Here is a 282,962-nt window from a genome sequence, read left to right on the forward strand (position 1 = left end):
AAATCTATAGTGGAGTTGCTAACAAGAAGACAGTGAGTGCTCCTGAGTGGGCTAAGTTACAGTTTTTTCTTAAATCTGCTTGAAAATCTATGGCAAGACTTGATCATTGCTGACAGAGCATGAAGAATTTTGAGAAGAATAATGGGAATAATGGGAAAATATTGCACAATCAGGGGTGCAAAGCTCTTAAAGAGTAACCCAAGAAGACTCACAGCTGTAATCACTGCCAAATGTGTATTGACATTGACTCAGGGGGTTGAATACTAATCTAATCAAGGTATAGCAGTGTTTTATTTTTCATATTATTATTTCTTCAAAATACACATTTTCTTCCACTTTGACAGAGCATTTTCTGTAGATCAATGACAGAAAATAACAATTAAATTCATTTAAATCCCACTTTGTAACGCAACAAAATAGGAAAAATCCAAGGGGGTGAATACTTATAATACCTACTGTAATTTTGAGATATTTTAATCCCTTTGCACGGCATTCAATTTGAGCCCTCCTCAAATTGCTTTGGAATTGAATTACAAAATCCTTGAAGTTCCGGTTTTAATGCATGACATGGCACCGCCGGCAAAATAACATTTGATTGATTCGTTTTTTTATCCTCACAGGAGTGAATTGGAAAAGCTGCTTTAATTCCAATGCATCCTAATTTGAGGGATTTAGTCTGCTTAACTTAATTGAAGACAGAAATAATCATATAAAACCAATTTCAAAAGCACATGGTAAAAAAAAAAAAAAAGTAATTTATAATCCAAGTAGATATTATCGACTGCAGATATGATGAATGATTCATCTCTTGATCATCTGGCAATGAAAACAACGTAGTATCAATTTCACTGTTGATCCCTATTGTAACAACCCTGACCTTGGAGAAACATATTACCACTGCCAAGCAAGTGGTACAAAAGATTTACATATAAACAGGATGGTACAATTTTTATTGGTCACATACACGTGTTTAGCAGATTTTATTGCGGGTGTAGCGAAATGCTTTTGTTTCAAGCTCTAACAGTGCAGTAGTATCTAACAGTAATATCTAACAATACACACATCTAAAGTAAGGGAATGGAATTAGGAATATATAAATATTTGGGAGAGCAATGTCAGAGCGGCATAGACTAGGATACAGTACAAAAGGATAGAATACAGTATATACATATAGTTGAAGTTGTACGGGTACATACACTTAGGTTGTAATCATTAAAACTTGTTTTTTAACCACTCCACAAATTTCTTGTTAACAAACTATAGTTTGGCAAGTCGGTTAGGACGTCTACTTTGTGCATGACACAAGTGATTTTTCCAGAAATTGTTTACAGACATTATTTCACTTATAATTCAATGTATCACAATTCCAGTGGGTCAGAAGTTTACATACACTAAGTTGACTGTGCCTTTAAACAGCTTGGAAAATTCCAGAAAATGATGTCATGGCTTTAGAAGCTTCTGATAGGCTAATTGACATAATTTGAGTCAATTGGAGGTGTACCTGTGGATGTTTTCCAAGGCCTACCTTCAAACTCAGTGCCTCTTTGCTTGACATCATGGGAAAATCAAAAGAAATCAGCCAAGAACCCAGAAACAAAATTGTAGACCTCCACAAGTCTGATTCCTCCTTGGGAGCAATTTCCAAACGCCTGACGGTACCACATTCATCTGTACAAACAATAGTACGCAAGTATAAACACCATGGGACCACGCAGCCGTCATACCGCTCAGGAAGGAGACGCATTCTGTCTCCTAGAGATGAACGTACTTTGGTGCGAGAAGTGTAAATAAAATCCCAGAACAACAGCAAAGGACCTTGTGAAGATGCTGGAGGAAACAGGTGCAAACGTATCTATATCCACAGTAAAACGCTCAGCAAGGAAGAAGCCACTGCTCCAAAAACATCATAAAAAAGCCAGACTACGGTTTGCAACTGCACATGGGGACAAAGATCATACTTTTTGGAGAAATGTCCACTGGTCTGATGAAACAAAAATAGAACTGTTTGGCCATAATGACCATTGTTATGTTTGGAGGAAAAAGGGGGAGGCTTGCAAGCCGAAGAACACCATCCCAACCGTGAAGCACGAGGGTGGCAGCATCATGTTGTGGGGGTGCTTCGCTGCAGGAGGGACTGGTGCACTTCACAAAATAGATGGCATCATGAGGTAGGAAAATTATGTGGATATATTGAAGCAGCATCTCCAGACATCAGTCAGGAAGTTAAACTTGGTCGCAAATGGGTCTTCCAAATGGACAATGACCCCAAAGCATACTTCCAAAGTTGTGGCAAAATGGCTTAAGGACAACAAAGTCAAGGTATTGGAGTGGCCATCACAAAGCCCTGACCTCAACCCTATAGAATATTTCTGGTGTGTGCGTGCAAGGAGGCCTACAAACCTGACTCAGTTACACCAGCTCTGTCAGGATGAATGGGACAAAATTCACCCAACTTATTAAGGGAAGCTTGTGGGAGGCTACCTGAAACATTTGACCCAAGTTAAACAATTTAAAGACAATGCTGCCAAATACTAATTGAGTGTATGTAAACTTCCCACTGGGAATGTGATGAAAGAAATAAGCTGAAATAAATCACTCTACTATTATTCTGACATTTCACATTCTTAAAATTAAGTGGTGATCCTAACTGACATAAGACAGGGATTTTTTAATCGGATTAGATGTCAGGAATTGTGAAAAACTGAGTTTAAATGTAGTTGGCTATGGTATATATAAACTTCCAACTTCAAGTGTATGAGACAAGTAATGCAAAATATTTAAACATTATTAAAGTGACTAGTGTCCCATTAAAGTGGCCAGTGATTCCAAGTCTATGTATATAGGGCAGCAGCCTGTCTGTGCTAGTGATGGCTATTTAACAGTATTTAACAGTCTGATGGTCTTGAGATAAACAGCTTCTTTCAGTCTTTCGGTCCCAGCTTTGATGCATCTGTACTGACCTCGCCTTCTGGATGATAGTGGGGTGAACAGGCAGTGGCTCAGGTGGTTGTTGTCCTTGATTATCTTTTTGGCTTTCCTGTGACATCGGGGGCTGTATGTGTCCTGGAGTACAGGTAGTTTTCCGCCGGTGATGGGTCGGGCAGACCGGACCACCCTCTGCAGAGCCCTGAGGTTGCGGGCGGTGCAGTTGCTGTACCAAGCGGTGATACAGCCTGACAGGATGATCTCAATTGTGCATCTGTAAAAGTTTGAGGGTTTTAGGTGCCAAGCTAACTTTTTTCAGCCTCCTGAGGTTGATGAGGCGCTGTTGCACCTTCTTGACAACACTTTCTGGGTGGGTGGACCATTTCAGTTTGCCAGTGATGTGTACGCTGAGGAACTTGAAGCTTTCCACCATCTCCACTGCGGTCCCATAGATGTGGATAGGAGAGTGCTCCCTCTGCTGTTTCCTGTTTCCTGAAGTGCACGATCAGCTCCTTTGTTTTGTTGACGTTGGGTGAGATGTTATTTTAATGGCACCACACTCCCATGGCCCTCACCTCCTCCCTGCAGGCTGTCTCGTCATTGTTGGTAATCAGGCCTACTACTGTTGTTTCATCTGCAAACTTGATGATTGAGTTGGAGGCGTGCGTGGCCATGCAGTCATGGGCAAACAAGGGAGTACAGGACAGGCTGAGCACACATCCTTGTGGGGGACAAGTGTTGAGGATCAGCAAAGCGGAGGTGTTTTTTCCTGCCTTCAACACCTGGGAGGCCCGTCAGGAATTCCAGGACCCAGTTGGACAGGGAAGGTTCAGACCCAGGGCCTCAAGCTTAGTGATGAGCTTGGAGGGTACTATGGTGTTGAATGCTGAGCTATATTCAATTCACAGCATTATAACATAGGTATTCCTCTTGTCCAGATGGGATAGTGAAGTGTGCATTGTGGTGGCAATTGCATGGTCTGCGGATCTATTGGGGCGGTAAGCAAATTGAAGTGGGTCTAGGGTGTCAGGTAAGGTAGAGGTGATATGATCCTTTACTAGTCTCTCAAAGCACTTCATGATGACAGAAGTGAGTGCTACGGGTCGATAGTCATTTAGTTCAGTTACCTTTGGTGGACATCTTGAAGCATGTGGCGACAGTAAACTGAGATCAGGAGAGATTGAATATGTCCGTAAACACTCCAGCTAGCTGGTCTGGGATAACACGCTTAAGTGTCTTACTCACGTCAGCCACGGAGAAGGAGAGTCCACAGTCCTCGCACTGTGTTATCCTCAGAACAGGCGAAAGTGTTTAGCTTGTCCAGAAGCAAGACGTCGTTGTCCGCGACGTGGCTGGTTTACCCTTTGTTGTCAATGATTGGCTGTAGACCCTGCCACATACGTCTCGTGTCTGAGCCATTAAATTGCGATTCCACTTTGTCTCTATACTGACGTTTTACTTGTTTGATTGCCTAACGGAGGGAATAACTACACTGTTTGTATTCGGCTATATTCCCAGTCACCTTGCCATGGTTAAATGCGATGGTTCGCCCATTCAGTTTTGCGCAATGCTGCCATCTATCCAAGGATTCTGATTAGGGTAGGTTTTAATAGTCACAGTGGGTACAACGTCTCCTATACACTTCCTGATAAACTCAATCACCGTATCAGTATAGTCGTCGATATTATTCTTGGAGGCTAACCGGAACGTATCCCAGTCGGCGTTATCGAAACAATTTTGAAGCGTGGATTCCGATTGGTCAGACCAGTGTTGAATAGTCCTGAGCACAGGTACTTCCTGTTTGAGTTTCTGCCTATAGGAAGGGAGGAGCAAAATGGAGTCGTGATCAGATTTGCCAAAAGGAGGGTGGGGGAGGGCCTTGTAGGCATCCCGGAAGTTGGAGTAGCAGTGGTTTTTAGCAGCACGTGTACTACAGTCAATGCGTTGATAGAACTTCGGCAGCCTTTTTCTCAAATTTGCTTTGTTAAAATCCCCAACTACAGTAAATGCGGCCTCAGGATATGTGGTTTCCAGTTTGCATAAAGTACAGTGAAGTTCTTTGCGAGCCGTCGCGGTATCGGCTTGAGGGGGATATGCACAGCTCTGACTATAATTGAAGAGAGTTCTCTTGGGAGATAATACGATCGGCATTTGATTGTGAGGTATTCTAGGTTGGGTGAACATACAGGAGTTCCTGTATTTTATCACAATAACACCATCAGTCGTTAATCAAGAAACATGAACACACGCCCTTATTCTTCCCAGAGAGATATTTATTCTTGTCTGCGCGATGAACTGAGAACCCAACTGGCTGGACGGACTCAGACCGTATATCCCGAGAGAGGCATGTTTTCGTGAGACAGAGTATGTTACAATCCCTGATGTCTCTCTGGAAAGACATCCCCACCCTGAGCTCGTCAACTTTATTATCCAGAGACTGAACATTAGCGAGTAATATACTCTGAAGCGGTGGGTGGTCTGCTAAGTGGGACTAGAAGACCACTCTGAGGACCTCTCCTCCGCCGTCTCTGTTTTGGATCGGCCTCTGGGATCAGTTAAATTTCCCTGGGGGGTACGAACAAAGGATCCGATTCGCGAAAGTCATATTCCTGGTCGTAATGCTGGTAGTGCTGGTGAGTTACCGCCACTCTGATATCCAATAGTTCTTCCCGGCTGTATGTAGCAACACAAAAAAACATTTCTGGGCTAATAATGTAAAAAAGAACACATAAAAAAACGAAATACTGCAAAGTTTCCTAAGAGCTAGAGGCACTTCAGTCCTCTGTCTGTACCATTTCTTAACACCTCAAATGGGAAATACATTGATGAGAAGAAACTTTTTCCATAACACAGAGTGGCTAAACTCTGGTGTACAAACACCTGGCGTGCCCTGGAGATGCTGTCAGATGACAGACTGAGGTCCCCCAGCCACATCATAATTCACACAAGCATAAACAACCTGAGGGCCAAGCAGGAAAGGGTGGCCACAGCACTCAATAGAGTGATTGAAAAAGCTTCTCAAACTCACGTGTAGTCATCTCCTCCCTGCTACCACAAAAATACATTCACCCTGCCACTATAGTCAGTGAATGCAAGCATTTCCCTAGACTGTGCCTCAAAATGTCTACCTGGCCCACCACCCCAACCTGGACTTGAACCGCCTCTACGACCAGGTCCACCTGTACAAGGCAATAGTCCCCACCTTTGAGAGGACCCTGAAGGACATCGATCAGCACCTCACACAGGAGCAACAGAGCAACGGACACCCCACCCAGACCAGCGAGACACCCTCCCAGAACTACGAGACCCCCTCCCGGAGGACCTGCACAAAGAGGATCCAGACCAAGATGACCGACAACAAAACCACAGTTCCATAAGCCACATACCCAACCCAAGCAGTTGACACCCCCACCCCCAACAATCCCTAGCCACACCCTATAGAGGCCCCCCTCAGATCAGGCCTATGCCCCTTCTGCCCCCACATGCACCCCATCCCTGCAGCAAGAACCTTAACATGACAGCCACACACATGCCTAGGTCGTGAGCAGTGAAACAGGCCCAACCCCCACTAATACACCAGCCCAAGCACCATCCTGCAACCTAAGAGGCATGTACCAGATGCTTAGCATGCTCTGCTCACACCTAATGGTCCAAGCCTAAACCACACAAATAACAACACTGGAAACTATGAAACACAATGCTTGAGCCCTACCCTCTTCAGCATTTATATAAATGAATTGGAGAGGGCTCTAGAACAGTCTGAAGCACCCGGCCTCACCCAACTAGACTCTGAAGTCAAATGTTTACTGTTTGCAGATGATAGATAAACTCAGCAAAAAAAGAAACATCCTCGCACTGTCAACTGCGTTTATTTTCAGCAAACTTAACACGTGTAAATATTTGTATGAACATAATATTCAACAACTGAGACATAAACTGAACAAGTTCCACAGACATGTAACTAACAGAAATGGAATGTGTCCCTGAACAAAGGGGGGTTCAAATCAAAAGTAACAGTCAGTATCTGGTGTGGCCAACAGCTGCATTAAGTACTGCAGTGCATCTCCTCCTCATGGACTGCACCAGATTTGCCAGTTCTTGCTGTGAGATGTTACCCCACTCTTCCACCAAGGCACCTGCAAGTTCCCGGACATTTCTGGGGGGAATGGCCCTAGCCCTCACCCTCCGATCCAACAGGTCCGAAACGTGCTCAATGGGATTGAGATCTGGGCTCTTTGCTGGCCATGGCAGAACACTGACATTCCAATCTTGCAGGACATCACGCACAGAACGAGCAGTATGGCTGGTGGCATTGCCATGCTGGAGGGTCATGTCAGGATGAGACTGCAGGAAGGGTACCACATGAGGGAGTAGGATGTCTTCTCTGTAACGCACAGAGTTGAGATTGCCTGCAATGACAACAAGCTCAGTCCGATGATGCTGTGACACACCGCCCCAGACCATGACGGACCCTCCACCTCCAAATCGATCCCGCTCCAGAGTACAGGCCTTGGTGTAACGCTTATTCCTTCGACAATAAATGCGAATCCGACCATCACCCCTGGTGAGACAAAACCGCAACTTGTCAGTGAAGAGCACTTTTTGCCAGTCCTGTCTGGTCCAGTGATGGTGGGTTTGTGCCCATAGGCAACGTTTTTGGTGAGGACCTGCCTTACAACAGGCCTACAAGCCCTCAGTCCAGCCTCTCTCAGCCTATTGCGGACAGTCTGAGCACTGATGGAGGGATTGTGCGTTCCTGGTTTTAACTCGGGCAGTTGATGTTGCAATTCTGTACCTGTCCCGCAGGTGTGATGTTCAGATGTACCGATCAGGTGTCAAACCTGTCTCCCTGTAGCACTGTCTTAGGCGCCTCACATTGCAATTTATTGCCCTGGCCACATCTGCAGTCCTCATGCCTCCTTGTCGCAAGGCACTGGGCATCTTTCTTTTGGAGTTTTTCAGAGTCAGCAGAAAGGCCTCTTTAGTGTCCTAAGTTTTCATAACTTGTGACCTTAATTACCTAACGTCTGTAAGCTGTTAGTGTCTTAACAACCATTCCATAGATGCATGTTCATTAATTGTTTATGGTTCATTGAACAAGCATAGGAAACAGTATTTAAACCCTTTACAATGAAGATCTGTGAAGTCATTTGGAATTTTACGAATTATCTTTGAAAGACAGGGTCCTGAAAAAGAGACGTGTCTTTTTTTGCTAAGTTTAGATAGATATATTACATTACCAAAAGTATGTGGACACCTGCTCCTCTCATTCCAAATTCATGGGCATTAATATGGAGTTGGTACCCCCTTTGCTGCCACAACAGCCTCCACTCTTCTGGGAAAACTTTCCAATAGATGTTGAAAAATTGGTTCGGGGACTTGCTTCCATTCAGCCGCAAGAGCATTAGTGAGGTCGGGCACTGATGTTGGGCGATTAGGCTGGCACGCAGTCTGCGTTCTAATTCATCCCAAAGGGGTTCGATGGGGTTGAAGTCAGGGCTCTGTGCAGGCCCGGTCAAATTCTTCCACATCAAACTGTTTCCACAAAGTTGGAAGTACAGAATCGTTTGGAATGTCAAGGGGCCTTGGCCGAACCATGTAAAACAGCCCCAGACCATTATTCCTCATCCACCAAGCTTTACAGTTGGCACTATGCATTCGGGCAGGTAGCGGTCTCCTGGCATCCACCAAACCCAGATTAGTCCGTTGGAATGTCAGATTGTGAAGCGCGATTCATCACTCCAGATAAAGCGTTTCCCCTGCTCCAGAGTAAAATGGCGGCGAGCTTTACACCATTCCAGCCGACACTTTGCATTGCGCATGGTGATCTTAGGCTTGTGTGCGGCTGCTCGACCATGGAAACCCATTTCATGAAACTCCCAATGAACAGTTATTGTGCTGACCGTTGCTTCCAGAGGCAGTTTGGAACTTGGAGTGTTGCAACCGAGGACAGGCCATTTTTACTCGCTATGCACTTCAACACTCCACGGTCCCCTTCTGTGAGCCTACCACTTCGTGGCTGAGCCGTTTCCACTTCACAATAACAGCACTTACAGTTGACCGGGGAATTTTAGCAGGGCAGAAATGGTTGGAAAGGTGGCATCCTATGACGGTGCTATGTTAAAAATCACTGAGCACTTCAGTATGGCCATTCTACTGCCAATGTTAACTATGGAGATTGCATGGCTGTGTTCTCGATTTATACACCTGTCAGCAACGGGTGTGGCTGAAATAGCAGAATCCACTCATTTGAAGGGGTGTCCACATACTTTTGTATATATTAATGGTGTGATTGGTATGATGGTTTCCTCCTTTTTTTGATGGGACTGCAGTCCAGTCGGGCGCATGTAGTATAGAATAGATAGATATATCTAGGATCAGCTTGCCCTCCATTGGTGCATTTTTTGTTGCTAACCCCGCCCACTTGACATGTCACATGATCTAGCCTAGCTTTACTTTGCGGTTCAGTATTTGCAAACAAACATTAGCCCGTTTGGTAAAATACATAGCACAATTTTGTTATTTTCCTACAGGTTCTTTAGCGATTAGTCCCACCTGGCTAAGGTGCAATTTCGTCGTGGGGACAAGGCGACAGACGGCCTCAACCCAAACGGAGGGTAAGTGGCTAGCAAGCTACCATTAGTTGGCTAGTGAGCTAGTTAGCTGGCTAACTGTTATTAGCTAGCTAGGCTAACATTAGTCTCATTCAGTTTAATTCTAGCTATCCTATCTAGCTAGATAATAAACTAGCTATGACTATAGTCATCTTTGTAGCTACCCTAACTAACGCTAGCTATTAACCGGATAGCTAGCTATTGTATATGTAGTAAGCAAATTGTGAGTGTGTAACGTTAGCGAACTCAAATTTCAAGGAATGGCTAGGTGAAGAGCTGAAATTAGCTAGTTATGATACTAATAGCTGGCTAACTGTAAATCTTCTTCTTTAGTCGTGTTAAACCTCTTCGACCATTTCGAAGACCAGCACCATACCCCGTGAGAGAAGACAGGATGAACGACCACAAATACTCTGAGTGGTAGTTAACATTAAGTTACAGCTTGCAAGTTATCAAAATTGTTAGATAGTTATCAATATAGCTAACGTTAGCTAGACAGTCTGCCAACATCCCGTGGTTGACTGTTAATAAATGTTAATGGCAGGTTGGAGGAATGATGGTGAGGTGACGCACCGAAACATGAATGCAAAGGTTTTGTATTATTACACCATAATCTGATAGATGCAGTACTTGGGGTGTTATGCTGTCTGCTCCATTTTTAAGAATAAAGTAGACACACCTGTGTGTAGGAAGGGGTGAAAAACCCCTTGGCCTAGTAAGGTCTTTGTTTACTGTAACATTTTTACTTTGAGAACGGAGCTTGACATGTTGGTGTGTCACTGATACAGAAGGCAGGCCTATACTACACAACACGGATATAAATGCAACATGTAAAGTGTTTATCCCATGTTTCATGAGCTGGAAAAAAAGCTTATTTCACTCAGTTTTGCACGCATTTGTTTACACACTTGTTAGTGAGCATTTTTCCTTTGCCAAGATAATCCATTCACCTGACAGTTGTGGCATATCAAGAAGCTGATTAAACAGCATGATCATTACACAGATCTACCTTGTGTTGGGGACAAAAGGCCACTCAAAAATATGCACTTTTGTCACACAAAACAATACCACCGATTTCTCTTGTTTTGAGGGAGTGTGCAATTTGTATGCTGACTGCAGGTATGTCCTCCAGAGCTTTTGCCAGATAATTGAATGTTAATTTCTCTACCATAAGCCGCCTGCAACGTAATTTTAGAGAAATTGGCAGTACGTCAAACCGGGCTCACAACCGCAGACCATGTGTAACCATACCAGCCCAGAACCTCCACATCCATCTTCACCTGCGGGATCGTCTGAGACCAGCCACCCGAAAAGCTGATGAAACTGTGGGTTTGCACAACCGAAGAAGTTCTGCACAAACTGTCAGAAGGAAGCTCATCTGCGTCCTTGTCATCTTCGCCAGGGTCTTGACCTGACTAAAGTTTGGTGTCGTAACCAACTTCAGTGAGCAAATGCTCACCTTTGATGAATGCTGGAGAACTGTGCTCTTCATGTTTGAATCCCGGTTTCAACTGTACCGGGCATATGGCAGACTGCATGTATGGTGTTGTGTGGGTGAGCTGTTTTCAGATATCAACAGACCGCAGGGACAGCAAGCACAATGCATGTTGCAAGGATCTGTAAACAATTCCTGGAAGCTGAAAATGTCGTAGTTATTCCATGGCCTGCATACTGCATACCATACATGTTGCCCATTGAGCATGTTTCAGTATGATTGCTCTGGATTGACGTGTACAACAGCATGTTCCAGTTCCTGTCAATATCCAGCAACTTTGCACAGCCATTGAAGGGGAGTGGGACAACTTTCCACAGGCCACAAACAACAGCCTGATCAACTCTTTGCAAAGGAGATGTCGTGCTGCGTGATGCAAATGGTCACACCAGATACTGACTGGTTTTCTCATACACGGCCAACTTTTTTTTAAGGTATCTGTGACCAACAGATGCATATCTGTATTCCCAGTCTTGTGAAATCCATAGATTAGGGCCGAATGAATTTCTTTATATTGACTGATTTCCTTATGAACTGTAACTCAGTAAAATCTTAGAAATTGTTGCATGTTTTATATTTTTTTGTGTGTGTAGTATGGTGCATATGTCTTTGCCATTGTGAGGTGGCAGAACGGAGTATTCTGGTTGGGGTGTGGTGTTTAGCATAGCCTGAAGGTAGGGGGGGGCAGTTCCTCTTGGTGCTCCTTAGGCAAGCACCATGGTCTTGTAGTGGTTGCGAGCTTCGACTGGAAACCAGTGGAGTGTGCGGAGGAGCGGGTGACACAACAGAGTTTAGGAAGGTTGAACACAAGGTTCTGGATAAGTTTCAGGGGTTTGATGGCACTAGTGGGGAGCCCAGCCAACAGTGAGTTGCAGTAGTCCAGATGAGAGATGACAAAGGCCTGGAGTAGGACCTGCGCAGCTTCCTGTGTGAGGTGGTGTCGTACGAGGAGCTGGAGCGAGTCACTGCTTTGATGTTTGCAGAGAGCGACAGGGTGTTTGTCCAGGGTCATGCCAAGGTTATTTGCACTCTGGGAGGAGGCCACTGGAGTTGCCAACTGTGATGGAGAGGTCTTGTTGCGGGCAGGCCTTCGCCGGGAGGAAGAGCAGCTCCGTTTTGTTGAGCTTAAGGTGGTGGGCCGAAGTCCAAGCTAAGATATCTGCCAGGCACGCAGGTGCGTTTCGACACCTGGTTGTCAGGGGGGGATAATTGGTTTTATGGTCCATATAGCAATGATTGATAGAAGAGGCTGTGTGAGGATGACAGCTGAGTAGGGTTAGGGTTAAGAAGATGGTTCTGAGAGGGATAGCGAGGGACTGCTCTCTGAAGGGACACTGTCATAGGGGTTGATGTTGGTCTCTTGAGGGGCATTTTGAAGTAAGAAGGGGTGCAGCCAGTGGTCAGGGATGAGAAATGGAAGACTGTCTCCAGAAATGATCGGGATGATGGGTTGGGGTCGATCGGGCAGGTTGTCGGGTGGCTGGACCGTACTAGTCTCAGGATTTCATCTAGATAGAGAGGGGAGAAAGAGGTCAATGTGTGTTGTAGTTTTGTGTGAGTGGGACCAGTGGACTCTAGGCTGAGTGAATGAGGAGCAGATGTCGTCAACCTTTTTTTCCCAAAGTAGTTGACCAAGTCATCCCCAAAGGTTCGGAGTGGAGGATTGAGGGAGGAAGGTGGGAATTTCTTGGGGTTCGAGGCAGAAGCTTGTAATAGAAAGTGGCTTTAGCAAAGTATACAGAAAAGAATGTAGAGAGGAGGGAGTGAAAGGATGATAGGTCTTCTGGAAGTTTAGTTTTCCTTAATTTTCGCTCTGCTGTCCGCAGTCCTTTTCTGTAAGCTTGCAATGAGTCACTCACCCACTGGGCACACACTGGTTGATCAATGTTGGTTCCACGTCATTATTAACAATTTTGGCGCTTAGGGCACCAGGTATTCCCAGGCGGTCTCCCATCCCAGTACTAACCAGGACCGACTCTGAACAGGTGTGTTCAGGGTGGTATGGCCACCAGCTTATTTTTTTTAACTAAGTTTTCTCCCCGAATTAGACCCCTTGGCTCATCTCTGCGGCGGCTCGAAGGTCGAGTCATGCCTCCTCTGAAACATGACCTGCCTGGCTGCCTACTTATCACATTGGTAAGTCTGACATCCGTGTTAAGCGAGCAATGTGTCGGAGGAAACACTGTTCGACTGATGACCGTTATAAGCTTGCAGGCGCCCGGCCCTGCCACAAGGTGTCTCTAGAGCACAATGAGCCAAGGAATGCCCCACCGGCCAAACCCTCCCCTACCCCGGACGGCGCTGGGACAATTCTGTGCCCTCCTATGGGACTCCCGGTCACATCCAGTTGTGACACAGCCTGTGATCGAACCCCAGGTTGTGGTGGCACCTCAGCACTTCATTGCAGTGCTTTTGACCTCTGCGCCATCCAGGACCTTTGTCATTGAAATGACTTGATTCAATGTTGAATTGCTGTCTGTGCCCAGTGGGCAGCCAGAAAGGGGAGGGGACAGTGAGTCATAGGATGCAGAGTAGGAGGGGGGCAGAGCAATGATTCAGATGGTACATGACCATCACTTCATGCATGAATGTGTTACTCTTTCAGTAATGAGTTAGACCAACAGCATGACTACTCTGGTAACAACGTGGACTATGAAGGATATCAACAAAATGGTACGCTCACATTTCTCTTATGTGGACTATCAATGAAATGTGTTTATTTGCCAAGAACTGGTTTAGAAAATGTCTTCTCTCACCCCTCAGCTTCTCTCAAGGTTTTACAATCCAGCTGACAACCGTAGTGCCCTCTACCGGCGGTTCTACAAGCTACTTCACAAGGCACCTGCTGGCTGTGTGGTCCTGTCTGTGAGCAACCAGAGCATGCGAGTACCTCACCTTCAAGCAAATAGGGAATAGCCATGGGTATTTATGCTTTTGCAAATTTTCTTTGCCCTTGTTGTAAATGGAGGCCGGTGTTTTGTTGTTTCTCCAGGAGTGAGGATGAAGATTTCAGCAATTGTGGTGATTGTGTGTGTGTGAAGAGGAATGAAAAGACCCCTACTCCTGTTGGATCACTTTTGTGGGAGTTTAACAGTAATAGTCAAGAATACCTACAATGCCTTCAGAAAGTATTCATACCCCTTGACTTATTCCACATTTTGTTGTTACAGCTTCTATTCAAAATGTATTAAACATTTTCCTCATCAATCTACCCACAATACCCCAGAATGACAAAGTGAAAACATGTTTTTAAAATTGTTGGTTATTTATTGAGAATGAAAAACTGATATATAATTTACATAAATATTCACAGCCCTGTGTCAATACATGTTAGAATCGCCTTTTGCATTTACACCTGTGATTCTGTCTGGGTACGTCTAAGAGCTTTGAACACCTGAATTGTACAATATTTGCTCACTATTCTTTTCAAAATTCTTGAAGATTTTGGTGGTTGATGAATGCTAGACAACCATTTTAATGTCTTGCCATAGATTTTCTAGCATAGATTTTCTAGCATATTTTAAGTCAACTGTAACTAGGCCACTCAGGAACATTCACTATCTTCGGTGTAGATTTGACCTTGTGTTTTAGGTTATTGTTCTGCTGAAAGGGGAATTAATCTCCCAGTGTCTGGTGGAAAGCAGACTGAACCAGGTTTTCTTCTTGGATTTTACCTGTGCTTAGCTCCATTTCTATTCTGAAAAACTCCCGAGTCCTTAACGATTACAAGCATACCCATAACATGATTCAGCCACCACAATGCTAGAAAATATGGAGGGGTACTCAGTAATGTGTTGTGTTGGATTTGCCCCAAACATAACACTTTCTATTCACGTCAAAAGTTAATTGCTTTGCCACATTTTTTGCAGTATTACGTTAGTGCCTTATTGCACACACAATGCGTGTTTTAGAATATTTGTATTCTGGTCTGGCTTCCTCCTTCTCACTTTGTCAACTATTTTGCTGTCGCCCTTAACTCACCTGATTACTTAATCAAGGGCTATGTATAATTAGTTGAAATATACATGGAACGCCCGGGGATTCCCGAGGAAAGGTTTGGAGAATCACTGATCTGAATGGTTAAAAGTGCCACCACTCACTTACACGCTACCCATGTCTTTCTCTCCAGGTTGGCTGGAAAATGTAAGATCTATTTTTAGGAACAGCCTCCCTGTTTTCCTCACAATCGCTGATAAATGAGAATCTTCTCATGCATACATTTCATCTCTCTTCCTAAAAAAAAAAATATAGAAGACGATACAAATCTAAATTGCACCCATTTAAACCTGAGACTGACTAACGCTATCGTTAGGGATTGTTCGATTTCCCATAATATGCCAGCTTGATGTTTTGTTGAAGATGCATATTTCGTTGATTTCTTGACATGCCCATCAGTAACGTTAATTCAGACATTCACCACAGACACTCTACAGAACAAATTGATGGCAACATAAGAGTTATGAAAACTAAAAATCTCTTGGAGTAAAAACATGTCAACTCATGCAATGCATGTTCTACTTTTCTGTTCTACTTGTTCTTATTGCACTCTGGGGGAAAAAAATATTTTCTTTCATCCTCTTCCTGTTCAATCTCAAGGTCTGACAAGCGAATATTGTTCCCGTTTGCCGAGCCGATGTAGCGTTGAAATGCATGTCTATTCAACTAGACAAACCTGGGATATTTCATGGAATGGGATGAATGAGTTGTACTTTAAACTCACAAAACTGAATTGAATGGAGACTGAAGATCCATTGACCTATGGCAGTTTTTGTTTTCCTCGCAGACACTGAGATTATTTTCGTACATAAATTTGAACTTTCTCTCCATTAAAAAAAGACCATACGAATCCATACGGCTTCCATTGAAGATACCATACAAATGTAAACTGCTTCCATTAAAGATCTGTTAAGTCTCTGTAGAGCTTATACACTCAAAACAATCTGCATTTTCAAATAGAAGTTCTGGTAACCTTTTATTGTAACGTTAGGTTTTAATGTTGTACAGTAAGTAGCCTGCTTTAGCAATGCTTTGGTAGCTACTTACACGTGTAAATAGTAGTAACAGGACAGAATTCGCTGTCATTCTTAAATGCAAACATATAATCAATTCCATGCTGAAAAGTTTGACACTCACAAATATAAGAATGTTAGTTGAATATAGCCTACCAAAAAATGCCCAGCCTAAACCCTATCTACTGATGTTTTTTATTTTCCTCAGTGTGCTACGAAGTTGTATGTTCTCTCAATGTTAAATACTGTAAACCCGAATGTCCTATTCAATGACATCTTTACACTGTTAACTCATCTTGGTACTTGTGGACAAAAAATGTATGCATACTGTATTTTGAAATAGTCACCCCTGCCAAAAAGCATTGCTGAGCAGGAAAGACCTACATACTGACTCTGGTGCCTAAAGTTTTGTGGAGAAATTGAATATGTGCAATGTTAATCAACAATAGTCTGTGTTAATGAAGCAGAGGTTTAAGTTTTATTAGTCGCATGGTGTACACTGTCCAATGAAATGTATACGTGCAGGTTCCTTCTGGACAATGCAACAACAATAAGAAAAGATAAGAATACGATCATAAAGTAAATGGCTCAGTAAAATAGATTAAACATTCATCCCAAGTATTGCTATGATATGTGCCTGTTGTGGGCTTCAAGAGACCTCACTGTCCCACCCTCAACATATTCTATATTACTCACAGTAGACAAGTGGTTTGAATGACAATTGTAACTGGTCAGTATATGATGTTCGTGCTCTTTCAACACTGTGGTAAGATGTTTAAGAACACACAAACGATTAGCATATTTACAATAAATGCACATCAGCAAATAACGAACTCACAGCTTTATTGAATCAACCTATCACATCCATTTTTACAATATTAGGCCTATGGTTAAATCAAGCTATCCTGCTCTTCACTGGTCACTTAACTACAACTTGATAAGAGTTACGATTCAGTTTAGGTGTGAAAAGTTTAGTTGTCTTCGTGTGGTTGTTGACTCCAGGCCTGGACATGCTGCAGAGCTGCTCCTCGCGTCATGTCTGTGTACCCTTCGGTCTGCTTTCAAAGGGATTACCCCAAACCGATAGGTCACTGTTTGCAGGACCGCGGCCACCGTGGAAATGATTTACCTGCAGGTGGAGTCGGGCCTGAGCCGGGCCCTACAAGATCTCGGCTCCGACGGTTCCCCCTTATGTAATTCTCGTCGAATAAGACCAATGTAGCTCTGTCCTCGTGCACAGTAATCATATTTTCAGAATCCCGCAAGTAAGTCCCCACAGTCACCTGCCCCCTTTTAACAAAGCAATTACAATGCATCTATAAAATAACAATAATACCCCAAACCAAACATTCCTGATAATGACCGTAAATAGAGAAAATTTGAGGGCAAAGAACATGACATGTTTCCATGGCGATTTAGTTCCGTTCTGTGGTTGTCCTCAGAACTCAGTGGTTCACAGTTATGGCCGCCTCATCAAAGGCTCTCACATTATACTTCCATAAATAGCTTTATTCACCAAAATATGAATTTAGGTTTGAAATCATTCACACACATATGCAGTCACATTAGACGGGTATAAATCACTTGATATAAATCCCCAGGAAATGTCAAACTAACAAAGAGGGTGACAATGACCATTCTTAAATTGTATTTGGCTTATACAATTATAAATAGCTTCTTAGAGGTGTACTATACAGCTTAGAAATATCTGAAATAGCTCTAGGTTTACCTTTTCTAATAAAACATTTTTTAGTGCAGGGACGTGAGGTCATATTCAATTGTTGAACGAGAATCATCCGTGAAAAAGGAAGATCCTGTTTTGTATACACTGAATGTGGCCAAAACATCCACTTACCAGTTGACAAGTAACTTTACAGCTTCAAACAAGGTTCCAAAAAATTCTCATTTGTATCATGTCCCTTTCATTTAGTGGTGCCATTTTACTATAACATATCATATACAGTGCATTTGGAAAAGTATTCAGACCCAATTACTTTTTCCACATTTTACAGCCTTATTCTAAAATGGATTTAATACACCCCCCCCCCCCCCACATCTACACACCATACCCCATAATGAAAAAGTGAAGAAATGCTATGCGACTTAAACTTGAACTCTGGTATCGTGTTTCCATTGATCATCCTTGATGTTTCTACAAATGTCTATATAAGGTCCCACAGTTGAAAGTGCATGTCAGAGCAAAAACCAAGCCATGAGTTCAAAGGAATTGTCCGTAGCGCTCCGAGACAGAATTGTGTCGATGCACAGATCTGGGGATGGGTACAAAAGCATTTCTGCAACATTCAAATCCAATTTTATTGGTCACGTGTGCCAAATCCAACAGGTGTAGACCTTACAGTGAAATGCTTACTTACACGCCCTTAACCAACAATGCAGTTAAGAAAATACCTACAGTTCTCTCTTTTTTAAGTAAGAGATAAGAAAAACAAAAAATTGAAGGTCCCCAAGAACACAGTGGCTTCCATCATTCATAAATGGAAGAAGTTTGGAACCACCAAGACTCTTCCTAGAGTTGGTTGCCCGGCCAAACTGAGCAATCGGGGGAGAAGGGCCTTGGTCAGGGAGGTTGTCCTTCTGGAAGGTTCTACCATCTCCACAGAGGAACTCTAGAGCTCTGTCAGAGTGACCATCAGGTTCTTGGTCACCTCCCTGATGAAAGACCTTCTTCCCTGATTGCTCAGTTTGGCCGGACGGCCAACCCTAGGAAGAGTCTCGGTGGTTCCAAACTTCTTCCATTTAAGAATGATGGAGGCCACTGTGTTCTTGGGGGCCTTCAATGCTGCAGATACCCTTCCCCAGATCTGTGCCTCGACACAATCCTGTCTCGAAGCTCTACGGACAATTCATTTGACCTCATTGCTTGGTTTTTGCTCTGACATGCACTCAACTGTGGGACCTTATATAGACAGGTGTGTGCCTATCCAAATAATTTCCAATCAATTGAATTTACCACAGGTGGACTCCAAGCAAGTTGTAGAAACATCTCAAGGGTGATCAATGGAAACAGGATGCAGCTGAGCTCAAATTCAAGTCTCCTAGCAAAGGGCCTGAATACTCATGTAAAATAAAGTATTTCTGTTATTTTTTATACTTCAGCAAAAATGTCTAAACCTGTTTTCACTTTGTTGTTATGGGGTATTGTGTGTACATTGAAGGGGGGGGGGGGGATGCAACACAATGTGGAATAAGTCAAGGGGTCTGAATGCACTGTATAAACTGAAGCTCTTTTATGAAAACTGGGCTATATAATCATGAACAACAGCCTATATGGAGGAATTTCTTAAATTCTACATTATGAACAAATACTTTTTAAAAGTAGTTTAAGACCTTCAATGAAGTTATACTAATTATTCTCTTAAAATATTTGGAATTTGTTTTGCTATCCACTACATCCGTACCTGCTTTAAAAATATGCCATTGTTAAAGGCCTAGCTAGAGCATCATATTTTATGTATATCCTAAAACTCACAAATAATCATCAAAGATGCCCTTATTTCATCTACCTAAAACAAAGATATCCTTTAAACAATATTTCAAATAATATATCTGTACATTGAAATAACAAAATAATGTATAGCATTTCAGTGGATTTTCATTTAGTGATATCTGCAGGTACATATGATTTAACATGGCAATTCTGACAATTTGCTTTGCAATTTTCAATTTCTGTCGAGTTTGTCACAATTGCGCTGATGGGGAAGTTTGACATGGGTTGATTTGAACCATATGTCATAAAGGTGCAGTGATTGGTTAAAATTGTGGGCCCTCTTTTTGTAATGAGGTTCTGACACTTATGCGGTAGCCTAATATTTTGGTGATTTTACTGTTTTATGAGATAATAGTGCGGTGATCGGTCAAATTTGCATGCCCTCACGTAATATGCGGGGAGTTCTAAGTAAATGTAGGACATTTTTTAAATATTTTTTGTCGATTTATTATAGAGTACAAAATCTGTTTTGAACACGTGCTTTGCACAGACACACATCACATCATTCCCAATCTACTGCAAATCTTCCAATAAATTGCATTAAGCTTTCAGTGAAAACAAACAACAGGTAATCACTATTGTCATGCATTGAATTTTCACTTGACCCCAAAATTAAACCCCATATAAAGAGAAACCGGAAGAAGTGGAACATAACAGAGCGCATGATTCACTTGTATAATATTTTTTACTTTGACCTTCAAACCCCTCTTCTTCTAGTCCATCGCAACATGCCCAAGGACCATGCCATGGACTTTGTGATGGCGGAGAATGGCGGTGGGCTTGGGAAGCGGATGCAGCAGAAGGACCCTGCAGAAACGGGGGGGGCGCGCGGGCGGTCGAGCTTGTTGATGACTACCTAGAAAGGGAGAAGGTGGAGAAGCATGCTGTGCCCTCTGACACCCGCCAGCTGCTCTTCTTCCTGGCCGATGGAGTCCACCTGTACCCTGAGGAGCTGAGCACCATTGCAGAGTATCTCCACAACCGCCAGGACCATCTGCAAGGTACAGCCACACAACCATAGTGTACATATGCACAGTACAGTCTTTTTTTATTTAGGACAGCGAATGATACACTACATGACCCAAAGTATGTGGAAACTTGCTCATCGAACATCTCATTCCAAATTCATTGGCATTAATATGGAGTTGGTGCCTCCTTTGCTGCTATAGCATCCTTCACTCTTCTAGTAAGGCTTTCCAATAACTGTTGGAACATTGCTGCGGGGACTTGAGTCCATTCAGCCACGAGCATTAGTGAGGTCTGGCTCGCAGTTGGCGTTCCAATTCATCCCAAGGTGTTCGATGGGGTAGAGGTCAGTTTCTGTGCAGGCCAGTCAAGTTCTAACACACCGATCTCTAAAAAACATTTCTGTATGGACCTCGCTTTGTGCACGGGGGAATTGTCATGATGAAACAGGAAAGGGCCTTGCCAAACTATTGCTACAAAGTTGGAAGCACAGAATCATCTAGAATTTCATTGTATGCTGTAGCATTAATATTTCCTTTCAGTGGAACTAAGGAGCCTGACCCCAAAACAGCCCCAGACCATTATTCCTCCTCTACCAAACTTTACAGTTGGCACTATGCATTCGGACAGGTAGTGTTCTCCTGGAATCCTCCAAACTCAGATTTGTCTGTCGGACTGCCAGATGGTGAAGCGTGATTCATCACTCCAGAGAACACGTTTCACCTGCACCATAGTCCAATGGCGGAGAGCTTTACACCACTCCAGCCGACACTTGGCATTGTGCATGGTGATCTTAAGCTTGTGTGTGGCTGCTCGGCCATGGAAACACATTTCATAACGCTCCAGGCGAACAGTTCCTGTGCTGACGTGCTTCCAGAGGCAGTTTGGAACTGATAAGTGAGTGTTTCAACCGAGGACAGACTGTTTTTACGCGCTACGTGCTTCAGCACTCAGGATTCCCGTTCTGTGAGCTTGTGTGGTCTACCACTTCGCGGCTGAGCCATTGTTGCTCCTAGACGTTTCCACTTCCCAATAACAGCACTTACAGTTGACCGGAGCAGCTCTAGCAGGGCAGAAATTTGATGAACTGACTTGTTGGAAAGGTGGCATCCTATGACGGTGCCACTTTGAAAGTCACTGAGCTCTTTAGCATGGCCATTCTACTGCCAATGTTTGTCTATGGAGATTGCATGGCTGTGTGCTTGACTTTATACACCTGTCAGCATCGGGTGTGGCTGAAATAGCTGAATCCACTAATTTGAAGGGGTGTCCACATTACTTTTTGTAAATATAGTGTATATCTTTATTTGCAAATACTTAATGTGATTATTGCTTGTCTCTAACTACACCATGCATTGTCATTATGTAGTGGAGATGTTGTATTCTTAGACTATCCTAGAAAAGTGACAATGCTGAGTTATAGTAACTGTATTTTTAGGATATCATACTCTCCTATATTGGGTTTTTCTGTTTTGGTCTCTTTCTCTCAGCCACGTCCACTGAGACATCTGATGGCCCCCTTCCTGAGAGAACGAAGATGTTGCCTCCTGGTTTAGGGAAACCCTCACCGCTGCTACCCACCCCCTCAGGCCCTCGTGGCAGAGAGACACCTCCTGGGATGAGAGAGCACTCTGCTACCCCCCTCATGACTTCTCCAGGTAAATAACTGTTCTAAAACTAGAAATGTTCTACAGGACAAATGGGCATTAGATTGCAAATGTCTAAAATCAGACTCATGAGTCACTTGTTATGGCTATGATTGTATATGTACATGTCGACAGTCTCTGATCTGTATCCTATCTAGGCCCATACCCCAAGACCAAGCCCCCACCACTGCTGTCCATGCACCAGGGTCAAGGGCCCCCTCATGGTCCCCCACCCCCTCGCTCCCCCCTTTCTACACACGGCCTCCACGGCCCATTACATCGAGGACCCCCCACTACCACGGCCCCCGAGGAGCCCCACCCTCACTGAAGAGCCTTCATATGGGACCCCAGCCTGGGCTGCTCAACTGTCCAGGTTAGTCACATGCTTTACTGTTTCATGCCCGTCACGCGTCATCTTAGGTTAGCTTCACTTCCATTCAAATGAAATGTAAGCGTCTTAAAGAGGAAACGCACCAGAGGGATTTAGAAGTTGGTGGCCGTCCTATCGCCTCAGACCACAGAACACTGGCCGTCCTATCGACTCAGACCACAGAAAACTGGCCGTCCTATCGCCTCAGACCACAGAAGACTGGCCGTCCTATCGCCTCGGACCACAGAACACTGGCCGTCCTATCGCCACGGACCACAGAACACTGGCCGTCCTATCGCCTCAGACCACAGAACACTGGCCGTCCTATCGCCACAGACCACAGAACACTGGCCGTCCTATCGCCTCAGACCACAGAACACTGGCCGTCCTATCGCCTCGGACCACAGAACACTGGCCGTCCTACCGCCTCGGACCACAGAACACTGGCCGTCCTATCGCCACGGACCACAGAACACTGGCCGTCCTATCGCCTCAGACCACAGAACACTGGCCGTCCTATCGCCACGGACCACAGAAAACTGACCGCCATGTTCTTTTCATTTCTTGATTTTTCTTTCTGCATGTTGAATTGTCACTGTTCTTCAACACCCAGCAGGTAATTGACTGCACGGCGTATGTCTTCCCTCTTTGTGTCAGCAACACACAATACAAAACTGCAACGTTGATGTAACATGTCAATGTCCACAAATGTTATCCAACCATGTTCCTCTCTCCTGTCTGATCAGGTGGTGTCCCTAACACACCCAGGCGCTGAGAGAACATCATCTCTAGAACACCATGGACAGACGGCAGAAAGCATCAGGACTCATTGTCATACTGACCTGAGGAGTGGGATCTCCTTCAGCTCAGTGCCCTCTGCTGCCCCCTCAGGAACCCACACTAGCACTCCTCATCCAGAGCAATGAGTTGATAGAGGATCCATAGTTCAGCAAGCTGAAATTGAATATTGTCAGTTGCCTTTGACTATTTGGGAGTTCACAGCTCAATTTTTATGAGTGTGAGTTGACCCACTACTATGTTCAGGAGCCAGTCAGAACAAATGATCAGATTTTAAGTTTTTATATTTGTCTGTTTTTGTCTTTCTTTTAACTGGAAATTGTCTGTAAAATGTACATAACACAATAAAGGCTAAACAAGCCAAAATATGTACACTAATTTCCTCATAAAAGCAAGCATCTTCATGCATCAATCTTCTCTCATAACTTTGGCTGCTGTCTCCCTCAGTCAGAATGGCCTGTCTTTCCATCCCAGATTTGCCCTATGCTTAGGAGGATATGATGCCAGTATGCTAGCGATTCAAGATAATCATGATATCCCGTGAATGTGTTAAATATGAAGGTGCTCTGAACATTGTAACATCCTGAGGCATTAACTAACCTAGTTCTCACAAAATACATTTTTATAATGTAAGTATTTGGTAATACTGGAATGAGCTGTTCTGAACAACAGTTTTTATTTCTGCTTCTTAGGCTCTGTATTGAAAATCAAAGTTTATTGTCCATGTTCACAGATTTGCAGACGCAGCGAAATGCTTGTAACGGGCATTTTATTAGAAGAAAACAAATTCCATTTGAACTTTTTCAGTAGGTCTGAGAAATGAATGTACTTTTTGAGAACGTTCATGTTAATTCCTTTTCTTGTATCATTTCCCATGATCAAATAATATTTTCACCACATTATACACAGTGTTTGGGACAGTATAGACAGTGTTGCTAAGCATTAGCTGGTTTCGGTTCTCTATTAGAAAACCTCAATATGACATGCCCATCCAAATGAAGAAGTTATTGTGGAGATGTTCCATAACCTCCAACCCAAACTCAGCACAAAAAGATATATCCTCTCACTGTCAACTGCATTTATTTTCAGCATACTTAACGTGTAAATATTTGTCTGAACATAAGATTCAACAACAGACATAGACTGAACAACTTCCACAGTCATAACAGAAATTGAATAATGTGTCCCTGAACAAAAGGGGGGGGTCAAAATCTAAAGTAATAGTGCTGGACTGCACCAGATGAGCCAGTTCTTGCTGTCATATGTTACCCCACTCTTCCACCAAGCACCTGCAAGTTCCCAGACATTTCTGGGCAGAATGGCCCTAGCCCTCCCCTCTGATCCGACAGGTCCCAGACGTGCTCAATGGGATTGAAATCCGGGCTCTTTGCTGGCCATGGCAGAACACTGACATTCCTGTCTTGCAGGAAATCACACAGAATGAGCAATAAGGCTGGTGGCATTGTCATACTGGAGGGTCATGTCAGGATGAGCCTGCAGGAAGGTTACCACATGAGGGAGGAGGATGTCTTCCCTGTAACACACAGCATTGAGATTGCCTGCAATGACAACAAGCTCAGTCCGATGATGCTGTGAGACACTGCCCCAGACCATGACGGACCCTTCACCTCCAAATCGATCTCGCTCCAGAGTACAGGCCTCTGTGTAACGCTCATTCCGTCGACAATAAACGTGAATCCGACCATCACCCCTGGTGAGACAAAACCGTGACTCGTCAGTGAAGAACACTTTTTGCCAGTCCTGTCTGGTCCAGCGACGGTGGGTTTGTGCCCATAGGCGATGTTGTTGCCAGTGATGTCTGGTGAGGACCTGCCTTACAAGCCTTCAGTCCAGCCTCTATCAGCCTATTGCGGACAGTCTGAGCACCGATGGAGGGATTGTGCATTCCTGGTATAACTCGAGCAGTTGTTGTTGCCATCCTGTACCTGTCCCGCAGGTGTGATGTTCGGATGTACCGATCCTGTGCAGGTATTGTTATACGTGGTCTGCCACTGCGAGGACGATCGGCTGTCCATCCTGTCTCCCTGTAGCGCTGTCTTAGACGTCTCACAGTACGGACATTGCAATTTATTGCCCTGGCCACAGCTGCAGTTCTCATGCCTCCTTGCAGCATGCCTAAGGCACGTTCATGCAGATGAGTAGGGACCCTGGGCATCTTTCTTTTGGTGTTTTTCAGAGTCAGTAGAAAGGCCTCTTTAGTGTCCTAAGTTTTCATAACTGTGACCTTAATTGCCTACCGTCTGTAAGCTGTTAGTGTCTTAACAACCGTTCCACAGATGCATGTTCATTAATTGTTTATGGTTCATTGAACAAGCATGGGAAACTGTGTTTAAACCCTTTACAATGAAGAGCTGTGAAGTTATTTCGATTTTTACAAATTAACTTTGAAAGACATGGTCCTGAAAAAGGGACATTTCTTTTTTTGCTGAGTTTGTCAAACATGGATGAGATCAAATGTATCTTTTCCAACCTTAGGCAGTGGTACGTTGTAAAATCAATCAATTTTTTTTTATCACTAGATGGTGCTATAGAGCCATTCAACTTTTATTTTTGAAACCACTGCATCACCAATATCAAATGTTTAGTCTTCTCTGAAATGAAAAGGCTAAAATCTGTTATATCAGAAGTCCCAGTTGAAATGTTTTCATTTCTGTTTTGCCACAGGCCTGTAATATTTTTCATTATTTGCTTTCTTAGTAATTTCTTGTTCTGTATTAGTTGAAGTGGAAGAAGCACTGAACTCATAATTGAGATTACAGGGAAACAATCTTGTTACTTGAAAATGCTCTGCAACAGATAAAGGTGCCAGACTTTTTGAGAATGAAATCAACTTCTCTTCAATTCTATTTTCATCCATTTCATGTTGTGCACCATGGCAACTGTATTATGTTTTGATTCTGTGGCATCAAAAAGTATATTAATATGTACCCAGTCTGAACACCATTGAGGCTTACATGAGGACATAGGAAATAAATATTGTTTCCCAATATAACAGTAATGATGGCTCTATTCAAAGTTTGAATCCAATAACTTTACTTTCAGAAAATTTCTATCAGTGCTGAGAAACAATGCTATTGTTGGCTGAGATACAGACTATATGTATTTCCAGTATACTGTCGGTTGTACATTGCTGAAGAACAAGTTGGGGGGAAAAATCTACTACTGTTTGTTCTCATTTGGCTGTGTGTATTGCAGGATGCACACGGTCATGGTTGGATTAGAGTTAGTGTCTGTTGGTGGTAGGGTGTGATTGTGCTGTGAGTTTAGGAGTTAGTCGTGTGATCGTGGCACACAGAGTCCGTGTGACTGTATGAGTGGGTGGACATGTGTGGCCAGACATGTTCACCAGTTGTTTGTCTCCAATTCCTGATCACAGGCCCTCGGCTGCAGCTGTGAAGAATCCATCGACTCTCAAAGTATTAGCGAAATGTTTATGCTTCATTTCACCAGCTGAGAAATGTTGATTGGAGCTTTGTGGGAGAAGGGAAAAACAAGCTATGAAGCAGAGGAATGGCTAGACTGAAAGATGGATAATCAGATTGAAGAATCAACTGCTTAAATACAAAAAAAATTGCGCACATACCTCCAACTTTTAACCCATGTTTTTGCACATGTAAGCCTACATACAGGAAGCAATCATGTTGAGAACAGATTTTTTTTTGTTGCACAGGAGGGCCCTCCCCTGAAGCCTACATATACTTTACTTTCCACTCCTGAGTTCACAATTGGATATCAATCAAAATGTATCACTATGACTATTCCTGGCACCGTTGTGTCAGAATTCACAGGATCTGATCTGCAGTTGGCTCTTAATGGGACGTGTTTCTTCGTTACCTTTACCCCACATTGGGCCTGTGTGTGCTGCTGTGAATGAGATCTTCATTAGGATCCTCCAGCCCCCCCGCCATTGCCACGGAAGAGTGCCAGGTAGGCACTCTAACAGCCAAACATGTTGATAATTAGACCCCTGTTATTGGAAGGTGTTATCACAACCATTAACATTATAATGTGTGGGTATCTATAAGGGGTGGGGTTGATTGATTTGGGGTAGGTAGCTTTGTTTTGTCGAGATTGATGCCCCTTTCTCATTTAAATGTCATGGAGGGTCAATCAGAAAGCCTCTATATTATGACTGAGCACATGTCTCTGGTACATTTTGATCATGTGTACTGTATGACATGTATTATTGAGGGGAAATGTGCACTGTAGTCTGCATGTATTTGTGTCTCGTGGTATGAAGTGTGTGCATGGGATAAGAGTGAAGTCACCCACTCTTTGACTCTCTCTCTCACACAAACACACAGTACAGAGAGATGAGAGGCTGTGTATTTTGTTTCCATCCATTCTACAAGACACATTTCCTTTTTTCCCCTCTGCCTTTTTGGCAAAATTATGCTTCTCTTTCTCTTTTTTTCCCTTCAGTTTTCCTCCCCAAAGTTGGTTGGCTCGACTGTGCCGCCATTCCTCAGTTCCTCAACATCAGCGACAGATCCGGCAAAGCCCCTGTGCACAAAAGGCTTTAATTGGGTTAAGTTTGTCCGCCACAGATAACATTTCTCTTTCTGTTGAGAATAAAACAAATTGCTGGCACTAATGGCACTGTTTAATGTAGCTCTTATTATTATGGATGAAGGAAATTAGGAAGAGACTCCCTACAGAGAGCTGATGTCGTGGGAGTGAGTGCATTGTTGCAGCTCACCAGAAAATATTTTTGCTGGAGTGCCGTCATCCTTGCCTTTGCCTCCACTTCCCCCTTTCACTGCCAAAAACACACACAACACACTTTTTAAACCCAGTATGGGACGAAATCCCATTGAATGTGCATTCACACAAAAGTCATGAATTCAGTGGCATATTCTAAGTGGGAGAAAATATTAGGAAAAAGTTCTAACTTAACAAACGGAAAACATAATAGATAGTACAGTGGGGTCCGAAATGATTGAAACCCTTGATAAACATGATCAATAATATATACTGAGCTATATTCTACGCAAAAACAAATGGGAAAATATTATTTTATACTAATACAATTGATAAGTGGAAGATTTCTTTTTCCTAAAAGAAGTATGGGTAAAAATCATTGACACCCCTATAGATTCTTATAAATATAGTAGTCTGTTATTGGTAATGGTGCTAACCTCTCACCATTACCAATAACAGGGGAGGTTAGCATGTTTTGGAGCTATGATCTGTGTAATATTCTCTATCGTCATTATTCACGATTAATTTAGGATGATCTGTAATCATGGTAGCATCCACATTAATGTAGAAGTGTTTAGAAACCTATTCTATTCTTATTTACAATCAAATGTACTCCCAAATGACCCAATACATTATTATTCATTTCTATTGGGCCAAAATAACCTGAAACACAACCAAAACAAACTGAAAATGCATCCAACAAGTTTGTATAGTCACAAGCGTAGTCATTGCATGCTGGGAATATGGGACCAAATACTAAACTTGTGACTACTTTATGTCTAAGAATCTTTATGGGTGTCAATAGTTTTGATCCCTACCTTTTTGAGAAATAGTATTACTTGTTAAACAAAATCTATTTCTCTGACCAATTGTATTAGTAGAAAATAATATATTTTCCCCATTCTTTGAGCATACAATATTGCTGTGTATTTGATTAATTTATTTTATACAGTCATTATTGCTCATCTTTATCAAGGGTGTCAATTTCAGACCCCTCTGTGCCCATAGGCGATGTTGTTGCCAGTGATGTCTGGTGAGGACCTGCCTTACAAGCCTTCAGTCCAGCCTCTATCAGCCTATTGCGGACAGTCTGAGCACCGATGGAGGGATTGTGCATTCCTGGTATAACTCGAGCAGTTGTTGTTGCCATCCTGTACCTGTCCCGCAGGTGTGATGTTCGGATGTACCGATCCTGTGCAGGTATTGTTATACGTGGTCTGCCACTGCGAGGACGATCGGCTGTCCATCCTGTCTCCCTGTAGCGCTGTCTTAGACGTCTCACAGTACGGACATTGCAATTTATTGCCCTGGCCACAGCTGCAGTTCTCATGCCTCCTTGCAGCATGCCTAAGGCACGTTCATGCAGATGAGTAGGGACCCTGGGCATCTTTCTTTTGGTGTTTTTCAGAGTCAGTAGAAAGGCCTCTTTAGTGTCCTAAGTTTTCATAACTGTGACCTTAATTGCCTACCGTCTGTAAGCTGTTAGTGTCTTAACAACCGTTCCACAGATGCATGTTCATTAATTGTTTATGGTTCATTGAACAAGCATGGGAAACTGTGTTTAAACCCTTTACAATGAAGAGCTGTGAAGTTATTTCGATTTTTACAAATTAACTTTGAAAGACATGGTCCTGAAAAAGGGACATTTCTTTTTTTGCTGAGTTTGTCAAACATGGATGAGATCAAATGTATCTTTTCCAACCTTAGGCAGTGGTACGTTGTAAAATCAATCAATTTTTTTTTATCACTAGATGGTGCTATAGAGCCATTCAACTTTTATTTTTGAAACCACTGCATCACCAATATCAAATGTTTAGTCTTCTCTGAAATGAAAAGGCTAAAATCTGTTATATCAGAAGTCCCAGTTGAAATGTTTTCATTTCTGTTTTGCCACAGGCCTGTAATATTTTTCATTATTTGCTTTCTTAGTAATTTCTTGTTCTGTATTAGTTGAAGTGGAAGAAGCACTGAACTCATAATTGAGATTACAGGGAAACAATCTTGTTACTTGAAAATGCTCTGCAACAGATAAAGGTGCCAGACTTTTTGAGAATGAAATCAACTTCTCTTCAATTCTATTTTCATCCATTTCATGTTGTGCACCATGGCAACTGTATTATGTTTTGATTCTGTGGCATCAAAAAGTATATTAATATGTACCCAGTCTGAACACCATTGAGGCTTACATGAGGACATAGGAAATAAATATTGTTTCCCAATATAACAGTAATGATGGCTCTATTCAAAGTTTGAATCCAATAACTTTACTTTCAGAAAATTTCTATCAGTGCTGAGAAACAATGCTATTGTTGGCTGAGATACAGACTATATGTATTTCCAGTATACTGTCGGTTGTACATTGCTGAAGAACAAGTTGGGGGGAAAAATCTACTACTGTTTGTTCTCATTTGGCTGTGTGTATTGCAGGATGCACACGGTCATGGTTGGATTAGAGTTAGTGTCTGTTGGTGGTAGGGTGTGATTGTGCTGTGAGTTTAGGAGTTAGTCGTGTGATCGTGGCACACAGAGTCCGTGTGACTGTATGAGTGGGTGGACATGTGTGGCCAGACATGTTCACCAGTTGTTTGTCTCCAATTCCTGATCACAGGCCCTCGGCTGCAGCTGTGAAGAATCCATCGACTCTCAAAGTATTAGCGAAATGTTTATGCTTCATTTCACCAGCTGAGAAATGTTGATTGGAGCTTTGTGGGAGAAGGGAAAAACAAGCTATGAAGCAGAGGAATGGCTAGACTGAAAGATGGATAATCAGATTGAAGAATCAACTGCTTAAATACAAAAAAAATTGCGCACATACCTCCAACTTTTAACCCATGTTTTTGCACATGTAAGCCTACATACAGGAAGCAATCATGTTGAGAACAGATTTTTTTTTGTTGCACAGGAGGGCCCTCCCCTGAAGCCTACATATACTTTACTTTCCACTCCTGAGTTCACAATTGGATATCAATCAAAATGTATCACTATGACTATTCCTGGCACCGTTGTGTCAGAATTCACAGGATCTGATCTGCAGTTGGCTCTTAATGGGACGTGTTTCTTCGTTACCTTTACCCCACATTGGGCCTGTGTGTGCTGCTGTGAATGAGATCTTCATTAGGATCCTCCAGCCCCCCCGCCATTGCCACGGAAGAGTGCCAGGTAGGCACTCTAACAGCCAAACATGTTGATAATTAGACCCCTGTTATTGGAAGGTGTTATCACAACCATTAACATTATAATGTGTGGGTATCTATAAGGGGTGGGGTTGATTGATTTGGGGTAGGTAGCTTTGTTTTGTCGAGATTGATGCCCCTTTCTCATTTAAATGTCATGGAGGGTCAATCAGAAAGCCTCTATATTATGACTGAGCACATGTCTCTGGTACATTTTGATCATGTGTACTGTATGACATGTATTATTGAGGGGAAATGTGCACTGTAGTCTGCATGTATTTGTGTCTCGTGGTATGAAGTGTGTGCATGGGATAAGAGTGAAGTCACCCACTCTTTGACTCTCTCTCTCACACAAACACACAGTACAGAGAGATGAGAGGCTGTGTATTTTGTTTCCATCCATTCTACAAGACACATTTCCTTTTTTCCCCTCTGCCTTTTTGGCAAAATTATGCTTCTCTTTCTCTTTTTTTCCCTTCAGTTTTCCTCCCCAAAGTTGGTTGGCTCGACTGTGCCGCCATTCCTCAGTTCCTCAACATCAGCGACAGATCCGGCAAAGCCCCTGTGCACAAAAGGCTTTAATTGGGTTAAGTTTGTCCGCCACAGATAACATTTCTCTTTCTGTTGAGAATAAAACAAATTGCTGGCACTAATGGCACTGTTTAATGTAGCTCTTATTATTATGGATGAAGGAAATTAGGAAGAGACTCCCTACAGAGAGCTGATGTCGTGGGAGTGAGTGCATTGTTGCAGCTCACCAGAAAATATTTTTGCTGGAGTGCCGTCATCCTTGCCTTTGCCTCCACTTCCCCCTTTCACTGCCAAAAACACACACAACACACTTTTTAAACCCAGTATGGGACGAAATCCCATTGAATGTGCATTCACACAAAAGTCATGAATTCAGTGGCATATTCTAAGTGGGAGAAAATATTAGGAAAAAGTTCTAACTTAACAAACGGAAAACATAATAGATAGTACAGTGGGGTCCGAAATGATTGAAACCCTTGATAAACATGATCAATAATATATACTGAGCTATATTCTACGCAAAAACAAATGGGAAAATATTATTTTATACTAATACAATTGATAAGTGGAAGATTTCTTTTTCCTAAAAGAAGTATGGGTAAAAATCATTGACACCCCTATAGATTCTTATAAATATAGTAGTCTGTTATTGGTAATGGTGCTAACCTCTCACCATTACCAATAACAGGGGAGGTTAGCATGTTTTGGAGCTATGATCTGTGTAATATTCTCTATCGTCATTATTCACGATTAATTTAGGATGATCTGTAATCATGGTAGCATCCACATTAATGTAGAAGTGTTTAGAAACCTATTCTATTCTTATTTACAATCAAATGTACTCCCAAATGACCCAATACATTATTATTCATTTCTATTGGGCCAAAATAACCTGAAACACAACCAAAACAAACTGAAAATGCATCCAACAAGTTTGTATAGTCACAAGCGTAGTCATTGCATGCTGGGAATATGGGACCAAATACTAAACTTGTGACTACTTTATGTCTAAGAATCTTTATGGGTGTCAATAGTTTTGATCCCTACCTTTTTGAGAAATAGTATTACTTGTTAAACAAAATCTATTTCTCTGACCAATTGTATTAGTAGAAAATAATATATTTTCCCCATTCTTTGAGCATACAATATTGCTGTGTATTTGATTAATTTATTTTATACAGTCATTATTGCTCATCTTTATCAAGGGTGTCAATTTCAGACCCCTCTGTACATGGATACATGAATATCCCAACAAGCAGCACCCTCCTCCTCCTCCTCCAATCTCCCTTCATCATCATCATTATTGTTCTCTGGTCCATGGAGGCCTGTTCCTGTGAAGAGCATCTGAAATCACTGTGCTGCCAAACCCCAAACTGTGGTGGGGAACCTGAGCAACAGCAGAACAAAGAATTCCTCCATGCACATTTGGCTGGAGTTTAACACAGTCAGAGGAAATGGATTCATCTTAAGTGACAAAAGAATATACAGTTAAATATTGGTCAAATGTGTATTTTCCCATGCATAGTTATTTAAAAAAGATACTAGAGGCAAAATGATTCCTCTGCTCTCACCTTATTGCTCACTATCCACACACAGACACCACGCTTAAGAGACAAAAAGAGTGTGGCTTTGCAGTATTTAAATCAGTTATGTCTAATTATTTCCTTTAAAAATAGCTTATCTAGGGCAAAACCAATGAGATGTAACATTGTCTGTGGAAGTGGGGGGGGGGGGGGCTGAGCTGGCAAGAGTTCGGCTGAACAGAACAGAGAGAATCCGCTGTAGGCAACATAAATATAACATGAACTCTCCAGGCTTGTGACAGTACAGTGAGGGAGTGTTTAACAGGGCTTTCTGAGGCTAGTCCTACTACACCAAGAATATACATGTATTTAAGGTGGAGAGGCAATGGGAGAGGGACAGACAGGAAACGGACTGTTGTTTCCATCAACTGTGTTGTTTGTGTGACAGGTGTATTGGTGTGCTCCTTCACATCCTTGTCAGTTTCCATGTGTCATCATTAACTGTGTTACCAATAATCAAACAGCATTTCAAATCAAGCAATAACACAGTGATGTCTACATTGTAATGTGAGTCAATAAAATGTGCATTGCAGTCACATTTCACATGCTGATCTAAATCAATTTAGGCCTACATGAACTATGTAGACATCCCCAAATCAAATATGTTAAACTGGTTTTCTAACACAAAATCCAGTTAAACAGAACAGTATTATTATTCAACTATACTACATGTCCCTTCTCCTAATACTTCCACAGCCCTTTTAGATTTGCCTAATGATTCTACTGGCCCAGTGTGGGGAATCAAAATGGCAAGCAGGATATTCATATGTCTCTGCGTTGTTACTGCTAGACCAGAGATTGTCTTAATTAATATCAGCCACATGTCTTTTTGCCTTATTCAAAGCTGGTTGATGCTCTATAAAACCAAATCCGAACAATGACAGAGGGTGTAATCGTGTGCTATGTGATTCAACAATACTACTTTTAGAAACCATTCATCTCTCGGCTGTCCTTGACCCTTAAGGAGCTTGTAATGTGGGCTATTTTCCTCCTTTGTATTTATCGGAGAATAAGGGACCACTGCGGAGAGATTTTACCCTTGTGTGCCAGCGGCCTCTCTCTGGGACGCCACAAGCGCTTTAAAAGCGGTCTCCAGGCGCGCGCTCATTTCAGGGGGAGTTCAGACGAGACAAGAGGGGCCCCCACCTCAACGGGGGTCAATTTTAAAGGCCGCTCCGTCTCACGACGGGGGCGAGGCTCAATCTGCAGGACACCCCGCAGGTCAAGACAGGGAGGGAGCCCACCAAATTATCCATGACAACGTTCGGGCAGCTCCAGCTTGGTCAAAGAGCACACTGTGCAGGAGAGAAAATAACAAAGCACCATGTGATTTTAAATATTTTTGTGGCTCATATTGGCAACATGTCCCTTTTCTGTAGGGGACAAACACACGAATTGCAGTCCTAGTCTGAACTGTTAGGGCTCAGCAGTTTGCCCCAACACATAACTCCTGACATTAGGAGTTCCGTTGGTGTTGAAAACATATGGCCCTCTAATAGGTCCTGTCCGAGGGTTAAGCTTACCACAAGTGAGGGCCCAGACCCCTTTGATAAAACAACATAAATACACTGCTAGGCCGATTATTTCAAATACATAAAACATGTGAATAATTACATGACAGGGATTTATATTTGTAATCGGTGCATTTAGAAAGCCACCACGCACAATATAGGCCCATATAAAAAATACAATCCAGTCAGACTAATTTATGATAAAATATAAACAATTAGGCCTATGTATGTAAAAAAAAAAATATCAGGTTGCATTTCACGACCACCGACTTTTAGAAAAATAATTTAAACATAATTGGCAATCGTCACCCCTAGTGAGAAAGTAGCGCACGACTAACCAATTTAAGATGGAAAGGACTAAAACCGAATCCGGTCCGTATTTTTCACGCGCTGTGCAGAGTTCTTTGATGCTCCGTGTTTTGGCCCCGATCCGTGCTCCAAGTTGAGCTGTAGTTTCCATGGCTGACCATGGTTTGGTGCTGTTGGCTCTCTCTGTCTGTTCAACCCAGGCTGTGCATAGCTCCCTGCGGGATCAGAGCGCTCCCCCGCCGGGACCCTACTCTCACATCCTCCTGCTGGGACACGGCTACATTTCCAGCCAAGCCTGGCTTTATTATGTGTGTCTGCGCTGCAGCCCCGCCAGCAGTCGGATCGGGAGGCGGAGGGAAGACCAGAGTCAGGACAAAGAAAAAGGTAGAGAGAGGCTAAATACTACAAACATTTGACTGATTTCAGGATTTAAAAACACAAATCCCCAAGGGGTGAAAATGCTGGGTAAGGTTGCATTACCCCATGCCACCTTCTGAAAAATAACGGACGAAGGGAGGTTCGGTGTTCGCAAGATTAGGGTGAAAAAGAGACTTATTCCGAGAACTGCACCAACAAACCCTCAAGACGAAGAGGAAACGGAGACAACGTAACGCTTGATTTAACGGAATTCTATAATTGTATAGTCAATGTCATCGTATTTTGATGTATTGGCACCTTTCTAACGGCCCGATCAGGTGTTACCGCATGGCTGTCATTTTGGCGTTGGCTGCCTCTTGAAACTTGGACTCTACCGATTAAGTCGCCTATAGCTAAGGTGTTTATGAACGTAAAGGAGCCAAAGATACTGTCGTCACGGACTCCGAAAGAAAGACGCGTTATTCCGTTAATTCTACAGGTTGAGTCCAGCCGAAGAAGTTACATTGCTGGAGTATCCGGGCGCAGATCCTCTCCACAGCTCCAAATTGTATAGACTACTCACCTCCCCTTTAACTGGACTATAGGATACTATCAGACTTAAGTTGCCGCATTGCAACAGGCAAAGAAGTGAAAAACACGCCAGCTGAAGTATTAATCTATATGACTGTTTTCGCAAAACATTAGAGATCGATACGAGAAGAAAATAATTTCACAATCCAGAGATGTCTAGACGAAAACAGGCCAAACCGCGCTCCGTAAAAGGTAAGTTGTTTTAATGGGGACAAACTCTCGCATGACCAATAAGATTTCATGACTACCTTTTGGCCTTGGCTACTATGTAATTCAACAATTAAATATCCTCACTGTGTTTAATTTATATATATATATATCAAACAAAAGCCTAAGCAATTTAGAGGGAGAAATAATAGATAGGCCTAATTTATCCGGTCCAACACAGCCAACTTTTTGTAGTGTTGCAATAGTGACTCAGGTCTTCCCTGGTCAGTTGATTACTTAATTGATTTAACATTGTGACCACATTTGTTACTTGACTAGACTGCAATGTGTTTGTTTCATTCGCTACTGTTCACCTGTATCGTGGAGATGTGTGTATTGATGGTCACCCCTGCTGTGTATGACGCGCATTAAGCCCGTGCATTCCCACATCTTGCATATGTTGTTTTTCCATCGCCATGATTAAACTATAGGCATATTGGTTTGTTTTACTTGCTAGACCGTTTTCTTGGTAACCTGTATTTTCTAGTCAAATTCAATTGGACCGCATCCGTGAACTGAGAGCGAGATGATACTGAGCCATTACAGTGAAGTGGACGGGCAAGGGGCATTTGGCTCGTTTTGCCTCTGTGGAAACCAGATGGGCAATGGGGTGGCCATGTGGTCCCGAATTATTACCCCTCCCCCAATTTGTCTTTTTGTTCTAATTGGTGGCAACAACGTGCAATGGTTTATTTAGGTTGAAAGGTTATAAAGCCTACATTGTTTTCATGATTTATTTCTTGTTTTGTTAGTTGTGCTCTCTGTACATGCAGTGGATGGTTCATCAAGACTAATGGCAAATTGAAAATGGGTTGATGACCACAGGGGTTGGTATGTTTCTGAGTCAACAGAGATTGGTGTCATGACCTCTCGGGATACCTTTGGTGTCTACTAAAATATACACTGGTTCAAAGCAAGACATTTTAAAATGATCACATATAAGCTGAATATGAGAAAGGGTTCACTTGATTATTTCAACAATTACTAATATCGCTGAACTAACTACAAGGCAAATACAGGTAACTCCCAAAATAAAGGAAACACTTGAGTAAATCAGGGATACAAAGTATATTGAAGGCAGGTGCTTCCACACAGGTGTGGTTCCTGACTCAATTAAGCAATTAACATCCCATCATGCTTAGGGTCATGTATAAAAATGCCCAGTTTCCCGTTATTTCAGCTTCTATGGTTAGAATTAAAGATGTCAAGAGGGGTCTCAAAGGAGCATTGTGTGTGTGTGTGTGTGTGTGTGTGTGTGTGTGTGTGTGTGTGTGTCAATCAATCACCATATCTCAACACAAGTGAAAACTTATGGGAGAATCTGAAGTGGTGGCTGAGACAGCGTTTTCCACCACATCAATAAAACACAAAATGATGGAATTTCTCGTGGAAGAATGGTGTCGCATCCCTCCAACAAAGTTCCAGACACTGGTAGAATCTATGCCAAGCCGCATTGAAGCTGTTCTGGCAGCTCGTGGTGGCACAATGCCCTATTAAGATGCTGTTTCCTTTATTTTGACAGTTACCTGAACCATGTACTACATGTCATGTGAAAACAAATCCCAATTTCTCTGCTTAAAGCAAGCTAGTCTTTGTACTGTTTTGTATCCTGAGTGTGTGTGTGTTTGGCTGTGGCAGCTTGTGGCTTTGAATAAACAAAGCTTGTGCTTAGTCAGTGATGCACAGCAGCCAGAGGCCAGATCTATGTGTAACTAAGATGTGTTCTGTTGCTATCTCCCCACAACACCTTTCCCACTAACTGGCATATTCTCAAATTATGAGTGAGTGTCAGTGGTACAGGGCATGCACCAGGGATTATTTGTGTTTTTCCTGTGTCCTCTTGTCTCTCACCTGCTCACTCAACTCCTAAGAGTGCCTGTCAATGCCAATGCTCAAATCAAATATTATTGTTCACATACACATATTTAGCAGATGTTATTGCGGGTGTAGCGAAATGCTTGTGTTCCTAGCTCCAACAGTGCAGTAATATCGAACAGTGCAGTAGTATCTAACAATTCACCATAATACACACATTTAAACATAAAAGAATGGAATTAAGAAATATATAAATATTAGATTGAGCAATGTCAGAGTGGCATTGAATAAAATACAATAGAATAGAATACAGTATATACCGGCTATGATGAAAAAGGATTTGAGGAAACCACCAATCCTTGTTATCATCAGTAGGTTGTGGTGGAGGGATTTACTATCCTAATTGTAGATGGCTAATTGAGGTTGCATTAATAGCTATGATTGGCTGTTTTACTAAATGGGGAGGGGGGAGAGGGGAGCGAGTGGTTCTTATCAAAATATTATTTCTCCCGATTAATCCCTTTTTAATGTGTGTCTTTGCGTAGAGTGCCTGGCCGGGGTATTTCTGTTTCATATCTCCCCCGTCCCCATGAGTATTTCATGCATTATGTAGTGATGATTATTACTTAATTACACATTAATAAATCCTCTTCATTTACAGGACATTAAGCGGGAATGAGTGCACATGACATCCAGGGAGCGAGAGAGCACTTATTTATTTTCCACAGTGTTGTTTAGTCAATCAAATCAAATAGGACCTTTAACCTGGGATGGGGGGGAGAAGGAGCCGTTGGAACAAGGCTTGTTCTAGGGCTCCACCTCCCCTCTGCTTTCCCCCCTCTTTCCACGCAAATTCCACCAGTAGTACTGTTTACACCAGCTTCCCCTATCAATTCAACATTTTTCTAAGTTGCAGTAAAATCTTCAAACATCTTAATCTATTTCTTTAGCTCCACCTGGCTGAGATTGTAGTGTTTCTCTTCTCTAGATTCTGTAGTGTAGATGTTCATTTTGTGCGTCCGTTTTATGTTGACATAATAGAGTTCTTGATTGAGAGACGATTTAACTGCACAAATAACACAATCTACATTATGGTTAGATTATTCAGTTGCTCGTACACCTTTGTAGTAACACTGTAATTACATAAGTAGTAACATTGTATTAACATGTGAGATAGCACTTCAGTAATTGCATAGCAATAGCAAGAGTTGAGCGTTTTTTTGTTATACAAGAAGAAAAGGGATTGTTCTTTATTACATATTTTGTTATAATACAAACTATGCAATTTCCAAAGCAATTGAGCACCCTGTAACAATAATGCTGGTACTCAATTAATTATAGTGTTAATTATATACAGGCAAGCATCTCATTGAAAGTGTTAATGCTGCATATTGTTATGGATTGATGTGGATTTGTTTTTCAGGAAGTGTGTGTGTGTGAAGCATATCCCTGGCATCCCTCTACCCCTCTCTCTGCCTTCCTAAAACCATCTATTTTAACATTAAATGGCATTGTTATTGTCATCTAGGCTTTTGGTAGCACAGCCAAAGTTTCATTGGTCAACAGGCTGTTATAAAACAGTGAAGTGAGATACCACAGGGCAGATTGAGTGATGAGAGCCTGCTCCCCTGTCTTTATTCTCGTTTGTGTGTGTGTGTGTGCGTGCATGCGTGCGCGTAAGAGGGAAAAGCGAGAAAGTCCGGTTTGTCTCTTCCACATTATATACAGACAGTGATATTACACTTTTATGTGCCTTTTGTGTTTACTAGCAGCAGGCAGGCATGAAATGTCTTTTAGCAATAGTTTTTTTTTCAATCTGTGAGTATAGAAGACTGTTGCCCTGTATTAATGGTAGGTGAACCACAAAATAGATTTTTCCAAGCCTTTGTAAAATGTTCATTGACTACACAGCAGGGAGAGTGATTTTTGTCCTGTATTTTGATATGACCAAACAAGTAATTGGTCATTGTTCAGCCACAGCGGTCGACTATTTTTATATAGAGCTTATTGGTTGGCACAATATCATATGGATTTTGCACATTTTTCAAGATGGGAAAGGGGGGGCTTTTTTAAAGGTACAGTGCTCTTCAGTTACATGAGTCATTGAAATAGGAAATGGAATAAACTGCTTATAGTGGGCTGATACTTACAATAAACCTTGCTCTAGAATCAGTCGGTTATTTTAAAGATATTGTCAGGGATGGATCTGATTCTTCCTTCCTTCAAAATAAAATGTTATTGGTCACAGGTGCTGAATACATCAGGTGTAGACTTTACAGTGAAATGCTGAACACATCAGGTGTAGAGTGAATGTGCAGGGGTATGAGTTAGTTGAGGTAATACAGTATGTTCATGTGGGTCGGGGTAATAGTGACTCGGCAATCAGGACGTATAATAAACAGTGTAGCAGCAGCGTATGTAGAGTGTGAGTGTTGTATTAGTGTGTGGGTGGAGTCTAGTGAGTGTTGTATTAGTGTGTGGGTGGAGTCTAGTGAGTGTTGTATTAGTGTGTGGGTGGAGTCTAGTGAGTGTTGTATTAGTGTGTGGGTGGAGTCTAGTGAGTGTTGTATTAGTGTGTGGGTGGAGTCTAGTGAGTGTTGTATTAGTGTGTGGGTGGAGTCTAGTGAGTGTTGTATTAGTGTGTGGGTGGAGTCTAGTGAGTGTGCATATAGGCAGTGCAATGGACTCAAAACAATTAAGACAAATGATAAAAAAGAGATTCAAAGTAAATTGTCCGGGTAGCCATTTTTATTAACTGTTCAGCACTCTTATGGTTTGGGGGTAGAAGCTGTTCAGGTGCCTTTTGGTCAGACTTGGCCCACAGTAGCAGAGTGAACAGTCTATGACTTGGGTGGCAGTAGTCAATGACAATATTTAGTAGGGCCTTCCTCTGACACCGCCTGATATAGAGGTTCTGGAGGGCAGGGAGTTCGACCCCAGTGATGTACTGGGCCGTATGCACTATCCTCTGAAGTGCCGTGCGGTAGGATGCCAAGCAGTTGCCAACCCAAGTGGTGATGCAGCCAGTCAAGATGCTCTACAGGAAGGAACTTCCTTCCTGTAGTGCAGAGTAGTCTTACTCTACAGCGGTCCCTACTGGTGTGGAGATGTGTGTGCCCAGGCAGGGTGAGCTCCCTTGCGGCCAGTGTGTCTGCCATTGACAACTCCTTATCAGCAGCCTGCCTGCTAGTGTGTATGGAAGGATCTGTCTTAATGGAAGAGCTCAGTCGTAGGCTGTGCCATTGTACCGGCTTAGCACCAGGGTTTATCAGTGCTCTAGACTTACTGGGCCGTAACCACGGTCCGCTCAGGTCCCTCTCCGCTCCGCGCTTCCTTTCTAAAGAGCCAACGACGCCGGGGTGACTTTTGCTATTAATTATGTTTGTGGGGTTGGTTCCCTCTCCACTGCTCCCCCTGAAACCCCCCCCCCACCCCACCCCTCCGGCCTGCCAACCATAGCTCCCCCACCAGTACCTCCCTGTGGAGTCTGTCCTCTCCTAGGTCCCTCACTCCCAAACTCTGTGCTGCTGCATTGGGCGGATTAAAATGTGTTGGAACAATGCTTTCAGAAAGCTTCGTTCCTAATCTGCTCCTTCCTGTGCAAATGATGTGTACAGGACCGTAGCCTCAGAACGGCCAATAGTCTCTCTACCCTACGAGCCAAGTGTGGGAGTAGATGTAGGATTTGTTATTTTGTTTCACTGTCGTGTGCTGTTCTTTTTTAAAACATTTTTAGAACAGTCAAATATTGTGCAATGTTAACCTGAGGGCGTGTGGAATGGCCCACCTGTTGTTTGATGTTGAACCAGGCTGATCTGTGGCAGACACCCAGAGTTAACCAGCCTAAACGCCTGAGCAAGGTGCAGGCTCCGTAAATGGGATATGTCAAGCGCAGCTCTTTGTGAGCCTGTGAGTGGTTTAGTGAGTGTGTTAATGGGTTTTGTGTGTACATGTCAGTGCAGTATCTCCAGTGTGGGCAGAGGGCTGTGACCCAGCTCTGCTTTGACCTCGGAGAGAGAAGGCCAGAACCATGAACCTTCTGGAGGATAGCTACAAGAGCCAGATCAGCACTAGCAGAACACTGCTGTTTGTCTGGTCCAACAGCGTAGGCAGAGATCTTCATGTTCATTTCCCCCTTTATTTCTTCCTGTTTAGTTTCCTCCTACTTTCAACCCTTCCCGTCTTTGTCACCTCTCTTCCTCCTGCTCTCCTCTCATCTCCTCTGTCTCCTTGGCCCGCCATGATGTCCGTGAGGCTGTGTTCATGCTCCTTTCTCTAGGCAGCTGCTCCTCGATCCCACAGTTTCTCCGTAGACTGTACATTAAACATAAGCAGAGGGGGCAATTAAGCACCTTCGCCACACCTGGCTGATGCATATATTTATTGAGAAGCTACTCGCTTGGAAGGCTCCTCGTCCCAGCTCTGATGATTAAAGGGTGGTTGTTGGGGAGGGGAGTGGAGAGGAGAGGGCCTGATGCTGAAGTCATTAATGAAGAGCTTTGGTCCTGTGTTGACCCCTGCTGACCCCTGCAGCCTGCCTTGTGTATTACGTGTTTTACTTTTCTATTATTTCTCTTTTCTTTCTCTCTGCGTTTTTGGAAAGGACCCGTAAGTACGCATTTCACTGTTAGTCGACACCTGTTGTTTACCAAGCATGTAACGAATGAATTGGATTCGATTTTTACCTCTTGCCAGGAGTTGCTAGGCCTCCTGCTGGCCAGGCCCTAGATAATGGATCCTGCTTGGGTCCTGGGCTCCTTCCAGGGCTAGTATGGGTCTCAGAGCTGCAGGGGGAGGCAACTGGAACAGTCCTGGGTGGGAGATGGGAGACTTACTGTGCCCACGCACCAGGAAAAATCCTCCAATAGCTTCCTTCTGCTCAACCTATTGATTCCACTGCGCCTAGAAACTTTCCTCTGAAATACGTGTGGAGTTAAAAACCGAGAGAAATTACTCCAAAGGATTGAGTGCCCTGGGCTGTGTGTATACATTTGCTGTGTTGGGTTATTAAATAGCTCTTTGAATCACAAAACATCAAGTACATTCAGGAAGAAGATGAAGAAACACAGAACTCCCACTTCATCCTAGTGTGAAGTGGTAATTACGTATATTATTATATTTTAGTCATGATTAGCAAAGTATTTTACATGAATGAATGACATTTATATTCGTGTCAAATCGTCAGTTGGCAACCCATCCTTTTACGGGATTAATTAACCCATAAACAAACATTACAATAATGTGATAATTCAGTTTTTCCGGTGTTCTGTGCAGTGCACAGACTAAAAAAGAAATCAATGCATAATAGTAAATAAGGTTATCCAAGCAATTATTATAACCCCAGAGCAGTAAAAATAATACAAAATACAGATAAATAAATGCTGAAAAATTTGTATGAAAATGTTAAAATATTTTTGAAATAGAAGCATATCATATCCTATTTTTTTGGTCCAATATTTGTCTTGGTCTTGTTGCTTGGGCTTTTAAGACTACGCTACATGTTTGATTCTATCAGTATGACCATGCTGCACCATGCCACAGACTTGATTGTATAACCTGAATAAAGTCATGGTTAAAAGTATGGCTAGGAATTGCCAGAGGCCTCACGATATGATATTATCATGATATTTAGGTGTGGGAATTATATTCTCACGATTCTATATGTATTGTGATTCGATACTATGATTTTATTGCAATTCGATGTTCCAAACATATTGCTCTCCATATGTCTGCTGCAAGACATTAGCAAACAAATTTTGATCCGTCATGGAAATATAAGTGTTGAAAACAAATTGTCTCCCTGTTAGAAGTTGGAAGATGGAGAACAAGCTATGAATGTAAAATACTGGAGTGTTAGTGCGGCTAGCGCAAAATAATATTGCGATATTGTTAAAACGATACGTAATATCGTCAGAAAATATCCCCATCTTTCAACTGTGCCTAGTCTTACGAGCTTCAATAGGATACTAAGGAGATTTGTGTTTTGAGAAAAGCGCTGCTCTGTGTTTTGCAGTATAGAGCCTTGATACAGCTTGCAATGTCATCTTCAAATTGATTTAAGCTGTGAAGCAGCCTCTCTCTATCCCAGGGCTAGACACTTGCATAAACCTCGCATCATACATTAGTATTTAGCTCAGACAGAATTAGCCCTTATTGTAGCCTTCCTTAATGCTGGCCTCACAACCTCGGAGAATGGCTAGTCCTTGATTATGAAGTCACTTGTGTTTGTCAGATTTATTTTAATTCAATTCCTCTGTCAAATGGCGAGCACCCCCTACAGAGGCCAAAATGATTTGCCTTGCAAAGAGCAGGGTGAGGAGGGGGGAAGACACTATTAAAGTCGCTCTCGATTTCAGCGCAAAAAGGACATTTACAAAGCATGCACACATTTGACATGTTTTCATTTGCTGTTAGTCTTGCCCGTGGTGCATTTTTACATCACACACACATTGTTGGATGGTGAGCTACTTACAGATGGTGTTCCCATGAGAGAGAGGGTGAAAAGGCCTCTCCCTTTCCATGTCTCCCCCCTTTCTCACACTTGTTGTAATTTTCCTATTGAAGTTCAAATGAAACGATCTAAATCAGGGAAGTTTTGTGTGTATGTTTTTGGTTTTACTATCCATGTGGGGACAAGAAGTCCTCACAGGGAAAATTCTGACATGTGGAGACCTTTTGTTGGTCCCCACAAGGAAAAAGCCTATTTTAGGTGTTAGGGTTAGAATTGTAGTCCATGTGAATTGATACGTTGATGGCCAGAAACAGAATCCATATGTTGAGATGTGTGAAGATGAGAAGGAAGGCCTCTGCTCCCAGTCACAGCTCTGTATTGTTCTACCTCCAATGCCACGAGGGACTGGAAGCCACTGGAGAATAGAGGTGGGTGTGGGAACGAGGTGCAGATGTGTGAGAGAGATAAGAGATGTGTTTGTCTTTATGAAGTAGTCTTTCCAGGGGGACGTTTAGCTTGTAGTCTAATGAGGATTGTGCCGACCCACCAGCCAAACATCAAGAAGAGTAGTCTAGCTGTCCAACATTGTCTGTCCACTGAAACCATCTGTCTGTGAGTGCCACTCTAAGGGCAACAGTCTGAGTAGACCGTTTGAGGCTTTTGAGTGTGTGTGAAGGAAGGAGTTGAAAGAGAAGAAGTCTTAAAAAATATATAAAATCAGTATTTTTTTTTTCATTTTCCTTTCCCCTAATAAATCCTTTATGTCACCATCAAACAGGGGCTGAGAGACAGCGTGAGAGTCTGCAGAAAGAGAATAGGAGTGCGGGTGAGAGGATATTGCTGTGTTCTGTGGGGCTCCTGTGTTGGTCGATGGATCTCTGCTTTAAAAATGTAGAGTCTAGCCCTGGTCCAGCCGTGTTGATGTGCAGTCCAGGGACCATCCTCTCCTCTTCCCCGAACATACATTGGGAGGGCAGAGGAGGCTGGATTAGAGTGGTGCCCTGCATCACCATGTCCATGGTAATGCCCTGCTCAGCTTCTACAGTGAAGATCTAGTTGGAAGCTATCAGGGGTTTCCATAGTGACGCATCTTCACCTCAACTTCATCTGTAAAATGTTCCCTTTCTCAGCACGGTCCGTATGGCTATAGTAGGACTCACGGTGTCCAGACATTAAAACGGAATTCAACTGTAGGAAAAAAACGAAAAACATTGAATTTAGTAGAAAATGCATTCATTTGCCCAAGATTATTGTAAGACCTGAACAAAATGCATCAGTGATTTGTATTTTCCTCCAGCTTTCTGAAGTTTGCCCCTGTACAGTGGGGCAAAAAAGTATTTAGTCAACCACCAATTGTGCAAGTTCTCCTACCTAAAAAGATGAGAGAGGCCTGTAATTTTCATCATAGGTACACTTCAACTGCCAGGTAGGCATAGGTAACGAGTGGAGGACAGAGGAGCCTCTTAAAGAAGAAGTTATAGGTCTGTGAGAGCCAGAAATCTTGCGTGTTTGTAGGTGACCAAATACTTATTTTCCACCATAATTTGCAAATAAATTCATTAAAAATCCTACAATGTGATTTTCTGGATTTTTTTTCTAATTTTGTCTGTCATAGTTGAAGTGTACCTATGATGAAAATTACAGGTCTCGCTCATCTTTTTAAGTGGGAGAACTTGCACAATTGGTGGCTGACTAAATACTCTTTTGCCCCACTGTATGTGTGTGCACGTTTGTCTACCACTTAGCGATGATGCTGATGTCATGACAACTGTCTTCTGGTAGATGGAAAGGTTACCAAAAACCTTCTCAATTAAATGTTAACTACAAAGTAGCCTATGCCTACCTGGCAGAATGATTTCATGATTATTTGCACCTATCCAGTGGCCATTTGTTTTGCAAACTCTGCAGTATATTGCTAATATACTATACTGCGCACTATACAACTGCGCAGTATAGTGCGCAGTTGACAAAGAAAACAGACTTGATAAGGCTCTACTAAAGTTAGTGGCAGTGGTTGAGGAGACTTGACTGGTGACTAGTAAAAGTTGAATGTGTTAGTGTTTGGGATAAGAGGAACCCTCTCCTGCCGCACCAAGCAGGCAGGCGGCAGGCTGTGTGAGGCTGTGGGTCTCAGAAGGAGCGTGACTGCAGAGTTAATCTCTCCTCCAGTGATTTGAGAGCCACAAAGCTCCTCCAGAAAAGGGGCCTGCTGTAATGCCTAATCAAGTCTGTATCAAACTAAATAATGCCTTAGTGTGAAATTGGAATCTCAAGTCAAAAAGCACTCCCCAGACTGTACTACAGGGTAAGGCAATTAAGGGTCCCCATTCTGCCTCTCTCTCCCAAGCTGCCCCGGGTGCTCTCTGAGTCTGATGCCATTGTCATTGTGTGTGTCTGGATCGGTGAATATGTGTGTACCTCCCTAAGGCTGTGTTTACACAGGCAGCCCAATTCTGATATTTTGCACATTTAATAAACAGCAGAGCTGATCTGATTGGTCAAAATACCAATAGGTGTAAAAAGATCAGAATTGGGCTGCCTGTGTAAATGCAGTATGTGTGTCTCCCTGTGTGGCTCTGTTTCCCCTGTACATGTGAATATGTCTGTCTGCATGTGTATGTCTCTCCCTGTCTCTGTGCATGTCTATATGAGCGGGTCTCGATCTGTACATGTGGCTGTGAGTTGGGTACAGTGGTGGTGTAGCTCTGTGCAGCACTTCTATTCCTGGAGGGTCTCCTGAGGGCCTCTAATCCAGAGAGGCTTTCCTCCTCCTCCTAGGTCACCAGTCAAATGCTAGCTTTTTGGGGTGGGGTGGAGGGACAGAAGTCTGTCTCTTTCTCTGTCCCCCCCCCCCCCACATGTTCCTGTTGTGAACCTGTGTCACACTCAATGACCGCGGGAGGCAGCCCTTGTGATTTAATCATGTCTGCTTTTCTCCTCACAAATGTTCCTATTCCTCTTTTCTATCCCCTGTTCCCTCCCGCCCTCCTACATTCTTTCTCTTCCTCTCTCTGGTGTTTTATGTACAAGCTGGAGGTATATTGAAATAATTTCCCTCTCTGCTCTGACAGTTGAGAAGGATGAAAAACCACATTGGAGATCTGAGAGGCCCTTTAATCTTCCACTGTGTTGTCTGCTCTCTAACATAGTGGAGACAGGTGTGTGTGTGTGTGTGTATATATACATATAAAGCTGAGTGTTTCTCTTGGTGTTGAGAAGGGTGGATTTGTTGTCGGCTGATGAGCTCTTGGCGCTGTTTCTGAAGCTGAGTGTGTGGATTCCTTAGCTCCCTGAGACAAAGGTAGAACAGGCAGGCTCAGGCAGGCACAGACGGTGCAGAATCAAAAGGAATGGGTTGACACAGCACCCAGGGCTTTCTTCAGGAAATGCCTGCTGACGACAAGAGTGAGAAACACAGCACAGTCAGGAGTATGACATGTGTACAAAGGGGAGGAGGTGTGTGTGATAAAACCACAGCTTTGTGAAGACACGGGACCTATCCTGTGAGTGTAAACATAATTGGCCTGTCTTCCATGCGCCCCTTTTCTCCCTTCCACTGAGTCACCAGTGTCCCAGCTCTTACTTGACCCTGATTTACGACCCTATTTGAACAGGACTTCTTCCGTGCGTGTGTGTGTCTGTTTGATCCAGGCTAAAGAGAGTGATCAGAGCCTTCCACACCTGACGCCCCTCAACTTTGCTGCTCTGGTGTTGGTTGCAGACCAGCCAGGTGGATCCTGTTGTGGTGTGGAACTCTGCTTTGTGCTGGAATGTAATACGCCAGTCAGGCATTCTGCTCCTCCATTGACTTGCTCCACCAGATAAAGGCCTTTTCTTTTTGGTTGTGTCTGGGGTTGGTTCTGCCAGTGCTCCTCTTGTTGTAGAGCTGGGGCTAAGGCTGAGTCTTGGCGTGGGTGCTGCTGCTTGGATGCTCCAGGCAAGAGAAAGAGAGAGTGAGTGATCAAGCCAGGGAGACGGTGTGCGCTTCACAGAGCTCTGCTTGGCTCAGACTAGCCAAGTTCTCCCCAGGGCATCAGCCAAGAGCTGCCTGAGAAGACCGAACCTGAAAACCCACGACCACTGCTAGTCATCCACCCACACTCCTATCCTCCATCCTCTGCTCTTCCACTCCTATCCTCCCTTCTCTGCTCTTCCACTCCTATCCTCCCTTCTCTGCTCTTCCACTCCTATCCTCCCTTCTCTGCTCTTCCACTCCTATCCTCCCTTCTCTGCTCTTCCACTCCTATCCTCCCTTCTCTGCTCTTCCACTCCTATCCTCCCTCCTCTGCTCTTCCACTCCCATCCTCCCTCCTCTGCTCTTCCACTCCCATCCTCCCTCCTCTGCTCTTCCACTCCCATCCTCCATCCTCTGCTCTTCCACTCCTATCCTCCCTTCTCTGCTCTTCCACTCCCATCCTCCCTCCTCTGCTCTTCCACTCCCATCCTCCCTCCTCTGCTCTGCTCTTCCACTCCCATCCTCCCTTCCTCTCTCTCTCCAGCTCTCTCCATTCTCGCTTGTCCTCTAGTTCTCCAGCCTCTAAACTCATGCTCCTGTAGAGGCGGGGGTTGTTTGGTTACGGGAGGGGGCTAGTGGGGGGGGGGGGGGCTGGACGGCTCGGCAGGATTTTGGAGCAGCAATGCCCTCAGTGAGGGAGGCAGAGCTGTGGGCCCCGTCAAGCTTTGTGTTTTTTTTCTCTTTGCCATCTAAGCTCTCTGCTGTGTTCCCCCTTTACCCATTTGTGCTTTTCTGGCCAGTGGTGGTGGTTTGTGTTTTTAAGGCTGTTTTGTGCGGCAGAGCGGTTTCAGTGCTGATAAAAGTATTTGGTTAATCAGCTTCTGTCGCTGTCCCATGGTGGTGGCTTGGAGGACAGACCATTGAAGTTAGAGTTCCCCGGGGGATGGCTTGGGCTGCAGATTGGCATCACGCTTGGCCAGTGGTAGGGCGGCGGCGACCAGAGGAACACTGCAGCCAGCCAATGGGTGAGCCCCCCAGGATCCGAGGAGGTGGGGACAGGGGTGGGGTTTGGATGGGAGGGTTGGATCTATGTGCCTGTGTCCTGTCCAGCAGGAAATTCCAGGCCCCTGCCCTCCTGGGCCTGTAGACAGTGTGTGATTGGCCAGAGTGACCCAGTGCAGTGATAAGAGCCCCTGCAGGCCCCTCTCAGCCCCCTCTGTTCACACTTCCTCTGTGAACACAGCTAGCGCAGAGGAGCACCCTGGGAATTGCCATCCCTGCCATTGTGCCCACGTTGTCGTTTGATTATGGTTTGGTCGGGAATGGCAGGGCAGACAATGGGGCCCTGCATGCGTTGTGGTGAAGCTTTAGCTGCAGTGGGGGTGAAGAGAGGGGGGATAGAGATGCAGATTGACTGCAGCACTCAGCTCTACACTTCCATCACTTTGATGAATGACTTATAGCTGTGTAGATATTCGTTTTTAATGGCTTGTTTTCTCAGTTATGACTACATTGTTGTTGTCTTGCTGTTAATGGTGAGTTGGTTTAGTCCTCCCCTGTGTTAGTCCCAACGTGCCAGTCAGTGTGTCTAGCTGCAGATGGCCCTGGTTGCTGGCCTTCTAGTCAGGACTATAATGATGTTCAGCTCTCTTCACTGGCAGAGGAATCCTCTTGTATTCCAGTCGCGTGTCTTTGTGTGTTTGCGCACGATGTAGTGAGCCGCAAGAGTCGGTCTAGCACCAAGCCCTAATCCCCAACTGTGTTCGTATGTATGAATGTATATGAGAGGATGAGACAGATCGAGTGGATGAGTCTCTCTTGAGTGAATGCGTGTGTAGGAAAATGAGAGAGAGAGAGAGAGAGTGTGTCAGATCATGTGAGCAGGACTGTGTGTGCGAGGAGATGGGTGTCGTCAGTAGTATTGCTTGCTCCCTAGGGGGGGTTTGGTCCACCACATGCAGACTGCACTGTGCGTGTCCCCATCATTCTCCCAGCTATTAAAATCCATTAAGCCATGCAGAACAAGCCAGGCCTTTATCTTTTATTAATTATCTTGAAACCCAAGACTCTTTGTCTTTCCCTCTGCTGTGTCTATATAAAAGCCATTGGCTGTAGCTGAGAGGTGTGTCTGTGTAAAAGCCATTGGCTGTAGCTGAGAGGTGTGTCTGTATAAAAGCCATTGGCTGTAGCTGAGAGGTGTGTCTGTATAAAAGCCATTGGCTGTAGCTGAGAGGTGTGTCTGTGTAAATCCATTGGCTGCACCTGTAGCTTGGAGGTGTGTCTGTGTAAAAGCCATTGGCTGCACCTGTAGCTGAGAGGTGTGTCTGTGTGGTCGTAGAGGACCATTTGGTTTGAAAAGACACAAGTGCACCATCAGTAAAAAGGACAATAATCAGCCATTCTAAATAGTCAGGCAGCCCATAGATGTTACTGTTCAGTCGGTCTGGGGTTTGTTCAGGATGCATGCTATCAGTGTGACCCTGTGCAGTATGTGAGTTGGAGAGAAGTGAGCACCTAAAGGCTTCTAAAAGAGAACAGCTCCTGTTGTACAAGGCTAATAGAACTAGGAAGTAGAGCACAGCTCCTGTTGTACAAGGCTAATAGAACTAGGAAGTAGACCACAGCTCCTGTTGTACAAGGCTAATAGAACTAGGAAGTAGAGCACAGCTCCTGTTATACAAGGCTAATAGAACTAGGAAGTAGACCACAGCTCCTGTTGTAAAAGGCTAATAGAACTAGGAAGTAGACCACAGCTCCTGTTGTACAAGGCTAATAGAACTAGGAAGTAGAGCACAGCACCTGTTGTACAAGGCTAATAGAACTAGGAAGTAGAGCACAGCTCCTGTTGTACAAGGCTAATAGAACTAGGAAGTAGAGCACAGCTCCTGTTATACAAGGCTAATAGAACTAGGAAGTAGACCACAGCTCCTGTTGTAAAAGGCTAATAGAACTAGGAAGTAGAGCACAGCTCCTGTTGTACAAGGCTAATACAACTAGGAAGTAGAGCACAGCTCCTGTTATACAAGGCTAATAGAACTAGGAAGTAGACCACAGCTCCTGTTGTAAAAGGCTAATAGAACTAGGAAGTAGACCACAGCTCCTGTTGTACAAGGCTAATAGAACTAGGAAGTAGAGCACAGCTCCTGTTGCACAAGGCTAATAGAACTAGGAAGTAGAGCACAGCTCCTGTTGTACAAGGCTAATAGAACTAGGAAGTAGAGCACAGCTCCTGTTGTACAAGGCTAATAGAACTAGGAAGTAGAGCACAGCTCCTGTTGTACAAGGCTAATAGAACTAGGAAGTAGAGCACAGCTCCTGTTGTACAAGGCTAATAGAACTAGGAAGTAGAGCACAGCTCCTGTTGTACAAGGCTAATAGAACTAGGAAGTAGACCACAGCTCCTGTTGTACAAGGCTAATAGAACTAGGAAGTAGAGCACAGCTCCTGTTATACAAGGCTAATAGAACTAGGAAGTAGACCACAGCTCCTGTTGTAAAAGGCTAATAGAACTAGGAAGTAGACCACAGCTCCTGTTGTACAAGGCTAATAGAACTAGGAAGTAGAGCACAGCTCCTGTTGTACAAGGCTAATAGAACTAGGAAGTAGAGCACAGCTCCTGTTATACAAGGCTAATAGAACTAGGAAGTAGACCACAGCTCCTGTTGTAAAAGGCTAATAGAACTAGGAAGTAGAGCACAGCTCCTGTTGTACAAGGCTAATAGAACTAGGAAGTAGAGCACAGCTCCTGTTGTACAAGGCTAATACAACTAGGAAGTAGAGAACAGCTCCTGTTGTACAAGGCTAATAGAACTAGGAAGTAGCGCGCAGCTCCTGTTGTACAAGGCTAATAGAACTAGGAAGTAGAGAACAGCTCCTGTTGTACAAGGCTAATAGAACTAGGAAGTAGCGCGCAGCTCCTGTTGTACAAGGCTAATAGAACTAGGAAGTAGCGCGCAGCTCCTGTTGTACAAGGCTAATAGAACTAGGAAGTAGCGCGCAGCTCCTGTTGTACAAGGCTAATAGAACTAGGAAGTAGCGCGCAGCTCCTGTTGTACAAGGCTAATAGAACTAGGAAGTAGCGCGCAGCTCCTGTTGTACAAGGCTAATAGAACTAGGAAGTAGCGCGCAGCTCCTGTTGTACAAGGCTAATAGAACTAGGAAGTAGCGCGCAGCTCCTGTTGTACAAGGCTAATAGAACTAGGAAGTAGAGCACAGCTCCTGTTGTACAAGGCTAATAGAACTAGGAAGTAGCGCGCAGCTCCTGTTGTACAAGGCTAATAGAACTAGGAAGTAGCGCACAGCTCCTGTTGTACAAGGCTAATAGAACTAGGAAGTAGAGCACAGCTCCTGTTGTACAAGGCTAATAGAACTAGGAAGTAGCGCGCAGCTCCTGATGTACAAGGCTAATAGAACTAGGAAGTAGCGCACAGCTCCTGTTGTACAAGGCTAATAGAACTAGGAAGTAGAGCACAGCTCCTGTTGTACAAGGCTAATAGAACTAGGAAGTAGCGCGCAGCTCCTGTTGTACAAGGCTAATAGAACTAGGAAGTAGAGCGCAGCTCCTGTTGTACAAGGCTAATAGAACTAGGAAGTAGCGCGCAGCTCCTGTTGTACAAGGCTAATAGAACTAGGAAGTAGCGCGCAGCTCCTGTTGTAAAAGGCTAATAGAACTAGGAAGTAGCGCGCAGCTCCTGTTGTACAAGGCTAATAGAACTAGGAAGTAGAGCACAGCTCCTGTTGTACAAGGCTAATAGAACTAGGAAGTAGCGCGCAGCTCCTGTTGTACAAGGCTAATAGAACTAGGAAGTAGCGCGCAGCTCCTGTTGTACAAGGCTAATAGAACTAGGAAGTAGCGCGCTGGAGTTTTGTAATGATTTCACCTTTTTCATGTTTATATAAGGATGAGATGAGGGATGTATTTTCTTCTCTCTGTCTGTTTTATAAACGTATAGAGACTTTAAACTGTGTAAAGAGATCATCTTATGTGCGGAGATCAAACCATAATTCAGTTACGATGTGTGTGTGTTCCGTGTACATGAGGCCTGATTGTGTGTCTAGCTGCGGACTGCGCCATTGCTGCTTGATGCAATGCAGTGTAGTGGGTGTTGTGGTAAGGGGGTATGGGAGGGTGATGCAGTGTAGTGGGTGTTGTGTAAGGGGGTATGGGAGGGTAATGTAGTGGGTGTTGTGGTAAGGGGGTATGGGAGGGTGATGCAGTGTAGTGGGTGTTGTGTAAGGGGGTATGGGAGGGTAATGTTGTGATAAGGGAGTATGGGAGGGTGATTCAGTGTAGTGGGTGTTGTGGTAAGGGGGTATGGGAGGGTGATGCAGTGTAGTGGGTGTTGTGGTAAGGGGGTATGGGAGGGTGATGCAGTGTAGTGGGTGTTGTGGTAAGGGGGTATGGGAGGGTGACGTAGTGGGTGTGTGGTAAGGGGGTATGGGAGGGTGACGTAGTGGGTGTGTGGTAAGGGGGTATGGGAGGGTGACGTAGTGGGTGTGTGGTAAGGGGGTATGGGAGGGTGATGCAGTGTAGTGGGTGTTGTGTAAGGGGGTATGGGAGGGTGATGTAGTGGGTGTTGTGGTAAGGGAGTATGGGAGGGTGATTCAGTGTAGTGGGTGTTGTGGTAAGGGGGTATGGGAGGGTGACGTAGTGGGTGTGTGGTAAGGGGTATGGGAGGGTGATGCAGTGTAGTGGGTGTTGTGGTAAGGGCGTATGGGAGGGTGATGTAGTGGGTGTTGTGGTAAAGGGGTATGGTAGGGTGCAGGGCTGAGGCGGTGAACCTGTAACAAACTGCTGCTGCCTGCCGAGTAGGCTCCCAGGGTGTAGGGCTGCAGTTTTGTTCTTAAAGAAATGCATACACACACACAGTAGTACACATACACACACACTAGTACACATACATACATACACACACAGGCCTGTACACTCACACACGCTATCGGATGCATTTAAACATTCATACAATCCCACGTGCTCTGTACAACACACACACACACACACACACTCATGGACCTGCAAATAGGGGGCTGCTAATGGCTTCCAGTGGGAGATAGGGAGAGCAAGGTTTTATCCCTTAAGTGTAGAAGACTTAATCAGACAGAATGGCCGGGGGCCAGCAGCAGGACTGTGCAGCCCGCCCCTCCTGGCCAGGGGAGCGGCTCCACACACATTACGTATTCTGTGTCTACCTCTCCTGCAGACGGCTGCAGTGGAGCTGGGCCCAGGTGAGACTGCTCTCTGGTTAGGTCTGCAGAGCTCTCTCACTCACACACACTCCTTTACATGTCCTTCTGTTAGTGTTCATTATCCAATCTGCATAAAGTAGCAGCCTTTCGTCTCTCTGTCCTTTCTTTCTCTGTGTCTAGCACTAGCCCTGTGTTCTACAGTGTATTAACAGAAGGTCTAGCCCTGTGTTCTACTGTGTATTAACAGAAGGTCTAGCCCTGTGTTCTACTGTGTATTAACAGAAGGTCTAGCCCTGTGTTCTACTGTGTATTAACAGAAGGTCTAGCCCTGTGTTCTACAGTGTATTAACAGAAGGTCTAGCCCTGTGTTCTACAGTGTATTAACAGAAGGTCTAGCCCTGTGTTCTACAGTGTATTAACAGAAGGTCTAGCCCTGTGTTCTACAGTGTATTAACAGAAGGTCTAGCCCTGTGTTCTACTGTGTATTAACAGAAGGTCTAGCCCTGTGTTCTACTGTGTATTAACAGAAGGTCTAGCCCTGTGTTCTACTGTGTATTAACAGAAGGTCTAGCCCTGTGTTCTACTGTGTATTAACAGAAGGTCTAGCCCTGTGTTCTACTGTGTATTAACAGAAGGTCTAGCCCTGTGTTCTACTGTGTATTAACAGAAGGTCTAGCCCTGTGTTCTACAGTGTATTAACAGAAGGTCTAGCCCTGTGTTCTACAGTGTATTAACAGAAGGTCTAGCCCTGTGTTCTACAGTGTATTAACAGAAGGTCTAGCCCTGTGTTCTACAGTGTATTAACAGAAGGTCTAGCCCTGTGTTCTACAGTGTATTAACAGAAGGTCTAGCCCTGCGTTCTACAGTGTATTAACAGAAGGTCTAGCCCTGCGTTCTACAGTGTATTAACAGAAGGTCTAGCCCTGCGTTCTACAGTGTATTAACAGAAGGTCTAGCCCTGCGTTCTACATTGTATTAACAGAAGGTCTAGCCCTGCGTTCTACAGTGTATTAACAGAAGGTCTAGCCCTGCGTTCTACAGTGTATTAACAGAAGGTCTTGCCCAGTGCTTCCCAAACTCTGTCCTCGGACCCCAAGGGCTGCACGTTTTTGGTTTTTGCCCTAGAACTACTACACAGCCGATTCAACTAACCAACTAGTCATCAAGCTTTGATCATTTGAATCAGCTGTGTAGTGTTAGGGTAAAAAAAAAAACATGCACCCCTTTGGGTCTGAGGACAGAGTTTGGGAAATGCTGGACATGGCTGCAGACTCAGGCTGGCTTTACTGCCTGTACCTGAGCAGTCTCTTTGTCAATGCAAGGCCCTCCCTGGGGTAGACCGGAGCACAGTTGTTTGGGTGTGTTTGGGGTTGAATGAAGAGGCTGAGTGAGGTAGGCTCTTTGTCTGATCGGGGGTCTGGGTGTGTGCTCCGAGGTCCCCCGCACCTTGTTTGCGTTCTGTGGAGGAGCACACGCACCATTCCTTGGATAAATAAAAGGGCTCATTTAGAAAGGGCGCGTTTGGAACACAGCGCTGTTCTCCCATCCCCCTTATGGGCACAGGGGCTTTTTGTCGGGTAAATTCACGCTCGCTGTTTGTGAGGTCCTCGAGAGTGGTCTCGTTTGATCTCTACCCTCGTGCCATTCGCTGCTACGCTGATTGCTGTGTTTCCGACAGCAACGCTACCCCAGCTACATTTGCTGGTGTGTCATGATGTTACAGCTTAACAGGGCCCAGAAATGCAAATATCAGCATGCGCTCCCACCGCCAGAGCAGCAATTAACAGAGGAATTTCAATAATATAGAAATAAATTGTGTCAAGGATTGGGTGGGTGTGTTTGTGTGTGTGTGTTTTGGAGCTTTGTTTTTTCAATCTCTTGAATAATAGTTTAAAGAGGGAGGGAGTAGGAGAGGAGCCTGCCCCTGTGATGCTGCTAGATACAGTGTGCTTCCTCTGGGAGCTAGGAGTTGTTAACCCTTCTCTACCTGGCTCAGATACTCTGGTTAACATGCAGGTATTTAGTTAACCCTTCTCTACCTGGCTCAGATACTCTGGTTAACATGCAGGTATTTAGTTAACCCTTCTCTACCTGGCTCAGGTGCTCTCAGTATCATGCTGACAGGTGTTAAGAGATGGTAGGGGACTGTTATAGTGGAACGGTCAGGGAAGAACACCAATACTGAGTACACCCAGTCTGTAACTTAGGTTCTGATTTGCGGAAATGGTCCCAGTTGGTGAAAGAGGGGCTGAACCACACCTCAGTAGTGTGTGGACTGGGAGGGGAGGATGGCAAACGGGGATCCCATTCTGGTTGTTGAGTTCTAGGTACCGGTTTTCCGTTTCTCTCACAGCCCCGGTGTGTGTTTTGGCGAAGGCTGGTCAGTGTAAGTAGGAAACAGAGGGTATCCAAGGTAACTTACTGAAACATGTTGGATTCATTAGACCCCCCCCCCCCCCCCCCGTTCCTCTCACAGGGATGTTTTACTGTAGGTTAATGATGATGTCACAGAGCTTCTGAGGGAATTTAAAAACAGGGGAGGGACCTACTGTATATAAAGTAGTACTCTGCATATACTTCCCCTACCTTACATTCTCTCTCTGCTACATACTCCCACTCTCTCTGCCTCTGTTTAGCAGTCTCCCCCTCCACTACTCTCCCACTCTCTCTACCTCCCGCTGGCTTCAGGGTTCACATGAACAGTGCTCTGTACACATGGGACGCAGGCAGGGGGAGGACATCTGGAAATAAATAAATATATCCTCTCTGCTAATGAAGACGAGCAATTCCCCACGGTCACGCTTTTATTAGAATGGTGTTTTTATCTCTTTCTAATGATCGTTATCTTTATCTCCCGCATTCTCTCTCTCTCTGTCTGTTTCTCTTGCTTTGTTTGGCTGCCTGGTGATCGTGGTGTGAGGTCTGTCTCTATCCTTCTCTGGCTGTATGTTTCTGGTCATGTGGGCTAGGTCTCGCCCGCAGGACCAATCTCTCCGGGAAACATCTGTATCCCGTCCTGTGTCCACATCTCAAGGGCCAAGGGCCAAGCCCCAAACCCCGGTCCGTCAGCACTGGCATTCCCCTCCTTTTCCCCGTCCCTTACCTTGCCTCTCCATAGCAACAAGAAGGTGTCTGGTTCAGTGTATAGTGTGAGCATCTGCATTGCCTCTGAACTCTATCCCAATGATTGCCTTCTGCATTCTTAAATGTAGTGGAATGGAATCTATGGAATCTAAACGAAGGTTAGAAAACATAATCTAGCAACATTTGGAGATAAATCATTCCAGGAAAGCCCAGACCAATCAATAGGTGTCTGTAATCTCCCCAATCTCTAAATGAGTTTTTTTTTAAAGCCGGTAATGATCCTGTCTGCTTCCATCAGAGATGGACGTTTTTTCTGAATTTACACCCAGTGCACTATAGCTCTGTGTGGGATGCTGGGGCCTGGTAGTGTCCCGAGCTTCACTTGTTTTAGCTGGGGAGCTGTGTGTACAGTTGTGTGTGGATGGGGTTGCTGTGTGCTGTTGCCTGCAGGTAGCTGAGTGCAGTATTACTGGGTAGTTGTGTTTGTAGAAAGAACCATCTCACCACCTCTACCCTGCTCTGCTCTCCTCTCTGCCTGACTACACTTTAATATTCCCCCTCTAATGAAGCGCTCAATGGAGGATGAGTAGAGCTCTGATTGGGTGTAATTTAGTGCTTTACCTCCTCTGCTGGGAAAGCGGTGTCTTTTAGGAATGAACAGGTCCACTGCAGGCTAGACTATTTAAAGAAGATCAACTGACTGTAGACTTTGACCGCCGTTTGTATTGGATCTAGCCTGTGTTATGCCACAGTGGGGTTTAGACTGTGTCCTCGTTCCTGAGAAAATGCCTCATTGGGCGTGACAAATTAGATTTTTTTCCCCCCCAAATAGTATAATTCCTGTATATGACAGTCCAAATAGTGCCTTGAATCCCTCCCTGAGCACCTGATGTATGAGCCATAGGCTGCAGACAATACCTGGTGTTCAGTAAATGTCCTCTAGGAGGATCTAAGAGCAGTCTGGGCCCGTAACTACTACAGTCCTAATGGGACCTTGGTCCAGATCCAGCCCATAGTTTCCCCCAAACACGCCTGAAGAGTGATCTCTCCTCAGAAACACCCAGAGAGAAGTAACTCTGAGTCTTCTGTACTATGGGAATACTCTATGAATGGTGAAAAGGTACTACTGAGAGACACTGCTCAAGCTGAAGCTCTGCCATTTGGCAGCTCAGACTCTCTCTCGACAGTCCTGGCTAGCTCAGGGAAGAGAAAGAGGAATAGTGAGAGATGGAGAGAGATGTTATGGTGCAGGACCAGAGTTGACCCTAGTCTTCCAGGGGCTTGGGAGCCTGCTGGGTTTTTAGCTCTAGGCCATCAGCAACAAGGCCAGTCCTCTTGGAGTCTGGCCGACACACTGGTCCCAACTCTGGATATCTGGATCGCACTCATGAAATGAACATGGGATGGTTGAAGAATGGAAAACAGGGTCTGTTGCCCTTGGCTTTGTTGGGGAATATGAAATAGTGTTTCTGGTCTGGTGAGGAGGCCACTCTGACCACCCTGCTGAGTTCTGCCTGGACAAACCAAGAGCATGAGGGGAAAATGGACTGGCCACTGCTTGGTCCAATCTGCACACTCAGACCATGAAGAGGAGTGTGTTATTTTTTCTGGAATGGGTCTGTTAGTATTTTGGTGTGGAATAAGCTTTTTATTTTTCCTCAACTTTATTTCAACTTAGGTGGGGAATTCACACATTAACAAAAAAACTCCATCTCTACGTACTAGCTCTGGGACTTTTTTACCACCACCTCTCGCTAATAAAGAAAACAGTTTTGACAGTTTGTTTTCGTGGCTTCTACTAGACTGTTGTTGGCCCATACCCTGGGCCATGGGGTTGAGGGGAAGGAGGGGGGGGGGGGGGGGGGGGGGGGGGGGGGGGGGGGGGGGGGGGGTCCTCATTGTGTCCTGACTACTGCCATTTCCTGTTTGTGTGCCAGCGGTGCTTCCTTCCTCTGCAGTGCCCAGGAAAACCTTCAACACACCTTCCTGTTCTGATCTGGTTTCTGTTGTTACATATCTCACACCTCTGAAATTAGGACATCAAAACAAGGAGAACACATTCCCAGTCACTCAGGGTAGACAGACAGACAGACAGACAGACAGACAGACAGGGGACCTTTGATGTTTTCTCCCATCCAACCACCCAGCTAAGGAATGATTGAACACTTGTTTTGAGGTCTACCTTTTGTTTTTACGGCATTGTCATGTAGATTAAGAGGAACCAACAAAATGCTGTAGTCCTAAAGATACTGTATGTATTTCTAAGCATCCCTCTCTTTTGTCTTTCTCTCCTCCTTCTCTCTCTCTCCCTCCTCCTTCTCTCTCTCTCTCCTCTCTCTCTCTCCTCCTTCTCTCTCTCTCCTCCTTCTCTCTCTCTCCTCCTTCTCTCTCTCTCCTCCTTCTCTCTCTCTCCTCCTTCTCTCTCTCTCCTCCTTCTCTCTCTCACCTCCTCTCTCTCTCTCTCCTCCTTCTCTCTCTCTCTCTCTCTCTCTCCTCCTTCTCTCTCTCACCTCCTCTCTCTCTCTCTCCTCCTTCTCTCTCTCTCTCTCTCTCCTCCTTCTCTCCTTCTCTCTCTCCTTCTCTCTCTCCTCCTCTCTCTCTCTCCTCCTGTCTCTCCTCCTTCTCTCTCTCTCTCACCTCCTTCTCTCTCTCTCTCTCTCCCCATCTCTCTAGCGGTAGAAGAAGGCGAGTCGTCGGAGTTTGCAGGGAACTGGGATTCATCGTCTGTCCAAACAGGTATCCTCTTTGTTATTCGGAAGTGTGCAGCCTGCCAGGCAGCTGTCAGATCTGCGACACAGATTAGATTCTATATGTCACATTCCAGGTCCACCGCCAGACTACCCACTGAATCAGAATCTTTAATATCAATTCCACATGGCCCAGAATGTTCTGCTCTGAGGGAGAGGGGGATGAGAGAGGGAGATATGGCATGAGGGAGAGAGCTTTTCACAGGACGCTAATGTCCAGGCCTGCATGTGAGAGCAGACAGGACTCTGGGGCTCCAGCAGTCTCACATCCTGTTTGAGGTTTTGGTGGTAAAGTAGCTGCACTGAATCAACTCCCCTGTCCTCCCTCCCTCCCAGCCTGCTTTATCCAGCTATTCACATAGGGCCTATAGCACAGCAGTGGGATGGGTTCCTGATGGGCCCAAATAGCATCATGGTGATTGCAATCAAGATCATTTGTTAAGGATTCCATTTGATTAATGCATGGCACCCACTTCAATGTTCTTTACATGCAGTGCAGACCCACAGTCACAGTCATGGAGTCATTGGTATGGCTGTACCTGGAGATGATGCAGCAGATAAATGGACCCATTTTTAAAGAACACGGTATGAGGATGGTGACTGACTGATTATGGTGACATGTTGGCCTCTAGTCTTTGAGTCAGCCCAACATTATGAAGGAGAATATTTATTCAGTTATTTTACAGCAGTGAGAGATAAGAGAGCTGAATGTTCTTTATCTAAACGGTGCTCTCTCTCTGCCCTCCGTCTCTCCCTCCCTCACTCTGTCGGTTCTTCTGGGAGGGGGAATTGGAAAGTGAGGCCCTGAGGGTGTGATGAGGCAGGGGCTTCTGGTGGGGGGGTTGGGGGGTGCTGACTGAGGTCCTGGGTGGCTGGAAAGTGCTTTATGTGTGAGATACAGCAGGAAGTGGAGTCCCAGTGCTCTCACTAGCTCTGCTCTCTTCCTCCCTGCTGTTTCTCTTCACCTCTTCCCCACACACACACAGACAATCTCGCTCTATCATTCTCTCTCTTGTGTTTGTTTGTGCTCCTGTGTTCAGGCTCAGGGGGGCTGCCCGCCATTTCTTATTTAAAAATCTAAAAAACCTTCCTTCCCTTTATTCCCTGGGAGATGATGTCGACAAGGACACTGGCAGGCTTTTGCTGGTATTAAATTCAAATATTTTTCCTTCCCTTCTCTGGAAAATGTGTGTCGAGTTTGGAAAGAGCAGCGGGGGGGGGGGGGGGGGGGGGGGGGGGGGGGGGCCCCCCTGAGGGCCCCTTTGGTCTGTCCCACAGGAGGTGCCTGCCTACCCCCTCCTCTCCACATCCCACCCTCCACCCCAGCCTCCTTGAGACAGAAAAACAACACATCCCTCCCTGGCCCAGAGGGGGAGAAACGGAAAAGAGAAAAGACAGAAAATGAGCCAGGTCTGACACTGTAGACCAAGAGAGGGAGAGGGTGGAAAGAATGGAGAGGACGAGTGAGATTGAGTGAGGGGGGGGGGGGAGTTTTTGGATAGTAGTCCAGACGTTTGTCATTTCTGTGGAAGGAGGAGGAGGGGCCGTCAGTGGTGATGTTTTAATAAGTGCCACTAGAGCTGTGGAGTTCAGCCTTGTTTTGCTGGCTTCCTGTTGGAAAGACCCCACTGCTTCACTGTCTGATAGAGATCACCAGGGTTAAGCACACAACACATGCTCAAATCAAATTGTATTTGTCACATACTTCATAAACAACAGGTGTGGACAATGAAATGCTTACAGGCCCTTCGCAACAATGCAGAGAGAAAAACATGGAGAAATAATAGAAAAGTAATACCAGGTAATAATAAAAACACAATGAGTAGTGATAACTTGGCTATATACACGCTATGCTACAGGCAGAATGTTTGCGAGGTGACGGTTTCTCCATGACCTCTTACATACACAATCAATGCAGACACACACACTGCACCCTGTCCGTGTGGACTGTGATTCATGGTGGAAAAAGTAGTCTCATATCCCTGAGCAAAGGGCCGATAAGGGGCTGTAATGGAGCCGAATTAGATTATTTCATTCATTTCCTCCCACAGCCATTGGCTGGCCGTTGCATCAGCGACACCAATGAGAAGGGCCTTTTCCCCCCCGGCCCTGCCATTACACCATTGGGCTGTGGGTGTTGTCTGTGACCTCACTACTGAACAATATGGTGTTCTCGCTATAGCAACAGTATGGTGTTCTCGCTATAGCAACAGTATGGTGTTCTCGCTATAGCAACAGTACGGTGTTCTCGCTATAGCAACAGTACGGTGTTCTCGCTATAGCAACAGTACGGTGTTCTCGCTATAGCAACAGTATGGTGTTCTCGCTATAGGAACAGTATGGTGTTCTCGCTATAGGAACAGTATGGTGTTCTCGCTATAGCAACAGTACGGTGTTCTCGATATAGCAACAGTATGGTGTTCTCGCTATAGGAACAGTATGGTGTTCTCGCTATAGGAACAGAACGGTGTTCTCGCTATAGGAACAGTATGGTGTTCTCGCTATAGGAAGAGTATGGTGTTCTCGCTATAGGAAGAGTATGGTGTTCTCGCTATAAGAACAGAATGGTGTTCTCGCTATAGGAACAGAATGGTGTTCTCGCTATAGGAACAGAATGGTGTTCTTGCTATAGGAACAGTATGGTGTTCCCGCTATAGGAAGAGTATGGTGTTCTCGCTATAAGAACAGAATGGTGTTCTCGCTATTAGAAAAGAATGGTGTTCTCGCTATAGGAACAGAATGGTCTTCTCGCTATTGGAAGAGAATGGTGTTCTCGCTATAGGAAGAGAATGGTGTTCTCGCTATTGGAAGAGAATGGTGTTCTCGCTATTGGAAGAGAATGGTGTTCTCGCTATAGGAAGAGAATGGTGTTCTCGCTATAGGAAGAGAATGGTGTTCTCGCTATTGGAAGAGAATGGTGTTCTCGCTATTGGAAGAGAATGGTGTTCTCGCTATAGGAAGAGAATGGTGTAAGGACAGTGCAGCAGACAGAGATGCTAAGCTAACATTACAGGCACCAAAGGCATAAGCATCACAACACATTTTTAGAAGAAGAAAGTTTCTAGAAAGTCTTTTGTTATTGAAAACATATCAGACTTCCAATCCAACAATCAGGGATTCAATTAGTTTAAAAAACCACGTGTGCTGTAATTTGGAGGATGCTTCCACAATAGTTTGACGGTTTTGTGCGTTGTTTGTGTGTTATGTCTGTGTATTTGTTGGGTTACAGTGTGTGTGTTGTTTTGATTCCAGGATGTCCCTTTAACAGTGTGTGTTGGATCACTCCACTGTCTCCACTCACTGCAAAGTGAGATGTCAGTCAGTCTCGTGGCTGTGCACGCTTTCAGTCCCCTCCGGGCTCCAACCTGAGTGTGCGCCAGCCGTCCGGGGGAAAGAATGTACTGGTTTTATTTTTCCCCTTGAAAGGAGGAGAGGAGGGAGGAGAAAGAGGAGGAGGAGGAGAAGAAGATATTACAAGGGGCAGACTGAGACACAGGAGGACGGCCCTCCTTTCTGTCCTCGCTAACTAATGTATGGACATCTTGATGATGTAGACCAGAGGACACTTTGAAAAAGAGGACACGTGTCTCTCTCTCTCTCCTTCTCTCATTTGTCTCCCTCTTCCTTTTTTCTCTCACCATCTCCCTATATAAACCTCTGGAGGTCCATAATATATTTTTTAATTTCCCCAAGGCAACGACAGGAAAACAGTTTTAATGTGCGAGGAGGAGGTGTGTGCTAGCGTGTGTGTGTGAAGCCACGGGCTGGAACAGGTGATGGCATTGGTGAGCAGCTGTCAGGCTGTTTGTGTGTGATTTAATTCGCTCCCTTCCATGACACTCCTTTTGGTTTTCATCAGCCTCTCTGGGTGGAGGGGCTGGTGTTGGGTGCTGCGCTCCCCTGCCTCCCTGCCTCTCTGGGGGGGTAGAGACACACTGAGCCTGGTACACAGTGCTTCTGCTGGCTCCCTGGGGGGAGCACCGTATTTTGGAGAGAAATTTTTTTGGCAGAGGACAGGGGAGCTGTGGAGAGAGGCCTGCTTTAAATAGGTCCCCCTGTTTACTGGGAGAAGGAGAGGGCTCCCCAGAGAGACGGGGGGGGGGGGGGGGGGGGCTGCGTCCGGCTGCACCTGCTCAGCCTGTGTCTGTGTCTGTATCCCAGACCCCAGTCCTTTTGTTAGTACCCATACTGGACGCACCTGACAGCCTAGAGGCCAGTTCAGGAGGTTCACAGATTCATACAACATTGTACAAATGGTAAATAACCTTTTCTCACACTGTAAACCCAGTGAAACTCCCATGGTGATTAGTGGTGGCTATTTTAAGGGCACAAAGTGTTAAATCTTTTCCTGAACAGTGAGAGCCACATGCCTTGGTCACTCAGAATATTCCACACATGTTTTTTTCACTCCCATAAATTGTTTTGACCTTCTTTTTGAAACATTTACCAGGCATAGTGAATACAATGGTACAGTTGAAGTCGGAAGTGTACATAGACTTCAGCCAAGAAGCCAAAAATGTAGACCTCCACGTGTCTTGTTCATCCTTGGGAGCAATTTCCAAACGCCTGAATGTACCACGCTCATCTGTCAAAACAATAGCACCCAAGTATAAACACCATGAGACCACGCAGCCGTCATACCGCCCAGGAAGGAGATTAGTTCTCCTAGAGATGAACGTACTTTGGTGCGAGAAGTGTAAATCAATCCCAGAACAACAGCAAAGGACCTTGTGAAGATGCTGGAGGAAACAGGTGCGCAAGTATCTATATCCACAGTAAAACGCTCAGCAAGGAAGAAGCCACTGCTCCAAAACGATCATAAAAAAGCCAGACTACGGTTTGCAACTGCACATGGGGACAAAGATCATACTTTTTGGAGAAATGTCCTCTGGTCTGAAGAAACAAAAATAGAACTGTTTGGCCATAATGACCATCGTTATGTTTGGTTGGAAAAAGGGGGAGGCTTGCAAGCCGAAGAACACTATCCCAACGGTGAAGCACGGGGGGGCAGCATCATGTTGTGGGGGTGCTTTGCTGCAGCAGGGACTGGTGCACTTCACAAAATAGATGGCATCATGAGGTAGGAAAAGGATGTGGATATATTGAAACAACATCTCAAGACATCAGTCAGGAAGTTAAATCTTGGTTGCAAATTGGTCTTCCAGATGGGCATTGACCCCAAGCATACTTCCAAAGTTGTGGCAAAATGGCTTAAGGACAACAAAGTCAAGGTATTGGAGTGGCCATCACAAAGCCCTGACCTCAATCCTATAGAAAATGTGTGGGCAGAACTGAAAAAGCATGTGTGAGCAAGGAGGCCTACAAACCTGACTCCGTTACACCAGCTCTGTCAGGAGGAATGGGTCAAAATTCATCTAACTTATTGTGGGAAGCTTGTGGAAGGCTACCCTAAACGTTTGACCCAAGTTAAACAATTTCAAGGCAAGGCTACCAAATACTAATTGAGTGTATGTAAACTTCGGACCCACTGGGAATGTGAGGAAAGAAATAAAAGCTGAAATAAATAATTCTCTCTACTATTATTCTGACATTTCATATTCTTAAAATAAAGTGGTGATCCTAACTGACCTAAAACAGGGAATTTTCACAAGGATTAAATGTCAGGAATTGTGAAAAACTGAGTTTAAATGTATTTGGCTAAGGTGTACGTAAACTTCTGACTTCAACTGCATGTACCTCACCAGGCCTGTTTTTCTTACTGTCTATGTGCTGTACCTGACTCGGTGAAGTGGAGCATTCCTTCTGAATCCCCTCTCTAACATACTCCGCTAGAGCTATTTGCAGTCCATCCATGTTTTACTTCACTTGGCTGCCGCTGGTTGGTCCGCTGGTAGGTTTGAATGTTTGTGTGCTGTGGAGAGTTGAAAGGCAGCCTTGTACTCTTGTTGTTTTTTATAAAAACACTGGTTTTGTGGAACTTGGAGCTCGTATTTTTCTAACTCCCAGGCAGGCTGGATCTTGATGGCGGTGGAGTGGTGTACCGGGCCATGTTTGGGCGACCCAGGGCCAGGAGTCCTGCAGATTTACGCCTCTCTTAGCACAAGTGTGTCCCAAACAGGCCTCCGTCCTGGCTCACAGCACTGCTCCAACACCTAGTCCTGACTCTGTGCTCCATCCGCTCATACAGTTTATTTCTCTCTCTCTCTCTCCCTCTCACTCACTCACTCTCTCTGAGGACTCCAATAAAGTGTCTGTATTCTGGTTGCGGTATGCCTGTATTCTCCCTCTGTGTACAGTACGATCAAGTCTCACTTCCGTTGCGTGCCCACTGTATGAGTAATAGGAAACTGCTCTGCCTCCAGAGGTCAGGACATTGGGACTGGAACTAGCCAGGGGGATCGTAACGAGCTTCACTTTAAATGTCAAAACTCAAAAGGCACTTAAATGTAGGTTTTGGTTCTGAGCATTTTGAGTGGAGGGGAGGGAGCATCTCTGAACATTCCCAGACATTTGACTAGTATTTCAGTTCAGCTGGTGTTTATTCCAAGTCAAATATTATTTGACAAGCTGATTATAAGAGGTGAGAGTAGATCTCTCTACCTCCGTGTACATCTAAGATGGGGATCGCTGTACTCTGATGGTGCAGTGAGGGAGGGAGAAAGGGAGACTCTCTGTCTTTGCTGTTGCCTTTGTCTTGTCTCCCCCGTCGCATGCCTGGCGGTGTCCATTAAGCCCACATCGCCCAGCTCCTAATTATTTCCACATCTCACGTTGGAGCTTTGCACCGTTAAAACAGGAGGGGAAAAAACATATCAACCTAACGAGCGGTAATTAGCGGGTCCCAGCAAGGCGGGCCTCTCCTCGGCAACACCACTGCTCTGTGGATTCTGTTAATTCACTTCTCTTCATCTAATTACCCCACACAAACATGTCTGTTTGCCTTTCCTCTGAGAGGGAGCAAGAGCGGGAGAGGGGCATTATCTACAAACATTAGACACCCTCCTCCCTCTCATAAACACACACACACAATCTATGAGGCTTAATCAGCAGATATGAAACGTCTGACCTCATGAGGAAATAATTAGTTTAATAAAATCTGAAAGTACACTTGCCAACGAGCGAATGGTTACTCTTAGCATACTGTATCTCCATAGCATTAAAGCGAATTGAAATAAAAACAATGACTGATTATTACAGTATATTGTAAGAGTATTACTTTGAGCCAACCTGCTGGTATGCAGTGATTCCTTTCCCCTCTACAACCAGGAAGCACCAGTCCAGTTGAAGATGTTACGGGTTAAGATGGAAGGGTTAAGATGACCATCCTATCATTACTGTAGAACCATGTTCTCACCCTGTTAACTCCACTGGTCTCTTCTTCTTCCCCCTCTTCTCTTTCTGACCATTACCCCATCATCTGTCCCAGGTGATTTTTGGGGGGTAGGATATATGGAGATTTGTACATTTTCTCAGCACAAAATAAGTATGTGAATAGTCTGCCAAATTGTATAATAATTTTGCACGCCCAATTTTTCAGTTTTTGATTTGTTAAAAAAGTTTGAAATTTCCGATAAATGTCGTTCCACTTCATGATTGTGTCCCACTTGTTGTTGAATCTTCACAAAAAAATACAGTTTATCTCTTTATGTTTGAAGCCTGAAATGTGGCAAAAGGTCGCAAAGTTCAAGGGTGGCCGAATACTTTCGCAAGGCACTGTATGTGCTTGTGTAAATGTGTGTATGAGTGTTTTTGTTTTTTGTGTGTTTTTGCCTCTTGGCGTGGTGACGGTCTGTGACTCAGAGATAATGGCTCTCCGCAGAGTGGGGGACAGGAGCTCCAGCTGGCACAGGGAGACATGACGTGTGCTGCTGGGATTACCACTGCACGCCATGCAGACCCTGCCTATGTCCCCAACACTCCTCCACCCCTGGAAGCCCTAGGCCCTCATTAAGTGTCCCTACTCTGGATGGGATACCGGGGAGGGGGGCAGCCAGGAGTAGACTATTAAATGAGGGATAAAACAAACATATGAAAGCAAAAGTAGAGGAGGAGAGGGGGGTATAGGATAATGTAACGGGGTCAGTTAAAACTGCCTTTGTGAGGGTACAATTTGGGTAGGTATTGTTGTTTTATGCAGACAGTGGTCAGGAGCATTGAGTTGAAACGGCACGTATTTTAAGATGAAACGCATCAATCATTATCTCTACAACTATCTTGTCAGAATCCCTGCTGGCAACTGCCATGCCTGCCTAACAGAGAAAGGTGTTTGACCTACGACCTTATTAACCTCACACAGGCATGTCATTTGTGTTTGTTACATGATATCTAGGAACATTATCGTTTACTATTTGCAGAGGAAAACTGGCCACTAGCAGGGCTGTCATTGCATTAACCATTGACAGAGCACTGTGCATGTTTAGCTCTCCAACCTAGCAGACAGGTAGGCAGAAAGCAGGCTGTCTGGATGAGAAATATGGTCTCTCAGAATATATCTGGGGGCATAAAGAGGCCTTGTTCATCTGAATGGCCATTTAGAAATCATTAGTCTCCTTGGACACCACTTCCAACATAAGCCCTCATTTCATTTTGGTTTCCTCCCCTCAAATTGAATTATGTTTGAAAACACTCTGCGCGTCTCAAACGACTCTGCAGAGCCTTATTAGTAATGACCTCAGCACACATTACGGCACATCTAGGTGTGTGTGCGTCTGGTTGGGTAATATTGTAGTGTGTTTTGTCTTTGCCTGTGAGGGCGGTGTTGCTGTGTGAATGATAACATTCAACTATAGGACTTTATCTTCGATATGGTGCCAGTGTTAGACTTTACAACTGTGCAGTAGTGTTTAGCTGTAAACACTCCTAACCATTGTGAGTCCTATTACAGTGGTGTGGTCTACACCAGGTAGAGAAGCCAGACAACTTTTTTTACGTTGACTAGTATCCGTCACCTCTCCCGAAAAACGATTCTCCGCCAATCAGGACCATTATCCTCTCATCTCCTCCTTCCAGATAAATAGTGTGCTCTGTGTTCATCAGGGCCACTGCTGGAGCTGCAGTGGGTACAGCTGGGGTGCGCACCACCACCGTATCAATCTTCCCCAGTAGCAGGCACATCCAGGGAGGCCTAATGACGGAGGCAGCAGCACTGTGTAGAAGGCCTCTAAATGAAGTGTGCTCCGGACCCCCCCCCTGAGACCCCCTCCTCCATCAGAGATTTGAAAGGCTTACTGGAGGAGAGGGGGCTGCTGTAGAGTGGGGGTGGTGGGGGGCTGAGGAGGGGTTGCTGGATGGCATGGGGCGCCCCCCCCCCCCCCCCCCCCCCCCCACACACACACACCAAACACCCTCCCAACCGTGCCAGGCACTCTCATCCTCTCCTCTTCCTCCTGCCGGGCCCCATCCATCTCCCTGAGCCCTGTGGAGAAGAGGGAAGGAGAGATGGGGGGGGGGAAGAGGAGGAGGAGAGGTGGAGAGGGGAAGAGCAAGGTCCCATCTGGCTCCTCCCTTGTTGTCATGGTAGCCGGTTGTGCTGGCATGTACTGGAGTTGGCAGGACCCATACCTCTGGCGTGAGGGCACCTGGGGGAATGACGGTGTGTGTGTGTACACATGCATGTATTAATGTTAGTTTGATTGTGCATTCATGTGTGTGCATGTGTTTGACTGCTAATATGCATTTCCTCTGTCATGGATGAAACATTGTTTAAGGCGCATATCAATGAATATGTGGGTATGTTCATGTCTAGATGTGGAAAGGTGCCTGTGTCTTTGTGACTGCAGTGTAGGACTGTGTCCGTGTAGCATCAGTTAGGGGCCACTCTCCTCCCTGTCCAGACGGCGCTCTCACCACTGGACAGATGGCCATAACCCTCCCTCCCACTCCTTTCGCCCCTAAATGCTCCATTCATCCCTCCATCCATTCATCCCACCATCCACCCTCCGCATCTCTCCCCGAGAGGACGAGTGTGGAATTAGAGCACCTCCACACACAGTCTCTATCTCGCTGATCCAGCCCAGACACTCTCTCTCTCTCCCTACCTAAGTTGTGCTGTGGGGCTGGGGTCATGGGCCAGAGCCCATTACCAGCAGCAGAATGGCGGGCGGGCAGAGCGCTGGGCACTGCCAAATCAAAGCTTTGGAGTGCAGGAATGGCCTCCTCCTGCTCTCCTCTGATTGCACAAGTCCACCATGATTAGACAGGATGTGGAGCCTTAGGGAGCCAGCCAGCAAAACCACCCCCACTCCCTCTCCATCTCTCATTCCCTTTACCACCCTCCTCTTCTGCACTGACATTCCCCATCTCTCTTTCTTTCTCTCTGTCCCTTTCCCTCCCTCCCTCCCTTCCTTCCTTCCTTCCTCCCTCCCTCCCTCCCTCCCTCCCTCCTCAGTCTCCAGTCCTTTTGGAACAGAGCGTTTAATGTGATAATAAGGTGTGAAAATGGAGCCACAATGGTGGAGGGAGGATTGTGGAGGCCGATTTTTCCACTGGTCCTCCTCTCTGCATGCCATGAGTGGCAGCGTGGGCACACAGGCTGGCATGAGTCGTCTCCCTCCAGAGCCCTGAGTCCTTATACACCCTCTAATGCCACCTCACATAGACTCTCCATTAGAGAGCACACACAGGGCATGTGACCAGGGACATCTTTAGTATGAGATGGACTTGAAATAGTGCTTGTCCCTTTCAATTGCTGGTACAAATGGACTCAATCAAAAAATGATCTATTACCTCTGACCAATCTCCAGTAGATCAGTAGTTCCGGCTGTATGAGTCACATGCTGGTACTCAGTTTCCCTCTCTCTGTGTTTTTGTCCCAGATGTCCCTGCTGCGTTGGACCGCGAGGCGGCAAGGAAGGAGCGGCGTGCAGCCCTAGAGGATGGGGACCACAGTGTCACCAGCCATGACGACCGCATTGGGGATGATGACCTGGACGATGAGTCCATCTTCACCTGCGACAATTGCCAGCAGGACTTTGAGTGTCTGGCGAAGCTGACTGACCACCGCACCAACCACTGCCCCGCAGGTAAGACATCATACACACACTGAGATTAATACACTACACTGCAGGTAAGATAAACACAGGGTGGGCTACATCCACAAACAGTTATTTTGGGGCCAGGGGACTCGGGTCGTTACCACCTTTCAGTTCAATCAATCCAATACCTTGAGTAGTATTTAAAGCTACATTATGTAACGTTTTGGGTGACCTGACCAAATTCACATAGAAATGTGACTTATAGATCTGTCATTCACATAGAAATCAAGTCTAAGAAGAAAGGTAGATCTGTTCTATGTGCTCTATTCTTCCCATTCTTACATTTTGTTTTTGCGTCTTTTACTTTCGGTTTTGTACACCAGCTTCAATCCGCTGAAAATACAAACATTTTTGTTATGGAAAATATATTTCACAGCGGTTTAAATGGTACAATGATTCTCCACACTATACTTGGTTGTTTTGTCACAAACTGAAATTGGGCGAATTACAGTACCAGTCAAAGGTTTTGACACACCTACTCATTTAAGGGTAGGTGTTCTACATTGTAGAATAATAGTGAAGACATAAACTATGAAATAACACATATGGAATCATGTAGTAACCAAAAAAGTGTTTCACAAATCACAATATATTTTAGATTCTTCAAAGTAGCCACCCTTTGCTTTGATGACAGCTTTGCACACTCTTGGCATTCTCTCAACCAGCTTCACCTGGAATGCTTTTCCTACAGTCTTGAAGGAGTTCCCACATGCTGAGCACTTCTTGGCTGCTTTTCCTTCAGTCTGCGGTCCAACTCATCCCAAACCATCTCAATTGGGTTGAGGTCAGGTGATTGTGGAGGCCAGGTCATCTGATGCAGCACTCCATCACTCTCTTTCTTGGTAAAATTGCACTTGCACAGCCTGGAGGTGTGTTGGGTCATTGTCCTGTTGAAAAACAAATTATAGTCCCACTAAGCGCAAAACAGATGGGATGGTGTATTGCTGCGTTAGCCATGCTGGTTGTGTGCCTTGAATTCTAAATAAATCAGACAGTGTCACCAGCAATGCACCTCCACACCATCACACCACCTCCTCCATGCTTCACGGTGGGAACCACACATGCGGAGATCATCCGTTCACCTACTCTGCTCCCCAAAAAGACATGGCGGTTGGAACCAGAAATCTCAAATTTGGACTCATCAGACCAAAGGACAGATTTTCACCAGTCTAATGTCCATTGCTTGTGTGTCTTGGCCCATGCATGTCTCTTCTTCTTATTGGTGTCCTTTAGTAGTGGTTTATTTGCAGCAATTCAACCATGAATGCCTGATCCACACAGTCTCCTTTGAACAGTTGATGCTGAGATGTGTCTGTTACTTGAACTCTGTGAAACATTTATTTGGGCTGCAATTTCTAAGGCTGGTAACTCTAATGAACTTATCCTCTGCAGCAGAGGTAACTCTGGGTCTTACTTTCCTGTGGCGGTCCTCATGAGAGCCAGTTTCATCATAGCGCTGATGGTTTTTGTGACTGCGCTTGAAGACATTTTCAAAGTTCTTGACATTTTCCAGATTGCCTGACTTTCATGTCAGTCATAATGGACTGTTGCTTCTCTTTGCTTATTTGAGCTGTTCTTGCCATAATATGGACTTGGTCTTTTACCAAATAAGGCTATCTTCTGTATACCACCCCTACCTTGTCACATCACAACTGATTGGCTCAAATGCATTAAGAAGGAAAAAAACATTCCACAAATTAACTTTTAACAAGGTACACCTGTTAATTGAAATGCATTCCAGGTGACTACCTCATGAAGCTGGTTGAGAGAATGCAAGAGTGTGCAAAGCTGTCATCAAGGCGAAGGGTGGCTACTTTGAAGAACCTCAAATATGAAATCTATTTTGATTTGTTTAACACTTTTTTAAATTTTATTTTTTTGTGGTGTCTTCACTATTATTCTACAATGTATAAAACAAATGATTATTTTGGTTATTACATGGTTCCATATGTGTTATTTCATAGTTTTGATGTCTTCACTATTATTCTACAATGTAGAAAATAGTAAAAATGAAGAGAAACCCTTGAATGAGTAGGTGTGTCCAAACTTTTGACTGGTACTGTGTAAGAATTGTAATAACCAGGAAATGGCAGATAAATGTCTTCATAGTGCATCTTTAAATGGTAGCATATCAAATAATGTTTTCCCCATAGTCATTATAGTGTTGAATTGTAGCAAATGTGTACAGTAAATGCTGGGCGGACCCCATCACGGGTAGCTAAAGGTCTGCAGTTTTCAGAATAAGGAGGTGTGTGAATATGTGCACATTGCCATGATAGACTGGATGGAATCGGGCCCTGTGTCCTTATGTGACTGTCTGACTGGGCTTGCTTTGGTATGTATATCCAGTGTTGTACCTTTTGACCCATCTCAGTTTAATTCCATTCAGACCTTGGTGTACTGGTGTAGATTAAACAAGTGAGCTATGTGAGCGCATTTACATTTGATATTTCACTTCAAGCCTTAGACACATGATTGGTTCTGACTGGCTAGGGCCCCCCCCACTCTCCGGGCTCCTATTGCTGTTGGCTGTAGTCATACGCCACTAACACCAGTGTTGTTTAGTGTTCCTAAGGGACAGACTTGTTTTAAAGCTAACACAGGTCACACAATAGGAGTTATTAGGAGCGTTGGAATTAATGGAAGGCTCCAGGGCCCCCTGCAGGAGCATCTGGTTCCAGATTAATCAAGGCTCCTTAATGACCGCAAAAACGATCGACAGAGCCACTCAAGCTCCTAACATAACAGCCCGTAGCGCGATTTTGTGTGTGTGTTTGATAGGGGAGGGGGAGTCACGTTGGGGACTATGGGGGGGGGGGGGGCTTAGTGTGAGTTCAGACAGGGAGAGGGAGCATGGCCTGAGCTCACACAGGGTAGGTGTATGACTGAGTGACCCAGGGGTTGGTTGGACATTAGATACTTAACGTTTACGTATTGTGTTGCGTACACCCTAATGCTGAATGACACTGGATGACCCAGAACTGAGACGTGTCTCACACTGATGTTCCTCTTTTGGCGACTCCCTCCCTTCCTCCGCCTGTCAGAGTGAAGGCTGGGAGATGTGATTTCAGCTCAGAGTCAAGGGAGAACTACATGTTGCTGAGTGAAGAGAGAGTGAAAGAAAAGAAAGAAGGAAAGAAATGAAATAAAACATACGGTCCCCAGGGTGTGAGTGGTGGAGATTGCAGAATAATCCCAGGCTTCGACTGGTGGCTGGTATTCCCCCTGGACCTCAGCTTTAATATTATTATTGAAAAGAACGGTAAATTAAAAAACATTCACTGACGAATCCTTTTAAGTTCTCTGTGGCACCCCTGGGATTCTGCTTTGTGCTGCCTCCGTCCCTCTATCTGTTGGGGATAAACACACGCCACCACTCTGTGTGTGTGTGTGTGTGCTTACACATGCTTACTTGATTAGCGATTCACAGAATCGGAGGCCATCTTGGTATGGGTGGTAGTCAGAACTTGGAGGCCATCATGGTATCGGTGGTAGTCAGAGCTGGGAGGCCATCTTGGTATCGGTGGTAGTCAGAACTGGGAGGCCATCTTTGTATCGGTGGTAGTCAGAGCTGGGAGGCCATCTTTGTATCGGTGGTAGTCAGAACTGGGAGGCCATCTTTGTATCGGTGGTAGTCAGAACTGGGAGGCCATCTTTGTATCGGTGGTAGTCAGAACTGGGAGGCCATCTTGGTATCGGTGGTAGTCAGAGCTGGGAGGCCATCTTGGTATCGGTGGTAGTCAGAACTGGGAGGCCATCTTTGTATCGGTGGTAGTCAGAGCTGGGAGGCCATCTTGGTATCGGTGGTAGTCAGAGCTGGGAGGCCATCTTGGTATCGGTGGTAGTCAGAGCTGGGAGGCCATCTTGTGGGGATGGCAGTAGACTAGATGATGGGTCCCAGGTGTTTAGACAAGTGGCAGGTAATTCAGCCACTCGGCAGCAGGTTCATAAAGTGGCTCCATTAATTTCCTATTACTCTGAGTACATGTGAGTCTGGGAGGCCATACTGTCTGCAGGGGGACTGAGCACAGGCATAATGATCTGGGAGGCCATACTGTCTGCAGGGGGACTGAGCACAGGCATAATGATCTGGGGGGCCATACTGTCTGCAGGGGGACTGAGCACAGGCATAATGATCTGGGAGGCCATACTGTCTGCAGGGGGACTGAGCACAGGCATAATGATCTGGGAGGCCATACTGTCTGCAGGGGGACTGAGCACAGGCATAATGATCTGGGAGGCCATACTGTCTGCAGGGGGACTGAGCACAGGCATAATGATCTGGGAGGCCATACTGTCTGCAGGGGGACTGAGCACAGGCATAATGATCTGGGAGGCCATGCTATCTGCAGGGGGACTGAGCACAGGCATAATGATCTGGGAGGCCATACTGTCTGCAGGGGGACTGAGCACAGGCATAATGATCTGGGAGGCCATACTGTCTGCAGGGGGACTGAGCACAGGCATAATGATCTGGGAGGCCATACTGTCTGCAGGGGGACTGAGCACAGGCATAATGATCTGGGAGGCCATACTGTCTGCAGGGGGACTGAGCACAGGCATAGTGATCTGGGAGGCCATACTGTCTGCAGGGGGACTGAGCACAGGCATAATGATCTGGGAGGCCATACTGTCTGCAGGGGGACTGAGCACAGGCATAATGATCTGGGAGGCCATACTGTCTGCAGGGGGACTGAGCACAGGCATAATGATCTGGGAGACCATACTGTCTGCAGGGGGACTGAGCACAGGCATAATGATCTGGGAGGCCATGCTATCTGCAGGGGGACTGAGCACAGGCATAATGATCTGGGGGGCCATACTGTCTGCAGGGGGACTGAGCACAGGCATAATGATCTGGGAGGCCATGCTATCTGCAGGGGGACTGAGCACAGGCATAATGATCTGGGGGGCCATACTGTCTGCAGGGGGACTGAGCACAGGCATAATGATCTGGGAGGCCATGCTGTCTGCAGGGGGACTGAGCACAGGCATAATGATCTGGGAGGCCATACTGTCTGCAGGGGGACTGAGCACAGGCATAATGATCTGGGGGGCCATACTGTCTGCAGGGGGACTGAGCACAGGCATAATGATCTGGGAGGCCATACTGTCTGCAGGGGGACTGAGCACAGGCATAATGATCTGGGAGGCCATACTGTCTGCAGGGGGACTGAGCACAGGCATAATGATCTGGGAGGCCATACTGTCTGCAGGGGGACTGAGCACAGGCATAATGCCATGGGGTAATTTCATTCCACGGCTGACATAAGCCAGTGTGACCGGTGAATTTCACCTGAAATCCTGTAATATCCCCCTGCGTGCTGCATGCTGGTCTCTCTCACTCCATGGCCCACACAGACCTGCTCTGCCTGGGCGTATCCGAGAGAAGCAGTAACTCTAGACAGTGTCTGTGTATCGGGGCAGTGCAGCTGTGTTGGTAGGGGCCTGGTGGACCAGAGCTTTGTTTGGGAAGCCTGTTGAGCTGAAGGGCTGCTCTGCTCCCTCCACCGCCTCACCCAAAACCCCTTTTCAACACGTGGTTTCTCTGCCTGCCCCCTCCACCCTCTGAGCCCTAATGGGGTAATAGTCTCCCCTGATCTGACCCCCGTCTCTTTCTCGTGCGCGCTCTCTCATCTTTTTCTGCTAATAAGAGTCCCAACAGGCCACATTAGATTTTATGTTTTAGTTTTCCTCCCTGAAATATTTTTATGACCAATAGGCCACCCAGTGTACAGAAGCCCTGTGATCAGCCAGACTATGAGCTGCTCTTAGCATACTATGGCTGCCAATCCAGTCTAGTCGAGTCCAGTCTAGTCTAGTTTAGTCTAGTCTAGTTTAGTCCAGGGCTGGGCCTTTATAGAGAAACTCACTGCAATACATCCTTCCTCCTGCTGCTGTTGACTCTGCTGGAGAGGCCATGTTTGTGTTAGTTGTGTGGAAGCGGCGTGTTTGTGTTAGCTGTGTGGAAGCGGAGTGTTTGTGTTAGCTGTGTGGAAGCGGAGTGTTTGTGTTAGCTGTGTGGAAGCGGAGTGTTTGTGTTAGCTGTGTGGAAGCGGCGTGTTTGTGTTAGCTGTGTGGAAGCGGCGTGTTTGTGTTAGCTGTGTGGAAGCGCCGTGTTTGTGTTAGCTGTGTGGAAGCGCCGTGTTTGTGTTTGTGTTAGCTGTGTGGAAGCGGCGTGTTTGTGTTAGCTGTGTGGAAGCGGAGTGTTTGTGTTAGCTGTGTGGAAGCGGAGTGTTTGTGTTAGCTGTGTGGAAGCGGAGTGTTTGTGTTAGCTGTGTGGAAGCGCCGTGTTTGTGTTTGTGTTAGCTGTGTGGAAGCGGCGTGTTTGTGTTAGCTGTGTGGAAGCGGCGTGTTTGTGTTAGCTGTGTGGAAGCGGAGTGTTTGTGTTAGCTGTGTGGAAGCGGAGTGTTTGTGTTAGCTGTGTGGAAGCGGAGTGTTTGTGTTAGCTGTGTGGAAGCGGAGTGTTTGTGTTAGCTGTGTGGAAGCGGAGTGTTTGTGTTAGCTGTGTGGAAGCGGAGTGTTTGTGTTAGCTGTGTGGAAGCGGAGTGTTTGTGTTAGCTGTGTGGAAGCGGAGTGTTTGTGTTAGCTGTGTGGAAGCGGCGTGTTTGTTAGAGGATGTCTATTTCCTTGACATAGGCCTGTGGTGTGTTTTTTCTATTTAGTTTAGTTTGTTTTTTGTGTGTATGTCTGTGTTTCTGTGGAACATGAATGGTGTGTTAGGCCTTATGCATGGTTGTGTGTGTGTGTGTGTGTGTGCGTGTCAGAGAGACCGATACTAGAGGTTGATCTGTGCATGCGTGCCGTTGTGTGGGAAGAGTCTGTGGAGAGTCTCAACAGGATAAGAAATCTGTAGCACTGGCTCCCCGAGGAGAGCTTGGAAAAAACCTAGAGATCAAATGGAGAACATTCGTTGCTCCGCTCTGCTGCCCTGCGACCGGTCAAGGTTGGGCTCTGGCTGTGAGAACCCCTCCATCTGCATCCCCCCTCTCCCCCGCAGCGCTGCACAGATGACCCCCGACACTGCCCGCCTCCCCACGGCCTGGCAGGGCTGGAGCTGAGTGCCGGGGGGTGGCATAGGAGGTGTGGGCCCCGGGGTTAAGACACCACAGGCACCATCACAGAACCAGTGGGCCAGCCTGAGCGAATGGGACCATTCAGACCCCCCCCCCCCCCCCCCCCCTCCTCAAGACAGAACGGGCTGGTCCTCCACTCCATTCTGTGGGGGGCCCTGTGTTTATGCTGCAATCCTCTGTTTAGTTTGGCTGGTTTATATATAGCAGACTGCCCCCCATCTCATACACACACACCTCTGCTCTTCAACCAATGTGGCATAGCAGCGGGAAAGTGGGGGGCAGAGAGTTAGCACATTGACACACACACACAAACACACACACACACACACACATAGAAGTGTCCAGGGTATCTATGCAGTGAAGGAGGATAATACGGCAAGATACTGAGAGAGGGAGAGTTTTGAAGTAGGCAGTGACGGGTCTGCTGGTGCTGAACAGTGGAGCTCTGTGGGTGGGTGAGAGAGCTGTCAGTCAGGAGAGGGGGGTGGTGCTTCAGCCTGTCAGATACAAATAGGAGGTGAGCACTAGTTAACCCGCCTTCAGGAGACTGAAAAGAGCTGTTAGGAGCGCGGGGGAGAGAGAGAGAGTGTGTATGTGTGAGAGAGTGGGATTACAGACTCGGCAGTTAGAAAGCACTGTATTACTCACACCCTCACCTCAGAGCGAGGGAGGAAGAGAGAGGGAGCGAGAGAGAAGGGAGTGGGAGAATTTCAGCATCCTTCAAACAACACGGCAGTTGATGTATAGCTAGTTTCCTCTTACAGATACACATCTGGTCTCATACATACTAATGCAAACATGCATACATTCTAAGACGCATGGCTATTGCAAGTGCTAGCATATTGGTGTTTACTTGTGTGTGTTCATGCAGGACATGAAGCACAGGCTGTGTGTGTTTGGTAGAGGAAAAGGGTGTTGGGACATTTAGGTCGAGCTCCGGCATGCCCCGTATGCCCTCTGTCTGCCTGGCACAGTCACCCATGAGACAAGGAGACTGGAATCTGACTCTGACTGCTGCTCCATTTCACTCTCTCCCTTCTTTTTTTTCTCTCTCTCTAGCTCTCCCTCTAAGATCATATACTTTCTCCTCCTCAATCTCTCTCTATCTCTGGGTGCAGCTGTGCTCTCTTTCCTCAGCAGGTGGGCATGGTGTTAGAGCCCCGAGCCTGCCTGCCAGGGAATCTGTCTAGAAAGAGAGGAGGAGGGAGAAAGGAGAGGGTAATGTCTGTTTAAGGCGGGGGTCCCTGGGTGATTGGATGTCTCTAGGGTGCCCCGTGCCCCCCTCGCCCCAGGTTCCCAACGCCATGAATACATTTCCATTCTCCTTCCTGCCTGTCGTCATGGTGGCAGCTGGATCAGACACGAGGACAGGGCTCTTATTAAAGCCACAGATCACTTTCCTCAACCGAGAGGGAGGGAGAAAGACAAGGAGAATGAGAGTGGTTGAGGGAGATGGAGAGAAAAAGAAGGCGAGGGTGGTTGAGGGAGATGGAGAGAAAAAGAAGGCGAGGGTGGTTGAGAGAAATGGAGAGAAAGAGAAGGTGAGGGTGGTTGAGGGAGATGGAGAGAAGGCGAGGGTGGTTGAGGGAGATGGAGAGAAAGAGAAGGCAAGGGTGGTTGAGGGAGATGGAGAGAAAGAGAAGGCGAGGGTGGTTGAGGGAGATGGAGAGAAGGCGAGGGTGGTTGAGGGAGATGGAGAGAAAGAGAAGGCGAGGGTGGTTGAGGGAGGGAGAGTAGTAGTGAGAGACTAGTGAGAAGAGGTTGGGATAAGAGAGGCCTGCAACCTGAGGCAAAATCACCAGACAGCTCCTTTCTTTGTGTGTGTGTGCACCATATGGTACTGTTTGTGTGGTTTTGTCTGTTTCTGTCTGTTAAGTAAAAGCTATTTTGATTTGAGTGTGTTTGACAGAGTAAACACATTGGACTGTGGGTATATCACATCTTATTGGTGTTAGCTGGGTTTTGCTGCTTTCTCTATATCTCTCCCTCCGTTTCCTTCTTTCTCCCTCCCGCTCTCCTTCCCTCCCTCACTCTGTTTGGAGCCTAAGGGTGGCCTGAAGATTCCTCCACTAAGCCCTTGGCACAGATACAAATGCAGTCACAGCTGGTTGTAAACTCAGGTTTTCCAGGGAGAGCAAGAGCCCTGCCTCTATAGGAGAGGAGGATTGAGAGGAGGGAAGGGGGGCACAGCATGCAGAGAGCGGAAGAAGTGGGGGTGAGGCGGAGGAGGGTTGTTGTTCATCACAGGGTTCATTTTTACAAAGTTCTCTCTCTCTCTCTCTCTCTCTCTCTCTCTCTCTCTCTCTCCCTCTTCCTCCCTCCATTTATTCCCCTCCCTCGTTCTGTCTTTCTATTCCTCTTCTATCGTTCCGTCCCTCTCCCTCTCTTTCTCTCTCTTGCTCTCTCTCTCTCTCTCTCTCTCTCTTCCAGCCTACTTTCCTCTCCCTGTTATAAAATGGATGGTACCAGTTTTGGGCGCTGAGAGCCTCTGGCAGAGTGCGGTGCTCTGTCTCTGAAAAGACTCGGCTTGTGCATGCACCTAAACAGCAATCTGTCAACATGTCAGCAACACATGTTTTGTAAAAAAAATAGGAAAAGAAGCTTCCAGAGGGAGTAATGGCTCCCACCAGAGCCCCGAAAATGCTTTGAATTCAGCAGATTTCTATTGCAGGGGGACTCCCCTGGGGTGTTTTTTTTACAATGCCTGCATTTCATACATTTGAGCCAAAGACCCCTGGGGGCGTCCTTTCATAATGCCTGAAAATGTAGGGTTATATTGTGTGCAGTTCCCCATGGGGCCTTTATTAATACCTGAATTCTGAGGGACTGGAAATTACATAGGGGCTCTGCGGGGGCCCGCGCTCGCACCAGGAAGGGAGAAAAACTCTGTGGGGACATTTTCTCTTCCCTTTCCTTCTCTTCTCCTCTTCATTTTTTTTGTACTTCATGCAAGAGTGAAAAAGGAGAATTTGCCGAAGGACACAAAAAGTGTGTGTGTGTGTTGGACGCTAGCCTTCTTGTATTCAGCTTGTTTGCTTGAAGGCAAAAAATCGTACGATTAAAAATGTAACTTCCCCCTCTATTCTTGTGTTCAGCTCGCAGTCTGAAGAGCACATAGTAAATATTTGTGCTGTCTGTGTGTGCCCAGGAAAAAAGCCTAAATCTAGTGGAATATCCACACTGGTTTTTTTCAGGGTCTTAGGAAGAGGGGGGGAAAGAGGACTGCATGCGTTTCCATACATTCATTTATATTCCCGTGCTACAGGATTTTGGTGTAAATTTCTCAGATATTTACATATCAAATGCTGTCTGAAAACACTTTTCAGGACATTTAAAAACAGCCATGTTTTGCCATCAACAAACATACATATTTTGAAACTTTAGACGTTATTTTAAATACATTTTCTTTGTACATTGAAGAGTTACTGCTTTCAATACATGTAAATATATATATACTGCCGTTCAAAAGTTTGGGGTCAATTAAAAATGTCCTTGTTTTTGAAAGAAAAGCTCAATTTTTTGTCCATTTAAAGTAACATCAACTTGATCAGAAATACAGTGTAGACATTGTTAATGTTGTAAGTGACTATTGTAGCTGGAAACGACTGATTTTTAATGGAATATCTACATAGGCGCACAGAGGCCCATTATCAGCAACCATCACTCCTGGGTTCCAATGGCATGTTGTGTTAGCTAATCGAAGTTTATCATTTAAAAGGCTAATTGATCATTAGAAAACCTTTTTTACAATTATGCTAGCAGAGCTGAAAACTGTTGTGCTTATTAAATAAGCAATACAACTGGCCTTCTTTAGACTAGTTGAGTATCTGGAGCATCAGCATGTGTGGGTTTTCAGGCCAGAAACAAAGTACTTTCTTCTGAAACTCGTCAGTCTATTCTTATTCTGAGAAATTAAGGCTATTCCATGTGAGAAATTGCCAAAATCTGAAGATCTTGTACAACACCGTGTACTGCACCCTTTACAGAACAGAGCAAACTGGCCCTAACCAGAATAGAAAGAGGAGTGGGAGGCCCCAGTGCACAACTGCACAAGAGGACAAGTACATTAGTGTCTAGTTTGAGAAACGGATGCCTCACAAATTCTTAACTGACAGCTTCATTAGTACCCGCAAAACACCAGTCACAATGTCAACAGTGAAGATGCGACTCCGGGATGTTGGCCTTCTATGCAGAGTTGCAAAGAAAAAGCCATATCTCAGACTGGCCAATAAAAATAAAAGACTAAGGTGGGAAAAATAACACAGACAATGGACAGAGGAAGTTTGGAAATAAGTGTTATGGACAGACAAATCTACGTTTGAGGTGTTCGGATCACAAAGAAGAGCATTCATGAGATGCAGAAAAAATGAAAAGATGCTGGAGGAGTGCTTGACCCCATCTGTCAAGCATGGTGGAGGTAATGTGATGGTCTGGGGGTGCTTTGGGGGGTGTAAAGTGGGACATTTGTACAGGGTAAAAAGGATCTTGAAGGAAGGCCATCACTCCATTTTGGAATGCCATGCCACACCCTGTGGACAGCGCTTAATTGGAGCCAATTTACTCCTACAACAGGACAATGACCCAAAGCACAGCTCCAACCTACGCAATAACTATTTAGGGAAGAAGCAGTCAGCTGGTATTCTGTCTATAATGGAGTGGCCAGCACAGCTCCCGGATCTCAACCCTATTGAGCTGTTGTGGGAGCAGCTTGACCGTAAGAAGTGCCCATCAAGCCAATCCAACTTGTGAAAGGTGCTTCAGGAAGCATGGGATGAAATCTCTTCAGATTACCTCAACAAATTAGCCGGCTGGCTAAAACTGGCACTTTTACTGAAACGTTGATTCATGTGCACTGTCCCTGTAAAAATAAAATAAACTCAAACTCAAATTGACAACTAGAATGCCAAAGGTCTGCAAGGCTGTAATTGCTGCAAATGGAGGTTTGAAGGACACAATTATTATTTCAATAAAAAAATCATTATTTATAACCATGTCACCGTCTTGGCTATATTTCCTATTCATTTCATGTATGTTTTCATGGAAAACAAGAGCATTTCTAAGTGACCCCAAACATTTGAACATTAGTGTATATTGGCACAAAAACAAGGTTTTCTTCAAACAGCGATGACATGCCGCTTCTAAAAATCTGAATGTACATAACATTGTTATTGACTATGTGCTGAGACCAATGTCTTATGTTTGAGTTCAGTGTCGTTCTATTCCTTATTGACATGGTGGTTCAATGTTCAGACTAAGGGACCAGATGATTGAGTTTGTCAGTAATTTCCTGTAGGCTGTCAAAGTAACAGCAAACTATTTCAGGAAGGGAATGGGTGTCTACTTCCTCAATTTAGGAGCTGATATTCCTTTGTTGTTGTGTTACTATGTACGTATATATTAATGTGTGTGTTAGTATGTGAGTTTTGAGGCCTAATCTGCTAATGTATTTTGGACTAGGTGTTTTTGTCCCCTAGTTGTGATAATAGCGTGTCTGTCTGGTTGGTGCTGGTTAGTGGAGTTGAGGTGTTGACCCTGTGGGCCACACTGACCCTGTGACCTGGTGGGGGTCAGAATAGAGCCATCACCAGGCCCCTCCCAGGGAGCCAGGATAATGAGGAACATACTGTTCTCTTGGACCCCCCCCCCCCCCATCTCATTCACCCTGTAGAGTCTCCCCCAAAACCACCCCTTGTCACACCCCCTCTCCCATGCACCCTGTTGAGTAGACCTCAAAACTGCCCCTCTCTCGCTCTCGCTCTGTCGCTCTCTCTCTCGCTCTGTTGCTCTCTCTCTCTCTCGCTCTGTCTCATACACCCTGTAGTGTCTGCCCCAAACATGTCTCTCTTTCTCACTTAGTCTCCTTCACCCTGCAAAGTCTCCTCAACAACACTAGCTTGTATGAAATATTTTGTCTGATTTCTCTTGTCTGAACATTATGCCTGGATCCAGTCTGGTCCCCATTGGGCTGTAGGCCTGAGATGGATCCCTGTAGATAAGCTGTTCCCCCCCTGTTGAATGGACACATGGAATCTGTGTGTATTTTCTAGAGGACCTCACATTGTATTGGAACAAACTGCAGAAAACCTCTGGGTCATTTACAGGACACAGCCTCACACATTATCTAACACACCACTGAAGACAGACTCGCACACGCAGCCACGCACACAGACGCGCGCACATACGCAGACACAGACACACACGCACAGCCACACGCACACAGCAGTGACAAAGGCCAGTATGCCGTGGGAGAGCTCATAATAGTTTTAACCCTGTGTACAGGTGTGGCTCCCACAGTTGATTTCTTCTTCTCCCACAGTTGATTTCTTCAAACCAAGCTGCTTACCTATTGCAGATTCAGTCTTCCCAGCCTGGTGCAGGTCTACAATTTTGTTTCTGGTGTCCTTTGACAGCTCTTTGGTCTTGGCCATAGTGGAGTTTGGAGTGTGACTGTTTGAGGTTGTGGACAGGTGTCTTTTATACTGATAACAAGTTCAAACAGGTGCCATTAATACAGGTAACGAGTGGAGGACAGAGGAGCCTCTTAAAGAAGAAGTTACAGGTCTGTGAGGTCTTGTTTGTAGGTGACCAAATACTTATTTTCCACCATAATTTGCAAATAAATTCATTAAAGATCCTACAATGTGATTTTCTGGATTTTTCTAATTTTGTCTGCCATAGTTGAAGTGTACCTATGATGAAAATTACAGGCCTCATCTTTTTAAGTGGGAGAACTTGCACAATTGGTGGCTGACTAAATACTTTTTTGCCCCACTGTATATATATGTGTGTGTGTGTGTGTATATATATTACTGCTCAAAAAAATATATACTGCTCAAAAAAAGTAAGGGAACACTTAAACAACACAAAGTAACTCCAAGTCAATCACACTTCTGTGAAATTAAACTGTCCACTTAGGAAGCAGCACTGATTGACACTGCATTTCACATGCTGTTGTGCAAATGGAATAGACAACAGGTGGAAATTATAGGCAATTATCAAGACACCCCCAATAAAAGAGTGGTTCTGCAGGTGGTGACCACAGACCACTTCTCAGTTCCTATGCTTCCTGGCTGATGTTTTGGTCACTTTTGAATGCTGGCGGTGCTTTCACTCTAGTGGTAGCATGAGACGGAGTCTACAACCCACACAAGTGGCTCAGGTAGTGCAGCTCATCCAGGATGGCACATCAATGCAAGCTGTGGCAAGAAGGTTTGCTGTGTCTGTCAGCGTAGTGTCCAGAGCATGGAGGCTCTACCAGGAGACAGGCCAGTACATTAGGAGACGTGGAGGAGGCCATAGGAGGGCAACAACCCAGCAGCAGGACCGCTACCTCCGCCTTTGTGCAAGGAGGAGCAGGAGGAGCACTGCCAGAGCCCTGCAAAATGACCTCCAGCAGGCCACAAATGTGCATGTGTCTGCTCAAACGGTCAGAAACAGACTCCATGAGGGTGGTATGAGGGTCCGACGTCCACAGGTGGGGGTTGTGCTTACAGCCCAACACCGTGCAGGACGTTCGGCATTTGCCAGAGAACACCAAGATTAGCAAATTCGCCACTGGCGCCCTGTGCTCTTCACAGATGAAAGCAGGTTCACACTGAGCACGTGACAGACGTGACAGAGTCTGGAGACGCCGTGGAGAACGTTCTGCTGCCTGCAACATCCTCCAGCATGATCGGTTTGGCGGTGGGTCAGTCATGGTGTGGGGTGGCATTTCTTTGGGGGGCCATGTGCTCGCCAGAGGTAGCCTGACTGCCATTAGGTACCGAGATGAGATCCTCCGACCGCTTGTGAGACCATATGCTGGTGCAGTTGGTCCTGGGTTCCTCCTAATGCAAGACAATGCTAGACCTCATGTAGCTGGAGTGTGTCAGCAGTTCCTGCAAGAGGAAGGCATTGATGCTATGGACTGGCCCGCCCATTCCCCAGACCTGAATCCAATTGAGCACATCTGGGACATCATGTCTCGATCCATCCACCAACACCACGTTGCACAACAGACTGTCCATGCTCATCAGGAGCATGCCCAGGCGTTGTAGGGAGATCATACAGGCACGTGGAGGCCACACACACTACTGAGCCTCATTTTGTCTTGTTTTAAGGACATTACATCAAAGTTCGATCAGCCTGTAGTGTGGTTTTCCACTTTAATTTTGAGTGTGACTCCAAATCCAGACCTCCATGGGTTGATAAATTTGATTTCCATTGATACATTTTGTGTGATGATTTTGTTGTCAGCACATTCAACTATGTAAAGAAAAAAGTATTGAATAAGAATATTTCATTCATTCAGATCTAGGATGTGTTATTTTAGTGTTCCCTTTATTTTTTTGAGCAGTGTATATATGTACAGTTGAAGTCTGAGGTTTACACCTAAACCAAATACATTTAAACTCAGTTTTTCATAATTCCTGACATTTAATCCTTGTAAAAATTCCATGTCTTAGGTCAGTTAGGATCACCACTTTATTTTAAGAATGTGAAAAAAACATAATAATAGTAGAGAGAATGAATTATTTCATCTTTTTTCTTTCATCACATTCCCAGTGGGTCAGAAGTTTACGTACACTCATTTAGTATTTGTCTGCATTGCCTTTAAATTGTTTTAACTTGGGTCAAACGTTTTGGGTTGCCTGACTTTGTTGTCCTTGGGGTTATTGTCCATTTGAAACCAAGCTTTAACTTCCTGTCTGTTGTCTTGAGATGTTGCTTCAATATATCCACGTCATTTACCTCCTCATGATGCCATCTATTTTGTGATGTGCACCAGTCCCTCATGCAGCAAAGCACACCCACAACAAGATGCTGCCACCCCCGTGCTTCACAGTTGGTATGGTGTTCTTCGGCTTGCAAGCCTCCCCCTTTTCCAACCAAACATAACGATGGTCATTATCGCCAAATAGTTATATTTTTGTTTCATTAGACCAGAGGACATTTCTCCAACAGTACAATCTTTGCCACCATGTGCAGTTGCAAACTGTAGTTTGGCTTTTTTTATGGCGGTTTTGGAGCAGTGGCTTCTTCCTTGCTGAGCAGCCTTTCAGGTTATGATGATATAGGACTAGTTTTACTGTGGATATAGATACTTTTGTATCTGTTTTCTACAGCACCTTTGCTGTTGTTCTGGGATTGATTTGCACTTGATTTGCACTTCTCTTGTACAGATGAACGTGGTACTTTCAGGCATTTGGAAATTGCTCCCAAGGATGAACCAGACTTGTGGAGGTGTACACATTTTTTTCTGAGGCCTTGGCTGATTTCTTTTGATATTCCCATGATGTCAAGCAAAGAGGCACTGAGTTTGAAGGTAGGCCTTGAAATAAAGTGAATTATAAAGTGAAATAATCTGTCTGTAAACAATTGTTGGAAAAATTACTTGTCATGCACAAAGTAGATGTCCTAACCAACTTGCCAAAACTATAGTTTGTTAATTAACAAGAAATTTGTGGAGTGGTTGAAAAACGAGTTTTAATTATTCCAACCTAAGTGTATGTAAACTTCCTACTTCAACTGTATATATATATATAAAATATATATAAAAACACACACACTTTGTTGTTTTTGCAGCTCTCTGTCAGACCGGTTGGATTTTTTATGTGTGGACTGTTCTGTAATCTTAGAGGGCGGCATTGAGGTGTGTGTGATGGAATCTGAGAGGCTGTAGACTGGCATTAAAGGGGATGTTTTAATTGTGAGGCAGGCAGCCCATGTCTGGGTCAGGCTAGACCACTCAGCAACCATAATGAGGGGGCACTGCGGGAAGAGATGGAATGCCACAGAGAGAAGGGGAGGAAAAGGACAGACTGTGATATGGAGGGAGACGGGTGGACAGCATATTATTTTGAGGAAGCAGCGCTAGTAGCGACAACGGAAGACATTACAGTGAAGTTGATGAGAGCAGCCAGCCACAGAGGAGGCGATGTGATGTCAGCTATGCTACGGTTGGATGGGAGTTAGGGGAGGCTCTGTTCTCCAGTTCTTCCCGTACGAAGGGCTCCCCAGTGGGGCTTGGACCAGCCTCTGGCAGCCTCTCTCATACACCCACTTACCCCCACCCCACCCCCTGACGTCAGCATGTGACTGGCTTTCTTCCCTGGGGGCCTGGAGCAGCCATTGTTTCCCTCCTCCCCCTCCCTCTCAGGCCTGCTCCACACTGCTCCTCTCCCTGTCCTTTGTCCCTGGAAATAGCTGGCCTGCTTAGTGCCTGATTCAGATTCGTTGCTCTTTGGCAGTTGCTGGAGATGAGGGGGCGGTGGGTGATGGCGTGGGGGTGCTTCCACACTGGGTGAGGTAGAGGGGTTGGCTATGATGTCGGGGGAGCCATATTTGAGTTGTTTTTGCTGGGGGAAATAAAATGTGTATAGGTGAGTGAGCATTGATTTGTCAGTGGTTGTGACATTTGAGCCACCCAAAGGAGAGGGTAGGGGGTGGGGAGCACTGTGGGGCCAGGCAGTGAGCTCAAAGCCGAAGACCCAGAATTGGGGTTAAGGACCAAGAGAATCCTCCCTATATTCCCTCTTCCCCACATCCCACGCACAGAGGAGACCTTTTGAAATATTTAAATCTGCTTTTCATTTTCAAATATGATCGAAAACATACTCCTAAATAAGTAAGCAGAGCCACGGGGATAGAATCAGACGAGACTTCGAATACCCAACAAAACACACAACAACAACCATATATATTTTTTAAGCGGTCACGTTATTAGTCTTGCTGCATCACTGTCTTTTCAGAAGCAAGAAGTCTCTTTCCTTTCTTTCACTCTTTTTTTCTCCTTCGTTCTTTTTTTCCTTTTAATGAGAGCAGCTCCAGTGGAGCGCAGTGGGGACGTGGCGGGCCTGCACTCTGGCTCACTGGTGGGAGCCCCCTGCTCGAGTAATGAACTCCCCCAGGACGCGGCACAGCAATGCGGGCCTGTTTCCATGTGCTGGGGAAGGCAGGGAGGGCTGGGGTGGTGATGATGCTGCTGCTGCTGATGTGGGGGGGTGGCTGTGGCTTTGGAGAGAAGAGAGAGACATGCCCCCCCCCGGTCGGCTGCCAAACAGTGCGGCCTGTGAGTGAGCAGATAAAGGGGGAGGGGGAGGCTGGGAGGAGAGGCTAGGGGGGGCTGACAGCTGTGAGGGACTTGGGGCTGACTGGTGAGGGGCTGATAAGGGTCGGTATGGATCGGAGGCACGAGGAGAACACTAATAATCCTCCAGCACTCTGCCACTGTGTGGAAAAGTTAAGGAAAGCTGAAGGGAGCACAGAGACTGGGGGTGTTGGGTAATGAGGAGGAGGAGACCAATGAACAGCTTGTCAAGATACACAAATCACATCTCAGCAAACTTTAGATTGGAAGATAGTCACTAGTTTGTTTTTTTCCTCATGGCCAGCCACCTTCCATTCATGGGCCCATATGCTGCTGTTGTCCTGTTTGGTAAGTCCATCTGAAAGAGAGGATGATCTGGTCTACAATTCTCCATTTGGCCCATGGCTGATGGAACACAGTGTTGTAGTGTCCACTTGTGTCGCTAACTAGTAGCAGGCTAGCATTATGGTAAAACTGGTTCCCAACATAACTGCTTACCTTCAACACTAGACTCCCCCCCCCGTCCACCAACTCCAGGCCTGACCCCATAGTCCCTTATCAATATCAGAGCAGAGAGAGGGTCAACAAGGAAAACCCACATTAAATAAGACAAGAGGAATTGTTTTTTTCTAGATACCCATGTCTAATTATTTATTTTTTTGTAATACAATTTCAGTAATGGAACACCAGTAAGTAATAACAACACTTGGGGGTTTGATTTAATTTAATTGTTGTATTAATTTAATTTTGGGGCAGGCATGTGCTTTTAGCCTCGCCTGGCATCGAACGATGTGTCACAGGAGGGGGGGGTGGTGTGTGGATGGAGGTACTGTAAGAGGTGTGAATATGCATCCAGGTGAATGGCCTAGATTATGAGTTTGGCAGCTTCTGTCTTGCCGTGTCCTTATTCTCTCTTGACATGTTGAAGTCATGCAGATTAAACTCAATCAGTCAAACCCTTTTAATAAAATTAGGAAATTGAATAAAATGTTCCTGTCCTTTCAGCCAGTGGCTAAAAAGTCTCTGGTTGTGAAATGGAATGCAATAATACTGCATTAACCTCCTGGCTCCAGTAATTCAGGTTTTGTGCTGAGCCCAGGTGGTCGTGTAGTACTGTAACCCAGGTTGGTGTAGTTACTGTAACCCAGGTTGGTGTAGTTACTGTAACCCAGGTTGGTGTAGTTACTGTAACCCAGGTTGGTGTAGTTACTGTAACCCAGGTGGTCGTGTAGTACTGTAACCCAGGTTGGTGTAGTTACTGTAAACCAGGTTGGTGTAGTTACTGTAACCCAGGTTGGTGTAGTTACTGTAACCCAGGTGGTCGTGTAGTACTGTAACCCAGGTTGGTGTATTACCATAACCCAGGTGGTCGTGTAGTACTGTAACCCAGGTGGTCGTGTAGGTACTGTAACCCAGGTTGGTGTACTTACTGTAACCCAGGTGGTCAAGTAGTACTGTAACCCAGGTTGGTGTAGTTACTGTAAACCAGGTTGGTGTACTTACTGTAACCCAGGTTGGTGTAGTTACTGTAACCCAGGTGGTCGTGTAGTACTGTAACCCAGGTTGGTGTATTACTGTAACCCAGGTGGTCGTGTAGTACTGTAACCCAGGTGGTCGTGTAGGTACTGTAACCCAGGTTGGTGTACTTACTGTAACCCAGGTGGTCGTGTAGTTACTGTAACCCAGGTTGGTGTACTTACTGTAACCCAGTTGGTCGTGTAGTACTGTAACCCAGGTTGGTGTAGTTACTGTAACCCAGGTGGTCGTGTAGTACTGTAACCCAGGTGGTCGTGTAGTTACTGTAACCCAGGTGGTCATGTAGTACTGTAACCCAGGTTGGTGTAGTTACTGTAACCCGGGTGGTCGTGTAGTACTGTAACCCAGGTTGGTGTAGTTACTGTAACCCAGGTGGTCGTGTAGTACTGTAACCCAGGTTGGTGTAGTTACTGTAACCCAGGTGGTCGTGTAGTACTCTAACACAGGCTGGTGTATGTTACTGCAGGACCAGGTGGTTGTGTAGTACTGTAACCCAGGTTGGTGTAGTACTGTAACCCAGGTTGGTGTAGTACTGTAACCCAGGTTGGTGTAGTACTGTAACACAGGTTGGTGTAGTACTGTAACACAGGTTGGTGTAGTTACTGTAACCCAGGCTGGTGTATGTTACTGCAGGACCAGGTGGTCGTGTAGTACTGTAACCCAGGCTGGTGTAGTACTGTAACCCAGGTTGGTGTAGTACTGTAACCCAGGCTGGTGTATGTTACTGCAGGACCAGGTGGTCATGTAGTACTGTAACCCAAGTTGGTGTAGTTACTGTAACCCGGGTGGTCGTGTAGTACTGTAACCCAGGTTGGTGTAGTTACTGTAACCCAGGTGGTCGTGTAGTACTGTAACCCAGGTTGGTGTAGTTACTGTAACCCAGGTGTTCGTGTAGTACTGTAACCCAGGTTGGTGTACTTACTGTAACCCAGGTGGTCAAGTAGTACTGTAACCCAGGTGGTCGTGTAGTTACTGTAACCCAGGTTGGTGTACTTACTGTAACCCAGGTGGTCGTGTAGTACTGTAACCCAGGTTGGTGTAGTACTGTAACCCAGGCTGGTGTATGTTACTGCAGGACCAGGTGGTCGTGTAGTACTGTAACCCAGGTTGGTGTAGTTACTGCAGGACCGGGTGGTCGTGTAGTACTGTAACCCAGGCTGGTGTATTACTGTAACCCAGGTTGGTGTAGTTACTGTAACCCAGGTTGGTGTAGTTACTGCAGGACTGGGTGGTCGTGTAGTACTGTAACCCAGGTTGGTGTATTACTGTAACCCAGGTTGGTGTAGTTACTGTAACCCAGGCTGGTGTATGTTACTGCAGGACCGGGTGGTCGTGTAGTACTGTAACCCAAGCTGGTGTATGTTACTGCAGGACCGGGTGGTTGTGTAGTACTGTAACCCAGGTTGGTGTAGTTACTGTAACCCAGGTTGGTGTAGTTACTGTAACCCAGGTTGGTGTATTACTGTAACCCAGGTTGGTGTAGTACTGTAACCCAGGCTGGTGTATGTTACTGCAGGACCGGGTGGTCGTGTAGTACTGTAACCCAGGCTGGTGTATGTTACTGCAGGACCAGGTGGTCGTGTAGTACTGTAACCCAGGCTGGTGTAGTACTGTAACCCAGGCTGGTGTAGTTACTGTAACCCAGGCTGGTGTATGTTACTGCAGGACCGGGTGGTCGTGTAGTACTGTATCCCAGGCTGGTGTATGTTACTGCAGGACCGGGTGTTCGTGTAGTACTGTAACCCAGTTTGGTGTAGTTACTGTAACCCAGGCTGGTGTATGTTACTGCAGGACCGGGTGGTCGTGTAGTACTGTAACCCAGGCTGGTGTATGTTACTGCAGGACCGGGTGGTCGTGTAGTACTGTAACCCAGGCTGGTGTATGTTACTGCAGGACCGGGTGGTCGTGTAGTACTGTAACCCAGGCTGGTGTAGTACTGTAACCCAGGCTGGTGTAGTTACTGTAACCCAGGCTGGTGTATGTTACTGCAGGACCGGGTGGTCGTGTAGTACTGTATCCCAGGCTGGTGTATGTTACTGCAGGACCGGGTGCTCGTGTAGTACTGTAACCCAGTTTGGTGTAGTTACTGTAACCCAGGCTGGTGTATGTTACTGCAGGACCGGGTGGTCGTGTAGTACTGTAACCCAGGCTGGTGTATGTTACTGCAGGACCGGGTGGTCGTGTAGTACTGTAACCCAGGCTGGTGTATGTTACTGCAGGACCGGGTGGTCGTGTAATACTGTAACCCAGGCTGGTGTATGTTACTGCAGGACCAGGTGGGGTGTGTGGTGTCTTTTGAGGAGTACTGTGGTCCACTGTACCCTGAATCGTGACAGTCTGACGGGCAGCCGAATGGGTGAGGTGATCTGTCATTAGCATGCCGAGGGTAGGCAGCATTAGAAAGCTGGGTGGGAGGGGGACGTGGGGTCCGTAGAAAGGCATGAAAGCACAATGAGCTAAAAGCCGCATTGGCATTTCCATGTTTCTGTTCCTGTGCTTTATTAAAAGGTGGAGGTGGTGAGGTGTTTGAAGTCGGGAGGGTGCAGTACTTTTTGTCTGGTCCCTCTGCAATCATTTTTTCTGCTGTGGAGTCAAACCAGCCAGTGGTCACCATTGATCTATTCCTCCCACTATGCATCCGCAGAACCCAGTTGTGTGCGAGTGTATGTGTGTGTAAGCATTCTCTCTCACATATAGGCATGTTGACGGCTTATTGAATGCATGTTCTTGTATGTAACATAATGTGAGAGGGTTTGTTTAATGGTTTTGTGTGTGTGTGTGTGTGTGTGTGTGTGTGAAGGTCAGTTTGGTTTCTCCTTCCCAGAGAACAGCCCCTGGGGCGATGCCAGAAGTTCCCAACAAAAGTTTTTTTCTCTCTCTGTCGGGCAGTCACAGTGGACAGCCATCCCCCCGCAGGCCAGCGGGAGGACCCCTGAGTGGATTGGGGCCTCGCTGGCGGGGAGGAGGAGGGAGAAGGGCAGAACTAGATCTGGCACTGTTTGTACGGCCTGGTGGGGGTTTGGGGGGTGGGGGGTGAGGACTAGAGCAAAGGCAACCCCAGGAGCCAATGGATTTGAGAAGTTTTTGGGAACCCCCATCCTCCCTCTCTCGCTCCATGGTTTGGCGGATGTAGACCGTAATTACAGGACCCCCTGGCCTCTCATTCTCCCGGCCTCTGCCTTTGATCTGTTTCATGTTGGACAGATATTTTTCCCCCCACTAGCTCTACCTTTGTCTCGTTCTCCATTTCTTTTCTCTGTGGCTCCTTTCCCCCTGTCCGTACCCCCTTTTGATACACACTGTGCGGCTCTGCGCTCTTTAATACACAAAGAAACTTATATTTTCCCCTATTTTGTGATTTAAAGTTGATGACCACATTGAACTTGATACAGATTTTTATGGGGGGGGGCTTTGTAGTCCAAAGTTAAAAGCTCTTCTCTTATTTCTGGTCTTGTGTGAAGCAGACCCACAAAGCCAACAACCAGCCCTTCGTTGAGCCAGCCCTGACCGACTCCCAGACATGCCCCCTCTGACCGTTGTCCCTCGTTCAAAGGTCCCGCCCCTTGTTTGAACAGTAAACAATTATGAGGCATATGCATGGTGCGTGCATGTGTGTAGGAGAGGGCCAGGGACTGTTAGTTGGAAAATAATAATGCAATTATGAAAGTCGACCTACACTAAACAGGGAACCCCACCTGTTGTCTCTATGTAGCTCCCTGTCAGAGACAAGTCCTGCTAGGCATTGATCCTGGCTGGCCTAGCTGTGACTGTGTGGCTGTGTGGGTGGAATCAGGGACAGGCTTTGTTTGTTAGGAAGGTAATGGCCAAGCTACAATAATGGCCTGTTGATTCACCACCCTGTGTATTTGATATAGCCATTCTGCTCAGCTAATTGCTAGTGTGTATCCACGCAGTCCATAGGCAATTCAATCACACCAGTATTGTTAGCTACAGCTAGGCAGTTGTAGCTATACATAATCAGTACACATCTTTTAACCCTAATTGCAGTTCAATTGAGGTGAGTACTAGTTTCATTGGACGGGAATTGAGTGGCGAGTATTGTAGGTGTAGCTTGGCAGGTGGCAGGGCTTGCTCTGAGATCTGTACAAAGTGTGTGTGTGTGTGTGTGTGTGTGTGTGTGTGTGTGTGTGTGTGTGTGTGTGTGTGTGTGTGTGTGTGTGTGTGTGTGTGTGTGTGTGTGTTTGTGGTTTCACTATTCTTGTGGTGACCAGAAATCAGTCCCCAAGGAAAAAGGCTATTTTAGGCTTAGGGGTTAGGTTTATGGTTACAATTTAGGGTTAGGCGTTATGTTTAGGTTAGGGTTTAGGGAAATAGGATTATAAATGGGAATAAATGTTTTGGTCCCCACAAGGATAGTAAAACGAAGTGTGTGTGGTAGAGTAGCGCTGCAGACTGAAGGCATGTTGCCCAGACACATCGCTACTGGACATGGCTGTACTCTGACCAGCTCTCCCATCACCTGTCCAGGAGAGGAGATGTGCTGCTCAAGGCAGGGATTACACAACAGGAAAATCCAAACATTTGTGGAGAAAATGTTTTTTGTTGTTGTTGCTGCAGATGATTTGGGCAGCTCTAGTTGTAAATATCTCTCTAACAACCTATTTCTCTCTTCCTCTACATCTTCCTATTTTTGTCTCTCTACCTCACCCCCCTCACCCGGTCTCTCTGTGTGACAGTGAGAGGTGGTGTAATGACAGTGTTGAGGTGGAGCTCTCTCTGTGTCCTTGAACCCCAGCTGGGTGCTCTGGTGTCACCCTGAGCAGTTTAATAACAGACTAATTATCCTGTCCTTATTCACAGTGTACAGTCACAATAGCAGGGTTGTCCAGGTTTCTCCTTCACCCTGCCCCCCTCTCTGTTGCTTACTGTGTGGGTGTGTGAGTACCCGTCAATCAGAGCCTGTGCTCTGTATTGGTTCCTATTCTGTGTTACTGCTTGTGCGTATCCATGCCTGTCTCCTTGAATCGGAGGGGTTTTGTGTTTGTGGCACTGTGTCTGTGTGAATGTCTGTGTGTGTGTGGCTCTGTCTGTGTGTGTGTGGCTCTGTCTGTGTGTGTGTGGCTCTGTCTGTGTGTGTGTGGCTCTGTTTGTGTGTGTGTGGCTCTGTCTGTGTGTGTGTGGCTCTGTCTGTGTGGCTCTGTCTGTGTGTGTGGCTCTGTCTGTGTGTGTGTGGCTCTGTCTGTGTGTGTGTGGCTCTGTCTGTGTGTGTGTGGCTCTGTCTGTGTGTGTGGCTCTGTCTGTGTGTGTGGCTCTGTCTGTGTGTGTGTGGCTCTGTCTGTGTGTGTGTGTGTGGCTCTGTCTGTGTGTGTGTGTGTGGCTCTGTCTGTGTGTGTGTGTGTGACTCTGTCAGTGTGTGTGTGGATCTGTCAGTGTGTGTGTGGATCTGTCTGTGTGTGTATGTCTGTGTGTGGCTCTGTGTGTGTGTGTGTGTATGTGTCTCTGCCAGTTTGTGTGTGTGTCTCTGCCAGTGTGTGTGTGTGTGTGTGTGTGTGTGTGTGTGTGTGTGTGTGTGTGTGTGTGTGTGTATGTGTCTCTGCCAGTTTGTGTGTGTCTCTGCCAGTGTGTGTGTGTCTCTACCAGTGTGTGTGTGGCTCTGCCTGTGTGTATGTGTGTGTCTATGCCTGTCTGTATGTGTGTGTCTATGCCGGTGTGTGTTTGTGTGTCTCTGCCAGTGTGTCTGCCTGTGTGTGTGGCTCTGCCCGTGTGTGTGGCTCTGCCCGTGTGTGTGTCTATGCCAGTGTGTGTGTGTGTGTGTGTGTCTATGCCAGTGTGTGTGTGTCTATGCCAGTGTGTGTGTGTGTCTATGCCTGTGTGTGTGTGTGTGTGTGTGTGTGTGTGTGTGTGTGTGTATGCCAGTGTGTGTGTGTGTCTATGTGTGTGTGTGTGTGTGTGTGTGTCTATGCCAGTGTGTGTGTGGCTCTGCCTGTGTGTGTGGCTCTGCCTGTGTGTGTGGCTCTGCCTGTGTGTGTGGCTCTGCCTGTGTGTGTGGCTCTGCCTGTGTGTGTGTTGTGTGTGTGTGTGTGTCTATGCCAGTGTGTGTGTGTCTATGCCAGTGTGTGTGTGTGTCTATGCCTGTGTGTGTGTGTGTGTGTGTGTGTGTATGCCAGTGTGTGTCTGTGTCTATGTGTGTGTGTGTGTGTGTGTGTGTGTCTATGCCAGTGTGTGTGTGGTTCTGCCTGTGTGTGTGGCTCTGCCTGTGTGTGTGGCTCTGCCTGTGTGTGTGGCTCTGCCTGTGTGTGTGGCTCTGCCTGTGTGTGTGGCTCTGCCTGTGTGTGTGTGGCTCTGCCTGTGTGTGTGGTTCTGCCTGTGTGTGTGGTTCTGCCTGTGTGTGTGTGGCTCTGCCTGTGTGTGTGTGTGGCTCTGCCTGTGTGTGTGTGGCTCTGCCTGTGTGTGTGTGGCTCTGCCTGTGTGTGTGTGGCTCTGCCTGTGTGTGTGTGGCTCTGCCTGTGTGTGTGTGGCTCTGCCTGTGTGTGTGTGTGGCTCTGCCTGTGTGTGTGTGTGGCTCTGCCTGTGTGTGTGTGTGGCTCTGCCTGTGTGTGTGTGTGTCTATGCCAGTGTGTGTGTGTGTGTGTCTATGCCAGTGTGTGTGTGTGTGTGTGTGTCTATGCCAGTGTGTGTGTGTGTGTGTGTGTGTCTCTGCCTGTGTGTGTGTCTCTGCCTGTGTGTGTGTGGCTCTGCCTGTGTGTCTGTGGCTCTGCCTGTGTGTGTGTGTGTGGCTCTGCCTGTGTGTGTGTGTGTGGCTCTGCCTGTGTGTGTGTGTGTGGCTCTGCCTGTGTGTGTGTGTGTGTGTGTGGCTCTGCCTGTGTGTGTGTGTGTGTGGCTCTGCCTGTGTGTGTGTGTGTGGCTCTGCCTGTGTGTGTGTGTCTATGCCAGTGTGTGTGTGTGTGTGTGTGTGTCTATGCCTGTGTGTGTGTCTATGCCAGTGTGTGTGTGTGTCTATGCCAGTGTGTGTGTGTCTATGCCAGTGTGTGTGTGTCTATGCCAGTGTGTGTGTGTCTATGCCAGTGTGTGTGTGTTTCTATGCCAGTGTGTGTGTGTGTGTGTGTGTTTCTATGCCAGTGTGTGTGTGTGTGGCTCTGCCAGTGTGTGTGTGGCTCTGCCAGTGTGTGTGTGTGTGTGTGTGTGGCTATGCCAGTGTGTGTGTGTGTGGCTATGCCAGTGTGTGTGTGTCTATGCCAGTGTGTGTGTGTGTGTGTGTGTGTCTATGCCAGTGTATGTGTGTTTCTATGCCAGTGTGTGTGTGGCTCTGCCAGTGTGTGTGTGGCTCTGCCAGTGTGTGTGTGGCTCTGCCAGTGTGTGTGTGGCTCTGCCTGTGTGTGTGTGGCTCTGCCTGTGTGTGTGTGTGTGTGTGGCTCTGCCTGTGTGTGTGTGTGTGTGTGTGTGTGGCTATACCAGTGTGTGTGTGTGTGTGTGTGTGTGTGTGTGTGTGTGGCTATGCCAGTGTGTGTGTGTGTGTGGCTATGCCAGTGTGTGTGGCTATGCCAGTGTGTGTGTGTGTGGCTATGCCAGTGTGTGTGTGTGTGTGTGTGTGTGTGTGTGTGTGTGTGTGTGTGTGTGTGTGTGGCTATGCCAGTGTGTGTGTGTGTGTGTGTGTGGCTATGCCAGTGTGTGTGTGTGTGTGTGGCTATGCCAGTGTGTGTGTGTGTGTGTGGCTATGCCAGTGTGTGTGTGGCTATGCCAGTGTGTGTGTGTGTCTATGCCAGTGTGTGTGTGTCTCTGCCAGTGTGTGTGTGTGTCTCTGCCAGTGTGTGGCTCTGCTTGTGTGTGTGGCTCTGCCTGTGTGTGTGTGTGTCTATGTCAGTGTGCGTGTGTGTGTCTATGCCAGTGTGTGTCTCTACCAGTTTGTGTCTCTACCAGTGTGTGTGTGTGTGTGTGTGTGTGTGTGTCTATGCCAGTGTGTGTCTATGCCAGTGTGTGTGTGTCTCTGCCAGTGTGTGTGTGTGTGTCACTGCCAGTGTGTGTGTGTGTCTCTGCCAGTGTGTGTCTCTGCCAGTGTGTGGCTCTGCTTGTGTGTGTGGCTCTGCCTGTGTGTGTCTATGTCAGTGTGTGTGTGTGTGTGTGTCTATGCCAGTGTGTGTCTCTACCAGTTTGTGTCTCTACCTGTGTGTGTGTGTGTGTGTGTGTCTCTACCAGTGTGTTTGTGTGTGTGTCTATGCCAGTGTGTGTGTGTCTATGCCAGTGTGTGTGTGTCTATGCCAGTGTGTGTGTGTGTCTATGCCAGTGTGTGTGTGTCTCTGTCAGTGTGTGTGTCTCTGTCAGTGTGTGTGTCTCTGTCAGTGTGTGTGTGTGTGTCTCTGTCAGTGTGTGTGTGTGTGGCTCTGTCAGTGTGTGTGTGTGTGTCTCTGTCAGTGTGTGTTTGGCTCTGTCAGTGTGTGTGTGGCTCTGTCTGTGTGTGTGTGTGTGTTTGGCTCTGTCTGTGTGTGTGTGTGTGTGGCTCTGTGTGTGTGGCTCTGTGTGTGTGTGTTTGGCTCTGTCAGTGTGTGTGTGTGTGTGTGTGTGGCTCTGTGTGTGTGGCTCTGTCAGTTTGTGTGTGTATGTGTCTCTGCCAGTTTGTGTGTGTGTCTCTGCCAGTGTGTGTGTATGTGTCTCTGCCAGTTTGTGTGTGTGTCTCTGCTAGTTTGTGTGTGTCTCTACCAGTGTGTGTGTGTGGCTCTGCCTGTGTGTATGTGTGTGTCTATGCCTGTCTGTGTGTGTGTGTGTGTCTATGTCGGTGTGTGTTTGTGTGTCTATGCCTGTCTGTGTGTGTGTGTGTGTCTATGTCGGTGTGTGTTTGTGTGTCTCTGCCAGTGTGTCTGCCTGTGTGTGTGGCTCTGCCTGTGTGTGTGGCTCTGCCCGTGTGTGTCTATGCCTGTGTGTGTGTGTGTGTGTGTGTGTGTGTGTGTGTGTGTGTCTATGCCTGTGTGTGTGTGTCTATGCCTGTGTGTGTGTGTGTGTGTGTGTGTGTGTGTCTATGTCAGTGTGTGTGTGTGTGTGTGTGTGTGTGTGTCTATGCCAGTGTGTGTCTCTACCAGTTTGTGTCTCTACCAGTGTGTGTGTGTGTGTGTGTGTGTCTCTACCAGTGTTTGTCTTTGCCAGTGTGTGTGTGTGTTTGTCTCTGCCAGTGTGTGTCTCTGCCTGTGTGTGTGTGTGTGTTTGTCTCTGCCAGTGTGTGTGTGTGTCTCTACCTGTGTGTGTGTGTGTCTACCAGTGTGTGCGTGGTTCCTGCTCACCGTCTGTGCTCTACTCCCTCAGTGTGTCACTAATGGCAGGTCCAGGTGTTCCTCTCAGTGCCGCTCCTCCCCAGAGAGGCTGGGGGGCTCCTAGGGTGTCACAGTGGGCAGGAGGTACCCGCCTCTCTCTGCCTGTGCTGGGGGTCCCCTGGGCCCCAAGCCTCCCAGGAGCCCCATGTCCTAACCCCCATCTCTCAGCCCAGGCTGCTGCTGCCTGCCTCTCTGTCTCCATCTCCCCATCTGAAACCACACAGCTCAGCCTACTGCTTCTGCTCAGCTCCAGCTGCCGGCATGACTTATTTACAGGCCCTACTACACCAGGGTGGGGGTGGGGGGTCTACAAACATGGGGTAACCTCAGAGGAACAGGAAAACTGGCAGAATGACAACTAGCTCTGCTCCAGAGAGGTACAGAGGTACAGAGAGTGTACGTTAGTCTGGTTGTAGTCGCTCACAACATGAGGACATTTTGTCTGTCTATTTGTTATTTGACAGACACAATGTAGTGGTGTAATGTCTTTCCCCCCCATCTCATTCAGTGGATATATGGATGCATGTTTGGGGCAGTATACTGTGGAAGCATTTTGACACCATCCACTGCCTTGTATTCTCCCAGGCAGACTCTAGGTGGCAATGTCTCTAGTTGTTGGGGTAGCTGATTTTCTGAAGCAGATTTTATTTTGCTGTTCTTAGCCAGGCCTGGACAGTATGTAAAGGGATGCTTGTTTCATACTCCATTTGTGTTTACTAAAGGACCATATGTCTCTTGTTAGATTTCTGAGTGGACATGGCTGTCATACCACAGATAGATAGGAGTGACATTACGTAAGTGATGTCTCCTGGTAACTCCTCTATCCCAAGGCCCCTCCTTCTGAGTACACACGCTAACCCCTCCACTAAACTCCTCCTATGCTGAACCTGCCGCCGGCGATGCCGGCTATTTTTAAGAATGAGGTTTAGTTGATTGAGCTCTGTTGAATGATGCTGAGAGAACGGCTTTAACCTAGAAAATCCTCAGCATACACCTTAGTCACAGCACAGAGACCAACACAGTGTCTGACTCATAACCCTACAGAGCAGAACAGCATCATAAGACCTGAGTCACAACCCATTGAAACGCCCTGGAGAATAGTCAGGAGAGAGGGAAGAGGGTTATGTACAACGAGAGGACCTGGTGAGCTGTGAGAGAATGGATGTGTTTGATCATAGGGGAGAGGTTGAGGGCTGATTGATGGAGAAAACGCTTCGGTGGGGTCTGCCTAAAGCCCAGGGAAAGAGAGGACTCTCAGAACCCAGAGAATAAGAGCACCATAGCCGGACACTGACGAAGGGCTGACTGAAACCGATGATGTGGTGGTGCAGCTATGGTGGCAGGTGAAACCATAGCGGTTGAGCAAAGCTATGGTGGCAGGTGAAACCATATCGGTTGAGCAAAGCTATGGTGGCAGGTGAAACCATAGCGGTTGAGCAAAGCTATGGTGGCAGGTGAAACCATAGCGGTTGAGCAAAGCAGGGTTTGTTGAAGGTTTGTGCTGTTGATTTCATCCATGGGATCTCACAACAGTTGCCCATTGACAGAGGGAACATGCCCAAACTGTTACTCACACCCTGTGACACAGGCAAGGGAGAGGAACTGAGAGGCAGAGCGCGAGGTAGAGCGAGAGAGAGGCAAGGTTGGAGAGGGATGAGAAGAAGAGATGGGCAGAGAGAGAGTAGAAGTAGACGTAGGGGGAGAGAGGGAGAACCAGATGCCTGCCGTCTTCCTCCACATGGCCTCTGTAGCAAGACTTGTTTTGGTACACTTCACATGTAATTAATGTGCAGCTGTTTAACAGTGCTGGCTCCTTGCAGCTCTCACAGACCGACCAAGACTTGAGTCAAACTCATCTTAACCAATCACGGTTGGTCTCTCTCTCTCCCTCTCTCTCTGTCTCGCTCTCGGCGCACATTCACAATTCTATGAATTTTTCGGGACGTTACTTTCTACTTATGTAGTAACATTACCCAGTGTAAATCTGCTTCACATAATGTAGTTCAATAACTCCCGCCCCCCCAAAAATTGCTGACACCCCATTCTTTCTGCAGACATCATTTAATCTTAATTCGGAGCAGATATTTAACAGAGTTTTCTGAAAATCTGTACGCGTAACAAACTGAGTGAGATTGTACCAAGATTCAGTTACCAAACTTCCATTTTCAGTGTAAGTTGTTTTTTCGTATTTTTTCCTCTCATCAATCTACACACAATATCCCATAATGACAAAGCAAAAACAGTTTTTTATATGACATTTACGTAAGTATACAGCCCCTTTACTTAGTACTTTGTCAAAGCACCTTTTGCAGCGATTACAGCCTCGAGTCTTCTTCTGTATGGGGCTACAAGCTTGGCACACCTGGATTTTGGCAGTTTCTTCCATTCTTCTCTGCAGATCTTCTCAAACGTTGCTGCACAGCTGTTTTCAGGTCTCTCCAGAGATGTTTGATTGGGTTCAAGTCCGGGCTCTGGCTGGGTCACTCATGGACATTCAGAAACTTGTCCCGAAGCCACTCCTGCATTGTCTTGGCTGTGTACTTAGGGTCGTTGTCCTGTTGGAAGGTGAATCTTCGCACCAGTCTGAGGTCCTGCGCACTCTGGAGCAGGTTTTCATCAAGGATCTCTCCATATTTTCACAGTCCCTGCTGCTGAAAAACATCCCCACAGCATGATGCTGCCACCATCATGCTTCACTGTAGGGATGGTGCCAGGTTTCCTCCAGACGTGAAGCTTGGTATTCAGGCCAAAGAGTTCAATCTTGGTTTCATCAGACCAGAGTATCTTGTTTCTCATTGTCTGAGAGTCCTTTACTTGCCTTTTGGCAAACTCCAAGCGGGCTGTAGTGCTTTTTCCATGTGTCTACTGTCCTTCTGGAAGGTTCTCCCATCTCCACAGTCACTCCGACAGAGCTCCAGAGTTCCTCTATCGGGTTCTTGGTCACCTCCCTGACCAAGGCCCTTCTCCCACGATTGCTCAGTTTGGCTGGGCAGCCAGCTCTAGGACGAGTCTTGGTGGTTCCAAACGTCTTCCATTTAAGAGTGGAGGCCACAATGGAGGCCACTGTGTTCTTGAGGACCTTCAATGCTGCAAAAATGTTTTTGTACCCATGCCCAGATCTGTGCCTGGACACAATCGTGTCTCGGAGCTCTACGGACAATTCCTTCGACCTTTTGGCTTGGCTTTTGCTCTGCCATGCACTGTCAACTGTGGGACCTTATATCGACAGGTGTGTGCCTTTCCAAATCATGTCCAATCAATTGAATTTACCACAGGTGGACTCCAATCAAGTTGTAGAAACATCTCGATGGATGATCAATGGAAACAGGATGCATCTGGGCTCAATTTCAAGTCTCATAGCAGAGGGTCTGAATACTTATGTAATTAAGGTATTTCTGTTTTTAATTTTGCAAATATTTCTAAATGTCTGTTTTCGTTTGGCAGTATGGGGTATTGTGTGTAGTTTGATAAGAAAAAAAATCTGTAATACATTTCAGAATGAGGCTGTAACATATAATGTGAGAAAAGTCTAGGCGTCTGAATACTTTCAGAATGCACTGTACGAGGGGTGATGGGGGTCCTTAGTGGTTCAAGGTTGTGTCTATAGGACTGAGTGACTCATATACTGGTCAACCTCCCATGTTTGTCCCAGTTCCCCTCCTGTCACCTGGATGTCTCTTGGGCGGTGAAGAGAGGAGAGGCCTGTCAGCTGTTGCCGCCCCATGCCCCCCTCACCCCGACGCCCCCTGCCCCTCACCTTCTGCCCTGGGAATGTGGCCGGCTGCTTGGGAACTTTTGGGCGCCAACTGCTCCATATGGGCTGTGGGCAGCGTGTGACTGTGTCCTCCAGGACTCCGGCCCCTGACAGACTGCGTCCGCTCTGACTTCACCCACCCTGTGTGTGTGTGTGTCTTCCAGTACTCAGGTCCCTGACAGACTGCCTCCCATGGGTCTGAGGGACAGCAGTGGACTGGAGACCTCTAGAGACAGACCTGGACTAGGGAGATAAATGTGTGTACGTTTGCGAAAGAGGGAGATTAAACATTTTGATGGTCAACAACAACCCCACATGGCTTCAGACCCCATCAGAAGTCACAGTGTGTGTTGTGATACATTATTTGACTGAGGAATGAGTTATTGCATAGTATACCACAATTTAGGTTGATAGTTTTACCCTGGAAAAGTTTGGAAATGATGGATTGATAGTGGGAGGAAGGAAGAGGGGAGAAGAGGTGAGAAGTAAGGACGGAAGGAGCTTGAAAATGGGGAGCAGTTCTCCTCTTGAAAGCTCCATTCCTCCTGTCGGCTTGTCCGTTGCTCCAGGCTTGTCTGGCCTGCATGCTGCGCTGCCCTGTCAGAGACCTGGCTGGAAGTTGTTTTTCTGCCCCCTACGGTGCGTCTCTGCTGCCTGGGGCCATGGGAAGGGGGCCAAGGGGATGGGGTTGGGAGCCAGGCAGGGGGCTCGGTGGAAGTTTGGGCAGGGAGCCAGACTGAAAGGTGGAAATGTTAATTAGGGAGGAGGGGTGTGAGTGGAGGGCAGGGGAATGTGACGAGGTGAGCCCATATGATAAACATACACACATACTGTACAGTAGTCTTATTAGAGAAGACCTTCTACATTACCCACTGCTCCCTCAGTAGGGCCAGTCTTGTTACCTGATTCCTGTTGTCTCTGACCCACTGGGGGGTGGCAGCAGCTATGGCCCTTGCTGTTACTCTTCATTGCGACTATTGATCATCCATAAATATTGATTCAATGGTCACCCACTTTGTTTTTGTCCTAGTCCAAACCATGTTGTGTGCTATCGAAATTATGTGTACGGCATAAATAACAGACACACACACCACGGTTGTCCAAGGCCTGAGTGACTACAGACAACTGCTTCCTAGAATAGGATAGAAACAGACCCCCTGCTTTTAATCAAGTCTCAGTAGAGAGATGTCAGCCCAGTCAAGCTGGCTGTTTGCTCCCCCCCCCCCCCCCCCCCCCCCCCAGGAGGAGCATGTTGACACTGCAGATCATCTCCATATGCATATGGAGCAGGTTTAGTTGCAGTACAGTTGATAGAACAGATTATTAATGATCACATTGTTTGGACATGAGGAAGGCGTTAGTCTCTGTCTGCCAGTCAGTGTTGTGGACATCATGTGGAAACGGAGGGAGGCCGTCCTGCTCTAATGAACAGCCTGGCTTTTTGCTTTCTGGGGCTGTGTTTCCGTTGCACTTCAGAGGAGACGCCGCCACAGCGGCTTCTCAGGGGTGGCGTGGTTTTGGGATGGGGTACACGGGGAGACGGACCTCTGTCCTCGTGTCTGATGAGGGGAAGAGCAAGCTAGAGCTGGGGACGCCAGGCTGGGCATGTCTTCATTACCGCGTTTCCTCCACGCTCCGGCCTCGGCATGCCGGCTGGCTGGCCAGCCTATTAGAGAGGGGACAGGCGTCATCAGGCCGGCCCAGTCTGGATAGAGCGAGGTGGGGGGTGGGGCAGCATGGGGCGTCCTCTTGAAACTCAGACCAAAATTGGCCATCCCTGCTCCATCCATCCACTACCTCTATGCTCGTGCTCAGGTAGAGCTCAGTTGGGGCCTTCGTCTGTGGCCTTGTGTTTTGTTCGGCCAGTTCCAATTACTGGGCCCTGATTGGAGGCAGGATGGCCATTCTTCCTCTGGACTGCAGTGTCTCCATCTGCCAGGCACTCCCTCCTCCCTGCCTGGCCCCACCCCTCCACCTGGGCCATGGCAGCGGAGGTGAAGGCCAGCGCCAGGGGCAGCCATGACTGTAGCCTGTTAATTCAGTAATGAGTAACAACATGAAAGACATGGGCGGACGGAGGGTGGAACAGACTGGGAGAGCGAGATAAAGACGGAGAAGCCATCAGGGGTGTGCTTGGGAACGCTGGAGTGAGGAGACATGGGAGCAGCATGTGTTTGCGTGCCCATTCCAGTCTTTTCTCTCTGCTTCCCCCTCTTTATTTTCTGTTTCTTTTCTCATTTAACTTTTCATTGAAATTTCTTACCCTGTTTAGTGCTCTTGCCAAGTCCCCCAGCGGACCGATGACAAAAGCCCTCTAAAAGCCATGTGATCTTCCATTTTCCGACAGCCACACTTCTGAGGATTAAGGCTATTTAATGACTATAATCTCCTTTCTCAAAAGTGATTTCTCACATTCTGTTGCAGTCAGAGGGATTGCATTAGCATTAATAGATTTAGAATTCGACAGAATGACCACATGTGCCAGGAGTTTTTTTTTCTTCTCTTCCCTCACCATTCTTTCTCCCTCCCACTTCTCTACTTATTTATCTCTCATTTGATTTCTTTCTTCTTCTTCATGCTCAAGCAAGTGTTCCTTTGTATGTGGTGTGATGTGGTGCAGTACATGGCTGGGGCTCGGCAGGACAGCGTACCTGTCAGTCGTGAGCAGCTCTCCCCTCTGCTCTCTCACCTCCACTCGGCTCACATCAGAGACCAGCCTGTCAGGGGCCACGCTTTCATTGTGCAGCCAAAGAATTCACCCCAGTTAAGGCCCTTTTGGGCTTTTCATCCCCTCTCTTTATTCGGGACGCCGAGGCCCTCTCTCGCTCCTGTGTTGCCGGGGTTTAACTTGTGTCAGAATGACTCTTATCCTGACACGGACACAAAGGCATGAGAGGAGGACTGGGGGGGAATGGCTACAATAGGGAGGGGATGTCCAGACACCCCAGCTGTGTAGACAGTGGGGTACAGGCCTTAACTGTAATCTGAGAAACAGAGTTGTTCCTCCCTCCATCACGCTTACATCGTTACCCACACATAAATACAGCACACACTCACGCATGAGCACAGATGCACGCATACACACACACACACACACACACACACAATGCAGGTGGTACTCAGTTTTGGGCTCAAAATAGCATTTATGTTAGGATTTATGTACTCAACAAAACAGCGTGTTACTGGTTTGATCTGTAGCATATAAATAGGCTGTAATTGTTAGTTTCTCCTGCTTCCCCTGTCTCTGTACAAATTCTCTCAAACATATTTCCCAGCATCTTTTCTTTCCATCTTTGTCCATTTCCTTGGTCTCGTTCATACTTGTTTATTAACTTTCCCTCGTCCTGTAATATTACTCTCCTCATTGTTGCGTCTGGATGGCATCTCTCTCCTGTTGCCTTTATCTTCCATGTAATATCTCTATTTTACAGTCTTTTAGAGCAGAGGTTTCTTTCCTAGCTCCAAGCTAAATTCATAATTCATGTTTTTACAACAAGATGACCCACAAACCCCTGCAGTTTTTTTATTTGCTCTGCACAGCATCTACATTTTCGAGTGCATCGATTCATCACATTCATCAATTTTCCACCAAATCTGCAGTGCATACCTTTTGTATAACACATATTGTACGAGTGGGTAGTGGGAAGGGAAAAATATTCATAGTTGCTTAAAGAGATAAGTAGCAAATGACTTCTCTCTCTTAGATAAAGAATGTTGTTAATACTTTGTTTTGAAGCCTACTTTTGCTGAGAGGACAGTTACCTGTTTGAGTGTGATTGTCAGCCAAAATACAAAATGAGATGCAGATTGAGTCACGTGCCCTCCAGCTACAGACTAGTTTCATGTAAAAAGCGTGTTTTATAAGATGTATGTGTGGAGAGGGGAAATGCGGGAGGCTGTTTACTTATTGTAAACATTTGGTTATGTGTGATGATGACTACCAGAGGCTTCTCTCCTCACGCATTGAGAGCAGAGTGTGAAACTTAGTCAAATAAAGCAAACAGGCTGAGCTGGAGAATTCTGGGTTTGTCTGAGCCACAGTGGGACTCCAGGCTCGCAGCATTCCTGCTCAATAAGTCATGAGCGTTTCTCCTCTCCTTCAGACGGCTCTAGTTTAGATGCTAAATAGATGACGTGAGGGCTGTGGCAGGCCCCCTCAGACTGCACAAAGCAGGACAGAGTTAATTTATGCTCTTTGTGTATATTTACATTATGTATGCATTAGACTTTCCCTTGTGTCAGCACCAAACTGGAGAAAAGCATACAGAATCCCGTGTTTTATTTCATTCACATTGTATATAAGAATATACCCTCACTATTGAGTGTCTTCTAATCGGTTTTCGGAATTTCAATCTTGTCCCCATAATGACAATATATGATAAGGCAGATGTAATTCTAGAGAGGGTGGGGGATGTTTGCTTAGGGAGGATGAAGAGAGAGAAAATACAATTTGTCCTTATTTCTTAAATCTTGTGGGACTGTCTTTAATTCTATTCTGTTTTAGATTTTTTTTTTTATCTCCTCTCTAACACTTTAATTCTGCCTGTGTTTTGCATTGCAGATGGTGATGATGACCCTGGGCTCTCCTGGGTAGGGTCCTCTCCCTCCAGCAAAGACGTGGCGTCACCGTCACAGATGCTGGGGGACGGCTGCAGCGATCTGGGCATGGGCACAGGGGAGGAGGAAGGGGGCGCGGGGCTGCCCTACCCCTGCCAGTTCTGCGACAAGTCTTTCAGCCGCCTCAGCTACCTGAAGCGCCACGAGCAGATCCACAGCGACAAGCTGCCCTTCAAGTGCACCTTCTGCAGCCGCCTGTTCAAGCACAAGCGCAGCCGCGACCGCCACGTCAAGCTCCACACCGGAGACAAGAAGTACAGCTGCCAGGAATGTGAGGCGGCTTTCTCCCGCAGCGACCATCTCAAGATCCACCTGAAGACCCACAGCTCCAGCAAGCCCTTTAAGTGCAGCGTGTGCAAGAGAGGCTTCTCCTCCACGTCCTCTCTGCAGAGCCACATGCAGGCCCACAGGAAGAACAAGGAGCACCTGGCCCTGCGTGCTGAAAAGGAAGGGGGGAAGCGTGGCAGCAATGCAGGCAGTGGAGGGGAGATGGACCAGGACCTGTACATGTGTGACTACTGTGAGGAGACCTTCAGCCAGACAGACGAGCTGGAGAAGCACGTAGTGACCCGCCACCCGCAGCTGTCTGACCGCTCCGACCTGCAGTGCATCCACTGCCCCGAGATCTTCAGCGACGAGGGCCTGCTGCTCTCCCATATCGAGACGTCCCACGCTAACCACAAACACAAGTGTCCCGTGTGCTCAGAGCAGTTCCCCTCTGTGGAGGACGTCTACTGCCACATGGACAGCCACCGACAGCCTGACTCCAGTAATCACAGTCCCAGCCCTGACCCCGTGCTGGGCAGCGTGGCATCCATGAGCAGCGCCACCCCGGACTCCAGCGCCTCTCTGGAGAGGGGCTCCACCCCAGACTCCACCCTAAAGCCCATCCAGAGCCGGCGCAAGCTGGCCCCGAACTCTGACCATGACGACGGGGGTCACTGGACGGCCAAGGTGACCTACAGCTGCCCCTACTGCTCCAAGAGAGACTTCAACAGCCTGGCCGTTCTGGAGATTCATCTGAAGACCATCCATGCAGACAAGCCCCAGCAGAACCACACCTGCCAGCTGTGCCTGGACACCCTGCCCACGCTCTACAACCTCAACGAACACATCCGCAAAGCCCACAGAGGCAGCGGAGGTGCCTCGGCGGCCTTCCCCCTGCTTCAATTCACCAACGTGTCAGCCTTTCACTGCAACTACTGCCCAGACATGTTTGCAGACATCAACACCCTGCAGGAGCACATCCGTGTGTCCCACTGCCTGCCTGGAGGAATGGTCGCAGGCTCCACCACCCTGGAGGGCAACCACGCCTTCTTCTGCAACCAGTGCTCCATGGGCTTTCTCACAGAGTCCTCTCTCACAGAGCACATCCAGCAGACCCACTGCAGTGGAGGAGGCATGCCCAAGATGGAGTCTCCCATCCTGCAGCCCTCCCAGTCCTTCATGGAGGTCTACTCCTGCCCTTACTGCACCAACTCGCCCATCTTCGGCTCCCTGCTCAAGCTCACCAAGCACATCAAGGAGAACCACAAGAACATCCCACTGGCCAATAACAAGCGGCAAGCAAAGGTGGCGGAACTCAGCCCCGCCTCCTCTGATGTGGAGATCTCCTCCCCCAAACGCCATAGGCTGGCTGGTGACTCCACCACGGCAGGATCCAATGGAGACTACCCCTGCAACCAGTGTGACCTGCGCTTCAGCAGCTTCGAGGGCTTTCAAGCCCATCTCAAGTCCCACCTGGAAATGCTGCTGAGGAGGCAGTCCTGCCCGCAGTGCAACAAAGAGGACTTCGACTCCCAGGAGTCTCTGCTGCAGCACCTGACGGTCCACTACACCACCACGTCCACCCAGTACGTCTGTGAGAGCTGTGATAAGCAGTTCTCCTCAGTGGACGATCTGCAGAAGCACCTGCTGGACATGCACACCTTTGTGCTGTACCACTGTACGCTGTGCCAGGAGGTGTTTGACTCCAAGGTGTCCATCCAGGTCCACCTGGCTGTCAAGCACAGCAACGAGAAGAAGATGTTCCGCTGCACAGCCTGCACCTGGGACTTCCGGAAGGAGAGTGACCTTGAGCTGCATGTTAAACATAGCCACCTGGGGCACCCCACCGGCCCCGGTGTCACGAGCAAGGCCCGTAAGTGCATCTTCTGTGGGGAGACGTTCTGCACAGAGGTGGAGCTGCAGTGCCACATCACCACCCACAGTAAGAAGTTCAACTGCCGCTTCTGTGGCAAGGCCTTCCATGCCATCGTTCTGCTGGAAAGGCACCTGAGGGAGAAGCACTGTGTCTTTGATGGGGGGAACGGCACCGGGAATGGAGGAAGCCAGAATGGCACACCCAACGGTGTAACCCAGAGCTCCAAGCGTGGGGGAGGAAGCGAAAGATCCACAGTGGCCACGGAGCAGGCTGACCTGCAGAACATGCTGCTAAAGAACGCGAGTCAGGATGTAGCCAACAGCCATGAGGCCAGCGGAGGGGAGGAGGAGCTGGACAATTCAGAGCCCATGTACGCCTGTGACATCTGTGGAGCAGCCTACACTATGGAGAGTCTTCTGCAGAACCACCGACTGAGGGACCACAACATCCAGCCCGGGGACGACGACGCCGGCACCCGCAAGAAGAAGGCCGACTTTATCAAGGGAAACCACAAGTGCAACGTGTGCTCACGGACCTTCTTCTCTGAGAATGGCCTGAGGGAGCACGCCCAGACCCACCGTGGTCCCGCCAAGCACTACATGTGCCCTATCTGTGGAGAGCGCTTCCCCTCCCTGCTCACGCTCACCGAACACAAGGTCACCCACAGCAAGAGCCTGGACACGGGCACCTGCCGCATCTGTAAGATGCCCCTGCAGAGCGAGGAGGACTTCATAGAGCACTGCCAGATGCACCCAGACCTGAGGAACTCTCTGACGGGCTTCCGCTGTGTGGTGTGCATGCAGACGGTCACCTCCACCCTGGAGCTCAAGATCCACGGCACCTTCCACATGCAGAAGCTCTCAGCCGGCGGGGGCAGCGGAGGCGGGGGCGGCTCAGCCTCCTCCTCTCCCAACGGCCAGCTGCAGCAACACAAGCACTACAAGTGTGCCCTGTGCCTCAAGGAGTTCAAGAACAAGCAGGATCTGGTGAAGCTGGATGTGAACGGGCTGCCCTATGGGCTGTGTGCTGGCTGTATGAGCCGGGCTACCAACGGCCAGTCTCCCAGCGGGGGCACCACTCCCCAGGAGGCCGGGGGAGAGAAGACTGCGGTTGGGCTGCGATGCCCCGAGTGTGCTGTGAAGTTTGAGACCCTGGAGGACCTGGAGAGCCACGTTCAGGTGGACCACCCCGAGATGAGCCCGGAGAACAGCGGGGCCAAGAAGGTGACGGATGCCTCTTCTATCCCTAAAGTAAGAACATACGTATAATGTTTTCCCCCACTATGGCTTGATCAGCACATTGATTTACATTGAAATCTACGTACAATATAAGAAAATGCTAAGGTTTCGGTAAATAGCAGGTTCAGTTAAGTAATTTATGAATCAGCCATATGGTGAATAACCAACATGGTCCTCTGCAGTATAAAATAAATGGAAGTTATTACCAACCCAACAAAAAGTTTAATGGCATGTAGACAAATCTAATGAATGCATTAGAACGTCATTGTATTCAATCACTCTTAATCCTTTTGAAATCTAAAGATTTTAATGTCATTTTTATCATTTGATGCCATGTTGTTCCCACTTATACTTATCATGGGTGCAACAATAGCCTACTTTTAAAAGATTTCCCTCATACAATACTATAAACATTTTAACGGTATTTTCTAGCAGTGTGTCAGTTCCCAGTGGCTAGCGTGTCAGTAAGAAGTTGTGCTCAGTTAGATGTGTGAATTCATGGCTGCGTTTCATTTGGGCCCGGCGGGGCCTGCAGCTCGGCCCTGCTGAGGCATTGTGTGGCCTGTTCGCTCTACTAGATATTGACAGTGAGGTCCCTGGGACGCTCAATCTTTACCTCCGCTTTTGTTTCAGCTCAGTGTAACAGCAAGGAGAAACCTCCAACCTCCAAACCCCCCCCCCCCCCCCCCCCCCCCCAGTACATCCTTTCTGTATTGTGTGTGTGTGTGAGTGAATGAGCAGTTTGATTCCCTCTCTAAAACGATTGTCTACCTGTCTGTTGCATTGCAGAAGAAGACGTACCAGTGCATCAAATGCCAAATGACCTTCGAGACAGAACGGGAGATCCAGATCCACGTAGCCAATCACATGATTGGTGAGTCAGCCTAGTCTCTTCCTGTTTGTGTGTTTACGCGTGTGTGTTTGTTATCTCTGTGCCCGTCTCTCCTTTCTGTTTCCTCTGGCTCCACAGCCTTCTGTTTAGCCTAGCCCTCGCCCTCTCTCTCCCCGGCCTGCACAGCACACAGGTGTGAGACAGACAGGTGAAATGAACAGCTCTATTTGTGGAGCTGCCGCACTCGACAGCTGTTCCATTGTTTAACACTTGACTGCGCAGCTGAGGCCGTGGCTGCAGGTCTGATTTGCTCCGTTAACTCTTCACTATGTGACCAGGGCTGTGACTGCAGGCCGTGCTGTACAGTAAAAGGGCAACAAACATTTCCTTTTCTTGCTCTCCCTTTTTCCTCCTCATCACTGGACTTTCTCCCAGACAATAGCCCTTAATGTTCTCTCTCTCTCTCTCTCTCTCGTGTGCTCTCTCTCTCTCTCTCTCTCTCTCTCTCTCTCTCTCTCTCTCTCTCTCTCTCTCTCTCTCTCTCTCGTGTGCTCTCTCTCTCTCTCTCTCTCTCTCTCTCTCGTGTGCTCTCTCTCTCTCTCTCTCTCTCTCTCTCTCGTGTGCTCTCTCTCTCTCTCTCTCTCTCTCTCTCTCTCTCTCTCTCTCTCTCATGTGCACTCTCTCTCTCTCTCTCTCTCGTGTGCACTCTCCAGGACATTATAAGGACAAAGTATTTTTTTTCTCTGCTCTACCAGTAACATTGAAATCTATGTACAATATATGAAAATGCTACGGTTTCGGTAAATAGCAGGTTCAGTAATTTATGAATCAGCCATATGGTGAATAACCAACATGGTCCTCTGCAGTATAAAATAATGGCACTGTAGAGCATTTCCTTTGTATGGTCTGATTGGCCACCCACTACTAACCTTGTGTGTTCACCACCTCGCACTGACCTCCACACCTGGATGTAGAGGACACTGTGGAGAGTTAGGAGGCATGGACGATCACATTACCTCACCCACAGTATGCACATCATTGTAATAATATGTTGTAAATAGGTCTCCAAAAAAGTTAGCGAGACCTTAGAAGCAGCCCAAAGATGCCAGACAGACTCCCCCCTGATTCCCACCAGGTGGATGACATTTCCTAGCACATGCTATCTGGAGGCAAGTCAGGTTTACAGGCTGTGATGCAGCACAGAGGTATGTGTGCTCAAACTGAAAAGTTCCTCTGTAGTTTTTTACGGGCTTCCTCCCTCTGTGTTGTTATTCTGTAACTAATAATTGCTGCCGCAGTTACTGTAGTGTAGATTAACAAGCTTGGCCTGTGAGTCATTTAGGAGAACAAACGGCAGAACACTGAGAGCCGCAGCGACTCCCCAGCCTTCTCCAGGCCTGACAGCTGATATCGGAGTTGTGCCGGTTGATGTATTTTCAGTGCGTGGGTCCTCCTGAGTCCTGCAGTAGTTGTCTAGAGAGAGAGAGAGAGAGAGCTGGTACAGAACAGAACCACAGCTATAGTGTACAGGCGTGCTGCCTATCTCAGCCCAGTCTGGCTGGGAACAGAGCTTCTCCCCACTGCATTCATTCACCACCCCAGTTTTCCTTTTCTCTTACTTCCCATCACACTGTGTTAATTTTCCTCTCCTCTCTGAGGGCTGAAGGCCCATCCCATCCATGTCCCCATGCTCTCTCTCCTCCCCCATCTCCACCTTCATCCCTCCACCCTGAGAATCCTCTCCTTTCAGAGCGCTCTCTCCCCCTAAAAGACTGTACCACGATGGGGAGAGATAGGGGGTGCTTGAAGCGGGGCAGGCTGAACGCTCGTCTCTCTCAGCCACCATGGAGGGAATTTTGGGTTAATTAACATCAGAATTGTCAGAAAAACTGGAGATTAATTATGGAATTGAGGCAGATTATTTTCAATAATGTTATTATTTTATTTCTTTCGAACCCGTCTTCAAAGATGGATGACGTTTTTTCAACAGTGAAAGAGAGCCGTGTCTTTACCTTTATCTGTCGAGGCGTCTGTGGTGAGAAAATTGAGGAGAGATCACAGAGGAGGAGTTTTCTGCTCTCCCTCTCGCTCCTCTCTTTCTTGGGCAGATTACGAAACAATCATTAAAAAGCTACGCTATCTGTCGGCTTTGATATATGATTGCTGAGGTTATCCCTGAGCTTTGATATATGACTGCTGAGGTCATCCCTGAGCTTTGATATATGACTGCTGAGGTTATCCCTGAGCTTTGATATATGACTGCTGAGGTTATCCCTGAGCTTTGATATATGACTGCTGAGGTCATCCCTGAGCTTTGATATATGACTGCGGAGGTCATCCCTGAGCTTTGATATATGACTGCGGAGGTCATCCCTGAGCTTTGATATATGACTGCGGAGGTCATCCCTGAGCTTTGATATATGACTGCTGAGGTCATCCCTGAGCTTTGATATATGACTGCTGAGGTCATCCCTGAGCTTTGATATATGACTGCTGAGGTCATCCCTGAGCTTTGATATATGACTGCTGAGGTCATCCCTGAGCTTTGATATATGACTGCTGAGGTCATCCCTGAGCTTTGATATATGACTGCGGAGGTCATCCCTGAGCTTTGATATATGACTGCTGAGGTCATCCCTGAGCTTTGATATATGACTGCTGAGGTCATCCCTGAGCTTTGATATATGACTGCTGAGGTCATCCCTGAGCTTTGATATATGACTGCTGAGGTCATCCCTGAGCTTTGATATATGACTGCTGAGGTCATCCCTGAGCTTTGATATATGACTGCTGAGGTCATCCCTGAGCTTTGATATATGACTGCGGAGGTCATCCCTGAGCTTTGATATTTTACCCTCCTCTTTTCTCCTTATAGAAACCCTTCAGAATGCGCAAGTCTTAGTTCTCACTAGGCATTTCCAACCTAAAATGTCCTGAAACATTTGACCTTGTACACACATTCTATGTTATACATTAGTTTGTTAGAACAGTAGCAACAGTGAAGGTATTCTGCATTCTACTCCATTGTTTACCGTTTGTAAGGTGATGGATGCAGTCTTCATCCCCATTGTGGCAGAGATGGAGTTTTGGAGAGAGTGATCTAGAACAAGAGGTCTTCAGTGTGTGTTGTCTGTGCGTCGCGTCACTAATGAGGAAGTTCCGGCGGGGCGGCTTACCTTTTGTCAGCAGTGATAATCATGTCGACTTCATTTCTTCCTCTCCGCTACTTCGTTGGTGTTCAGACATTCACCTTACATTTCCATACATGTTATTAATGTGCATCCGCCGTCACAAGTCTGTGTGTGGTCGAGATGTGTGTGTTGTGGTTGAGCTTGGGTGTGTATCTTTTGTCATATATACTATCTTAGCCCCTCTCGTAACAAATCCCCCTGATGTAACTGAGATACCTGAAATAAACTCAGTTGACATTGACACATACACACACACCTCCCAATTGTACATCCCTGCTCTCTTCACATTTGCACGGTGAAGATGTGCACTGCAGACACCTCACCTACCCGGCCCTGTTATCCACAGTGACATTTGTGAAGGTGTGATCATACCCCCGCTCTCCCCTCCCAGTTTTGTCTTGGATGATCATTAACAAGGTGACACTGCATCTCAATCAGTTTACCTCCTGAAAGCTCCAACATCTGCTCAATGCGGCTCCTATCTCCTTCCTGTGGGAGTGCACTCGTGTGTGTGTATGTGTGGGGGGGGGGGGGGGGGATTTGTGCAACTTCCCCACTGTCACTTTTCTTATACACCTCTACCCCACAGAGTGTGTGGATGCACACACACACAAACTCACTTAGCATTGAAGATGGTGAGATCTCCCTAAAGCCTAAACCTGGAACTGTCTCTGTGGAAAGGTTGGGACACAGTTATTGTAGAGTGAAGAGGTGCATGTGTGGTTAGCAAAGCTCCGTGAACTGATGTGTTTAGCTGAAGTTGATGCTTCCCTCAGATGGCTTGTTATGCATGCATCCTCACTAGCTGCAGATTTATTTTCGTGTTGCTAGCCAAGTTTGAGTGTGGAGGGTAATCGATGAGACGGGGAGAAGTGGAGGAGCAGGCACGGAAAAGTCCTTGATTACATGGAGAAAAGGGGGTGTAGAAACCTGGTGTTTTAATTCATCTGAGTGGTGCGCCAGGCAACTGCCATACGAGAGGCCTTCACCAGGAGGCAGTGGACCTAGGGGAATAGGTGTGTTTCTCCCCCTGCCTGTCCATTCCTATTCCTCTGATTGTTTCATGTAGACGTACCACGGCTGGGTGGAGAGGAGACTGCCTAACAACACGGCTCAGACAGCTCACACTGTCACGTGTGATTACACTAGCAGAATTATTATTCTGTTACACACATACACACGACACGTACACTCACATCAAACACACAGATAAACCTGCTTACCTACGGCCTCCCTCACCTTGTTAAAGATTCAACCCCCCCCCCCCCCCCCCATCACATTGGCCTGTCAGTGTTTCTCCACTGGGAGGTTATTTATTTAACTAGGCAAGTCAGTTAAGAACAAGTTAGTTAAGAACAAATTCTTATTTAAAATGACGGCCTACCCCGGACTACGCTGGGCCAATTGTGCGCCGCCCTATGGGACTCCCAATCACGGCCGGATGTGATGCAGCCTGGATTCGAACCAGGTACTGCAGTGACGCCTCTTGCACTGAGAGCTCGGGAGACTGGAATGTGATGCAGCTTTCCTCATGGCTGTGCCAGCGTTTTGCTCTGTCCTGGAGGACAGGTGATTTGAAGGGAGGCAGTGAGACCTCCGACTGTATAATCTAATCCAGTAATGTGATAGAGTCCCCCAATGCTGCACTAACTGCTCACAGGGTAAAGCAGTGTAGAGTGTACCCATGGCCCCCTAAAAACCCTGTCAGACTAAATCAGATATAATGGGATGAACAGAGAGACACAGAGAGAGAGAGAGGGGAAACTGCTCTGTTATTAAAGACTTGTACCTTTTTCTACCTTTTCCTCTTAATCTCTTCAGCATGAATGTGTTAATACGGCAATTCCTTGGCACTCGAATCGTCTTCAACAGTGTATTTGATCATTAAAGTAAGTGCCCATATTCTCCCTAACGCCATGTTTCATCATAGGAATGAACAACGTGAGGGTGTCATAAATAATACATTTGACATATGTTTACACTTTTCCAATAAGTACATCCTACAGTATACTAACACCCACCAACTGCAATTTTGTGTACACTATTTACACTCTCCGCCCACGATACATGTCTACACACTGCCAAAGCCAAACAGCCAGCGACTCTACATCTCATCTCTCGCCCTCAGATGGAGAGCAGAGGAGAGAGCGAGAGAAGCCATTTTGGCCCGGGGTGATAACCTGCCAGTGGGGACAACCCAGTGTTCTGCTATTGTGTTGTAAATCCCTGCGGCGTGCCTGCCGTGTGGGCTGTGACTGATGCCCAGGTCTGCGCACGATGGAGATAACCGCAATAATAATAGTCCAGCCCTTCCAGGGGGAAGCAGACAGAGAGAGGGAGTGAGAGGCCACATGCTGAACAATAGGAGTGTCGGACCAGAGCCCCTCATTTCCCAGGGAGAGAGAGTGTCAGAGGGCCAGATCACTTTCATTTCCTTTCCCCCCCAGATGGAGGGATACCACTAGCAAGACAGACAGAGGAGAGATGACAAAATATTAGAAAGGTGGCTGCTGAGAGAGGGAAAGCTGGGAAATTCTGAAGTAAAGGAGAAAAGAACAGAGTAGAGAAAGATCGAATATTGAAAGAACAGAGTAGAGAACGATAGAATATTTAAAGAACAGATTGAAGTCATTAGTGAGGACTAATGTGGGGATTGAGGTTTGGATTTTAAGAGCCTCTAAATGTCCATGAAGACGTAGCTATTTAACTACAGGCAATCAGGCATGACTACAAATGACTATTTTGTATGATGTGGTGAAGCCTTTACGTTTAAGACAAAAGCTCTCACAGCAGTGACTACGGGATGGAAGGGTTGTTCTACGAAACTGCAGGCAGTTCAATGGTTCTGCATCTTCCCTTTTTATAGGCTAGAGGGGTGTAAGGTTGGGGGGGGTTGTTGGGGGGGTGCTGTGCACCACGGTGGGGCCACCCCCTGGGCCCTTGACTGGGGGTCCCACCTATGTGGTTAATCACAGTGCTCTTTGAGTTCAGAGCGTCATTTTAACCCCGGTTTGGCAGGGCTCAGCGGGGCAACGGGCCCAGCGCGCCGCCCCGCCCCCTGCTGGCAGGGGTGGGAGAAGCAGGGGGGGCAGAGCGTTACCACACAAACTCACACCTGCAGGGGGCTCCTCCATGCTTTGCAGCTGCACAGCGGAAAACAATAAAGCCTGTGGAAAAAAAGGCCAGTGTGGTCCTGAGAGACACCAACACACAAAGAGAGGAGAGAAGTGAGGGAGAGGAGTGAGGGAGCGGGGAGAGAAGTGAGGGAGCGGGGGAGAGAAGTGAGGGAGCGGGGGAGAGAAGTGAGGGAGCGGGGGAGAGAAGTGAGGGAGCGGGGGAGAGAAGTGAGGGAGCGGGGGAGAGAAGTGAGGGAGCGGGGAGAGAAGTGAGGGAGCGGGGGAGAGAAGTGAGGGAGCGGGGAGAGAAGTGAGGGAGCGGGGAGAGAAGTGAGGGAGCGGGGAGAGAAGTGAGGGAGCGGGGAGAGAAGTGAGGGAGCGGGGAGAGAAGTGAGGGAGCGGGGAGAGAAGTGAGGGAGCGGGGAGAGAAGTGAGGGAGCGGGGAGAGAAGTGAGGGAGCGGGGAGAGAAGTGAGGGAGCGGGGAGAGAAGTGAGGGAGCGGGGAGAGGAAGAGTGAAAAGGGAATTCAGAGCGAGCAGAGACTGCCTTAGCAACCCAACCTACAGCACAAAATAAGGTAAAGAGAGAGACTGTATTGTTGTTGTCAATACCCAGCTGTTTTTAGCGCCCTTCTGTTGTACAAACTCATGGTAGCTGATACAAATATTTGTACGGTACTACTGCTACTACTGATATTTGGCCAGAATATGTGAGCGGCACGCCATTTTGTCTGTGCGCGTGGGCAGACATACTTCAGGACAGGAGCTCTTCCATCTCACACACATGGCCTCTCCCCCACCCCTTCTCACTCTCTCCTTTACACACACATCGACACACACACGGCTCTGCTCTCTCCACCACGTCCTGAGGAAAAGCATGCAGACACTAATGCCGCACTAATCACCGGCGCCCAGAACTCACAGCACGCCCGCTCTCCTTTCAATCGCCTTAATCAGCCAACACATTTCAATTAGCATATTGTGTTTAACCTGACTTTCATCTTCTTTTATTGGTAGACCACTCTCTCTTTTTTCCTCTACCCCACCCCCTCTCTCTCCCCCTCCTCCCGTCTCTCCCCCTCCTCCCCATTCCAGTAACTGTACAAGTGGAAGAGATCAGTGTAATGGAGACACGCATTAAAGCATCTACTAGAGTTTCTCCCCTCAGCAAGGCCACAGTCTGAAAAAGCGAACTCTGGATCCAACCACTTTAGTTGAGCGCTGTAGCCTTATGACTGAAGCTCATGAGTTTCTTCATGGGTATTTCAATCATATTTATTTGCTTGGGATATGAGCTGTGACTGGATATTAGTCCGGGTCTTAGGAATACAGAGAGGAGTGAGTTGGTTTATCACATTGAACAATACAGAGAGAGTATCCGGTGCATGTTACAGTAACCGCTGCCCTACCATAACCCCCCATGTATGAACCCCCCCTCTAACCCCCATCTAATCATGGACCTACTGACTAACTGTCACCCTGCCTTCTCTTTCCACCCACCTTGCCTGTCGGACGGCCTGTAGGAGAACCTGCCCATCTGCAAGGTTTGTCCCCCTTCTCTCTCCGTACCAAGCTGTGTGAATGGAGCCCTGCCTGTTGAGCACTGGGAAAGAGTGGGGAGGGGGACCGGCCCATAGGGCTACATAGGGCTACAGGGCCATATGGCAGGACACTGCATGATGCACACGAGATAATAGTGTAAAATACTCCAGATCAAATAGAAATAGCAGCAGACTGCTTAACTGGCATGGCTACAATGTAAAGATGATCTGTAGCGCCCACTCTCAACACAAACCCTCTCATATTCTTTGCACACCAATGTAAAGGTCCACACCCCCCACCCCCGATGGCTGTGTGTGCATGATGAACCCCCCTCCCAGCCAGGCCCAGGGTACAGCCACTCACCTGAAACTAATTGCCCTCGGGGGAGCCCAGCTAATGATGCATCTCATTCCTAATTCTTACTTATTCATTTCAAGGAAGTTAGCGAGCTAGCGCCCCGAGCATGAACCCAGATGAGCAGCGGGGCGGAAAGGCGTCCCGGCTGATCCCTTTAACCCAGAAGTGATGTCACAGTACAGCACTATTCATGTTACTGCTCCTCTACTCTGGCACACACCTGACCTCTCACTGGTAAATCAGCGCCTGCTATCAGAGCCACGTTCCCAACGGTAGTGCTGCTGTCTTGAACTTTAAGCCATACGTTACCCTTAATGCATGAGTGATGTTTAAGATGCCTTCCGTCCTCCTGTGATGTTTTAAGTGTTATTCCAAGCATGCTCTTCAGTGACATCGTGAGACTAACCCTTTATACGGAGGCCAGACCTGTAATCTTCCTGTGACGGCCCAGCCATCGGTCTCTAGTGATGTATGTCTGTGTTGCGCTCCAGTAGTAATGTCTGAGGAGTATTCCCTAGGGCAGTGCCTGAGCAGTCTCCTTTTAGTGTTTGCGCGTGGTGTGTGTGTGTCGAGATGAAGAGCGAGTGAGGGAGAGGCGCTGGGGAGAGAGGCCTGGTGTGGGCTCTGTGTGTCACTGAAGACCTAATGAGGCAGCACACACAAAGCTTTAGGAGTCAATGGATGTGGATAATGTGGATGATGGCTCACTCCACTGCGTGCATGAGTGTGTGTGCGCCCCGTGCCAGCCTGATAGCCATAAGGCAGCGTTTTTGAGCGATGAAAGCTTTGCCCTCTGCCTTCAGTCCACTGCTCAAATAATTATTGTACCATCCATGAAACTTCTTCAAATAGTCACCATCTGAAGTATTCCTCCATATCTGTTATTCCCCCTGGCTGTAGAACATTGCAGTGTAAATGTGGTCTGTTGGAGGATGTTGGTTCTCTACTGGCCTCCACTGAACACCTAGTAACACACCTAGTAACACACAGTAGAGATGCTACGAACATGGGAACAGATGACAGGCCCCTCATGCACATCCCTCACCACCTGGAGCCAGCCAGCCAGAACACCAGAGGGGAGGGAGGGAGGGAGGGTGGGTGGAGGATAAAGGGAGGGAGGGAGGGAGGGTGGATGGATGGAAGATAAAGGGAGGGGGGTTGGGATGGAGGGAGGGAGGGTGGGGTGGATGGAGAGAGGGATGGGGGATGGAGGGAGAGGGGGATGGAGGGAGAGAGGGATGGATGGAGGAAGAGAGTGGGAGGGAGGGAGGATAAAGGGAGGGAGAGAGGATGAAGGGAGAAAAGGTTAGGGGGAGGGAGAGGGGGAGGAGGAAAGAGGGATGGAGGATATAGGGAAGGAGGATTGGGGGAGAGTGGGATGCAGGACAAAGGGATTGAGGGATGGGGGAGGGAGAGGGGAATGGATGGATGCAGGATGAGAGGGAGGGAGAGGGATGGGGGAGGGAGAGCGGAATGGAGGATAAAGGGATGGATGCAGGATGAGAGGGAGGGAGAGGGATGGGGGATGGATGGAGAGAGGAGGGTGAGTAGATTTGGTATTGCTCCTTTATGGATCTACTCGACCGTTTCGTTGTGATCGGAGAGGTGTCAATTGTTCCACAGAATGTCAGCATACCTCTCGTCATAGAGACAACATAATGTAATGTTGTTGCAATGTTTACATGCACATGATCACATGGTCATAGGCAGCCAGTCAGAAGTGTTTGAGTCAAGTAGCCTCCCACAGAATCTAGGTAGCAACTAACCCAATAATAGTAACTACTTTTACGGCCATTGTATTCCTGTCATTCCCTCTTTCACTTCTTGTCTTTCTGTGCCGGTCTCTACTGCATTCCTCTAGTTACCCCCACTGAGCATTACATGTTTGAATGTAAAAAAGCAAGAATAAAATAGCTCTGATGTTGGTGAAGTGTTTGTTTGCAAGGCTGAGTGCTGTTTGATCCCCCTGAGAGCTTGTTTTTTCTACGTTTGCGCTTGATTTGCTTCTTATGCTGTTTATTAAAAGTAATTACAAGCTGTTTGGAGATCTATAAGAGAACTGCTCAAGGGAAGCTCCTCCAAAATGTGTGGGAACAGAATGGAAAATTGGCTGTGTGTGTGTGTGTGTGTGTGTGTGTGTGTGTGTGTGTGTGTGTGTGTGTGTGTGTGTGTGTGTGTGAAGAATGAAGAGAAAGAAAAGGGGGTGTAGCATGTAATACATTTTTAAGTGTGTGTTTCATACCAGTGTAAGTATGTACACTAGTTTGTGCGTACAAGCACTAATGCCAGCCCAGGCTTAAATGTCTGTTATACAGTGGTAGAGAGTGTATTTGCACCTCATACCTCAAGTCTGCTTGTGCTTAGTTTAGTGATGGCAGAGGTGCACCTGCCCATCTCCTCTCCCCCTCGTCCCCGCCCCACCCGGCTCTCACACCCGCCCAGGTGTGGCTGAGCCAGCTGCTGGGGAGAATGGGACAATTACCCCCCCTCTCCCCCTCTCCCTGCTCTGTCTGGTAATTGTTAAAAGACAAACAAGCCGCTTGCCTTTTTGCGCATGATGAACACGGGCCAGCCACAATTAGCTCCTCGCTTAATTCGTTAAGTATTCTGAATTTATTTTCTCGAGTGACGGCGGCATCTGTCGCAGCTGGTGAGGAAGGTGTGGCGTGCGGTGGTGAGAGGCGGTACGGGGGGGGGGGGGGGGTGCATGGGATTAGAGAATCACACGCCGTAATACATCACACTGTCCTGAGTGCGAGCTCACGGCGGAGGACAGAGAGCAGCGACGGAGGAATGCGGTAGTCCTGGACGGGGAGGAGAGTAATAGAGACGAGTGAATCAACAGAGATTCATCTTTGACTTCCATGGTTCCCTAAGGGTCTTTGTGAAGCTCTTAATGGCCTGGTACCTCATAGTTTATTTAGAATGGCAGATAGTTTTTAGTCTTTCTGATGAAGTCAGGTACAATGATAATCCTCTGCGCTAATTAGCATCTCCTGTCTGTCTGTTTGAGGTGATTTGAGTCTGATACGTCAGCGAGGCTCCAGGTGGGATTTATGAGAGGATGACACAGCTCATCTCTCTCCACTCCCAGATCAACCGGGATGTCAGCTAGAAAAGATTGTGGGGAAAGGTTGCAGAACGCCCCCTTCCTTATAGCTGCTGAGGGGCGGTGGTGGAGATCCCAGCGCGGCACGGCAGAGCCCCCCCCCCCATTAGCTTCTCTGTGTGTGGAAGAGGCAGGCGTCCTCTGTGTTCAAAGCCCCACTCCCAGGATGCAAAGCGAGGCTCCCAGAGTGCTGACAGGCTGACAGACACATGCAGCTTTGATACAGGGCTAGTGAGCATCACACGGTTAAATAGGAGAGGGGAGGAGGGAGGCAACATGAGGGAACGGTACAGCTGGGAGGACTCTGGCAACCTGATGTGGATTAAGATCCAAGCTGCCACGGGTTTTCTGGGATTTCAAAATATTTGTTACAAACTTTTTGTTTTACTGGATATTATTTCTCCCCAAATTCAAATCAAACAGTTGTGGACTTTATGTGGTTACACTGGGCTTGAATTGGTCTCATTGGTGAAAAGGCAGTTAGGCAGACAGTACTGATGGAAAGAGTGAGAAATAGTAAGTAAGAGATTATTAGGTCAGTGGAGAGAGGGATGTGGGAGTTGGCAGGAAAAGGGATCAGTTGGACGGTGGGGAATGAAGGTAATTTGGCAGGGTAAGGGAGTGCGATGAAGAGGTGGAGAAGTAGTGGAGGACTGCATGATCAGTGTTTTTGATGGCAGCAACCTGGAGGGGGGCAGAGATGTCCAGAATGGCCACTGATGGAAGGAGGCTGACCTTCCAAAGCCACGGAGAGGTTAAGATCAGGGGATTGATGGAGAGAGGGATAAGGGACGGACACAGGGATGGGAGGATGAGGAAAGGAGAGAGGGTGGGGGTGTGAGGAGAGCGATGGCTGCCTGACAGGGGCTCTCCCGGATTTTGGCACGCGTTCAGTCTGCGCGGGTGAGCAGCTGGACTTCATTAGGCGCTGGTGTTAATTACTGGGACCAGGCTGGAGCAGCTAGAGGAAAACACTCTCCTCAGCCAGGGTCACCTTGAAATCGATCGTTTAGCATCAGAGAGAGAGATGGATGGATGGAGTGAGAGGAAGAAAGCGAGGCGCCCATTCTTTTTTTTGTCACGAGTGAGTGTGTACTGATTCCTGGTTGTGATTCAGGCTGTAATAAGACATAGGAAGGGTTGGTTCATTAGTGATTAGTGATCACTGATTGCTGTTGACGTTGTTTTACAAATGACCGTTAAATGATTCAGCTGCTGCTGATGTGGAGGGAGGCGGAACATGGCAGCAGATCAAACCAGTACCAGTCATCCTCATACATACGGAATACAGCTGTGGGTGAATGCAGCCGGACGAGGTACACTGCATCTCACTGATCTAAGGTTGCTGTTCTGCTGCTGTGGCGTTGGGATAGTAACACTAGGGGTAGTTTATGAAGACATTTGATACAACCAGGTTCTGTACACACACACACACACACACACACACACACACACACACACACACACACACACACACACACAAGCTGTTTTAGCAGTGAGGTGCTCAAGGTTTATCTTGGCTGTGTTTTCCTAATTACAAAGTAAGACGATGGGAAGAGACTGAAATGAAAGGAAGAGAGGGCGCTGGAGAAATGCTGGAACAATAGTGTCCCGTTCTTATCGTCTCCCTCTCAAACAGCTGTGTACAATGGTGTTCTCTCTATTCTGCTACCAATAATAATACAAAGGTCTCCTACAATTTCCTCCCTAATTCTCAGCCATGACTGTTTTTCAGGCCTTGTTTTGTCTTTCACTTTTTTTTCCCTCCCCACAGTAAATCAATGCATTCTGATTCAGTAATTTCCCAGGGTGCACTGCTCTGGGCTCCCTGTGCTGAGAGAGGTGACTAATCCGGTCATGGCAGCGTGAACCTTTCCTTTTGTTCCCTTCTCTCTCACCCTTCGTCTTTCTCTGTTTCCTCCCTGGTTCTCTCATCCCTCTCTCTTTCTCTCCCAACACTGTCTCATGTGCTGCGACATAGCGCAAGAATTCATTGGAATTTCCCAGCCTTCCCGGGCTCTTGTGAAAAAACACTCATTTGTGACGGTGCCAACCTGCTAATGGCGGATGGCGGGGTCCTGCCGAATCCCACCTCCGCTCCCTGGCGCTCGGTGCCGCGCGCTGCCTCCCATACATCTGCCAAACTCAGCTGCCAGGGAGCAGCGTAATTATCCCGTCGGAGCGAGAGAGACGCCTCCATGTCGTCACAACTGGGGCTTCATTAGAGACCTGCACCAGTGGAGATGCTACGGCGCCCCCAACGTGTGTGTGTTTGTGCATGATGCTGTGGGTGTTAGGATTGTCTGTATGACTTTGAGGGTGTTTTGTCTAATGTAACAGAAATACTTCTTACCCTGAGTTGAGCGCTGTACTCCAAGAACTCCTATACTGCGTCAGTACAGTGATGATCTTGCAAAATTATCATAGTTCACCTTTCTTTTAGTCGCAACACTGCATGTCAGGCCAGTATTTTATTTAGTTCCCCCTCTTCCTTTACTTCAGCAGCCCTGTGCATATCCCTGATATTGTAATTGTAGTGCTGTTTTTGGCAGGCCCAGTGCATAGTGAGGCAGTAATAGCTGTCTGGGGCTGGGACGGCTGGGAGAGGCTGGGAGGGGAATGGTGTCGCTGGTGGTAAGTGCAGGGTTATTAGCATCTCCTGACGGAGCTGAGACCTGAAAGCACAGCCTCTGCTCCCTGCTTGGGCCGTCACACACACCAGCTGTGGCTGACTACATGGCAGTGCATGAGGTGATAGGGAGAGACTTAGAGTAGACTGTGCCGGAATGTCTTCAAAGGTAGTTAGAAACAGGTATGAGTGCTTACGCTAGGTTTACCTGTGGAACTCTTTACTGAATAGTGTAGTTTAAGAGCTATATGTAGTTTCATCAATACATCCTCTCCCTCCAGCTAGAAACCCCAACATCCATGGAAGCCCCCCCCCCCACCCCCTGACAGCTAGCAGGTATCCAAGAGAGTGCCCAGGCCCTTGGCCCTGCTCCCCCTATCCCCTCCAGCCCACACACATTCTGCACAGGTAGTGCTCTGATTTCCCCTGCGCCCTCCCAGCCAGGAATATCTTCATCTATTACTGCTGCAGGAGAGACGGAGGGAGGCCAGGAGGGGAGTGGGGAATTGGGGACTACTGGGGATGTGTGTGGGGGGGTCAGTATGGAGAGGGGTAGGGGGCACGGGAGTGTTCCTTTTTCTTTCTGGGAGTTCTTGCAGACCTGCATTAAAGTAAAGCTAGGATGACGCCTGGTCCATCGTTAATCTGTCCACTAGCACAAGTAAAGAAATGGCAAGGGCGTTATAATTCTGGGTGTACTTGAGTGCGTATGTGTGGGTTCTTTGCAGTATCATTCAGATTTTCCCTAATTGAGAGGAACATGCCCTAACCATAAACCCCCTCTGAAGAGCCTCTACCCACAGGACTGACAGGCTTCCTCTGGTGCATGCCAATCCAAGCACTGTCTAAAGGAAATATGATCTCCTAGCCTGAGACACTGTGTGTGAGCCAAACTGAAGGCTAAACTGAGATCTCATATCGTCATCTCTAGATCTCTGGTGTGAACAGTGGTGTAATGTAACTTCAGTGCCATCTCCCCTGGTTTAATCCAGTGTAGTATGGATCAGATCAGTGATTGAAAGGTACCACTGCCAGACTACACTATCCAGTCCTGGTAACTGCTAACATGAGATATCAAGGGTTAACGGGATAATCCACCCCCAGAAATTAAATTCTGGACACTCCTGTCAATTTGGTGAAAGCGATTCTGTCAGTGGGTCAAATAAAAAATGTCCCAATGATTTAACTTCTAAGTGGTCCGTCTGTGAAAATCAGGAAATTGTGTGGGAATGCGTCATGGCTACATAACTATTGTCTCTGGAGATGGGGGATAACACGCTATCACTTTTCATACCGCTTTTAAAAGAATGACCTGTACTCCAGATCGCCAAATCAGCTAATAGATGCTATGGCCATACTCGTCTAGAACACATCCGTCTGTTTATACCGTCATGACAAAGTATATATTTCGCTTAGATGTGCTTAATCTAAATAATGTACCAAATTATTCAACTCTGTTTCTCCTTCAAGTACCATGTCGCAATGGTGTCTGTGGAAAACCAAGATATTACCCCCCCACTGACTGTCGAACCATCGCATTCATCTTGTCATGCTGCATCACGCAGTTGCTATGCTAATCATCGGGCAAACCATTCTCAAAGTTAGGGTATGAGTCGAGAAACCTGCCTATTTTCCTTGAAAGTACGTAATGTCACGATTCCAAAGTTATTCGATATTACAAAGAACAAGTTAATTATCTCATATCTTGGAAAATATTTGCAATGTTGTACTCCTTGTTCACAAAATTCATGCAAATTTTCTATTTTTGAGCTAGCGCCCAATTTACTCTCACCACTCCCTGAAGGAGAGCTCTCCTTGTCGCAGAATCACCCAGAATGCACCATGCAGCCCATTGACGAATTATGGGCAACATGTACACAATGGGCGTTAATACGATTCTAATGTTTCCCATCTCTTTACAAAAACAATAAAAGCAACGTTACTCTGCGCTTTGGGCAGAGACGCCATTTTTGCTCACTGGCAGATAAAACCTGCAAGTTGAACTGAGTGAGTTAGACTCCTAAATTGACAGTGCAGTTTGTTTAGGCGATTTTACAGCTAGCTACTTCACATGCTTTTCTAGCTAACTACCTAGCTAGCCAGCCAGCCCAGAGAAAGAGATAATTTCATTGTGGTTTTTGTAGTTGACTTGAGCTGCAACAGATTTCCAAAAATGTTTCTAAAGTTTCTTTACCAACCTCGTTATAACAACAAAATTAAGCATTTGTTTGTAAAAACAATTCTTCACATATTAGTGTTATTTAACACTATTTAACTGTTAATCATAGGAATTAATGGTTGGGGTGGATTGTCCCTTTAAAGAAGGGTCTATGGTGTCTTTAATCAGTGTTCTCTCAAGATGTTCAACAATAATGTCTGGTTTACACATTTTATTCTTCCCCATTTCTCTCTTTCAATCTCAACCCTCTAGAAGAAATAAATATTCCTTTTCTCTGAGAGACTGAAGCTATTTGGCTGGAGAGAAAAGAGAGGGAGAGTGAGGTCGGTCCGCCAGTCACATTAAAACTCGCTGACAGTCTTGGTTTCCACACTAAACTTTCAACAAATAGCTTTCTGATCGATAGTTTCCCAACAGCAATATTTGGTATAAATACGTGTCCTTCTCATTACACCATGAGGCGGTTGTCTCCACGGGCGTGAATAATTTATCCCCCCAATGTGGACAGAATGCTAAAGGAGGGCAGGCCTCTCTCTTTCTCTATCTCTCTCTCTATCTCTCTCTTTCTCTATCCCTCTCCCCTCAGCCCAGGGACGAGGGGGAAGCGACCTAGCAACTGTCGCACAATTTCTCTACATTTTCAACCTATCCCTCTCTTTCTCTCTTGCTTATTCATGCAAACTCAGTTCCTTCCTTCCGCTATTTTGTTCCTTCACTTTTTCCCCCTGCAATCTGCACTCTGTAATTGTCTTGGCGTTACATTTGGGTATTCCTAGTTTCTCACTGACCTGACATGGTGTTCAGGATGTAATAAAAATGACTGTTTTTGAGTTCTAACCCATTTCAATATTCTCACTACCCATAGAGGCCTCTACTAAGACAATTAAACACTCACTGCCCTGGTTTTTCTAAGCTGGATGGTGGACAGTATCTCAGGGACGTACCAGTCTGGGGGGTAGTGTGTGTGTGTGTGTGTGTGGGGGGGGGGGGGGGGGGGGTAGTTTCACCCCTCCCAGTTGCAGTAGTGTGTCAGCCCACCCCTCCAGGGCTAAGGTCAGTCCTGCCCACTGAAACACATTAGCTCTGAGGCTAATGGAGGTCCTGAGACCGATGGGGCTAATGAGAGAGGGGGATCGCTCTCTGGCTGAGCTGTAAGAGCTCCTATTCCTCCTCTCCTCCTATAGGCCAGAGAACCAGGGAAGAAGAGAAGAAAATCACCCCCTTCTCCTTCCTCCCCATCCTCTTCCTTGTGTAGCGTGACCCTAACCCCCTTTGTCCTACCGCCCCACGTGATGCTCATCGCAAAGTATTAGAAATGTTAGCTTTGACCCTGCATTAATCTTCTCCCAAAATAATAACGTTGTATTGCCGTGTTCCTATTTAGTGAGTTAATATTGTCTGCTGATGGCGTGTAATTGTGCTTCTTCTCTGCTTAGGCGCGTCCCGCATTCCCTCATGCCCAATCAGCTCCGCACAGGGAGAGGAAATAAATAGCCTAATGCTGTTTTAATTACAGAAAACATCATGCTGGCAGCCCACGCCTTAATTTCAGCTCTCTTGACCAGTATACCTGCAGCTCACTACAACCCTACAGATTGAGAGGTGGGCAAGGTCCGGTGCCTTGTCAGTCATAAATACAGGATGTTATAATACGAATTCAGGATGTTATAATACGAATACAGGATGTTATAATACGAATACTGTCACAAACATGGGCAAACAAGATATAAACACATCCTCTCACACATACATTGCTTACATGACTGTATTCATACATAGCAGCACATATACTCACCTAGCCTCACACTCCCACATGGCTCCAGAGGGAACACATTGTTCAGCCCACCCCATTACTAGTCTTCTAGACTGTCACCCTGCCGGTGTCACACAGAGACACGCTGTTCTTATTTTATCCCACACCTTGGCCCCTTTGAGAGGCGACGGAGCACACTCCCCCGATAGGCCTGACACTCGACCAGATGTTAAGAGCACTCCTGCTGTAATTAATCTGATACCTGCATGAGCCAGAGAGGGAGAGGGAGGGAGAGAGAGCGAGCTAGGTCTCTGGACCAGGGAGGGCACAGTGCTGGGTGGAGTGTACTGCTCACCAATACAATTAATTTAGGGCCTACCTCTGACGTTAGAGGTAGCGCCGACTCTGGTGGACTGGGAAGACACTCAGAAGCTATAAGGTTGTATCTCTTAAACCAGGAAGAGTTGAGAGGTATGACAGACAGTCCTAACGAGGGAAGTGTTATTTTCTGGTGATGGGAGGAGGGGCTGCTCTACTCTTTAGTATGTGTGTGGCGGCGTGGGGCTGGGCTCGGAGGGCTTGTATGCAGATGAAGATATAGTGATGGAGGGTTTGATTGAAGGTGCTCGTGCCCCGAGGCCCTGGTCCTGTGTGGCTGGCTAACGGGGCGCAGAGCTCCCGCCCATGCCTTCTCCCCTGGATCGATATGGCCTGCGTGTGCACTGCTCATTAACGCATGGCGAAGGGGAGCCAGGGGCCCTCTGAGTCCCTGTTCGGGGACACACAGCAGTCCCAGCACCTGGACAGAACACGCACTGAGCAAGGCTGAGAGCACAGCACAGACATCGGCAGGATCAAGACAGACACGTGCACAGAGACAGACCAAGCTGGATCACACAATGGCCATGTCTGAATACCCGTACTTGCGTTCTAAATAGTATTTTGGGGATGCAAAAATAGTGTTTTACAGTTTAATATGTGACATTTCAAAAAGTGAGTGCTTTGAATGCCAGGATGTCATACTCATTTTGGATCCAGTAAAATTCGCTGCACACAAGAAGAGAATCGTCTTTTCAGACTCACGTGTGTTTGACAATGGCAGATAATCTGATAAAATGATGCGCTGTACCAAAATGAACGAATGGCGGGAGTCAACACAACCGCACATTAGTTGCCGTATTCCAAGTATGGATGAACCAAGTATGTTTATGTGTTGCTTACTGCATTAGTTTTTACTAAATGGTACATTTCAACGTAGTATGATCAGAACACACAGGATGCAGTTTTAGTAAATATTAGGCAAGACAGATTTCAGACATGGTCACAGGAGACAAACAGGAGTATGGAGAGAGAGAACGGTGTAAACATCCACTTTTCCAAATGGGTCACAGGTTGAGCCAGTGACAGTGCTGTATGTATGACATACTTGGCCAGATGGTTGTGGGTTTGGTATTGGCCCACTGATACTGACGCAAGATACTAAAGTAAGACAGACACGGCCATTGCTTTAAAAAAAAATAATAAATTTGATGTCTTCTGTGCCCACATGAATAACCCCTATGATGTAACTGGAATGGTGTTTTAGTTTTATTATTTCACTGCCATACTGTGTTCAAGTCTCAGACTTTGTGTGTGCATGTATGGCTTTTTCAAGTTATGTCTGCCTGTTTTTTTTTTAATGGTCGATTTAATAAACTAAACTAAAAAAGAGGAAGTGAGGGGGAGTTTAAGTGTGATTGTGAAGGAGTTGCTGTATTTATCATATTCGCCTGGATGTGCTCACACAGCCAGGGTCACACACAGCCAGGGTCACACACAGCCAGGGTCACACACAGCCACGGTCACACACAGCCAGGGTCACACACAGCCACGGTCACACACAGCCAGGGTCACACACAGCCAGGGTCACACACAGCCAGGGTCACACACAGCCAGGGTCACACACAGCCACGGTCACACACAGCCAGGGTCACACACAGCCAGGGTCACACACAGCCACGGTCACACACAGCCAGGGTCACACACAGCCAGGGTCACACACAGCCAGGGTCACACACAGCCAGGGTCACACACAGCCACGGTCACACACAGCCAGGGTCACACACAGCCACGGTCACACACAGCCAGGGTCACACACAGCCACGGTCACACACAGCCAGGGTCACACACAGCCAGGGTCACACACAGCCAGGGTCACACACAGCCAGGGTCACACACAGCCACGGTCACACACAGCCAGGGTCACACACAGCCAGGGTCACACACAGCCACGGTCACACTCAGCCAGGGTCACACACAGCCAGGGTCACACACAGCCAGGGTCACACACAGCCAGGGTCACACACAGCCAGGGTCACACACAGCCAGGGTCACACACAGCCAGGGTCACACACAGCCAGGGTCACACACAGCCAGGGTCACACACAGCCACTGTCACACACAGCCAGGGTCACACACAGCCAGGGTCACACACAGCCAGGGTCACACACAGCCAGGGTCACACACAGCCACGGTCACACACAGCCACGGTCACACACAGCCACAGTCACACACAGCCAGGGTCACACACAGCCACGGTCACACACAGCCACAGTCACACACAGCCACTGTCACACACAGCCAGGGTCACACACAGCCAGGGTCACACACAGCCAGGATCACACACAGAGTATGAATGCTAATAATACCAGTGTGTCTACCTGTGTGAGCTCCTCCTAACACACTTACCCAGACATCAGCAACCTCAACCAGACCAGTACAGAACTTAACTATGAGCTGCAAAACCATACCTTTCTATCAACCCAAGTGTGCGTGCGTTCATGCGTGCGTGGACACAGTGGGTGTTCATTGGAGCAGAGTTGTTGAAGTGGAAGGGTCCATGAGTGTGAAAAGCAGTCCATCTCACAGTCAAGGACACCTCTAATTACATCAGGTGGGGGTTGTGGGAAGGGGTGCCAACAGCACTGGCTTACGGGTAGAATAAGGGTATTTGTAATATTTTGTCTTTTTGTGTTATGTTTACAGGTGTAATGATGTGCCCAGTATGTTTTGGCCAGATTCATGATGATGGATGCTGTTCATTAATGTAATGTGGATGTGTCTGCTGTGTCTGTGTGTGGGCAGTGGCCTGTAGGGGCAGTGTTAGAGGAAGCAGGAAATGAACTAACGGGACAGGGAGGATAGATATGTGAATGAGGAGTATGGCGGTGTGAGAGGCAATGATGCCTGTGTTGGGTACAGGGGTGAGGAGGTAATTAAGGGGTGAGTGAGCAGAGATGTGAGGGGTTTAGTAATGGGGGGGTATTCTACATTTGAGAGGCCAGTCTGGTCTCCTCACCTCTACTGACAAGGTGTCTGTAACAATAATGGTCTCTGCTATCCACTCTTCTCTCCGCTCCCTCGCGTTCTTCTCCTCAGCTTTCCTATCGTTCTTGGCTCTAATGTGACGATTAGGATGTTTACCTGCTAATGAAGCCCCTGGCTCGGCATGGCCAGGATGGGTGCTGATTGGGTGGGTGGGTGGGGGTGTCTGTTCCTCTCTGATCACTTCTACATTCCATTCACGGAACAGTAGAATGCCTCGCACCTCTCATCTCGCGCCTCTGCCCTCTTGTGATTTCGTGATTAGAGGTGAGCTGTAGCACATCATTAGTAAAGGATGATGCAAAATTACACCTTGTCTGAAAAATAACGAGCTGAAGGACTTGATTAATGAATTAATGTTGTTGCCGCAGAAACAAGAAGATTCAGAATCCTGATCTTGCATTGCGTGTCCTCAGCAGACCATTGGTATTAGCATAATAATAATTGCCATTGTTTACAAGAGAGAAGCGTTTCAATTGAATGCTTTGGCAGTATTACAAGCTCAAGTCATGATTATGGGGTAATGACTCAGGGAAAGGTGAATGTTAGGTCTATGGCCTTGGACTGTCTCAAAGCAGAGACTCATACACTCTAAGTGAATTTGTCCAAATACATATTTTAAAAAAATAGAATGGGGCAACTAGATGCATACATGTTTTAATGTCTAAACGGTAAAACAGATATGTATGAAAATATTCTGTACTGTCGCCTCATATACAACATTTGATCTCAAATCCAAAACGCTGGAGTATAGAGACAAATGATATACAAATGACAAATTCATCCCTCACTCTTCCCTATCCCCACTCTCCTCCATTCATCCCTCACTCTTCCCTATCCCCACTCTCCTCCATTCATCCCTCACTCTTCCCTATCCCCACTCTCCTCCATTCATCCCTCACTCTTCCCTATCCCCACTCTCCTCCATTCATCCCTTACTCTTCCCTATCCCCACTCATTCCATCCATCTCCAGTTCTCAGCATAGTCCACCCTGGGGCATCAGGGTTTGGCCTGCATAGACTTGATTCCCTCCTCCCATTCTGAGGGCTGAAATGGGGGTTGGGGGTTTAGGAGTTGGCAGGCAGAATAGTGAAAAGGGGACATTTGCAGAGGAGGTGGTGGGTGTGGAGTATGGACACTGTAAGAGAACTTGACTGATGCTGTTTTTATTTGGCAGTAGATTGGTGGTCCCCCACCACTCCCCTCCCCCTCTGTAGTGGATGCTGGAGGTCTGTTCCATTATGTCTCTCTCAGGGGGTTAAAGGCAGTGTGGAGGTGCGAAGCGGCACTGGAGTTATATTACCATCCCGAGACCAGTGCACTATAGTGTGCATTAACAAAGGCCAGCTAAAGGATACTGTTTGGCCTCCAGTTTGAACCAGATTACCAAGCTCTCGCTCTATCTTAAATTAGTTATCCTAGCCCCTTTGAGCTAATCCAATTAACCCAAACCAGGCCTGTTACCACTCTCGCTTGTAAAGGATTTGTTTATTTGAATGTGTGAGTTGTAATATGCGTGTCTGTGAGATAGTGTATGTTAGTCCGTCTGTGTGTGGGTCCTCGTCAGTATAAAAGCTTGGTGTTGTTGCCGAGCTGTTAGTCTCTGCTGTTTATCCCTCTCACGCTGGCTTGTGAAACGCCAGATAAATGTGAATCTTCTGTCACCACGGAGCTCCCACTAATTACGGCAGCTTAAGTGCTTTAACCACTGTTATCACAAACTGTTCGGTCCTAGAGACCTTGTCAAAATACCCTCACCCCCTCCCCTCCACTTTCTAGTGTGTATGCTAGTGTGAGTGTGTGTGTGTGTGTTCATGCTTAGAGACCATGAAAGACTACTTCCAGCCAGTGCAGCAGTATGTGTCTGTGTGTTCGACAGACTCCTCTCTGTGTGTGAAGAAAAGTAGAACGTGATGGCACATTGACGATCTGTTGAGCACAGATTTTCCAGCGCATAATTTAAAAGTTTCCTCCTGTGTTTGTCCCCTGCCGTTTCCGTCTTCTCCTTCCCTCTCTCTCTCCCTCCCCCCTTCCCTCTCCTCCATCCCTCCCTCCTTTCTCCCCGTCTCCTTCATCAGTGATTTTACCTCAGTGACAGCCCCCCACACACGCGGCTGCCTGTGGTGTGCCTATTAGAAGTTGCGTTGCCCAGGCCATAACGCTTCATTTACAATATGTATTTAATGTGAGAGAGCCCAGAGAGATCAGAGAGAAGGTGTGGGCGCACTAATGTCTCTTTTTCTGCATCTTTTTTCTTGTCTTTCTCTCTGTCACTCTTCCTCTATGCCTCTCTCTATTTCTCTCCTCCCAATTGATTGGTTTATTTCCTGGGAAGAATCAACATCACCGAGTTTCAGAAGAAAATAGTCCGATGAGAAAGGAAAGAGTAGACTGCAGTAGCAGACAATGCCTCAGAGAGTCTGGTGTCTTTTTGTCTCTGGTAGAGGGGGAACGTATATACCCAGAGCAGGGTAAAGCAGAAAAGAGCGAGGAGGAGGTAGTTGGGTTTTAATCAGTTGTCACTGTTTATCGCCCAGTCGCGTGAAACTATTTGAGTTTGAACCTGGGAACTACGTGGCAAGAGGGTGATGCAGAGGGTCCATGTGCAGCGATGTGAGTCACCACTGGGCTAGGCCATGCGGAAACGGAGTCACACTCCCATTATAAAAATGTATATTTTTTTATAATCAGTGCCAAATATTAATGCTATGTAGGTATTTGTAAGTGCTTTAATGCAAAAAAAGTACAATTAACAAAAATAACAATTTCAATGATTTTACTGAGTTACAGTTCATATAAGGAAATCAGTCAATTGAAATAAATTCATCAGGCCCTAATCTATGGATTTGACATGACTAGGAATACAGATATGCATCTGTTGGTCACAGATACCTTAAAAAGAAAGGTAGGGGTGTGGGTCAGAAAACTAGTCAGTACCTGGTGTGACCATCATTTGCCTCATGCAGCGTGACATCTCCTTCACATAGAGTTGACCAGGCTGTTGATTGTGGCCCGTGGAATGTTGTCCCACTCCTCTTCAATAGCTGTGCGAAGTTGCTGGATATTGGTGGGAACTGGAACACGCAGTCGGTCGTACACATCGATCCAGAGCATCCCAAACATGCTCAATTGGTGACATGTCTGGTGAGTATGCAGGCCATGGAAGAACTGGGACATTTTCAGCTTCCAAGAACAGTGTACAGATCATTGTGACATGACAGTTTGTGCAGAAATTCTTTGGCTGTTTCATCAGATGTCCGGGTGGCTTATCTCAGACGATCCTGTAGGTGAAGAGGCCGGATGTGGAGGTCCTGGGCCGGCATGGTTACTCATGGTCTAAGGTTGTGAGGCCGGTTGGACGTACTGCCAAATTCTCTAAAACGACATTGAAGGTGGCTTATGGTAGAGACATGAACATTCAGTTCTCTGTCAACAGCTCTGGTGGACATTCCTGCAGTCAGCATGCCAATGCATACACCCTAAAAACTTGTGTTGTATGGCAAAACTGTACATTTTAGAGTGGCCTTTTATTGTCCCCAGCAAAAGGTTGCACCTGTGTAATGATCATGCTGTTTAATCAGGTTCTTGATATGCCACACCTGTCAGGTGGATGGATTGAGAAATGCTCACTAATAGGGATGTAAACATTTGTGCACAAAATCTGAGAAAAATAAGATTTTTGTGCGAATGAAACATTTCTGGGATCTTTTATTTCAGCGAATGAAACATGGGACCAACACTTTACATGTTGCGTTTTATATTTTTGTTAATTGTTTGAATATATCTTTAGTGCCAAAAATGTATTAGTGCTTGGCGATGGAGTCACAACTGCCCAGAAACAAAACAATACATCTTATTTTACATCATTTTGATTCATTTTATGACTCCCATATGACTCCATGATACAATCAATCTTGCAATACGGAAATTCTCCTTCAAATACCGATAGCATATTGCAATAAAAATATCTATTTCGCAAATGTTTTACTCTGTTACCACTCTGTTACCATGTAACGCTGTTATGACTCCGTTACATGTAACTCCGTTACCACTCCGTTAACATGTAATTTCGTTACGTTACCATGTAACTCTGTTACCACTCCATTATGTTACCATGTTACTCCGTTACCATGTTACTCTGTTACCATGTTACTCTGTTACCATGTTACTCTGTTACCATGTTACTCTGTTTCCATGTTACTCTGTTACCATGTTACTCTGTTACCATGTTACTCTGTTACCATGTTACTACGTTGCCATGTTACTCTGTTACCATGTTACTACGTTACCATGTTACTCTGTTACCATGTTACTCCATTACCATGTTACTCTGTTACGATGTTACTCCGTTACCATGTTACTCTGTTACCATGTTACTCCGTGATGTTACCATGTTACTCTGTTACCATGTTACTCTGTTACCATGTTACTCTGTTACCATGTTACTCTGTTACCATGTTACTCCATTATGTTACCATGTTACTCCGTTACCATGTTACTCCGTTACCATGTTACTCTGTTACCATGTTACTCCATTATGTTACCATGTTACTCCGTTACCATGTTACTCCGTTACCATGTTACTCTGTTACCATGTTACTACGTTACCATGTTACTCTGTTACCATGTTACTCCGTTACCATGTTACTCTGTTACGATGTTACTCCGTTACCATGTTACTCTGTTACCATGTTACTCCGTGATGTTACCATGTTACTCTGTTACCATGTTACCATGTTACTCTGTTACCATGTTACTCCATTATGTTACCATGTTACTCCGTTACCATGTTACTCCGTTACCATGTTACTCCGTTACCATGTTACTCTGTTACCATGTTACTCTGTTACCATGGTACTCTGTTACCTTGTTACTCCGCTACCATGTTACTCCGCTACCATGTTACTCCGCTACCATGTTACTCCGCTACCATGTTACTCCGCTACCATGTTACTCTGTTACCATGTTACTCTTACCATGTTACTTTGTTACCATGTTACTCCGTTACCATGTTACTCCGCTACCATGTTACTCCGCTACCATGTTACCATGTTACTCCGTTGCCATGTTACTCCGTTGCCATGTTACTCCGTTGCCATGTTACTCTGTTACCATGTTACTCTGTTACCATGTTACTCCGCTACCATGTTACTCCGCTACCATGTTACTCTGTTACCATGTTACTCTGTTACCATGTTACTCCGTTGCCATGTTACTCCGTTGCCATGTTACTCCGTTGCCATGTTACTCTGTTAACATGTTACTCTGTTACCATGTTACTCTGTTACCATGTTACTCCGCTACCATGTTACTCCGCTACCATGTTACTCCGCTACCATGTTACTCCGCTACCATGTTACTCTGTTACCATGTTACTCTGTTACCATGTTACTCCGTTACCATGTTACTCCGCTACCATGTTACTCCGCTACCATGTTACTCCGCTACCATGTTACTCCGCTACCATGTTACTCTGTTACCATGTTACTCCGCTACCATGTTACTCTGTTACCATGTTACTCTGTTACCATGTTACTCCGCTACCATGTTACTCCGCTACCATGTTACTCCGCTACCATGTTACTCTGTTACCATGTTACTCTGTTACCATGTTACTCTGTTACCATGTTACTCTGTTACCATGTTACTCTGTTAACATGTTACTCTGTTAACATGTTACTCTGTTACCATGTTACTCTGTTACCATGTTACTCTGTTACCATGTTACTCTGTTAACATGTTACTCTGTTAACATGTTACTCTGTTACCATGTTACTCCGCTACCATGTTACTCCGCTACCATGTTACTCCGCTACCATGTTACTCTGTTACCATGTTACTCCGCTACCATGTTACTCTGTTACCATGTTACTCTGTTACCATGTTACTCTGTTACCATGTTACTCCGTTACCGAAACATTTATTTGGGTTATCTGTATTTTCATGTAATATTTTATCATCAAATGATACCAAAAGTGGTGTTGATATAGTCAACTAAGTACATTATCAGATGATATGTTACATAATGGATAATAACTGAACCGCATGTTATGCTGCTTTGCATATTTCCCCCAAAATATATGTTAACTGGCTGTGACTCTGTTACGAAGCACTAATTAGAGATTATTTATCATGAAGGATATATTAGAACAATTATTTGTTAGTATAGTATTGCAATTAAAGCACTTACAAATACCCATAAAACATACATGGTATTAACACTGATGGTAAAACAGATATGGATATTTTTATAGTGGGAGGGTGACTGTTATTAGGTGACATTGCTATGCAACTGTTAGTGTGTGTGCATGTATGGGCATGATAGTGAATTTTTGTGTATGCATATGCATGTACTGTTTAAGTGGGGAGGGCAAGCGATGGACTCTGTGAGTGACAGCTGGGCAGTTTGGGAAGAGTCGTGTGAGTCATAAAGGGCTGAATTAAACTCTGCTGTGCCAGGCCGCTGCCAACACACGCCACCATTTTAGGAAAGGCCAGTGGTGTACTGGTGCCAGGAGAAATGGGTATATTCTAATTTTGGCAACATTTTCCCAAACTGCCTGCCCGGTGACGGAAAGGTGCCCTATATGAACAATTCTATGAGAAACAGTGACATATACTCTGAATGACCTAAATGATAAATCCCATATTGACCTTTCACAGTCAGGCCAACCCAAGTTGTACTTTGCAAGTAGGCTAATGGTAAGACTACTATTGAAATAGATACACGAGTCAGAAATTCACAGGTTTCAGATTTTTCCCATTTTTTCCCATGTTTTTGCCCTGGCACACTTTTGTAATATTCCACAACAATGCTTAAACCACATCAGGAGACCATTTAAAAAAAAATATATATATATAAGATTTTTGAGTGTAGTTACCCTTGAATTTAGGTGTGCAGGAACCTAGCACTATTGTTTGGTTAGTGGTATTTCTGTAGCACATGAGATGGAGTTTGCAAAACAAATGGCCACTAGATTGATGCAAATAATCATGTAATTCTGCCAGGTATGCATGTATATACCCTCCACTACACCACTGGGAAAGGTAGAGCAAAGCATCGCCAACTCTCCCTCTCTCTCTCTCTCTACCTATTTTTGGCCCTCTTTCTTGTTTCCCTTCGTCCCCACCCTCCCTTTCTCCGCCCGTCCCTCCCCTTTCCGTAAACCTTCTTAGTGGGTGATTTGACCTGGAATTTTAATGAGGGGTGGAGAGGTGCAGTGGTCAGCAGTTGGCTGTGGCCCTGGTGGGTGTAAAGAACAGGAGACGGGGGAGGGGGGTATCCAGGGGGGGTTCCTCTACCTCTGACATTCTCCCACTGATCTCTCCTGTCTGATCACGTACAGGGGTCCATTCTGGTCAGAAGGGAAGCAGGGAAATGACCGTAATAAACCAACCATGAAAATGTTGTGTTGTGGGTTAGAATCAGCTTTGATGTTATTAGTAGCTGGCAGACTGGTGATCTGGTAGCTATGTTGCATTGGCTGGAGAGGAGAGAACATGAAAAGCAGAGGAGAACGACTGAATGGGCACCAATGAAAAATAAAGAGGGTGAAAGAGAAGAGGCAGGGGGTGCAGACAGGCAGTGCTGAACGGGTTACTAGGAGTTGAGCGTGTGGGCAGACGTTTTTGGGCTATTTTACAGCAGCTGCGGAGCCCCGCTGGTAGATTAAAAGCGGCTCCCGGGCCCGAATGAAGTACATCAGAGCCCCCACCGGGCCAAGGCCGAGGGCTGGGAGGGGCCCAACACAGCTGTCACCCAGGCCAAACTTTCCCAGCAGCCCTAGGAGCACAGGACGGTCAAGCCCCAAAGAACCAAGCCAAACCCAGGACGCCACCCCCAGATTTGGGCTAGAGGGTGGCAGGCCTGGGGGTGGAGGGTTGGAAGGGTAGTTGGTGGCTAATTGTTTGTTTACAGAGGATCAACAGCCGTATGGGTGGGGGGGGGGGGTGTTGCAGGTGCAATTTAGGGCAGGAGAAAGTCTTTTGCTGTTCTGTATTACTACAGGCTTTAGAATGGTCATGTGGGTTACATCCTGGGGTAACTGATGATTTTAGAGTTAACAAGTTCTCTACAATACCTCTCCAGTCCTGTCTGCCATTAAGGTCCAATGGTCAGTGTTGAACCCAGTCTTCGTCACAGCTCAGTGGTACAGCAGTGATCCACAGAGCCGTCTCTGTGGATCACTGGGGGGAGAGGAACAGCAGCGAGCACAGCCACATGCAAGGAGTGTGACGCATAGCAAACAGATGCTGCTCACATTATATTGTCTTGTCAGATTTGGTTTTGTTTTCGTGTGTGAAGTATTCTCTTGTACATTGACACACAGGCACACACACATATTCCCAGTCACACACTGACAGGCTCTCGTCATGGGGGACTGGGGCTTGCTGAGGAGGCTGGAGTCAGTGGGGCTCTGTGGGCTGGGCATGGGGGACTTCTGTCACGCACACATGCCCTCACCCATGAAAACAGAACAATGACACTGGAGCTCGCCTCATAAACAAACCATGCACACATGTCTCTAGTCTATTCTGAAGCTGCAGCACCACAAGAATACTAACCCTGGTGAGAGTACCCTCCTTTTGTTGTTGCTGTGGGGAGGTTGTGTGTGTGTGCGTGCATGCATGCGTTAGTATTGTGTACTTTGTGTGTGTATCGGCATCTCAGATCCTGATGAAAGTGTGCGGGTGGTGCCAGCGTCCTGTCCTGTGGATGAATGAGGCTCGGCCTCCCTGGACGCAGTTGGCCCTGCCACTCTGTGGCCCCTCCCCTCCTGGTCTCTGCACGCCGCCCGGCAGGACAGGCAGACCAATCGAAGGGCTGACGAGAGCCTTTTTATTTGTGGGGAAAGGCTCTGTCCAGCTGGGAGGGGGGGGGGACACACACGCTGATCACCAGTGTGGGCATACAGCCCTACTAAGGGAGGGATGGAGGGGAAAGGGAGGAGATGAGGACATGGATTTGGCAGCACACAGACCTGGTCCCCATAATGGTGGACTTGAGCCATTCCACCCACAGCCCCATTCTATTGGTCTCCTCCACTGTGGAGACAAGCTAGAGCTCCACGCCTCTGGTTTAAAACATTCTAGAGCTCCATTCCTCTGGTTCAAGACATTCTAGAGCCCCATTCCTCTGGTTCAAGACATTCTAGAGCTCCATTCCTCTGGTTCAAGACATTCTAGAGCTCCATTCCTTTGGTTCAAGACATTCTAGAGCTCCATTCCTCTGATTCAAGACATGCTAGAGCTCTATTCCTCTGGTTCAAGACATTCTTGAGCTCCATTCCTCTGGTTCAAGACATTCTAGAGCTCCATTCCTCTGGTTCAAGACATTCTAGAGCTCCATTCCTCTGGTTTAAGACATTCTAGAGCTCCATTCATGTCGTTTAGGAGCTGGCAGTCTAGTATATGTGCGGGGAGTTTCATTCCTGCCTCAGAGAAATATTGGCCTGATGCAAGTGGTCTGGCCTTCATAGGACCCTAACCCAACCTAGAGAATGGAGAGCAGTTCATAGCATCTGACAAATTACTTGTTTTCCACAGCTTCCCTCTTTCTTAATGGCGTCCTCCATTTTCTCAGTCCATTCTGTCTTTCTCCCTCTGCAGTTTTTCTCCCCCTGCCTCTCTTCTTCTCCAGCTTCCCTCCATCTCTCTACCTCCCTGGGAGAGTAAATCCCTCTCTTCGGAGGAGTGTTTGGAGGAGTGTTGGGGCTTAGATGTGACTTCCCGCTTCGTTTCTTCATGAGCCCTCCCCGTGTCCACCCCCTCCTCCTACACCCCTCCCCCCCATCCCCTTCTGCTTTAATCCAGAAACAGCACAGGCCCTTTTCCCATCTTTTCCCCATTTTGTGTTTTTGAGGGAGGAGGGGGCGAGGGGGGTAGTTATTAGGATTTATTTCTCTTTTGCTCTGTTCATGTGAACATGCTCTGTCTCCTCTCCCCTCTGGGCTGAGTCTGTCTGTCTGAGGATAGTGTGCTTATCTATGGAGAGACGTGGGAAGAGAAGAGAGAACCAGAGAGAGTGCGGGAAGATGGGAAGGAGAAATTGCTGTCCTTTTGTGATGGGCCTCTCTACCGTGCATTTGGGGAGCCTGTGTGAGTCTGTGTTCTGTACTGTGGTGCTACTCGGTATGAGGCAGTATAGTGTGGCAGGCCCCTATCCATGTGGCTGAGAACGCAGATGATCAGGATATCGCTACTGCCATGGTCAGGAAGCTGTCCGACAGTGGCAGACAGTGAGGCCCAATGCCTGATCATGGTTATTTTAATCAGGCATTACCTCTGTGTAGGTGTGGAAGAGTTGAGTAAGGAGGCAGAGGGCACTCTCACCTGGCGGCTGAGACGGTTTGTCCCCTCTTCCCTCGTAGCGCCAGAGCTGGTGGATTAGCTCAGGTGTGACAGGCAGCCCTCACCAAGGTGGTGCGTGGTCGTGGCTTAGAGATGTGTGTCATTGACTGTGACCTGTAAGTGTCTGTGTGCGTGTGTACGGGCCTTAATAGCATGCTGTGGGAGGTGTGTTGTAGAGCCGGGCCTGGCAGGGATTAAAGAGACTTTACTGTCACCATCCCCAGGAGAGTGAGCAGAGAGTAGAGAGCACACACTGACATGGGCATACAGGCGCCAGATTAGAGCTCAGCCCCCACAAACACAGAGGGATAAACACACACACCAACAACCCCGCTCACATGGGCACACACACGTACCCGCACAATCTACAGAGGCCAGATAAGAGCAGAGCACTGAGCATTGGCACACACACATACACACAAAGACACTTACACTGACTCTGTGCTGTGCTCCTCCACTCCACTCCCCTCCCTCCACCCCAACCATCTCCAAAATGCCCCCCTGATTGGCCCATCTCCTGGAGCAGACTGTGGCAGGAGGAGGAGGAGATGGAGGGGGTGAGAGTGTCAGGGGAGAGGGGGTGGGGGAGAACCGAGAGGAGCTGAAAGAATGTACCCCTCACTGTGGGGAGCGCCAGCCTGCCCTAGGCCCCCAGGGGCCCCCTCCCTCACCCCTCACCCCCTTCCTCCATCCCTCTGTTTCTCCATCTCGCTCCCTCTCTCCCCCTGGTGTTTGGACAGCTGTGGGCAGAGATCAGGTTACGGGTGGCGCTGGTACTTCCTCTGCACTGGCAGGCAGGCCTCTCTCTGTGCTCAGTGTCTGGTTGCCATTACCGCCGTGGCTCCACAGGAAGTCAGCCCAGCTCCTGAGCTCTTCTCTCCCTGTGCTGGGCTCTGCTGGACTGTGCACGTGGAGGGAGGGAGGCTCCGACAACCACTGCAACTGCATGGCTGGACCTCAGGGAACAGACCCTGCTGGGCGGCCATGGAAACCCTGTGTACTCTACGCTCTAAGTCAATGGCTATCAGGACAATGGACTGGGTGGGAGAGGAGTTGACCCGGCTGAGGCTGGACCACTGACCCTGGCTGCAGTAGGGGCTGCTGCTGTTGCTGATGTACCCGATATTAAGACATGGTTGTTTGTTTCTATAATATCCCCATGAAATAAAGCAATTTATATTAGAAATCTTAACTAATCTAAAATGTCTAAGGATTTTAGTTGTTTGCAGGTAAGTAACACATTAGTTGGGCCTAACTATCACTGCTGTGGAGGGAAGCAGTGCTGACAGGCGGGCAGATTTGTGGTGGCGTCTCCTCTGTTTAGTATGTTCGTTAGAGAAGATGCTATCTACCCATTGGCTACTGTATACCTGTTAATGAGGTCTCCATTCCCATGAGCTCCCAGCACCATGAGGCCCAGTGCAGAGACTGAGATGGCATGGCCCCTCGCTTACTGGGGCCCTGGTATGTGAGTGGGCTGTCAGAGCTCTCTCTCTCTCTCTCTGTCTCTCTCTCTGTCTGTCTCTCTCTGTCTCTCTCTCTGTCTCTCTCTGTCTCTCTCTGTCTCTGTCTCACACTCGATGTGTTGCTGTCATTAAGGAAGTGCATTCCTAGCTATTCATCACACAAGGAGAATTTGAGTGGTAGACACTGTCTGTGTTGGTCTCTCTGTGTGATTGTGTGTGTGGGGCAGTGAGTTAGAGCTTTATTGAGTGTGTGGTGGCTGCGTGTGGAGTCAGATTTCAGTGTCACAAAAGATTATCAATATGCTTTAATAAAGTTCCTCAGACTCTCAGGCGTGTTTTGTAGTCTGATTATGCAAATAGCATAAATGACGCAAACACATACTGCCCTGTAACACACTCGTTCTGCAGACACCACACACCCAACAAATGGCACACAACAGAGCTGCCAACACACAACCGCCCAAACAGCTAGGCAGGGAGGCAGGCAGGCGGCCCGGTGGCCCCCAGGAAGTGGGGAGAGTTGCTGTTTGATGTTGGCAGCTGATTAATGAGATGTGAGGAGTGGGATTTTGATGGGTGCTCTCTTGGTGCCTGTTTCAGGATTCAGCTTGGGGGGGTGGAGAGGACGTGGGAACTCTGCACCCCCGTTGGTTACCCTTGATCACTCTGTGGAGGTGTTGACACGCCCCGTGCTCTGCTAACTCATGAGGGTGCTGTCGCAATTAAAACAACACAGCAGCGCTCCTGCAGGAGAGGAGAGCATCCTCTCCACACGCACCCTGGCTCCACTACCAAGAGGGAGGGAGGAAGGGAGGGAGGAGGCTTGAAGAAGGTAGGGGAAAAGGATGGAGCTGGAGAAGAGAAAGGAATCCATAGAGGGACTGCGAGAGAGAGAGCGTGATGGAGAGATGAATGAATGAGGTAGTGCAGATGGACTGAGTGAATGGGAGATTGACAGCGGGAATGAAATCAGAGATGGTGTAGATGACGAGGGAGAGGCGGAGGTAATAGAGAGGTGATGCGGAAGGGAGTCGGTCCCTGAGCTGCGTTGTTTTTACCTACCTGTTATACCACAGTCAGTTTTAAGCCTGAATTCTGTTCTGACGCATCAGGCCTGGTTGGCAGTGAGGGCTCATACTGGGACCAGCTCTTTAATTAGATCCTGATGAGGACCTTCAGGAAAAGAACCAGGTGATTGGACTTCTTATCCAAATAATTAACTCAATTAAGTCATTAAAACCCTGGGCATAGCCTAGCCCAGAACTGCCTCCTCTGTGCCACAGCAGGTATCCATCCCTGATCTCACTCTCGCACTCTGCAAGGGCTGCCTGCAATCTCTGTGTGCCAGTGTGTGTGTGTGTGTGTGTGTGTGTGTGTGCCTGATGTGAGCTGAAGGAAACTTATTCTGCTTTTGTTTTCTGCATGATAGTGAGATACTGAGATCTCCAACAGATCAAACATGTACACACACACACACACACACAGGTAGGTAGGTAAGTTAATTACACTCAGCATCTGGATGTCCGTATGTGTGCTAGCCTCTAGCTGCACCGTGGGTCTCTGTGGTTCTAAAAGTGCCCAGGTGTATCATGGGGGATTAGGCTGGGGCTGCTGTGTGTGGGGGATTGGAGAGGGGCAAGCACAGAGCGCAGGCAGGCAGCCGTTAGTGACTACACGGAGATCAGCCATCCCCTCCCTCTTGAGTCCCACCTCACCTCACCCAACAATGCAGAGAGAGAGAGGGAGCCAGGGCTGTATCCTATCACATACTGTACCTTGCAGAAAACCACCATCTCAACCAACCCACACACACTATCTATTTATTACCTTAAATGGGCACCGTCCATGTTCATGGAAATACAAAGCTCCTCTGACATGTATTTGGCTAATTGTGTGTGTTGAGTATTTTGTTGTTGTTTTGGAGGGGAGCCCCCCCTCGTTGTGTCTGGCTGCTGACGGTGTCCAGGTGTGCGTTAGGCTGCAGAGCGTGGAAGCACACATCTGGATGAGGATGAGCGCTCTGCACCCAGATGTGCTCCGCCACACACACACACTCCGATTCACACACACACACACGCTGGCCAGTTTTTTGGCTGATTGTATGATTTTGAGAAGTGGAGCAGGGGGCGACATCAGCTGCCTGTCAGGTGTCTGTATGCTGCAAACAGATGTTATTTTGATAAGGGACTGAGAGGGAGGGAACAGAGAACAAAACAACAATGATATTATGCACAGGCTCCCCCTCTGCCCTCACGTTGACTGCAGCTCCAGCTGTTATCTCTGCATAATGTGTTTGTGGTCATGTGTGTGTAATGTATGTTAACGTGTGCAATTTATAAATTGCATACGCTGTTGGACGGGCACACTAAAGACATATTTGTAGACGGGTCCTTTCTGTCACTATTGTATTTGTACCAGTGAAGTTGTTAATTCCTTCACTTGCAAGGTCATCAGAAGTTCATGGTAAGTGTGATCTAGGAACTTCTTTCACTTCTTTCACAGAGTCCACCAGAACAGGATAGAGGCATTCCGATGGGATTTGGTGCCTGTGAAATGCCTCTGACATTCTCCATCCACTTAAGGCGTCCGCATGCTTCAGTTGGGCTGGCGCCTAGCCGAACTCCGCCAGGCAAACCGAACGAGTGTGCCCACATACTCTCCTAAAAGACCTTTGCTTGAAAAACAAGAACAATAGTACTGTTTGTCCATTTTGAGATGCCGTAGCCAGTATACACTTCCTTTAAACTAGTCAGAATGAATCTCAGAGAACTCAAGAAATCTGTCGTAGATTTTTTTAAACATTTTTGCAGAGGAGATCTTTGTCACAAAATGGCATCATTTTTAAATTGTTTCGGCTAGGAAGCATGCAGACGCCTTTACTCCCCCTGTCTGCAGTCACTGTGCAGCTCTGGAGACACAGACCCAGACAGACTCGTCCGACAGTCAGGTACAGAGAGGAAGTAGGAGGATGAGGAATAGTAGCCCCTCCACCTACTGCCTCCCTACATCTACCTGGTTGTTCAGCCTCAGTTTGTAGGTGACACCACATTAGCCCTGGCATGGCGGGAGAGCCTTTGATTTGACTGAGGGCCTGGGACACATGAGCTTGCTTATGGGGATAAACAGCCTCTTCCCCCCTCCTCCTCCCTCCTTCTATGGGGGGGGGGGAGTAGAGAGAAAGAGGGAGGCAAAGTTCAGATGAAAAGGCCCTCTAAATGGGGGAGCTGACATCCACTCCTTTGTTGTGGATGTGTGTGCATTAATATTGATTTATTTTGACTGGGGGTCTATGAACATCTTGTTTGATGTCATCCCCAGGGGAAGGTCTCCCTCCACATGACCTCATAATGCTCAGTCATCTTTAATAACTTGCATCCTTGACACACTGATATTAATATTAGTGTGTTGCTTTAGACCACAGATAACCTTCAAACAGCCCTGGTTAGGAGCCCCTGTCTGGCTGCTAAGTGGTGTCGTTAGTACACAGTGCCGGGTGAGGCAGGCAGGCAGGGCTTGAGGGCTGAGTGGTAAGCTGTCTGTATCACTGGTGCAGTCTCACCCTGTGGCCATTGTGAACTCTGGTGCCTCTGCAGACTGATTGCCTATGTTGTGTTCTGTCCTGCACTCCGCTCCACACTGCTGCTAGTTAGGCTTGAATTCTTTCTGCCCCTCTCAGTGCGGAATCCCAGAATCATTTGGGAATCATGCTCACAACGAGACGCTTTTAAAAGACTCTGCTTCTACTCTAACTCACAAACAAAGTAGAGTTAGGAATTCTGGGAGAATGAGTTCCAGAGGAGAAGGGCATTTAAGAGCATCCTTAATACACTTGTCTTTTCCTACTACTTTTTTGAGGAAAAATGTACTTACTATGACTGATATGGTTGTCTTACCTAGCTATCTTAAGATGAATGCACTAACTAAGTCGCTCTGGAAAAGAGCGTTTGCTAAATGACTAAAATGTGAATGTAAAAATGTTCCTCCTTTCTCTGACATCAAATTGTTGGGAGCAAAGTGCTCTGCACTGTAGGAGGGACAGCCATTTGTGGTTTTATTTCGGAGAAACGAACGCTTCTCTTCCTGGTATTACAGAGCTCTCTGGTCACACTGATCACACCGGTTTGCCACCATGCTCTACAGGTATTTGTGCCTGCTCTGATTCCTTTGAATTGCTGTGGAATTATTTCAGTCTCACACACCGATATGCCCTCACATGTAGGAGCCGTGATTGGCAGCAATTTCCTTTCCGGCACTGTTCCCAGTATGATCTCCAATTGATAGGAGTTGTGAGTTGAGTTCCTCTCTCACATCATAAAATATATCAGAGCTATGGGGGACAGAGAGTAGAGATCAGGATGACCAATTACATTTGGAATATGGATTTTGTTTTCCAACAAGTCGTCTTGTTCTATCGTCTGGACTTGGTTCCGTTTGACTATTTTCCTCCCCTTTCCCTCCAAACCCTAACAGTAGAGTCTGCGAACACACACCAGCCGACATACACGCTTCGTGAAGAGACAGAGGGAGGGTTGTAACAGTTGATGCTTCTGGCAGAGGTTCACACGCACGACCTACAAATGATCAGTGTCTTCATTAGAGCTGCAGTACTTTTATGCACTCTTTTTTTTTGGGGGGGGGGGGGGGGAGAATGGATGCGCTGTGGTGTGTGTGTGTGTGTGTGTGTGTGTGTGTCTGTTTAGTGTGTGCTGGGATGTCTATCTGTGAGTGGTGTGCTGATGTAGAGTGTTACCGTGGGCCGGGCATGGAGTGCCTGAGCACAGCCCAGCGTGGTGGGGTTTGGCTGGGCTTGGCTCGGTGCCGCCCGGCCCAGTGTGGAACATCCAGAGGCAGCACACAGTTGGGCTCAGGGCAGGGGGCGGGACAGCCAAGGTCACTCCTACTGCTCCACTCACTATTATGGCCACAGAGCAGGCACTCAGCCAGAGACCATCTCTACATCTCTCTCGCTCTCTACATCACTCAGATGTTCTCACTTTATTGATATGAGTGAATCAATGTTGCCAAGGCATTGTACTGGATGGGAATTAAATGAATAATTACATTCTGCTTGGATGTTGTATTTATATTTTGATGTGTGTATTTTTCTGTACTCTATGTAATTTGTGGCGCATCTGTAAAGGAGACCTTGGTCTCAGTTTGACTCGCCCCTCCCCCCAAAATCATTTAATAAAGAATTCCTTTAATTGTCTTTCTCCATTTTCCCCCAGATTTCCCCTGGTATATAGTTATCTCCTCTACCGCTCTATTTTCTCTACGTCCTCTCTCTCTCTCTGTCTCTCTCTCTCTGTCTCTCTTTCTCTCTCTCTCGCTCTCTCTCTCTGTCTCTCTCTGTCTCTCTCTCTCGCTCTCTCTCTCTCTCTCTCGCTCTCTCTCTCTCTCTCTCGCTCTCTCTCTCTACAGATGGACACATTTGCAGGTTAACTTGAACAGCAGGAGGTGCATTATTAGCATCCTGCTGCTTTCTCATATTTGCTCAGATTCTTTCTCCCCCTCCTTGGCGGCCAGATAATTCACAACCAGCCGGCCAAAGACTGAGTTGTGTTTTAATGAAAAAGGAACAACTCAAAGGGAAGAGCAGGGCGGCAGACACACACAATCCTGGCTGCCGATCGCTAGCTACAAAGTAGGTTGGGATGTCTTTTGCATATCTGTGTGATCGCTCAAATCTGCTGTCGTTGGGGTTGTTGTCTGTGATTATTTCCCCTCACAGCTGAGAGTTGGGCTGGGGGTGGGGGACAGGAAATTAAGTCCCAGGAATCTGCCATCTCCCTTAGGGAAGAGATGACAATGAGAAATTGTTGTGGAATGGTTCATGGAGATTGCTTTTTAGCCGCTTTTGGGAGATCTACCGTGGATAAACCCCCCAGTGCACCCAGGGGCGTAGGATTAGGCATTCACATGCATACACACATGTATACAGATGAACACACACACACATGCACCACAGCATGGTAGGATTAGAAATACACATATAAAAGCATAGAAATGAACAAATGTGGACACACACACACACACACACCAATACACACAGTGCAGTGGCATTGTTGGCCTGGCTGCGTGATATGTTCTGTTGAAGGCCATGTCGGAACAGGGAAACATTCTCCCAGATTAAGCTTTCTTCAGTGTAGTGATGGTCCATCACCACTATGTTAATGATCAACAGTGTGTCTCTTTGTGCAAAATGTGTTTGAATACTATATTACTACAGACCATCTCTTGCAGCTAGTGAGGGTAGTAAAAGCGCCTTGTGAAGATTGATGACCAGTGGTGTTAGTTGTGAGTCCGGTCAGGTGCCTTGACTCTCTAGCAGCCCACAGCGCCAGGCCTCAGATTCAATAAGGCTTTCTCAGACCAGGGCTGTCCAGAAACACAGGCCAGCAGCAACCAGGCCTCAGATTCAATAAGGCTTTCTCAGACCAGGGCTGTCCAGAAACACAGGCCAGCAGCAACCAGGCCTCAGATTCAATAAGGCTTTCTCAGACCAGGACTGTCCAGAAACACAGGCCAGCAGCAACCAGGCCTCAGATTCAATAAGGCTTTCTCAGACCAGGGCTGTCCAGAAACACAGGCCTCAGATTCAATAAGGCTTTCTCAGACCAGGGCTGTCCAGAAACACAGGCCAGCAGCAGCCAGGCCTCAGATTCAATAAGGTTCTCTCAGACCAGGGCTGTCCAGAAACACAGGCCTCAGATTCAATAAGGCTTTCTCAGACCAGGGCTGTCCAGAAACACAGGCCAGCAGCAGCCAGGCCTCAGATTCAATAAGGTTCTCTCAGACCAGGGCTGTCCAGAAACACAGGCCAGCAGCAACCAGGCCTCAGATTCAATAAGGCTTTCTCAGACCAGGGCTGTCCAGGAACACAGGCCAGCAGCAGCTAGGCCTCAGATTCAATAAGGCTTTCTCAGACCAGGGCTGTCCAGAAACACAGGCCAGCAGCAGCCAGGCAGAAGCCTATACCATTTACAACAATCCTAATTATACGATCTACATAATCTTCAATCACCCCAATTAGCAATCTGTGATGGGTGTATTTTGTGTAGATGTATTCTGTATGTGTGTTGCAACTATTAAAGTTGAGTTTTGAGCATGGAATAAGTGCGGAGTTCCACCTTGAAGTCTGTGGGCAGCAGATTAGATCAGCGGGTGTATGCTAGACAGCAGTGCACGTTGTATGAGCAATATCAATGCGTAAAATAACCGTCCTATTTTCCTTCGTTTACTTGGTTTAGTTGTCTCCTTATTACAGATTCTTAGTTTTTACAGTGTTTTGGCACAGATCAGTTTTGAAAACCTTGTCCCTCAATCTCAGAAACAGCTGTGTTTGCCAGCAATAGCCAGAGAAAGCGCCAGTCACACAGATAACTGTATAAAAAGGAACACATTATTCACACCAGCCTTGATTACAGGTTACAGTCAACCGTTGTTGCCATGGTGATTAGCTGTAGATACAGAACAGAAGCGCTTGGTAACCTGGTTGGATGGGTTATGATGATTTGTGTTGCTGCTCTCAGTGGGAACTACCACAGAGTCACAATGCCTTCCACTGGAGAGAGTGATGTTGGTTGTCAGTGAATTAAGCAATAAGGCACGGGGGTGGTATATGGCCAATATACCACGGCAAAGGGCTGTTCTTAAGCATGACGCATCGCGGAGTGCCTGGATACAGCCCTTAGCCGTGGTATATTGGCCATATACTACAAACCCCCAAGGTGCCTTATTGTTATTATAAACTGGTTAGCAAACATATTTAGAGCAGTAAAAATAAATGTTTTGTCTTACCTGTGGTATACAGTCTGATATACCACAGCTGTCAGCCAATCAGCATTCAGGGCTCGAACCACCCAGTTAATAATGTCAGTTAGAACGTACACTGAGTATACCAAACTTTAAGAACACCTTCCTAATTTTGAGTTGCACCCCTCCCCTTTTGCCCTCAGAACAACCTGAGTTTGTCAGGGCATGGACTCGACAAGGTGTCGAAAGCGTTCCACAGGGAAGCTGGCCAATGTTAGCTCCAAGTTGGCTTGATGTCCTTTGGGTGGTGGACCATTCTTCATGCACATGGGAAACTGTTGAGCGTGAAAGACCCAGAAGCATTGCAGTTCTTGACACACTCAAACCTGTGCGCCTGATACCTACAACCATACCCCATTCAAAGGCACTTCAGTCTTTTGTCTTGCCCGTTCACCCTCTGAATGGCACATACACACGTCTGAACGGGACACCATCCATGTCTCAAGGCTGAACAATCCTTCTTTGACCTGTCTCCTCCCCTTCATCTACACTGGTTTGAAGAGGATTTAACAAGTGACATCAAGAAGGGATCATATCTTTCACCTGGATTCGCCTGGTCAGTCTGTCATGGAAAGAGCAGGTGTCCTTAATGTTTCGTACATTCAGTGCATGTTCCCAAATAGCACCTTTTAATTATAACTAAGGTGTTATGTAGGGCCTGTGTGTCAGTGTCTCATCAATGTGGTCTATCTGCAGCCTTTATGGACAGGCTGTGGGCTGATAATGTGGGCTAAAGGACAGAGGCATATGGAAACATATGGATGGGGTCAGTAAGAGGTAGAGGAGGGAAGATATAGAGCACCACTTGAAATAAATGGAGGCCCTGGGAGTGACTTGCACTTATAAAGACTTATCATATGGCAGTTTTATTGGGGCACTGATTAGAACTATTCCCACATGGGCACTTCTGAGCATTCAATTAACATTCAAAACACAAATATCTGTGCATACATTATACACCCCGCTCATAACAATCCGTCTGGGCTGTCTGGTGTTGTTATTGTGTAAGTTTGACATTTGAAAATATCATTTCCATATTTTCCCCCTCGCTTTAACCTAGCTCTGACAGATAATTGATTGTTGGGTTTGGATCATGCAAGAAAGGCATTTCACTGGACTTGTGCACGTACATAAAAAAAAATATATATATATATATATATATATATTTTTTTTTTTTTCGACCCTGAGATTTAAATTGACGTATAATTTACTTTTTGATTTGCAGTTTTTTTTCTTCCATGTGGCTGTGATTTATTTTTGACGTGTTCTCAAGATCCCTAAACATAATCATCTTGTCACCATATAGGCTGCTAGGTGTAAGCCGAGGACACGCAGCACTTCCAGGCTTATTTAGTTGATTATTTCCCATTTCTCTGGCGTTGGCTGGGGGGTCCCTGCCTGTCTCTCTGTGTGTTGCCTCTTTATCTGTGTGTGGGGGGGAAATGAGAAGCAGCTCTCCCAGGGAGAGAGGCCTGGATGCACAGCGGGCGGCCAGGGCTGCTGGGTAGGGGGCACAGGACTACTGCCTAAACTTGATTGGTGGAGCCCAGGTGTTGGGGAGGAGGGATGAGTTGTGATTGGTTGGAGGTGGGGAATTGGTGTGAGGAAAAAAAGAGTAGTGGTTAGTAGTTCAGTAGAATAGGACTAGCAGGATTATTGAGGACCTTGTCAGAGATGCGGAGGTGTCTTTGAGATGAGGGATTCCAGTCCCAGAGGCTGCATCCCTCTGTTTGAGCCGGGTGTTTGGAGTAGGCTAACCTAGCTAGCTGCATTTGCAGTGAAAGTGGGAATAAAATACGAAATATAGCTATCGCTCTCTCTCTTGCTCCTCCATTTAAAAGTGGTTAAACTACAGCGCCTTGCAAAGTATTTGTCCCCCTTGGCGGTTTCCTATTTTGTTGCATTACAACTTGTTATTTAAATGGATTTTTATTTGAATTTCATGTAATGGACATACACAAAAGAGTCCAAATTGGTGAAGTGAAAAAAACAAAACTATTCACCCCTTTTGCTATGAAGCCCCTATATAAGATCTGGTGCAATCAATTACCTTCAGAAGTCACATAATTAGTTGCACACAGGTGGACTTTATTTAAGTGTCACATGATCTCAGTATATATACACCTGTTCTGAAAGGCCCCAGAGTCTGCAACACCACTAAGCAAGGGGCACCACCAAGCAAGTGGCACCATGAAGACCAAGGAGCTCTCCAAACAGGTCAGGGACAAAGTTGTGGAGAAGTACAGATCAGGGTTGGGTTATAAAACAATATCAGAAACTTTGAACATCCCACGAAGCACCAATAAATCCATTATTAAAAAATGTAAAGAATAGGGCACCACAACAAACCTGCAAAGAGATGGCCGCCCACCAAACCTTACGGACCAGGCCAGGAGGGCATTAAACAGAGAGGCAACAAAGAGACAAAATATAACCCTGAAGGAGCTGCAAAGCTCCACAATGGAGATTGGAGTGTCTGTCCATAGGACCACTTTAAGCTGTACACTCCACAGAGCTGGGCTTTACAGAAGAGTGGCCAGAAAAAAAGCCATTGCTTAAAGAAACAAATAAGCAAACAGATTTGGTGTTCGCCAAAAGGTATGTGGGAGACTCCCCAAACATATGGAAGAAGGTACTCAGGTCAGAATAGAATCAAATGTAGCTTTTTGGCCATCAAGGAAAATGCTATGTGTTGGGTTTGCGCCAGACCTGTCATCATCCCGAGAACACTATCACTATGTTTTTCCTCAGCAGGGACTGGGAAACTGGTCAGAATTGAAGAAAATATGGATGGTGCTAAATACAGGGAAATTCTTGAGGGAAACCTGTTTCAGTCTTCCAGAGATTTATTTAGTTAGTTATGCACGCTCAACTTTTACATTTTTTGTGATATTTCTTGTTTGTTTCACAATAAAAAATGTTTTGCATCTTCAAAGTGGTAGGCATGTTGTGTAAATCAAATGATACAAACTCCCCAAAAATCTATTTTAATTCCAGGTTGTAAGGCAACAAAATAGGAAAAATGCCAAGGGGGGTGAATACTTTCGCAAGCCACTGAATTGTTTTTCTCTCCGAGTCAACTAGTCACCACATTTTATGCGCTGCAGTACTCGCTAGCTGCAGCTTAGGCTTTCAGAACTAGATTAATTATTTGATCCTTTGATTGGGTGGACAACGTCAGTTCATGCTGCAAGAGCTCTGATTGGTTGAAATATGTCCTCCGGAAGTTGTCATAATTACTGTGTAAGTCTATGGAAGGTGTGAGAACCATGAGGCTTCTAGATTTTGTGTTGAAGTCAATGTACCCAGAGGAGATGCTAACCTACAGTGCTGTTGTGGCTACTGTCGACCTTCATTGCAAAACAGTTAATGTTTCACTATTTACATTTTCCTGAAATTTACTGAGGAGTATGGTCCTCCCCTTCCTCCTCTGAGGAACCTCCTAGTGTCAAGGAATAGCAGAGTTTTAAAAGTTATTTTGATGGAGGGAGTTGGTGAGAGGAGGGGGAGATGATAAGAGTGAGTCAGGGGGGGGGGAAGAGCTGTGATTATCTAGTGTGCTTTGGAAGGAGAGTTTGTCTGTTTGCATGAAGGTTGGTTTCTACTGGGTGGAGAGATCCAGCATCCTACTGTTATGTAATCTGATAGGAGATTCCAAGCCGGTCAGCTCCATATGCTGTCCACGTCTGCCAAAAATATCTGGAGCCGGAGACTCCATCACGCTTGGCCGCCGGAGAGTGCGCTCCGGAAATATTTACTACAGATAATAGGAAACGTGTGAACCAGAGCCGTGGCCAGGAGAGAGGGAGAGGAATGAAGAGAAGAATAGAGAGGGATAGTCACTAGCAGAGTCACTAAACTGGTGATAGTAGAGTAGTGAATAGTGATGACTGATGGACGGACTGGCAGACGGAGATTTTGTTTGTGTGTAAACAAGATGTTTGTGTCAGAGAGAGATTGAGTGAAGGCGCATGAGAGTCTATGTGTGGGTGTTAGGAGCTCCAGGGATCAGCGCAGCATTGCAGCATTCTGTGTGTGTCTGAGAGGGAGAGTAGAGGTGGAGAGCTCTTGGGACCCCTCCAGCTCTGCAGCAGGTGTGTGTGTGTGTATACTCTGGCCCACATTGCCGCCCCACCACCATGGGTCAAGCTCAAAATGCCTCCGTTTCTCCCTCCTCTCCCTCTGTGTTTCCATGGCAACACACCTTGAGCTAGACCCCTAGAGGAGCCAAGCACCTCCATCTCACCCCCTCAACCACTCAGCCCTCCTGCCCCCCTCGCTCCCTCTGCTCTCCCCTGGTGTATCTCTTGCCGTCCCTGCCATCAATCGCCAGGCCAGGTTTTAGGCCGCAGGGCGAGGGGAGTGGGGCCGGGGCCCTGGGGAGGCCCAGCTCCCAACCAAGGAGCTCATTTGTGTGCCAGTGCACGCTGCAGGGTGTTGTGGGTGGGTGGGGGAGAGGAGCCGACAGGGGGAGGTGAGCTTGTGGGGGGGGGGCTTGTGTAGACGGGACTGTCCCCGGGGAGGGCTGTGAGTCAGGGCGCCACCTGGCTCCCTCTGGTCAATTAGCTGGAAGCACATTGGCTAAGCAGCAACAGAGGCAGCCGCCATGCCGTAGCAGTGTTTGTGCAGGATAAGAATCCTGTTCAGTTGGTGGAATAATAATTTAGGAATAATACATAAATATTGTTCCTTCACACCTTTCCTTTCTCCGTTGCTGCATGGCCCTCAATCTCTCTATCCACCTCAGTCTGTATTCCTTTACCTTCTTTCTTTCCCTGTATCGCTCTTTCTTCTCCCCTCTCTCTTCCTCACTCTCCCATCCCCTTTCCATGTCTCACACGGTCTCTCTCTCACTCTCCCTCTGTCTCACTCCCTCTCTCTTTCCCATTAGTGTCCTGGCAAGCCCTCATCAGTAATTCTGCGTATATGTGGCGGCGTCATGCCATTTCTCAATTAAGATGGTGCATACCTTAGGAGGTGGGGAAGTTTTTTTTTTCCCCCTCTCAATCGGAGTTAAATGTTCTCCCGGTCTCTCTATCTCGCCCTCACACACTCTCTCTTCTTCTCTTCACTCTGCATACTGATCAAGCCTCTTAACAGATCAGTGTGTTTTCCCCCGTTCTTTTCTTTCCTACTCTTTCTTCCTGTTCTCCGTGTCTGATCTGAGGTGCAGATAGCTGAAGTGGGTCCTTTTGAAGGATGAAATGTCCTGTAGCTATTTAACCTCTCCCTTCTGCCATACTAATGACTGCTCTATATGCTGCTACTACCAAACATGCCTACACTCATCCAACGTGTCAAGTCTGGAAACGTCTTACTTGTGGTTAATCAATTGAACCAGTTGGTGCTAGTAGTCTAATAGTCACAGAATGGCAAAGATAAGAGATCAACCACTAATAAGGATTGTATGTATGATATTCTGCATCAGTGATTTGTATAGCAGTGTAGTACAGTAGTAATTAGTAATTACTGTATATGTTATGCACTTTCTGCAAGTTGAATATAGTTTGGTTTTGTGTTCTAGTTTAGGACTCACCTTCACCAAACCTCTGCTTTCCTTCCCTCCCATCCTGCCCCAGCGTGGGCCTCCCGGGGTAACAGCCATGCAGCTGTGTGGCCGTCTCGTGGATCAAATGCTCTCTCAGACACAAAGCGGGTCATCAGGATGTTTCAGGGTCCTGTCATCTCTCCATGGTTCCCTCCCTCCCCCACCCACACACACACACACACAGCCCAACCAACCCAGCCCCAGTCCGCTTTGTGCCTGTCCGTGCACGGCTCACCAGCCCTCCCTCCACTCTCTGAAAGGGAGGACAGACAGAGTACACTCCCCATTCACTGATCAAAACCACTGTATTTGTCATAGAAAATACATTACTTTCGTAGGACACACACACAAAAACGCTTTGGGCCCCCTCACTCTGCGCCCCCGGCCCTTGTCAGACAGCCCAATTATCCCCCTGCTCTCTGTACTGAGCTCTGTTCTCTCTTTACTCATAGTTGCCTTCAATTCTCCGGATGTCTCCCATACATAACCCTCATTTCACCTTGGTTTTCACTTTTGGACCTGTAGGCTAGATCTATTGGTCAGTTGGTGTTTATAGATCAGTATTCTATTGGTCAGTTGGTGTTTGTAGGTCAGTTTTCTATTGGTTAGTTGGTGTTTGTAGGTGAGGATTCTATTGGTTAGTTGGTGTTTGTAGGTGAGGATTCTATTGGTCAGTGTCTGATCTGTGGTGCAGATGCTGTTGATTGTGGTTGTGGCTCTAGGGTTTTCTCTCAAAGACAGTTCTGAGGGAATCTCTCTCTGTGTCTCTGGGTTCATGAGAAATTTCATCTGCTGCTTCAATCTTGCCTCAATTTAATATTTGAATGGTAATCAACCTCCATCTCAGGGTGGTTTGGGACCGAAAGGCATCCCACCAAAACGTGATGTCTTTGAGGAAGCAGCAGCAGGGACGGGCAGAGCAAAGGAGTGCCCTCGCCAATCCCCCTAAGCCCCGTCCGCACCCAGCCCTTCCCCTAGCCATTCAGACAGGGATTAAGTCACCCTTGTGGAGGCCTTTGAGACAGAGAGGAGATTGGAATCAGTGGAGGTGGTTTGGGTATGGGGGGGGGGTCATGGGGGTGTCAGGGATGTTTGATTGAAGACTTTATCAACCCTGCGTGCCCCTGTTGCTGAGCAGCGGGGCACCTCGGGGCATGGGGGGGGGCTGTCTATGGTGGGACGGCAGGGGAGGCTGCCATCAGGGGGGACAGAGACCGGCGGCGGTGTCTTCCACGGTTCGGGACTCAGCGAGGGGCTAGGATTGGGGCGCAGTGGAGGCAATACGATGGCGCGGGGGCGGGCGCGGCTCGGTCCTGTGTGACGCTCGGCCGATAAGGCGGGAGCGTAGGCACCCAGCCAGGACCCAACGCCCACCTTTCATCTGTCCCACGGCGGAGGGGGCCGCTGATGGCATTCATGCAGGCTTAAAATAGAGCGGCGAGCAGGGGGAGGGCACATAGCCCAGACCACTGGGGGTGGCAGGCAATTACCGGCCGGGAGAGAAGAGGCACTGGGAGGGGAGGGGGGGGAGTGGGCCGGTCACACAGGCCAGATCTGGAGAGGATGGAGGGAAAGACGCAAGGAAGGACGGACAGCCCTCTCTTTCGGATTCAGACCTGGACCTGTTAGTGCAGGATCATGGTATCCCTCTCTGGGCTCTGTGACAGGGACATTGTGACCAAGGCATAGGGACAGGCATGTGTTGGAGCTGTGCAACGTGCTGCAGCATGAGCAGACAGGCAAGAGAGAGGCAATGTTTGAATGAAACTGCTATACTTTAGTACACAAACTACCTGTACATGAGCTTACACTTTTCCTTTTTTGTCTGTGTATGAGTGAGAGTGTGTGTGTTTGACGATAATGTGTGTGTATAATATGTTTATCCCCGCCTTCACTTTCTGACCCTCCTTGTTGTATGGTGTGTTCTTCTTTTACAGAGGAAGGCATCAATCACGAGTGCAAGCTGTGTAACCAGATGTTTGACTCTCCGGCCAAGCTCCTGTGTCACCTGATCGAGCACAGCTTCGAGGGCATGGGCGGCACCTTCAAGTGTCCCGTCTGCTTCACAGGTGAGGGGTCGGTGTGAGGCCTCAGAGGGGGGCCAGGTGGAGGGCAGTCAAGGTGCTTGAGTGTCTGACCAACATTAACATACACACAGAGACACGATATGAACACATGTTCCACTAAATCTGAAGGCCCTCACACAAAGTTGCACTGCACTTTGTCGCCCATTGAATAGCAGAGATGCTAATACATTGACCCAGATAAATCCTCTCCATCTCCTTATTCTTCTCTCCATACCTTCCACCCTATAACCCCTCATGTGGTAACATGTCGTCGTCCTCCTCCACTACTGAATTGAAATGTATTAACGATCAGTTCAGTGGAAGGAAAAGAGTTGGGTTGGAGAGAAGTCCTGTCTCAGGAAAGACATGGTAGTCCATGTAGTAAGTAGCCAATATAGAAAAAACTCACTCCATACATTGGAATTAAGTCCATTGTGCAAGAAGGTGAAAATATTATGACAAATAGCCAAGTAGACCAAGCAGACATGTTCCACAGAGGTCAACTCTGTGCCTCTGAGATGGAGAACTCAGGTCCTTTAACAGTCCTGTCGTGCTGATGGGAAAGTTAGAGTCGATTTACCCATGGTGCAACCTGGTGAGATGTCCCCTTGAGTAGGCCAGACTCCCTGTGACATGGTCAGCTCCACTCAGTCACAGCCATAGTCATAGGGCAGGGAAGGCCTAGCACAGAGACTAGCCCAGCCACAGTCGGCATGATTCCGGCACAGTCACAGCGACCATCACAGGGAACCGGCACAGGGCTGGCCAGGTGTAGCCAAGACTTTCAGGCCAAGCAGAGCGGCTCAGGGTTCTTCAGGCTTGGTCGTGGTCCCCTGTGTCTGATGTGCCCCGGATCAGAAAGGCCCTGAGAGGTCAGAGAATAAAGAGCAGGTTGAAAGAGGAGGGTAACTAATCCTCTGTGGCTGTCCGGCTGTTTTAAAGGCCCTCTGTACGTGTCCTCTGAGTTAAGCAGCCTCTCCAGGCAGCAGGCTCAGTCACATTGGACTTCTAGCTCCGCTGTGGGAGTCAGAAATCATTATAGACACTGAGACACAGACATGGCTGACCGCAGCTGAGACTAAATGTTGTCTGTCTTTGTCCATTGTCTTCTGCCTGTTCTCTTACTTCCTGTTTGTCTGTCTGTCTGCTTTTTTGTATGTTTCTCTATCAATTGGACATCCCAATCCCTCGCTGTCAGTCTGAGTCTCCCTGCTTATATGTCTGTCTGTCTGTTTCTGTTAGTCTGTCTGCATCAGAAGCTCAGACCATGAAGCAGCCCCCCCCCCCCCGTCTCCCTCTCAACAGTTGTTTGGTTGTGTTCTCCCCCCACCCTCACTCCTTTCCACAGGTACACAACACTCTTTTTAAAAGTTTAACTCTATTCCTGTGCGGGTTATGAATAAGTAAGGGGATGCTGATCCTTTGGGGAGGGTTAATAATTCAGACTCTCCACACACACACAGCAAACTTAAGTTTACTGAAACAAAACATTAAAAAACCTGGCTGCCTCCCCATCTCTCCATATCTAATCCCCTCCCTGTCATTGCTCTTTTCTCTTTATCTTTATATTTACGCTGTTGAAGTTGTTGTTTTAGTGCAATGAGTGTCTTTCCCTCACCTCTGTATTTGCACGGAGAGCCACAGATTCCCACTATTCCTCCTTTTCCTTTTCCTCCAGTTCATTCAGTAACCTAGCTCACTGTTTAGCATAGCTCCACCCTGTCACTGGTCTTTTTCATCCCAAACCAATCATCTAACACGCCCTCTCCTTCTCCCCACCCCCAGTCTTTGTCCAGGCCAATAAGCTGCAGCAGCACATCTTTGCCGTCCACGGTCAGGAGGACAAGATCTACGACTGCTCCCAGTGTCCACAGAAGTTCTTCTTTCAGACTGAGCTCCAGGTCAGTACTAACTACATATAGACACAGACTGATGTCATCTCCCAGCAGCATTTCTGCCAGGCACCACTCAACCAATATAATCTGAAATCATATGATCTGACTTCAATAATAATTGCTCCTAATGGAGTAAGTAGGTTATCAATATTTTTTGTCTACCTCGGTTAATGGTCTTCATTACCAGGATTCCATTGCAGTCTTGGACGCAGGGTATACCTGAACAATGTTTTGTGGTATGGTTGATTTAATGATTTGAAGAGAAAATGTGTAACTTCCTTATGGGCATGATTAGACCCCAGTGCACTGCTAATCAATCAGCTCTCCTGCTGGGTTCTTTGTAACCCAATATTAGACCTCTGATTAATCATTTAATGAATGAATGAGATGAGGTCTAAGGGCATTCCATAGCGACTTCATTCATAGATGATAACTCATGGTCAAATGACTGTACCTTCGTAGCATGTGTCCCGCGTCCAGAGCTACATCCATAATGGTCAACGTTCTGGTGGAGCATTGCCGTTTGATCAGAAAACGATGAAACCCAGTGTTTAGATGCTAATCCTCCCTCCCTTCCAAAATCTACAGCTCATATGGATGGCAATGTTTTGTTCTCGCTTTGCACACACACGTTTCCTCGACTTCCCCTCTGGGGCAGCATGGTGCACATTGCAAGGCTGATTAGCTAGACAAACAGGTGTGAAACACAGACTGGTGTGTGTGCAAAGTGAGAACACAACATGGAATCCATGTTTTGGTTTGGATTTGGGGGGTGGTAGAATCTAACAATTGGATTACATTTTTTCCTGGGCACCGCTCAGCCATGCAGACGACGACCTCCCAATCGGAACCATCTACCGATTATGGGTATAGCTTCGGGAAGTGGGAAAGCATCGCCAAACAGGCACAGACACAGGTCGGCAAATAACTTGCAAGTGTTATACTGCTAGACAGAGATACAGTATACTGTACAATCTCTGTCTAGAAGCTGGGCTAGGCCCTCTGGTGTGTGCACGCACACACCTCCCCTGATGCGCATACACACACACACCCCTCCCCTGACGCACGCACACACCCCTCCCCTGACGCACTTTCACACGCCTCCCCTGACGCACACGCACACCTCCCCTGACGCACACGCACACCTCCCCTGACGCACACGCACACCTCCCCTGACGCACACACCTCCCCTGACGCACACACACACTTCCAGGAAACCATTACCATAGTGAGAGGCCATCATTTAGATGCCCAGCCTGGTCTCATAGACTAGATGTAACACAGTAAACGAAAATCAAGGACACTCCATGAAGTATGATATGTTACGATTGGTATGGTTACATAAGACAGATGGTTACTTAAGGCAAAAACAAAAGGAGGGTGGTTGGTTGGGATCAATAGGTGGGCGTATAACGTGAACGTCTAGAAACCCAAAGGCTGCGTGTTTTAATCTCATCACGGACAGCTTTAGCATTTTAGCTAATTAGCAACTTTGCAGCTTACTACTTTCTAACTACTTAGCATGTTAGCTAACCCTTCCCCTGGCCTAGCTAATGTTAACTAACCCTTCCCCTGGCCTAGCTAATGTTAACTAACCCTTCCTCTGGCCTAGCTAATGTTAACTAACCCTTCCTCTGGCCTAGCTAATGTTAACTAACCCTTCCCCTGGCCTAGCTAATGTTAACTAACCCTTCCCCTGGCCTAGCTAATGTTAACTAACCCTTCCCCTGGCCTAGCTAATGTTAACTAACCCTTCCCCTGACCTAGCTAATGTTAACTAACCCTTCCCCTGGCCTAGCTAATGTTAACTAACCCTTCCCCTGGCCTAGCTAATGTTAGCTAACCCTTCCCCTGGCCTAGCTAATGTTCGCCACATCGTAACATATCTTAAATATTGCAAATTCGTAACATAGTACGAATTGTAATTCAGAACATATCATCTGAAATGGATGATGGACGTTCACAAATGATTGCATACCAAATGTAACATATGATACTAATTTGAGTGTCCCGGATTTTCTTTTTACTCTGCTATGTCTACCCGAGTCCACGTTGCGCAACCACATACTTAAATATATATTAGTACACCCACACTTATACTAACTCGTTCAGTTTTAGACACAGAAGACACTGACACACAATAATGTCCAGATCCAGCCACCCCTCCCCTCCATCAGGTTGACTTCCTTCCTTCCCTCCGTCCCCTCCTCTCCTTCCTCCCACCCTCTCCTGGCAGGGTTCTGGCCATGTTGGGTCGTTAGGATCCAGACAGATCGAGGAGGACCAAGCTCTGTATAACTCACTCAAGAGTGGGTCCAGTGGGCAGCTGGGGTCAGCGTTATTCTGCCCTGCCCGTGGCTGGATCCATCATCCTGAGAAATGAGCTACAGGCTGGAGGATGGACCCACCCAGCCGCCTGCTACTAACACACCCTCCCTCCCACTCTTCCTCATGTGGCTCCTCCCCGCTCCACTAGGGTGGATGGTAGAGGAGAGGGTCTGTGTGTATGCTAGCCCTGGGAGTGAGTTTCCTGTGAGCTTAATGTCCAAATAATATCAATGGCTCCATTTTGGGGCTATGACCTAAATCTCCTGACCGGTCCACAGAGCCCTCAAGCCCCCCCCCCCTTCCGTGACAGTGATGTAGGGCCGGCGGCAGTGGGCATATGGCCGGTCAGTCCATTTAGCAGCAGGAGGAGTGCTGGACCCTGTCGGTCACTGTCTGCCTCACCCCGAGGCCGAGCGACTGAGAGATAAACACCAGCCGATCGCACAGTGTGGCACGGCCCCCTCTTGTGCCTCTCCACCTTTCCACACTCCTCCATTTTCCTCCCTTCCTTCCATCCTGGCCACACCTCTCCCCTCCTGACCGGGTCACACCGTCAATAATAAGTCATTTTCCTCTCTGAGCTTCTTTAAGTAGGACCACTCACTCCATCACCAAGCTAGGAACACCATACTCACATGGCCACAGCAGAATCCTCTGATGAGTGTGAATCCTTCTTCCATTTCCTGGCCCTGTTCCATATCTGAGCATTGACTCCTACTAACCACCCCCACCTGCCAGCCCATCGCTCTGCCTGTCCCCAAGAGGAGCAGGTCTAAGTGGGGGAGATGGAGTGGTCTGAGTGGGGGATGTGGGCTGGTCGTGGAGGTTAGTGGTGAGGCTGGTTGTTGTGGTGTTTGTGTTTAATGAGGTCTGAATGGATGGCTGGCCTGGGCTGTGCCGGGCTTGGGGTTCCCTACCCCAGCCCTCTGAGGGCCCACCCAGGGCCACCCTCCTTTAATCCTTCAGCCTTCCCACAAGCATTTGGTGGGACACGTCACTGCATCATCCTCTCTCCCTCATGGCCACCTATCCCACCTCCCTTACTTTTCTGAACTCTCTTGCTTTTGCCTCCCTCTCTTTCTTTTTCTCTATCCTAGTCCCATATGTACCAGCCCCCATGCATATTTTAGCCCCTCTCAGCTCCTCTCTCCTCTAGTCCTTTGTGCCTCTCCCCAGTGCCCCATAAATAGTCCAGACGTAAGCCGGTAAATAAGTGATGCTTATTGTCCCTGATCAGCACTGCTATACCCAACCTGCCAGATCTGGATTCCTTTACTGGAAACTTCAGAGACTTGGCTTTTTTGTGGTTGTTATTTGTCTCCCCCAGGTGCCTTAGAGCCTCCACCTCCCCGTCTCACCCCTCTGTGGTCTGCTGTCATTGGCTGACCACATGGCTGAGCTTTACACTATGCTGGTTAATTCAACCCTCAGGGGGGGCGCTGGCGCTCCCCACCCAGGCCAGCACACCCCCTCTGTTGGCATGTGTGTATACACTATTTCCTTTAGCACTAGTAAATATTTAACTCCAGTCAGCAGTTTAGAAAGGGAGGGGATGGGGGGAAGGAAGGAGGGGGGTCCTCTGGCTTGTTTGTTTGTTGATTCCTCCTCCCTCTACATCCCGAAAGTGTTGAATATTTAAGTGCAGTGCATTCTCACACAATGCTCTTATAATGGTAGGAGCTGGGGTTTGGGTCTTTGAGCAGAGAAGGCACACGATTAACATGCAGTGTCTGATCTCTCGGTCTGCCTTGTTTGATTGGACAAGTTGTGCACTGAGCAGTGTCTTTGTTAGCCTCGTGTATGTTCACGTTAGGAAATGTGTCTGTTTTAGATTGCGTTGCGCTATGGAGTCTAAGTAGTGCTTTCTTTAATAGTCCTTGTCTATGCTCGCTGCCGTAGCTACGCTACAGTGTGTCAATATTGTAGTGTGTCTCTCTGAACTAAGGATGTGTTTTTGGATATGTGTGTAGGTGGCTGGGGAGTCCTTAGTTTGATCACCATGGCGTGCCACAGTGTGGAGGCAAGATTTGATCTAGGTGTCCCAGTGGCGGTGTCTGGTTGAGTCCCAGCTGCCCCGCTGTGCAGAGTGTCGCTCCATGTTATTAGAATGGGGACCAGGGGGGCTCTCTGCAGACCCCACTGCCCCCCCCCCCCTGCTCCCTCCCGTAAGCTGATTGGCCAGCTCAGAGAGATGCAGTCTAGGGACTGCATGCACCACATACAGGATACAGCTGTCTGGCTTGGCATACCTGTCTGTCTGAGCTGCACCACAGAACACTATGGTCCACTGTGGTAGCCTACACTGGTCTAGTGATCAGGCAGTGGTGTGAAGCTGTGGTCACGGTATCAATGGTATTGTATTTTTCAGCTCAATAATCACGTTAATTGTATAGCAACAACACTTAAGGAGGTGAGAACAGGGATTTTGAGTTGTGCTTGGGAAAAGGGTTAAAGGGGGGTGGGAACAGGGATTTTGAGTTGTGCTTGGAAAGAGGGTTAAAGGGGGGTGAGAACAGGGATTTTGAGTTGTGCTTGGAAAGAGGGTTAAGGGGGGGTGAGAACAGGGATTTTGAGTTGTGCTTGGAAAGAGGGTTAAAGGGGGGTGAGAACAGGGATTTTGAGTTGTGCTTGGGAAAAGGGTTAAAGGGGGGTGAGAACAGGGATTTTGAGTTGTGCTTGGGAAAAGGGTTAAAGGGGGGTGAGAACAGGGATTTTGAGTTGTGCTTGGGAAAAGGGTTAAAGGGGGGTGAGAACAGGGATTTTGAGTTGTGCTTGGGAAAAGGGTTAAGGGGGGGGGGGGGGGGGGTGAGAACAGGGATTTTGAGTTGTGCTTGGAAAGAGGGTTAAAGGGGGGTGAGAACAGGGATTTTGAGTTGTGCTTGGAAAGAGGGTTAAAGGGGGGGGTGAGAACAGGGATTTTGAGTTGTGCTTGGAAAGAGGGTTAAAGGGGGGTGAGAACAGGGATTTTGAGTTGTGCTTGGAAAGAGGGTTAAAGGGGGGGGGGGGGGGGTGAGAACAGGGATTTTGAGTTGTGCATGGGAAAAGGGTTAAGGGGGGGGGGGGGCTCTGCAGCCTCTGCATAGAACATGGAACAACCTCTGCACAGAACATGGAACAACCTGCAGACCTCTGAGGAGATGGAACAGGAACATACTGTCATCCCTCACATCCTCCGCCCCAGGACATGTTTAAGTTGTTTACCTGTTTCTGTGTGTTTTGTTTTTGTTCCCGAACTCCCGCACTGCGAAAGAAACTCAGACAAATTTGAGTGAGGTGAATTCAAATGAAAAACGCTCTACATGGGGTGAGCTAATCTTCTGAGGGAATCAAGACATTCACATCCTGTCGTCTTACCATGGTGTGTGTGTGTGTGTGTGTGTGTGTGTGTGTGTGTGTGTGTGTGTGTGTAAGCATTATTTGCTACAAGCCTCTGAAAGGGACTCTTTGAATAAGGGTTGTTGACTAAAGATCCAATGACACCCTGTATAATACCCACACACACATTCCCCATAGGGATTCTGTCACAAACCTCCCCCTCATGAAACAACCCTACTTAAGTGATATGAAGAGAGAGGGAGGAAGAGAGAGGGAGACCATGGCTGCCCTGGTGCCCGGAGAGATGAGGTGTCTGGTAGAAATTGAATAATTTAGGGGCCAGCGTGGAAGTGGGGAGAGAAAGGCTGGGACAAAGAGGAGGGAGATCCATTGGGATTGAATCAACTATTCTATCTCCTTACCCTCTCCATCCCTTCTCTATCTGTCTGTTACATTCCATGATTTGTATTCTATGAGAGAGAGAGAGAGAGAGAGAGAGAGGGAGAGAGTGAAGGGGGAAGGAGGAAGGGAAGGGGGGCAGTTCTCTCCTCCTGGAACCTGTCCCTGTTTGTGTGTCTGCCTCCACAGAGCAAAGCATCGTACCTAGTCAGACATGACAGTTTAACTGAGAACTGTTGTCGCGGTACAGGACTAGCGCTGTATGGTGCGGTGTCGTTCCACTCATGCCAAAACAGGAGCGGAACTGTCATGGCTGTGACAGTGACGTATGAGCCGGGGTATTGTCCCTGAGTGGGTTCTCCTGGCACAGTGTAGAGACGTGGTTACACTGTGATCTGATTTGATCAACCATAAATATGTGGATTACGTCACTAGATCAACATCATGGTAATGGTATTTTCTTTCTTTCTCTCTCCCTCTCTCTCTGTCATTCTCTTGGTCTCTTTATCTCTATCGTTCTCTTTCACCATCTCTCCCTCTCCATCATAGAGAACACATAGGATGGGGTCTTTTACACCCTGATGTTCTCCGTTCAGCAGCTGGAGGCTGACACAAACACACTCTATAAATCACACACACCACTGACAGCTCACAGTTGCACCATCAACCCTTCCTCACGCTCTCCTCTCTGTAAAATGTTCCCATCTCTCTCTCTCTTTCTCGCTTTCTCTCGCTTTCTCTCGCTTTCTCTCGCTTTCTCTCGCTTTCTCTCTCCCCTCTGGGTGATCATATTTGTGACACCACAAAGCGCACCACATCAAACCCCTCCCCTCACCCCTCTCTGTGCACTTTTGTTCCCTACTCTTAGCTTTCCCCCTCAGTTTAGGGTGCATTGTAATCAAATTGGCGGGCTCCCTGGGGGCCTGTGGGGATTGGGTCTGTTATGACAGTGACACGGAAAGGGAATGGGAGTGTGCTTTAGTGATCAGGCCGGGCGGGCTGGGAGAGCGAATGGGAGAGCAGCGCTGCATGTCTCTCTGTACTCTGTCACCCATGGCACAGTCCGTCTGGGGCCCCTGAGCTCATCTGGCACTAGGCACTCCACTACGCCCCATAGAGCCTGTACAGCCACAGGCCCCCTCTCTGTTCTTTCTCTGGGTGTACATGTTCTTATCATATTGTGTATATAAGTGCACATGTTCTTATCATATTGTGTATGCAAACCAATAAATATTTGAGGGGATATTCTCACACACTAACACAACATTCAAATTGTATTTTAGAGGGTATGCCAGTCAGCAGTTGGATCAGGAGTTCATGGTAGGTGTGTTATTTTGTTAGCCTATACAGGGGGATGATGAGGGACTGAACCCCATAGCTGTGTAGGCCAAGGAGAGACTCATTACTGGCACCAGCTGAATCATGCCTATTTTCTGTAATTTAGCTGAAGCTATTTCAACTAGGATGTTATAGTAGGTCTAACTAGGTGAGTGTGTTTCTATGTGGTTTTGTCTTATGGCTAGCCAGTTCTGTGAGTGTTTGTGTGTGTGAGTCTTTCGGATGCGCTTGTCTCTGAGTCTGAGCTTGGCTTTACTGAAGGATAACAGCAGGGGAGGGGAAGTCCCCCTTGGGTGACAGGGTGGGGGCCAGGGGGGAGGATGGCGAAACAGGACATGTCAGGAGAACGGGCACATTTATTGGGTGGGTTGGGAGGTTAAGGAGAGGCGGGGGGAGGAAAGAGGGAATACAAGGGGAGGGCAGGGGGGCGTTTATTTGTAGCACACTCCCCAGTGAGTTTCCTGTCTCTCGGAGGTGAAAACCTGGGAACATATGAAGCTTTAAGACAGCCCATCTGTTAGTCTCCGGCCCTTGGAAGACTGTCAGCGGTCTAAAAATAAGGCACACTAAAGTGCACCGGGCGGCAAAGGTGGTTTTTAATTTAGTGTTAAAAACAGAGCAGAGAGGGACAGGCTAGCGTCCTAAGAGTAGAGCCTCTCCCAGATTAATACAAATGTAATAACTCAAATATAGTCGTTGCATAAGTATTCACACACCTTTGTTTATCAGATCACATAATCATTTATATTGACTCACTGTGTGAAATAATAGGGGTTGAAATCATTTTTTGAATGACTACCCCTTCCTCTGTCCCCCATACATGCAATATCTGTAAGGTCCCTCAGTCAAGTATTGCATTTCAAGTACAGATTCGACTACAAAGACCAGGGAGCTTTTCGAAAGCCTCATAACGAAGGGTAGTGATTGGTATATAGGTAATAATAACAGACATTGGATATATCTTTAAGCATGGTCAAGTTAATAATAATGCTGTGGATGATGTATTAAACCACCTAAACGCGTCAAAGATGTAGTCGTCCTTCTGAACTGCAGGAAGGAAACTGCTCAGGGATTTCACCATGAGGCCATTGGTGATTTTAAAACCGCTATGGCTGTGATTGGAAGAGAAAAAATGAGGATGGATCAACAACATTGTAGTGACTCAATAATGACCTAAATGACAGAGTCAAAAGAAGAATAAAAAGTATTCCAAAACATGCATATGTAAGCAATATGGCACTAAAGTAATACTGCAAGAAAACACAGTAAAGGAATACATCGTTTTTGGCCTGAATGTAAAGCCTTCTAGGAAACTCCAACGCATCACTGAGTAACTGCCTCCTTATTTTCAAGCAGCGTCTATGGAGGAACTTTGAATGTTTTTGGACTTCTGAGAGTTGGCTTAAAGTTGGACCAGAGCTAGCTCGCTAACAAGCGTCTGTGTGCAGAGCGGCACCAGAATTAAAAACACCTCTTACCTTTTTAGTAGTTAATAAATCCAATGTGAAACGTGATAAATATAGTGTCCGCAATTAGCATTGAAAATAATGTATCAATTTTTCTCAAATGAAACATTTCTCCCTCGTTTCTGAATCACACTTGTAACGTCAGCAGGCTACAGTAGCTTTATGTAATGTCAGTAGGCTACAGTAGCTTTATGTAACGTCAGCAGGCTACAGTAGCTTTATGTAACATCAGCAGGCTCCAGTAGCTTTATGTAACGTCAGCAGGCTACAGTAGCTTTATGTAACGTCAGCAGGCTACAGTAGCTTTTTGTAATGTCAGTAGGCTACAGTAGCTTTATGTAACGTGAGCAGGCTACAGTAGCTTTATGTAATGTCAGAAGGCTACAGTATCTTTATGTAACGTGAGCAGGCTACAGTAGCTTTATGTAACGTCAGCAGGCTCCAGTAGCTTTATGTAACGTCAGCAGGCTCCAGTAGCTTTATGTAATGTCAGTAGGCTACAGAAGCTTTATTTAATGTCAGCAGGCTACAGTAGCTTTATGTAATGTCAGCAGGCTACAGTAGCTTCATGTAATGTCAGCAGGCTACAGTAGCTTCATGTAACGTCAGCAGGCTACAGTAGCTTTATGTAACGTCAGCAGGCTACAGTAGCTTTATGTAACGTCAGCAGGCTACAGTAGCTTTTTGTAATGTCAGTAGGCTACAGTAGCTTTATGTAACGTGAGCAGGCTACAGTAGCTTTATGTAATGTCAGCAGGCTACAGTATCTTTATGTAACGTGAGCAGGCTACAGTAGCTTTATGTAACGTCAGCAGGCTCCAGTAGCTTTATGTAACGTCAGCAGGCTCCAGTAGCTTTATGTAATGTCAGTAGGCTACAGAAGCTTTATTTAATGTCAGCAGGCTACAGTAGCTTTATGTAATGTCAGCAGGCTACAGTAGCTTCATGTAATGTCAGCAGGCTACAGTAGCTTCATGTAACGTCAGCAGGCTACAGTAGCTTTATGTAACGTCAGCAGGCTACAGTAGCTTTTTGTAATGTCAGTAGGCTACAGTAGCTTTATGTAACGTGAGCAGGCTACAGTAGCTTTATGTAACATCAGCAGGCTACAGTAGCTTTATGTAATGTCAGCAGGCTACAGTAGCTTCATGTAACGTCAGCAGGCTACAGTAGCTTTATGTAACGTCAGCAGGCTACAGTAGCTTTTTGTAATGTCAGTAGGCTACAGTAGCTTTATGTAACGTGAGCAGGCTACAGTAGCTTTATGTAACGTCAGCAGGCTACAGTAGCTTTATGTAATGTCAGTAGGCTACAGTAGCTTTATGTAACGTGAGCAGGCTACAGTAGCTTTATGTAACGTGAGCAGGCTCCAGTAGCTTTATGTAACGTGAGCAGGCTACAGTAGCTTTATATAACGTCAGCAGGCTACAGTAGCTTTATGTAATGTCAGTAGGCTACAGTAGCTTTATGTAACGTCAGCAGGCTACAGTAGCTTTATGTAACGTCAGTAGGCTCCAGTAGCTTTATATAACGTCAGCAGGCTACAGTAGCTTTATGTAATGTCAGCAGGCTACAGTAGCTTTATGTAATGTCAGCAGGCTACAGTAGCTTTATGTAATGTCAGCAGGCTACAGTAGCTTCATGTAATGTCAGCAGGCTACAGTAGCTTCATGTAACGTCAACAGGCTACAGAAGCTTTATGTAACGTCAGCAGGCTACAGTAGCTTTATGTAACGTGAGCAGGCTACAGTAGCTTCATGTAATGTCAGCAGGCTACAGTAGCTTTATGTAATGTCAGCAGGCTACAGTAGCTTTATGTAACGTCAGCAGGCTACAGTAGCTTTATGTAACGTCAGCAGGCTACAGTAGCTTTATGTAACGTCAGCAGGCTACAGTAGCTTTATGTAATGTCAGCGGGCTACAGTAGCTTCATGTAATGTCAGCGGGCTACAGTAGCTTCATGTAACGTCAGCGGGCTACAGTAGCTTTATGTAACGTCAGCGGGCTACAGTAGCTTTATGTAACGTCAGCAGGCTACAGTAGCTTCATGTAATGTCAGTAGGCTACAGTAGCTTTATGTAATGTCAGCAGGCTACAGTAGCTTTATGTAATGTCAGCAGGCTACAGTAGCTTTATGCAACGTCAGCAGGCTACAGTAGCTTCATGTAATGTCAGCAGGCTACAGTAGCTTTATGTAATGTCAGCAGGCTACAGTAGCTTTATGTAATGTCAGCAGGCTACAGTAGCTTATGCCTCGGAGGGGAAAGGGCAGGTTGCCTGCACATACACTGCCGAAGATTTTCAGCTGGCAGGCAGACACTGGAACAAGTTTCTGAGTGATGGAGTGAGGGCTTTGCATAGGCACCTTGTTGCGTTTTTTGTGAGACTGAAAAAAATACTTTACTTTCGTTCCCAGTTCTGATTCTGTTCCTTGAAAAATGTCGTTATTTTCCAGTTTTCGGTTCTGTTCCCCGATTCCTGTGTTTGCTAAAGGACACCTAGTGAACTAACATGTTTGAGTCTCCCCATTCCTCCCTGCTCCCCAGGGGGCGCCACAAAACGAGGAGCCGAGAGGGGCCAGGGGGCCCTGCGGCGGCGCATCAGACGCCTTATTGAAAGTGACATGATGGCAGCCCTGTCCAGGTTCTCACGCGTTGTTAACATGGTTAGAAAAAGCACCGTGTTGGAAACATAGATTTGATTTTCCTTTATCTTTATCTCCTGCCTCCCCTCCCTTCCCGTGTGTGTGCAGCAGTCTCTGCATTAGTAATGCGACTGGGCCATATTTCCCATGAGCCCACAGCTCGGCAGGATTTAGCCTCTCTTTTATAACCAGTTTAGGAAAACAATGACAGCGTTGATATTGACTGAGCAGTGAGGGGCTGTTCTGTCCACTGCATAGACTCCCCCTGCAGAGGGGCGCTGTTCCATCCATCACACAGTTTCCTCCTGCTACCCGGTGACATGAGAGCAGGCTCTCTCCATTTAGTTTGATGGTACAATACAAAAAGAGAGAACACTGTCAGTGATGTCTTGCCTTTGTTAGTACAGTGGCTAGGTTATCTTGTACACTAGATGTCTTTGTCTTACCTGTGGTTAGATGTTTGTAAGGTGCAGTTTGCTAGAGATATGATGCAGTCCAAGACAGGGAGGAGGAGGTTGTTTCAGGATCAATTACTGTCTTGATTGGTTCTTAAGGTTGTAAGGGTTTAAGTGATAGATTGTCAGGTACTGCATTGGGGTGATTCTCTGTGAGATGACGGGGTGTATTTTTGGTCTCCGTCTCCACTTGTTTAAAGAGCACAGCCCTTGATCTCCTCATCCTGGAGAATATATCAATTACAGCTGCAAAGGACTGATGTCACACTGAGAGTCATTATCAGATTCAGAGACGCACGCCATTCGCCCCATCGATTGCCTGCGGCGTGATCAATACTCCTGCCCCTGACACCGCTTTCAAATGAAGAGCGCTAACTAAGACAGCATCACAGTGTGTACGTTAACACTGATTAACAAATTAAACAAGTGCTACTTGTTGTGCGTGTTTGTGTGTGTCTGTGAAACGGTGTGTCCATCCTATGGAATGTGCAGCAGTGTAGGTGAGGGTGTTTGTGTGGCTACTTTCTCCTCTGCTCTCCCTAGCTGTGCTGTTTCCATCAGGCCACTGCGGTGCTTGTGTAACCCGGGACCCAAGGGAGTAGCCACTGCCTCTCAATCCCATCTTTCTGCAAATCAATACATACCAGCAAAACCCTGGAAACCTTGGGGGAAACATGCACTCACACTCACTCACTCTCTCTCCTCCCTCCCTCTCTCACACACACACACACACACACACACATTCCCTTACTAAGATAAGACAAGGCCACATCCCAAAAAACATGCCATTTGTGGTCACAGAAGGACAAAGTACACAAAAAGCAAGCATAGATACAACTGACATGTGCATTTACGTGATGATGATGACATCCAGATCTAGTATTCTGTTTTGTCTAAAATGTTCCTCCCCTCTGGCTGGAGCTCTCCAGTCTGTTGTGGTCTGACTAACAGGAGAAGCAGGCAGAGGAAGAGCCAATCCTGACCTCTGCTGGAGTGGGGCAGAACTGCAGGCGGTGTGGCTCAGAGAGAGAAGTGGTTTGCTCTCATAATGGGGTCAGTGGCTCCCAGTGAGATACGGCTCCTCACTGGAGAGCCTCCCTTGTGCGTGTTCTTGCTCACATACGTGGGGGAGGGGCACGGGAAAAGAGGGAGGGATAGAGCAAGAGAGACTAAAAGAGGAAAAGAAAGACTGGCTCTGAACGGCTGCAATCAGACAGTTGAAGGCTTTAAGACCTGGACTGGGCGCTTGGCCTCCTCTGCTGAACTAGTGCAGCCTTGCTCTGCCAACAGTCGTGTGCAAAATATGTGCACCAAGATAAGGCCCAAAGAATAAGAATAAGCATTTATCAACGGAAAACCATGTTTAATCCTACAGATTTTCCACCCTTTTCTTTTTTCATAGTGGTGCACAAAAACATGGGCCTATCTTTCTGTGAGAGATTAATCTTGGAAAGCAGCTTTTAGCAAGAAGAGGGGGATGATTGCTGAGCTTTCCCTGGGAATTGGGTTTATGGTCCAGGGGAGAGCGCAGAGGAAACAGCCAGCCTACCAGAAATCTCCCTAACACACAAGCCTCTGGGAGCCCCATATCTGCTGTGATTGAAAATGTAACTCTTCACATCATATCTGGTTTGGTTTGTGAAGTTATATCCTCTGGTTGAGGTGTGCATAGAGTCTAAGCTCCTGCAGTTGTTTCTGGGGGTGTTGTGAATTTAGTTTTGATAAAGGTGTTTTGTGCATTTTTATTACGAATTTATGTGTTGCACTCGAGAGCCGTTGGAATGTGGGCCTCATAAGGTATTGAGATTGTGTTTTCAAATATTTATAAGAATATCAGAAGGGATGCATGCCTCATAAATCTGAATAAACAAATAATTGTTTCATGTTGCCATGGATTAATATAATATGACTGTTGTGTTTATCTGCAGCTCTATGTAAGATGAATAGAAATGGTGTGTGTGTGTGTGGAGAGCAGGTAGTTCATGTTACAGGAGGCTGGGGCCATCCGATGGACGGACAGACAGACATGACGGTTGTGTATAAAGATAGGGATAGCGTGAGGGGGTAGGTGGCTGTGGGGGCTCGGAGGTGTGGGCACGTAGCTTATTATTTCTCTCCTCATGTGTTCTCCTCTCCTCTCTTCCCTTCCAGAACCACACACTGAGCCAGCACGCGCAGTGAGACTGGGCCCGGCAGGACTCCCGGCTCAGCCCAGAACCCCGACCCAGGCCCGGTGGGGGAGGACCATTTCAACATCACAGCCAATCAAAGTGTCATTTGCTACTCACATGTAAAACTCTAAGGATTCCGCCACCAGGCGCAGCTATTACGAGCAGTGGGGAATGAATATTAATGGGATATGCTATTAAAAAAGAAAAGGAGAGAAAAAAGGATATGAAGGAGAGAAAAGGTATTGTACGTGCAGTATTTTTATCGTCCCTGCTTCCCGGTTGTGAGGTTTTTTTTAACAAAAGAAAAAAACGAGAGAGAAAAATAAACGCCTCTGTCTGATTTTAGTCTCTAGAAATGCTTCCCTTGGCCTCTGTTGCTTCTTGTATCAAACTTCAGAGGTGCCAAATCTTTTCTCCTGTTTTCTTTGCATACGTTTTCTTCTTCTTGGTTTTTGTACCTTGCAGTAACTAGGTACTTGTGCTGTGTTGTGATTGTTTGTTTGCCAGTCGTAATATTTCTGCGTTTTCCTCCTTTTTATTATTATTGTTACATATTTTCTTTTTTGTAATTACAAAATAAAAAGACATAAAACAAAATAAAGTTGAGAAAAACACAAATGGTTTGATTGGATTTTCCAATCTATGGACCTAAAGGTTATTGTAAAAATGATCAATTTCAGTGAAACTGGATGACGTCTGCTTTTTAAATGTGAATTAACCAGAATGCAACTAGTACAGTCAAAAATTACAAATAAATCAATCACAAATAAAGGGAATGCGTGTGTATGTGTGTCTTGTTTTTCTAATGAAAGTCAGCGAGGTACCCTGGAGAGAACAACATACCTTCACTACAGCATGCACTCACTGTAAACCTAATGATTTCATCTTTTACACTCCATCCACAACCATTCCAGCTACCTAGCACTCATCATTATCAGTGACTCATCAGGGGTAGACATGTTCCTATCTGAAAACTGATCATAACACATGTATGAAATGTAATATAATATGCGGAGCTATGTCTTCCGTTTTCTCAGAACATGGGGTCTTTACATTCAGGGAAAGGATCTGTTGGGGGACAATATCATTGTGGATCATGATTATGATTTTTTCCCCCCCCCATTGCTTTTACACAATTATTTAGAGCCTAATAAAACGTGTATAACTGCAATGATCGCTATACTACTTTAAAAAAACATGTACAATCAATGTGGAAACACATTTCCTAGTATAGCAGGATAAAAAAAGCTTACTCCACAAATCATTCACTGATGATTGAATGAACTTGTGTATAATACATTTTAATATATTTCCCTAAATCCTATAACATTTGATGATCATATCAGGAAGAATTTATTTTCAATGTATGACATTGAAATATGGATTATACAAAATATAACAGAGAGGAATAAACGTATGTCATCTAAAGCCAGCCATATAAAACCTCTTTCCACCTCCCTTTAAACTAACAATAATAGACTGTTGGTTTGGTTTGACGACCATACGGCTCTGCTTTAATTGCATCCATGTGTTTAAGCAGCTGGTTCAGCCGTTGAGTCTCATGGCTTCTGCTGGACAGAAGGTCGGTACCGTTCCCAGAAATCAGTCATCGGAACGCATTGATATACCACAGTGCCCTGGGAGCAGTTGAACTTGAGTCAACTTGCCATATAACTTGTTTGAACTACAACTGGCAAATGCATGTGTACTGTATCTTTAAATATATTGGCCAGCTTTCCTTGAAAAATTAAGGGATATGTTTTAATCATTTACAATTTAAATGTTACATTTCAATATATTTTGAGCCCAACATTTACAATCAGAACATGGAATTGATATTTCCTAGATGTTAGAAAATATCATAGACTTTGCAATGGTTATAGCAGGTTATAAACTGTTAGCCTCAAATCAAATTGCATTTGTCACATGCGCCAAATAGAACAGGTGTAGACTTTACCGGGAAATGCTCACTTAGCCCATTCCCAACAACGCAGAGTTAAACAGTACGGAAAATATATACAAGGAGTACCAGTATCAAGTAAATGTGCAGGGGTACGAGGTAGTAGAGGTAATATTTAAAAATGACTAGGCAATCATGATAGATAATAAACCGAGTAGAAGCAGCGTGTGTGTTTTGTGTGTGTGAGTGTGTGGGTAGAGTCCAGTGAGTATGCATAGAGTCAGTGCAAATAAAAAGGGGGTCAATGTAAATAGTCAGGGTAGCCATTTGATTAACTGTTCAGCAGTTTTATGGCTTGAGGGTAGAAGCTGTTCAGAAGCCTTTTGGTCTCAGACTGCTTGCAGTGCAGGAGCAGAGAGAACTGTCTATGACTTTGGTGGATGGAGTTTTTGACAATTTTTAGAGCCTTCCTCTGACACCACCTGGTATAGAGGTCCTGGATGGCAGGGAGCTCGGCTCCAGTGATGTACTGGACCTCACTACCCTGTGTAGCGCCTTACGGTCAGATTCTATTTTTTTTATTTTTTTTTATTTCACCTTTATTTAACCAGGTATGCTAGTTGAGAACAAGTTCTCATTTGCAACTGCGACCTGGCCAAGATAAAGCATAGCAGTGTGAGCACACAACAAAGAGTTACACATGGAGTAAACAATTAACAAGTCAATAACACAGTAGAAACCAAAGGGGGAGTCTATATACAATGTGTGCAAAAGGCATGAGGAGGTAGGCAAATAATTACAATTTTGCAGATTAACACTGGAGTGATGAATGATCAGATGGTCATGTACAGGTAGAGATATTGGTGTGCAAAAGAGCAGAAAAGTAAATAAATAAAAACAGTATGGGGATGAGGTAGGTGAAAAAGGGTGGGCTATTTACCAATAGACTATGTACAGCTGCAGCGATCGGTTAGCTGCTCAGATAGCTGATGTTTGAAGTTGGTGAGGGGGATAAAAGTCTCCAACTTCAGCGATTTTTGCAATTCGTTCCAGTCACAGGCAGCAGAGTACTGGAACGAAAGGCGGCCAAATGAGGTGTTGGCTTTAGGGATGATCAGTGAGATACACCTGCTGGAGCGCGTGCTACGGATGGGTGTTGCCATCGTGACCAGTGAGCTGAGATAAGGCGGAGCTTTACCTAGCATGGACTTGTAGATGACCTGGAGCCAGTGGGTCTGGCGACGAATATGTAGCGAGGGCCAGCCGACTAGAGCATACAAGTCGCAGTGGTGGGTGGTATAAGGTGCTTTAGTGACGAAATGGATGGCACTGTGATAGACTGCATCCAGTTTGCTGAGTAGAGTGTTGGAAGCCATTTTGTAGATGACATCGCCGAAGTCGAGGATCGGTAGGATAGTCAGTTTTACTAGGGTAAGCTTGGCGGCGTGAGTGAAGGAGGCTTTGTTGTGGAATAGAAAGCCGACTCTTGATTTGATTTTCGATTGGAGATGTTTGATATGAGTCTGGAAGGAGAGTTTGCAGTCTAGCCAGACACCTAGGTACTTATAGACGTCCACATATTCTAGGTCGGAACCATCCAGGGTGGTGATGCTAGTCGGGCATGCGGGTGCAGGCAGCGACCGGTTGAAAAGCATGCATTTGGTTTTACTAGCGTTTAAGAGCAGTTGGAGGCCACGGAAGGAGTGTTGTATGGCATTGAAGCTTGTTTGGAGGTTAGATAGCACAGTGTCCAAAGACGGGCCGAAGGTATATAGAATGGTGTCGTCTGCGTAGAGGTGGATCAGGGAATCGCCCGCAGCAAGAGCAACATCATTGATATACACAGAGAAAAGAGTCGGCCCGAGAGTTGAACCCTGCAGTTGCCATACCAAGTGGTGCTGCAGCCAGTCAAGATGTTCTCAATGGTGCAGCTGTAGAACTTTGAGGTTCTGACAAATATTTTCAGCCTCCTAAGGGGGAAGAGGTGTTGTCGTGCCCTCAACTGTGTTGGTGTGTTTGAACCACGATAGGTCCTCGCAATTACTCGACTGATGGAGGTAGCGAACCATTCATGTAAGCTTGCGAGATCAGGTAGCGAGGCTTTTAAACTAGAGGCCTAGTATGTGTAGTAATATTTGATGGACTGTGTGTGTCACACCCTAATCTGTTTCACCTGTGATTGTCTCCACCCCCTCCAGGTGTCGCTGATTTTCCCCAGTGTATTTATCCCTGTGTTTCCTGTCTCTCTGTGCCAGTTCGTGTTGTATGTTTTTGAGCCTTGCCTGTTTCTGTACCATTCTGCCTGCCTTGACCACGAGCCTGTCTGCCACTCTGTACCTCCTGGACTCTGATCAGGTTTTGACCTTTTGTCTGTCCACGACCATTCTCTTGCTTACTCCTTTTGGATTAATAAACATTGTAAGACTCCAACCATCTGCCTCCTGTGTCTGCATCTGGGTCTCGCCTTGTGTCATGATAGTAGGAACTGGCCATGACAGACCCAGGAGACTTGGACCAGCTCCGACAAGCTGTCTCCCTGCATGGCGCCACAATCGGCAGACATCAGGAGTTGCTACAGGGTCTTTTGGAAGGGCTCAGGTCCTTGACGGAATGCCATGACCATGGGTTAAAGGCTATTATGGAGCAAATCAGGGAGTTAGCTCAGAGACTGTCTGCCACCTCTGAAAAACCCCAATCACCCAGTAAATGTTTCTTTCTGTGGTGAGTTTGCACAGCCTATTCCAGCTCCCTGAGAACCCTGCTTACCTCCTCCGAAGTGCTATTCGGGGAATCCTGGTGCCTGCCGGGGTTTTCTTTCTCAGTGCCTGCTCATTATGGCGCTCTTTGTTTCCTTCAGACCGATCGAAGATAGCGTATATCATTACGCTAATGTTGAGAAGGGCGCTCTCCTCGGCTACGGCAGTTTGGGAGCAACAATCTTCCATTTGTGGTTATCTGGAGGAATTTATGGCAGAGGTGAGAAAGCTATTTGAGTCTCCGGTATCTGGGAGAAAGATGGCCAGTAAACTGCTTGACTTAGGTCAGAACTCCCGTAGTGTGGCAGACTACACGGTTGATTTTCGCACGTTGGCCGCCAAGAGGGCCTGGAATCCGGCATCTCTTTTCGATACTTTTTTGCACAGATTATCTGAGGAGGTAAAGGATGAACTAGCTGCTCGGGAACTGCCTGTGGACCTCAACTCCCTTATCGCCCTAACCATCAAAATCAATGAACGCCTAAGGAAATGTAGGAGTGAGAGGTCTCGTCTCGGGCACACTCGTGTACCCGCTATGGCTCGCTCACCTTCAAGGGAATCCGGAAGTTTCCGAAGGCAGCTTTTCCAAGAGGATTCGAAGCCACACAAGCCCTCTCGGAAATCTACCTGCCCTATTAGGAAACCCTTGTCTCTCGTGGGTACCAGCACTATGGTAAGTCAGACTGGGAGTTCCCTAATTCCCATCGTCCGCACACCCTTTTTTTGTGCTTGTGCTGTGGGGAGACCAATCTATGTCTCTCCGAGTGCCCATTGACTCTGGGGCTGATTAAAGTTTTATGGATGCCACTATTGCTACGGAGCATGGTATTCCCACTCAGTCTCTCACTGTTCCCATGGATGCTAAGACACTGGACGGCCGCTCTATAGGGGAAGTCACTCATAGTACTGTGTCGTTTAATTACGGGTTTCTAGTAACCACAGTGAGACTATACAGTTCCTCCTCATTGCATCTCCCCATGTTCCATTTGTTTTGGGATGTTCCTGGCTACAAAAGCACAATCTGTTGAATGACTGGACCACAAGCTCCAACCTGGGTTGGAGCCCATTTTGCCATTCCCATTGCCTTCAAGCAGCACAGCCTTCCCCAAATCGTATTCCTCAGGAATGTTAGCAAGACTGTGGATGTCTCAGCTATTCCCACTGAATACCATGACCTCCTGGAAGTGTTCAGTAAGGCACGTTGCTTCCCTTCCCCGGCACCCTCCTTATGACTGTGTCATTGATCTTCTTCCAGGCACTACACTACCTCGGGTCGGTTGTATACTCTGTCCAGACCAGAGACCAAAGCTAAGGAGGAGTACATAGAGGAATCTCTGGCTACTGGGGCCGTCCGTCCATCTGCATCTCCTGCCGGCGCAGGGTTTTTCTTTGTGGAAAAGAAGGACAAGACCCTGCGTCTGTATCATTGACTACAGGGGACTTAATGACATTACGGTAAAAAATCGTTATCCCCTACCTCTCCTCTCCTCTGTGTTTGAACCTCTCCAGGGAGCCACCATGTTTTCCAAGATGGACCTTCGGAATTCCTACCACTTGGTTCGGATACATGAGGGGGATGAGTGGAAGACAGCCTTCAACACAGCCAGTGGACATTATGAGTACCAGGTCAGGCCGTTTGGACTCACCAACGCCCCCGCTGTCTTCCAGGCTCTGCTAAACGATGTGCTCCGGGACATGCTAAACCGTTTTGTGTTCGTTTACCTTGACGACATCCTGTTTTTTCCTGTTTTTCTTCCCAAGATCATGTACTTCATGTCAGACAGGTTCTTCAGTGCCTCCTGGAGAACCAACTGTTCGTGAAAGCCGAGAAGTGTGAGTTCCACCGGTCTACTATCACCCTTCTGGGATGTGTCATTGCTGAGGGCAATATTCAGATGGATCCTGGAAAGGTGAAAGCAGTGGTGGATTGGCCTCAACCAACGTACAGGGTGCAGTTGCAAGGGTTCTTGGTTTTGCTAACTTCTACCGCCATTTTATTCGGGATTACAGCACCTTGGCGGCCCCACTCTTGGAACTCAACTCTCCCAAGGTACCGTTCAAATGGTCTCCAGCTGTCGACAAAGCCTTTGTGGACCTGAAGCATCGGTTCACAACAGCTCCCATCCTCATCCATCCGGACCCCTTGCATCATTTTGTGGTGGAAGTGGATGCTTTGGATGTTGGAGTGGGGGTCATCCTGTCCCAGCGATCTGCCCAGGACCAAAAGCTTCATCTCTGTGCCTTCCTCCCATTGACTCAATCCTGCAGAGAGGAACTACGATGTAGGCAATTGAGAACTCATGGTGTTTAAGATGGCGTTGGAAGAGTGAAGGCACTGGCTGGAAGGAGCAGAACAGCCATTCTTGGTCTGGACCGACCATAAACACTTGGAATATCTCTGTGCAGCCAAGCGCCTCAACTGCAGGCAGGCCAGGTGGGCCCTCTTGTTAACCAGATTCAACTTCACCATTTACTACTGCCCAGGGTCAAGAAATGTGAAGCCTGATGCTCTCTCCCGCCTATAAAGTACCTGTGCCACACCCTCGACCTCCGAAACCATTCTCACTACCTCTTGCCTTACTGCCACTGTGGATTGGGGTATTAGGAACCTGGCTCGTGAGGCGCAACGCTCCCAGCCTGTTTGTCCCTAACCCAGTCCAGTCCCAGGTCCTGGAATGGGCTCATTCCTCCAGGCTGACCTGTCATCCAGGGTCCCGTCGTACACTAGCCTTCCTCCGACCATGTTTCTGGTGGCCCACAATGGTTCCTGACATCTCTGTCTTCGTCACCACATGCACAGTGTGTGCTCAGAACAAGACTCCACGGCAAGCTCCTTCTGCCCTCCTTCAGCCACTACTGATCCCTCATCATCCCTGGTCTCATATCTCTGGACTTTGTCACTGGGCTCCCTCCGTCTGATGGCAACACTGTCATTCTGACGGTAGTCGATCGGTTCTCCAAGGCCGCCCATTTCATCCCTCTCCCCAAACTACCTTCTGCCAAGGAGACGGCCCAGTTTATGGTGCAGCATGTCTTCCTGATCCATGGACTCCTGGTAGACATGGTCTCCGATCGGGGTCATCAATTCTCGTCTCAGTTCTGGAAGGCATTCTGCACCCTTTTTGGGTCGTTGGCCAGCCTGTCATCTGGATTCCATCCCCAAACCAACGGTCAGTCGGAGTGAGCCAAACAAGATCTGGAAACCAGCTCGAGATGCCTGGTCTCAACCAACCCCACAACCTGGAGCCGTCAACTGGTCTGGGTGGAGTATGCCCGGAACACCCTTCCCTGTTCTTCCATGGGACTCTCCCCTTTCAAGTGCTGCATGGGGTATCAGCCTCCACTCTTCCAAGAACAAGAGCAGGAGGTCAGCGTACCCTCGGCCCAGATGTTTGTCCACCGCTGTCGACGTACCTGGAGAAGAGCCAGGGCGGCTATTCAGACAGTAGACTCTAGGGAATAGAGTATGCAGTGCCATTGATGACTTCCACCCAGTTGATTACCTAAGAATGGTGAGACTTCCTATGAGTTAAGGAATGATCACATAATTCCATCCAGGTCATCGGTAGAAGTTGAATTGGGCAATGAATTATACTTTTGAAAAAACATGCCATAACTGCAGGTGGCAATAAATCATCAACATTGGCTTTATACCTGTTCCAACAACACACTATAGGTGCCAGTGTGCACCCTTTAGTACTAAATTTCCCTTTTTCAGGACCCTGTCTTTCAAATATAATTCGTAAAAATCAAAATAACTTCACAGATCGTCATTGTAAAGGGTTTAAACACGGTTTCCCATGCTTGTTCAATGAACCATAAACAATTAATGAACATGCACCTGTGGAACAGTCATTAAGACACTAACAGCTTACAGACAGTAGGCAATTAAGGTCACAGTAATGAAAATTTAGGACACTGAAGAGGCCCTTCTACTGACTCTGAAAAACACCAAAAGAAAGAAGCCCAGGGTCCCTACTCATTTGTGTGAACGTGCCTTAGGCATGCTGCAAGGAGGCATGAGGACTGCAGATGTGGCCAGCGCAATAAATTGTAATGTCCGTACTGTGAGACGCTACAGAGAGTGCTACATGGCCAGCGAAGAGCCCAGATCTCAATCCCATTGAGCAAGTCTGGGACCTGTTGGATCGGAAGGTGAGGGCTAGGGCCATTCCCCCCAGAAATGTCCGGGAACTTGCAGATGCCTTGGTGGAAGAGTGGGGTCAATCTGGTCCAGTCCATGAGGGGGAGATGCAGTGCAGTACTTAATGCAGCTGTTGGCCACACCAGATATCGACTGTTACTTTTGATTTTGCCCCCCCCCCCCTTTGTTCAGGGACACATTATTCAATTTCTGTTAGTCACATGTCTGCGGAACTTGTTCAGTTTATGTCTCAGTTGTTGAATCTTGTTATGTTCATACAAATATTTACACATGTTAAGTTTGCTGAAAATAAATGCATTTGACAGTGAGAGGACATTTCTTTTTTTTTGCTGAGTTTAGAAGTAGTAGAAGAAGAAAATGTACTACTTCACAATGGAGATGCCTCAATGTTGCTGCCCAATTTCACACAGTCGCCAAATGGAACTTAAACAATGTTGCATCTGCTAACTATCTCAATGGGGACTCCTGCCAGCACACACAACAGGTGCAATTGAATACAATCATTAGGCTACTTTGTCAGACGCAGCCTAGCCAACAGAAATGTATGCTATTATGTTGTCCGTTTACTTCATTCAATCTGTAATGTGATAACTAGAAAGATTTAAATTAAGATATATATATATTTACATTTCAACAAATCTGCATGAGAAAACCAGATGCTTTGAAGAGGAATTGCCGGTGTAGGACAATTTCTGTTTTAAAATGTGGAAGGACAATTGAATTAACTAAACTCTATAAAGGAATAGAGAATATGGGCCTGCTGTGTCATATTTTAATCAGTAAAGTTTGTGAAATACCAACTGGTCTTTGTTTTTGTCGTGCACTGTTGGATCGGTGCCAGTGGGCAATGGCATCACCCGCGTATCATTTCGAACTACGGGTGAATTCCTTCTGCCTATTCTGTTGCAAAACGTTTCTTAAACGGAAGCGAACTGAACGAAACGGGATGGACCTACCTGAATTTGTCCAATAGAAACTCTCGTTTTGCTCCGTTTTCTTCCTTTTGGTTCTTAAACAGTACATGTTTTCCATAATGAATACGCCCAATGGTTCACTTCGCTGTTGAACCAGGACATTAGGGATCCTCAATATTTTACAGATGATTCTCTGAATTGCTGGAGACTGAAAGTGTGAGACTGTCAGTCACAGACGTAACCTACGGTCCAATGCCAGGTATTTATCGCGGTGGTTTTGTCATTATCAGAGGAAATCTAAGATTTTTTTAAATACCTATTTAAGTCGTTTCCATAAACAATTGGCTTTTTGTTTTAGACCTTTTTTGTTATCATAAATGTACTATCCCTACACTCTGGCAAGCATGGAGAAATGCAAAAACAAGTGTTTACAATAATTAGCGGAACATGAAAGCGCTGCTCTAAAACACGCAAGTTTTAGGCACACTTTTGTCTTTGAAGAATGAAATAAACTGTTGTCTCAATCAGACGAAAGGAACATAGTACTATAGCCGCCGTTATAAGTCTGTTTGTCAGAGGCGGTTCATCCGTATTGTAGTTCCGGGTTTTACTGGGTAGCTCCGGTGCCGAGAGCATCACAACACCACTGACAAACATTACCTAGCAATCAAATAACTGACTTCGTTTGAAGAAATACATGATTTATGTATTTTAGTTAAAACTGGGGGAATGGAAGGGAGGATCGCGGTGGCAGCGCCAGTACTACTGTCAGAGAGAGAGATTCAACCTCGGTCTATGGCAGAGGAGGATCCTAACGGGAATGAGCACGGTTCGGCTGCCCGCAGCACGGCGCCTCGTTGGGGACCGCAGCATGCAGGGGCCCGACAACTTGCAACACTGTACTCACCTGGTAAGACAATGAATGAGCTGGGGAGAATACTTTTTAAATTAATGAAAGACACTAAACCTCACTAAGATTAGGGCTGTCACCTAACTACGCGCGCCACGCTGCTGTTAATTCGTCAAAACTGTAATGGGCTGTTTATATAGAGGATGATAATAACACCTGTCATTGTTCAGATGAAGTATAGCAAAGATTTTGTATTATATTGACAAGATAGTAGGGTGACCGCTCTAACGATGAAAATATATGTCCTCAAAGATGGCATGCATGCGTTAGGAGGCGAGATCAGGTGGGACAATTCTAGCCAATGAGGGGGAAGATATTCTTTAAAATATATATTGTATTGCCGAAATGCCATGTGTGTCCACTTATAACAGTGCAGTTGTAACAACCTAACAATTACGGAACTTATATAAGTCTCACGTTGTAAATTAGCAATTACATTTTTGTTATTGACCAAATTCGACACATTGACCTCCATACAAAATTCCTCACTTTGTGGTCTTATTTTCGTGGACAGATTTTGGGCAGAGTAGAACCTCTCGCTTTGCTTTTTCCTCTCTTGAGTATAGCAACGTTTTAACGTTGGGTAAAAGGGCAAAACCCTTTTGTTATAGAAATAATCCTTGCATTGGCTTCAACATAAAATTCTGAGTTATATATTTGTAGCACCAGACATTTTCATAGAAATTAAAGTGTCCTCCATTTATAAATATGGGCCGATCCAAGCAGGTAATGTGCACTTAATGCACATTTGTAGTAGTAGGCTACTCATCTAATATGATATTACATTGTTTTTTATTTCTGAACCAAAATCCCCAAATACTTTTAACCTGACACAGATCACACGGAATATGGACCTCGTAATACTGTGTGCGTTTATGTTGTATTACACATCTATAATTAAATATATCTCATATTTGAATTCTGTCATAGGCTTGTTTATTCTATACAGACATTAGAGCTGTAAAATACATATCACTGATTTGGTGCTTTTCCCGAAGTGGGGTTCAGAGGAGAGCACTCTGTCTTGTTTCTGCACACTATGGAGGGTTGAGATCGGTTGGAACATGAAAGCCTAAAAACTTAGGGGAGCTTTACTGAGAAAAGAAGACTATAGTTCAGCTCTATGCTTGTCCTGGACTGTGATTCCTTGTGTTTAGGGAGTTTTTACATCTATTTCAAATTCAGAGTGCTATTAGGGTGAAAATGATCAGCCATTTTCCTGGGTGTGTTTGTCTATTGCCAGACATATGATACTGCTACTGGCACATGTTATTAATTACTGTACTGTATACATGTGTGTAGATGGATGGAGGGGATAGTGAATGGTTAATACATTCATGTAGTAATGTATTTTCTTGGTAATGGGGGAATGGAGAGTTCTCTTTCGGCCAGATGTGAAGCTGGTTCTCACACCAGTTTATATCTAATCTGTTACTCTGCTTAGTAGTAGTAGAAGTAGTAATAATGATACATGGGACTTATATAGCTCTCTTCAAGGACCCAAAGTTGCTTTACAATTCTAAAAAGAAAAACAACCAAACAGGAGTCAAAACAAAGAGAAGGGAAAGAGTGTGATGTATCAGTGTATGTGGAGGGTAGGGTTGGGATTGGGGTTAGGATAGTAGTGTGATGTATCAGTGTATGTGGAGGGTAGGGTTGGGATTGGGGTTAGGATAGTAGTGTGATGTATCAGTGTATGTGGAGGGTAGGGTTGGGATTGGGGTTAGGATAGTAGTGTGATGTATCAGTGTATGTGGAGGGTAGGGTTGGGATTGGGGTTAGGATAGTAGTGTGATGTATCAGTGTATGTGGAGGGTAGGGTTGGGATTGGGGTTAGGATAGTAGTGTGATGTATCAGTGTATGTGGAGGGTAGGGTTGGGATTGGGGTTAGGATAGTAGTGTGATGTATCAGTGTATGTGGAGGGTAGGGTTGGGATTGGGGTTAGGATAGTAGTGTGATGTATCAGTGTATGTGGAGGGTAGGGTTGGGATTGGGGTTAGGATAGTAGTGTGATGTATCAGTGTATGTGGAGGGTAGGGTTGGGATTGGGGTTAGGATAGTAGTGTGATGTATCAGTGTATGTGGAGGGTAGGGTTGGGATTGGGGTTAGGATAGTAGTGTGATGTATCAGTGTATGTGGAGGGTAGGGTTGGGATTGGGGTTAGGATAGTAGTGTGATGTATCAGTGTATGTGAAGTGTAGGGTTGGGATTGGGGTTAGGATAGTAGTGTGATGTATCAGTGTATGTGGAGGGTAGGGTTGGGATTGGGGTTAGGACAGTAGTGTGATGTATCAGTGTATGTGGAGGGTAGGGTTGGGATTGGGGTTAGGACAGTAGTGTGATGTATCAGTGTATGTGGAGGGTAGGGTTGGGATTGAGGTTAGGACAGTAGTGTGATGTATCAGTGTATGTGGAGGGTAGGGTTGGGATTGGGGTTAGGACAGTAGTGTGATGTATCAGTGATGTGGAGGGTAGGGTTGGGATTGGGGTTAGGACAGTAGTGTGATGTATCAGTGTATGTGGAGGGTAGGGTTGGGATTGGGGTTAGGACAGTAGTGTGATGTATCAGTGTATGTGGAGGGTAGGGTTGGGATTGGGGTTAGGATAGTAGTGTGATGTATCAGTGTATGTGGAGGGTAGGGTTGGGATTGGGGTTAGGACAGTAGTGTGATGTATCAGTGTATGTGGAGGGTAGGGCTGGGATTGGGGTTAGGATAGTAGTGTGATGTATCAGTGTATGTGGAGGGTAGGGTTGGGATTGGGGTTAGGACAGTAGTGTGATGTATCAGTGTATGTGAAGGGTAGGGTTGGGATTGGGGTTAGGACAGTAGTGTGATGTATCAGTGTATGTGGAGGGTAGGGTTGGGATTGGGGTTAGGACAGTAGTGTGATGTATCAGTGTATGTGGAGGGTAGGGTTGGGATTGGGGTTAGGACAGTAGTGTGATGTATCAGTGTATGTGGAGGGTTGGGTTGGGATTGGGGTTAGGACAGTAGTGTGATGTATCAGTGTATGTGGTGGGTAGGGTTGGGATTGGGGTTAGGATAGTAGTGTGATGTATCAGTGTATGTGGAGGGTAGGGTTGGGATTGGGGTTAGGACAGTAGTGTGATGTATCAGTGTATGTGGAGGGTTGGGTTGGGATTGGGGTTAGGATAGTAGTGTGATGTATCAGTGTATGTGGAGGGTAGGGTTGGGATTGGGGTTAGGATAGTAGTGTGATGTATCAGTGTATGTGGAGGGTAGGGTTGGGATTGGGGTTAGGACAGTAGTGTGATGTATCAGTGTATGTGGAGGGTAGGGTTGGGATTGGGGTTAGGACAGTAGTGTGATGTATCAGTGTATGTGGAGGGTAGGGTTGGGATTGGGGTTAGGATAGTAGTGTGATGTATCAGTGTATGTGGAGGGTAGGGTTGGGATTGGGGTTAGGACAGTAGTGTGATGTATCAGTGTATGTGGAGGGTAGGGTTGGGATTGGGGTTAGGATAGTAGTGTGATGTATCAGTGATGTGGAGGGTAGGGTTGGGATTGGGGTTAGGATAGTAGTGTGATGTATCAGTGTATGTGGAGGGTAGGGTTGGGATTGGGGTTAGGATAGTAGTGTGATGTATCAGTGTATGTGGAGGGTAGGGTTGGGATTGGGGTTAGGATAGTAGTGTGATGTATCAGTGTATGTGGAGGGTAGGGTTGGGATTGGGGTTAGGATAGTAGTGTGATGTATCAGTGTATGTGGAGGGTAGGGTTGGGATTGGGGTTAGGATAGTAGTGTGATGTATCAGTGTATGTGGAGGGTAGGGTTGGGATTGGGGTTAGGACAGTAGTGTGATGTATCAGTGTATGTGGAGGGTTGGGTTGGGATTGGGGTTAGGACAGTAGTGTGATGTATCAGTGTATGTGGAGGGTAGGGTTGGGATTGGGGTTAGGATAGTAGTGTGATGTATCAGTGATGTGGAGGGTAGGGTCGGGATTGGGGTTAGGATAGTAGTGTGATGTACCAGTGTATGTGGAGGGTTGGGATTGGGGTTAGGACAGTAGTGTGATGTACCAGTGTATGTGGAGGGTAGGGTTGGGATTGGGGTTAGGACAGTAGTGTGATGTATCAGTGTATGTGGAGGGTTGGGTTGGGATTGGGGTTAGGATAGTAGTGTGATGTACCAGTGTATGTGGAGGGTAGGGTTGGGATTGGGGTTAGGGTAGTAGTCTGAGAGGGAAGTGGACAGCTATTAGCGTGTGGTATTGAACCACACATTGGCCTGGAAATAACACAAAACCAGATTTCAGGACATTACAACATCACAGCTGTTCACAAGAACACCCATTCTACGACATGGACTCCTCTAATGGTATCTAAGAGGTTGCTTACTGTATCCGTCTGTTGAGTTAATGGACTGACAGGTTTCAGGGTTGAGGGATGATACTGTTACAGCACAGAGATGAAAGGGACATGATCTTGTAAAACCAGAGTTGCATGTTTGACTCTTTGAGTCTCTGATTATGGATAACTATTCTAAGAGGATTCCCCATGCATTTGGGGTCTTTTTTTATCCAAGTCACTAAATGGCTGGGCGGTTTAGTGGGCCATATGGGCACTTCCATGGTAACGGAATTACACTGAGACTCTGATTTTTTATTTTAAAATGTATATCAAACAAAAAACATTGATTTCAAAGTTTAACAAACCATAGAACTCTATGCACAAGGACTGATGGAGATTTTACCATCATTCTGTTACCAAACTTTACATCTACAGTTTTTCCAGTTTTTTTTAAATTGCGTAAATAGTTAAATGTAGTCATTGTTCATATAGTTGTAGGGTTTCTTAAACTTAGAAATTAATTGTTTTTGTTTGGCATACATTTTAAAGTGAAAAAAATCTAGTCTCAGTGTAATTCCGTTACCGGGGAATTGCCAATATACAGTGATCCAGAGAGACACAAAGTGAGAGAGATTCTGGGACAGCAGTAATAGGAGAAGAGGTATGTCAGGGATTCATGGTCCATGGCAGTAGACCTACCAGACATGTGTTGAGGTGCAGGCGAGGAGTGGTTGGAATGAGAGGGCTGTGTTTGTGGACATGTTGAGGCTTAGCGGCAGGACTGGATTGATGAGGCTTTGGTCTGCTCAATGGAGGCTAAGGCTCATTACAGTAACCCCAGGACAGGCAAACAGCTGGACGTATCTCTCTGCCATATGTCTATCTGTCATGCACGGCTGACTGCTCTTTGCGCTTTTTATCCCACTTTACGGATTTGCCTGGAAGTAAACAGGATTTCTGCCTGCTTTCTGTTTTCCTGATTACTTTCACCAGCCGTCTTGGTCTGGTCTCAAGGCCACTGGCTTTGTGTGTGTGTGTGTGTGTGTGTGTGTGTGTGTGTTCTCACATTACTCTTTAAGATCTAGTTTCCTTTGCTCTAAGCGATCTAGACTGTGATAGTCATCTTTTTTTGCCCTTGTCCACATCACAGGCCCGTTTCTATGATTCTTATTCAACAGCTTCCATTTATAGATAGTACGGTGTGGTTACCATCAGACAGACTAGAGAGGCAGCCACAGTGTTTGGCCGCTTCTGTAGTTTTTAGCTTCAGTGTTCGTAGCGTACATACTGTATGTGGATTGTGTAAATTATGTGTCTATAAACAATATTTTGCCTATAAACTCTGTTTTTTGATCTGTTTATTGTGGCAGCACCATTTCACTGAGCCAAATTCCTGTACATGAAAATGTATTCGGCAAATAAAGGCATTTCTGATTCTGACCAACTGGGCACTGCACATAGTTCAAGCACAGTAGGTCAGGGTGGATTTACATTCGTAAAATATGTCTAATGAGATCGATCTCTCTTCAACATCAGATTTGCAACTTTTGTGTTTTCATTAAGTTTCTAGTTTTAACGTCACATGCACAAGTACAGTGAAATGCATTTCTTGTCAACTCAAATCCCAACAATGCAATAATCAATAACAATGTAGAACTAGAAAAAAACATACGAGAAATAATACATATGAAGAACACAATAAGTAAGTAAGTATACTATATACAGGGTCAGTTCCAACACCATACAATGTGCAGGGATACTGGAGTGATGGAGGTAGATATGTATAGGGGTAAGGTGACAGGGATACTAGAGTGATGGAGGTAGATATGTATAGGGGTAAGGGGACAAGGATACTAGAGTGATGGAGGTAGATATGTATAGGGGTAAGGGGACAGGGATACTAGAGTGATGGAGGTAGATATGTATAGGGGTAAGGGGACAGGGATACTAGAGTGATGGAGGTAGATATGTATAGGGGTAAGGGGACAGGGATACTAGAGTGATGGAGGTAGATATGTATAGGGGTAAGGGGACAGGGATACTAGAGTGATGGAGGTAGATATGTATAGGGGTAAGGTGACAGGGATACTAGAGTGATGGAGGTCGATATGTATAGGGGTAAGGGGACAGGGATACTAGAGTGATGGAGGTAGATATGTATAGGGGTAAGGGGACAGGGATACTAGAGTGATGGAGGTAGATATGTATAGGGGTAAGGTGACAGGGATACTAGAGTGATGGAGGTAGATATGTATAGGGGTAAGGGGACAGGGATACTAGAGTGATGGAGGTAGATATGTATAGGGGTAAGGTGACAGGGATACTAGAGTGATGGAGGTAGATATGTATAGGGGTAAGGGGACAGGGATACTAGAGTGATGGAGGTAGATATGTATAGGGGTAAGGGGACAGGGATACTAGAGTGATGGAGGTAGATATGTATAGGGGTAAGGGGACAGGGATACTAGAGTGATGGAGGTAGATATGTATAGGGGTAAGGTGACAGGTATACTGGAGTGATGGAGGTAGATAGGTATAGGGGTAAGGTGACAGGGATACTAGAGTGATGGAGGTAGATATGTATAGGGGTAAGGGGACAGGGATACTAGAGTGATGGAGGTAGATATGTATAGGGGTAAGATGACAGGTATACTGGAGTGATGGTGGTAGATATGTATAGGGGTAAGATGACTAGGCATCAGGATAGAAGATAAACAGACTATCAGCAGCTTGTATGTGAGTGGGTGTGCTTGTGTGTAGAGTCAGTATCAATGTATGTGCATATTATGTGTGAGTTAGCAGATGATGGAGTGAGTGTGTAGGGCCCTGTGAGTGTGCATAGAGACAGTGCAAAAATAGGTCAATGAGGACACAAGGTTAACTCAGATCGTCCGTGTAGCTATTTTGTTAGCTATTTATCTTATGGCTTAGGGATAGAAGCTGCTCAAGAGCCTGTTGGGGCCAGACTTGATGCACTGGTACCGCTTGCTGTGCGGAGGCAGAGAGAATAGTCTATGGCTTGGGTGGTTGGAGTCTTTAATGATTTCCGGGCCTTTCTACCACACCTCCTGGTATAGAGGTCCTGGATGGCAGGGAGCTCAGCCCCAGTGATGTACTGGGCTGTCCGCACCACCCTCTGTAGCGCAATGCGATCAAGTGTGGTGCTATTGCCAAACCAAGCAGTGGTGCAGACAGTCAAAATGCAGAACTTTTTGAGGTTTTGAGGGCCATGCCAAACTTTTTCGACCTCACAAGGGGTAAGAGGTGCTGTCGCGCCTTCTTCACGACTGTATGCTTGTGTTTGGATCATTTTAAGTCTTTAATGATTTGGACACCGTGGAACTTGAAGCTCCCGACCTGCCCCCCCCCCCCTTTCCTGTAGTCCACGATCAGCTCATTGGTCTTACTGACGTTGTTGGAGAGGCTGTGGTTCTGACACTGCCAGGTCGCTGACCTCCTCCCTGTAGGCTGACTCATTGTTACCGATGATCAGGTCTACCACCTTTGTGTCGTCAGCAAACTTGATGATGGTGTTGGAGTCGTGCGAGGCCACGCAGTCGTGGGTGAACAAGGAGTACAAGAGGGGACTAAGCACACATCCCTGTGGTGCCCCTGTGTTGAGGGTCAGCGTGGTGGAGGTGATGTTGCCTACCCTCACTACCTAGGGTCGGCTCGTTCAGGAAGTTCAGGATCCAGTTGCAGAGGGAGTTGTTCAGATCCAGAGTCCTAAGCTTGGAGGGAACAATGGGGTTGAACGCTGAGCTTTAGTCAATGAACAGCATTCTCACATAGGTAATCCTCTTATCTAGGTGGGTGAGGGCAGTGTGGAGAGAAATTGAGATTGTGTCATCTATGGATCTGTTGGGGCGGTATGCAAATTGGAGTGGGACTAGGGGTGGCTGGGATAGTGGATTAATTTGTGCCAAAACCAGCCTCTCAAAGCACATCATGATTACAGAAGCGAGTGCTACAGGGTGGTAGTGATTGTGGCATGAAGCTTTAGAGTTCTTTGGGTAAGAATGATGGTAGTCATCTTAAAACATATGCGAATTACAGACTGGGACAAGTGGAAGTTGAAAATTACAGTGAATATGCCGGCCAGCTGTTCTGCGCATGATCTGAGAACACGCCCGGGAATAGCGTTGGGTACCGCAGCCTTGCGGCTGTTGACCTGACTAAAGACCTTGTACACGTCGCTCTCGGAGAGTGAGATCACCCAATCCTCTGGGTCGGTGGCGGCCCTCATTCTTGGCATGATGATGTTGTTGTCATAAAACGCATTGAGTTCGTCTGGTAGAGAGGTATCGTTGGGCAGATCACGGTTGTGTCTTCCTTTGTATACCATTTAGCCTTGGATGTGGTGTGGCCAAACCTATACAGGAGCTTTTCATCCAAACCATATTGCACATAATGATGCACTTGATTAATGCAATGATTCAATTTGGCTAACAGAGCAAACATGCTGTCTATTGGTATTAAGTAATTAAGGTAATTCTTGCAGGGACATGTGGTGTGGGGGAGCAGCTGTCTTTACACTGTACCACTGTGGGGGGGTATGTGATGTACATTGCCTTCGGAAAGTATTCAGACCCCTTGACTTTTTCCACATTTTGTTACTTTAAATCCTTGTTCTAAAATTGATTTATTTTATTTTATTCCTCATAATTTTTTTTCCACACGACACCCCATAATGACAAAGCAAAAACAGGTTTTTAGATTTTTTTGGCTAATTTATATAAAATAAAAAACGGTATCACATTTACATAAGTATTCAAACCCTTTACTCAGTACATTGTTGAAGCACCTTTGGCAGCGATTGTTGCCTCGAGTCTTCTTGGGTATGACGCTACAAGCTTGGCACACCTGTATTTGGGGAATTTCTCTCATTCTTCTCTGCAGATCCATTCAAGCTCTGTCAGGTTGGATCAGGAGCATTGCTGCACAGCTATTTTCAGATCTCTCCAGAGATTTTAGATCGGGTTCAAGTCCGGGTTCTGGCTGGACCACTAAAGGACATTCAGAGACTTGTCCCGAAGCCACTCCTACATTGTATTGGCTGTGTGCTTAGAGTCATTGTCCTGTTTGAAGGTGAATCTTCGCCGCAGTCTGAGGTCCTGAGCCCTCTGGAGCAGGTTTTCATCAAGGATCTCTCTGTACTTTGCTCCGTTCATCTTTGTCTTGATCCTGAATAGTCTCCCAGTCCCTGCCACTGAAAAACATCCCAACAGCATGATGCTGCCACCACCATGCTTCACCGTAGGGATGATGCCAGGTTTCTTCCAGACTAGAGGTCGACCGAATATGATTTTTCAACGCCGATACCGATTATTGGAGGACCAAAAAGCCAATACCGATTAATCAGCCGATGTTTTTAATACATTTTTTTATATAATGACAATTACAACAAAACGGAATTAACACTTATTTTAACTTAATATAAAACATCAATAAAATCAATTTAGCCTCAAATAAATAATGAAACATGTTCAATTTGGTTTAAATAATGCAAAAACAAAGTAATATGTGCCATGGAAAGATATGTGCCATGGAAAATAAGGTGAAAATATGTAGTTCTGCCCCTGAACAAGTCAGTTAACCCACAGTTCCTAGGCCGTCATTGAAAATAAGAATGTGTTCTTAACTGACTTGCCTAGTTAAATAAAAGGTATAAAAGTTGTTGTTTTTTTAATTGGAAATCGGCGCCCAAAAATACCGATTTCCGATTGTTATGAAAACTTTAAATCGGCCCTAATTGATCGGCTATTCCGATTAATCGGTCGACCTCTACTCCAGAGGTGACGCTTGGCATTCAGGCCATTAAGTTTAATCTTGGTTTCATCACACCAGAGAATCTTGTTTCTCATGGTCTGAGACTCCAAGCAGGCTGTTATGTGCCTGTTACTGTGGCTTCTGTCTGGCCAGTCTACCGTAAAGGCCTGACTGGTGGAGCGCTGCAGAGATGGTTGTCCTTCTGGAAGGTTCTCCAAACTCCACAGAGGCACTCTGGAGCCCTTTCAGAGTGACCATTGGGTTCTTTGTCACCTCCCTGACCCAAGGCCCTTCTCCCCCGATTGCCCAGTCTGGCTGGGCGGCCAAGTCTAGGAAGAGTCTTGGTGGTTCCAAACTTCTTCCATTTAAGAATGATGGAGGCCACTGTGTTCTTGGGGACCTTCAATTCTACAGAAATGTATTGGTACCCTTCCCCAGATCTGTGCCAATCTGACACAATCCTGTCTCGGAGCTTTACAGACCATTCCTTTGACCTCATGGCTTGGTTTTTGCTCTGACATGCACTGTAAACTGTCGGACCTTTATATACAGTACCAGTAACAAGTTTAGACACACCTACTCATTCCAGGGTTTTCCTTTCTTTTTACTTTTTTCTACATTGTAGAATAATAGTGAAGACATCAAAACTATGAAATAACACATATGGAATCATGTAGTAACCAAAAATGTGTTTAACAAATCAAAATATATGTTATATTTGAGATTCTTCAAAGTAGCTACCCTTTGCTTTGATGACAGCTTTGCACACGCTTAGCATTCACTCAACCAGTATCACCTGGAGTGCTTTTCCAACGGTCTTGAAGGAGGTCCCACATATGCTGTTGGAAGAACAGTTTGTTAGACCACATTGGGTCTCTTTACACTAAATTACTTTGACGACACAAACTAGGTCCAGGAGAGATGCTTGTGTAAAGAGGCGGATCTAGATTCAAATCTCTCTTAAATAACCGTGATGGTCTCTGGTTCTGTGTCCTATCTATAATTTAGCTATCACTTAACTGACCTTCTGTAAAGGTGAGTAAATGTCATATCAGCTTACTGTCCTTCAGGACAGCTTGTCCACATGCAGTTGGCCTCTGGACTTTGGAGGAGGATCCGCCGGCCCGAGCCAGTGAAGAAAGTCTTATTTTCACTTTGGAACTAGGCATCATCACTCAGTTGTATATCTGTGTGTTCCACAGTATTTCTACAGGACCTTTGTTACCAAATCAACATCAGAAATGTCTATTATCTTGGCCTCCCGAGTGGTGCAGAGGTCTAAAGCAGTGCTAGAGGTGTCACTACAGATCCGGGTTCGATTTTCCCAGTGTCGTTCGGGTCAGGGGAGGATTTGGCTGGCCGGGATGTTCTTGTCCCAAGTTGGTACCAGGCCTTGGGTTTGTGTTGCAGCTCAGGAATCAGAACTCACAGGCTGCTCTACAGCGTTACACCTGACACTGCCTGCCCATGTCAGTCTGACTGAACCTAACACCCTGCCAACCTGACACACAGAACCTTACACTAGCCCTACCCAGCCCAGCAATACAGAACCTTACACTAGCCCTACCCAGCCCAGCAATACAGAACCTTACACTAGCCCTACCCAGCCCAGCAATACAGAACCTTACACTAGCCCTACCCAGCCCAGCAATACAGAACCTACACCAGCCCAGCCCAGCAACAGAGCAGAGCCCACTAGCCCAGTACTGCCCCCTGTCTGCTAGCAGAGTTCCTCCTTACCCAAAGCTCCTCCCTCCACCTCAGTCACCTCCATTAGAGAAGTGAACGCACTGTACTCTGGTAGAAGGCTGAATTATTAAAGTCCCTCACTCGGGGTTAAAAGTCGGCTCTGGACTCCTGACCCCAGGGTCACAGGGTCGCGGCTTCAAGGCCAGGCTGAGAATGGAGCTCAGTGCGCTGACCTTGACTGACCTGTGCTCTGTGTCTGACCCGGATCGACCTGGGCAAGACTGGGCCTCTGGACCACCCCAGGTAGAGGGCAGAATACAGGATACATGCATTAAACAAGAGCAGGCCATTTGTTAGACGCTGTGTGTTCCACTGTAAACCTGATTGCATTGCACGCCTTCCTGCATGTGTGCTGCTGAGAGAGAGGAGAGAGAGAGGAGAGAGAGGAGAGAGAGGAGAGAGAGGAGAGAGAGGAGAGAGAGAGAAGAGAGAGGAGCGAGACAGAGAGAGAGAGGAAGAAATAGGCTACCTGCCATTGCCCCTGCTGTGCTCCTCAATTATACACCCACCAGGGCAGCTAAATACATTAGGCTGGATGCATAGTTTCAAACACACACATGTTCTGCCCAAATACATTAGGACAAAGCCTGTTATTAATATTTGATTGAACTCTCCTTCTGTCCTTTGTATCTTCTGGTGACTTTGCTATAGTGAGGATGGAGGCAGTGGGACTCTCGTCTAATTACTGTTATTAAACTGAATATTTTCCTCCCATCAGTGTGGAGCAGAACTTGGAAATGGGTTTGTGGGAACATTTACATTTTTAAAGCTCCGTCTACTCAGATACACTACATGGCCAAAGGTATGTGGCCACCTGCTCGTCGAACATCTAATTTTTGTAATTCTTTTTTATTTAAACTTTATTTAACTAGTTAAGAACAAAATTTTATTTTACAATGACGGCCTACCCTAGCCAAACCCTCCCCTAACTTGGACAATACAGGGCCAATTGTGCTCTGCCCTACGGGACTCCCAATCATTGCTGGTTGTGATACAGCCCTGGATCGAACCAGGGTCTGTAGTGATGCCTCTAGCGCTGAGATGCAGTGCCTTAGTCCGCTGCGCCACCCCGGAGCCCCAAAGTCATGGGCATTAATATGGAGTTGGTCCCCCCTTTGGTGCTAGAACAACCTCCACCCTTCACGATTTTTAGTGCTACACGCTTCAGTACTTGGCAGTCCCGTTCTGTGAGCTTTTGTGGCCTACCACTTTACAGCTGAGCCGTTGTTGCTCCTAAACGTTTCCACTTCACAATTACTGCAGTTACAGTTGACCGGGCAGCTCTAGCAGGGCAGATATTTTACGAGTCACTGAGCTCCTCAGTACAGGCCACTCTACTGCTGACGGTTGTCTATGGAGATTGCATGGCTGCGTGCTCGATTTTATACACCTGTCAGCAACGGGTGTGGCTGAAATAGCAGAATCCACTAATTTGAAAGGGTATCCACCTTAAAGTGGATACAGACTTAAAGTGGAACTGACAGCATTTTAGCAAGATAAAATCTTATTAAAATATGTTCATATACACCCATAGGAAGAATATGACACTTTAAATATTCTGACAAGCGAGCACTTAGATATAGTCATTTTCACATTTTCATCAGTTCTTAGAATGTTTGGGAATTACGTATACTAAGGCATTTGTGAAATTCTAGAACAATATATAGTGGAAAAGCTGCCGTGCATTTGGACAATTACTAGACACTGCAGTAAATAAAACCTCATAAAAACATCTGTCTCCGCTAGGACCATAGTCTACACAGACCGGTGCACCATAGCCAATCAGAGCTACTGTAGGCCTTTATGCAAACAAGACATTTGCCACACAAGCCTGCCATCGTTCACTTTGAACTGGACTGTGTGTTTACAGGCATTTGCAGCAATTAGATTATTTTAACGCATTCGGCAAAAACTACACCTTAATGGTATTCTGAAAATATGTCAATACCACGTATTTACCTCTTACATTTGGGAACTTTACAGTCTTATTGATCAAACAACCATGAAAAGGTAGATTCTCTCTCCCGCAGTTATGCACATCAACAACAACAAAAACAACAACTAATGCTAGTCACAATGGCTAGCTAGCTACTTCCGGACACAAATAAGAGAACACCTCACTCTGAGCATTTTACTCGCCCAAGCAGAGCTCGTTAGCTCGGCTGTTTACATGTTATCTAGAGCTTTTGTGACTAAATTACTTTTTTTGACTACGTTTACTGACACGAACATATTCCATCAGTTATTGTTAATAGTTATTACCACGGAGCGTGGCTTGGAGCGCAGCTTCAAACATATTGTGTAATGTGAATTGTCAATGATCACGGCCCTACGGCTCCTCATAGGCCAATTATGCAATCGATATGGTTCATGTGTATTGAAATTAATTATATGTACACATGAAGACAATTGAAAGAGTGAAATGAGAAACGTCATTGTTTGCTAACTGATTGACTTTGATCACGGGGATTATAGATTGTATCACCATTCACTGTTTGTATTCTTTCATGATTTATGATAAATAGTTACGAGCCTAAATGACTCGCGGATGATTACTATTGACTTAATGAACTGGACTGTAGAATTCTCTAAATTATGTTAATAATGAATGATATGATTTGATCTTTGATTATGAACTTGATTGGATACATGTTATTTGTTTCCTTTGTGATGCAGCACAGACTATTCAGTAAATATGCCACTTTATGGTTAAAGCAATTCCTGCCTCAGTCTCATCCATTCCTCTGTCACCTGACACCTGTTCACCTTCACTGTCAGTCATCCTACCTGTCCAGCTACCCACACAGATTCCACTAATCTTTCAGTGGGTGTTGAGCGTTCGTAAATTCATCAGTTATTCTGCACTCTGGCACACTCAGACGAGAGTGCTCTGAAATCGGAGTAGATAGCCAGGGTGAATTTGCAAACGCAAGAGATATGCTAACTGGATACTGTAAAAGTCGTTCAATTTCTTGCTAGCTAACCAAATGACACCTGCATCTCTAGCTGTGTATCGCCCCCGACAACGATATGAGGGGAAAAAAGTAAATCACTCACCCACTTCTCCAATGACATGACATCCTCCTAGCAGCTACAGTGGTTCTTCCTTTAAAAGTTTTGAGCTTATGCCGTGACTGTTTGTGGTAGATGGTGGCAGATTGTGGTACATTGCATCATTCTGGCAAAAATGGCTGACACTTACATAATGTGCCATAGAATTGTGTGGCACCCTGCAAGCTGTGCTGCAGTATGTTGCAACTTTTAAAGGAAGAACCACTGTAGCTAGCTATCTAGCTAGTTTGATTGTATTGACATGCCCAGCCTTAGTTACATTAGTCCGTTTTTGTACAAAATATTGAGTCATTGAAATTGAAACAGTGCATCCCGAATGGAGGCAGCAAACAATGTACCAGGCCAGCTGCGATTACCAATAAATATATTGGTGAATCATATTAATCATGCATGAATCTGCATCCATCTATTCTGCCAACAATGCTTAGTGTACATCATGGAACGTTGAGTCAAATAGAACCTATTTTTAGAATTTGATATTTTTTTACTGATATTATGATTGTCTGTGTAACGATCGATGTTGGAAGGATCGGACCAAGGAGCAGCGTATTTATATTTATTTATATCATATTTATTCATGTGAAACAGCAGCAAAACAAATCAAACGTAACAAAACGACTGCGCAGCTTTGTAGTGCAAAAGGCTACAATACAAAAACAAGATCCCACACACAACAGGTGGAAAAAGGCTGCCTAGATATGATCCCCAATCAGAGACAACAATAGACAGCTGCCTCTGATTGGGAACCATACCAGGCCAACATAGAAAAGAAAAAACTAGACTACCCACCCTAGTCACAACCTGACCTAACCAAAATAGAGAAATAAAAGGTTCTCTAAGGTCAGGGCGTGACAGTCTGTTTGTTCCATATCTGCAAAGTAGTTAAAACACTGTCAGTTCCACTTTAAAGAACTAGAGCTGACATTTTTCAAATTCCTCAAGCTCTCAGATCCAGAGCCCAATGTTCATTATGTCTGAAAACAATAGATATGGACACACGACACATAAAGCATGGAGCTTTCCGTATGGATTTGACTGTTGACCTTGACCATTGCTTGAATAGAGGACGCTTTCCATTTAGCAAAGTGTGATCTTGTTTATGTGTGTGCATCTGTAGTTGAATGAATAAAAATGAATAAAAAATCACTCAAACAGGTAGTGTACGTGAAATACATGATACGTTACAGAACAACACAGAGTAAATGACTATCAACTATACTGAACAAAAAATATAAATGCATCATGCAATAATTTTAATGAGCCGGATGTGGAGGTCTTGGACGGGCATGGTTACACATGGTCTTGTCACACCCAGATCTGTTTCACCTGTCTTGGTGATTGTCTCCACCCACCTCCATGTGTCTCCTGTTTTCCCCATTAGTCCCCGGTGTATTTATCTGTGTTTCTTCTCTCTCTGTGCCAGTTCGTCTTGTTTTGCCAGGTCAACCAGCGTTTCTCCTAGCTCCTATTTTTCCCAGTCTCAGGGTTTTTCCCTAGACCTCCTGGTTGTGACCCTTGCCTGTCCGGACGCCGACTCCACCTGCCTGACCACTCTGTCTGTTCTGACCTCGAGCCTGCCTATCGCCTGGTACTGTTTGGACTCTGACCTGCTTTATGAAATTCTGGGATCTTTTATTTCAGCTCATGAAACACGGGACCAACACTTTACATGTTCCATTTATATTTCTGTTCAGTATAAATACGACTTAACATGTGTCTTCAAAATAATCTCTAATAGAATAAACTATGTGTGTGTGATACACACAGAAGCTTTCTACCATGTTCTGAAATTCAAGCTGGAACTCAGGCCCAACCTGAATGAACATTTCTTTGCACTTTGCTAGTTAAAACAATAGGCAGCAAAACACACCCAGATTCTAGTCTAATCAACTCAATTTAAATGATAGGAGTGTAAATCTGTCGCTCCTCTTTGAACTATAGCCGCTGTCCAATGAACAGAATGACACAGTTTCTCTGCAACAATAAATCCATGACACTTACATAGAAAATAGAACAGATAAAAAGTCGTAGTTCTTTAACTCTTGAAACAATCCAAATATGACAATTTAATTCACATAGTAACATTTCGTCGGTTCGAGTTTCATCAGTCTTCACACCTCACCTGGTGTCAGTGACCCCAGGAATTCTGTTGGAACGTCTTAGAGAATGCCATAGATAAATTGGCTCTCACCTATATCACCTTCTCAAATTTTTCCACTACATTTTTCCTCCCATGGATACTCTGCATTGCAGAAGACAGAGGAACCAGATAAATATGGGGAGAGAGGTGACTAGACTAAAAAAACGAAATAGCTTGGGTTCATGTAATAGCTACCTCCCAAAAGCTTGCCAGGACACAGTCGAGACACTCAACAAGACAGTCGCCATCTACTTGGCCTGCATTAACTTCTTGTCCATGGTCATTAGGGGCCCGGTACTCTCCTCATAGAAGGTATCCTCCCACCAGGGGCCAACGTCAGTATCCAGGGGTACCCTGCCTAGAATGGTCAGCTGTCCCAACGTGGAATCCTCCATCAGAAGGTGTGTGGCTTAGCTGGACAGGTCAGGCCCCATCATCTGAGTCCGTTTCACGTTGACAACGCACCACTGTTTGTGAAAGACTTTGAAAACATTGGAAATAGCAGTAAAAGTAAACACATCATGATATCATCCTCTGCAATCTATGACAAATACAGATTATGAAATAAATGTCTCATGACAATAAATTGGGAATAAAGTTTCACTATCATTAATATGAAAACTAGCCCACAAAGGTATCCCATCAACTGCCTGATCCAAACAGATGACGAGTTAGAAGACACATGATCTGGATGAAGGAAACGAGCACAACATGAAACCAAATTCTAACAATATACAGTAAAGAACAATTAGTGCTCCCTCCTTTTAGAGGGATGAGTTTGGAAACAAATGAGAACACTAGAAAACAATTAGTATAGTGTTGAGCAAATACCTTCCCACCCCTATTGTACAGAAAGTAAATGAGTACAAGCAAATCCTAGAATATTAAAATCAGAGAAACAAGACATAAGAGGCTATATCAAATAAGTTCTGAAAATGTTCTGGCAAGGTGAAAATTACAATCAATGTTAAGATTTATATATTATAAATTTATATTTCCACATTCTCAGCAGACAAATCATAAAAGCAATTGTGTTGTAAATTTCAGACTGGTTTCTAAACCAGCACGGGTCTAGGCCTTTTATGCTATTACTTCTCTCCCTCTCTGATCATGACTAGAATTATGCCTTGCAATGCTTGTTAATGCCTTCTAACTTCAGCTTATGCCTTGCATAATGTAATCATTCACTTTACAAAGTAATTAAATACATTTGTATTGAGAATTCCATGCTCAGACATTTCTTGATAGCAAATATAATGTTAAATGGAGTCAGATAAACATTGTATTAGGCCAATTGCAAATTTGAATCATGGGTCGCATGTGTGGTATAAATACAATACATAGGACAAATATTACCCCAGTCTCCGTGTGTGTACGTGTTATACTGTATCGTATCTCTCCGTCACCCTTCCCCCACCCTACTCATCTGCTCATTCGACATCCCCAACACACACACCACGGGATCTGTCCATCCTCCTTTCTCTCCCTGTTCACAGGGGAAAGAGGAAGGAGCCAGGCCTAGATACCACTCTCTTGGGCCGTGTCTCTGTGTGTGGTGTTGTTATGCAGTTGTTAAATCTGTCACATTTGTCACATTCATTTTTTTGTTGTAGTTCTTGTCCATAGGTTAATGTATGGGTTCTCTGTGTAATTGTTGCTTGGTGTGTGTGTTTTGTGTGCTTGCGTGTGTGATGTGTTGTGTTGTGTGATGTGTTGTGTGTGTGTGTGTGTTGTGTGTGATGTGTGTGATGTGTTGTGTGTGTGTGTAGTGTGTGATGTGTTTTGTGTGTGTGTGTGATGTGTGTGTGATGTGTTGTGTGTGTGTGTGATGTGTTGTGTGTGTGTGTGTGTGTGTGATGTGTTGTATGTGTGATGTGTTGTATGTGTGATGTGTTGTGTGTGTGTGATGTGTTGTGTGTTTGTGATGTGTTGTGTGTGTGTGTGTGTTTGATGCGTTTCCCAGGTTGAGACGTCCACTGAGAACTGATGAAAGGAACGAGGCCTGTGACTGATCCGTTCATCCTGATCAGGGGAATTCTACCTCTGTCTTTTTCTCTTTCTCAGTCTCTCTGTCTCTTCCGCTCTAAGCATATGACCCACTTTTTACTACAGCCCCCCCCCCCTCCCCCAGAAGATTGGCCTACAGAGAACTGGACAGGGGACAGAGAGGGAGAAAGAGCCGAATTACTATGAATAAATGTTCGTAATTGTATTGTGAATGTTCACGAAGGCGCCCCTGTGTGTGTGTGTGTGGGGGTGGATATGTGAGAGAGAGAAGCGAGGAAGAGAATGATGCTGTCATGGTATGTTGGCACCACTGACTCGGTCTTTGTGCTGTGAAAGGCAGCCATTCTGGGTGTGTGAGTTAGTTTTTGTCTGTGGCTCTGGAGGAGGTGAGAGGCTGTCTTTCAAAGGGACTCTGTACTGAGAACACAAGGCCTCAGCGTTTAGGACAACACAGTCAGGAGAGAGGGAAGAAAAGAGCCCTTTGTCCAGACCAGATAGAGGCGGAATACTGGGCTAGCTTTGAAGTGCTGTACAGAAAGCATGCGAATCATGCATCTTTTTACACAGGACAGGCAAGATATTGACTACTTGTGATAAGTAACTCGGGCTCTGCTCAATATTCACACAACGTTATGGTACATGCTTGTCGATTCACTGAAGCCATCTGTGCAGTAGACTAGGCCAGGTACACGGAGGCCCTTTCCTGGAACAGACCCCAACCACACTCAGACCCATGTATCAGGGGGAAGGAGGAACAAACCCGGGTACCTTCCTCCTGATACATGTATTGTACCAACAACACGGAGATCAATGTCACGAGCTACTCATATTGCAAGATGATTTGAACTGAGAGGTTCAGAAATCACTTCCTTTGTCAGTGTGATGCGCCACCATGGCAGGATGGGGCCCGTTCTGCTGCTGCGCTGTAAAGCCGTGCGGGAGGTAAAAGGGTGAGATGGAAAGAGAGCGAGAGAGAGAGGAGAAGGCCATTAGCATTCACAGGGTGTTGTTTGGTGCTGGCGCCGTCCCTCTGCGCCGAATCAGGCGTCGTTGATTAATTTCAGCCTATTAGCACCCCCCTTTCCTCATCTCCCGCCTCTCCCAGGTTAATTCCATGCCAGCGTGCGGAGTCGGAGGCTGCTGGTGTGAGCGATGGAAGAGGGGTTGCCAGGGAGCATGTTGTTGTCAGGACTGTATTAATGAGCACACCACTCTGGTCCTATGGACAGGGAGACTGTGTTTCTGGCTGCGTGCGTTTGCTCTGTCGAGGCCTGGCCTACTTTCTCCTCTCATCAGGGATCCAAGGGCTGATGCAGATCACCTGACAGTGGCCCGAATGCTCAACCCTGGGTATGTGTGGGTGTGTGTGGGGGATGTGTGAAATTGACAGAATGGTAGAAATTGTGTCATATTTAGTGTGGAGACAACAAACCTATGGTGCTATTAACCTTCCTGTAAATGGTGTGGTCTATATATTATCTTGGGCCAAAGTTTCTGTTATACTGAGTTTTCACTGGTTTTTCACGCTCAACAGTTTCCCGTGTGTATCAAGAATGGTCCACCATCCAAAGGACATGCAACCAACTTGACACAACTGTGGGAAGCATAGTCCGTATATGTTCTGTAGTATTAGGTTTCTCCCCCCTTGATAAAAGGTACCATCTCTTAAATGTTGGATCACATCCTGCAAGAATTACAGACCTTTTAAAGGATCTTTCACACACTTTGTTAGCATCCCAGTGTAAGAAGTGAGGTCAGATAGTGGGTAAGTGGTAGAGGCCTGCCAGGCTCTGAAGGCATTCCTCTGCAGGAGCCTCTGCTGCACGCCCATCCTCCACAGCTGGCCTCCGCAGCTGTTCTCCACAGCTGGCCACATCACACCTGGCCTCCACAGCTGGCCACAGCCCACCTGGCCTCCACATCTGGCTTCCACAGCTGGTCACAGCCCACCTGGCCTCCACATCTGGCCTCCACAGCTGGCCACAGCCCACCTGTTCTTCACAGCTGGTCACAGCCCACCTGGCCTCCACAGATGGTCACAGCCTACCTGGCCTCCACAGCTGGTCACAGCCCACCTGGCCTCCACATCTGGCCTACACAGCTGGCCACAGCCTACCTGTCCTTCACAGCTGTTCACAGCCCACCTGGCCTCCACAGCTGGTCACAGCCCACCTGGCCTCCACATCCGGCCTCCACAGCTGGCCACAGCCCACCTGGCCTCCACATCTGGCCTCCACGGCTGGCCACAGCCCACCTGTCCTCCACAGCTGGTCACAGCCCACCTGGCCTCCACATCTGGCCTCCACAGCTGGACACATCACACCTGGCCTCGCCTCCATACAGAGCGTGCACACCTGGATGCTTCTCACTTGATTAATCTGTTTCATTTAGAGCAGCTCATAACAGCTAGGAACATTCCAGTGTCCTCCATCATCAGTACTAGCACAGCTTAAACAAGTGCTGTGTGAGAGATGAGACAGTACACAGGTGAAGGGTTGTGTGTGGACTCTTCTGTGATGATTGAGGGCGAGATCTATGTCTTGTGAGAGGGAGGTGTGAAACTAATATTCCCATGAGTATTGGACTGGTTGGTTAACTTGGTTTAGGTTATTGGTGTCAGTTGAGCCTGTGAGGCTTTATTCAAATCTGTCATCAATATCCCATTAACTCCTAGCACGCCAATCTACTGCATTAGGAAGTCTAATGGCATTAAAGTTTCAGAAGGCCTGGCTTCACTGTGGCACTTGACGCTTTGCATCCACAGAGAAGGAAAAAGAAAGAAGCACTGGATATGGAGAAGAGAGTGAGGGACAGCGACACAAAGGTTAAAAGGTAAAGAAAGAAAATGAGGAAAACTGAATTGAGAGGTATAGTGTGAGAAGGAAGCAGAGGGAGAGGGGATCAGGCTAGTCTCCGTGGATGTGGTGATGAGGTCCAGACAAGAGTGGGCGGCTAGCTCCGGCTTAAGCAACTCCGCACCCCTCCGTAGCCTGCTGAATTATTCACTAACCCGCTGGGGCAGAGTGGCGACACGGAGGTCCGCCCACCCTGACCTGTGAGTTTAGAGCTGTGTCACCGCCACTCCGCACACGAGGGTTCACGACTCCAGCCTCGGCATACACTTGTCTTCATCGAACCGATTACCTCTTAACACTGTGGTTGATGGGACACACACAGACTGTGGTGGACAGACAAAGATGTGGCGGCGCCACCAGCGGATGACCCCATGACCCTACAGAGCTCCGAGGGATGTTCTCCTGGTAGCAGGGCTGACCTCTCTCTGCTCATTAACACCGTAGATCACAGGACAGGTCCCCTGAACGGAAGAAAGTTACTCTATCCTCTCTTCAGAATGTACTCATCAGCATAATTTTTCAGTGAAAGTGAAAATGTACTTTTGAGTTTCTGTAGCTTTATTACTGTATCTGTTATGCAGTATCTTTGTATTCACACTGACTACACAAAACATGAACAATATCTGCTTATACCATGACAGGCTGGCCAGGTGAATAGATGAAGGGGAGGAGACCGGTTAAATACGGATTTTTAAGACTCAAGACAATTGAGACACGCATTGTGTATGTGTGCCATTCAGAGGGTGAATGGGAAAGAGAAAAGATTTCAGTGCAGGGTTTGGTAGTAGGTGCCAGGTGTACCGGTTTGATTCAAGAACTGCAATGCTGCTGTTTTTTTTTCACGTTCAACAGTTTCCTGTGTGTATCAAGAATAATCCACCACCCAAAAGGCATCCAATCAACGTGACACAACTGTGGGAAGCATTGAAGTCAACATGGGCCAGCCAGTATCCCTGTGGAACGTTTTTGACTCATGTAATGTTGTGTGATTTGTTGTCTTCCTCAGGTAATGTGTAATGTTGTGCGATTTGCTGTCTTCCTCAGGTAAGCGACTGCAGGAGTGGATCAGTGTAGTTCTGTGCCTCTCTCTCTTCATCATCAACCTCTCCTTCCTTCTCCTCAACTTCTCCACTGTGCACATCTACAAAATCATCTTGGGCATCCGTGAGTTTCTCGAACACATTTTTTGGGTTTCTGTTTGAAATGACCTTGAAATTGTCTGCAATTACATTACGTCTCCAAAATATTTGTTGTCTGATATTATGGCAAAAGATTTGGTAAAATACTTTTCCCTCCTTTGTTCCCCACTACAGTAATGGGGATAGTGATGGCGGACTTTGCATCTGGTATGGTGCACTGGGGAGCAGACACCTGGGGCTCTGTGGACATCCCTGTCCTTGGGAAGGTAAGGGACAGGGTTCTGAGTTCAAGGTCTTTCCCAGACCTTAGACTCATCATTTGACTCTTGAGAAGGATTACAAATTACTATAGTGCCTTCAGAAAGTATTCACACCCCTTGACTTTTTCCACATTTTGTTGTGTTACAACCTGAATTCAAAATGGATTCAATGTAGATTGTGTCACTGGCCTACACACAATACGCCACAATGCCAAAGTGGAATTTTTGGTAATTTTTTACAAATGAATAAAAAGTGAAAAGCTGAAATACCTTGAGTCAATAAGTATTCAAGCCCTTTGTTATGACAAGCCTAAATAAGTTCAGGAGTAAAAGTGTGCTTAACAAGTAACATAATAAGTTGCATGGATTCACAATGTGTGCAATAATAGTGTTCAACATGATTTTTGAATGACTAACTCAGCTCTGTACCCCACACATACAATTATCTGTAAGGTCGAGCAGTGAATTTTAAACAGATTCAACCACAAAGACTAGAGAGGTTTTCCAATGCCTCACAAAGAAGGGCACCTATTGGTAGATGGGGGAGAAAAAGAAGAAGCAAACATTGAATTTCCATTTGACCACCCAGCCACTACAAAGATAAATGAATACTGCCCAAAAAGTGGCAACGCAATTAACCTTTTTGCTGTTTTTGTTTTGGACAAATACAATGAAACACAGAGTACCACTCTCCATATTTCCAAGCATAGTGGTGGCTGCATCATGGTATGGGTATAATTGTAATTGATAAGGACTGGGGAGCTATGCACAGGCAAAATCTTAGAGGAAAACCTGGTTCAGTCCGCTTTTCACCAGACACTGGGAGATGAATTCCCCTTTCAGCAGGACAATAACCTAAAACACAAGGCCAAATCTACACCGAAGAAGATAGTGAATGTTTCTGAGTGGCCGAATTACAGTTTTGACTTAAATATGCTTGAAAATCTATGGTACAAAATGGTTCTCTAGCAATGTTCGACAACCAATTTGACAGAGCTTGTATCATTTTTTTAAAGAATAATGCATTTTTTAAAGAATAATGCATTTTTTTAAGAATAATGCATTTTTTTAAGAATAATGGGGAAATATTGTACAATCCAGGTGTGCAAAGCTCTTAGATTTACCCAGAAATACTCACCTCTGTAATCGCTGCCTAAGGTGATTCTAACATGTATCGACTCAGGGGTGTGGATACTTATGTAAATGAGATATTTCTGTATTTCATTTTCAATAAGTTTACAAACATTTCTAAAATCCTGTTTTTACTTTGTCATTATGAGGTGTTGTGTAGATGTGTGAGAATAGTTTTTTTTTAAATTCAGGCTGTAACACAGCAAAATGTGGAATAAGTGTGAAGGGGTATGAATACTTCCTGAAGGCACTGTACATATCAGTCATATGAGGGATTGTTAGGCAAAACATAATGTAATCCTATTTCTCAATGAGCTATATCAGTGGTCACACCTACACTGTCTGTATACATTACCTGTACTTCTGCAAACCACTGCCCAGCACACCCACCGTCCTGCACCGGTGCTGAGAAGGCCACAACCAGCCAGTCTCCCCCTTCCTGTCCCCCCTACACCCCAGTTGTGTGAAGGGCACAGCCATCCAGGGTTATTACCATACAGTAGCTCTGGATTTTGTTGGTCTTTTGTGGTTCATCCTCCCTTGGCCACTCTAAGCAAAATGTCATTCTATCCCTCAGGATATACCACTACAGTACATTTCTGCCCGCCCCCCCCCCACCCCCCCACCCCCTCACCACCACCACCACAGCCACCCCACCCACTCCTCTGGGGCTGGGGTTCCAGCACCCTGGGCTCCGTATTAATGCATGAGCACAACTTGGTCATGCTCCCCTCTCCCAATTAAAGAAAAGGTCACTCTTATCCTGTCCAATTAAAAGAGCACCTGGCCCTTATGTTGTGCAGTGTGGTGGGTGTCGTCTTTGAGGTGATGAATCACTTGGTCTGTGTGTATATCTGCTGATGATGGGGTTTATTGTTCTATTGTCAGGGGTCAGGGGTCAGGGGGGACAGGGGGAGAAAAGGAATTGGCATTTTAATCTCCAGCTCTGCTTATGATCAGTATGTGTAATGGCATCACTGATCTTCACAGTGATTTATGTTATTCTGCGTACATTATATTATGTATCGTATTTTGACTGTAAACAGACTGTTTCTATGACCAAAGCACAGCTGTGTGGTGAAGTCAGGTGTACAGACAGTACCAGAGTCATTCTACCTCAAAAAGCACAATAGAGGTTTGACACCCACCGTCTTCGATTGTTCTGAAATTGTTTCTGTAGTTCGAAACAGAAAAGATAAGCATTTCTGCAACATTATTATATATAGAGAGAGAATTTGATCTCTGAGAAATTAAGCTAATTGATTGCACCCAAATTGGCACTTTCAACTATAGGATTCATATAATATTCAATAAATGTAGTACCCAACATCCGATTTGCACAAGAAACTCTTCTTAACAATAATTCAAATGTGAGCAATCCCAAAAAATGGTCAAAGCCCACCGCAATGACCAGTGTACAGTATCAGTTCTCTATGATTTACAAGCTGTGATTTATTTTTTCTTCCCTGTTCAGAGAAATTAGCCATTGATGTCGCTTGCATTTTTCCCATAGATTAAGTGAAAGTACCAGGTTTTGCCCACTAGAAGCCGCTGTTCCTGCTACTGCCCTTTTTTATCCATTATATTATATGATATCTATAAATTGAAATGGACAATTTGGGTGCAATCAATTAGCTTAATTTTTCAGAGTTCAAATAGTCTATCAACTTAAGAATGTTGCAGGAATGCTTATCTTATCTGTTTCTAATTACTGCTATGGTCCTTGGTGGTCCCCGGTTTTATAGGGGAGGGTCGTCAGCGAAATGGGACACACCTGGGAGAGGGTGTGTCTCGGGGATGAATACACCTTTTCCCCATACATCGAGGAGACTCTCCAAGCAGACACACTGTTATTTTTCGTTGTGGCATTTTGGGGCTACTTTGTGTTCATTTGTTTTGGCACCTCTCAACACCCCTCATTATCACCATCTATGCACGCATCCACTCACCCAGGTGTGTACCATTTCGCTGACGAACCTCCCGGCTCCACCCACCGACATCCGATTTAAGGAAAACAAGAGCAAAGAGAAATAATTCGCAAACAGAGTGGGAGGGTCGTCATATTACAGAAAAGGTTTCAGAACAATCTGAGATGGTGGGTGTTATGGCTTTCTGAAATGACAGGAATGACTCACCACATATTAGACTACACATCACTAGGAATATCAGACATAATGTAAAGGAATATACATTCTGAACACCTCGACACCTAGTGTTAAAGGTGTACAATTAAGCAAAAACAAATAGGTAAATAGCCCAATTGTTAGACAGGGACCTTTCTTAAAGATGTGTAGGGGCCTACATGTTGGCTGCTGTATGTTACTGTACTGCAACAAAGGCCTTGTTCTCCTCTGTAATATATTCCTCAAACATACCTGTGCCCTGGTGAGGCAGAGGGGGGCCGTCCTAGCAGAGCAGACTGCCTGCCCCCTGTAGTTCCAGCTAAGGGGCCCGGGCCTGCTGCCTGCACTCCTTTCATCAGCAGCCTGTCTGGTTGGAGTTCCAGAACGGCTCAGTCCCTGTTCAGCCTGCCGCCCCGCCGTGCAGCGGTTACTGCTCTGACTCTGTAACATGGCCGCTGCTCGCTGTCGATCCTTTCGCTGTCTGGGATAATTAGGATTCACCACCTGGGAACGATCGGACTTCAAAAAGAGCAGGGGAATTTACAGACATCTAGAAAGGAGTGTTTTAAGACCCTTAACCAGCAGATTAAAGGAAGCACTTAGCGGATGGATACGCCGTTTTGTCCCGAGGTTCAAACAGAAAAACTTCACTTGAGGGAGAATCATTAATGACAGTGATTAGAGGAGAAAAAACTCTAATTGAACGTCTTCAACCAGTTCAGTCCATAGTCGAGGGTGAGGGGAGGGACATTTCCTTTCCATGGCTGGGTAACCAGGACGATGGTAGATGTGAGTCCTGATTAGTGAAAGGCAGGCGAGGCAGGCCGTTAAACGATGTGAGATTAGTGCTGGTGTGACTCGGGGCGGCTGCAGTGTGCCGAGGAGTCCACACACCCGCTCTGTGTGCCGAGGAGTCCACACACCCGCTCTGTGTGCCGAGGAGTCCACACACCCGCTCTGTGTGCCGAGGAGTCCATGCACCCGCTCTGTGTGCCGAGGAGTCCATGCACCCGCTCTGTGTGCGTCTGGGGTTTATCGCTCCTTTAATCTCACAGACAGACTGGGAGAAGAGAACGAGAGGAACGGAGAGGAGAATTGTCAAAATATTGACAGATAGTGTCCCTTGCTCCAGCAGTGTCTCAATGTGTCCTCAGATATACATGTGATTGAGTTCTGCCCACAAACAGAGGATAATTTCGTTTTACCGTCAGTGACACGCTATGGTAATTTGGCGCCAAAAGATTCCTATTTTTATGTGGGAAATAAATGACCTTCATTGTGTATTTTCTCTTTGTGCTCATGCGAGTCCATCCCTCTGTCCCTTTCATTTGTGACACCCACGCTGTTACAAGCAGGTGTCTGTCTCAGCTTAGCGAGGTGCTGGTTGTGAGTGACAGGCACGCTGTTACAAGCAGGTGTCTGTCTCAGCTTAGCGAGGTGCTGGTTGTGAGTGACAGGCACGCTGTTACAAGCAGGTGTCTGTCTCAGCTTAGCGAGGTGCTGGTTGTGAGTGACACCCACGCTGTTACAAGCAGGTGTCTGTCTCAGCTTAGCGAGGTGCTGGTTGTGAGTGACAGGCACGCTGTTACAAGCAGGTGTCTGTCTCAGCTTAGCGAGGTGCTGGTTGTGAGTGACACCCACACTGTTACAAGCAGGTGTCTGTCTCAGCTTAGCGAGGTGCTGGTTGTGAGTGACAGGCACGCTGTTACAAGCAGGTGTCTGTCTCAGCTTAGCGAGGTGCTGGTTGTGAGTGACAGGCACGCTGTTACAAGCAGGTGTCTGTCTCAGCTTAGCGAGGTGCTGGTTGTGAGTGACAGGCACGCTGTTACAAGCAGGTGTCTGTCTCAGCTTAGCGAGGTGCTGGTTGTGAGTGACAGGCACGCTGTTACAAGCAGGTGTCTGTCTCAGCTTAGCGAGGTGCTGGTTGTGAGTGACACCCACGCTGTTACAAGCAGGTGTCTGTCTCAGCTTAGCGAGGTGCTGGTTGTGAGTGACAGGCACGCTGTTACAAGCAGGTGTCTGTCTCAGCTTAGCGAGGTGCTGGTTGTGAGTGACACCCACACTGTTACAAGCAGGTGTCTGTCTCAGCTTAGCGAGGTGCTGGTTGTGAGTGACAGGCACGCTGTTACAAGCAGGTGTCTGTCTCAGCTTAGCGAGGTGCTGGTTGTGAGTGACAGGCACGCTGTTACAAGCAGGTGTCTGTCTCAGCTTAGCGAGGTGCTGGTTGTGAGTGACAGGCACGCTGTTACAAGCAGGTGTCTGTCTCAGCTTAGCGAGGTGCTGGTTGTGAGTGACAGGCACGCTGTTACAAGCAGGTGTCTGTCTCAGCTTAGCGAGGTGCTGGTTGTGAGTGACACCCACGCTGTTACAAGCAGGTGTCTGTCTCAGCTTAGCGAGGTGCTGGTTGTGAGTGACAGGCACGCTGTTACAAGCAGGTGTCTGTCTCAGCTTAGCGAGGTGCTGGTTGTGAGTGACACCCACGCTGTTACAAGCAGGTGTCTGTCTCAGCTTAGCGAGGTGCTGGTTGTGAGTGACAGGCACGCTGTTACAAGCAGGTGTCTGTCTCAGCTTAGCGAGGTGCTGGTTGTGAGTGACAGGCACCGCTGATACAAGGTTTATTATGATGCTGGATCAGAGCCATAGGGCTGTGCAGTTTTATAGCAAGTTATCTCTCTGGTCCCTTTAGCGTGATGGAGAGGCTTCCCCTCCAGCTTTCATGTACACTCCTCTACAGGGCAGTCATGGCAGTCATGAGTTTAACTGTGAGACTCCAACCTCTAACCCAGTGGTTCCCAAACTACGTGGTGTCGCCTGACATGAAATGTATTCAAATCTGAAAGATACAATTCAACCAGAGAGCACCCTTAGATAATGGGAAAAGGTTGTACTTGACCGTTGCTCTTGAATCATTTCCACGGTGAATGGCTAAGCCCGCTACGCTATGTAACCACACACTATTGCAGAGACTTTGATATTACCACCTGCAATTGATATGGTGAAAACAATGAGTGGGGGAGGCAGAGGCAGAGGCACAGCAACTCACATCACTGCCTTCGTCAGATAACACTGTTGAGCGAAGAACGTGTGCTATTGCTAGAAATGAAATGAAAACTGACTGAAGGACTCAAACTCCTCAACTTCTGCTCTCCAAATGGATGTTAGCTGTGAGGGCCAAGATGCCCATGCATTGACTTCTTGTTATGTCTCATGAAACAGCACAGGGGATGTTCAGTGTGCTGTGTGGCTATATTGACGAAACAGATTCGATGGAATCGAATGGTGGGCTTTTTGCCTAGGTGGGGCTCCATCTATGGCGGGACGGTGGGCAGGCCTCTGCACTCTAGTTATGATTGTGTCTCCCTCTGCCATATGGACACATTGTACGATACACCGAAACAACTTTAACTACATCAAACCACATCCATTCACAAATCTATGTGGAGATATGGGATGAGAGCATGACAATGTTATATTTCACACCATGGCTGGTGGTTATCAAGGGGGAGTGTTGGAAAGATTTTCTTTTTATTTATTTTTACCCCTTTTTCTCCCCAATTTCATGATATCCAATTGGTAGTTACAGTCTTGTCCCATCACTGAAACTACCCTATGGACTTGGGAGAGGCGAAAGTCGCTAGCATTGCGTCGTCTGAAACACGACCCTGCCAAGCCACACTGCTTTTTGACACACTGCTCGCTTAACCCGGAAGCCAGCCGCACCAATGTGTCGGGGCTCCACCGTACAACTGGTGACTGCAGTTAGCGTGCATGCGCCCGGCCCGCCACAATGAGTCTCTAGAGCGCGATGGAACAAGGAAATCCCAGCCGGCCATACCCTCCCCTCATGGGACTCCCGGTTGCGGCCAGCTGCAACACAGCACGGGACTGAACCTGGGTCTGTAGTGTTGCCTCTGGCACTGCGATGCAGTTCCTTAGAGCATTGCCCCACTCGAGAGGCCGGAAAGAATTCTTATTGGAGAGAGAGAGTCTTTCAAAGCAAACCATGTCCCCTTCCCTCGGCTGTGCTTGTTTCTAACAGAACACAGCATCAGTAAGTGTCCCACATGAGTGATGGCTGCTCACCTCCAGCACTTGGAAGAGCACTTTGGGACCTACTTCCCAATCCATTTGACTGTGATCCTGCTCAGTTGACATACCGGTAAGTGAAATCAAACAGCTGATTGAGCTGTCATGTGACCGAATGCTGCAGACAACGCATTAATGGATCATTGCGGAAGATTTTTGGTTCCGGACTGAAAGGGAATACCCTGCTGTCTCCCTCTGAGCATTAATGCCGCGTTCAAAACAACTGGGAACTCGGGAATCTCAGAATTCCGACTTCAGTGCGTTGAAGACAACTGGGAATTCTGAAAAAAACAAGCTCTGACTGGGAAAAATAAGTTATCCAACTCAGAATTCCAACTTGGGAACTTGGGCCTCTTTCTAGAGCTCAGACTTTACAACCTGAAGTTCACTGACATCATGATTTGACCTCTTATTTTTCAGAGTTCCCAGTTGTCTTGAAAGCACCATAGAACTCATGGTACCCTTTGCCAGCTCATATATGTGTGAAGCTGGATTCAGTGCTCTCGTCTGCATTGAAACCTAATATTGATCCAGTTTGGATGTGACAGCAGAGAAGAGGTGCGCACTGTCGACCACGCCCCCTGACTTTTAGAAGTTCCGACATGACATGCATCAAGCCACACCCATCTTATTAGTGGTGGTGAGATAATTATGTCAGACTAATTTGCAATTGACTGTCATAGCCCCACATTAATGATGGTGAGTTGGGTCATGAGAATTTTCAGATATGAAAATGGGGACATGGGCCAAAAAAGTTTTGGGATCCTTGCTCGAACACAGGTTATCATGTCTCGCTCCAGGGTTTAGGATTAATGTAAAAAATCCCATTCCCAACCATAACACACCCCCTGAGGACTTACATAATATAGCTTCCAATCCTTACATCCTTCAGCAACTCTTCCCTATGTTTTAATGGATACAGCACTGTGTTTTAATGGACACAACACTGTGTTTTAATGGACACAGCACTGTGTTTTAATGGACACAGCACTGTGTTTTAATGGACACAGCACTGTGTTTTAATGGACACAACACTGTGTTTTAATGGACACAGCACTGTGTTTTAATGGACACAGCACTGTGTTTTAATGGACACAGCACTGTGTTTTAATGGACACAGCACTGTGTTTTAATGGACACAGCACTGTGTTTTAATGGACACAGCACTGTGTTTTAATGGACACAGCACTGTGTTTTAATGGATACAGCACTGTGTTTTAATGGACACAACACTGTGTTTTAATGGACACAACACTGTGTTTTAATGGACACAGCACTGTGTTTTAATGGACACAGCACTGTGTTTTAATCGACACAGCACTGTGTTTTAATGGACACAGCACTGTGAAAGCTACTCCTACCAACCTAGCACAAGTTCCAATATTTGCCATGGCTCTTCGACCCGGATTTGAACCAGTAACAACACCTGATGACCATTTTATTGTTTTGGGAAATTTTTGGTATTTTGTTGCCCCTCAGATAATGAGGAGGTACAGACTAGGTAGACCTCTGTCTGTGACTGCAATTGATAGCCCATCTTACCTTGTGTCTTACATGATTGGATTACACTGAATATTCAGATGTAAGTGAATTATCATAATGATATTCCTCTAACTACCTCCCCTCCTCCTCTATCTTGTTCTCTTTTTCTCCAGGCATTCATCCGCCCATTCCGGGAACACCACATTGACCCCACAGCCATCACTCGACATGACTTCATAGAGACCAATGGGGACAACTGCATGCTTACAATACTGCCCCTGGCACATATGGCCTACAAATTCCTGACGTACCAGCCAGGTGAGAGAGAGAGAGGGGATGGACACACACACCCATGCATTACAACCTGAACAAGGTCTCATCCATAAAGTATGTGTGTGTGACACAATGTGGAGTAGGAGCTGTAGACAGATAGACAGACGCGGGTTACTCTCAGACCATGACAGGGTGATGTGTTTTACGAGAGACATGATGTCAGGGCTTCAGGGTGGCTCGGAGCGAGCCGGAGGTCACTGACCCTGTCATGAGCCGTGTCACAGTAAGAGGAGACAAAGACGGGGCGGAGGGCAGGTAAGCCTTGCGAGGGGACAGGGTGACATCCACACCTATCATGTCTGCTGCTCGCTGAGTGTCAATATATATGCTGATAATCTGGTACTGTTTCATACTTGCAAGTGAATACCTTAAATAGTACACATTGGGCAGTATAAATAGTATAAACTCATTTACATGTGAAGATGCTTCATGTACTGAAACCACCTTGTCATTTTCAATGAATGTCACAATTCTCTCCCTTAACAACAAATCCCTCTCTCTCTCTCTCAGATGCCCTATCAGAGACCTACCCCTGGCAGTGCTTTGTGTTTGCACTGGCAGTCTTCGTGACGTTGACCAATCAGATCCATAAGTGGTCTCACTCCTACTTTGGTCTTCCCCGCTGGGTGACGCTGCTACAGGACTGTCACCTGGTGTTACCACGGAAACACCACCGCATCCACCACGTGTCCCCTCACGAGACCTACTACTGCATCACCACAGGTACTGTACAATACTGTACTGACATACCGCCTACTACTTTATCACTTCAGGTACTACACTGAGGATGCAAAACATTAAGAACGCCTGCTCTTTCCATGACATAGACTGACCAGGTGAATCCAGGTGAAAGCTATGATCCCTTATTGATGTCACTTCAATCAGTGTAGATGAAGGGGAGGAGACAGGTCAAAGAAGGATGTTTCAACCTTGTGACAATTGAGACATTGATTGTGCCATTCAGAGGGTGAACGAGCAAGACAAAATATTGATGTGCCTTTGAATGGGGTATGGTAGTAGGTGCCAGGCGCACAGGTTTGTGTCAAGAACTGCAACTCTGCTGGCTTTTTCACGCTCAACAGTTTCCTGTATCAAGAATGGTCCACCACCCGAAGGACATCCAGTCAACATGACACAACTGTGGGAAGCATTGGAGTCAACATGAGCCAGCATCCCTGTGGAACGCTTTCGACACCTTGTAGAGTCCATGCCCAGACTAATTGAGCCTGTTCTGAGGGGAAAAGGGGGGGTGCAACTCAACATTAGGAAGGTGTTCCTAATGTTTGGTATACTCAGCGGATACACTACTCTGTATATTACCTAAGAGGTACTATACAATATTGAACTAATATACTTATTAAAAATGCATAGCCACAGGTAATACATAGTACTGTGCTTTACAGTACTGACATACTGGTTACTACTGCATCACTGTGGCTACTGTAACACATTACTGACATACCATCTACTGTAACCACAGCATCACCATGACTACTAACAGTAAGCCACTGCATATTTGCAGAGGAATTGTCACTGATCAAACATTAGTGACCTCTACAGCAGTGCAGTGTGGAACAGTATAGGTCAATTGCAGGGATCCACCTACCAAGAACACTGCAATATCATGCACCATTCCATGCTCATAGAAGCTATCTCCCTTAGACCTACCACTAGAAGAAAACATAGAAGCTATCCCCCTTAGACCTACCACTAGAAGAAAACATAGAAGCTATCCCCCTTAGACCTACCACTAGAAGAAAACATAGAAGCTATCCCCCTTAGACCTACCACTAGAAGAAAACATAGAAGCTATCCCCCTTAGACCTACCACTAGAAGAAAACATAGAAGTTCATATGACAACGTCTAAACACGGGTGAGCTAACGGCTAAACCGATGAATCAAGAAGAATTTTCAAATGGTGTCTTCCATTGAAAGGCCCATCCATTCAAGATGGCTGCCATCTGTGGGGGGTAGATATAAATAACATGGAAAAGCAATCTGTTTGGTTATGCGTGTGTTTGTAAGCATAGACCCGAGTAAGAGATCCACATTGAGTATTCAGTGTGTGTCTGAGAGAGTGCACTGGAGAGAATGCTTGTGCGTCACCCTGACCTCCCTATGGAAAACAGATGTGTGTGTGTGCAGAGGGGTGTTTGTGTGTGAGCTCACGCATGTGCGTTCGTGAGCACGCGTGCGTGTGTGTGTGTGTGAACAATCTTCCTGACACCCTCCTCCCCTCGTCTTCATAGTCCCTAACCTCAGTGGGGGGCTGTGATGAGTAGAGTGGAGGGGGGGAGCGGCCACAGGGGAGCACCACAGCTCTGTCCCCACTCCTCCACCTCACCTGCCTGGGTCTCCGCGGCCTGCCGCCTGCCTTTGTGTGCCAGTGGCTGACAATCTCCATGTATATTTAATGCTAACCTGCTGTCAGTGCTAACAAATAGGCCTGCATGGGGAGAGAGAGGAGAAATCAAACAAATAAACGGAGCTGCTTTGCTCTCCTCTTGGAGAGAGAGGTTCACCAGAGGGACCGCAGACACACTGCACGCACAACACACTCTACTCTGTATGCATGCACAGCACTCACTGTATGCCCTCACTGTATGTGTATGTACTGTGTGTACAGTATGGATCTCTATAGGCTGTTTGATGTGTGTGCACACAGTCCTTATATATACTGTATCCCTGAATGTGTATTTCTCTATCAATACTGTATATCTGTGTGTGTATGTGTGGCAATTCCTACATTGCATCCAGTATCTTTGTGGATCCAAATAAAAGTGTTCAGGTGTGTGTGTGTGTGTGTGTGTACAACCACGTACGTTCACTCCATTCCTTCCCGTGTATGTGTAATACTAAAAACGTATTTGATGTCTAACCCTCCTGGGAGTGGGTGTCTGATTCTATAGCATGGCTCAGGGTGGATGTGAGGTATTTGAGTTCAGCAGGCCCTGTGTGATGTATGGTGTGTGGAGATGCGGTACATATTTATAACTGTAAGTGTGTGCATTACTCTGGTGCCAAAGCCAGATCTCCTTCCTCTCCGCAGGGAGCAAAGATCCTCTGAGAGCGTCTGTATCTGCTGCTGCCTGGAACACAGTGTGGTGTGGGGGATGTGTGCATGTTTCATTTGATATCTTCCTTTTGTTAACTTGCCTAATGTATTTCTTCCAAATACCCTTGCTCTCTTTTCATTTTTCTTCCCCCCCCCCCCCCCCCATTCCGTCCCTCTCTATTTCTCAGGGTGGTTGAACTACCCTCTGGACAAGGTGGGCTTCTGGCGGAGGATGGAGAGGTTGATAGAGAGAGTGACAGGTCACACGCCTCGGAGTGATGACATGGAATGGACAAAAAAAATGGAGTGAAGGGCTCTGGGACTCTCTGGACCAGTAGGACAGTGGGGTGGTGGACTAAGACTGGGAACAGGTTTTCCTGCTTTTCACCCACTTCCTGTGTCTCTCTTCCTTACCCCTTACACTATAACACGCCTACAGTATATACTTCCTTGTCATGGCACAGCACCTCAGCAATGACACTAGTAATGCGGCCTTCTAGATACTTCCAAGTTCCATCCGTTATTTACTTTTGTTTGCTATTTGCTTTTTCAGTGTTGCAAGAGAAGCAGTCCACAGTCAGACTCTGTTTGCAATAGTAGGTCCAGTGGCAGATCTGGGGTTGACTTTGGAGATTTTTTGTCCTTTTTGTGACCCCAATTCTGTTAACTGCTCATCCTTCCATCCAATGGGCTTGTATCTCCTTACATATCGTAACCAATTAGCTGTTATTTTATTGTGTCAGTGTAAGAGGTTTCTGGAGGATGGGCTCTCCAGGGGACAAACCATGTTGCCTTCTCAGGCATTGTCTTACATGACACAGAGAAAGAGGCTGTCATCTGGATCCAAGTTCAGCTTAATGTAAAGAAGGCAATCATATTGCTCCTTACCTAAGTTGGGGGGAAATATGTATTGGCCTTTTAAATGTATCGATTTGATTTGTTTGATTCATTGGAATTTGTTTTGAAATGATGTTTAGATCAGTCATGGTGGCATGAAACGTTGACTCAAACAAAGGTCCCTCACCTCTAGTAACTACGTGACGATGTTCACAGATTCTTCCCTACTCATTTGGTCAGGTAAGAGTAGAGAACCGCGGAGGATCAACCAGCAGGCTATTTATTTTGAAGACTGTAATGAAATGATTTCTACCTTCAAAAGGTAAATATCTGCACTTTACTGACTTACCCATAACTATGTTTATAAAAGACAGTCCTGTCAGCACGCACACATGCACACACAGACACATACGCACACGCAGGTTGACTTTCGTCTTGACTCTTGTCCTGGAGGCAGAACTGAGCGATTTCCCCTTAGATAGGCCAGCTGTAAAGTCAAAACCTGCCACACACACACACAGTTCCTGTCCATCATTGCATTGAATGGCTTGGACAGCTCGAAAGCAGCCATAATACACCCAGCTGAAATAAGTATGGTGTTTTCATCTTTGGGTTCATACCAGCAGCTTTTGGTTTTCTGTCTGGCTTTATAATGTGAATTTTTTTATATTAACAGATCAGCCTTGAATGGAATTATTACATCCCATCATGCAACTATTGCTCACAGCTAGTCTGCCTTAATGTTTTTTATCTGCTGTATGATTTAATAAAGCTCTATTAATTGAACCGAAGTTTGTTTGCCCTTTATTTGTTGAAATAATCATTGCTAGATTTGACATGTCTATATACAACAAAGAACCTCAAAATACCAGGAGATGATAGTTAAAGAACGTGAGAAAAATGTACAAGTGTGGTTGTTAACATCGCTTTCGAATAGAAAAGAAAACCTATTTCCTGTAGTTTGTGATTATGCCAATAGATGATCATCCAGATGGGCCAATGGGAGCTGCTCAGGCTGGAAATGGTCTATCGATGTGAGGAGACCGACAGACAGAGACCGACAGGTGATGATCCACCACTCTGCTGCTTCACCAGCTTCCTCTAGTGGCCTAATGGAAACACTGCATATTCTGTCACATTTTACCATGCACTTACAAGTTAGGTTTGACTCAAGCCAGAGGAAGCGGTGAAGCGAGAGGTCCACGCCTGTCAAAATCTGTCCACGTGGGAATACCACGATAAGCTGCCTTTGGTTCAACGACTCTCATTGTTAGGGTGGAGACAAGACCATCTCGTCATTATATACAGTATCTCTGGTAAAGTAGAGTTTTTTCCCCCCCGTGACTTGACTCGTTGAATTTGTAAATTCATTTGGAAAGCTTTTATTTTAGACACAGCAAAAAAAGAAAACACATTTCAAGTATTTTGTTTTTGGAGATATAAAGGACAGATCACAGTTATGAGGCTGTACGAGTTGAACTTTACAAGAATGTATTTATCGTGTGTGTGTGTGTGTTCATGATTTGTGTGTGTCTATCTGTGTCTGTGTCTCATCTCGGGGATGGAGAGCGAGAGTCCTTGAATAGCTTGCTGATATCAATGTCAGAGTCTTTCATGTGAGGATGGATGTCCATATCGATGCCACTGTCCTTACACTGCTGGAGCAGAGTTCTGATGTTACTCTCAGACAGACGCAGGTACCTGTACACACAAACACGTAGCATGACGTACTGCAGCAGTCGTTACAGCATGCGGCTGTTGCATTGCAATTAATACCATTTCATCTTAATATCAATATTCCAACTGCGTTATCAGTGATTGGATTCAATATATTAGAGCAGCTTGAAGGCTGCAGTATACGTTTTTTTTTATTTTTATCGCTTAGGTGAATAAATAAAAAAATCTTAGTACAAAACTCCAAACTGGTAACACTTGTAACTCAGCCAGTCTTACATGTTTTAAAACCTTTCGTTGTGCGTTCATAACACTGTTTTCACATTAGGCAATACACTTGCACTACCCATTACACATTACACTGGTCAGTCAATCGAATGCTCTTCCCTCTGCTAGCCTCTAGCTGACTCGATGGTTAACCCGTTTGTTTGTTTTCATTTCAACAATTTACTATCCTTGACGTGCTAGATAACTTGTTTGAAATTGATGTTTAAAAAAATCCACTGGAGCTGATATGCTTGATCCATTTTCTCTGGAGCTCTCTGCCACCCTGATTGCTGAATCATTAACCCATATGATTTACCTGACAATTATATCTGGTGCTGGTTTGGAAGGCGGCCCATGTACTAACCCTTCACAAAGGTGGTGACCCTTATTACCAACCTATGTCTAAATGTTCTTGTCTAGCTAAAATATTTCAATCTTTGATTCATTCTCAGCTAAGATCTTGTTTTTGAAAACGTATTCTAAATGAACATCAGTCGGCTTTTAGACCAGGTCATAGCACTATCCCTGCTGCATCAGTAGTTATAAATTATGTGGTTAACTGTATGGATAAAAGGCAACATTGCGCGGCCTTCTTCATTGACCAGTCAAAGGCTTTCGATACTGTTGATCACTCACTGCTAATTCATAGGCTTTCATCAATTGGCCAAGACCAGGCTGATTGTAATTGTTTAAAAAATTACTTGACAGATTGAATTCAATGTCCAGTGCCTTCGGCCTGGACCTTTTGCACATTTTGTTACGTTACAGTGTTATTCTAAAATCGATTAAATGTTTTTTTTCTCTGCACTCTACACACAATACCCCATAATGACGAAGCGAAAACAGGTTTTTCAAAATTTTTGCTAAGAACAGAAATACCTTATTTACGTAAGAATTCACACCCTTTGCTATCCATTGATCAACCTTGAGATTTCTACAACTTGATTGGAGTCACCTGTGGTAAATTTAACTGACTGGACATGATTTGGAAAGGCACACAGCTGTCTATATAAGGTCCCACAGTTGACAGTGCATGTCAGAGCAAAAACCAAGCCATGAGGTTGATGGAATTGTTCGTAGAGCTCCGAGGCACAGAGCTGGCCGCCTGGCTGAACTGAGCAATCATGGGAGAAGGGCCTTGGTCAGGGTGGTGACCAAGAACCTGATGGTCACTCTGACAGAGCTCTAGAGTTCCTCTGTGGAGATGAGAGAACCTTCCAGACACTCTCAAAATACAGGTGTGCCAAGCTTGTAGGAGGAGTGATGAGTTCTCCAGCAGTCTCACAACTCAATCGCTAATTGAAAACTGTTTTCTGCACCTCCCAAAATATAGAATTTGTAGATAATTGGCCCTCTTTCTGGGACTCACCCACAAACAGGACCAAGCCTGGCATGCTGAGGAGTGACGGACTCCATCCTAGCTTGAGGGGTGCTCTCATCTTATCTATGAACATAGACAGGCCTCTAACTCCACAATGAGGCAGGGTGCAGGTCAGCCAGCAGGCTGTTAGCCAACCTGCCAGCTTAGTGGAGTCTGCCACTAGCCCAGTCAGTGTAGTCAGCTCAGCTATCCCCATTGAGACCGTGGCTATGCCTCGACCTAGGTTGAGCAAAACAAAACATGGCGGTGCTCGCCTTAGGAATCTCACTGGAATAAAGACCTCCTCCATTCCTGTCATTATTGAAAGAGATCTCAAAATAGGGCTACATAATGTTAGATCCCTCACTTCCATTCCATCACTTCAATGAACTAATCACTGATCATAATCTTGATTTCATTGGCCTAACTGAAACATGGCTCAAGCCTGATGAATTTACTATGTTAAATGAGGCCTCTCCTCCTGGTTACACTAGTGACCATATCCCCCGCGCATCCCGCAAAGGTGTTGCAAACATTTATGACAGCAAATTCCAATTTACAAAAAAAAAGGACGGCGTTTTCGTCTTTTGAGCTTATAGTCATGAAATGTATGCAGTTTACTCAATCACTTTTATAGCTACTGTTTACAGGCCTACTGGGCCAGTATACAGCGTTCCTCACTGAGTTCCCTGAATTCCTTTCGGGCCTTGTATTCATGGCAGATAATATTCACATTTTTGGTGACTTTAATATCCACATGGAAAAGTCCACAGACCCACTCCAAAAGACTTTCGGGGCCATCATCGACTCAGTGGGTTTTGTCCAACATGTCTCTGGACCTACTCATTGCCACAGTCACACTCTGGGCCTAGTTTTGTCCCATGGAATAAATGTTGTGGATCTTAATGTTTTTCCTCATAATCCTGGACTATCAGACCACCTTTTTATCATGTTTGCAATCGCAACAAATAATCTACTCAGACCCCAACCAAGGAACATCAAATGCTGTGATATAAATTCTCAGACCCAAAGATTCCTAGATGCCCTTCCAGACTCCCTCCACCTACCCAAGGATGTTGGAGTACAAAAATCGGTTAACCACCTAACTGAGGATATTAATTGAACCTTGCATAATGGAAGGGTGAACTCTATAGTTCTGTTCAGGACTACACGATGGACAAAGACACCCACACGCAAATACATTCATGATTTCTTATTCCAAACAGGAGGCGGTTTGTGTGCAAACTATATGATTCATGTGAAAATAATTCCGAAATGTATTGACGATAAATGTCTTTTGCTCTCTCTCTCTCTCCATGTTGTTGGGTAAAATGCCATATTGTGTCAGTCCGCTAGGGACTTATTTCTCATGAATCAAGTGTGTATTATCCTGGTATTATTTGGTTAGCTAGTAATTAAACAATTTAACCAATTTGTGTAGGGCTGAATCATGAGCACGGCTGGGTTTTTTGCAGATGCACGAGGTTACGACTGTTCAGAATGATGATATGATAAGAGGTAATGATTAATCATGACTGTTCAGAATGATGATATGATAAGAGGTAATTATTAATAAGTTGACTGTTCAGAATGATGATATGATAAGAGGTAATTATTAATAAGTTGACTGTTCAGAATGATGATATGATAAGCAGTAATGATTAATACGTTGACTGTTCAGAATGATGATATGATAAGAGGTAATTATTAATAAGTTGACTGTTCAGAATGATGATATGATAAGCAGTAATGATTAATAAGTTGACTGTTCAGAATGATGATATGATAAGAGGTAATGATTAATAAGATTACTGTTCAGAATGATGATATGATAAGAGGTAATGATTAATAAGTTGACTGTTCAGAATGATGATATGATAAGAGGTAATGATTAATAAGATTACTGTTCAGAATGATGATATGATAAGAGGTAATGATTAATAAGATTACTGTTTATCGATGAAATAGATACAGTATATACTTTAATCCGGGAGATGGTAACTCTTTAAACAACCTATTCTGTGGTACCCCAAATCCTAATTAGTTCATTGTTACATGATTAATTTAATCGGGTAACAATGAAACATAGTTAGTGGATTAAATAAATAACAATCATCAGATTAATGAAAGTAGTCATGATACTACATTTCGATGACACATGGTGAAGCCCCAAAATTGCCCTCCCTGGAAGCCTGTGTTTCAGACATAAGGAAGTGGATGGCGGCAAATGTTTTACTTTTAAACTTGGACAAAACAGAGATGCTTGTTCTAGGTCCCAAGAAACAAAGAGATCTGCTGTTGGATCTGACAATTGTTGTACAGTCGTCTCTAATAAAACTGTGAAGGACCTCTGCGTTAATCTCGACACTGATCTCTCTCTCTCTCTCTCTCTTATCAAGAATATTTCAAGGACAGCTTTTTTCCATCTTCGTAACGTTGCAAAAATCTGAAACTTTTTGTCAAAAAATTATGCCGAAAAGCTGATCGATGCTTTTGTCACGTCTAGATTAGACTACTGCAATGCTCTACTCTCCGGCTACCCTGATAAAGTACTAAATACATTTCAGTTAGTGCTAAACACGGCTGCTAGAATCCTGACTAAAAACCCAAAATTTAAACACATGACTCCAGTGCTAGCCTCTACATTTGACTTCCTGTTAAGGCCAGGGCTGATTTCAAGGTTTTACTGCTAACCTACAAAGCATTACATGGGCTTGCTCCTACCTATCTCCGGTTTGGTCATGCCATACGTACCTACACGTACCCTACGGTCACAAAACGCAGGCCTCCTTATTGTCCCTAAAATTTCTAAGCAAACAGCTGGAGGCAGGGTTTTCTCCTATAGAGCTACATTTTTATGGAATGATCTGTCTATCCATGTGAGAGATGCAGACTCAGTCTCGACCTTCAAGTCCATACTGAAGACTCATTTCTTTAGTAGGTCCTATGATTGAGTGTAGCGATGGTGAACGGCAAGGCACTGGAGCGACGAACTGCCCTTGCTGTCTCTGCCTAGCCGGCTCTCCTCTCTCCACTGGGATTCTCTGCCTCTGACCCTATTATGGGGGCTGAGTCACTGGCTTACTAGTGCTCTTCCATGCTGTCCCTAGTAGGGGTGCGTCACTTGAGTGGGTTGAGTCACAGACGTGCTCCCCCCCCCCCCCCCAGGCTCGTGTGCTGGAGGAGATTTTCGTGGGCTGTACTCAGCCTTGTCTCAGGGTAGTAAGTTGGTGGTCTGTTGATATCCGTCTAGTGGTGCGGGGGCTGTGCTTTGGCAAAGTGGGTAGGGTTATATCCTGCCTGGTTGGCCCTGTCCGGGGGTATTGTCGGACGGGGCAATCAGTGTCCCCTGACCCACCCCTGTTCCAGCCTCCAGTATTTATGCTGCAGTAGTTTATGTGTCGGGGGCTAGGGTCAGTCAGTTACTGTATATCTGGTGTAATTCTCCTGTCTTATCTGGTGTCCTGTGTGAATGTAATTATCCTCCCTCTAATTCTCTCTCTCTCCCTATCTCCCTCCCAGGGGACCTGAGCCCTAGGACCATGCCTCAGGACTACCTGGCCTGATGACTCCTTGCTGTCCCCAGTCCACCTGGCTGTGCTGCTGCTCCAGTTTAAACTGTTCTGCCTGTGGCTAGAGAACCCTGACAAGTTCACCAGACGTGCTGACCTGCTGTTTTCTACTCTCTCTCTTTCTCTACCGCACCTTCTGTCTCGACCTCTGAATGCTCGGCTATGAAAGGCCAACTGATATTTACTCCTGAGGTACTGACCTTTTGCACACTCTACAACCACTGTGATCATCAAGAACAATCTGGCCTTGTACATGGCCATGTACTCTTATAATCTCCACCCGGCACAACCAGAAGAGCCACCCCTCAGAGCCTGGTTCCTCTCTAGGTTTCTTCCTAGGTTCCTGCCTTTCTAGGGAGTTTTTCCTAGCCACCGTGCTTCTACATCTGCATTGCTTGCTGTTTGGGCTCGGTTCCTGTATAGCACTTTGTGACATTGGCTGATTTTAAAAAGGGCTTTATAAATACATTTGATTGATTGATTGTAGCATCAAACCTAAGATTTGGGAGAAACTCCCCAAACACAGGTGTGCCAAGCTTGTAGTGTCATACCCAAGAATACTCAAGGTTGTAATTGTTGCCAAAGGTGCTTCAACAAAGTACTGAATAAAAAAAGGGTCTGAATACTTAAGAAAATGTGACATTTCAGTTTTTTGGGAGGATATTTCAGAATTTTTAGAATAAGGCTGTAACGTAACAAAATGTGGAAAAAGTCAAGAGGTCTGAATACTTTCTGAAGGCAATGTATACAGTGCCTTGCGAAAGTATTCGGCCCCCTTGAACTTTGCGACCTTTTGCCACATTTCAGGCTTCAAACATAAAGATATAAAACTGTATTTTTTTTGTGAAGAATCAACAACAAGTGGGACACAATCATGAAGTGGAACGACATTTATTGGATATTTCAAACTTTTTTAACAAATCAAAAACTGAAAAATTGGGCGTGCAAAATTATTCAGCCCCCTTAAGTTAATACTTTGTAGCGCCACCTTTTGCTGCGATTACAGCTGTAAGTCGCTTGGGGTATGTCTCTATCAGTTTTGCACATTGAGAGACTGAAATTTTTTCCCATTCCTCCTTGCAAAACAGCTCGAGCTCAGTGAGGTTGGATGGAGAGCATTTGTGAACAGCAGTTTTCAGTTCTTTCCACAGATTCTCGATTGGATTAAGGTCTGGACTTTGACTTGACTTATGCAAGCATCTGGATAGATGAAAATCTGTCCTTTGAAAAGCATATTGATGAGTTAAGAAGCTGAGAATACAAATGGGCTTCTTCTATAGAAATAGGTCCTGCCTCTCGCTAAATAGTAGAATGCAGATTATTCAGTCGACGTTCCTTTCGTTCCTAGATTTATGGCGACATCATCTAAATGAACGGACCTGCCACTTCATTAAAGTCGTTAGATGCAGTTTCTCATAGCACACTGAGCTTTATTACAGGTGACAATGTCAGTACTCATCACAGCATTCTCTACCAGAAAGTTGGTTGGCCTTCTTTGATGTCACGTAGGTTGATACATTGCTATGTTTTCATTTATGAAGCCCTTTTACTAAAAGTCCCACTGTACCTAACATCATTACTAAACTTTAGACATACGAGTTACCACACCTGGTCTCTGGTATAGTTAACTCTGGAAGTTCCTTTGGTATCCACTGAGTTAGATATATCAGCTTTAAGTTTTCTTGCACCTTATTTGTGGAACAATCGTTGAAATGTTCTTAAATTTGATGTTCTCATGCATCTATGGAAATTCAGAAAGCTGATTGAGGACCTTATTAATGATGAATGTGTTTGTTTGTTTGATCCTGTTTTTCTTTCTGCTTGCAGTTTGTATTTATATTTTGAAGTGTGTATTTTCTGGAATGTATTTATATTTTGAAGTGTGTATTTTCTGGAATGTATTTATATTTTGAAGTGTGTATTTTCTGGAATGTATTTATATTTTGAAGTGTGTATTTTCTGGAATGTATTTATATTTTGAAGTGTGTATTTTCTGGAATGTATTTATATTTTGAAGTGTGTATTTTCTGGAATGTATTTATATTTTGAAGTGTGTATTTTCTGGAATGTATTTATATTTTGAAGTGTGTATTTTCTGGAATGTATTTATATTTTGAAGTGTGTATTTTCTGGAATGTATTTATATTTTGAAGTGTGTATTTTCTGGAATGTATTGATATTTTGAAGTGTGTATTTTCTGGAATTCTGTAAAGGAGACCTTGGTATCAGTATGACTCCCTGATCAAATAAAGGCAACAACATTTTTTGGGGACTTTACATCAAATTTCCATCATTTCTATCCCATGTGATCAAAGGTGTGATCATTGAAGATACAGTGCATTTGGAAAGTATTCAGACCCCTTCAATTTTTCCACATTTTGTTACGTTACAACCGTATTCTAAAATGGATTAAATTGTTTTCCCCCCCTTCAAGCTACACACAATACCCCATAATGACAAAGCTAAAACAGGTTTTTAGAATTTTTGCAAATTTATAAACAAAAACAACATTGAAATATTACATTTACATAAGTATTCAGACCCTTTACTCAGTACTTTGTTGAAGCACCTTTGGCAACAATTACAACCTTGAGTATTCTTGGGTATGACACTACAAGCTTGGCACACCTGTGTTTGGGGAGTTTCTCCCATTCTTCTCTGCAGATCCTCTCAAGCTCCATCAGGTTGGATAGGGACAGCTAAGGTCTCTCCAGAGATGTTCGATCAGGTTCAAGTCCGGGCTCTGGTTGGGCCACTCGAGAACATTCAGAAACGTATCCCAAAGCCACTCCTGCGTTGTCTTGGCTGTGTGCTTAGGGTTCATTGTCCTGATGGAAGCTGAACCTTCTCTCCAGTCTGAGGTCCTCTGAGTGCTCTAGAGCAGGTTTTCATCAAGGACCTCTCTATACTTTGCTCCGTTCATCTTTCCGTTGATCCTGACTAGTCTCCCTGCCCCTGAAAAACATCCCCACAGTATGATGCTGCCACCACCATGCTTCACCGTAGGGAGGGTGCCAGGTTTCCTCCAGACATGACACTTGGCATTCAGGCCAAAGAGTTCAATATTGGTTTCATCAGACCAGAGAATCTTGTTTCTCATGGTCTGAGAGTCCCTTAGATCCCTTAGGTGCCTTAGATCGCTGCCCCACTCAGAGCCTTACTCTCCCGGGCTCCTAACTTAGCAAAATGTGGAACAAGTCAAGGGCTCTGAATACTTTCCAAATGCACAGTATCTTTCACAATGTAATCAAATGAAATACACTTATTCAGGCTAGGGTCTATTTTTCTCCACTTCCTGTCTGACTGATGCGCCCAAAGTAAACTGCCTGTTAGGCCCAGAAGCCCAGAAGCCAAGATATGCATATAATTGGTACCATTGGATAGAAACACTTTGAAGTTTGTAGAAATGTTAAAAATATGTATGAGACTATAACGCAATTGATATGGTAGGAGAAAATGCAAAGAAAAAACAACCGGAAAATGTTTTCTTTGAGAGCCCATGCTCTTCCTATGGAATGTATAGGGTCATATCCCAAGTCCAGCTCCCAGATTGCAATTCCTATGGCTTCCACTAGATGTCAACAGTCTTTGTTCAAGGTTTCAGGCTTGTTTCTTCCCAAACGAGTACGAATTTTGAGTTTTAGTACTGGGAGTCAGAGTTGGAAATCAGTCTGTGCGTGCGCACTTGCTAATTTTGCTTTTCTATTGAACATACTCCTTTCCGTATGAAATATTACAGTTTAATTACATTTTAGGGTACCTGAGGATTAAATGGAAACATATTTTGACTTGTTTTAACAATGGTTAGCGGTAGCTTTTTGGATTCCTTTCTCTGCATGTTGAACAAGTGGATTACTCAAATCGATGGCGCCAACTTAACAGACTTTTTGGGATATAAAAAAGGATTTCATCTAACAAAACGACCATGCATGTTGTAGCTGGGACCCTTTGGACGGCAAATCAGAGGAAGATTTTCAAAAAGTAAGTGAATATTTAATCGCTATTTGTGATTTGTTTTAAGCCTGTGCTTGTTGAAAAATATTTTGGTGTGGGGCGCCATCCTCAAATAATTGCATGGCATGCTTTCGCTGTAAAGCCTATTGTAAATCGGACAATGCAGTTAGATGAACAAGACTTTAAGCTTTTAACCGATATAAGACACTTGTATGTACCTAAATGTTTAAATTTCACCTGAAGTTGTCGAATTAAAGAAACAATGTTAGCAGGCACTAGTTTGCATCAAGCCTGTCTTGAGCATTTAGCCATATGTTCTCATGGAAATTGCAGTAAATATACCCATTGTTCATGCACCAGGGGAAAAACCTTTTGGTATGGCGAATCCATTGAAATCATTGCATGCCTTATCTATGACCTGACTGGGGATGGCAATCATATGTACATTTTCCACCTTTACTGTAATTGTGTACTGTCTTTTACAGTATTGTACTTTTTTTTTTTTTTTACTAATTTAATTTAACCTTTATTTAACCAGGCAAGTCAGTTAAGAACACATTCTTATTTTCAATGACGGCCTGGGAACAGTGGGTTAACTGCCTGTTCAGGGGCAGAACGACAGATTTGTACCTTGTCAGCTCGGGGGTTTGAACTCGCAACCTTCCGGTTACTAGTCCAATGCTCTAACCACTAGGCTACGCTGCCGCCCCCTAGGCAAGTCAGATTGTATGGTACTACAGTATTGTATGTACCACCCCATCAAAAAGACCCCAGCAACTTCATTTTGGATACATATTTGATTTACTGTACTGAGGATGCATTTCTTTCTTGTTTTGGACTTTCTGGATTATTTGCATAGCATATTGGTATTGTATTGATATTGTATTACTGCACTGTAGGAAGTAGAAACACAAGCATTTCGCTGCACCTGCTGTAACATCTGCTGATCTGTGTACCCAACCAATAAACTTTGATTTGATTTGTTACGTATAGTACATCTCAGATCTTCACTTACTGTGAAGTTAAATCATAATAGTAATCATCATAGTAGTACATGTGAGTATATACTGAACAAAAATATAAATGCAACATGCAACAATTTCAAAGATTTTGTTGAGCTACAGTTCAAAAGGAAATCAGTCAATTGAAATAAATCAATTAAATAAATCTATGGATTTTACATGACTGGGCAGGGGCGCAGCTATAGGTGGGCTTGGTAGGGCATAGGCTGATCCAATTGGAAGCCAGGCTGACTCACTGGGGAGCCAGGGCCAGCCAATCAGAACTAGTTTTCCCCCACAAATGGGCTTACAGAAATACTACTTAGTGAACTCAAAATGTGCTTAGAGTTTTGAAACAAGTGCCTTTATGATGATCTGTTTTGAGTTTTCTACTAAGAGCTGGGATTTACCACATACTTGTGAAAATTGCACCAAAGCGATAAAAAAATGCTAATATACTGTATGTATCTCTTCTCACCTGCAGCGCAGGGCCTCCAGGGGGCGTAGGGTGAGGTTGCGTCGGTCCTGTCTCTCCTGTTCAGTGGCCCTAGCCCGAGTGATCAGCTCCCTCACCCTCTTCTGCAGCAGAGGGAAGCCCAGCACAGCCTCCTGCAGCCCATGGAGCTCCGGGGACAGCTGGGGGGGAAGCAAGGCCAGCAGGCTGGGGGTGGGGAGCAGGAGTGTAGTGCTGCCATCCAGGCTCAGGGTACTGGGGGTCAAGCTCAGGGTACTGGGGTGCTGGCTGGGCCGTGGGGTCAGACCCCCGTAACGCATACCACCCCTTGAGGAGGAGGGGTTCTCTGACAGGGTGTCTCTGGGCCACAGATGGTGGGGGGACATGGTGTCCCCGTTAATGGTAAGAGGGAGAATCAGACCTGCAGAGAAATGCAGAAATGACCAGAGATTATTACACTAGTTATTTAAGCACTCTATTACACCAGCTACTATTGCAGATTGTAGGTCATGAATTGCTGTAAGGAGGTAGTTGTTTCTGTGTTTTGTTCTACAGATACAGGTACTTCAGTGTACTGACTTCTGTGGCTGGTTCGTGGGGATGGGGCTGCGGTGCTCTGGGGGATCCTGAACAGAGGGCTGTTGAGAGAGCAGGAGGAGCAGTCCTCTCGGCTGGCATGGGACGGGGGGCAGGTGGGGAGCTGTCCCCTGCTGCCCCCTCCACTAAGGTCAGCCCTGCTGTTATCACTAGAAATCTGGAGGGGAGAGGCACATGCTCAAAATCATCATACTCAGTCCAATGAACTGAATTCTGCACTACTCACAGTATGTTAACATATGTCATATTACCTGGAATAGGTTTTGGCTTCTGAAAGTTGGAGACACGCTAGTTAGCCTCCTCAGGTTCTGTTTGACCCTCCTCTCCTCCTGTAGCCAGAAGTTCTTGTGGAGACTTTCCATGCTGCTGAGGGCCTGGTTCAGCTTCTTAAACTGATAGAGACACATGCCAGTGAGTATATCCCCCCAATACTCTTTTACTTAGGCCTATGCACCTTTTCGTTTTTTATTATATATACAGTGAGGGAAATAAGTATTTGATCCCCTGCTGAATTTGTATGTTTGCCCACTGACAAAGAAATTATCAGTCTATAATTTTAATTGTAGGTTTATTTGAACAGTGAGAAACAGAACAAAATAATCCAGAAAAATGAATGTCAAAAATATAAAAAATATAAATAAATTGATTTGCATTTTAATGAGGGAAATAAGTGTTTGACCCCCTCTCAATCAGAAAGATTTATGGCTCTTATACAGTTAACGAGCTGAGAATAGGAGCACACTCTTAAAGGGAGATTCCAAACTCTCCACCATGGCCACGACCAAAGAGCTCTCCAAGGATGTCAGGGACAAGATTGTAGACCTACACAAGGCTGGAATGGGCTACAAGACCATCGCCAAGCAGCTTGGTGAGAAGGTGACAACAGTTGGTGTGATTATTCGTACATGGAAGAAACACAAAATAACTGTCAATCTCCCTCGGCCTGGGGCTCCATGCAAGATCTCACCTCGTGGAGTTTCAATGATCATGAGAACGATGAGGAATCAGCCCAGAACTATACAGGATGATCTTGTCAATGATCTCAATGCAGCTGGGACCATAGTCACCAAGAAAACAATTGGTAACACACTACGCCGTGAAGGACTGAAATCCTGCAACGCCCGCAAGGTCCCCCTGCTCAAGAAAACACATATACATGTCCATCTGAAGTTTGCCAATGAACATCTGAATGATTCAGAGGACAACTGGGTGAAAGTGTTGTGGTCAGATGAGACCAAAATGGAGCTCTTTGGCATCAACTCAACTCGCCGTGTTTGGAGGAGGAGGAATGCTGCCTATGACCCCAAGAACACCATCCCCACCGTCAAACATGGAGGGGGAAACACTATGCTTTGGGGGTGTTTTTCTGCTAAGGGGAACAGGACAACTTCACTGCATCAAAGGGACGATGGACGGGCCATGTACCGTCAAATCTTTGGTGAGAACCTCCTTCCCTCAGCCAGGGCATTGAAAATGGGTCGTGGATGGGTATTCCAGCATGGCAATGACCCAAAACACACGGCCAAGGCAACAAAGGAGTGCCTCAAGAAGAAGCACATTAAGGACCTGGAGTGGCCTAGCCAGTCTCCAGACCTTAATCCCATAGAAAATCTGTGGAGGGAGCTGAAGGTTCGAGTTGCCAAACGTCAGCCTCGAAACCTTAATCACTTGAAGAAGATCTGCAAAGAGGAGTGGGACAAAATCCCTCCTGAGATGTGTGCAAACCTGGTGGCCAACTACAAGAAACATCTGACCTCTGGGATTGCCAACAAGGGTTTTGGCACCAAGTACTAGGTCATGTTTTGCAGAGGGGTTAAATACTTATTTCCCTCATTAAAATACAAATTTGACACATGTTTTTCTGGATTTTTGTTGTTGTTATTCTGTCTCTCACTGTTGAAATAAACCTACCATTAAAATTATAGACTGATCATTACTTTGTCAGTGGGCAAACATACAAAATCAGCAGGGGATCAAATACTTTTCCCCCTCACTGTATATGCTGTATATAATTTCCAACAGACTTGGGAGATGCGAAGTTCAAGTCAGGCGTCCTCCGAAACATGATCCGCCAAACCGCCCTTCTCTCTGACAAAGTACCGCTCAACTGATGACGGCAGTCAGCCTGCAGGGGCACCCACCACAAGGAGTCGCTAGAGCGCGATGAGCCAAGTAAAGCCCTCCCGGCCAAATCCTGCCCTAACCCAGAACGACGCTGGGCCAATCGTGTGCCACCCTATGGGACGCCCGGTCACAGCTGGTACTGACACAGCCTGAGATCGAACCTAGATCTGTAGTGATGCCTCTAGCCCTGAAATGCAGTGCCTTAGACTACTGCGCCACTCGGGAGGCCCTGTATGCACCTTTTCAACCACATTGCTGTTTTCAGTTTATGTTATCTGCCTAACCCACTCAGGGGTCTGTACCCAGCTTGCACGTAATATTCTGAGAACCATATATTTCTAAAAGCTTGGTGATTGCGTACTTGCTCTAAAGTTATTTTGCATACAACCTTCCACAACTTTCTAGGAATGGTGCAGGATAGTTGCTTGACTTTGGAACATACTCAGCACATTTAATAAGGAACCTAATTTACTTGGTATTTCATTATTTTGACAGAACGTTTCTTAAAAGTTCAAACATGGTTACATTTCATTTAGGTAATGTTCTAGAAACGTTCTCCAACTGGTTTGACATTGGGAATATTCTAAAATAGTTCAGAGAATGTTAAGAAACAACATTCTTTTAAAATGTTACATTTTTTAACCTTTATTTAACCAGATAGGCCAGTTGAGAACAAGATCTCATTTACAACTGCGACCTGGCCAAGATAAAGCAAAGCAGTGCGCAACAAACAACAACACAGAGTTACACATGGAATAAACAAACAGAGTCAATAACACAATAGAAAAAATCTATATATAGTGAGTGCAAATGAGGTAAGATTAGGGCGGTGAGGCAATAAATAGGCCGTAATGGCGAAGTAATTACAATTTAGCAATTAAACACTGGAGTGATATATGTGCAGAAGATGAATGTGCAAGTAGAGATAACGGGGTGCAAAGGAGCAAAATAATAATAACAATATGGGGATGAAGTAGTTGGATCGACTATTTACAGTTGGCTATGTACAGGTGCAATGATATGTGAGCTGCTCTGACAGCTGATGCTTAAAGTTAGTGAGGGAGATATGAGTCTCCGGCTTCAGTGATTTTCGCAATTCGTTCCAGCCATTGGCAGCAGAGAACTGGAAGGAAAGCTGGCCAGAGGAGGAATTGGCTTTGGGGGTGACCATTGAAATATACCTGCTGGGGGTGGGTGCTGCTATGGTGACCAGTGAGCTGAAATAAGGTGGGGCTTTAGCTAGCAAAGACTTATAGATGACCTGGAGCCAGTGGGTTTGGTGGCGAATATGAAGCAAGGGCCAGCTAATGAGAGCATACAGGTCGCAGTGGTGGGTAGTATATGGGGCTTTGGTGACAAAACGGATGGCACTGTGATAGACTGCATCCAATTCGCTGAGTAGAGCATTGGAAGCTATTTTGTAAATGACATCGCCGAAGTCAAGGATCAGTAGGATAGTCAGTTTTACAAGGGTGTGTTTGGCAGCATGAGTAAAGGATGCTTTGTTGCAAAATAGGAAGCCAATTCTAGATTTCATTTTGGATTGGAGATGCTTAATGTGAGTCTGAAAGGAGAGTTTACAGTTTAACCAGACACCTAGGTATTTGTAGTTGTCCACATATTCTTAGTCAGAACCGTCCAGAGTAGTGATGCTGGACGGGCAGGCAGGTGCGGGCAGCGATCGATTGAAGAGCATGCATTTAGTTTTACTTGCATTTAAGAGCAGTTGGAGGCCACGGAAGGAGAGTTGTATGGCATTGAACCTCGTGGAGGTTAGTTAACACAGTATCCAAAGAAGGGCCAGAAGTATACAGAATGGTGTCGTCTGTGTAGAGGTGAATCAGAGAATCACCAGCAGAAAGCGCGACATCATTGATGTATACAGAGAAAAGAGCCTGCCTGAGAATTGAACCCTGTGGCACCCCCATAGAGACTGCCAGAGGTCTGGACAACAGGCCCTCCGATTTGACACACTGAACTCTATCTGAGAAGTAGTTGGTGAACCAGGCAAGGCAGTCATTCGAGAAACCAAGGCTGTTGAGTCTGCCGATAAGAATGCGATTATTGACAGAGTCGAAAGCCTTGGTCAGATCGATGAAGACGACTGTACAGTATTGTCTTTTATCGATGGCGGTTATGATATCGTTTAGGACCTTGAGCATGGCTGAGGTGCACCCATGACCAACTCGGAAACCAGATTGCATAGCGGAGAAGGTACGGAGGGATTGGAAATGGTCTGTGATCTGTTTGTTCACTTGGCTTCCGAAGACTTTAGAAAGGCAGGGTAGGATGGATATAGGTCTGTAACAGTTTGGGTCTAGAGTGTCAGCTTTCCAATCTTTAGGTGATCTCAGACGATATGAAAGAGAGGTTGAACAGACTAGTAATAGGGGTTGCAACATTTTTGGAGGATCATTTTAGAAAGAGAAGGTCCAGATTGTCTAGCCCAGTTTATTTTTATGGGTCCAGATTTTGCAGCTCTTTCAGAACATCAGCTATCTGGATTTGGGTGAAGGATAAATGGGGGAGTGATAAAATCATTTAAATGTTGAAAGATAATGATTAAATAATTCCACTCTGAAACCTTATAACTGTATGAAATTGATTACAATCATACAATTATAATCTGATGATGTGTGTAGTTTTAGTCAGAATTAGATTAAACAATGTATCTGTATAGTGGAAAAACACAGACTGTCTGAGCAAGGCGTAGCTCAGGATTTGAACTGTGGGGGCTGAAGAAAGATACCGAGAACAATTCAACTGTGTTTGGACCAACCTGGCTAGGCCTCTGAGGAATCTATGAGGGCATAGGGAGTACTTCTCAACGTTTCCCTAATCTCGGGGGAATGGAACTGTCGGCTGGGTAGTGATACACAGTGGTGAGAACTATGGAGAAGGATAAAACTCACCTACTGTTTGTGTGGAAGTATGTGCGTAGGATACCTACGGTTTGTGTGGAAGTATGAGCGCAGCTATAAAATGGATGTCTTTGTATAATGGACTTCAGAACGTTCTCGTGAATAAACACTTAGATTTTTGTAAGCTGGGACTGCTTCATTCAACCAGAATCTTACAAACTGAGTAGATTAATTGAAGTTTATGAACATTGATAACAAAATAACAGGGAGGCTTGGGCAAGTTGCTGTGGGGGTGCAGAGCTGTTGATCGGGTTAGGTGTAGCCAGGTGGAAAGCATGGCCAGCTGTAGAAAAATGCTTATTGAAATTCGCAATTATTGTAGATTTATCGGTGGTGACAGTGTTTCCTAGCCTCAGTGCAGTGGGCAGCTGGGAGGAGGTGCTCTTATTCTCCATGGACTTTACAGTGTCCCAGAACTTTTTGGAGTTTGTGCAACAGAATGCAAATTTCAGTTTGAAAAAGCTAGCATGGTCTTTCCTAACTGCCTGTGTACATTGGTTCCTAACTTCCCTGAAAACTTGCATATCGCGGGGACTATTTGATGCTAATGCAGTACGCCACAGGATGTTTTTGTGCTGGTCAAGGGCAGTCAGTTCTGGAGTAAACCAAGGGCTATATCTGTTCTTAGTTCAACATTTTTTGAATGGGGCATGCTTATTTAAGATGGTGAGGAAAGGACTTTTAAAGAATAAGCAGGCATCATCTACTGACAGAATAATAATATGCTTCCAGGATACCCGGGCCAGGTCGAGTAGAAAGGCCTGCTCGCTGAAGTGTTTTAGGGAGCGTTTGACAATGATGAGGGGTGGTCGTTTGACCACAGACCCATTACGGACGCAGGCAATGAGGCAGTGATCGCTGAGATCCTGGTTGAAGACAGCAGAGGTGTATTTAGAGGGCAGGTTGGTCAGGATGATATCTAAGAGGGTGCCCGTGTTTACGGATTTGGGGTTGTACCTGGTAGGTTCATTGATAATTTGTGTGAGATTGAGGGCATCTAGCTTAGATTGTAGGACGGCCAGGTTGTTAAGCAGGTCCCAGTTTAGGTCACCTAACAGTACGAGCTCTGGGGGGCAATCAATTCACATGTGATATTATATGTGAATATCATATATGATAGATGGGGGGCAATTATTTCACATATGGTGTCCAGGGCACAGCTGGGTGCTGAAGGTGGTCTATAACAATCGGCAACGTTGAGAGACTTGTTTCTGGAAAGGTGGATTTTTAGAACTCTACAGGCTATCTCTGCAGTAGATTGCAACTCAGCCCCCTTCGGCAGTTCTATCTGGTCGAAAAATGTTATAGTTAGGAATGGAAATTTCAGGATTTTTGGTGGCCTTCCTAAATCAGGATTCAGACACGGCTAGGACTTATTCTGTGGGAATGTCAGTAGCTCAGCATAACGTTTCCTACTGGTTTCCTCATGGTTTAATTTAAAGTCATGTTCTCAAATGGTTCCAAGAACGTTAAACAGAAACACAAGTTCCCATGTGGTTCTATTTAATGTCAGTTTTATTATATTCTGGTTAAGTTCTCAAAAATGGTGACTTAAGCGAGATTCTCAGAACTTTCAGAGAATTTATGGTTCTCGTTTCTGTCAGTTCTTGGCAATATTTGAATATATAATTGAATTGTACCACAGGTTGGTGGCACCTTAATAGGGGAGAACGGTCTTGTGGTACTAACTGGAGCGGAATCAGTGGAATGGTATCAAATACATCAAAATCAAATCAAATCAAATTGTATTTGTCACATGCGCCGAATACAACAGGTGTAGACCTTACAGTGAAATGCTTACTTAACCAACAACGCAGTTTTAAGTAAATACCTAAAAAAAAGTAAGAGATAAGAATAACAAATCATTAAAGAGCAGCAGTAAATAACAGTAGTATGGGGTATGTACATGTAGATAAAGTTATTAAAGTGACTAAGCATAGATAATAACATAGAGTAGCAGCAACGTAAGGGGGGGGTGAAAATAGTCTGGGTAGCCATTTGATTAGCTGTTCAGAAGTCTTGTGGCTTGGGGGTAGAAGCTGTTTAGAAGCCTCTTTGACCTTGACTCTGCTACCGCTTGCCGTGTGGTAGCAGGGAGAACAGTCTATGACTAGGGTGGCATGGTTACTGCGGTTAGTATGAGTATTTGAACATGGCTATGGTTTCCAGGTGTTTGATGCCATTTCATTTCCGCCGTTCCGGCCATTATTATGAGCCTCCACTGAACTCATTAACATTGTTAATCTCTAAATTCCATGCTCAGAACATGAGGAAAACTTTCTGTAAAAAACACAAAACGTAAATGGTCAGAGAATGTTCTAAGAATGTTATTTTGAAACATATACATTCCGTTCCAAGCATCAACAAAACTAGCCTCTGTCTTGTTTACACCTGATCTTAATGCTTTGAAATGGGGTATGTTCGGATAGAATGAAATGAACAGCTTTGTATATGTAATTAAAAACATGTTATGGTAGCTCCATCCTGGTGGCACAGTGGACTTAATTCCATTGCTAGAGAACAGGACAGAAAGGTTTGAATCACACTGATGCCGTGTCACAATAAAAAAATAAATGTGTTCGCATGATTAATGCCTAATGAATTTCATGTGTCCTATCAGCGAACGTTAAGGAAGTTATTGAAAAATCTCAAAACAACCTAAAATTTTCGATCTCAGAGCATGAATAAAACTTTTAAGGAACCAGAGTAAAACGTTCTCAGAATCTCCCTGCAACCTAAAAAATAAATGTCCCAGAACAGGCGAAACGTTCACTTCTGTAAACCAAAAACATACGTTACCACAACTTCTAAGGAACCAAATGTGCTAGCTAGGTATTCATAGGATGCACCTCTGTCACTTGGTCGCCTCATAGCATTGTTATAAACGTTCTCAAGCCGCCCTCTATCGGCAGCATCATAGTGGTGCCCTTAAGTGGTGATAGCCTCCGTCCAGGATGACTGGGTTTAACTCTTATTTCGTATAAATTACACTAGAGTGCCTGGAAATACGATGACATTGCTAAAGTAGTCATATTTAGTAGGAAACAACTTAGCCAGCATTATCATGTCCTCAAATTTACTTTAGACAGATGTCAATGTTGTCATTAGCAAGCAAATTTAATACAAAAATAGCTAGCAATGCTAACGTTGGCAAGCTAAAATCCCGGTGAAATGAAAATGACAAAAGGTTTTCCTACTAATTATTTGCCTCGTTTTTAATGTCATTGTATTTCCAAGCCACTGTAATGCACTTTTGATGAAATCTTCATCAGTGCTCACTGACGACGCATTAAGTAGAATGCTCAATCGGGCATCAGTTCAAGACGAACGTTCAAAATAATATTGTGACGAAACATACAACACATGAATACTAACCCTGAAAGCCTCTTTGTGGTTGGCAACTCTGAGTAATTTGACATTTTTGCCATCGATCCAGTCCAAGGTGACAGGGGGTGTTCTCCCTCTGGGATGGACATCACCGTGATTTGACCTGGGCATCCTAAAGGCTGTGGGATCTAGTACCAAACAGGTTTGTTTCTCTCACCACAGAATGTTGAGAAACACAAAATTCTTTCAGCTTTGTGATGTCACTGATGATTTAAAATTTGAATTCTATGGATGTTCCATTCCCCTTGTTCTTGACAGGTTCAATACAAGTTCACATAATAATAAGGAATTCCCCTCCATCAAATCCACAAATTGGGGAAAACAAACATACTCACTACTTGTACATTAGCTGTATAGTTCATTTGTTTGTGTTGTTGGTCTTGGCTAGCTTAATGTTAGTCTGTATCTGGTGTGACCACCATTTGCCTCATGCAGCACAACACATCTCCTTCGCATAGAGTTGATCAGGCTGCTGATTGTGGCCTGAAGAATGTTGTCCCACTCCTCTTCAATAGCTGTGCGAAGTTGCTGGATGTTGTAGGGAACTGGAACAAGCTGTCATTCACGGCGATTCAGAGCATCCCAAACATGCTCAATGGGTGACATGTCTTGTGAGTTTGCAGGCCATGGAAGAACTGGGACATTTTCAGCTTCCAGGAATTGTGTACAGATCCTTGCGACATGGGGCCATGCATTATCATGTTGAAACATAAGGTGATGGCAGTGGATGAATGGCACGACAATGGGTCTCAGGATATCGTCACGGTATCTCTGGTGGACATTCCTGTAGTCACCATGCCAATTGCTTGCTCCCTCAAAACTTGAGACATTTTGTGGCATTTTGATGTGTGACAGAACTGCACATTTTAGAGTGTCCTTTTTACTGTCCCCGGCACAAGGTGCACCTGTGTAATGATCATGCTGTTTAATGAGCTTCTTCATATGCCACACCTGTCAGATGGATGGATTATTTTGGCAAAGCTGAAAGGCCCACAAATGTGTGCAAAACATTTGAGAGAAAAGTTTTTTGTGCGAATGGAACATTTCTAGGATCTTTTGTTTCAGCTCATGAAACATGTTGCGTTTATATTTTTGTTCAGTGTAGTTTTGTAATTGACTAAAACAAGCAGACAACAATAACAATGTGTTTGAAAAGGGTCAAGTTTTTATGTGAGCCAACCACAGGTTGTTTTTCCCACAAGCGGGAGTTATATCCAATCCCAACTGGGATTATGATGAGTTAAAAGAGACTTGCAATCCTCCCTCTCACAAATAGAGAAGAGTGTGTGAGAGTGTGGTCACTCTCAAATGAATCTTGTTGTTGAGACCTCCCAGCAAGGACATTTGGTTCCTTGGAAGTTGTGGGAATGTACGTTTTTGGTTTTCCATTGGTTCTGGGAACGAAGCCATAAGTTTTCTGACTGGTAAAACAAAATGTTTTTTAAATGTTCTGAGAACAGAATTGAACATTTTACCTGTTCTGGGGACATTACTTTTTAGGTTGCATTGAGGTTTTTAATGTGGTTCCCTGAATGTTTTAATAACACTGCTGGCTTAGTTTGTGTTATCTGTGATTGGAGTTCAAAACAGTTAGGACACTTGGAAATTATTTTGCCTAGGTGTTAATCATGCAGACACATTTCGCTTTTATTGTGGCACGGCATACAGGGAGATTCAAACCTATGATCTTCTGTTCTCTAGACATGTAATTAGTCCACTGCGCCACCAGGATGGAGCTAGCAGGCCATGTTTTAATTTTAGTCTATTCAAAAAACAATTAGTGGACGCAGACAAAACACATGAACACACTTAACAAGATAGTGGATAGAGAAAGTTTTAGATGATGCTGAGAACAGAATGTATATGTTTAAAATAACTTTCTATGATGTTCTTAATGTTCTGAGAACATGACTTTAAATAGAACCAAGAGGAAACCTGCAAAAATTGTTAGGATGAAGTACTGAAATTCCCACAGAAACCGTTATGCTGTAGTACTGAAATTCCCATAGAAGAACGTTGTTTCTTAACATTCTTGGAACGTTCTTGGAACGTTCTGCGAACATGACCATGAGGACAGGGATTTCGCAAACTCTGCTTGGGAAACTTTGCTGTAGAAAACCTAATGCTGAATTACTGAAATTCCCACCTAAGAAACATGGTTCTCGGTAGGTTATGGGCTAGCTGAGTATCCTGCACCTTTCCCAGAACGGTGTGGGAAGGTTGTACGCAAAATAACCAATGGACAACCACACTCTCACCAAGCTCTAAAAAACATATGGTTCTCAGAACGTTATGTGCTAGCTGGGCCTGATCCTATGACAACCTGAGTAAAGATAAAGGTGTGGTCATTTCTCAGATGCATGCTGTCTATCTCATTTTATCTACAGCATATACATCTGCTCCTCAGCTGTAGGTGATTAAGGAAACAGAGAAAGCCAATTATAAAGCCTGAGAGAGAGCATACAGGGAGGCCCCAGCAGTAAGACTGAGCGTTTCAGAGAGACAGTACAGGACTGTTGGAGTCTGAGGTAGATGGTGTGTGTGTGTTTCTTGGGCCAGGCCTGGTCCATGGTTCTGTTTGGCAGTGTGATGTTGGTGTGGTCCAGGGGGTCAGTGGTAGACAGATGCCAGGGACCAGGGGGTATCAGGAGACACAGAGATGAATCGCTGACTCAGGGCGTTGGGGACCAGATCACTGTCAACCTGTCACGGTCCCTTACACAACGAGAGGGACACTACGGGAATGCAAATCACACACTATAGGGGTCTTGCAGTGTGTGTGTGTGTGGTGGGGGGGGGGGCTCCCCAGTCCATTAGATGGCAGTGTTGCACCTTAACTGTGGCCCAGACTAGAAAATATTTTAATGAGAGCAGTTTGTTTTGAGAGTGGGATGTTATTTGCTCTGTGCATTGGCAGTGGTGTCTGTGCTGCTGAAGGGGCTGAATATGAATCCACAGGAAAGAGTGTGAGAGCTGCTGATGATGAGGCTGAACATGAATCACAGAGAGAGGTAGAGAGAGCGCTCTGGATCCCTCTGTGTTAATCTGTCTCTGTGTGAGCCTCTGCCTCTCCTCTTATTTGCCAGTCACTGTGGAACACATATTTGGTTTACCACAGCACTATATGATATGTGTGTGGGTGTGTATGTCTCTTCTGTGTGTCTGACATGGAGAGGGGACTTACAGTACTTAAGCGGTTGTGCAGTACGTGTGTGTTCTGGTAGTGGAGTGAGTAAGGGAGAGAGTGTGTGGGATTGATTAACTCAGTGTTCCCGCTGCACCTGAGCTCAAGGCTTGATTATGTGTCTAATCAAAGCGTGATTAAGTTTCCTATTCAGAGGTCCAGTCAGGCTGAGTCACTGGGCAACCGTGCTGCTGACAGCCAGGCCTCTGGGACTTCGAAGTGATTTGGTTTTAGTTTGCCGGTCAAGAGTCGGGACACAGAGTATGTTGGCTCACTCCAGCCTTGCCTTAACCAGTGTGTTTGTCCTGGTATTGATTCCTGATCTGCAAGCTAAGGTCAGCCTGTCCGCAGCGGCAGGGGAGTTGGAGAGGCATGGATTGATCTGGAGGCAATAACGCAGGTTTAGGTCTGCAGGGCCGGCTAGCAGACAATAGGAATATCAATCCAATGGCCTGTAATTGCTGGCCTCTCGTTGCTAATCACATCACAGTGTCTCCTAGTGGGGGAGACTGCTGTATCAGGTGTAGGTATGGGGAGTGGTGGGACAGGACAAGAGGGAAGGGAGGTATGGCATAGATCATAGAGCAATGCGTACATGGGGAGGGGGGGTACTCGGCGGGTTAGTTTGTCCTCAAGTGGTGGCCATGAGGAATACACAGTCCGGTGCACACTGTACTCTGTGTTCTCCTCTCCCATTGCAGTTACAGGGCTTTGATCAACTTCAGCACTTAGTGACGCTTGATCACACAGGTGTCAGTGTCATTAGACTGCCCCAGGAGGCTGACCTTCTCAGAAAGACACAGAGACAGACATCCAGGGAACATGTTGTTTTCAGGAAACAAAGCCTTTGAAAACATTTACACCAAAGACTTTGCACTTTGCGTGACAATTTAGCTACACCCACTCCCTAAAACTCACTTCCAAAACCCAACCTTTGCAATTAGGTTACAAGGCTTCGAAACCTTGTACACATTAACATCAATAAGCTGTAAACACTGTAAAAACATATGCATTAAAAAAAATGGCATGCTAGCACCATCCTGGTGGCGCAGTGGACTAATTCCACGGATAGAAAACAGAAAATCACAAGTTGAAATCTCACTGATGATGTCACAATAAAATAGAAATGTGTTTAATGCCTAATGAAATGTGTGTGTCCTATTTGTGCTTGGAGTTCAAGAAACTTAAGCCAAAATAAGCCAGCAGTGTTATTGAAGGTCTTATTGAAACATTCAATTAAAGTTTAAGGAAGTTATTCAAAAACGTTCAAATATCCTATCATTTCTGTTCTCGGAGCGTTAATAAAACTTTCAAGGAACCAAAATGAAACATTCTCAGAACCTCCCTGCAACCTAAAACTAAACGTTCCCAGAACATGAGAAATGTTCAATTTTGTTCTCAGAACGTTTAAAAAACAAAATCTGTTTTACCGGTCAGGAAACTTATGGCTTAGTTCCCACAACCAATGTGCAACCAAAAATATACGTTCACATAACTTCCAAGTAAGTAAATGTGCTAGCTGAGTAGTATACTAACCCTGAACGCCTCTTTGTGGTTTGCCACTCTGAGTAATTTTACATTTTTGCCATCGTTCCAGTCTGGGGTGACAGAGGGTGTTCTCTCTCGGGGGTGGACACCACCATGGTTAGACCTGGGCATCCTAAAGGCTGTGGGATCTAGTACCAAGCAGGTTTGTTTCTCTCACCACAGAATGTTGAGAAACACAAAGTTCTTTCAGCTTTGTGATGTCACTGATGATTTAAAATTAGAATCCTATGGATTCAATAAAAATGATATGATTGTTCCATTCCCCTTGTTCTTGACAGGTATCTATGATGAGCTACTAGAGACTTGCCATCCTCCCTCCTACAAATAAAGAAGAGTGTGTGAGAGTGTTGTCACTCTCTAATGAATCTGGTTGTTGAGACCTCCCAGCAAGGACATTTGGTTCCTTGGAAGTTGTGGGAATGTACGTTATTGGTTTTCCATTTGGTTCTGGGATGGAAGTCATAAGTTTCCTGACTGGTGAAACAGAACGTTTTTGAAATGTTCTGAGAATGGAAGTGGAACATTTCGTCTGTTCTGGGAATGTCCTTCTTTAGATTGCAGGGAGGGTTTCAATGTGGTTCCCTGAAAGTTTTCCTGTGATGTTTTATTAACATTCTGAGAACAAAAATGATTGGTTATTTGAAAGTAATTAAATAACATTCTGAGAACATGTTTTAATGAGACTTTTAATAAAACAGCTGGCTTAGTTTGGGTTACCTCTTTTGAACTAAAAGCACAGATAGAAAGTAATTTGCTTAGGCATTAATCTGGCAAACACATACATATTTGTTTGTGGTACGGCATCAGTGAAGTTTAAACCTATGATGGTCTGTTCTCTATCCATGAAATTAGTCCACTGCACCACCAGGATGGAGCTAGCATGCCATGTTTCTTTAAGTCCAGTCACTGTGTTTCATTTCAGCCTATTCAAACAGACACCACTTCAAAGGAAACAAGCACTCATTAAGATCAGGTGTGGGAAATTAGTGGGCGCGGCTATCATACCTGAACACACTTAACAAGATAGAGGATAGAAAGAGTTTTGTTGATGCTGAGAACGGAATGCATATGTTTGAACATAACATTCTTAGAACGTTCTCTGAACATTGCTAAAGTTTTCTTAACGTTCTGAGAACTTGACTTTAAATAGAACCATGTGGAAACCTGCAGAAAACATAATGCTGAAGTACTGAAATTCCCACCTAAGAAACATGGTTCTCGGTATGTTATGGGCTAGCTGAGTATCCTGCACCTTTCCCAGAACGGTGTGGGAAGATTGTACGCAAAATAACCAATGGACAACCACACTCTCACCAAGCTCTAAGAAACATATGGTTCTCAGAACGTTATGTGCTAGCTGGGCCTGATCCTATGACAACCTGAGTAAAGATAAAGGTGTGGTCATTTCTCAGATGCATGCTGTCTATCTCATTTTATCTACAGCATATACATCTGCTCCTCAGCTGTAGGTGATTAAGGAAACAGAGAAAGCCAATTATAAAGCCTGAGAGAGAGCATACAGGGAGGCCCCAGCAGTAAGACTGAGCGTTTCAAAGAGACAGTACAGTACTGTTGGAGTCTGAGGTAGTTGGTGTGTGTGTGTTTCTTGGGCCAGGCCTGGTCCATGGTTCTGTTTGGCAGAGTGATGTTGGTGTGGTCCAGGGGGTCAGTGGTAGACAGATGCCAGGGACCAGGGGGTATCAGGAGACACAGAGATGAATCGCTGACTCAGGGCGTTGGGGACCAGATCACTGTCAACCTGTCACGGTCCCTCACACAACGAGAGGGACACTACGGGAATGCAAATCACACATCATAGGGGGCCTGCAGTGTGTGTGTAAGGGGGGGAGAGAGAGAGCGAGAGAATGGACTAGTGTAAATTTGTTTAACTTTTGATCCAAGATGACACTCCCCTCCAGTCCATTAGACGGCAGTGTTGCACCTTAACTGTGGCCCAGACGAGACAGTTTGTTCGAATGAGAGGAGTTTGTTTTGAGAGTGAGATGTTATTTGCTCTGTGCATTGGCAGTGGTGTCTGTGCTGCTGAAGGGGCTGAATATGAATCCACAGGAAAGAGCGTGAGAGCTGCTGATGACGAGGCTAAACATGAATCACAGAGAGAGGTAGAGAGAGCGCTCTGGATCCCTCTGTGTTAATCTGTCTCTGTGTGAGCCTCTGCCTCTCCTCTTATTTGCCAGTCACTGTGGAACACATATTTGGTTTACCACAGCACTATATGATATGTGTGTGGGTGTGTATGTCTCTTCTGTGTGTCTGACATGGAGAGGGGACTTACAGTACTTAAGTGGTTGTGCAGTACGTGTGTGTTCTGGTAGTGGAGTGAGTAAGGGAGAGAGTGTGTGGGATTGATTAACTCAGTGTTCCTGCTGCACCTGAGCTCAAGGCTTGATTATGTGTCTAATCAAAGCGTGATTAAGTTTCCTATTCAGAGGTCCAGTCAGGCTAAGTCACTGGGCAACCGTGCTGCTGACAGCCAGGCCTCTGGGGCTTTGAAGTGATTTGGTTTTAGTTTGCCGGTCAGGAGTCGGGACACAGAGTATGTTGGCTCACCCCAGCCTTGCCTTAACCAGTGTGTTTGTCCTGGTATTGATCCCTGATCTGCAAGCTAAGGTCAGCCTGTCCGCAGCGGCAGGGGAGTTGGAGAGGCATGGATTGATCTGGAGGCAATAACGCAGGTTTAGGTCTGCAGGGCCGGCTAGCAGACAATAGGAATATCAATCCAATGGCCTGTAATTCCTGGCCTCTCATTTCTAATCACATCACAGTGTCTCCTAGTGGGGGAGACTGCTGTGTCAGGTGTAGATATGGGGAGTGGTGGGACAGGACAAGAGGGAAGGGAGGTATGGCATAGATCATAGAGCAATGCGTACATGGGGAGGGGGGGGTACTCGGCGGGTTAGTTTGTCCTCAAGTGGTGGCCATGAGGAATACACAGTCCGGTGCACACTGTACTCTGCGTTCTCCTCTCCCATTGCAGTTACAGGGCTTTGATCAACTTCAGCACTTAGTGACGCTTGATCACACAGGTGTCAGTGTCATTAGACTGCCCCAGGAGGCTGACCTTTTTAGAGAGACACAGAGACAGACATCCAGGGAACATGTTGTTTTCAGGAAACAAAGCCTTTGAAAACATTTACACCAAAGACTTTGCACTTTGCTTGCCAATTTAGCTACACCCACTCCCTAAAACTCACTTCCAAAACCCACCAAGCTTTGCAATTAGATTTCGACCCTTTGGAGCTTTGAATCCAAATAAATGTTGGTATTGAATGGTTTTAGATTGATGCCAGGTATTGATAATGTGTCATCGAGCTCATGCTGTTGACAGAGGTGTTAAGGGAGGTGGTAAACCTCAGTCTAATGGGGTGGCTGTTTCCCCTGGCCCTGACTCTCATCAGCTCCCACACAGGGACAGCAGGGGACAGACACACAGCAAACAGCAGCTACTGTATCTGCAGGGCCCTCCCGGCCTGCACTAATCTAGCAAACCAACTGCTGGCTGCCTGTTGTCTGTCTTGCCTTGTCTTCAGCTGCCTGCCTGCCTGCTGTCACGTGACTGGGGGAGAGAAGCTGCTGGTGCTGTACTGTCTGAGGTTGATGATGTCTTCATGGGCATGCTCTGATGAGCTCATGGTCAGGGGCCTCTGTCTTTATCGTCTCCAATATCTTAAGGGAGTCCACATCATTTCTCTCTCTTTTTCAATCTTTTATCTCAGTGTTTGAAGAGTGTGTGTGAGTGAGTGTGTGTTCTTCCATGCTGAGCGTTAGGAAACAGCGCGCTGCAGCAAGAGGGAGAGAAAAGGTAGATGACAGGCCTTGAGTGAGGTGACAACACATTCCTCCTCTCATCAGCCCAGCCTCACTGGAGACACACAGCTACGTGCTTCATCAAGGCCGTTTCTACTCCTCTACCATAATTTCTCTCCATCACATTCCTCCCCTCCTCCTTTTCCGCCCGCCTCTGCTCACTCATATTTCCTTGTTTCCAACCTGTTCACACGTTCCTATTTCTTCATGTCCATATTTTCTTATTCGGAGGTACAGACGGCTTTTCGCTCCCCTGCGTCTCTCTGGGGATCTGTTTGTGAGGTAGTCTATGTCCCGGCAGTGCCACAACACTTCAATAGAACAGCCAATGCAGGGGGACTTGAAGGCTACAAAGCTGGTGTGTTTTGTTCCCGCTAGTTACCACAGGCAACTTACTACCTTTGAGCTGTACAATATAGTCATTGATTTTATGTTCATATGTACAGTTAATGTGCTCCTCATTTAGAGGTAACTCAGTAACTTGCCTAGCTCCTGGGTGAGGAGATGTCAGTCTGTGAGCCTGGCAGTGAGAAGCCTACAGTAGAGAGGCGGTCAGCAGACTGTAAAGTACAGTACAGTACAGACAGTGTCACATGTGCTGTAGTCAGCTGAGTCACAACAAATACTTTGGCCCCAACCTGCAAACTGCAGTCCCGCTATTAAACATGTGGACTAGGCAGGTTGCACCAGTCAGTGTGCACAACCTCCACAAGGGGGCAGTATATACATGACTCACTCCTGACTTGCTTTCCCAGGGTCATTATTTCATAATTTTGAAACAGATGTTTAGCTAAGTGATTCAATGCTCAATCGTAGGGAGTGGATGTTGGAGCACCGTTAAGGGCAGAAAGTAGCAGGATTCACAGTGTAAAGGTGGTACAGGTGAAAGATTCAATCTGATGGATATTTTAAATAGATATACCTTAATAGTCGTGGAAACATATTATTAATGGAGCCTTCCGCTCGGCGCTCCACACAGACATGAGTCACATGACAGACACGGGTGGACTTGGAGTCGTGTGAATTACAACAAAGGAAATATTAGTAAAGTAACAGTACTAAACTTAGCAAAAAAGGAAACGGCCTCTCACTGTCAACAGTGTGTATTTTCAGCAAACTCAACATCTGTAAATATTTGTATGAACATAACAAGATTCAACAACAGACATAAACTGAACAAGTTCCACAGACATGTAACTAACAGAAATGGAATTATGTGTCCCTGAACAAAGTTGGGGTCAAAATCAAAAGTAACAGTCAGAATCTGGTGTGGCCACCAGCTGCATTAAGTACTGCAGTGCATCTCCTCCTCATGGACTGCACCAGATTTGCCAGTTCTTGCTGTGAGATGTTACCCAACTCTTCCACTAAGGCACCTGCAAGTTCCCGGACATTTCTGGGGGAAATGGCCCTAGCCCTCACCCTCCGATCCAACAGGTCCCAGACGTTCTCAATGGGATTGAGATCCGGGCTCTTCGCTGGCCATGGCAGAACACTGACATTCCTGTCTTGCAGGAAATCACACACAGAATGAGCAGTATGGCTGGTGGCATTGTCATGCTGGAGGACCATGTCAGGATGAGCCTGCAGGAAGGGTACCACATGAGGGAGGAGGATGTCTTCCCTGTAACACACAGCATTGAGATTGCCTCCAATGACAACAAGCTCAGTCCGATGATGCTGTGACACACCGCCCCAGACCATAACGGACCCTCCACCTCCAAATCAATCCCGCTCCAGTCTACAGGCCTCGGTGTAACGCTCATTCCTTTGACGATAAGCCCGAATCCGACCGTCATCCCTGGTGAGACAAAACTGCGACTCGTCAGTGAAAAGCACTTTTGCCAGTCCTGTCTGGTCCAGTGACAGTGGGTTTATGCCCATAGGTGACGTTGTGGCCGGTGATGTCTGGTGAGGACCTGCCTTACAACAGGCCTACAAGCCCTCAGTCCAGCCTCTCTCAGCCTATTGTGGACAGTCTGAGCACTGATGGAGGGATTGTGCGTTCCTGGTGTTACTCGGGCAGTTGTTGTTGCCAACCTATACCAGTCCCGCAGGTGTGATGTTCGGATGTACCGATCCTGAACAGGTGTTGTTACACGTGGTCTGCCACTGTGAGGACGATCAGCTGTCCATCCTTGTAGCACTGTCTTAGGCGTCTCACAGTACGAACATTGCAATTTATTGCCCTGGCCACATCTGCAGTCCTCATGCCTCCTTGCAGCATGCCTAAGGCATGTTCATGCAGATGAGCAGGGACCCTGGGCATCTTTCTTTTGGTGTTTTTCAGAGTCAGTAAAAAGGCCTCTCTAGTGTTCCTAAGTTTTCATAACTGTGACCGTAATTGCCTACTGTCTGTAAGCTGTTAGTGTCTTAACGACCGTTCCACAGATGCATGTTCATTAATTGTTTATGGTCCATTGAACAAGCATTGGAAACTGTGTTTAAACCCTTTACAATGGAGATCTGTGAAGTTATTTGGATTTTTACGGGTTATCTTTGAAATACAGGGTCCTGAAAAAGGGACGTTTCTTTTTTTGCTGAGTTTATATGGAAATAAACATATATTATTCTAAGTATAGTGAGTGTCCATGTGCACCTGAACATCGATCCACTTGAAGGATTCCAAACCGGTAAATAACTGCAATTTAAATATGAAACTGAAATATGCCCATAACTTGACCAAACATGTCCACAACATGTGATTAGACACATGATACTGGCCAAAGAGGAAAAGAACAACAAATTGTAGCAACCTTAAACCAACACCTAGCCAACTCTTGGTGTAATGGTTAAGGTGTTGGCTTGACAGTCGCTAAACCCTGGTTAGAATCCCGGTCGGGGCTACTCCCAGAATTCGCTACATTGGTGTCGAAAGTAGGATGGCGCATGTGAAGCCATCAGAAAGGCGTGTACACGTGAGGGACTTGGTAAAAGGAAGTGTAAGGACATGCTCTCCCGGAGGAAGGGGGTAATGTAGCGACCTTAACCCAAAACCTAGCAATATCATCGGACCTCTTGGTGTAACAGTTAAGGTGTTGGATTGAAAGTTCACGTTGAGCTCAGTGAGAATTCAACTGATATTCCACACAATGGAATGTGAGTTGCAATACCCACAGGCAGTGATTGATAGTGACTATAGATTTACTGAAGCCTTCAGATTGATTTCCAGTGATACTTCGGACTTTCTATCAACATTGTTTGTGAAAATGTATGTGTGCGCATGCATGTGTGTGTGTGTCTGTGCACACATGCTTCTGTGTGTTGTGAGTGTGTCAGTCATGCAGGTAGTAAGTGGTGGCATTAAGGCCCAGGCAGGCAGCCTGTCTGTCTCTCTCAGTGTTCAGGGCATTGTGTTTTTCTGCCCATCTGCTGGACGCCCTGACAGCAGCGCTGAAGGCCTGTCATCAATGACCTTTCTCCAGTAGCACCTCTCACTGTCTTCACAAAGGGCCAACCGTAGAGAAACGGAGAGAGAGATGGAGAGGGTATTGATTTCTCTGCTCTGGGAGAGGAGAAACCTCCCATTTCCCTGTTGTCTGTTTCCCTTCCCCCAGAAGACTCTCCAGGCCTGGGTTATATGTTCATGATTCAATTCTGCTTCCCTCCAGGTGTTACGTCTGTGTGCCTTGTGTCATGTATGCTTGCGTGCATGTGTGTGGGCGATAAAACCACAGATCTGACACATCGGCACTGAGATCGAGAAATGTCTGTGTCATGATCGGAGCGGTCTGTGGTTTGTGAGTGTCATATGACCGAGGGAGGTAAAGCGCCAGACATATGCCACCTCATAATGTGACTGGGGGTTTCTTTTATTCTCTCTGGACATGTCAAACTGGAGACTGGAGATAGCTGAGCCTGTTGAGGGGACAGCTACTAGAGAGAAGTACAGTGCCTTGCGAAAGTATTCGGCCCCCTTGAACTTTGCGACCTTTTGCCACATTTCAGGCTTCAAACATAAAGATATAAAACTGTATTTTTTTGTGAAGAATCAACAACAAGTGGGACACAATCATGAAGTGGAACGACATTTATTGGATATTTCAAACTTTTTTAACAAATCAAAAACTGAAAAATTGGGCGTGCAAAATTATTCAGCCCCTTTACTTTCAGTGCAGCAAACTCTCTCCAGAAGTTCAGTGAGGATCTCTGAATGATCCAATGTTGACCTAAATGACTAATGATGATAAATACAATCCACCTGTGTGTAATCAAGTCTCCGTATAAATGCACCTGCACTGTGATAGTCTCAGAGGTCCGTTAAAAGCGCAGAGAGCATCATGAAGAACAAGGAACACACCAGGCAGGTCCGAGATACTGTTGTGAAGAAGTTTAAAGCTGGATTTGGATACAAAAAAGATTTCCCAAGCTTTAAACATCCCAAGGAGCACTGTGCAAGCGATAATATTGAAATGGAAGGAGTATCAGACCACTGCAAATCTACCAAGACCTGGCCGTCCCTCTAAACTTTCAGCTCATACAAGGAGAAGACTGATCAGAGATGCAGCCAAGAGGCCCATGATCACTCTGGATGAACTGCAGAGATCTACAGCTGAGGTGGGAGACTCTGTCCATAGGACAACAATCAGTCGTATATTGCACAAATCTGGCCTTTATGGAAGAGTGGCAAGAAGAAAGCCATTTCTTACAGATATCCATAAAAAGTGTCGTTTAAAGTTTGCCACAAGCCACCTGGGAGACACACCAAACATGTGGAAGAAGGTGCTCTGGTCAGATGAAACCAAAATTGAACTTTTTGGCAACAATGCAAAACGTTATGTTTGGCGTAAAAGCAACACATCTCATCACCCTGAACACACCATCCCCACTGTCAAACATGGTGGTGGCAGCATCATGGTTTGGGCCTGCTTTTCTTCAGCAGGGACAGGGAAGATGGTTAAAATTGATGGGAAGATGGATGGAGCCAAATACAGGACCATTCTGGAAGAAAACCTGATGGAGTCTGCAAAATACCTGAGACTGGGACGGAGATTTGTCTTCCAACAAGACAATGATCCAAAACATAAATCAAAATCTACAATGGAATGGTTCAAAAATAAACATATCCAGGTGTTAGAATGGCCAAGTCAAAATCCAGACCTGAATCCAATCGAGAATCTGTGGAAAGAACTGAAAACTGCTGTTCACAAATGCTCTCCATCCAACCTCACTGAGCTCGAGCTGTTTTGCAAGGAGGAATGGGAAAAAATTTCAGTCTCTCGATGTGCAAAACTGATAGAGACATACCCCAAGCGACTTACAGCTGTAATCGCAGCAAAAGGTGGCGCTACATTGTATTAACTTAAGGGGGCTGAATAATTTTGCACGCCCAATTTTTCAGTTTTTGATTTGTTAAAAAAGTTTGAAATATCCAATAAATGTCGTTCCACTTCATGATTGTGTCCCACTTGTTGTTGATTCTTCACAAAAAAATACAGTTTTATATCTTTTGTTTGAAGCCTGAAATGTGGCAAAAGGTCGCAAAGTTCGAGGGGGCCGAATACTTTCGCAAGGCACTGTAATTGTGAAGAATCAATCATTGTCAGGTCAGAATCTGGTCCCATCTTTCTGTCTCTCTCTCTCCCTCTCTCTCTCCCTCTCTCTCCATCCCCTACTCAGCTCCACCTAGGCCCCAGTAGGTGTTTCTCTTCTGACCTGTCCCCTTGTCCTTTTCCCCTCTCCTCATCCCTCCATCTGAACAGTGGTGAGTAGTGACCTCTTCTGGAGAGATAATTGAGTTAGAGCTTTCAGCTGTGTTGTTTTAATGGCCTCACTCTCTCTCTCTGTCTCTCTCTCTGTCTCTCTCTCTCTCTCTCTCACACTCTCTCTCTCTGTCTCTGTCTCTCTCTCTCTCTCTCTCTCTCTCTCTCTCTCTCTCTCTCTCTCTCTCTCTCTCTCTGTCTCTCTCTCTCTCTCTCTCTGTCTCTCTCTCTCTTCTCTCTCTCTCTCTCTGTCTCTCTCTCTCTGTCTCTCTCTCTCTGTCTCTCTCTCTCTCTCTCTCTCTCTCTCTCTCTGTCTCTCTCTCTCTGTCTCTCTCTCTCTCTCTCTCTCTCTGTCTCTCTCTCTCTCTCTCTCTCTCTCTCTCTCTCTCTCTGTCTCTCTCTCTCTCTCTCTCTCTCTCTCTCTCTGTCTCTCTCTCTCTCTCTCTCTCTCTGTCTCTCTCTCTCTCTCTCTCTCTCTGTCTCTCTCTCTGTCTCTCTCTCTCTGTCTCTCTCTCTCTGTCTCTCTCTCTCTGTCTCTCTCTCTCTGTCTCTCTCTCTCTGTCTCTCTCTCTCTCTCTCTCTCTCTCTGTCTCTCTGTCTCTCTCTCTCTCTCTGTCTCTCTGTCTCTCTCTCTGTCTCTCTCTCTCTCTCTCTCTCTCTCGTGTGTGTGTGAAGTTAACATGGCTCTTATCGCTGCATACATTTAAATTAATTGGGACTTGTAAAGCAGACACAGCTTTTCATCTTCAAAATGTAATGAGGTGCATTTTGAACACTCTGTGAGTGTTAATTGCTACCTTAGCCAATCTGACTCCCAATTTATGCAGGTACAAATGGGGGGTTTTAGGATGTTTTATCCCATTAAATGGGTCTCAATCGTCATTTGCCGCCCAAAACATGTCCATGGGTTGTTTCAGGTCAGCCTGAATGCTGTATCTGTGTTCTTGTAGAGTATTTGTCCTCATGCCCCAGGCTATCGTATTACAGTGACTTTGCTCAGTTACCGTGCTAGAATATTGAGACATAATGACCCCTGAACTTTAATGTTCTACCTGCTTCAGATAACATGGGCTGATTCACAATGACTAGAGCTTCAGAAATATGACGAGCACACTGACACAGGCCTAGAGCAGTGGGCCATCAAAGCAAAGAAAGCTCAGGTCAATCCATCAAACACAGGTGGACATGAGGACAGGAAGACAGGGCCAGAAAAAGAGGCACGCCAGGGGTTTGGTTACTATTGTGCCTCAGATCCCTGTGGACATTCTGTGTCTACAGATGTAGAATCTTAATTTGATCACTATTTTGTTGAAGATAATTTTCCTGCACAGCAGGAAATGCAATGTTGTAGTGTATTCAAAAGGCTTCTAAATATCCACTTTAAAATTTCAGACTTGATTTGCCCAAATGTAAAATGTATCAACCCCTACAAAAAATATCCATGAATTAAAAATTATAATCCACATAATAATTCACATTTTCTGTTGCTGCAGGATTATTTTCCTGCTGTAGCAAACTGTCTCAAATTAAGATCCTACATATGTATGTGTGTATGCACAAAACAGGGCATTTGGTATGTACTGTATGCATGTGTATCAGTGGAGGCTCCTCAGGAGGATATTCCTCAGGAATCATTTTTTTTAATGGTAAAACATAATTTTATAAACCCTTTTTAGATTAACTATACTAAATATATTAATGTCACCAAATAATTGATTAAATCACACTGTTTTGCAAAGAAGGTCTACAGTATCCTCAACAGCAGTAGGGTAGCACCTTGGTGTACCCGGAGGACAGCTAGCTTCTGTTCTCCTGTGGGTACATTGACTTCAATACCAAACCTAGGAGGCCCATGGTTCTCACCCCTTTCTATAGACTTACACAGTAGTTATGACAACTTCCAGAGGATGTCCTCCAACCTATCAGAGCTGTTGCAGCAAAAACTGACATGTTGTCCATCCAATCAAAGGATCAGAGAATGAATCTTGTACTGAAAGCATAAACTACAGATAGCTAGCACTGCAATGCATAAGTTGACTCAAAGAGAAAGACAATAAATGAAAAGTTTTGAACAAATCAATTTCTTCCAAAATGAAGGGGAAGTGAGAGAGAGAGAGAAAGAGAGAGAGAGCTATATTTGGTTGTATTTGTATAAACTTTCACTTAGCTAGTAAATGCAGCTATGTTAGCTAGCTGACTTTTGCTATCCAACACTGAAACTCTTCCAAGTCAAGGTAAATCAAACAAAATGCGAAAGGGCATTGCTTTGTGTAGACGCAAGAAAAATAGACTTGCTTTCTAATTTTAAGCCCATGAAGCTTTTGACTGCGTTTTCTGTCATTCACTATCATGCATTCTAATTCCAGCATGTATACGCTCGTTCGCGTTTCGTTAGATTTGGCCCTATGACGTGACAACGATGTGGGCTGTGTGTAGCGGTTAGCGGTCATGATTTGAAGGTTTGGCTTGGAGAGGTTTTTTCCCCTGGTCACAGACAGCTGATGCGTTGTGCACTGAAGTCTACAAGCGAAGGGAAAAGGTGAGAGGATGAGAGCATGTAGATGGTTGCGAGAAGGAATTATACAGTATATATAACGAGCAAAGTGAACGTGAACTGTGTTTGCGTGTGATTAGGGGTTTATTTACTTTATTCCACAGATTTTGTTGAAAAACGTTTCTTAAATGGAAGCAAACGGAACGAAATGTGGATTAACATACTGTACCTGAATTTGTCCCATAGAAACTCTCATGTGCAACCGTTGGACTAATGATTACACCCTAGATCAGCTAGATGCAGACAAGAGTGTGCAAGGCGTTATTGAATGCATCACTGTAGGTCACCTTGATTACTTAAAATTCTCTCAACCTGTGCACCTACAGTATGTTGTAAACTTTCATTCATAGGCTAGGTAGAGCTGTATACGGCCATAAGCAAACAGGAAAATGCTTACCCAGAGGCGGCGCTCCTAGTGGCCGGGGACTTTAATGCAGGGAAACTCAAATCAGTTTTACCTCATTTCTATCAGCATGTTAAATGTGCAACCAGAGGGGGAAAAAACTCTAGACTACCTTTACTCCACACACAGAGATGCGTACAAAGGTCTCCCTAGCCCCCCATTTGAAGAATCGGACCGTTCTATCCTCCTGATTCCTGCTTACAAGCAAAAACTAAAGCAGGAAGCACCAGTGACTCGGTCAATAAGAAAGTGTTCAGATGAAGCAGATGCTAAACTACAGGACTGTTTAATAGCACAGCCTGTAATATGTTCCCGAGATTCTTCCGATGGCATTGAGGAGTACAGCACATCAGTCACTGGCTTCATCAATAAGTACATCGATGACATCGTCCGCACAGTGACCGTACGTACATACCCAAACCAGACGCCATGGATTACAGGCAAAATCCGCACTGTGCTAAAGTGTAAAGCTGCCTCTTTCAAGGAGCGGGACTCAATCCCAGAAGCTTCAGACGAACCATCAAACAGGCAAAGCATAAATACAGGACTAAGATTGAATCGTACTGCAACCCCTCCAACGCTCGTCAGATGTGGCAGGAATTGCAAACTATTAGAGACTACAAAGGAAAGCACAGCCACGAGCTGCCCAGTGACACGAACCTACCAGACGAGCTAAATTACTTCTATGCTCGCTTCAAGGCAAGTAACACTGAAACATGCATGAGAGCACCAGCTGTTCCAGACGACTGTGTGATCACGCTCTCCACAGCCGATGTGAGCAAGACCTTTAACTTCTTATGGCTGAGATCCCATTACCGGGAGCGATATAACAACAACCAGTGATAGTACAGGGCTCCATATTAAAAATTTAAAAAATCCTCAAACATACATGTATCTTATATCGTTTTCAAGGTAGTCTTGTTGTTAATCCCATTCTTAAGGGGAAAGCACCACAAATGATTATGTTAGCTCACCAACAACTCACTAAAATACACAGCCAATTTTACCAGCCAAAGGGAGAGAGAGAAAAAGCACATATAGAGATAAAATGAATCACTAACCTTTGATACTCTTCATCAGATGACACTCATAGGACTTCATGTTACACAATACATGCATGTTTTGTTTGATAAAGTTCATATTTATATCAGAAAATCTGAGTTTACATTGGAGCATTCCATTCACTAGTTCCAAAAACATCCAGTGATTTTGCATAGCCACATCATTCAACAGAAATACTCATCATAAATGTAGATGATAATACAAGTTATACACATGGAATTATAGATATACCTCTCCTTAATGCAACCGCTGTGTCAGATTTTTTAAAAACTTTACGGAAAAAGAAACCCATGCAATAATCTGAGACGGCGCTCAGAACAATAGAAGAATTAGCCTCCATGTTGGAGCCAACAGAAACCAGAAAATACATGATAAATGTTTCCTTACCTTTGATGAACTTCATCAGAATGCAGTCCTAGGAATCCCAGGTCCACAATAAATGCTTGATTTGTTCAATAATGTCCATTATTTATGTCCAATTAGCTACTTTGGTTAGCGCGTTTGGTAAACAATTCCAAAGTCACAAAGCGTGTCCACTATAACATGACGAAATGTCCAAAAGTTCCGTAACAGTCAGTAGAAACATGTCAAACGATGTACTGAATCAATCTTTAGAATGTTGTTTACATACATCTTGAATAATGTTCCAACCAGAGAATTAGAATGACTTCAGATGACCGGTGGAACGCAGGTCCTTTCGCATAGTGAAAGCATGGTCAATTTGTGGCAGTGGTGACTATTTCCTGTCTCATTCAACCCCCCCTTCACATCTATTGACTGTTGACATCTAGTGGAAGGCGTAGGAAGTGAAAACTCATCCATATCTCGCTGTAATTTCAATGAGAACTAGGTTGAAAATCTGCCAGGGGAATTTCTCAGGTTTTTGCCTGCAATATGAGTTCTGTTATACTCACAGACATAATTCAAATAGTTTTAGAAACTTCAGAGTTTTCTATCCAATACTAATAATTATATGTATATATTAGCAACTGAGACTGAGGAGCTGGCCGTTTACAATGGGCACCTTTTCATCCAAGCTACTCAATACTGCCCCTGCAGCCATAAAAAGTTAAACAGGTCAACATTCACAAGGTTGCAGGGCCAGATGGATAACCAGGATGTGTACTCCAAGCATGCGCTGACCAACTGGCAAGTGTCTTCACTGACATTTTCAACCTGACCCTGACTGATTCTGTAATACCAACATGTTTCAAGCAGACAACCATAGTCCTTGTACCCAAGAACACAAAGGTAACCTGCCTAAATGACTACTGACCCGTAGCGCTCACGTCTGTAGCCATGAAGTGCTTTGAAAGGCTGGTCATGGCTCACATCAACACCATTATCGCAGAAACCCTAGACCCACTCCAATTTGCATACAACCCCAACAGATCCCCAGATGATGCAATCTCTATTGCACTCAACACTGCCCTTTCCCACCTAGACAAAAGGAACACCTATGTGAGAATGCTATTCATTGACTACAGCTCAGCGTTCAACACCATAGTACCCTCAAAGCTCATCACTAAGCTATGGACCCTGGGACTAAACTCCTCCCTCTGCAACTGGATCCTGGACGTCCTGACGGGCCGCCCCGAGGTAATAAGGGTAGGGAACAACAAATCCACCACACTGATCCTTAACATAGGGGCCCCTCAGAGGTGTGTGGTCAGTCCCCTCCTGTACTCCCTGTTCACTCATGACTGCATGGCCAGGCACGACTCCAACACCATCATCAAGTTTGCCGATGACACAACAGTGGTAGGCCTGATCACCGACACCGATGAGACAGGTGTTGGAGGTCAGAGACCTGGCCATGTGGTGCCAGGACAATAATCTCTCCCTCAACATGATCAAGACAAAGGAGATGATTGCGGACTACAGGGAAGGAGGACCGAGCACGCCCCCATTCTCATCGACGGGGCTGTAGTGGAGCAGGTTGAGAGCTTCAAGTTCCTTGGTGTCCACATCCCCAACAAAGTAGCATGGTCCAAACACACTTACACAGTCGTGAATAGGGCATGACAAAGCCCATTCCCCCTCAGGAGACTGACAAGATTTGGCATGAGTCCTCAGATCCTCAAAAGGTTTTACAGCTGCACCATCGAGAGCCTGACTGGTTGCATCACTGCCTGGTATGGCAACTGCTCGGCCTCCGACCGCAAGGCGTATGGCCCAGTACATTAGTGGGGACAAGCTTACTGCCATCCAGGACCTCTATACCAGGCAGTGTGAGAGGAAGACCCAAAAAATTGTCAAAGACTCCAGCCACCCTAGTCATAGACTGTTCACTTTGTTTCCGCATGGCAAGCGGTACCGGAAAGCGAAGTCAAGGTGCTCCACAATGTTTCTTAACAGATTTTGCCCCCAAGCTATAAGACTCCTGAAAAGCTAATCAAAGGGCTACTCAGACCCCTCTTTCACGCTCCTGCAACTCTCTGTTTATAATCTATGGCCATGCTCATAAAAACAATTATCATAAATGGCACGACCATCACTGATGTGTACGTTTGTGTGTGTATTTAATGTGCACACGTGCGCCTGCATCCATAGGCTATTATTTGTGTGTGCCTGTGAATCCTGGCCCCCAGGGCCTGTTCAGGTGGCAGTGAAGGTGACAGTTGCTCGTCAGAGTGAGTGACATGAAGGCAATGGTGGTGGAGGAGACAGTGACTCACCGTGGGCCTGTTATTACAGGAGAGGATTGGCCTGCTTCCCCTCAGAGGGATGCCAGCTATTGATCCTCAATGTCAACACTTCACTTCTCCTCTGTTTGCTGAGGATGTCCAAGACTTAGCTCGCCTCTGTACACACGCACACACTCGCAGAAGCACGCACTCGCGCAAAAACACACACACACACAGGCATGTACGCACACTCACACAAACACAATCATCACTCCACGTGTGGTATCCTAGGAACCCTATGCCTTTTCTTGTATCTTTGGAGTAGAGTGAGAATAACCTTTTTCTTGCCACTGAGCACAGTGCAGCACAGCACAGTAAACCCCACAGCACAGTGCAGCACAGCACAGTACAGCACAGTACAGCACAGTAAACCACACAGCACAGTAAACCACACAGCACAGTAGTGCACGTACACCCAGAAACATGCATCCAAACCTCGTCACACACATGCAGTGGATTTATTAATTATCCCCAGACACCGTGGTTGTGTTTGTCCTCTCAGACGTGTGCTTTGAGGGTGTTTGTGTGGTTAATAATTAACATCTACAGTAACTTCAAAGGAGTGCCAACACTCACTCTCTTTTCCGCTGATAAATCATGCTCCAATACATGGTAATGAACTCCTCTGTTACTACTTGCCCCTTCTGCAAATAATACTTTTGCAATCTTATGTAGGCTACTCTAACAGTCAACATGCTTCCACTCCAATATGTTTTGTATTTTCATTGTGGGTTTATTCATTTAACCCTTGTGTGGGGTTCATGTTTTCGTTATTCACCCAATGTTCACATTATTGGGTTTTTAACATAATACAGCCATAACAATTTACATGAAAATACTTTACATAGATGTTGACTTATATCAATTACACGCATTATCGACGGCATACATGGTTAATATTTGCCATTTACCTCTGCTAGATCACATTTATCAACAAAAACGCAATTCGTTTTTGGGGAATAAAATGTGAATAAATCATGTTAATCTTGACAAGACTTTTATCACTATTGATATTTATTGCTTTGAACTGAACAAATTGGAAGGACAAATTTTACATACGGTGTTTTATGGAAAGGATAAATGAGCCCCACTGAAAACAATTTAAGGCCGGTCTACACACCACATGAGAGACAGAGTATAACTGTGTGTGTGTTGCAAATGTATTTCTTGCACTTGATGCATGTGTACATGTGTATTGTCCTTCTTGGGTCCATACAGATCACAGAGCTTCTTCTTGTTGCTACCGGCTGCAATGTAGAATGATGAAAACACTTAATTTAGGAATTTTACTAACATCTCACTCACATATATAGTTACAGCAGGCCAAGATAGGAGAGTCAGACACACACACATGCAACAACATCACTCACACTTACTTCTGGTATTGGAATTGTTGGTTCTGTGGGTCGGGCGGATGGGGCACCAGCATAAGCTGGAGTCCTTGAGATATGTTGCCTCCTCTGGATTTGATGTCTAACCAATCTGAGTTCAACGCCATCCAGATGACAAACGCGTTGTAAGCTGAGATGTCCAAGATGTTGAAGAATATCACAAGTGGCCAGTGTAGGGTTCTTCTTTTGCAGCTGTAGCCAGTTACCAGCTTGTCTAAATTGTCCACCCCTACTTTCGTGGCAGTGTAATTCATAATGATTACTGGTTTTTGATGGTCCTGGGCACAGATTCTACCATCCCTATGCAGCATACTCATGAGTAACACATTTTGGCCTTTTTTTGGCACGTAGGACACTAGGGACGTGTCGGCCTTGAACACAAACTTAGAGGAAATGATAGGCCTGTTCTGTGTATTCAACAGCTGAGGTGGGAGCTCTGGCTTGTTTTTTCGTACTGTTCCTACCATCGTCAACTTCCTCTTGAGGAGCTCCTGTCCCAGCTTGTGCAAAGTAAAAAAGTTATCACACGATGTTGTGGCCACGGAGTCCCTGTGTTACGTCCAGGACATCCCGCATCCCCTGGTTCTTCTCAGGGGCTCCTCCCTCTGGCTTCCCCGTATACACTTGCAAGTTCCACACATATGATGAAGCCGCATCACAGGCAGCCCAGATCTTGATTCCATATTTTGCGGGTTTAGACTGTATGTACTGCCTGAAGGGGCTGCGGCCCCTAAATGGCATAAACTGTTGGGCCCAGGATTTTTTATTTATTATTTTTTTATTTTACCTTTATTTAACCAGGTAGGCAAGTTGAGAACAAGTTCTCATTTACAATTGCGACCTGGCCAAGATAAAGCAAAGCAGTTCGACAGATAAAACGACACAGAGTTACACATGGAGTAAAAACAAACATACAGTCAATAATGCAGTATAAACAAGTCTATATACAATGTGAGCAAATGAGGTGAGAAGGGAGGTAAAGGCAAAAAAGGCCATGATGGCAAAGTAAATACAATATAGCAAGTAAAATACTGGAATGGTAGTTTTGCAATGGAAGAATGTGCAAAGTAGAAATAAAAATAATGGGGTGCAAAGGAGCAAAATAAATAAATAAATAAAAATGTAATACAGTTGGGAAAGAGGTAGTTGTTTGGGCTAAATTATAGGTGGGCTATGTACAGGTGCAGTAATCTGTGAGCTGCTCTGACAGTTGGTGCTTAAAGCTCGTGAGGGAGATAAGTGTTTCCAGTTTCAGAGATTTTTGTAGTTCGTTCCAGTCATTGGCAGCAGAGAACTGGAAGGAGAGGCGGCCAAAGAAAGAATTGGTTTTGGGGGTGACTAGAGAGATATACCTGCTGGAGCGTGTGCTACAGGTGGGAGATGCTATGGTGACCAGCGAGCTGAGATAAGGGGGGACTTTACCTAGCAGGGTCTTGTAGATGACATGGAGCCAGTGGGTTTGGCGACGAGTATGAAGCAAGGGCCAGCCAACGAGAGCGTACAGGTCGCAATGGTGGGTAGTATATGGGGCTTTGGTGATAAAACGGATTGCACTGTGATAGACTGCATCCAATTTGTTGAGTAGGGTATTGGAGGCTATTTTGTAAATGACATCGCCAAAGTCGAGGATTGGTAGGATGGTCAGTTTTACAAGGGTATGTTTGGCAGCATGAGTGAAGGATGCTTTGTTGCGAAATAGGAAGCCAATTCTAGATTTAACTTTGGATTGGAGATGTTTGATATGGGTCTGGAAGGAGAGTTTACAGTCTAACCAGACACCTAAGTATTTGTAGTTGTCCACGTATTCTAAGTCAGAGCCGTCCAGAGTAGTGATGTTGGACAGGCGGGTAGGTGCAGGTAGCGATCGGTTGAAGAGCATGCATTTAGTTTTACTTGTATTTAAGAGCAATTGGAGGCCACGGAAGGAGAGTTGTATGGCATTGAAGCTTGCCTGGAGGGTTGTTAACACAGTGTCCAAAGAAGGGCCGGAAGTATACAGAATGGTGTCGTCTGCGTAGAGGTGGATCAGGGACTCACCAGCAGCAAGAGCGACCTCATTGATGTATACAGAGAAGAGAGTCGGTCCAAGAATTGAACCCTGTGGCACCCCCATAGAGACTGCCAGAGGTCCGGACAGCAGACCCTCCGATTTGACACACTGAACTCTATCAGAGAAGTAGTTGGTGAACCAGGCGAGGCAATCATTTGAGAAACCAAGGCTGTCGAGTCTGCCGATGAGGATATGGTGATTGACAGAGTCGAAAGCCTTGGCCAGATCAATGAATACGGCTGCACAGTAATGTTTCTTATCGATGGCGGTTAAGATATCGTTTAGGACCTTGAGCGTGGCTGAGGTGCACCCATGACCAGCTCTGAAACCAGATTGCATAGCAGAGAAGGTATGGTGAGATTCGAAATGGTCGGTAATCTGTTTGTTGACTTGGCTTTCGAAGACCTTAGAAAGGCACGGTAGGATAGATATAGGTCTGTAGCAGTTTGGGTCAAGAGTGTCCCCCCCTTTGAAGAGGGGGATGACCGCAGCTGCTTTCCAATCTTTGGGAATCTCAGACGACACGAAAGAGAGGTTGAACAGGCTAGTAATAGGGGTGGCAACAATTTCGGCAGATAATTTTAGAAAGAAAGGGTCCAGATTGTCTAGCCCGGCTGATTTGTAGGGGTCCAGATTTTGCAGCTCTTTCAGAACATCAGCTGAATGGATTTGGGAGAAGGAGAAATGGGGAAGGCTTGGGCGAGTTGCTGTTGGGGGTGCAGTGCTGTTGTCCGGGGTAGGAGTAGCCAGGTGGAAAGCATGGCCAGCCGTAGAAAAATGCTTATTGAAATTCTCAATTATGGTGGATTTATCAGTGGTGACAGTGTTTCCTATCCTCAGTGCAGTGGGCAGCTGGGAGGAGGTGTTCTTATTCTCCATGGACTTTACAGTGTCCCAGAACTTTTTTGAGTTAGTGTTGCAGGAAGCAAATTTCTGCTTGAAAAAGCTAGCCTTGGCTTTTCTAACTGCCTGTGTATAATGGTTTCTAGCTTCCCTGAACAGCTGCATATCACGGGGGCTGTTCGATGCTAATGCAGAACGCCATAGGATGTTTTTGTGTTGGTTAAGGGCAGTCAGGTCTGGGGAGAACCAAGGGCTATATCTGTTCCTGGTTCTAAATTTCTTGAATGGGGCATGTTTATTTAAGATGGTTAGGAAGGCATTTAAAAAAAATATCCAGGCATCCTCTACTGACGGGATGAGATCAATATCCTTCCAGGATACCCCGGCCAGGTCGATTAGAAAGGCCTGCTCGCAGAAGTGTTTCAGGGAGCGTTTTACAGTGATGAGTGGAGGTCGTTTGACCGCTGACCCATTACGGATGCAGGCAATGAGGCAGTGATCGCTGAGATCTTGGTTGAAGACAGCAGAGGTGTATTTAGAGGGGAAGTTGGTTAGGATGATATCTATGAGGGTGCCCGTGTTTAAGGCTTTGGGGAGGTACCTGGTAGGTTCATTGATAATTTGTGTGAGATTGAGGGCATCAAGTTTAGATTGTAGGATGGCTGGGGTGTTAAGCATGTTCCAGTTTAGGTCGCCTAGCAGCACGAACTCTGAAGATAGATGGGGGGCAATCAGTTCACATATGGTGTCCAGAGCACAGCTGGGGGCAGAGGGTGGTCTATAGCAGGCGGCAACGGTGAGAGACTTGTTTTTAGAGAGGTGGATTTTTAAAAGTAGAAGTTCAAATTGTTTGGGTACAGACCTGGATAGTAGGACAGAACTCTGCAGGCTATCTTTGCAGTAGATTGCAACACCGCCCCCTTTGGCAGTTCTATCTTGTCTGAAAATGTTGTAGTTTGGAATTAAAATGTCTGAATTTTTGGTGGTCTTCCTAAGCCAGGATTCAGACACAGCTAGAACATCCGGGTTGGCAGAGTGTGCTAAAGCAGTGAATAGAACAAACTTAGGGAGGAGGCTTCTAATGTTAACATGCATGAAACCAAGGCTATTACGGTTACAGAAGTCGTCAAAAGAGAGCGCCTGGGGAATAGGAGTGGAGCTAGGCACTGCAGGGCCTGGATTCACCTCTACATCGCCAGAGGAACATAGGAGGAGTAGAATAAGGGTACGGCTAAAAGCTATGAGAATTGGTCGTCTAGAACGTCTGGAACATAGAGTAAAAGGAGGTTTCTGGGGGCGATAAAATAGCATCAAGGTATAATGTACAGACAAATGTATGGTAGGATGTGAATACAGTGGAGGTAAACCTAGGTATTGAGTGATGAAGAGAGAGATATTGTCTCTAGAAACATCGTTGAAACCAGGAGATGTCATTGCATGTGTGGGTGGTGGAACTAATAGGTTCGATAAGGTATAGTGAGCAGGACTAGAGGCTCTACAGTGAAATAAGCCAATAAACACTAACCAGAACAGCAATGGACAAGACATATTGACATTAAGAAGAGGCATGCTTAGTCGAGTGATCAAAAGGGTCCGGTGAGTGGAGAGGTTGGTTGGTGATTTAGACAGCTAGCCAGGGCATCGGTAGCAAGCTAGCATAGGATGGAGGTCTGTTGTTAGCCACCTCTTGCGTTCCGTCAGTAGATTAGTGGGGTTCCGTGTGGTAGAGGGGATTAATCCAAATCACACAACAACAACAAAAATAAAAACAATAGATATAGTTATAGAGGCCCAAGAAGAAAACATAATAATAATAAATAAATAAAAAATTATAATAAAAAAAATATATAAAAAAATTGTCCGATTGTCTATTCAGATAGCAGCCGGTAAGACAGCTAACGGTTAGCAGGCCGCAGATGGGCGTTCAGGTAACGTCGCGACGGAGGAGCCAGCCGAATAACTCCTTCGGGTAGATAACGTCGGCAGTCCAGTTGTGAAGGCCCGGTGGGGCTCCGCGAAGGCAGTAAAACGGGTCCGGATAGGTGACTGCAGCCCAGGTGTGATTGATGGAACTCAGGAGTGATTGACGGAGCTTGCTAGCTCCGGAATAATTGATGTTTGCTCCGGAATCGACGAAGGCCGATAGTCACACGGATAGCAGCTAGCTAGCTGTGAGATCCGGGTATGAATGTCCAGAGAGCAGTCGAAATCCAGGGACATGGAGAGAAAAATTGGTCCGTTATGTTCCGTTCCGAGCCGCGCTGCGCCGTACGGAACTGGCGATAGATTTTCGAGCTAAAGGATAGCTGATGACCACAAACCGTGGTTAGCTGAATACTAACGATTTGCCAGTAAAGGAGCTAACTAGCTTCTGAACTAGCTTCTGGATTAGCTTCTGGCTAGTTTCAGGCTAGCTTCTTGGAGTTTCTGGCTAGCTTCTTGGAGGATTACAGATCTGAGGTAAATAATACTTTTGGGCCCAGGGTTGTAAAACAGGGAAGGTGGTCCACCCACTTGTCCCACAGTGACCTGATTGCAGCTACTTTGTCTCTCTGCCCCCGAGCTGGTCTGGTGTCTCGGTTATCGAAGTGGATAATCCTGGAAATAATCCTAGAGACATTGCTACACAGAAAAGTTCTCTGCCAGTTTCTGCATTCTGTGGATTCCCTATTGGATCTGAAAAAAACCATCAAGGATAAGAACCCCAAAGTAAGCATGCAAATGAGTTTGGACCATCTTCTTCCATCTCTCTCCAAAAAGGCACCTTCTCCATATTAGTGCAGTCCAGAATAATATTCTGGATGGTGTCTGGGATTAACAGTTCAAAAGAAGTCTTTATGTCCTGCCCATGAGTGTCCTGCTAATTCCTTGGGCAAGAAGGCCATTCAATTTCACAATTTTTACATCCATATTTCTCCTCTTGCAGGCTGCTGATGAGCTGGTTGATGACGTTCCTGGGGCAGGCTGCTGACGGGCAGGTCCTGGGGCTGGCTCAGGGTCAATCTCATCCTCTTCTTTCAATCACTGTCAGACTCTGCATTGACAGAGACATTTGGAAAATTCTTCATCTTCCGTTCCTTCCACACTAGCTTCTCTCTCTGCAAAATGTATTTCTGAGGCCCTCTGAGCAGAGATTATTTTTGCCATACTGATTGATTGTGGTAAGGAGCCACACATGCAAAACTATTTATTTGCTGTGGCTGGGGTAGAGTGTGGGAACATACTGCAATTTTACAATGTATAGAAATAATGTATTGTAATAACATTGCGCAGATTCCCACAAGACATCGTGTAGTTTCACACACTACAAAGGGTAAATAGTGCGAGAAAAGAGGGAGACAGGCAGGGAAACAGACAGGTTGCTGTGTTGAAACAGCGGTCCCAGGGAGGAGGAAGACAGAGTGAAGGTACACAGCAAACCTTTTTGATAAATTTTTACTTGTTTTCACCTACACACACACTTCCGTACTTTTATTACCCTCGGGTCCAGAACACCACATATGTAATATACTAAATGTGTACGGGGGTGCATAGTGTGCACTCAATGACAATGTGTTCTTTTACATGTTCTTCACAGAAAATGAGCCAAGGCCAATGAGTCTTTTAGTAAACATTGAAAATGGGTCCCACAGACCCAAACACCATAACAAAGGGTTCAATTCTAACAACATAGAATCACATCTGGCAGACTGTTATTCTTTTTATTGGTTGATACCAGAACAAATGCAACCATGTATATTTCTGAGGCGTTTTTTTTCTTCTCCCGAGTACACTTATAGACTGCTCTGCACTGGATATGGACAACATGTAGTCTAAAAGAATCAGATCAGATGCCACTCAGAACAGAGAACTAATGTGTATTCTATTACTAGCTTGTGGCAAAATATTCAGTATTTTACATGGAGGAGGGCTTGCATGTGTGTGTGTGTGTGTGTGTGTGTGTGTGTGTGTGTGTGTGTGTGTGTGTGTGTGTGTGTGTGTGTGTGTGTGTGTGTGTGTGTGTGTGTGTGTGTGTGTGTGTGTGTGTGTGTGTGTGTGTGTGTGTGTGTGTGTGTGTGTGTGTGAATGCTCTTGTATGATTTACAGAATAGTTTAACTTCCTTGTTTTTGTTTTAAAGTAACCGTTCCATCAAGCAATGCTAAATGCTATCTTTGTGTTTCTCACGTCTCCCACACATTTTCTTTCAATTTTCCACACATACTCCCACTCCCCTTCTTTTCACCATTCCCAACCTTGTGTTCCCCTACTCCCTCTCGCTCTCTTTCCCTCTGTCTCTTTCCATTACCGAGGGTCTCTGTCTCTCTCTCTCTGTTCTCAGAAACCCACCTCAAAAACAAAGAAAACAAAGAGAGCAACCAAACAGGCAGAAAGTGATGACAGGTTATTTTTCACCTCCCCTCTCCTGACAGTACAATGCTATTCCCCCTCTCCTCTGACACACACAAGATTTAATCTAGCCATCTCTGGGCGGTCCTTCCGCTGCTGTAACCAAATGAAAACCTTTATTGCACATGTTACACAGGGATGGGGAGGGAGGGGCTTGCCGCTGCAACAAAAGACGAGAGCAGCCCTTTCACAACACTCAGCTGTGTGTGTGTGTGTGTGTGTGTGTGTGTGTGTGTGTGTGTGTGTGTGTGTGTGTGTGTGTGTGTGTGTGTGTGTGTGTGTGTGTGTGTGTGTGTGTGTGTGTGTGTGTGTGTGTGTGTGTGTGTGTGTGTGCGTGCGTGCGTGCGTGTGTGTGCGTGTGCTCCAGCGTTTAACATATGGTAGCTCTCGTCATAATAGTGAAGAGCACTGGGGTTTTGGTGAGGTAAATGCTTAATTGTTTTGATGTTAGTTGAAGAGGTTTATTGTTCACTAGGCAGTGTAGTAGGTATACACTGGAGACCCAGTAAACCATCAAATAAAAATGCCCACTGAATTATTATTCCAGAATTGCCCCCTCTTCTTCCGATTTAAGTGTTCTAACCATCCTCCATTTTACTTCAGTCCCTCTGTGGAAAGGGAGCAGAGAGAGGGAAACTAATATTCTAGATGTGGGAGAGGGCCAAGGGTATATTTTACTCTTCTAAGATTGGGTTATGGGATTTATTATGATTTGTAACCTGGGTGTGACAGAGAGTGATTGTACAGCTGATGCTTGGGATATTGAGTTCAGTGTAGTCACCCGAGATGGAGCAGGTAAACTGTGAAACTATAATCTGATGTGTATGGAGGAAGGGACAGATTAGGACAGGGGCTCATTGTAGCCTGTATCCGTAAAGAAAGGACAGGACAGATATGTAGAATGGTTATCTTCATTTAATATATAACCCTTTCAGATATTTTGAAATCATTTGAGATAATTCTCCCAAAATTGACTTTTACCTGCCTTGATATGTGAACAATACAAAATACTCTGAGACCAGGTATGCATGTAGTTCAGCAATATCAGTCCTGTCCCTTTAAGAAACAAACAAGCCCTATATTGCTGCATGCAATATTGATAGTACTGTATCTTGGAGGAAGGATTTAGAGCCTATTTGCCCACCCAGCTGAGTGCTTCAACACCAGCATAAACAAGAGGACAAGGGTGTTCATGTCATTTACAAACAAATTTCATATCTGAGGTTAAAAAAACATGTATAGCCCACAACAATTAGGCCATTGAAGGCCATTTGAGCCTTCCTAGACTAAAATGGTGGACTCGCCTGCCTTCTTGTACCAGGGCTCTCTCTCTCTCTCTCTCTCTCTCTCTCTCTCTCTCTCTCTCTCTTTTTTTCTCTCTCTCTGTTACCGAAAATTAATTGGGACAAACTTCCTAGAAAAACTGAATAAGATGAATTAAGTATGCAGGCCCACTGAATCCTAGAGAGGTTTGTCTTCCTCTCTCTGTACGGGAGCCCTGCAGGCCTGTGGAACCCTGTGGCAGTGATAGATGTGCTGCTGCATAAAGATGGATACGCTCCTAGACTAGTGGCTGGGTGACCCATTGTAGCTCTTATTGGCCCTGCCTGGCCCCCTGTCCTCCTACCCTTGTGCTGTGTCCTTCACATTCCCAATCAGCCTGCCACTTGCCAACCGCTGTTATATCACATTATCACAGCGCCTACAGCACACCAACTATATTCCTGACAAGCCACTGTTAGTTCGCCTGCGATGATGACCTAATGTGATTGGCTAAATTGCATTTGTAGTGCTTTACATACTTGATTTGATTATTTCCTGCAAATCGCTGGACACGGTGATAGGCTGATTAAGTTAATTTGCAGCCCTCTCCAAAAAAACTATGCATAAATAATGCGCAAATGTTTAATTAAGTTGAGCTCTACCTCAATATAATTAGATTAGTATCAAACTGCTATCGGCAAATGGCCCAGATCTGTTCATAAATAATTTATGTTTGTGGAGACACAGCACAATATTTGCTGTATATTACTTCTTCCTGCAAGCCACCAAGTGATGGGAACTCTTTCTGTATTCGAATTTTGAGTGAGTGGGCTCGCCCACTTCTTGCATTTTCTACTCCTATGTAATTTGCTGCAGTTTGTCCCCGTGGTGATTTTTGAATAATGACCCTAAATGTCTTCATGTTCTGTAAATAGATCTAGTGTGTCAAAACAGACCAGCTCATTTTACGCCCAGACAGACAGATCAGCTCATGCATGATGCTCTCTCTGCCACAGACACAACTGGTCTCCAGTCAGTTTGTCTCCTTGTCTTGCGCAACCGGTGTGGCGTGTGAAACCATGGCAGCTCTTATGCGCCTCGCTCCCCTTCGCTCCTCTCCGACAAATTTCATGATCACCCTGACGCTCATGGATGGCTAATCTGTCACTGCGACACACCCACCGCACCTTGCTGTGCCTCTTTCTCTCTCTCTTTCTCTCCCCGTCAGACACACAAATAACTTATTTGTTTATTTCTGCCAGTCCTGCTCTGTGATGCGGGGAAAAAGAGCACCTCAGGTGGTGGGCGGTGTGACGCAACGCGAACGGCAACATGTGGCGCCTGACAGGAGGGCCCTCCAGGGGAGGCTGTCACTAGATGCCATCCTCCAGTCCTGATGCTCCGCTAACCTGGGCCTGACTGTTCACCTGCTGCCTCACTGTGTGTGTGTGTGTGTGTGTGTGTGTGTGTGTGTGTGTGTGTGTGTGTGTGTGTGTGTGTGTGTGTGTGTGTGTGTGTGTGTGTGTGTGTGTGTGTGTGTGTGTGTGTGTGTGTGTGTGACTGTTCACCTGCTGCCTCACTGCCTCACTGTGTGTGTCTGTGTGTGTGTGTGTGTGTGTGTGTGTGTGTGCGTGCGTGCGCGGCCAGGTCGCTCAAGATCGACTTCGAAAATTGAACATACTGTACATTGGACGTACTGACGTTGGAAGATGCCTTCAAAACCCGCAACTCGGCACAACGTTGAACGCTGTTACCATCAAGTAGGCTTGAGTTTTGCTAGGGTGTTGTAGATGGGGATGGCGGATGGAAGTATGCTGCTCTGGCTTCAAGTGTTGTGTGTTCAATCTCAGTGGCATACACTTGTTTTGTTTTATTTTTCATTTGAACCATATCTCAAAACTTAACCCCTAACGTTACCATTCAGCTTGAATGGCTAAACTTAACCCCTAACGTTACCATTCAGCATGAATGGCTAAACTTAACCCCTAACGTTACCATTCAGCTTGAATGGCTAAACTTAACCCCTAACGTTACCATTCAGCTTGAATGGCTAAACTTAACCCCTAACGTTACCATTCAGCTTGAATGGCTAAACTTAACCCCTAACGTTACCATTCAGCATGAATGGCTAAACTTAACCCCTAACGTTACCATTCAGCTTGAATGGCTAAACTTAACCCCTAACGTTACCATTCAGCTTGAATGGCTAAACTTAACCCCTAACGTTACCATTCAGCTTGAATGGCTAAACTTAACCCCTAACGTTACCATTCAGCATGAATGGCTAAACTTAACCCCTAACGTTACCATTCAGCATGAATGGCTAAACTTAACCCCTAACGTTACCATTCAGCATGAATGGCTAAACTTAACCCCTAACGTTACCATTCAGCATGAATGGCTAAACTTAACCCCTAACGTTACCATTCAGCATGAATGGCTAAACTTAACCCCTAACGTTACCATTCAGCTTGAATGGCAAAACTTAACCCCTAACGTTACCATTCAGCATGAATGGCTAAACTTAACCCCTAACGTTACCATTCAGCATGAATGGCTAAACTTAACCCCTAACGTTACCATTCAGCTTGAATGGCTAAACTTAACCCCTAACGTTACCATTCAGCATGAATGGCTAAACTTAACCCCTAACGTTACCATTCAGCTTGAATGGCTAAACTTAACCCCTAACGTTACCATTCAGCATGAATGGCTAAACTTAACCCCTAACGTTACCATTCAGCTTGAATGGCTAAACTTAACCCCTAACGTTACCATTCAGCTTGAATGGCTAAACTTAACCCCTAACGTTACCATTCAGCTTGAATGGCTAAACTTAACCCCTAACGTTACCATTCAGCTTGAATGGCTAAACTTAACCCCTAACGTTACCATTCAGCTTGAATGGCTAAACTTAACCCCTAACGTTACCATTCAGCTTGAATGGCTAAACTTAACCCCTAACGTTACCATTCAGCTTGAATGGCTAAACTTAACCCCTAACGTTACCATTCAGCATGAATGGCTAAACTTAACCCCTAACGTTACCATTCAGCATGAATGGCTAAACTTAACCCCTAACGTTACCATTCAGCATGAATGGTTAAACTTAACCCCTAACGTTACCATTCAGCATGAATGGCTAAACTTAACCCCTAACGTTACCATTCAGCATGAATGGCTAAACTTAACCCCTAACGTTACCATTCAGCATGAATGGCTAAACTTAACCCCTAACGTTACCATTCAGCATGAATGGCTAAACTTAACCCCTAACGTTACCATTCAGCATGAATGGCTAAACTTAACCCCTAACGTTACCATTCAGCATGAATGGCTAAACTTAACAGTGTAGATGTTTTTGTTCTAACCCTAGCCAAAACACTTGAGGACCATTCTTGCGAACATGAGCAAGCATTTAAAGTTAAATGGGCTCTCGAATAAATGTCAAAATACCACGTTTTTGTAGTTTTTGTAATCAGTTTCACACACATACGAGTGCTTTTATGAGAAACATATAAATGAGGTCTTTACAACATGTACGTTTACCGTACATCGTAAAAATAAAAAATCAAGAGCCTTATGGATTTATGAAATGGCAGTCATGTAGACTATCATTGCCATCATTGCTTCTCAGTGGCACACACTGCTAAAGCGGTTGATTCGTAAGCGATAGTGCACTTTAACCTTGGGTTTGAGCTCCCCTCAAGGTTTTTATTGAGGAAAAAAAAATCGCTGCCGGTCCTTGATGCGTCAAAGTGGATGATTATAATAATGCATAGCCTATAAAATGTTGTAGCCCTACATTTAAGTGTACATGTCCATGTAATATACAGTAGCCCTATGCAATATGATTATTAGGCAATAGCAGTGTGTATGTGTGCAAGGCTATAGAAAGATGTATCTCATTATTAGATTCATTCATAATCTTCCTGCACCTCTTATCAAATATTAGCTCAAAAGTACTGTACAGTTCAGGCACCCAAAAGGAGTACTGACACCTATTTCAGTCCAAGTCAAGCACTGCACGCTAACACAATACATGTAAATCAACATTTTAAAGTGGGGGGAACTAACGTGAGATTCGAACCCTTGCCACAATCTACAACAATGATGTGGACTAGGCACTTTACACAAAGAGCAATCTGACCAGTCAGTCAAATACACATTGGTATTTGCTTTGATGATCAAACCATGCTATTGGACTATGTTAAATGACACATCCAACCACTATTTTTCATTGGCTGATACACATTTTTTGCTAGAACCCATGTAACTTTAAATGCTTGCTTGTTTGCAAGTATGGCCCCTTTGAAATTTGACGTTTGGAGCAACTTCGACATTGTCGTTTGGATAAATGTGGATTAACATCAGAATTTGAAATCAAATTTGTCAAGCCGCGAGATCTTGTGTGTGTGTGTTGGTTATGGAAATTAAGTCTATAAAAGAGCTTCTTCATGTGGGTGGGTGTTGTTTTTGCAGTACAGTGTGGTAAGATTTCTCTGGTGAAATGTTGTTTTAGCTAGTCAAAGTCTCAGTGTTGCTTTCCCTGAATCTTCCCACCTTCTCCACTCCACCTGGTCTCAATACCTTTTTGCATCCCCAAAGCAGGAAATGGCCAGTTATCCTCTAACAAGGAAAGCAAGTAATGCAGAACTTCAAACCAACACATTTAGAACTCAATCTTGATAAAGGGATAGGACGTTGGCAAAAATATAACTTTGGGACAGATTTATATTCAGGGCAAAGCTGTGGCTGCCTTTCTAGTTCACTCTCACCCATCTATAACCTAAAAGGGTTCTTCGGCTGTCCCCATAGAATAACCCTTTGAAGAACCTTTTTGGCTCCAGGTAGAAACCTTTCCAAAGAGGGTTCTAAATTGAACCCAAAAAGTTATATCTGGAACCAAAAGGGATCTCCTATGGGGACAGCCGAAGAACCCTTTTGGAACCCTTTTCTTCTAAGTGTTGTGTTGAATAAAACAGCTGCTGGAGGTTTTGTAACTCCCACTTGTGCTTATACTGAAGTGTAGTGATGTGAAAACAGAATCTAGTCTCGCATCTCAACTAAGTGATACTTTATGCATTGTAGGCTGATTTGCACAACAAATCATTTGCTTGTCATGGCAGGTGCTGTGCTTTACGTGGTGGTACTAAAATGTACTCACTGGTATCTTGGAGAGCGCCATTCAACTTTCAGCCATTCCTCAATGTTCAATACAGAACGGTTCAGCCTCAGAACACTACGTAAACTCTCATTAGATTAAGATTGTCTTTGAGCTCATCATATCATTATTAGTCACTTTACTGAAAGGAATGCTCTGGAGTTATTTCTCTCTTTATCTCTTCATCTGGTTTTGTTTGTCTCTCTCCCTAAAAGGAACTCAGTGATCTAATTTATTAAATGTCATGTAGTCAATGCGCTGCCACAGAGTAAGTGAGCCTTGTCAGATGCGACTTCGACAGGGCCCTCCGCAGGCAATGATAGCCTTCATAACATCACATACACTGAATAGAAAGATGCCAGGCTGATTCCTTCCTTATATTTAAACTGCCAGCCTGGTCTCATAGACTAGACATAACATAGAAAATGTCACAACAAATTGGAATTCTTAACATATCATACGTTTTGCAAATTTGTAACATATCATATGAAATGGATGATGGAAGTTCTCAAATTAATACACAGGCTACCATACCAATAGAGGGAGACAAATTTACTTTCACTATGTTATGTCTACCCCTGAGTCCAGGTTGAAACTCCAGGCAAAGACTCATGTAAAACAAAACAATCACCAACAGCGGGTTTCCAGAAGTCATTTTGCCCCTCAGTTATTTTCAACATGGTTTAACTTCCTACGTTTTCCACTTGTGTGGGTACACCCAGAACAGGCTGAGCATGACGAGGAGGGGGAAATGGGGGGGGGGGGGTATTTAGGCCTAATCGATATTGTAGATGACCCCATGATTGTTATCGGTAGGCTATGTATAGCTTTGTAAATCTTTGTGTAATGTCTCTCCCAATCATTCTCATAATCAGTAGAAAGAGGAGGAAGGGAAGCGCTACTAAGGTACACAATAGTACATTTTGGTAGATAGAAGGTGCTCTTTGGTAAAAGGGGTTAAATTGGTCATCAACAAGATAAGAGGACCAAGGCACTCTTCATATAATTAATTAAAATGCCT

General features: G+C 45.8%; 2 protein-coding genes and 1 long non-coding RNA gene across 7 annotated transcripts; all 3 read left to right on the forward strand.

Annotated features, from left to right (window-relative positions):
* The first annotated feature begins 9,316 nt into the window (after positions 1 to 9,316).
* Positions 9,317 to 16,873, forward strand: LOC109867114 (uncharacterized). The gene is made up of 4 exons (XR_004204841.1): positions 9,317 to 9,542; positions 9,873 to 9,959; positions 13,637 to 13,704; positions 13,795 to 16,873. It is a non-coding gene; the product is annotated as an uncharacterized LOC109867114 (long non-coding RNA).
* Positions 16,874 to 35,248: 18,375 nt separating this feature from the next.
* LOC109867215 (zinc finger protein 423) lies at positions 35,249 to 178,339 on the forward strand. 5 transcript variants are annotated; one of them, XM_031801632.1, is made up of 9 exons: positions 35,249 to 35,541; positions 60,477 to 60,539; positions 71,326 to 71,532; positions 108,800 to 112,248; positions 113,026 to 113,110; positions 120,898 to 120,918; positions 161,424 to 161,555; positions 163,338 to 163,453; positions 177,544 to 178,339. In XM_031801632.1, exons 1-9 carry the CDS (start codon positions 35,307 to 35,309, stop codon positions 177,571 to 177,573), a joined length of 4,338 nt encoding a protein of 1,445 aa, XP_031657492.1. In that variant the 5' UTR covers positions 35,249 to 35,306; the 3' UTR covers positions 177,574 to 178,339. The 5 variants fall into 5 exon arrangements, with proteins under 5 accessions (XP_031657492.1, XP_031657493.1, XP_020311819.1 ...); XM_020456229.2 differs by having other exon boundaries at positions 35,453 to 36,297; XM_031801633.1 differs by lacking the exon at positions 120,898 to 120,918 and having other exon boundaries at positions 35,251 to 35,541.
* Positions 178,340 to 187,444: 9,105 nt separating this feature from the next.
* Positions 187,445 to 225,350, forward strand: si:ch211-212o1.2 (TMEM189_B_dmain domain-containing protein). The gene is made up of 7 exons (XM_020456645.2): positions 187,445 to 187,557; positions 188,014 to 188,208; positions 211,162 to 211,281; positions 211,431 to 211,522; positions 220,512 to 220,656; positions 221,182 to 221,394; positions 223,916 to 225,350. Exons 1-7 carry the CDS (start codon positions 187,551 to 187,553, stop codon positions 224,035 to 224,037), a joined length of 894 nt encoding a protein of 297 aa, XP_020312234.1. The 5' UTR covers positions 187,445 to 187,550; the 3' UTR covers positions 224,038 to 225,350.
* Positions 225,351 to 282,962: the final 57,612 nt, after the last annotated feature.

The sequence above is a fragment of the Oncorhynchus kisutch genome, linkage group LG22, assembly GCF_002021735.2.
Source record: "Oncorhynchus kisutch isolate 150728-3 linkage group LG22, Okis_V2, whole genome shotgun sequence".
In the NCBI taxonomy this organism is placed as follows: domain Eukaryota; kingdom Metazoa; phylum Chordata; class Actinopteri; order Salmoniformes; family Salmonidae; genus Oncorhynchus; species Oncorhynchus kisutch.

Bases quoted from the DNA above. Each gene is read 5' to 3' on its own strand.
- si:ch211-212o1.2 (XM_020456645.2), top strand. The intron at 188,209-211,161 runs GTAAGACAATGA...TGTCTTCCTCAG, and splicing joins TGCAACACTGTACTCACCTG to GTAAGCGACTGCAGGAGTGG. The intron at 220,657-221,181 runs GTGAGAGAGAGA...TCTCTCTCTCAG, and splicing joins ATTCCTGACGTACCAGCCAG to ATGCCCTATCAGAGACCTAC.
- LOC109867215 (XM_031801632.1), top strand. From the start codon at position 35,307: ATGGCTGACCATGGTTTGGTGCTGTTGGCTCTCTCTGTCTGTTCAACC. The intron at 120,919-161,423 runs GTTTGTCCCCCT...CTTCTTTTACAG, and splicing joins AGAACCTGCCCATCTGCAAG to AGGAAGGCATCAATCACGAG. The intron at 161,556-163,337 runs GTGAGGGGTCGG...CCCCACCCCCAG, and splicing joins GTGTCCCGTCTGCTTCACAG to TCTTTGTCCAGGCCAATAAG.